This window comes from Phalacrocorax aristotelis, chromosome 23, assembly GCF_949628215.1.
Source record: "Phalacrocorax aristotelis chromosome 23, bGulAri2.1, whole genome shotgun sequence".
In the NCBI taxonomy this organism is placed as follows: domain Eukaryota; kingdom Metazoa; phylum Chordata; class Aves; order Suliformes; family Phalacrocoracidae; genus Phalacrocorax; species Phalacrocorax aristotelis.
In genome coordinates this window covers 2,502,110-2,736,761 of record NC_134298.1, presented here as the reverse complement: position 1 = coordinate 2,736,761, position 234,652 = coordinate 2,502,110, and the positions used below count along the sequence as shown (strand labels likewise).

General features: G+C 55.2%; 13 protein-coding genes across 39 annotated transcripts; 10 read left to right on the top strand and 3 right to left on the bottom strand.

The window, feature by feature from the left end:
- Positions 1-14,090: 14,090 nt before the first annotated feature.
- SCN4A (sodium voltage-gated channel alpha subunit 4) lies at positions 14,091-48,300 on the top strand. The gene is made up of 25 exons (XM_075116849.1): positions 14,091-14,378; positions 14,677-14,795; positions 15,757-15,846; positions 16,534-16,662; positions 16,796-16,887; positions 18,586-18,894; positions 20,650-20,713; positions 21,041-21,182; positions 22,042-22,254; positions 24,230-24,385; positions 24,633-24,756; positions 25,498-25,736; positions 27,506-27,679; positions 27,990-28,346; positions 31,463-31,891; positions 36,275-36,404; positions 36,719-36,873; positions 38,106-38,279; positions 38,861-38,983; positions 39,247-39,525; positions 40,708-40,761; positions 42,259-42,396; positions 43,242-43,346; positions 44,067-44,337; positions 45,304-48,300. Exons 1-25 carry the CDS (start codon positions 14,115-14,117, stop codon positions 46,494-46,496), a joined length of 5,523 nt encoding a protein of 1,840 aa, XP_074972950.1. The 5' UTR covers positions 14,091-14,114; the 3' UTR covers positions 46,497-48,300.
- Positions 48,301-50,743: 2,443 nt separating this feature from the next.
- Positions 50,744-56,770, top strand: CD79B (CD79b molecule). The gene is made up of 6 exons (XM_075116815.1): positions 50,744-50,902; positions 52,858-52,899; positions 53,743-54,054; positions 54,602-54,720; positions 55,016-55,057; positions 55,409-56,770. Exons 1-6 carry the CDS (start codon positions 50,836-50,838, stop codon positions 55,505-55,507), a joined length of 681 nt encoding a protein of 226 aa, XP_074972916.1. The 5' UTR covers positions 50,744-50,835; the 3' UTR covers positions 55,508-56,770.
- A 1,213-nt stretch (positions 56,771-57,983) lies between these two features.
- GH1 (growth hormone 1) lies at positions 57,984-64,349 on the top strand. Its single transcript, XM_075117359.1, has 5 exons — positions 57,984-58,191; positions 61,094-61,257; positions 61,977-62,093; positions 62,492-62,653; positions 64,059-64,349. Exons 1-5 carry the CDS (start codon positions 57,984-57,986, stop codon positions 64,257-64,259), a joined length of 852 nt encoding a protein of 283 aa, XP_074973460.1. The 3' UTR covers positions 64,260-64,349.
- A 242-nt stretch (positions 64,350-64,591) lies between these two features.
- RDM1 (RAD52 motif containing 1) lies at positions 64,592-70,794 on the top strand. 5 transcript variants are annotated; one of them, XM_075116780.1, is made up of 7 exons: positions 64,592-64,720; positions 65,488-65,667; positions 66,058-66,180; positions 66,599-66,761; positions 67,338-67,436; positions 68,507-68,595; positions 70,532-70,794. In XM_075116780.1, exons 1-7 carry the CDS (start codon positions 64,634-64,636, stop codon positions 70,652-70,654), a joined length of 864 nt encoding a protein of 287 aa, XP_074972881.1. In that variant the 5' UTR covers positions 64,592-64,633; the 3' UTR covers positions 70,655-70,794. The 5 variants fall into 5 exon arrangements, with proteins under 5 accessions (XP_074972881.1, XP_074972882.1, XP_074972883.1 ...); XM_075116781.1 differs by having other exon boundaries at positions 70,064-70,794; XM_075116782.1 differs by having other exon boundaries at positions 68,822-70,794.
- Positions 70,795-72,020: 1,226 nt separating this feature from the next.
- Positions 72,021-86,307, top strand: LRRC37B (leucine rich repeat containing 37B). 3 transcript variants are annotated; one of them, XM_075116779.1, is made up of 13 exons: positions 72,021-72,471; positions 72,899-72,970; positions 75,693-75,764; positions 76,198-76,278; positions 77,751-77,822; positions 78,745-78,819; positions 79,325-79,443; positions 81,427-82,850; positions 82,953-83,048; positions 84,443-84,507; positions 85,344-85,404; positions 85,503-85,654; positions 85,800-86,307. In XM_075116779.1, the coding sequence occupies exons 4-13, from the start codon at positions 76,259-76,261 to the stop codon at positions 86,020-86,022; spliced, it is 2,307 nt and encodes a 768-aa protein (XP_074972880.1). In that variant the 5' UTR covers positions 72,021-72,471; positions 72,899-72,970; positions 75,693-75,764; positions 76,198-76,258; the 3' UTR covers positions 86,023-86,307. The 3 variants fall into 3 exon arrangements, with proteins under 3 accessions (XP_074972880.1, XP_074972877.1, XP_074972879.1); XM_075116776.1 differs by having other exon boundaries at positions 81,427-83,048; XM_075116778.1 differs by lacking the exons at positions 72,021-72,471; positions 72,899-72,970; positions 75,693-75,764 and having other exon boundaries at positions 75,846-76,278; positions 81,427-83,048.
- An 832-nt stretch (positions 86,308-87,139) lies between these two features.
- PLEKHM1 (pleckstrin homology and RUN domain containing M1) lies at positions 87,140-108,087 on the top strand. Of its 9 annotated transcripts, none has more exons than XR_012664200.1 (14): positions 87,140-87,242; positions 87,905-88,351; positions 91,720-91,811; positions 93,487-93,731; positions 95,163-95,798; positions 97,046-97,439; positions 99,365-99,605; positions 100,061-100,969; positions 102,671-102,816; positions 102,993-103,186; positions 103,634-103,697; positions 104,258-104,415; positions 106,820-107,107; positions 107,211-108,087. XR_012664200.1 is itself a non-coding variant. In XM_075117224.1 (14 exons), exons 3-14 carry the CDS (start codon positions 91,770-91,772, stop codon positions 107,403-107,405), a joined length of 3,282 nt encoding a protein of 1,093 aa, XP_074973325.1. In that variant the 5' UTR covers positions 87,140-87,242; positions 87,905-88,023; positions 91,720-91,769; the 3' UTR covers positions 107,406-108,087. The 9 variants fall into 9 exon arrangements, 7 of the variants coding, with proteins under 7 accessions (XP_074973325.1, XP_074973324.1, XP_074973330.1 ...); XM_075117224.1 differs by having other exon boundaries at positions 87,905-88,023; positions 106,820-106,877; XM_075117223.1 differs by having other exon boundaries at positions 106,820-106,877.
- Positions 108,088-108,719: 632 nt separating this feature from the next.
- Positions 108,720-119,987, top strand: ARHGAP27 (Rho GTPase activating protein 27). Of its 2 annotated transcripts, none has more exons than XM_075117231.1 (16): positions 108,720-108,816; positions 109,070-109,770; positions 112,930-113,358; positions 114,499-114,714; positions 114,954-115,064; positions 115,166-115,233; positions 115,341-115,428; positions 116,426-116,530; positions 116,980-117,078; positions 117,162-117,252; positions 117,410-117,553; positions 117,851-117,949; positions 118,244-118,321; positions 118,479-118,613; positions 119,098-119,203; positions 119,307-119,987. In XM_075117231.1, the coding sequence occupies exons 2-16, from the start codon at positions 109,090-109,092 to the stop codon at positions 119,482-119,484; spliced, it is 2,628 nt and encodes an 875-aa protein (XP_074973332.1). In that variant the 5' UTR covers positions 108,720-108,816; positions 109,070-109,089; the 3' UTR covers positions 119,485-119,987. The 2 variants fall into 2 exon arrangements, with proteins under 2 accessions (XP_074973332.1, XP_074973333.1); XM_075117232.1 differs by having other exon boundaries at positions 117,428-117,553; positions 119,307-119,981.
- A 1,306-nt stretch (positions 119,988-121,293) lies between these two features.
- Positions 121,294-125,214, top strand: TMEM98 (transmembrane protein 98). 7 transcript variants are annotated; one of them, XM_075116796.1, is made up of 7 exons: positions 121,294-121,403; positions 123,513-123,707; positions 123,894-124,025; positions 124,281-124,314; positions 124,400-124,515; positions 124,619-124,678; positions 124,922-125,214. In XM_075116796.1, the coding sequence occupies exons 2-7, from the start codon at positions 123,577-123,579 to the stop codon at positions 125,124-125,126; spliced, it is 678 nt and encodes a 225-aa protein (XP_074972897.1). In that variant the 5' UTR covers positions 121,294-121,403; positions 123,513-123,576; the 3' UTR covers positions 125,127-125,214. The 7 variants fall into 7 exon arrangements, with proteins under 7 accessions (XP_074972897.1, XP_074972894.1, XP_074972896.1 ...); XM_075116793.1 differs by having other exon boundaries at positions 121,300-121,403; positions 123,403-123,707; XM_075116795.1 differs by having other exon boundaries at positions 121,309-121,403; positions 123,438-123,707.
- A 1,333-nt stretch (positions 125,215-126,547) lies between these two features.
- On the top strand, positions 126,548-136,398 carry GRN (granulin precursor). Its single transcript, XM_075117302.1, is given in 15 exon segments — positions 126,548-126,564; positions 127,745-127,848; positions 127,925-128,002; positions 128,102-128,186; positions 128,276-128,379; positions 128,461-128,602; positions 128,719-128,825; positions 129,281-129,398; positions 129,482-129,579; positions 130,050-130,130; positions 130,132-130,278; positions 132,530-132,757; positions 134,625-134,852; positions 135,873-136,145; positions 136,223-136,398. Coding segments are annotated over 14 exon segments (1,899 nt in total). The 5' UTR covers positions 126,548-126,564; positions 127,745-127,758; the 3' UTR covers positions 136,343-136,398.
- Positions 136,399-136,458: 60 nt separating this feature from the next.
- Positions 136,459-144,531, bottom strand: FAM171A2 (family with sequence similarity 171 member A2). Its single transcript, XM_075117301.1, has 9 exons — positions 144,307-144,531; positions 141,738-141,965; positions 139,811-139,903; positions 139,576-139,734; positions 139,311-139,487; positions 139,064-139,180; positions 138,758-138,884; positions 137,188-138,462; positions 136,459-136,782 (listed from the first exon to the last, which is right to left on the bottom strand). The coding sequence occupies exons 1-9, from the start codon at positions 144,404-144,406 to the stop codon at positions 136,728-136,730; spliced, it is 2,331 nt and encodes a 776-aa protein (XP_074973402.1). The 5' UTR covers positions 144,407-144,531; the 3' UTR covers positions 136,459-136,727.
- Positions 144,532-145,413: 882 nt separating this feature from the next.
- Positions 145,414-153,780, bottom strand: ITGA2B (integrin subunit alpha 2b). Its single transcript, XM_075117300.1, has 30 exons — positions 153,577-153,780; positions 153,369-153,499; positions 153,189-153,286; positions 152,923-153,088; positions 152,798-152,847; positions 152,283-152,328; positions 151,962-152,090; positions 151,829-151,876; positions 151,516-151,559; positions 151,324-151,383; positions 150,922-150,974; positions 150,580-150,788; positions 150,229-150,411; positions 150,100-150,145; positions 149,904-150,008; positions 149,736-149,791; positions 149,483-149,634; positions 149,109-149,222; positions 148,121-148,191; positions 147,894-148,041; positions 147,665-147,757; positions 147,479-147,558; positions 147,290-147,364; positions 147,116-147,218; positions 146,883-147,035; positions 146,683-146,793; positions 146,458-146,571; positions 146,134-146,241; positions 145,935-146,057; positions 145,414-145,647 (listed from the first exon to the last, which is right to left on the bottom strand). Exons 1-30 carry the CDS (start codon positions 153,741-153,743, stop codon positions 145,555-145,557), a joined length of 3,129 nt encoding a protein of 1,042 aa, XP_074973401.1. The 5' UTR covers positions 153,744-153,780; the 3' UTR covers positions 145,414-145,554.
- Positions 153,781-156,532: 2,752 nt separating this feature from the next.
- GPATCH8 (G-patch domain containing 8) lies at positions 156,533-213,455 on the bottom strand. Of its 6 annotated transcripts, none has more exons than XM_075117122.1 (9): positions 213,317-213,444; positions 197,565-197,639; positions 189,390-189,462; positions 178,675-178,719; positions 176,526-176,593; positions 175,943-176,029; positions 171,906-172,049; positions 162,430-162,560; positions 156,533-162,019 (listed from the first exon to the last, which is right to left on the bottom strand). In XM_075117122.1, exons 5-9 carry the CDS (start codon positions 176,550-176,552, stop codon positions 158,170-158,172), a joined length of 4,239 nt encoding a protein of 1,412 aa, XP_074973223.1. In that variant the 5' UTR covers positions 176,553-176,593; positions 178,675-178,719; positions 189,390-189,462; positions 197,565-197,639; positions 213,317-213,444; the 3' UTR covers positions 156,533-158,169. The 6 variants fall into 6 exon arrangements, with proteins under 6 accessions (XP_074973223.1, XP_074973225.1, XP_074973226.1 ...); XM_075117124.1 differs by lacking the exon at positions 178,675-178,719 and adding an exon at positions 190,476-190,544 and having other exon boundaries at positions 213,317-213,369; XM_075117125.1 differs by lacking the exon at positions 213,317-213,444 and adding an exon at positions 191,554-191,571 and having other exon boundaries at positions 197,565-197,645.
- Positions 213,456-222,198: 8,743 nt separating this feature from the next.
- Positions 222,199-224,550, top strand: FZD2 (frizzled class receptor 2). The gene has a single exon (XM_075116768.1). It carries the CDS (start codon positions 222,729-222,731, stop codon positions 224,400-224,402), a length of 1,674 nt encoding a protein of 557 aa, XP_074972869.1. The 5' UTR covers positions 222,199-222,728; the 3' UTR covers positions 224,403-224,550.
- Positions 224,551-234,652: the final 10,102 nt, after the last annotated feature.

Here is a 234,652-nt window from a genome sequence, read left to right as displayed (position 1 = left end):
TGTCCTGAAACGCAGCATTGCTTTTCAGATGCTTGGTTTGCTCCACAAACCCAGATAACTTGGTACCAGGCTTGCTAGAGGGTGGAAACCCACCAATGTCTGTAAAGCCTGGAAATATTCCCTGTGGGAGAAATACCTGCTTTTTCTCTGCCTGGCGAAGCTGCAGGCTCTGGGCACAGCCATGGAGGGGAGATGGAGGAGGAAGGCGAGGAAGACCACAAGGTGGGTGCATCATGGGCTGCCCCAGAGGTGCTGGGGTGCTGTGTCCCTTCCAGGTTGGAGCTGCCGCCACCACACTGCAGCCTGGCCCCTTTCACCCCCACAAGCATCCTTTGCCCTCCCTGGGCTGAGCTCCTGCCTTGGCAAACACTGTCTCCAGGGCCAAGAAAGGCCTCAAATGCCCAATCCCCAAACCTCCTGGCCTCTCCTGGCTGCACCGTGCTCCCGAGGCCCCAAGCCACCCAATCTCAGCAGACCCTCTCACACTTTCTGGGTTGTAATTTCTCCATGTAGCCACATGACCTTCCTTAAATAAAGCCCACTTGTTGGCCCCTTTCCAGACTGCAGGATCTCCAGAGATCCCGTATGGCCTCACAAGGAGGCATTGAGAGGGAAACAGAGTCCCAGACTTAATTTGAGGTGAGATGGAAGATGTCCTGTTAAAAAACCCCCCTGGGACAGCAACATCCTGCATCGCCAGCCAGGAAAACTCCAGAGGACCATGGAAGCTGTCAGATAAATGTCTGTCTGCAGCAGCAGAGACCACAGGTGAATAAACATCTCCCCCCATCATCAGCAAGGAAGATGCTGTTTCGGCAGGGGTGTGAGGCAGACAGCAGCAGCACATTGGACCAGGGCTGGGGATGCTTCATGGGAATGCCACAGTTGCCATAAAGCTTTGAAAAGCACTGGGTTTTGCATGTAATTTCAGCTGTAGATGGGCCTTTCTGGGTGCTAGACCTGCACCTCAAGTGAGCCCCTGGGTTTTGCTGGGCATCAATGCTGTGGTCTCCCCGGTGCACGGCAGAGCCTGCAAAGCCAGAAGCCCACCATGGGTGCAGAAGGGCTGATGTGCCACTGCCACGGGGACTTTGCATCGCTTTCAGTCTGCAGGAAAGGTTTGCAAAGGGGTTAGCTCTATCTCTAGCATGGACCATGCCCTGCAGCTATGTATTTGGGGTAGCTGAGACCAGGCACAGCAGGGCCAGGTCTCCCTCCCATCTCCCCTCCAGCATGGCCCAGGGTGCCACAGTAGCCTGGCACCCCCATTGCCCCCCCTGCTCTGGAGGTCCCTTGCCCTCCCCCCGGGCAGAGGGATGTCTAGGAGAAGGGGGGTGTTTTGCCTGGAGCCGGTGGGTGGCACTGCGGCCCCGCAACGCCGCCGCGGGCACTGACATTGGATCCAGGGTGTCAGCCCTGGACTGCACAGTGTCCCTGCACAGACCGCCCTGGACACAGGCTCAGCTGGAGTGGAGGGACCCCGGCACGTCCCGGGGGCTGCCGGCTGCTGGTCCTGGGTGCCAGCACCCAATGACTCTGCCCAGGGCCCTGAGAGCACCCAGGGAGTAAGGTAAGGGGCCACGCCGCTTCGGGGGAGTGTGCACCCAGCCCCGCACGTGTCCCAAGGCTTCAGCAAGAGCTGGGACCCCACAGGGTCTCCCTCGGCCATCCTGGCCAGGTGAGGGTTAATCAGCGATGGGGATCGGAATAAGGTTTAGGTCTGGGACAGCCTTCGCCTGTCACTCCTTTCCCTGCCTGCATCCCCTGCTCCTCTGGGGGCTGCCAGGCCACCCTGCTTGGGTGCCGAGGGTGCACCCAATGCCAGTGCCCGTACCCGCTCCCTCACCCCTGCTCCGGGATGTGCCCAGCTCTGCGGCTCAGGGAGTTCACCCTGCAAATGTCCCTCCCTCGCGCCCCAGCTTGCTGGTGCACCTTGTTCCCACCCTGCCCAGCATGGGCAGCTCTGACTCTGCCCAGGTCCTGCCTGTGCAGAGATCAGCCAGAACTCAGCCCCACAGAGCCCCCACAGATGCAGCCAGCCCCACGGTGGGCCAGGATATGCCCAGCGCCAGCAGGTTCGTGGGAAGATGCATGCCAAGGTACCTCAAACACACCAGGGTCCCGCAGGCTGTGCCAGGCATTGCCCTTATCCCACCCTGTCACCCCCAGGGCACAGGTTTTGCTCCCAGATTAGTGTTGCGAGTGCCCCTGGATACACCAAGCTCCCATTTGTTTGGGATTTAGCTGGCTTTTCAGGCAGAGCTGTGACCTTGTGCCTGCCCAGTGCCCAGATGGGCACCCTGGGGTGCCCCCAGCTTCCAGAAGGGCAGAGGCCACATCCCGTGGTTTCCACCCTCATGTGCCTCACCCCAGGTTTACTCTAGGTCATATGCAAAGCAAAAAAAGACCAGTACAGCTTGCACAGGCTTCCTGGTGGTGACAGGGCTGGGTTTGGGGAAGCTGGCAGCTGGTGGGGCCCACCGAGCATCCCCTGAATTTCCTGCTGTGGCCAAAGGAGCAAGTGGAAAGTCCCCACAGCCACAGCGGGAGGACACGTGCCCTCCTCACCAGCCAAAACCACCAACCGCCAGGCACACGGAGGATGCTCTTTGCACACAGGCACAGGCTGTTGCTTTGCTGTTGAGCTCCCGACGGGCTCCCTGCACCCTCTGTCCTGGCTGTAGCAATCCCCTGGGTGCTAACGTGGGGCTCCTCACTCTCTCCTGCCTTTGGATTTAGCCACGCTGAGCCCGGCCTGGGCTCTAGGTCAGCAAGAAATCAAAGTTAACGCTTCCTAAAGCACACCTTCAGCATCTCCCGTGCAGAGCTAATCCTCTGTCCCACACAGCCTCTGCCTCAAGAGCTGAAACTGGTCTCCTGGGCTGCCATATTTACACTGTCTTGAACAGAAAAGGACAATTATGTAGTGAAAAGCAGAATTGAGCCAAGGAGCTTCCTGGATGTTCAGGTGTACTGTTTTGGCCCTGTTTTTATTGATGGCATGGGATGTCAGTGAGCACAAGGAGCCCCGTGGGTGAGGGACTGCAGGCAGGGAGAGGCGAATTGCCATGGGAACGCGCCAGCTAGGGATGCCATGCTGGGGTGGGCAGATGCTTCAGCTTGAGTAAAGCCCCTGCCAGCATGGGAAAGTTGCTACAGGGTATTTTGGGACGGGACAAGCAGCAGAGGAGTTGCACAGAGATGGCTGTGCTGGAGGGATGATGAGTCCCCTCTGACCAAGCTGGGTGCTGGGGTGGTTGGTCCACCTCCAGTGCAGCCCTGTGCACCCCAAAAGGGGTAAGCCCTGCCATCCAGGCAACCCTCCGTGCTCTGCTCTCAATCCTAGGTGCCCTCTGTGCACCCTACACACCTGTGCAACTACCTGGGCATGGAAAGAGCACCCAAAGGTCCCATCAAGAAGGACAAGACGGGAGCCAACCACACAGCCAGCCTCCCTTTTGCACTATCCCGTGCCACCCTGGTCTGGCTCAGACCCGCAGGGGTCCCCCCGGGCAGAGTGTGTGGCGAGGACCCACAGGGTGAGGTGTGCTGGTGTCGAAGCAGGGTGACCCCGCATGGCTGCTGGCCGTCCCGGCCATCGAATGCTCCTGGCGTGCAAAGAAACACGGTGCTGGTGCAAAATTAGGCAGCAGCAGAGGGTGGGCATGGGGGGAATGAAGCAGGAATGACAGACACCCCTCGCTTGCAAGCAAGAGGAGGAGCTGTGGCCATTGCTGGATGCTGCACAACGGGAATAACACTCCCAAAAAGCCACCAGCTCGGAGACAGTGTTGGCAGCGGCGCTGGCACCGACTCCCTCCCCGCCCTCGCAGTTGTCCTGCTGCTCTTTCCAATTGCATGTCAGTTTTTGGAGAGATAGCTGGGGAGGTGCTGGCCAGGGTCCCTTCCCACCTCCCCTCCACCTCCCCACACACCATTTGGTGCCAAGGCCAGCCTGAAGCCACCTCAACATCTGGGACACCCTGCTCCGCCACCGTGACCGCCCCGGGTGGCCGGCGTCCCCGGCTCTGGGCATGGCCAGGGTGGCTGCGGTGCAGGGGGGTCCGTGCACGCAGGACCCCAGGAGCGCTGGGCGATGCGGCCGCGGGGGTTGCAGGCGCCGCCAGCCCCATGATTGGCGCGGCGGGGGACGAATGCCACAGCTGAGACGGGGCCGAGGCTACCTGAAGGACCCCGCATGTCCTCAGGTTTCACTCATGACCATCTGACAGCAGCAGCAGCTGCTCTGCCAACAGGCACTCGCTGAGCCAAAGCCTCCAGGAGTCGAAGGAGAGGGAAATTCTGGCCCTGAAAGGTCTCTCCTTGGGATTTTGCTCTCTCCACCCAACAGTAAGTACTGGGGTCAGCCCTGGGCTGATGCCAGGCCACCGGGCAGGGTCTATGGGGTCTTTGATGTCCCCAGGTTTGTCATTCTCGCTGTGCCTGGAGCAGTGCAAGCAATGCCGGGGGTTTCACCGTCTGAGCACCGGAGGTGGATGGGAGCAGGACAGGCCCTGCAGTCACTGGGGCAGTGGTTAGGGCTGTAGGCACCTGCCGGACCCCCCCTGCATCGAAAACAGCTCAGGATGGGGGGGTGAAAGTCCCTGCAAAGGTGCAGGCGGGGCACAGGGACAAGGGTGCCAGCAGTCACCAGACCCTCAGTGGCCACAGACCTGCCACTGGGGTGAGCAGGGACAGCGGGGGATGTGACGGGCAACCGCTTTCTGAGCCACCTTCCCACCCGGAGGAAGGGAGCTACAGGCAGGGCTTAAAAGTCACAAGTTGCCTTTCTCCTGGCTTCTCCTTCTGGAGATCTAAATATAAACCTCAGCGTGGCCAAGCCAAGGTTGCAGGAAAGGTCTGCGGGTTGCTGCACAGTGTCTCCTTTCGGGAAGGCGCCTGTCCCCGCAGAGCCTCGGTCCCCCGTGGGGGAGACGAGAGGGACCCCCACAGGGATGGGGGAGGAGGTGGGGCCCCTCTGCCATGCCAAACCAGCGGTGATGGGGGATGCGGGGGTGAGAGGCCGTCATTCCCCCATCCACACGCAGGGGCTGCGGGGTCACGCACACAGCAAACAGCTTTGGGGTGCCAGGCAGGCAGGGTGACCCCGATGTGGGGTTCAGTGCTGGGATCCCCCCATGGGCAGCAGAGAAACAGGCAGGGCCAGGGTGGGATTCGGCTGATTTTTTGGGTGCTGAATCACCACACACGGCTCTGACCTGCCGCGGGACCCTGCCAGCAGTGGGTGCACGGGGCTCTGCAAAGCTCCCATCACTCCCTGCACATGCGGGGACCACTGTGCACCCCCAGTGCCATTTTGGGGTCTACCCACAAATGATCAGCCACCCTGGTCCTCCCACCTCTCGCAACAGCACCCAGCCCTCTCAGCCAGATCCTGCGTTGATGCTCTCTCGCTCCCCGGTGCTGGTGCTGAGTTGCAGAGTGAGGTTTGCAGATAAGCACAAGCGTTTCCTCCCCTGCCCACACCCCTGGTGAGAGAGATGTGAGGGATCAGCCTGGGCATGCAGAGAGCAAATCGCACTGCAAAAGATTTAACAGCAGATATCGATGAGGGGCAACAATTCCATAAAACCCTGGGGACAGCGGGACACCCCAGTTGGTCCTGTTAAACAGAGGAGATCCTGCACATGTAGCTGACGGGTTGGTGCTGTGAGCGCTGGAGCTGCTTCCTCTAGTCCTTGCTAGGGAAACACCCAATGTTATAACGGTTCGGGGAAAAAGGGCTTATTTATGGGAACTGGTTAAAGAACACAGAGTCCTGCCTTGACTTGGCTGGGCTAATACGTAAATAGCATTTTCTATTTTCCGGTGTGTTCATAAGGGTCTGGTGAGCATCATTCAGGGCAAAAGGGCCCTGTGGAGCCACTCGGGCAGCTCCATCTTCACTCAGGGAAACTTGCTGGATTTGGGATTAGGAGAGCGAGCGGCAGCAGGTAATGACGAGCCATCCAGCATCGTTTCTGTGTTCAGCAGGTTGGACTAATTAGGTCATTGATATGGAGGGGAGGAAGGGGGAGAACACAGTGGATGCTTTGGGGAGTTATGAGGGCAAAGATCCCAGCTATAGCTCCGGAGATGCCGGGAAGGGTGCTCAGCCTCTGTGTCTGTCTGTCCAGCTGCCTCCCTCCCTGGTTATTTATACAGCCCTTGCGAACACCTCATCTTCAAGTTCCCCTCGTCCAGATCCGAGTGGATTTGAATGAGATCCCTCGGGAGCTGGAGAGCAAGAGCTGAGGTGTGGGGCTCAGCAGCCGGAGCTGGGCATGGGGAGGGCTGTGATGGCTGCAGGTGTCCCATGTTGGTCCTGGTTTGCATGGTGTCTGGTACGGGGTATTTGGGCGCAGAGCCTCGGAAAATGGGCATCCTCCAGTCCCAGCGTGCTGCAGGGCCCACGATATTGCAAATCCCATGGGAGCATCAGGTGTGGGACCTGCTCACTGGTGATCCCTATGGGAGCTGGTGGGGCTGTGTCTCTCCAGGCATCCCTCGGAGGTGGCTGCATCACTGCCCCCCATGTCCCCTGAGCCTGGGGTACCCTTGTGGGGGGCAGCAGCTCCTTACGGCCCCATGCTGCCCTCCCTTCCCCCACGTTGTCCCCTCTCTGCCTTCACAGCACCTCGCAGATCTTTTCCAAGCCTGACATGAGAGCTGCTGGCAGGGAGGAGCAGGAGCCTTGGATGACATCTGAGTGCAGGCAGTGGGCAGTGGGCAAGCACAGGGTCCCTGCTTTAACCCTTCCCCGCCTGCCCAAGCCTCCACCAGAGCCAAAGCCCCCCAAAAATAAACCCAAGCAGCCATCCACCCCAGTGTCCCCTTTCCATCAATCCCCTCCCGAGGATCAGTAGGGACAGTGGGATGGAAAGGCAGCAGGGAGGGGGTGGAACCCCCAGCTGCATCCCCCGGCTCCAGGCAGGAGGGGGTTAGCGCGTTGCTGCAGGATGTTGCAACCTCCTATTTCCATCTGTTGCCCAGGAGAGTATCTGAGGACTTCACAGCTTCCAGCGTATGTATGCCACCCCCGCCTTCAAGCATATCGAGGTACCCTTGGTAGTGCTGGGGGCAAACAGGCATTGCAGCACTGGCATTTGAGTAAACTCAGGGCAATAGCGATCAGTTAATTGTATGAAATTAATTTCCCTGCCACTTATGATGCCAGTTGCGGGAGTGGAGGCACCTCTGCAGGGCATGTATTTTTGGGGGTTTAGTGGTTTATGTCCCAGGGGGAGACTGGTGCCCCCTCAGCGTGTTCAACAACAAGGGTTTAGCTCTCCAAAGGAAGCCAGCGATGACACAGGCTCGGCTGCATATTTGCAAGGAGCTGGGGGAGGGACCACCGCCTTGTTTGCCACCTGCAGGGCACCCATCGCGGCTGGGGCCCTGCTGAAGGTGCTGCTGCAACGCACCATGAAACACGGGACTGTGCATCACGTCCTTCTCCTCCTCCATGTAAATCCCCCGAGCGCTGGCACAGCTCTCGGCTCGCAGGTGTCCTTGTCCCAAAGTGCATCGCAAGGCAGGGGGTGGGTTGGCTGCTGCCAGGAAAGGGACTGGAGAGCATTTGGAGACCTCCTTTTGGTCTGCCTGAGAAAGGCAGTGTCCAACAGGCAGAAAGCAGCGGAGCAGCATCATTCCCATAGCAGTGAACTCATGCAGCTATACCGGCACCGCAGCTGCTGCTTTAGGGTGACCTTGGCTGGTCTGGACCAACCTGGGGAGTCATGACAGCACCTGACGAACGCGAACTTGCTGCAGCATCTCAGTCCCCCTGGTCTGGCTGGGGAAAGGCATCCACCAGTGCTGCGCTTGCTCTGGCACTGTTTTCCAAGGGCTTTCCCTTTGCTAGGCATCAGGCAAATTGCAGGCAGCATAGCGTCACCCGGAGCCCCACGATGATGGGTGCTGCTTGGAAGCATCCCGCATTCCTATGGTGCGGTTGGCTTGGGGCACGCCTCAAACAAAGGCACAAAACACAAGAGGAGGGTAAAAAACCACAGCGGTGACAGAGGCCAACATGGGGGGATGTGTCCCTAACAGGAGCCAGTGGGGCTTGCCAGGCTTGGCAGGGGAGAGGCTGGTGTTTGAGCCATGCAGCCCATGGGATTTCCCAGCCGAGTGCTCAAAAAGCTTAGCAATTCAAAGGATAATGCTGGAAAATGAAGAATTAATTTTTGTCTCCCTCTCTAAGTCTTCCAAGCCCACTGCTATTTGAAAACAGAGAGGGAAAAGGATTGGGGTCATTCTTACTATTTTAATGGTGTTATTTTCTTTTCCTGAAAACTTAGCACCAGCTCCCTTTAAAAAAGGGCAGCCTGAAAACGCAGCAAGTTTATGGTGGGCTCAGAACCACCACGGTGGTGGAGATCCGGTGCCCCACGGCAGCACTGGAAGAGGCATTTTTTTGCAGGAGAAAATTTGGGAGACTTTGCATATCTTCCCAGAGAGTTTTGCTAATGTAGTTACAGGAAAGCATTGAAGGACGACAATATATCTGGGGATAGTAAACATCAGACTCTTAAATAGCACATTATCATGTTACAGAAAGAGACATAAACTGGTTTATAAAATGGCTAATTTTGTCTGGCACAACTGAAGGGTGTTTATCCTAGCAACTGCTAGAAACTCATACAATCTTAAAACTGCTAATGCAGCTCCCGGCTCTGCTCAGCACACTGTTAAATCACCCATGTGCATGACTTAAATCCAATCTCTCCACCCCCTGTGCTATTTGTGGGCAGACAAAAAACCATTTCACAGTAGATTTTTTTCAATTTTCCTACTTTTTTTGCAAAACTTGGGGAAAATACAGTAGGAAATAAACAGCCCGTAGGACTTTTTCAGGCTGTGATGTCCCTGGGGCCATGCCCAGAGGCTTTTTTTCTACTACTATCAGACTTTACAACAAAGGACCCTGTCACCCCGTGCACTCAAGCATCATCAAAAAAAAAGCACAAATACCCTGAAGCTCAAACAGCAGTCGGCTGTGTAAAGGTGGGAAATGCAGGGGGGATAAGGGCTCTGGTATTTAATCATCCCCATAAAGCTCCCTGTCCTCCATGGACATCCAAATACTGTCCTGACCACAGCAAGTGTCCATGTCCTTGGGCTGGATTTGAAACAAATGCATGTTCTCCTGGCATCAGGTCTCCTAGCCCGTGTAGTTTTGGTTTTTTAAAACCTATTTAACACATGCAGGGGTGGAGGGGGGACCTGCTATGGGGGGCTTCGCAGGGCATGCAGCAGGGTTGGGAGAGCAAGACCCATGGTGCAGCTCCGAGGGTCCTCCTGGGCGAGTGAGGCGGCTGCCCCGGGGATCGGCAGCGTGGGGGATGGACAGTGTTTGCAGCAGCACTTGGGATGCACGTGACTGAGAACCCATCACTGAGCCGTGACTCATCCCCAAACCCTGCTGTCCCAGCTGGTCCCGGTTGCACCATCCTGCCCCACCCTGGGTGTCCTCACGGGGATAAATAAGCGAGGGATGGAGAGGGCTGGGTTGTCCTGTGTGCAGTTAGCCTCTCAGTGCTGCTTGGGCTGGAAGTGGTGTGTCCCGGGAGGCTTTGGGGTGCAGGTAGCAAGGAGGGGTTGCTGTAGGAGTGTGCTTTTTGTGTGCTGTGATGGGTTTGGGTTCTGTGCGCAACAGGGTCTGGTTTCTAGAGCTCTTGAGCTGCTAGGTGTGGGCTTATCTCTCCCGGCATTAACATCTTGAGCTACAACCATGTGGGCCAGCTCTGGGCCCCCTGGTGCTGGCTGCTTGCTGGCTTTGGTGCACGAGCTCCTTGTTTCCACGCTAATCCCTGATGCAGGAGTTCCCCCCTGTGCTGTGCAGTGCGAGCACTTGGCTGAGCATCACCTGGCTCTGTTGTTTCTTGGTGAGTGAAGCTGGTTTACACTTGCTGATGACCGTGCAGGTTGTTTTCTGTCTTGGACTTGTGTTCCTATCAGCTAAGATCTCTCAGGAGCAGCATGTCCTCACTTGAGATGCCTCAGTCATACCTGTCTTTGTTAGCCCAGCTCTGAGTATGGTCAGGGAACAAGGGCATCTCTCTGGGCATACAAGGCTGTAGATGCTTTCCCAGAGTGTGCCCTGGGAAGGGAGGACCAGAGCCCTGGAGTTTGGGTGATGGGTTGAACCCTGCACCTGCATGGGTCAGCAGGATGGGGAGAGGCCTCTAGCCACCCTGTGTCTCCCACACATCTGCACAGAGCAGCCAGGAAAGTCCCTCCCCATCTTCCTTAGCTCGCAGGAGGTTATTTTCTGTGCAGGGATGAAATGCCAATTCTGGATGGGGTTGGCTCTCCAAGCAGTCTCAGACAGGACCCTGTCATCTTTCTGTCTGTCCTGATTATACAGGACATATTACGCAGCATCTCTGGTAGCTTCCAAACTACTCCCGTTATTTTGGAGGCTGATTCGAGTGGCCTCAGAGTAAGCAAAAATATCAGAGGAAACTGAATTTCTATCAAAGTGAAGGCTTTGCTCTCCTGAGCAGGGAGGTGCTCCTGGTTGCCTGCTGATAACTGCTGATGCTGCACTGGGGGGTGAGATGCTCATCCGTGGCATGCCAAGGTGTTGGACATGGGCAGCGTGTCCAAAAGCAACAGCTCAAGTGTGTCAAGTAAAAAGGAGTTACCCAGCTTAGCTGGGAGCCCAAAATTTAAGAAGGCAATAAATTGCAGATCAAGCTTTGTAGAGACGTTTTAAGTGACTGATTTCTTAGCAGGAAAGCCAAGAATCTCCCTTTAAAAAGGAGCTTTTGGGGGATCCAGGTCCTGGGGAGAGCTGGGGCTGAGCCCCACGGACCATGGGGGTGATTTGTGCGTGGGGCAGCACCTGTTGCTGCACCCAAACTGCTTTTACCTATCAGAGGCCCAAGGGTTTGATCTCAGTTATTTATAGCAGCTGCTATAAATGTGCCAGGATGTGCCAGGCGGGGAGCAGAGGGGCTGGTCACCCCGTCCCGGCGGCTGGGGTGGCTGTTCCCAGGGTGAGCCACCTCACTTGGGGTGGCGGGACCTGGCCGTCTACCCCCCACTGTGTCTCACACACCCACTGGTGTGGGAACTGGCCTCACTGGGGGAGAAAGGGGTGCTAAGCCAAGGCCCCGCAGGGCCTGCATTTGGCTCTTGGCACCTTCTCTTTTGGGAAGCAGCGATCAACCAGAGATGCTGATGCCTCCAGGGCTGCCCTGTGTGGGAACTGGGCACAGGCTTAAGTCCTGATCCTGCTCCCTGGGGTCATCCCACTATCTCTGGGTGGCCACAAAGGGGTCAGAGCAGGACCAGATGCTGCAAAAGACCCCAAAAAGCCACAAAGCATTTCCATTCCCAGGGCAACATCCCCTTTGAAGACCCCCTGCATAGCCTTGGGCAGTGTTGCCAACCCCCAGCACCTTAACCAGTGGCTGCAAGCCCCGTGCCGGGTGGTGCCAGGGGCTGCTCCATCGGCAGTGGGATCAGCGTGGCACGGCGCGATTGTTTCAGCCCAGCGAGGGGAGAAGGAGACGCGGCCCGAAAGCAAAGCCGGTTCTGCTTGCTCAAGCTCTCCTCCTGCGCTCAGTCCTGCCGGGAGAGGAATGAGCAGAGTCATGGGGCTACAGAAACCTGACTCCTGCGGTGATCGCTGGTGGCAGCTGGAGGCACAGCCACCGCCGCCGGGACCGTGGGCTGGGCAGCGAGTGGGGACAGGGCATGGCTGGGGGTTCGGAGGGGCAGCACCCCATGCACTGCAGCCTTGGAGAGCAGTGTGCTGCCGAAGGGGCTGGAGCCCAATGGAGCACTGACATGGCCTGGAACGCAGGCTTGCCCTAACAGCTCTGGAAAACCCTATTTCCAGGGAAATTGAGGCTGCCTAGACAACAAGCTCCTGTGAGTCCTTGGAGACGCCAGGAGATGGGGTGGGTTGGTCCCCATCATGGGTGCTGCGGGACCTGCTTGAGCGTGCATCAGTGCATGCCGGATGAGACTCGGGGCGGTAGAGCCAGACACAGCCTCGTGCTTTTGGCTTGGGCTTTGAGGCCACTGGTATCGAGGGAATGCAAAGGGCAGGTTTCCAGAGCTGCCCAAGTGGAGCATGAAATGGGTGTAAATCCAGAATAACTCTGGATGAGAAGAAGCAACGGTGGCATCCTGCTCACCCACTGCCATGGGCATCATCCCCTTGCAGAAATGTGCGGTGGCAAAAGTTCCCTTTTTGCTTGCTTTGATGAGGGACCACCTTTGGGGTCCAGCAGGCCTGGGGAAAGATGGGCCGTGCCCCTCTGGGGTAGCCGCTCCGGGCTCTCTGTTCTGCAGCAGTTTGGGCCACAAGCTGGGGTGTAAGCAGTGCCAGACTCCGCTTTGCAGTGACGTGACTCAGTTTATCCTACTAGACAACCCGGTTCAGCAAGAACAAAACTCTTCTGCTTCTAAAACAAGTTTAAATACAAAAATTGGTGCTCTTGCCATTTAAGTTTTTTAAAATGTTGCCCTGTTCCAAAAGGCAGCAAGCTGCTCCCATCTCTCTCCTAGCTGCATTTTGAGCGTGCACCAAAGCCCTGGTGCTGGAGCCGTGAAGGGGCTGTTCAAACGCTGTGATGAAGGTGGTCTCTGCCCAAGGGATGTTGCAGCTGGGCGCTGGTCCCTGCTTTATCTCTGGGGCTGGATGTGATGGGGGGTGAGCAGTAATACCCCCACAAGGCCGTGCTGCTGTGCAGATTACCTGCCCTTGGCAGAAGAAAATCCATTTTGCACACCGGGATTCAATTCAGCAGCGATAGCGAGGGAGCATAGTGGTTTCTAAAATGCAGTTATCCTGTGCTGCTTGAAATCAATACCTCCCTTTGCCATTGCTTTTATCACTTGGTTTTATAATCACCATAGGAACGTGTCGATACTGTTATGCTCCCAGAGCCTCTCTTCCCATCAGGGCTATAAATGTCCAGTTTCCTTTAATTACAAAGGGCTGAAGGTTTCCAGCTCTCAGCATGGTGGGGCTGGGGCTGTGAGGAGTATTGATCCTAAACCTTTTCCAGGGGCAGGTGCCTAGCAGCATCATGTAATGCTTTGGTGCATGGAGGAGTCACTGCTTGCCAGTGGGATGCTCATTCTGGGGTGGGTGAGGCACAGAGGTGCATCTATCCCGATATCCCTGCAAAGCAGGACCGAGTGTTATGGTATATTGGGCTCATCTCTGAGACAAGCTGGTGTTTACGGGTCAAACAGATATCAAGGCAAAGCCGAGGGAAGGTGACTCAAAGCAGGAACCTTTGTGGCGTCTAGGAAGCCTTTGCCGGGCGTTCTGGCCTTGCTCAGGGTATGGCAGCCTGTTCGTCTGGGTGCAACCTCTGGTCTCATCCCTGCTTTGCTCTCTCCAAGCCTTTTTGTTGTTCTGCTGCTCAGTGGAGCCACCCTTATCTCTCCTGAGTGATTACCCATCCTATTCCTGTCTGGGGAGTCATCCTGATCTCTGTAACATTAGAAAGTGCCATTATTGCCTTGCTTTTGGGCTCAAGACAAGATTTAACCCCTTCCTCTTGGGAGCAGAGCCATCCTCCACTGCAGGTTACTCGTGTTTCCTACAGATGGGTGCTGCGAAATGGCCACTGAAGGACCGAGCTCCTCTGGCTGAGGAACCTCTTGCTTTGAGCACCACAAGGTGCAGGAGGAAAGCTGCCGATGCCTTGCAGCATATTGCAAAGGGGAGACAGCTGGAGCGCTGCCGCTGATGCCGAAGGTGTTTTGTTTTGTTGAACAACCCTGTCTAGGTTGTGAAATTGCATGTCTAACAACAGCCAGCTGGTGCGAGGGGCAACAGCTGCTTGGTTCGTATGGTGCTCAACCTGATGGTGCTTTTTGATCAGAGGCTGAATGGGGGTCTGGGAGGAGAAGGAGCACACGGTGTGCTCTGTCTGCAAGCAACCGATGCATAATAACCATTCTTGCAAGTTTAATATTTCTGCAATAAACCTGTTTGCAAAAACCCACCAAGATCCTGTCATCACCTGGCTTTAAGGGCTGAGAAAAAAATGCCCCAAACTAGCAACAGCTGGCATTGCCTTCTCAGGCCCCCTCTCCCCAGCAGGCTGGGCAAGGCGTCCCGGGAGCAGAATGAGAGGATGGCTGGCCTGCCGCACATCCCGGGCCCCGAGAACCTCCGCCCCTTCACCCCCGCCTCGCTGGCTGCCATCGAGCAGCGCATCGCCGAGGCAGAGGCGCTCAAGGTAAAGCGGCAGCAAGTGGAGCTGCCTGAGGAAGAGGAGATCAAGCCCAGCAGTGACCTGGAAGCTGGCAAGAACCTGCCTCTCATCTATGGTGACCCACCGCTGGAGCTCATCGCAACCCCCCTGGAGGACCTGGACCCTTTCTATAAGGATAAGAAGGTGAGGGGCAGAACTTAGCCCATGGGTAGACTTGGCATTAGATAGAAGTCCCAAGAAAAAGACCAAAGCACAGACCTCCTCTTCTTTTCACTATGCCCCAGGGTCTCGTCTGAGCCCATCTTGGCCCCAGACTGCTGTGTTTGCTTTTCCTCCAGTGCAGAGTATCCGTTCCTTGGCAAAGTCCCAAGCATTTGGAGATCCAAAGCACGCATAGAGGTCTCGCCTCTAATGGCAGCACTTGATGTTTTGGGGGTATGCAGAAGGGTTAACCCATCTCCCTCCTCTCTTTTCTCCACAGACATTCATAGTGCTCAACAAAGGGAAGTCCATCTTCCGCTTCTCGGCGACCCCTGCCCTCTACCTGCTAGGGCCCTTCCACCCCATTCGTAGAGGAGCCATCAAAGTGCTTGTGCATTCATATCCTTGCCCTTTGTGATGCTCACCCATTTTCAGGTCAAACCCTGATGCTCAGAGCACAGACAGCCCTGGTAGAGGGCTGGGAGAAGTGTTTCATGGTGGTGTGGTGAGAAAATCTCCTGGGCTGTCCTCCACCATAGCCAGGAGCCACTGCCCAGCCATCCTAGTGCTTTGATTACCTTCCCAAGGTGGCTTTGGGCACCTTGGTGGCACCAAGAGCTCAGTCTTAGTTGGAGAAGGGAGGAATCAGTTTGGTTGGAAAAAGGTAGAAACTTACTTAAGTGGTGGAGCTTCCTAGGAAGAGGTTCATGGTCTCTGAGGTACGGAGAGACTTGGAAAGGAAGGAAAATGTTTACAGGTCAGGGGATCCTGATCTGGGAAGTGGGTGAACTGGGGAACTCAAAGGATGCTTTGGGAGGGGGACGGCAGAGGAACCAGGACACTGGCGTACAGGGAAGGAGGCAACTTGGGCAGTGCTGGCGCTTTTGGTGTGAGACAAGCAGAGATGGAAAGACGGGAAAGGACCCCAAGAGCAAGCGGGGCACTAGGATGGGTGGGAAGTGATTCCAGCAGGGTTCTGGTGGCAGCAGGGGTTGGTGGCCAGGAGGTAGGAGGAAAAAGAGGGGGTGTTTGTGGCAGAGGGATCAGACAAGTGGGGAAAGCTGTATGCTGGGGTGATGGAGAGAAAGGAGCACAGGGGACAAGAAGGTAGGCAGACTGAGCACCAGGGAGATGGGGAGGGGAGCAGAAAGGGAGGGCAGGGGCCAGGACCGTGTATGGGAGTTGGGGACTAAGGTGTGAGCACAGGACTGAGTCAGCAGAGAGCTGCAGGAGGAGCAGGTCAGGGAGCGGGACCAAGGCTGGAGCCAGGACAAGAGGAGTAGGGGTGCTTGGCTTCATAACCCCAAGAAGGGGTGATTCTAGGCAACAGCAAAAGCAGTTCTCCTTGACCAGGTTTTAAATTATTCAGCATGTTCATCATGATCACGATTTTAACCAACTGCGTATTTATGACGCTGAGCAACCCCCCGGCGTGGTCCAAGAACGTAGAGTAAGTCCCTGCCTCCCGCAACCTCCCACAGTCATGGGGACCATCCCAGCTTGGCCATCCTCAGGAGGGACAGGATCAAGGCTGAGAGATGGGTGTTGGGATCCAGGCATCCTTCAGAGGAGGAGAGGTGTCATTGGGAGATGCTGGTGGTCCTCTTGATCTCAGAAGGGATGTCCATGCTCTGCATTAGGCATTGCAAAGAGTGGGAGTGTTTCAGAGCTGCCCAAAATCTGGTGGGGTCCCTGTGACAGGAGACCACTGCAGAGCAGGTTGTGTCAGGTCAGCAGTGATAGTCTGGAGAGGCTGAGCAGATCCACCAGTCCAAGGAGGATGGACAACCAGCCCCAGGTGAGAAGGGGAATATCGAACATTTTCTGCTGTGGTTCTGCACAATCAGGTCTCAGCAGGGTTTTAGAGCGTGGTGGTGGTGGGACATCAGCAGGGATCAGAGTTGTTGCAGAATAGTCACCAAAAGGATTAGCACCTCAAGATGTCCCAACTTGCCTTATGAGGTGAGGTGAAAACCTCCCCAGTGCCAAAGCACCCCAACCACCCAGCAGCCCATGACTGTGAGCCCCCAAATTCAGCTCCCCAAGATGGTCCCGCTGGCAGGGGTGGACAAAACCTCATCCTGAGCTGGCCCTTGGACCCAGGTGAGCATCCCCTGAGTCACAGTTCCCATTTCAGATACACCTTCACTGGGATATACACCTTCGAGTCACTCATCAAGATACTGTCGAGAGGCTTCTGCATCGACAATTTCACATTCCTGCGTGACCCGTGGAATTGGCTGGACTTCATGGTCATCTCCATGGCGTGAGTCTGGTGGGATGGGGAGAGGCCAGGAGGGGACCTGCAAGCCCAGGGAGACCCCGGGGAGGAGGACTGAGAAACACCAGGGTGGGTGCCTGGCAGAGCCCCTGAAGCCCTTTCCTCTCCTGTCCTGCAGCTACATTACCGAGTTTGTGGACCTGGGGAACATTTCTGCTCTCAGAACCTTCCGTGTCCTCCGTGCCTTGAAAACCATCACTGTGATACCAGGTGGGACTTAAAGAAGGGGTCTCCTCTCCATACCAACCCCTTCCTTGAGCTCAGGTTTTCCCACAATTGACAGCAATTCATTCTTCTTTTGAGGACTCTGAGAGAAAACAGAAGAAATAAGGTATTTGATACTTACAAATAATTTTCCATATAATTCAGCCTTTAGGTCAGGTCCTGCTGATTTTACATCTTGAAATTAGCTGCACTCACTTGGTTGTTTTCCCAGGGAAAGTCCCTGATGAGCCAGACATGCTGTTTTTAGGGCTCCTTGGAGATGTCTTAAGTGGGCTTTTGCTCATGTTGTGTTATGGGCTCAGTTAACCAATACGCTTTGCTTGGTCCTTGGAGCCATAAACTCAGTTTTGTCCCACTGCTGACTGCTCTGCTGCTAGGCTGAGATATTTAATGGGTATTACTGCAAGAGCCACGTGGTCAGTGTTTAACATTGCCCCAAACATCCAGCCTGTGGTGGCTGTTCCCTAAATTTGGTGTCATATCAATACCCTCCTTTGGACCACCTAGTGCAAGCTCACAGAACTGATATGTCAGACCCCTTGAAGAAGCATGAGATTGAACTGAAAGTGGTAATTTCTTGTGGTGAATAAATTTGTGTGTCCCGGCAGTTTCCAGATCTTTACGGTTCATATCTGAACATTTTTTGCCTCCATCAAACAGGCTAAAAACTACATTTAGCAAACCTTAAGCTGCTGCTTCTTTCTGGAATGACATCCCCCCAAGAGGTTCTGCAGAAATAGCAGTTGCAAAAATAAGCTGGTTTAGAATGGCTGTCCTCAGCAGTTTCCCAACATAGACAAGCCTTTGAAGAGCAGGGTTTTACCTAAACAGTCTGGGGAGATGGGGAACTGGCATGATGACAGGGCTAAAAATCACGTGTCTCTGGAGAATTGCCTCTGCATGAGAAAGCTCTGTGCTCAGAGCTGCTTTTAAGATCAACGTCAGGATGTCCCGGCATCACCCATCATCCATGTAGACCTTGGGTGACGGGAATGACATCCTCCATGTCAAAAGCACACTGAGGATCTGTGAATGAGCCTCCTCTGCAGAGGAAATGGTGATGCTAGGGGAGAGAAAAGTTAATCCCAATGCTTAATGCAGATGTCGCTTCGTCACCTTCCCTTGGACGCACTGGGGTTTCTCCAGCTTGAAGGGATCAGGCTGAAGGGTCCAACTGGGCTCCCAACCACCCACGGGACAGCAGCGCGTGGGGGTGTTGGACCACGGAGGTTTTTCTGAAAGCAGTGCTCAGCATCTTCCAGCTGGGCTGGCAAATAGGTTTTCCATGTGCCACAGCAAAGTGGTCTATGCCAGTGGTTTGGGCCAAAAAAGGTCAGATTGTGGCATCTGGAGAAAACATAAAGCCAAAGGAATTGATGGCTGCCAGGCTGGGATGGGCTTTGTCTTGTGATACCCAAGTTAAGGTTGGCTTGGGGAGGCTTGGCTGGTGCTGATCCAAGGGTGACAGTTTGGGGGGAAGGGTTTATGCTGCCCAGCAACGTGTGGGGACAGAGGGGCAGCTGGGAAGCAACATGGGGCACAGAGCTGGGGGTCTGAGCACACGGGGTGAACTTGGTAATACCATATGTCCCCACCAGATCCAGCACCTTTTGGGAACGCCATAGCACGTTCTCCACAATTAGCAAATGAGCCATTAGCTCAGTAGTGGCGCCTCCCCCCTAGGGCTGAAGACGATCGTTGGGGCTCTGATCCAGTCAGTGAAGAAGCTCTCGGATGTCATGATCCTCACCGTCTTCTGCCTGAGCGTATTCGCCCTAATTGGTCTCCAGCTCTTCATGGGGAACCTCCGGCAGAAGTGCGTGCGGTGGCCCCCCCTCAACGACACCCTGCTGGGGGACTTGGGGCTGGACAACGACATGTTGGCCAATGCAACGCTCTACGGCAACTTCACTGATGGCATTGCCAGCAACTTCACCACCAACTTCACCAGCAACAGCACCTTTGATTTCGAGGCCTACATCAATGATGAAGGTAAACACTCATGCATCCCCTCCTCCATTGACCCATCGCTCTGATATGCTCCTCGGTTTCCTGCTCCTTGCCGGTTCCATTTCCTTCCCTCCAAGTCAGACCGAGACGCTTTGCCGGTGGGTGAGGCAGGGGTTGTGCATACTCGCAGGACGGACAGATGGCATCAAATCCTCCTTGCCAGGGAAAATGCAGTCCACCTGGGCAAGCTAAACTCCACCAGAAAGGTTTCACCATGGGAAGGCCTGGACAAACCAGTGTCTCCATCTCTCTCCTACTTGCTAGTGAGGGCACGAGCTCCCGGTTGGGGTGGGTGCTGGTGAACAGCTGCTCCATCTGGCTGGTCTCGGCAGGGAGATCAAACCCTCCAGGAGCAGATGGGACTTTGGGTGGAAAACCAGAGGGAAGGATGCTGGAATGACATTTCTCACCCACTTTCACTGCTGCATCATAGCTGGGTCCTTCCCCAAGTACCACTACATCCAGTAAGCATTGCATGCAAGCCTGCAACACTGTGACAGCAAACAGGAGGGGAAGGAGGGAGAGGTGGGATCAAGCACAGACCCTCGGACAGGTCTCCAAGTTTATTTCCTACCACCTCTTTGAAACAAGTTTGGCCCAAAAAAAGTGTGGTGGGTTTTTTGTTTGTTCTTTGGTTTTGGGATTTTAAACTCCATGAAAATGTAAAAATCTCAGAAAATCTGCCTGGAAGAGCTGCATGGTGGTGGAGCGCTCCACAGGGATGCTTCACATCTCATTTATGGCACTCGGCAGAGCTCAGCAGAAGGTCGGGTTACATCTCGGCTGAGCTGCTTTGCCCAACTTTACAAGTAGCTCTGGCATTAATTACAGGAAGGCTTCTTGGTAGGGGTGCAAATTCAATATATAGGATCTAATGAGTGCAGTGCAAATAGCAACAGCACCCCGCAGCCATGCGTTCAGGTTAACAGCTGTTGGGGCCAGGCCAAAAACATATCGCCTGGAGTTTCACAAGTGGGACATCTCCTCGATGAGCCCATGTCGGTTAAATAAAAGCCTGGTGGCGAGAAGCCAGGCAGAGCCAGGGATGCTTTGAGGAAGCTCCAGAAATTCCTGTGATGCCCAGGATAGGGTCCAGCTGCCCTCTGCCATGTCCTGGGGTGGGTGTCTCCAGGTGCTCATCTATGTGTCTCTGGGGGCAGGTGGCCTGTGGTGGCACTGCATGGCAGCTCCTGTGGCTCTGGGTCTGTGCTCAGGCTGTAAGGAGGAGCTTTAAGGACCCCTGGTCTGTCAGAAGGGTGGGTTTCCCCACCAGGTAGGGCTGGTTGGGATGGGAGCAGCAGGAGGAAGGCAACAGCAGACAGTTTCCCCAGGCTTTTTTGGGACCCCAGCCATTCCCCCATGCTCAGTACTCCTGGGAATGCCCTGCTATTTTGTACATTTTCCCAGAAAAACAGACCAGCCCCGGTCCTTTGACCACGTGTTAACCCACCTTCCCAGGAGCCCTGACCCTGGCCAACCTGACTGTTTCCAGAACACTTTATGGGCTTGGGAGCCACCTAGTTGGGTCGGCAAAACAATGCCCTGGGCTCTCTGAGCTAGTGCCAAGGATTTCGATGCAAATAGCAAAGTCAGCAGAGAGGAGATAGCCCAGTGCCCAATGCTGGGATTTGGGGAATTTCCCTGACAGCAAGGAGCTGCCAAGATTTTTAAAATCAACGTTTGTTGTTTGTTTTTGGTTGTTGTTTTTTTTTGTCTTGCTCTTTCCCCAATGCAAAGCCAATTTCTACTTTCTGGAGGGAGCGCTTGACGCCCTGCTCTGCGGGAACAGCAGCGATGCTGGGTGAGTGCAGCTCACGGTGGTGGCTGAGGTGCCCTCTGGCTGCCCGGGAGGGGATGAGGCAGCCAGTGCAGCCTGTGGGACCACTAATGCTTGGGATGGGACAGGACCGGGGCTGGGGATGTGGTTTTGCAGGTGAATGGTCTGGGAATCCCAGCTGTGTCAGCTTGGAGGGAGTAATGGTCCGGGCATCCCGACTGTATCAGCCTGGGGCAGGGGGGGTGTCTGCTGAAGCATCTCAGCACCTCCAGGGATGGAGCGTTTCGCGGCGGGTGCAGGAGGGGCAGCGCCGGGGGCTCATGCCGGCTGCCCCCGTGGCTCCTCTGGTAGGAAGTGCCCTGAAGGGTACCAGTGCATGAAGGCAGGGAGGAATCCGAACTACGGCTACACCAGCTACGACACCTTCAGCTGGGCTTTCCTGGCCCTCTTCCGCCTCATGACGCAGGACTTCTGGGAGAACCTCTTCCAGCTGGTAGGCACCAAGTTTTTGTCCTTGTGCTCCTCTCATTACAATGTCCGTCCCTGGTCTAGGACAGGTCAAAAGTCACTTGATAGGAAACTTGTGGGACCTTGTCCGGTGGTTTATGGATCTAACCAGGATTATCACAGACAGGGCATGGTTCGATCCAGTTTCCCAACAGGAGCAGTGCAGCGTATTTTCCAGGGCAAATCCCAGGTGTGCTTCAGCAGTGCTGTCAGCTGTATCATGGAAATCAGGGATTTATAAGAGTATCTACTACATCTCTAGCTTGAACTAAGGGAAGAGGGTAAGGGGGAAAAGCTACATCTAGGTCACTTGTCCCCTGCATTGAGTCATCCTCCAGGGAGGAGTTGAAGAGACCATAAAATCCCAGCTGACCCTGGGTCCAGAGACTGTTCAGAAAAAAAGCAAGCCAATGTCTGAAGTCTACCTGTGTCCTCTGGAAATGATTATGCCCAGATCCAGAGTTAGAAAAGGACCACTCTTGGCCCAAGGGTTGAGACCTGAGAAGATGGGGGGTGAGAGACATCAGCCCCTGTCAGGACAAAGTGAGTCTCTGAGGAAATATTGGTCCTGCCTCCACACGTGCTTGCAGCCCTTGGGCTACCAGATAGCACAGAGCAGCGTGCCTGGGTTTGCTCCTGGCTGTCTCACACAAGTCCTAACCCCAAGCCATGGACTGCAGGAAGGTCAACTGGGCAATGACCAGCCCTTGGGGAAGATGGGAGCAAAATATTGTACTCCTACCACAAATTGGGGGGTGCCCTGGTACAAGACTTTTTGTTGGAAGCATCTCCAAACCGATATCATGCCGAGGTGCTGTGACAGCCCGTGCCTCCTCTTTCCACAGACACTGCGTGCAGCAGGGAAAACGTACATGATCTTCTTCGTGGTAGTTATATTTCTTGGTTCCTTCTACCTCATCAACCTCATCCTCGCAGTGGTGGCCATGGCTTATGCAGAACAAAACGACGCCACGATGCTGGAGGAGCAGCAGAAGGAGGAGGAATTTCAGCAGCTCATGGAGCAGCTGAAGAAGCATCAAGAGGAGCAAGAGAAGATGGTTGGTGGGAAGTGTAGAGGCCAAAATGAGGCACCTTAGGAATGGGGGGAGAAAAGGGCAGGCAGCGACATATGTGGTGGTGCCTCTATGTAAAATCCAAGAATAAGCCCCATTTGGTCCATAGTAAGCAGAGATAATAATTGAGTAACTATTTTGGGGATCACAGCTGAATCAAAAAGTTGAAATACTATCGTGGATTGGGGGGGAAAAAAGGCTGAAAAGATTTCATTTCCACACCCAAAATCCAGCACAGGGAGCACTGGGAGGCAGCAGAGAGGTGCAGCACAGAGGTACGGTATTGCTTGAAAGCAGGAGGTGAGAAACAAGGCATAAAAGGCACCAGAACTGACAGTATCTCTTCCTGCAGCCCATCAAGAGCAGGAAGGCTGGCGGAGAGCCTGCACAGGCACATTATGATCAGAGTACAGAAGAAGCACTCGGGGAAGATTGGGCAGTTGCAGCAAAGCTAAATGCGTTAGGAAACAATTTGCTTTTGGCCAAGACTGGAAACAGCAGAGAGGGCTCGAGAGACCCTGCGTCTCGCCCGGGGAGGTCTGGGTGTCCTTTCAGGAGCTGAGGCACAGATCTCGGCGTCTGGCACCACTGCTGTACCCCACACATGAGCAGATATGCACGCCTGATGCTGCAGAGAGTCTGCACTGATATTTCTCTGAGTTGGCATCTCTAAGCTGCCTGATTTCCACCCACTGCAGTCCTGAGGTGTTTCCTTGCCACTTTCCAGTCCTTGGGAGCCTCTTTTCAGCACAATATACCTATAAAAAATGTGGGCAAAAGCTTCTGTGATGTCCAATACTGCAGCCCAGACATTTTCCATCTCTAGTCATCATTTTGGCCAGTGTCAGCAACACCCACGGGAAACATCCCTGCAAATCTGTTAGTCTGGGCAGAAGACCAGCTTCCTCACATATAGAGAGAGACACAAACCAGCGTTTTCCTCTTTCTAGAGCCTCTATCTCTCATTGCTTATCTGTGCTGAGCCACAACATCCTCCGGGGAAGTGGCTTGCTTTATCTGGCTGCTGCTGTTTCCAGGATGGGTCTAAGCAAGCCCTGCCCAAGGGATGGGGACTCCAGGGCTGGGCACAGAGCTGGTGCCGTGGCCAGTTCCCTGAGCAAATTAACCAGTGAGTTGCCCAAAGGCTTTATTAAGGGATGATACTTCTTTATTGATACCTAGAGAAATAGAGAAGACAGAGGGAATAAGGCTGAGAGTGAGGGCAAAGCACCTACAAGAAATGGGTGCCCAGATCCATTTAATATCCAGTGGTCAAGCGTGGAAACCGTGCTGCATCTCAGCAATGTGCAGTGGGAACAGAGAGGTTCCCACCCCACTGTGGCATCCTTAGTGTTACCAGAGGGTGTGTAAACTTCAAATATTAATACCACTGTCAGAAACAAAAGAAAGAAAAAAATAAATTATTGCATGTGCAAATGAAAACCTAAGAAAACAGCATTTGGAAAAAAATCTTAAATTTTGACCCAAACATTCACAAATTCAGTGCAAGTCCAAAAGTCTTGGACATTGCATTTCAGCAAGAGCCTTGAAGATTTTGCTTCTTTCCCCTTTGGGTTGAAAGCATGTTTCAAAGATTAAAGCTTCCTGCAAGACAGAAATTAGAAGGTTTGCGTAGTTTTGTCATTATGAATTATTCACCCTGACCAAATCTGAGCAGATCTAATACTGCTGGGCAGAGCTTAGTACGGTGGGGTGTGCAAGTGAAAAGGAAAGGCTTGCAACTTCTGTTTAGCTACTGCAAACTGTTGTCCCTCATTGTTGCTCATGAGGATCTGAGTTTGCTGCCCAAGTCCTGCAGCAGCAGGCGTTGGAGTCACAAAGTCCTGCCCAGGCCCCGGGGCTCGGTTCATCCCCCTCCTTCGCCTGGTGCCCTGCAGCGATTGCGGGAAGCTCCGGATGGCTGCGGACACGCGGGTGATGGAGACGTGGGTTGCTGCAGTTGCAGGACCGGCAGTCCAGCAGTGGTTCCCTGCGCAGCAGCGTGGCCGAGAAGGAGCACGACTCGGATGTGAACAGTGACCAGGACAAGGCAAAGGACTGCAACGGGCAGGTGGTACCCAAGGTCGTGCTGGAGCGGTCTGCTACAGTGATTGGTGTACGTGCTTGGCTCTGTTTCTGCCATCCCTTGAGGGTGCCAGCCCCAACAAACCCAGGTGGAGGGTCAGGCTTGCTCCCAGTTTGTTGTGGGTCGGGTCCTATGAGCCTTTCTGCAGCCCACCTGTAGTTCCCAATTTGCACCCCAAGGCCTCTCCAGACCACACCCTTTTTTCTGCCTGCCCTATCTTTAAGGGTATTAAATATCCTGCAGCGCTCTGCATTCATCCCCTGTGGCCTCCTTCTAGTTCAACCCAACCAATGAGCCGGAGAAATCAGACCACAACCACCTCACTGTGGGCAACCAAGACGGGCCAGGCCTCGAGAAGAGAGTGGGGAGTGCCATCAGTGTCATCTCCAACACTGTGGAAGGTACGTCCTTCCCCAGCCAGGGTGAGGGCTGTGTTTAGCCCAACTGTCGCGTATTGGTGGGCTTGGGGTGCTTGGCACACACCAGTGATAGCAGCTGTCCTAAATCTCCAGCCGTATGCAAGGGATGACTCTGGTCCTGGGGTCCCCCTATGGGGTCAGTGCACTGCAGTGATTCTCAAGCAAGGCTTTTCATCCCAGCTCACCAGGATGACACCTGGAGGCAATAATACAATATCTCTTGCAAACGCATGGAATTGCAATTGGTTACAGCAGTCCCCAGAGCCAACTGGGAGCTCTTGAGTGGCTTCTCAAGAGCTGCTGTCTCAACTTCAGCAAGAAGTACCATAGACTCAGCAATAACAGGCTTCTCAGCCCTGCCCTCCCCGAGAATGGGCACCAAACCCTCTGGCCACCCTAGAGCAGTTCCTTTGGATGTCCCCACAACCTCAGCGTGGCAGGAACACCTCAAATCCTGCCCAGGTGCCGAGAGCAGGGTTGGACCCACGGTCCCCTGACTGGTCTGCCTTTCCATCCCTCTCGGGTTTGGAGGGTAAGGTCTGCACCATCATTGTGCCTGGGCATGGGAACGGTCTTCCTTTAAGCCCCCACATTAAACTCATAGATGGTCTAGGGCTGGTTCAGGACCTCAGGACAGGTCTCTCCTAGTGGGTTAGCACTTGCCCCATGCAGGGGAGGACAGGATAAGCCTACACTGACACCATTTTTCTTTCCTTCCCTCAGAGCTGGAGGAAGCTCACCAGAAGTGCCCATCCTGGTGGTACAAATTTGCCCACATGTTCCTGGTCTGGAACTGCTGTCCTCTGTGGCTGAAGCTGAAGGAGTTTGTCAAGCTGGTGGTGATGGACCCCTTCGTGGACCTAGGCATCACCATCTGCATTGTGCTCAATACAGTCTTCATGGCCATGGAGCACTACCCCATGACGGAGGAGTTTGAGAACGTGCTGACTGTGGGAAACTTGGTAGGCAGCTATGGGCATCCCGTCCTTCCCTGTTTAGAGCCACAGCAGCCACACCATTCACCCTGGTGGGCAGATCCCCCTACTGCCATTGTGTCACCTGAACAGCATGCATGCATGCCTGGAAATACGTCCTGGCTGCTGAGAAGTTCCTGTAGGGATCTGATCACAGCATCCCTGTGGTGGGTTGGACTCCAGAATGGCTCAGATCAAGGGAAGTGATATGGGGGTGGGATCCATCACCCCCTGCTCCCCTCCTGCTTCAGCTTCTGTCTTGCTTGGTGCATCTCAGTGATGCCAGTGTGGCCATGCCCTTGCAGAGCTGTCCTGAGCTATCTTCTACATTGCAACCCAGGGCCAGGCACGAGCTGCTGCCAGCCCTGGCTGACACCACAGCGTCCTCATGATGCTGGGTGGCCACGGGGTGGGGACCAGTTCAGATGCTGGGAGCAAACAGGTCCCCACAGAGCAGGAGGCAACAGTGCTAGCAGCATTAAATAATAATAATCAGATCTTTTCCCAGTGAAATCACTGCAAATCTGGTCTGTCCTGTATTTAGCAACCAGCTGTGGCTGCTTCTGTTTGGAGCTCAGGGTAAATGGCTTTCAGCTTGATGCAATCTGCTGGTGGGACAAGTCCAGGAGGCCACTGGTAGCTCTGGGAAATGCGGCTAAGGGATGGGAGAGCTCACTGCCTCCTCTCCTGCCACCTTGCCCTGCTCCAGCACCTGCCAGGGCCTCTCTGTGCACGCACTGGAGTGACACATGCCAGCGCCCAAGCCCCGGGTGGGCAGGATGACGCTCAGCACATAGCTGCTTTGTCTCTGGTTTCATTCAGGAAATACAAGGGGATTAATCGGCTGTTGCTCGAAGCACGGTCACGCTGCAAAGACAGGTCCAACTTTTCCTTCGGGCCAGCGGTGGTTTCTGGCTGCAGGTACCACCCCAATGCAGGGGCCCGGGGGGATATGCTGGGGTAGGGCCAGGTAGGGATGGGAGCAGGAGAAGCAGCTCCCACTGAGCCACGGTTTTCCCCCTGTCTGTGCCTGAGATGAAAGCAGCAGCGCCTGCTGCCCATCTTGCTGCAGGCAGACAGATGACCAGGCTGTAAGTGCCGGGATCAGCTGGCAGGAGCAGGAAAGGGAACATTCATGGGCTGGCATGCAAAGGGCCATGTCGGGGAGCATCCCCTGGGGGTGCCGGTGCAGAAATCTCCCTGCAAAGTAGAGGCAAGGACCTGTGCATTCCAACACAATCCGCATCCAGGGCAGAATTTGTCACCAGGCCCCCTCTGCACATGCTGTGTCATGAAATTGCATCAAGGATGCTAATTGTCACGTTGCTTTTCCTGCTCCAGAGTAATGTGATAATGCACAGCACTGTTGTAGTCCCAGGAAAAGAGTAATGTGTAAAAGCCAGATCAGCTTTCTCAGGGCTTGGGGAGGGGCAGGGGCATCCCAGTAGCAGCCCAGTTCCCAGTGCTGGGAATCCCTGTGATTCAACAGTCATTTGAAGGGCATCCCTTTGCCAAAGAGGCTTTCATTTTTAATTTCCACCTGCCAACATGCACCTTTGCCAAGTCTCTCCAGCAGCAATCGGTGCCCACAAGCCTCCACAAGCCACGCTGAGCAGCAGCTGGGGAGCTTGTTCTCAACCAGGGCTGGACCCAGTGGGATGAAACACTTTGAGAAGACCCCAGAAAATGAGAGGTGCTACCCACCCCATGCCGAGCACTGGCTTTCAAGCAAGCTGATGGGGTGCTGTTTCCCACAGGTCTTTACAGGGATCTTCACGGCGGAGATGGTCCTGAAGCTCATTGCTTTGGACCCCTACGAGTATTTCCAGCAGGGCTGGAATATCTTTGACAGCATCATCGTCACCCTTAGCCTGGTGGAGCTGGGGCTGGCCAATGTGCAAGGGCTCTCCGTGCTCCGCTCCTTCCGCTTGGTACGTACTGTGGGGACGAGATGTGCTGGGGGGTTTTGGATGCAATTGCCACCAGGGTGGAGAATTGCTCATTCAACCTCCTTTATGGCGATCACTAACTTGTCCCCTGTTAAAGATAACGCTGACAGTCAAGCTAAATATTTAGGGAAGTCATAGTCTGTGCTCTTTGCAAAGCACTTGAGTGTTTAATTCCTCCTGCCTTAATAAAACTGTCACACGAAGGTCTAATCCCAGCTTCTCGGCCTTGCTGACACCTTGTGGTAATGAAAGCCCTAAGCAAATCAGCGCCTTGTCTCCTTGCTCCTCGTAGCTGAGGGTTTTCAAGCTCGCCAAGTCCTGGCCCACCCTCAACATGCTCATCAAGATCATCGGCAACTCAGTGGGCGCCCTGGGGAACCTCACGCTGGTGCTGGCCATCATTGTCTTCATCTTCGCTGTGGTGGGGATGCAGCTCTTTGGGAAGAGCTACATAGAGTGTGTGTGCAAGATCTCCCTCGACTGCACGCTGCCCCGCTGGCACATGAACGACTTCTTCCACTCCTTCCTCATCGTCTTCCGCATCCTCTGTGGGGAGTGGATTGAGACCATGTGGGACTGCATGGAGGTGGCTGGCCAGACCATGTGCCTCATCGTCTTCATGATGGTCATGGTCATCGGGAACCTCGTGGTGAGTCTCAGAGCTGGGGTGGACCCTCAGTGAAAGGTGGGGGGCAAGTCAGAGAGCGTTGTGGCATGGGGACACCTCTGCCCCTTGCTCACTGGCCAGCTGTCCAGCTCAGCTCATCTACAGGGCTATGCCTGTAGGCTGCTCTTGCTGGAGCTGTACAGGCACACAGGCAAAGGGCTTGACCTCCCTCCTGTTGATCTGGTGAGGATGTGCTGTGTGGCCGCCTCTGTGCAAGGCAGGGTAAAAAGCAATTTCTGAGGGACCTTCAGCTGAAACTAGATCAGGAACAGAACGGGAAACCGAGGCACGGAAATTTAACAACAGGCTTTAGGCAGTTGCAGGAGCAACTCTGGGGCAAAAGAGAGCTCATCTTCAAGCTGCCCCTTCTTCTCTACAGGGCTTTTCAGGCTTTCCTCCCCCACTTCTCACCCTCCTGCGATGAGGGACGGAGGCAGTGTTATCTCCACCTCACCCCACGACTGGCCCTTTGCTCCCAGCTGCTTTTGGGAGCGGAACACCCTGAAAGACTTTTGCAGATCCCCAGCATCCCCAGCCCTCACCATGGTCCCACTGGCATCCTGGGGATGCATGGCCTCTCCGCAGGACGGGGGGTCCTTCCCCTGGGTCCTGGTGAACCCTGGTCACCATCACCCTCCCTCCCTGCCTGTTGCCCTCCCCGCTAACCCGAGCTGCTTGCTGCCCGCGCCGCAGGTCTGCAAGTTCCAGGCGAGCGTGAAATCCTTTCTAAACTTGGTAACCCTCTTGCTGGCGGCTTTGAAGCTTGTTTTCCAGGCTCTGTGGGCCCTGCTCTCCCTTCTTAAGGAGCAAGGCAGGGGAGGGAAGCGCGGCGGCTTGCCGAATCACTCCTATTACTTGCCGGGGTTGTGTAAGCCCTTTGGAATTTGCTTTGAAAAACTATCTGCCCAGGGAGCTGCTGACGCCTCCCTCCCCACGACGGCTCCAGGCCCGGGCTGGCACAGCTCTCCAGAGGGGTGAAAGCAGCTCTGGGGAGAAACCCAGACCACCCCATGGCTCAGGTCAGGGGTAGGGCAGCTTGGAGTGTCTTACTTTGAGGCAGAAAGTTGGGATTTGAGTACTGCTTGGCTTCCCTGGCTCATGCGAGGTATCTGGGGCTTTGAACTGGCCCCCATAAGCAGCACAGAGAGCTGCGCTGGCTGCAGACCTCACACTGGGGTGTCCTGGGGTCTGTGCTGGGTGATGCTGGGCAGATGTGCATGCATCGCCTCGTGGTGGGGCACAGCCCGATGTCCCCCCAGGCTGCCCATCACCCAGTAGTCAGCAACAGTTGGTAACGCTACCTTTCAAGGGAGAGCTCATTTATTTGAATTGCAATGCTGAATCAGGCTGAAAATCACCCAAAAGCAGCAGGAGCGTCTCCAAAACAGTCTGCAGAAAGTGCAGGAGTTAGAGACTGGGAATTGCAGCTGGGGCTCCCTGAAGACCCTCCCCAAAAGGGGCTCTGGTTACCTTTCTTCTTCTGGAGCCAGTTTTTGGAGTAGGACAGCCCATCTACCCCTCCAGGAGACTTCCCTGGAGACAGTACAATTTTCAGCTGGTGGGGCCTGAGGCAGCCCTCCCAGAGGCATAGCCCTCCCTGAGATTGCATCCCAGCTTTCCGGGCAAGCTTTGCAGCTCCTGCTGTGCTCTGTGCTGCTGCGCAGGGTTCATTTAAAGCTAAGTAGAGAAACACAGTGCAAGACCACCTACAGAGCCTTCTCTGCCCTCTTCATCCTCTATGCCAGGCTGTCCTGGCCACATCTCAGGTATTTCCGAGGCCTGGAGCCTGTCCCGAGCAGCCTCCCGAGCATCCCGGCTGCAGGGAGGTGTGTGTTTCTCCCCACTTCCCCTGCAGAGGAATAAGGCGACGGTCAGTCGTCCTTTACTGCTAATGACACTTTGAGCATTTCCTTTGGTGTTATTAAGGGAAAAGAGAGGAAGTCAGTCGGGTGACAAGGTAATAGACTCCTGTCCAAAAAAACCAGAGCCAGCAGCAACTATTAGCTGTAATTGGTGCTTAACATAAGTATTAAACTGGTGGGATAGTAGGGATTTATTTAAAGATGCGATTTAAGGCATATGGTATGAGCCATGTGAAAACAGCAGTGACCTTGAATAGCAGCTAATTCCCTTCTCAGATACGCTGCTGGCATAAAAAGGCACAAACATCAACAGCTGTGGGCTTGGCCCATGGGCCACTCTGCGCAGCAAGTGCATGTCTGTGTGCTGCCGATGCTCCCGTACCCTGCAGAGAACCTGTCCTGCTCCCTTTCTCGTGAGCTGCTCTGGGTTTCTGGCATGCAGTGAGTCCACCCATGCCAGGCGAGGCTGCAGCTGGGTCCAGTCACGTTTTGGGCATGGGGAAGCAGGAGAGATCTGGGGGAAGGAAGGGAGAGCCCATGCTCAGAGCTATATAGAACATTGTGTTTGCATCCCATGAACTGACTTGTGCTGAGATGACATGCCACTCTCCCCAGAGCAGAGCGGTCTCTGGTAGAAAGGGATGAGGTTATGGCTGTGGGTCAGGCTCCTACATGGCTCCAGCACTTTGGAGACCCTCAGGAGATCACTGGGTGTCTAACCTACCAGAGCCAGCAGAGAGGAGAGGAAGACTTGCAGCAGGGAGGACAATAAGCAGGAGGTTTCTCCCTGCAAAGAGAAGGGATGAAGCTAAGTGGCATCCTTATGGGTGGTGGGGAGAACCACAGGCTTTGGGGAGTCCCACATAGGGACCAGCCAGGCCAAGAGCTCCCAGAGAGAGAAGGGAGGGATATGCTGATGGACCCACAGGGGAGGTGGTTTGAGAGGGGCTGAAGTGATGATTGGCATTACTTGCAAATGGATCAGCAAGACCCAAGCAGCCGGGCATGACACTGAGGGCATCACAGCCCACACAGGAGGGAGGAGGACTATGTCCTCCAGGAGAAGGGGTTGGCTTCTCCACAGTCCCCTGAGTTGGGCAACAGGAGGAGGGACTCCCATGGCATGGTCAACATACGGGTCTTCTCCATGGCCATGACTGGTCCCTGCTGCTCCAACCTGGGGGAGCGATGTTGGTGCCACAAGTCAGTGCTGGCATTTGCTTTTGTCCCCTCCAGGTGCTGAACCTGTTCTTAGCTTTGCTGCTGAGCTCCTTCAGTGCTGATAGCCTGGCGGCATCTGACGACGATGGAGAGATGAACAATTTGCAGATCGCTATTGGCAGGATCACCAAGGGGATCAACTTTGTAAAGGCCTCTGTCCTCATGCTGCTCCGCAGGCTGTGGAAGGGGAAGAAGGTGGCCCCAGAGGAAGAGCAAGAACACAGTAAGAGGGACAACTCTGTGCTAAACCACCTGGACACTGGCCAGGAGCCCAAGTCGGAGTACCTGGACGGAGTCACTAGCAAAGAGCATTTTTTCATGGATGAACTGGACCACATGAATTTCATTAACAACCCCAACCTGACGGTGCAAGTCCCCATTGCCTCGGAGGAGTCTGACCTCTACGAGGAGACGAGCACCCAGTCTGACACAGAAGATGCCAAGGTAAGAAAGGTGGGTGGAAGGGTTTCAACCCAAAACTGGGACTGACCCATTCTTGCTGTGCTGCCCAAAGAATTATGCTGGGTTTGGTTACTTCTAGCTTTTCCACAGTGCATGGCATGAGCCAAACTTGAGGTTTTTCAACCTGGCATTTCCCAGTGTAAGCTGGAGGTGGTGGGGTCCAAGCAGGGGTTTTGCCTGGTTTGGGTCAGGTTGTGAGGTTATTGCTAACATGAGGGCGACCCACTGCACCACAGGGTTGGTGCAAGGGTTGAAGCGCTCATTTTGGGGTTAAAGATCTTCCAGAGGAATTTGATGCCATGAAATCTGCTGATGGCACTAACATTGGATCCACTGCTAATGCCTCAGCATCATTGGGGAGGGTATGAAATCAGATGGAGGAGCTTAGCACAAGTGAACATGAAGCGATGCATTTTGGATCCAAAGCTGACGAGACAGCTGATGTCAGCATTGCTGTGTCGAGGCATGAAGAGGACTGTCAGGGCTCGTGGGACACAACTGGGCAATGCGAGACAAGAAACTTGGGAAGACCTAAGTGGACACAGAAAGGAGGGTGATAGTCTGGTGGGAAATCGCAGCTCGCAGTGGGGTTGCATTGAGGTCCTGGGAATATGCAGGGCAGTTGGGGATGTTGCAGTGGAGAGAGGCAACTGGAGTGTCTGCAGCATCTCCCTTGTGAGGAAAGGCTGAGAGACCTGGGCTTGTTCAGCCTGGAGAAGAGAAGGCTGAGGGGGGATCTCATCAGTGCTTATAAATACCTGAAGGGCGGGTGTCAGGGGGATGGGGCCGGGCTCTTTTCAGTGGTGCCCAACGCCAGGCCAAGGGGCCACGGGCACAAGCTGGAACACGGGAAGTTCCCCCTGAACATGAGGACAAACCCCTTCGCTGTGCGGGTGCCAGAGCAGGGGCACAGGCTGCCCAGAGAGGCTGTGGGGTCCCTTCCCTGGAGACATTCACCCCCCGCCTGGACGCGGCCCTGTGCCCCTGCTCTGGGGGTGCCTGCTCAAGCAGGGGGTGGGACGGGGTGAGCTCCAGAGGTGCCTCCCAACCCCCACCGGTCTGAGATTCTGTAACTACAACAATCTGAAAAGAGATTTTGTATGAATAATGTAACAGCTCTGACCCAGGGGTTTATCATGACTATTGATGGCAAACGTGTTGCCCAGGAGCTGAGGAGCCTCTGGGAAGCTCTGGCCCAGCTAGTCCTGCTCGGGGGCTGTGCTGGGGCAGAAGGCAGTGGAGCAGTCTGGGTGCCAACATTGCTGATGAATGCCTGGCTGTGATTGCACAGGGAGCCCAGTGAAGGGCTGGAAAATGAACCAGGACTCGCAAAACCCCAGAGCCATCCACCTGCAGGCTCCGTGCAGCTCCATGCAGTGACAGGGACCTGGCTTCGCTTGGGGCACAGTGCAAGAAGAGGGGACAATTCTGATTATTTTTAATCAATTTTTTTTTTTTTAGCTGGGAAAACAGGCTGTTTTCAGCAGTTGGGGCTGCAGGAGGAAGATGTCAGGAAAGGTTGTGGCTGGCTGTGACCCATTGCAAAGGTGCTGCTACGCTGTGCTCAGAAGGGACAAACTTGCCTGGAGCATTTTGGTGAAGCGAATGGGTGAGGGGAGTTGCTGTTGTTGGTCCCCTGAGCGTTGCCAGCAGGAGGGCTGAGAGTTGGCATTTCTCCCCGAATTTTTCCTACTATAAGTCCAGTCTAGTGGCACTAATCCTCAGTACACCCAGGCCATGCCATTGCACATGGGCGTGTGGTTGCGCTGCACAGAGGCAAAGCTAATGCTGCCCAGCGGCTGTGGGGGGACACATCCAGCCTGGTCTGTGGGGGTCCCCGCAGCCCTCAGTTCCCTGCCACCACGATGGGCTTCCTGGCGGATGGGGGAAACCTCAGTGTGCAATTATGGACGTGTCCCAGCGCGGCTCCGGCGTTTTGGGGCTGTGTTCAGCTGACATCTAGTGGCACCCGCTCCAACGCCCTGCACCGAGCTTGTGTTTTCAGAGCCATCCCTGGCTGCTCGGTGTGTGCTGGGGGCAAACAGCATCTCTCAGCCACTAAATACCAGTTTACTCCATCATCGCTGATGGTTTTGGTGGCTAAATTCAGTTGAACATTGCCGAAGGTGCAAACCAGGGGGACACATTAACAAACCGGCCCCTGCCCAAACAGGCAGGGTGGGCAAGGGGCTGGCGGTCATCACTTGAAATCACTCTCTAGTAAATAGAAATTGGGTGCAAATTGGTGGGAGCTGTGAGCTGGTCCTTGGGGAAGATTGCTGCTAGCTTGTTGTGTTCACATGCCGTCAATTAGCTCCAGATGGAGCCAAAGCCCAGAACACCACCTCGCATCAGGGACACAGGCCACCAGTGACAATTGCAAGCTGGGGGGGTTTTCTCTGGCTGGGCTGCTCAGAAAATGACGATAAATGCTCTTCCCCTTCCACAGCAGCTCCCTTCTCAGGCAAAGATATTTTACAGGGTGAAATGATAGCGGCAGGATGACGGCAGCAGTGTGGCTGCTCTCCTCGAGCACTTTTGCATCTTATGATTGATTTATCTTCTGCACCACAAAGCAGCGAGGAGGTGACAGGAACAGCAGTGTTGGTGTGTGGCTGTGCAAAGAGTTAGTGCTGTGGCTCAGGGCCTTTCCCAGGGGCTTTTGCCTCGGACTTCCATCCTGCCGGGCAGGGTGGTGTCTCCTCAGATGCTCTGGGCTGTGGGGCATCACAGCAGTATTGCCAAGTGCTGTGAATTTTGGGGGTCACAGGCTGAGTCGGGGTGTGCAGCACGTGAATGTCAATGCCCAGTGCTGGCAAGGATGGGGAAAGCCATGGATTTGGGTGGAAACACCCAGGCAGGTTGGAGGTGCTCTCCCAGGTGTTTTATGGAAATTGTCCTACAAACCTGCTGGTCACAGGCTTGTGGGGGCTCAGGAGCCTCCAGAGATGGGGTTTGGGGACCATGGGGTGGGATCAGCGTGGTTATCCCCATCCCATCCAACAGGACCTGCCCTGAGCACCAGTACACAGAGTTCCTGGGTTACACCAGGCTGCCAAGCACCTCTTGGGCACCTTTCCCCCGATCTCTGGGGTGACCGTGCTGGTTCATCCCCACCTTGTGTCTTTGCAAGATTTTTCCTGGAGGCAGATAATCTCTGTGTGTCCTTCCCTGGGGCCATAGCTTGCCTGGCTCCTTGCTGAGGTCTCCTGATCCATCTGCCCCTCCTGTCCCTCCCCAGCCCTGGCGGAGGGTGGTCCCACTGCTCCTTCAGAGCCACCAGCTCATGCTGCTGCTACTGCTGTGTCCTGCTCCCCAAGCAGTGCCCTGCACGTCCCCAGCACTCAGTAGCCAGGCTGTAAGGGTCCCCCAAAGCAATGTCATCTCCTACTGATGTGGCTGTGGCCACTGAAGCTGCAGGCAACGGCAGTGCCTCAGATTACCCTAGGGGGTCTTCCCTGGCTTGTTGGAGGATGGAGTAGCTACTTTATTCACTACCGAAGTCACTAGCAACCTTGGGGGAGGATTACCTCCTCCCCATGCAATGCCATCCTGCATTGGAGATGCCCATCCAAGATCATCCAAGATCATACCTGCTCCCAGGTAGGACAGGCAGGTCTGGGGAATTCTCTTTCCTCAAGCATTGCAGGTCTTCTCAGAAAGCCAAAGGGGAAAAAAAAAAAAAAAAAAAAAAAGGAGGAAAGAAATCCCAGGGACTTGACAGGGTTTTCTCTCATTATCAGCCCCTCCAGGCCTTGCTGAGTGGTGTCTGGGAAGCCAGCCAAGCTGAGCTGTGGTGCGGGATGGAGCCTGCGAGAGATGTTTGGGATGCAGGTTTTGAACTTGGGTGAACCTCAGCCTAAAAGCTCTTCAGCATGAGCCCAGCCAGCAGGATTTGAAAGAAGTGCCATGGTGGCCACCCAAGTTTCTGTAGGTCTAATTGTACCAAAGGGTGTTTGGTGGAGCATTTCTTGGATGGGAGCATGCAGAGGAGGAGGGGAGGTGGTGATAATATCAGCCTGAGATGATGGTACAAGTGGATGGGAGACAGACTTGCTATGCTGGGAGGAAGGCTGGGGTCAGAACACCTTTTTCTCCTCTGAACCCGGATGAAAAGCAAAGCTCGTGCAAGCTCATGTACCAACGGTCCTCCAAGGTTTTCAGCCCTGGACAATTCAACAGCTTCACTCTGGGCTCTGCGTTTTCATAGCAAAGGGACTCAGAGCAGCCTTCAAGCAAGGGTGTCCCACCAGCTGGCTCCCTTGGTGGGGACAGGAGGAGCCAGAAGATGGCTGGAGGCAGCCACATCCCGGGAGCATCCCTTCTGCAGGGCAGCCCAGCCTGAATCCTCCTCTCCCTTTGCAGAATCCCCTCTCCAGCGACAACGCATCATCCCTGTGCAGCACCGTGGATTACAAGCACCCGCCGCCGGTGGAGGAGGAGGTGGCGGAAGAGGCTGAGGACAGCAATGAGCCCGAGGAGTGCTTCACCGAAGGTGAGAGACCAAGCAGGGCAGGGCACCCCAGGGAGAGGGGAAGGTGGGTATGGAGGGGCTATTGCCAACCAATTCTTGCAGCATAACAACCCCCAGGGTCACTTGGCTCAGCCCAAACTCCAAATCCTCCTGTACCACCAAGGATATGGTCCCAATGGTGCTCCCCTCTTGTGTGCGCTCCCTCAAACCCAGCAGGATCCTGGTCCAGCCTCCACCTGGGAGGGTTTGAAAAGACAATAAAAGCACAAATAGTGTCATGCTGGTGGGAACGCCCTGGGCAGGAGGTAACCCACAGCTCTTTCTCCCATCCCCAGCCTGTGTGAAAAGGTTTCCCTGCCTCTATGTGGACATCACCAGCGACAGAGGGAAGGTATGGTGGAACATCCGGAAAACCTGCTTCCGCATTGTGGAGCACGACTGGTTCGAGACCTTCATCGTCTTCATGATCCTCCTCAGCAGCGGGGCGCTGGTAGGTCCCACCTTTTGCCCTGTCCCATTTGCTCTGCAGCAGCTCCCCAGCTTGGTGGGAGCCCAGGAACACGGGCAGGGCCCAGGCAGCAGCACCGGAGGCTCTGGGCGTAGTCTGGTTGTCTCCTGTGCAAAATAACACAGCTGTGGGCAGATATTTGATTTAAAACCCCATTTGGCTCAGGTCTGCCCAATGTACAGGCTTCCAGGGGATCTAAACATCCTCCCCTTGCCCTCCAAGAGCTCTGCATTGGTACAGTCACCCCTGTGCGACCCTCCCCGGCATCCACCATGGGCTGTGGTCCATGGGCTCAAGGGCATGCAGCTGCCTGCAGCCTCCCCTCCCGCTCCTAATGTCAACCATGAACTATCTGCATCATCTATTTAGCTTTATGTGGATGATTCCTCATTTCCCGGCCTCCATAACTGTCTGTCAGAAGGTGCTTTACAAATAATTCATGGTTATTATTTTGCTGTTCAGCACTTCCAACTGCTGACTGGTGCACCCTCCCAGAACCTGGGCATCTATTTAAATCAACTGCATGAAAAAATTGTATGTCAGCTGTTGGTCCTCTCTGAGGGTTTGGGCTGGATATAGCTCAGCTGCACCTGTAAATAAACAGGGCTAATGGGGAGACCAACTTCTCTGCAAGTTTGGAGGTAAAGAGAGAGGGAAGGAGGATAGAGAGAGTGACCTGGTTTTCAGACATACTTTATGGGTCTGCATCATGCTCTGAAGTGCAGTTTGGGGATGTCTGAGGTTATAGCTAGTGCCGGAATCGAAATCTGTGCTAAAACAGCTGTGCAACACCTGGTCACCATGTCTGTACCACTGATTGCTTATGTGTTACATGCCATGCAGATGTAGCAATAACCCAAACTCCTAAGAGCATTTTCAAAACTACCAAGGCATCCAAAGGGGCGGGTTGGTGTCCTGGCTTTTGACTTGTGCTTAGACTGGTGGGAATTTGATGCAACTGGACATTTGCTTCCATGAAGCTTTGCTTCAGGACAAACACCACTCTACATAGCCTACAAGAACTTCCAAACAAGCGTTAGACCACATGTTGATCAGGCGTGTCAGTAAACGCCACCTGTAGTTAGACTGTCACCTTTTCAAGCTACCCCAAGCCCTAGGAAAGCAGGGGCAACGCAGGCATGGATGTGGCTGCGTGGGCCGTGCAGCGGGTCTAATGGAAGAATGACTGTCATGTAGCTCCACGCCTCTTCCAGGCTTTTGAGGACATCTACATTGAGCAACGAAAGGTGATACGCACCATCCTGGAGTATGCTGACAAAGTCTTCTCCTATGTCTTCGTCATTGAGATGTTGCTCAAGTGGGTGGCCTACGGCTTCAAGGTGTATTTCACCAACGCATGGTGCTGGCTGGATTTCCTCATTGTCGATGTAAGTGGTGTCTGATGAGCACTTCTAGAGCCATAGTTACCCAAGGGATTTGGGTGCATTAAGGGATTGTAGGAGGCTGTTGGAAATGAACCCATACTGTATTTTAAAGGACAATGAAGTGGCTGTGGAATGGGGGCTTAGACCATTGCTTAAAATGTTCCTGTCCCCCACAGGAAGGGTCACAGCTTTCCCTGGTTGCAGAAACCCTTTCAAACCCTTTCTGTTTTACGTTCAAGCCAAGAACAATCCCATGCTGTTTTGCCAGACCCCAGTAGAGATGTGAAGGGAGGTAGTGTCTCCCAAATGCTCAGACACGGCAGACCATGCCGCCTGTGTAGTATTTCTGCATCCCCCGTCACCTCCACCCTCATACCCAAGAGGCAGGGGCATCCTCCTGGTGGCCGGTCACCAGGGACCCAAGGACTTGATGCCAGTCTTTGTGTGTCAAGGCAAGACAATGACCACTGGCCTGAGGGAGTGCTGGGGAGAGAGGGGCGGGCAGGAGCTGCAGGCATGTGGCTCAGTTCCTCTCTGTTGTTTCCATCTGCAATGTTGTTAATCCCTTGGGCTGCTCCTTCCAGGTTTCCCTTATCAGCCTGACAGCGAACTGGCTGGGATACTCCGAGCTGGGAGCCATCAAGTCCCTGCGGACACTGAGGGCTTTGAGACCACTGCGTGCCCTGTCCAGATTTGAAGGCATGAGGGTAAGTGCCTCCCCTGTGTGCTGTTGGCTCCGACACGGCCATGCAAGCAGCACCATTCAGCAGCCACCTACGTCAGGGACCCATCCCAGCTGGCTTTTAGGGACCTCCACATCAGTGGGATGGATGCTAAGGTACCTTTGGTCCAGTTTGAGCCCACTTGGTGCTGCTGAGGAGGGTAATGTGGCACAGGGACATGACGGCCCACATCATTGTTAGCCTGGTTCCCTAGCCAGGTCCTCCAAGGTCTTTTTTTCCCCTTGCAGGTGGTGGTCAACGCCTTGCTGGGTGCCATCCCCTCTATCATGAATGTCCTGCTGGTCTGCCTCATCTTCTGGCTGATATTCAGCATTATGGGGGTGAACCTCTTTGCGGGGAAGTACTACCGATGCATCAACACCACCTCGGGAGAGCTCTTTGACACCAGCGTGGTGAACAACAAGAGCGACTGCATGGCCCTCCTCTACACCAATCAAGTCAGATGGGTCAACGTCAAGGTCAACTTCGACAATGTGGGCTTGGGATACCTCTCCTTGCTGCAGGTGGTATGTAACAAAAGCAGCTACCATCCCTCAAGACGTGTATTGCCGTAGCAGGGCAGCGTGAATAGCATCACAGATGGGGCCTCTTGGCTGCTTCTTAGCTCCAAAATTGGTATTTAACACAAAAAAAAAAACCCTGCAGAGCCTAGGAGGAAAGGGACAGGGTAGAATATGGGAGGGGAAGGTAAGAGTCACCAGGGACCCGCTGTGGATAAGTGTAGGTAGCACCAAGCCTGGAGCTGCAGGAAGTCCTCTGCACAGCACAGGATGCAAAAGCGAGGAGGGGAGGCACTCTCCTCTCCCCCACCTCTTCATCTGAAAAGTTCAGTCTGCTGTAGCCATAGGCTGCAAGAGTTTTGCATGGGGAAGATGACAACTGGAAAAAGAGTGCATGTGTCCGCTGCAGGGCAGTGGGCGAACGCAGCCATGCTTCCACCGAACTCACCGCAGCTGAGCCAGGCAAGCGGAAGGGGAACTGCTCACCGCAATGTTAACAAAAATATAGGTGTGAGCTTTGTTATGGGGTGGGCTGGGGCTACTCCCATCAGATCCCGGGTAAGTGGCGGTTGCAGAATCGGAGCATAAGCCAAATTGATTAACCAGCTTTAAATTCAGCTTCCTCTTCAGGTTTATTGCTCCATCAGATTCAGGAAACAAGATGTTTAGGCTTTTTGTTTAACAAATCAGCAGCAAAAGCCTGTAAAAGGTGCAGTGTACCCCCCACCCCACCAGGATCGGGATCCAGCAAATAGCAGAAGCAATGATACAGAAGTCAGGACTACAGAGGTGACACAGATTGGGAGCAGGAGGAGCAGCCAGCCCCGGCACAGCCCTGCCATTGGGAAAATGCACTTTGTTTTGGGGGGAAAGAGTCAATTGATTCTTGTCCCAGCCTGTTTTGCAGTGGTGTTTTGGGAATTTGCTGGTAACTTCGGCCACAGAACAGAGCTTGTGCATGCGTACCTGTGTGCATGTGCAAATCTCAGTATTTCTGCATCGGGGCATCTTTCTTGTGGATTCAACTCATCGTCCCTCTCCTGCCATTCCCACGGAGAAGCTGTAACTCCGGACTGAGCAGGCTTTCTCAGAGCTAATCCCCCAAACTAAACCCCAAGCATGCGCCCATCGCCCTCCCCTCCCTCCCTAGCCCCAAATACCTCCCAGCAAATCTGCTCTCCACTGCAGGCGACCTTCAAAGGCTGGATGGACATCATGTACGCTGCTGTGGACTCACGTGAGGTGAGTGGGCAAGCATGGATGTCTCACAGCCAGCACTAAGCATCACTCATCCCACCCGGTCAGTTCCCCCTGGCAGACTGGGAGCAGAGTCCTGGGGCCAAGGCACAGCTCAGCGTGGTCTGGAGATGGACCCTTTGGCCACAGCAACCCCTCTGGCTCTGCCCATTGATGCCAGGGGGCTGCCTGCATCCCACCCGTGGCTTCAGCTAGGACATGGGCTAAACACTGAAGAAACCCCTAAAAACATCCCCCCTGCTAAGGTGCACAGCCTCAAAAAGGGCAGCCAGTTGTGTCCCTGTGCCACTCATGTCACCGTCACCTGCATCCCAACCAGAGCCTGGCCCCCACACCAGGCTCCCACCCCACCCAGGCTACAGCTGCACCCAAGCCCACTCCTCAGCTTCAGCTTCATGGTCTGAAATCCCAATTCTGCCTCCACAGCTCCACACTGGAGGGCTCATCCTTCACCCTGCTGTGAGATGATGCCCTCCATGTACCCCTCCATCCGGGAGAGCTTATCCCATCCTGGAGAAAGTGCTTGCCTTGCCTTGAACAATAAATGGGTTATTAAAACAGAGCAGCCAGCATTTAACCTTTGGGTTAAATGGGTTATTAAAAAAAAAAAGTGTTTTGAAGAGTTTCATGCAGAGGCTGTTTCTCCTGTGATCCATCCCAAAAAGTCTTCCCACGCCAGCCCATGTGTGTACGCACTGCCATGAGCCAGCACAGCAGGAGGGGCTTCCTACCTTTCTCTAAGTGAGCAAAGTCGCCCGTCACCTGCTGGGGAGGTCAGCCTCGCACACCCACGGGCCTGAACGCATTGTTTTCGTTGCCTTTTTTTAGCATCAGAAAGAGGCACTCTGCTCCCCCCGGCTGCCGCTGCAGGTGCTCAGCAGAGGAGCTGCTTCCAGCTCCCTCTGAAAATGGTGTGGGCTCCTGCCTGCCTGAACACTTGAGGCAGAGCTGGTTTGAGAGCAAATCCAACCTCTTCTGCCAAGAGCCTCCCTTGAAACGGGGGAGCAGGTTGTGACACCTTGGGATGTCTCCAGTCCAATGTAGAGCAGATTTAAGTGGTTCCCCTTAAGATGAGTGGTTCCCAAGGCTGCCAGGCTGTGCCGCACCTGTGTGCTGGGGTGGCACAAATTAAATCGCTTTTTCTTTCCCCTCTTGGCTATATTTCAGCCCTTGGAAAGGTGATTATCAGGAAGAGACTCAAGCTTGCTCTTTGATATCACTGCACCTGGGCATCCTTTCCTGTTCCCCAGCCCGTGGTGAGGGATCAGGGGTCAGCACACCCTTGTCCCCCAGCCAGTGTCATGTGGATGTTCCTTCCCATGGCTGCCCCCACGGGGACCACTCAACCCGCACAGTGTCTGCCAAACGTTTTGCAGCAGCCACCCCACGGCTCTGTCCAGATACAGTGACCCCTTGTCTGGGGGCGTGGGGACACGCTTTCCAGAGACGGTTAGTCTCACATTCCCCATCTCTCCCGGTCAGATTGAAGAGCAGCCAGTGTATGAGATCAACCTCTACATGTACATCTACTTCGTCATCTTCATCATCTTCGGTGCCTTCTTCACCCTGAACCTCTTCATCGGCGTCATCATCGACAACTTCAACCAGCAGAAGAAAAAGATAAGTATTTTCTGGGTCCTGCAGCCACTGTTGCCTCCTGGGGTGCTGGTCCAGGGTGGAGGGGACCAGTACAGTTGTGGGGTGAGGGGACTGTGTCCCGTGCTTGGATGGACCCCAGGGTCCTTCTGCAACCTGAATTGCTGTTACCCGTTAGTGGCTTCCCGCAGAGGGAACAAGGAGAGCCTGACAAAGAGCATGTGGGGCTTTGTGTCCTGGCCGTAGCACATATAGAGGATTTCATTTATGGATGCAAAGGGAAGAGGGGGCTGTGTTTTCTCTTGCCTGTGCCACAGCAGGCATGGTTGTACACCTGAGCCATCACTTTTATTTTCTTTTCCCACCCCATGACCCTTTCTCATAATTTTTCCATGTGTCAAGGAAAAACTTGACTTCAGCTTTCAAGCGAACAGCACAGGACTAATAGCCCTGGGCTGCCAGAGCGGGAAGCGGGTGGAGGGTGGGTAACACAGCGCATGGTGTTTGTGCCAAGTGAGGTCTAAGGCACACCAAGATGCTGCCTTGGTCCCAGTAGAATTTGGCCAGCAAGGAGGGCTTGCTCCCCAGCAGGGCATAGGGTGCCCCACTCGCCGCAGCGGGCTGGGAGGCAGCATCTCACCTCTGCAGGAGGAAACCACATTGCTGGGGTGAGCACACGAGTGCTGTGAACTGTGGGAAGCAGCACAGAAAAGGGCAAGCAGGGAGAAAGCAGGTTTCACTGAGTCAGTGCAGCGAGCAATGCCTGGTAGGAGCTTGGCTGGAGATGGTTGGTGGGAAGGAGCATGGATGGAGATGCTTCGTAGGAAGAGGCGAGTTCCCAAGACTAACAGTGGTGATTCCCTTTATACTTTGGAGGCAAAGACATCTTCATGACAGAAGAACAGAAGAAATACTATAATGCCATGAAAAAGCTCGGCTCCAAGAAGCCCCAGAAGCCCATCCCCAGGCCATCGGTAGGTTGGGTTAATCACACTGGAGTGCAGCGGGGAGGGAGCATTTCAAGCCACCAACTGTCCCAAAGTGAATGAGAAGGGTCTAGGGAAGAGCATTTGCCAGGGCAAGGAGCCAAATCCTGGCTCCCCGTTGCTACTCTGCAGACAGGACCTTCCTAAGAGCTGGGCCTTTAGAAGAGGTTCACATCAGTCAGCTTCCTTTGGACCTGCTCTTCAGCCCTGGGCCCGCTGGCAAGGGCAAGGAGGGGATCCCTTTTGCAGGGATGAGGGTTTTCTCCTAGCTCAGCTCCCAGCTCCTGTCTCAAAGGGAGTTACTCAGGGAAAGCTCAGTTTTCAACACTCCTAGAAGGGACAATGCCAATACATACGCAGTTGTGACTTGGGCTTGGTTTTGATAGCCCAGCCCAAGTGAGGCCTTTCCCCATGTGTTTATTCCTGCCTCGATGCATTACCTATGGATATAATTAGAAAGCAACTGTCCCCTGTGCCCACGCCTCCTGGCCATGGGGTTACCAGGTGGGTTTCATCCTGCAAGGTGCTGAGTATCCTCCTCCCATAGCTTCTGGGGCCGTGAGACCTGGCCACAAACCTGAGGTTTTCTACACTCTTTTAAATATGGTTCCTTCTTCTTTTTCTGTTGTGTCTTTGTTTTGTGTGTCTGTCCCATGTTCCCACCTCACCTCTGATTCACCATCATCACCTACGTGGCCCTTATGGCAGAACAAGTTTCAAGGGATGGTGTTTGACTTTGTTACCAAGCAAGTATTTGACATAACCATCATGATCCTGATTTGTCTTAACATGGTGACCATGATGGTCGAAACAGATGATCAAAGCGAACTCAAAACATCTGTCCTCTACAAGATCAACCTGGTCTTCATTGTCATCTTCACCGGAGAGTGTGTGCTTAAAATGTTTGCTTTGCGCTACTACTACTTCACTATTGGCTGGAACATCTTTGACTTTGTGGTGGTCATCCTCTCCATCTTAGGTGAGTCACAGAATCCCAGACTCACAGACTGGCGGGGGTTGGAAGGGCCCTCTGGAGCTCATCCCGTCCCACCCCTGCTGGAGCAGGCACACCCAGAGCAGGGGCACAGGGCCGCGTCCACGCGGGGGGTGAATGTCCCCAGGGAAGGGACCCCACAGCCTCTCTGGGCAGCCTGTGCCCCTGCTCTGGCACCAGCACAGGGAAGGGGTTTGTCCTCATGTTCAGGTGGAACTTCCCGTGTTCCAGCTTGTGCCCGTTGCCCCTTGGCCTGGCGTTGGGCACCACTGGAAAGAGCCCGGCCCCATCCTCCTGACACCCACCTTTTAGATATTTATAAGCACTGATGAGATCCCCCCTCAGGCTTCTCTTCTCCAGGCTGAACAAGCCCAGGTCTCTCAGCCTTTCCTCACAAGGGAGATGCTCCAGCCCCTGACCATCTCAGTAGCTCTCTGCTGGACTTGCTCAAGGAGTTTCCTGTCCTTCTTGAGCTGGGGGTTCCAAAATTGGACACAAGTCCTGCTGGTTCCACTGGTTCCTCAGGGGTCCCACTAGATAACAAAGTGTGGAAATGGTCTGGTGGCTGGTCCACAGCCAGCAAGCTGCCACTGGTCACCCCCTTACACCCACCCTTCGAGCAGGGACAGGCCAATAGGACAAGACAGATGTGAGACCTCCAGGCAAGGTGAGAGGCTGGGATCCTGTCGCACTCCTCCTTGGCGTTGGGCTCCCCTTGTTGCATGGCTGCAGGGCTGAAACAAAGCAGCCAGCATTTAACCTTTGAGTCTGTGCACAGAGATATTTTGGAATACATTCCCTTTGCCACCAGCAGAGCTGAGCACTGTGTGCCATTGGGGCTGGCTTCATCTGGCTCTGTCCCCCCAGTCCTAGCAGATGGAGTACCTCCATCTGACCTCCCTACGTTGCCTGTAGAGCATGGCAAACTCACCTTTTTTCATCCCTTCACAGGCATCGTCCTCTCGGACATCATAGAGAAGTACTTCGTATCACCCACCCTCTTCAGGGTCATCAGGCTGGCAAGGATTGGCCGCGTCCTCCGGCTGATCCGAGGGGCAAAAGGCATCCGGACTCTCCTGTTTGCTCTGATGATGTCCCTGCCTGCCCTGTTCAACATCGGCCTCCTGCTTTTCCTTGTCATGTTCATCTACTCCATCTTCGGGATGTCCAACTTCGCCTATGTAAAGAAGGAGGCAGGGATCGATGACATCTTCAACTTTGAAACTTTTGGGAACAGCATCATCTGCCTTTTCCAGATCACCACGTCGGCTGGATGGGATGGCCTTCTCAGCCCAATCCTGAACAGCGGCCCCCCCGACTGCGACCCCAACCTGGAAAACCCTGGCAGTTCAGTAAAAGGGGACTGTGGCAATCCATCCATCGGCATCTTCTTCTTCTGCAGCTACATCATCATTTCCTTTCTCATCGTGGTGAACATGTACATTGCCATCATTCTGGAGAACTTCAACGTGGCCACAGAGGAGAGCAGTGAACCCCTCTGTGAAGACGATTTTGAAATGTTTTATGAAACTTGGGAGAAGTTTGACCCGGACGCCACCCAGTTCATTGCATACAGCACCTTGTCTGACTTCGTAGACACCTTACAGGAGCCACTCAAAATTCCCAAGCCAAACAAAATCAAGCTAATCACCATGGATCTACCAATGGTTGCTGGGGACAAAATCCACTGTCTGGATATCCTCTTTGCCCTGACTAAGGAAGTGCTGGGAGACTCAGGAGAGATGGATGCCTTGAAGGCCACCATGGAGGAGAAGTTCATGGCTGCAAACCCCTCAAAGGTTTCCTATGAACCCATCACCACCACTCTGAAAAGGAAACATGAGGAAGTCTGTGCTACAAAAATCCAGAGGGCTTTCCGTAGGTACCTCCTGAGGCGCTCGGTGAAGCAGGCGTCCTACATGTACAGGCACAGTAAGGATGAGGATGCCCTGAGAGAGGAAGCACCCGAGAAGGAAGGTCTGATCGCCACCAAAATGCACCAGATGTATGGGAACAGTGGGACAGATGCGGAGACAGCCCCTGCCATTGGTCTTGCACCCGTTCCCAGCTCAGAGACTCGAGATGCTCCCGGTGAAGCAAAAGGATGGGATAAGGAACGCGTTGTGAAGGAGTCGCTGGTATAACAGAAAGAGGCTTTCGTCTCTCGCCCAGCCTGAAAAGACTTCATTTGTATCTCCTTTTCAAGAGCTCTTCCATATACAGATCAATAGATCTTAGATATTGAGCTAATTTCAGATATTTCAAGCAGACACCTTATCTTTCGAAGCAGGATCTCTTACCGATCCTGGTTTTTACAGCTCACTGCACTTGCAAAGAGTTTAATATTTTTTCTTATGAGAATTAAATGTGAAAACTGTTGTTGGTGAAAGAGAAACATCTTAGTTTTGAAATGATCTCATCATGGTAACGATGTTTTTCAGACATTAACAAATGAGTATGGCTGTCCTTTCACTTAAAGTAATTATTTATTAATGTTATTTCACAATTAAGAGATTTTCTTGTATATTATTCTTCCGGAGTGCAGCCAAGTAGCCAGTGAAAGATGAGCCAAGTGAAATAATATTAAGAATAATTACAGAAAATACAAGGTTTTGTGAACAAAAATCTCCAATGTCTTAAAGTAGCACCTTTCTTTTGAATATTTTAATAAGCTTTATGGGTTATTTTTTTGTTATATACAGAGAAAGTGCAATTATGTCTTAAAGATTTGTTTGCATATCCAAAACAAAGCATCTGCAGATATGTTCTCAGGGTTAAATATCAGGTTTTAAAGGTCTCTGAATATGCGTTGAAATCATAAATCATTCAGGTCTCTATGTTACGAATGTAAACAGTATTTATAGTCATGCTTCTTCTCTGTTTTCCCATTTCATCCAGATTTTGTGGCAGGAAAGCAATGGAAAAAAAGTAGGGTTTGAAAACACTCCTCCAGGAATCCCCAGTCCCCGTAACAAAACCCTCTAGGGTTTCTCCAAGCCCCACAGCAAGAGGAAATGTCCCGCTGGAGCACTCTTTGTTAGCGTTAATTAACGAGACGCATCCCCGGGGATTGGAGCAGGTGTTTGAACAGTCCTTGCAATGAGCTGCTTCAGCGGGGTCCCTTAAATCCCACCAGCCGCCGAGCACCAGCGGCCTTAATACAATGAATGTTCCCACCGGGGTGTAAATCCCAAACTACTCAGGCGGAGCATCCTTCCCTCGGCTGGGGCTCTGGAGATGACCCGGTGGCACGTGCTGGGGTCTCTGCAGAGCCTGATGGGGCCAGGCAGGTCCACACCAGGAAACCTCCAGGCAGAGGAGCGTTTTCCCAGGGGGGAAGGGTTTTACTGCTCTTAACACAGATGGGCAAAAGAAAAGTATATCAAGAAAAACATGCAAAAGGCCCCCAGTCCATCTCTGGACCGTCTTCTGCCCTCAAAAGGCAAAAAAACCTCTTGAGATCAAAACGAACATGAACCAAAACCTCTTCCAGTTAAAACAAGGGCTGCTTCTTGAAGCCAAAGGGTCTGTCTTTTTGTATTATTAGATATTTTTTTTTCTTGGGCTGATTTTGGCGCTGAGCCGTTACGGATGCCCCACGTTCAGGCTGGCCAGGAGCGGTGCTGAGCTTGCTTGCATCCACGTGCTGTCGGCCAGGCGGCAGAGCCGGGGTCGCTCTGCTCATCCCATAGTGTTGTGCTTTCATTTCCATGTTGCATAGGGTGATGCTCCCTGGAACAGGAGCCTGAGCTGCTTTAAATGGCGTTTGCCTGGGAAGCATCCATGGCACGGCGGTTTCCAGCCTGGGTTGTGGTTCACAACCAACGCTGCTTGTACGTATGTGTCGTTGGGATGGGAGAAATGCCAAAGAGCAGAATTTGTGTGAGCTAAAGCCATTTTTCTTTGTACATTTCTTAAAATAAACTGTAAATGGTCTATTATTATGATACCAAATGCAGTGGTGTGTGTTAGAGGGGAAAAATGCTTTCCCTGCCCCTGGGAGGGGTAAATGTCCCCTCCCTTTGCTCCAGGGCAGCTCTGGGGAGACCCTGTTCATGCTCTTGGCTGGACCTGCCATCCTCAGGACCTAGTTGTCCCATCCTGCACAAGAGCCCCCCTGGGCTGCCTCCCCCCAGCACCTCTAACCCAGCCCAGACCCCAGAGTTTCCGCTCTGCTCATGAACAAGTGCCCTGGAGCCCTTGGTGCCTCACAGCAATGAGCCCTGACTCCAAGAGCTATAGGAGATGCTGCAGGTTCAGCCAAGGAGAGACATGGGCTTGGAGGAGGTGCAGACCCCCCGAGCTGGCCCATGCAAGGCTCTGTGGGGCCAAACCTGCCCCGCCGGCCACGTGGGAGCAGTTCAGCATCATGGGGAGAAGGCAGCGGTGGGCAAAGGAGGTTTCGTGCGTCAGTGGGTAGGTGGAGGAGGAGCCACCTCCGGGACCCGCTGACGTCCCCAAGGGCCACAGCATGGCCTCACTGCTGTGTTTTTGCTTTCACTGGAACAGCTCGTCCCAGGGCTGATGTAATTCAAGTTGAGAGCACCGTGGTACCACGCAGGCAGGGGGCTGGAGGGAGAAGGTGGCACAACCCACTGTCCCTATCCTCCGACGGCAGGGGAAAGGACAGCGGTGAAACCCAAGCCCTGATGAATAGGAATGGGCTGGGGAAGGGTGCAGCTGCCTGGCAGCAGCTCTGCTCTGCCCACAGGGCATGGTCTGGCCATGCGCTGTGAGCTGGGGAGCCAGGGTGGCCCGGGAGAAGAGACATGGGGACACAAGACCCTCCCCGTGATACCATCAGGTCTCCCTCTATCCCATGCCACTGGGTACTGCAAGCACAGGGTACTTCAAGGGGAGACCAAGCCCCTCTGGACCAGGTCTGTTACTGCTTGAGGGTGCCAAGGAGCCTGCAGGCAGCACAGCACCGTAATTTGGCCACCATCACTGCAAACCCTCTTTAGTTTGTGCCCCACTCCTGGTTTTGTTATATGGGGCTTTCCCAGGCACCTCCAGCATCCCTGCCTTGGTCATCACAGCTCCCACCTCCAACCCCAGGGCTTGACAGAAATCTCTCCAGTGCCTGCCGAGCACATGGGCATTCCCTGTTGCTTTTGCCTTGCTGGGATGTCATGGTAAGGCTGTGCTTTTCCAGCAAGACCTGGGGTGATGGCAGCAGGAACTCAGCAGCACAGCCCCAATGTACAGCACCGTGCACGGCGTGACCTGCCCCTCTACCAGGAGAAGGCACCTCTTCCATCACCTCTTTCCCTCCTCAGGCTAGTTTTTCTCTGGAAACCTTTATTTCTCCTCCTTCTTGCTCCATGTCCTCTCACATACAAGGTGAGGCTCGGGCTGGTTTCTGGCAGCCACCGGATGCTCAGAACTCGTAAAAAAAACACCAAACCTGCAGAAGGTGAAGGTCTGGGGAGGCCCCAGGCAGAGATACCCGGGCTCTGGGGACCAACATGGCTGGCAAAAGTACCCTAAGGTGTTTTTCACATGGAGTTACAGTTCAGTGCTCACCTGCAGCTGGTAACGCACAGCAGCCAAAGGGCACTGCATGGAGAGAAACCGTCTTTCTGCATCAGAGCAAAGGGGGACAGAGCTCACCTTGGGGTGCCACGCTGCGCTTTCCCCAAGAGCGACTGTCTCCAAAGGACTCACAGAGAAGGGTCTCGGCCATGGCAAACAGGGTGCGGAGAAAGCGTGGGCATGGCTGACACCCAAGGAGGTGATATGTCGTTTTGGCCATCTCTCCCCTCTTCTAGATTTCACCCGTCCCTGGAAGAGCAGCTGCAGGGACTCTCCAGGATGCAGAGGATGGGAGCCGGGGGACCGATCCCACTGCACCCCACAACAAGCAGCGAGGAGGAACCCCACAAACGTCCCCTCTTTCCACCCCATTCCTGCTCCAACTCTTGCAGCCGGGCCAGCATCAACCCCTGCCCATCACCTGCAGGGCTAACCTGAGGGGGCATCTGCCCACGCTGCTGTGGAGCTGGGGTACAACCCTGGGGGTAACCCCCATCCTCTACCCCTCGGGGATGCAGCACTGCCAGCAGTCGCATCCCGCTCCCTGGGCACATCTGCTCCCGGGGCAGATCCCCTGGGCTGAGCCCAGGTTTTGAATCACCGAGAACTTTGCAGATGGGCTCATCTCTGGTTCTGGTGCGGACCTACACCAGTCGTGGCCACCTCCATCAAATAACGCCACCATGACAAGCACAGCCCAGCGACACGAGGCTGGACAGTGCCCAGAGCGCAGGCACCCTCCGCCCCAGCGTCTGCGCCACATTCAAAATTGGCCCCAAGGGGAAAGTCCCCGTTCAGGAGGATTTACATGAGCAGGAAAGGGGCTGTCTCACGTAGCAGCAGCTTTGCCATTTTTAGGTACAGAGGCCAAGCCAGCCAGAGCAGCCGCTGTGTATTGCAGAAGCGAGGGCTGGTGACTGGATGTTTCCCTGCCATTTGCAGTGAAAGATGGCTGATCTTTGCGTGATGCTCTGGGTGCTCCAGGTGAACATCTGGCTGATGGCTGTGGTCACAGGTAGGCATCCAACAGGAGCTTTGCATTCCAGAGCAAAGAAACGTGCACCCAGGCGATGCACCGGCATGCGTCTCCTGCTTAGTGCAATGAGGGACTTCACCCAGCTCTGGCTTTAAATGCATTAGTTTTAAACTTTGCAGTCACAGCTCTCAGTCCTGCCCTGTGCAGGAAGCCAGCCCCGGGCGCAGGGGAGCCAGGGAGGATCCGCAGGGTCTCGGGGCTCGATGCCTGCTGCAGGTTTCGGGTTTTGTTTCCCGTTGCGGTGCAGGGATGGGTGCAGAGATGGGACACTTTCTCGGGTGGCCGGCTGCCTTTGGCGGGAACCCGGTGCTGAGCGGGTGCAGGGCCTGCCCGGCTGTGGTTGCAGGTGGCAGGAAAGAAGGGTTGTTTGGTGGGGTTTTTTTACCATTTATTTTTCTCAGAGGCCTGGGGACAGGGCCAGCACATTGCTGAGGCAACCCGACGCCCCTTTGCTCTGTAGGGTTCAGTGCCCAGGAGTGGAGGAGAAATGAGAGGAAAAAGTCTTTCGGGAGTGATTGGTGGGCCCTGTGTGAGCATCCCTGTGCTGTTCCCCTTTGCATCCCCATGGAGAAGCAGCAGCTAAACCCAGGCCGCAGCTCCTGTCCCCTTCCAACTGCTCTTGCTCGGTGCAGGGACGCCCACAAAAACCTGCAGCAGAACCCACCCTTGGCTGGGGAAACTTGTGCCCTCAGGAGAAAGGACATTTAAAGGGTTTCTGTTGGGTGGCCACCCAAGCCCAGCACAGATTCAGGGTCACGGGATTTCATCCTGGCTCTCATGGTGGCTTTGAGGGAGGACGGGAGAAGCTCAGCCCATCCATGGCTGCAATGGAAGTCTTTGATTTGAGTGGTGTGAGGGCTTTCAGGGTGAAGTACCAGCCTGGTCTTCATTTAGAAACACCAATAAAACATAGAGAGCAAAGCCCTGGGTCCCAGCTGGCCGGCAGGACCGCAGGTGGCATGGGTACGTACCCAACGCACAGCCCAGACAAGGTGCATCTCCCCATCTCAGAAAAAAATGAAATGGTGCTGGAGGGGAGAGTTTGCCTCCAGAGTTGTAGGTGCTGGAGGTGAACAGGGCAGCACAGACCTGGAATATGCTCTGGGGCAGGGAGAGAAGCCCACGTCTGAGCCAGGAGGTCCCTGCCAGGCTGCTGTTCGGGGCAGGAAGGTCTGCGGCCGGGTGGCAAGGTTAGGAGCAAAGCTTAAGGTAGGGAATTGAACCTTCCTTCTTCTTCTGGAGGGAGTTCTGCAGCTGTCCCAACATGGTGGGAGGTGGTGCAGCCCCCACCTCCGTGCCAGATTCCCCACGGTGGGGTTTGGCAAATATTCATCAAGCTGATGGAGCTGGGCACTGAAGCGGTGCAGTAAACAGGGCTGGTGTTTCCTGCCCAGCTGCAGCAAGAGGAACCGAGGCACAGGGGGACTGGCGCTATAGGCAGGGGCACTCATGGGTGCTGGGGTCCCCCCACCTCACCCCACTTCCTGCACTGCACTGCAGGCCCCACAGCTCCATCCAGCCCTTGTCCTAGGGGGCTGCATGGTCCCAGGGTCTGAGAACCCCCCTGGCTATTGCGGGGCTCCAAGCCCAGGGAAGCTCTGGCAGTGAAAGTGTTTCTGATTGACTCAGAAAATAGAGGGTAAATAAAGAGGCATGAGTCTGTCTGGACCCTTTCTAAGAGGTGCCAGCCTAGGGGGATATTAATAGCGAAGGCAGGTTTCGCTGGGATGTCAGCCAGAAAGCAGCTTAGAGAAGATTCAGGAGACAGGATGGAAATAGAAGGGTTTGCACCCAGACCTGCACTGCCCCATGTCCTCTGAGTGGGGCTCTGGTTGATGTTCCCAAGCTCTCCTTCCTGTATGGAGTGGGCATGACGGACCCACGGTACTTGTCCTACATGGATGCTCCCTCCGGACCCTTCTCCTGTCTTGCAGGTGGAGAAGCAGCAGACAAGAACAGCACCAGGAACAGCACAGGTAACCTCTCAGGCCCACTGGGCTCTTCCCCTGTGTATGTCCTCAGGGTCCCTCCCATCCCCACTGGCTCTGACATGAAGGTGCTGGTCCCCTGCAGAGCTGGAGATGTCTCATCACCCACAGGCCTTCTCCATCGCAAAGGCAATTCCCAGGCTGTGACCTCCTCCATGGCATTTCCCCAGCCAGGCACCTTGCTCTCCCTCTGCAAAGCCAGATCCGTTTTGTCTTTCCTACACACAGACACGTTTTTCCTTTGCATTTGCAGAGGACGTTGCCTGAACAAGCCATGCCTTGGGACCAGGCACTGGGCTCATCCACACAGTGCTTGTGCCATTCCCACCCATGGGGTATTAAGGATGAACTCTGCAACCCAAAAAAGCCCTCAAACGCACCAGCACTGGGACAAAAACATGGGCAAAAATACAAAATACAGCAAAATGCAAAAAAATGTGGAAGCAGGACAGAAGCCTGCTGGGAGATGAGTCTGTCCTAGCAAAGGCTCTGTGGCGCATGCCAGCACAGCTGTAATTTTGGAGCTGGGACTAATGAGATGTACATTCAGAGGGGTGGGAGCCGCAAAAAAATATTTGAGGCCATTCCTACAGAAAACTGGAGTTTCCATTAAAAGCATGTTTTCACCAAAAGTCTCTGATTTCTACCCTCGGACAATAATGATTCACCAAAACAAAGCTGAATGCTCAAAAGCAGTATAATCCATGAAAATTGAAAGACCTTGATTTGGGAGATGCTGGGGGTGGGGTGGTCTAGTAGGAGAGGCTTTTTTTGTGATGCTCACAGGGTGCCGGTTCGTTGCTTGCCATGACCACCCTTGTCCCCTGGCAGACAGCTGGTGCCCCATGGTGCACCAGCACCCGCGCTACATGGCGGCCAAGAAGAACATGCCCGTACACTTCATCTGCTACTCGCACGACCCCTATAGCATGCAGTGGTACAAAATGAGAGAGAACAGTGATGAGGTCTACGACCTGGATCTCAGCCCCTCCCGCTACAGCATCGAGAGGAAAGACAACTTCATCAACTTCACCATCTTCAGGGTCACCTATGAGGACACCGGCATCTACGTGTGTGAGAGCAAGAACCTCACGGAGAAGAAGAAGCAGTCACACTCGTGCGGGACACAGCTCAGAGTCATGGGTGAGTGGGAGCTCCCCAACCTCCATGCACCCCGGGAGATGTGCTTTCTCTTTCTCTCACTCTTCCCCTCTCCATGCGAACCCCACATCATACTCCTATGCACCCACCTCTCCCCATGCTGGTGGGACCTCCTTCAGATACAACTGTAGATGCCCATGGCACCACAGAGGTTTCTTTGCTTGTTGCCAGCCACCAAGCACCAGGACAACCTGCCCAGTTTGCCCTGGCACGTCCATCCCACAGAAACACATCCGAGGGACTGCATTCCCCTAATAGATCAGATTTTTCCTGGTCCTGCCTGGTGGTGGGTCCTGCCCGGTGGTGGGTCCTGCCCAGGGTGGCTCATCCCAGAGCTTGTCCCTGATGCCAACGCCGGGGGCAGTTTGCAATGCTCTGGTCTCTCCCAAAGGGGAGGACATGTCACCCTGGTTCCCCAAATCCACTCTTGCTGACACATGAACCTCTGACCATGCCGAGCTTGTCCCCGTTCCCTGGGAGCCTGGCACAGAGGTGGGACTTGGGGCTCTCCCTGTGCTGCTGCTCCCAGGTCACAGTAACATCCAGCAGATCCAGAGCAGGAACACCCTGAAAGATGCCATCATCATCATCCAGTCCATCCTGCTTGTCATCTTCATCAGCATCCCCATGCTCCTCTTCCTAGATAAAGTAAGTGACAGCGTCTCCAGCAGCGGGGATGTCCCCAGTGCCACCACTGCGCTGCTCACAGCGGCGTCCTGCGTCCCGGGTCGGACACTGCTAAGGATGGGGATGGGCAGGCCCTGGGTTTGGGGCTGTTGCAGGGGAGCGTGGCTAGCTGAAGTGGGAAAATAAGCATCTAAATCAGTGTGTGGGATTTGCCTGTGGAAGCAGGGGGACCTGGCCTGGGGGGACAAAGCCAGGAACAGGGGATGGGGAATCGTGGTGGGTGCTGACACCCAACCTGTGACTCTCCTCTCCATAGGGTGAAGGCAAGGAAAGCCCAGAGGAGGACCACACCTATGAGGTAATGCTGCATTAATTATAGAAGTACCTCTGTAGTATCAACCTGAGCCTTGAAATACGTGGTTGTGCCCTTGCTGGGTGTCTCCTAGGTACCACCAGCCCTGGCAGGGCACATCAGGGCATCTTCCTGCCAAGGGCCCATTCATATCAGCCATAAAGAGCTGCTCGTAAACCCAAGCCAAGCTCTGAGCGCATCCAGCCATTTCTCTCCGTCTTCTCCCCTCTCGGAAGCTGCCCCAGTTCTGGGGGGAATAGCCTGGAGATGGGTCCCCACTTGCGGGCTCCAGGGCGGGATGTGCTGTGAACGGAACCATGGTCTCCCTCCCGTGTCTTAACCTCCTTCCTGGTGCAGGGCCTGGAGGTGGAGCAGATGGCCACCTACGAGGACATCACTCCTTTCCGGGACGTGAAGGCCAAGTGGACAGTTGGGGAGCACCCGGGCGAAGAGTGAGGGGTTCTGCGCCCACCACCAGGCCGGCACCGGCGGCACGGCTCCCTGCCCGCACCCTGCCGGCACCCATGGGGACGGGCCCCCAGTTCCTGCCCTGGACCACAGCTATGATGGGTGCCTGGATCCCGGGCTGCAAGCTACCTCCAGCAGCCCTGCGCGGAGCTCGGGTCCGGCTGCCCTTGGGTGCTCGCTTTGCCGCGTCCGGGCTGTGCCCACCAAGGCTGCCCTGCCCCGGCTGCCTCTCTTACCGCCCCGCTGATGAACCCCTAAAGCCTATGTAGAAATTAGGAGCCAACCGCAGTCCCCCCAGTAGCAAACTGGCCCCAAACCCCAGGCAGCCCCACACCATGGCGCTGAGCTACTGCCTGGTTAATGCAATGGAAATACCAGGGTGGGTGGTGGGTCTCCTCCAGCCCCACCTGGGAAGCAGAGGACCAGTTCTGATCACTCTCCGTGTTGCAAGGACCCTCCTGGGCTGCGAGGCCCTGCTGCAGCCGTGGCAGAGGAGCCGAGGTGAGCAGCACCATCCTGGTGTTACAAGAAGTGGATTTTGGGCCACTGTTTAGCTCTCAAGCCATGGACGTGTCCAGCAGGCCAAGCTGGCAGTCACCTGAGATAAAGGATCCTCCAAACACACCTCTCTCTCCCCAAAGGCTACAGGAAGACTTGGGAAGACAGCTCTCGCCCAGAGGGTCTTGCACAAGGCTTGCTTTTCTCCAGGCAAGAGCTGGCCTGTGTCACGAGGACGTCCCCTTGGTGAGGGGGACCTCAGAACCTGTGGGAAAGATGTAAATTGTGGGACGCAAATGTCCAACTGCTTTTGAAGTCCTAATAAAGGTAACGGGTAAATTCACATCGTGCTCCATCCTGCCATGTCCGGCGGTGTCCCATAACCTTGGTGCCAGTGTCGGTGGGATGCCCGGGGAATAAGGAGCAACTTTTCATGGGTCCAGCCTAGCTAGAAACCAAACTTCACCCCGTCAGGGCCCCGAGCACAGACGGGGATGTAAAGCCAAGAGCAGCCGCGGGGTTCTCCTGGAAGCTCTCGCTGAGCACACACGGGGAGACCTCCACAGTCCCAGGACGTCAGCTTGGGACGAGAGACAAAGACCATCGCCAGGAACCAAAGCAGGAGATCAGGGCCCAGGGCCAGGAGCCCCTACTCCCAGCTACATCTGGTCTTGCAAGAGATGCTAAAAACCATCTGGAGAGGAGCAGAGCGGCACTAATTGGTTTTGTTAATAAAAACTATTTTGGCACGGCAGCAGCAGCTGCGTGGGTGAGGCGGCTCGGGGCTGGCTGGGCACCCAACACCGGGGCTCGGGGGGACGGAGAGACGCGGCTACCACAGCGTGGTGGGTTCGGCGGGTTTGGCTAGATGAGGCAGGACAAGGGGGTGACAAGGATTGGGGGGCTGAAATTCTGTCCTCCCTCGGAGAGCCCAGGGCCCCTGCACCCCTGTGGCTCACGACATTTTGGGCCCCAAGAAGACAGGACCGCCCCGCTTCCCAAAGCAGCCGGCAGAAAAGGGGGGGTAAAATCGTGAGCAAACAGGGCTTTTCAGCACAGAACAGGATGGTTCTTGTTTAGTTGTAAACCACCTTCATGGAAAATGGGTATTCAATCTAAACAGCACAAAACCAGCATTTTTAAGATTGATTTTTACTAGTTAAATAAAACTATCCCAAATTAGTTGCATGCACACGCATATAAACGTTACTTAAACATGTTTTACTTATAAAAATGATTAATTAAATAAAGGAGTATTCACAGAGAGGGAAGTGAACTGGCTGTTCCCGGTTTCCACGTTTGCCAAGATTTTAGGACTAGCAGAGCTCATCCCTCCATCCCTTGTTTTCGGTTACGAAATGGAAGAGGAAAGCAAGTTTTCCGGCCTTCCCAGTTCCCAACCATTTTCTCAGCTCTGCATAAACAACTCGCTCAACTGACTTAACCAAATCATACGAAAATAAGGAGAATCTGCTGTTTGCACCTGGAGAGGAAGCCACCGATGTCAAAAGCAGTTTCGGCGACCCCAGTTCCGCTCCTCCGCTTGGCTACACTCTTGGCCCAGGGCTTTGGCTTCCTTTAAAATGCCAGAAGCAAATAAATATTTCTGTAGTGTTAGTGTTTTATTTCAAATGCTTAGACTAGTTTCTAGGGAGCCTAGAGATAGGGTCTGTTGTCATTTTATACTGAGACAGGTTTGTATTTAAAATGTATTTAATGTAAATAAACACATTTCAGTATATGCAGGGCAGGCTCTGTATTTTGTCCTGATCTGTATCCCTGCCATCAGCAGGATGGTCAGGCAGACGGACTGGGTTGCAGTCCTGGAATGCATCAACCTCCTCTTAGAAATTGGTTCAGTGAAACTGAGCGGTTCTAGCACCAGTACATGAAACCCATCAATTCAATCTGAAAAGGAATATTTACCTTGGAGGTAGTCAACCGTCACGTAAAACCTCTGTCAACCATGTCGTTGCCCACCGAAGTGCAGAGCCTGGGCTGGGAGCCAGCAGCCGGCTCCTCGGTCAGGATTCACTGGGTGCAGCCCACCCATCAGCCTGGGAAGGTCCCCTCCACACAGCCGCCCCGGGCTGGGGGTCAGGAGGGCCCAAGGAGTACGCGCGCCTGCAAGGAGAGTTGCTTCACTGGTTTAGATGCTGCTGGTGATGCTCAGGGTAAGGCGGGTGGACACAAGACCACCCCGAAGAGAATTAAGGTGGGGGGGGTTCTCTTTGAAAAAACAAAAGGAACTTGGAAATTACAGTGTCACGCTGCTTTACAAGATGCTACTTTGGGTCGCATATGCAAGCATTTGAAAGCTAGAAAAATGCCAAGCTGATATTTGAGAGCTGCTTATGCAACTGCAATTCTGCCAGTGGCGTGTTTGCCCAGCCCAGCTTTCAGAGTCACGCACCGCCATCTCCATGGCGCTTCTGCCTCATTTAATGCCCAGAGATGATCAGGGACAAACCAAGTCTTAGGGGCACTGCACAGCCTGGATCATCCAGGCATCTCCATGCTTGGCTGCAACATAAAAAATGTTGATTTAGCCCCATGCTTTTGTTAACAGAGCTAGAGGCAGCAGGGCAGCAAGTGGCGGGCAGGACTCGGGTGCAAGGTGCCGTACCAATCTAGCTGCAGCGGTAGGGCATCAGCATGAACAGGCAGCAGAGCCTGGGCTGGGCTGGGGTGCCTGCTGCTCTGCTCATCTCTGACAAATACTGACATATTTAAACACGATCTGGAGTAAAAAAACACACCCAGATGTTGCTGGCTATTGGGTGACGGGATACCTGATAGCTGCAGGACCCACTGTTCCCTCTTCTCTAGGGACTGACATTTACTCTGCGACACCACCATGTCCCCAGTGAGCAAACACCCGGGGGCTTCTCGGAACAGACCGCGCTCTCCCAGTCATGTTTATTAACCAGCTCTTGCACCCTCTGCTCCAGCCGCCCCAGTGATGATGCTGCCTCTCAGAAACCAGAGTCACACCAGGGGAGCATGGCAAAGCCAGGGCCTGGGGCAGCCAAACCACCACCCCTGACCAGGGAGCAGTCCCTGAACCCCAGACAAAGGGCGAAAACAGGGTGGTTTGGGGCAATCGGAGCCTTGTGGGGAGTAAAAGTCCTTTAAGCCCCTCCTGGAGCTGCCCATCCCAGGTTCTGTCTTGCTTTGCTCAAAAGCAGGGATAGGTGTGCTGCGACCGATCCTCTCCCTCCTTTCTGTACCAGCCCTCTGCTTAACCCAGAGATATTTCACATTTGTATCTCTGGCAAGAGCAAGCAGCAGCTCATAACCAGATCTTCTCATAGCCTTGTCCAGCTGAGGATGTGAGAAACCTCCCAGCGCGCTGGCACCTGGCTTTGCAGTGGGCAGGCTGGTACCCAAACAGGCAGCTCTTCGTCACATCTATGCCAAACCAAACTATTTACTGAACTTTTGAAATTTTGGTAGCATGAAAGAAATTAAGTGGAAGAAGCAGGATTCGTCTGACAGCACCCAGCCAGCTCTATCCCCACTAACAATAAACAGGAAAACATCCCACATGCTTTAAGTCGGAAGTCTCCCCAAGTGGTCAGTCAGCCCCGCTAACTGTGGGCCAAGGCGGCAGAGGCAGGAGAATCAGGTGGATTTTCAAACCCCTGCAGCAAATTCCACTGCGTAAAAGCATGGATCTGATTTGGGATGGGTCTTCCGATATCATCATCACCATAAAACCTTTATTTGCAATAAACAGCAGAATATGGCGAAATCATTTAGCACATTCATCCCTAGGCAAACAACCTCCCCAACCTTTACATCTATGTATAAATGACTACAATTAGGTAGCACCATTGTGACCACTTGTGCATTTATGCACAGAGAAGATACAGAGATGTTGTTGTGATCATGAACACATACATACATTTTAAACAGGCCCCCTCCTATATAAGGGGTGGCTCAACGGTTACTTTTACCAGCCTAGATGAAAAGAAGAAACATTCACTGTCAAGCAACACCTGAGCAACTCACCAGGCAGAAATGGCTCCAGGTACTTTTATTTATTTCAGTTTTAAAGGATTGGCAGCACTGCTGCATGCTTAGGGTGATGGGAGAGGGTGATGGGGTGGTACTGTGGTGGGCTACACACACTCAGTGCCAGTCCTAAATTAAAATGTGGCAACTTCTGAATCAATGAGAAAGCGTACCTTTCCCTACAGCATGACTTTAATCCATGAATTGACTTAAGTAGTCATTAGCCTGAACTGGGCAAGGAGAGGGTGGAGAACACAAAAATCAAAGTCAAGCCACAGTTATAATAGTTATCATTAACATAAATGTTGGCAGGGATATCAAAACTCATATTCAAAGCTTAAGATGGGGATCAGGATGATGTCTAATGCATATGTCCAAGTCCTACAGGCTGCAGGGCATCCCTCCACTGAATGGTATTTGTCCGAGATTAACTTTGTGGTCTCTGTAAGCATAGATGGACACTTGTGTGAATCAGATGTCATGCGTTGAAAACTTTTAGGCTCAACAAAGATCACCACATTCTAAAGGTATGTGCCAGAGAGCAAAAGTAGCTGGTCACAGCACAGGTAATGACATCATCCTAGCAAAGGCAGACAGCCGGTTGCACATCAGCAGCATGGTGTAAACCAAGGCTGAGGTGAGGTACTCCCAGGCCCTCACCTGGTACTCACCATGCCCTGCTTGCTCAGGCAATGAAGAGAGCACTGTGCTCTTCTCATGAGGGCAAGGCCTATGGAAAAACACGAGCATGTTAGGGAAAAACGTTGGGGCACACTCTAGGTTTCATCGAGCAACAGTAACTTTTCATCCAGGAAGGCACTTCTTGTAACACTGGGAGCAGTACAAGCCCCTAGGGCATGTCTAGTGAAAGGGGACAGGGTTTCATTTGATTTCAGGGAGGGCTAAGCCCACCTACAGAGTCTAACCAGTGATCAAGGAAGGTGAGCCCTCAGCCAGCATGGACAGAAGAGTCTGGGAATTAATTCCCAGGTGCCACTCCCCCTCCTCAGCACAGTCGCTAAAGGACTGCTAATACCTTTCCTCTCCAATTTGCTGCAGGGTCATGGTTTTCTCCTCTCTTCATCGCTGTGATCACTCTGGGACTGCAGTGGCCACAGGAAGCTGCCACCTTCCCAGCCATGCCCCTTTCCAACCTGTTTGCCAATGCTGTGCTGAGGGCTCAGCACCTTCACCTCCTGGCTGCCGAGACATACAAAGAGTTCGTAAGTGTTGCAGCCTCTGGGCATCTCCTCCGCATTAGCTTGACAGTTTCAGGACCTTGCCACAGCTTCCCACCCAGTATAACTTCCTAGAAACAGAGACTTTTCAACTGTTGGTGCCTTCTCTGTCAGCTCTTGATGAGGCAAAAGGGCCTTAATAGGACAGGGCAGGTTATGTCCCATCAGCCCGGTCTCCTCTCAGTTCTCTGCCCCTCCCCAATCCTGCACAGTCCCCTCCTCAGGGCCGGTGCTGCCTATGTCCAAACCTACTGCACAGGGTCAGCTGTCTCAAAGAGAAGCCAGGCTCTGAAAGCAGTGGGAGATGGTACAGATATTTTGCAAGACTTCCCTGTGATGGTCACCTCCAACCCTGGCTGATTCTGAGTGCTTAAAACTACTCAGTTCCTGCTGTTGCCAGGAGCTGGCATGAGCTGTCACTTTGGCAAGAGCTGTCCTTGGGGGCCATCTACTCCTTGTGAGAACCTGGTCCAAGCGTGCTTTGCGTTCACCTTAGCACGTTGGCTTAGTGAGAGGAAGACCTTTAGGCCCAGTAGCTACTGTGCCAACATACAAACTCCTGCTTCCTGCCAACCCTGTACAGAGACACCTCATGTCTTACATTTATTTCTTGCAAAAAGTAACCATTCAGCTTGGGAAAGTATCTATGATCTTCTCCCAGTACACGGGCAACAGATCTGAGCGTATCTGGGATGTCTCCACAGGAACGCACCTATATTCCAGAGGACCAAAGACATGCCAACAAAAATTCCCAGGCAGCATTTTGCTACTCGGAAGCCATCCCTGCTCCCACAGGGAAAGACGATGCCCAGCAGAAATCGGTAAGCTGTCTCCCCGGGGCAAGCACAGGCCTGTTTGAAGAGCCCAGCTGTGCTTCATTACAGCAACAGAACGTTTCCATCTGTGAGCACTTCAGTGCTTCCTGAGGTACCATTCCTCCTCTCCCCTTTTTACTATTTAAACCTTGCATGAAAAAGGAAAGACTCTTCCAGGTGACGCTATAAATCATTTTCCCACCCCAAGGAGGAGAAAAGCTATTGTCTGCACAGGGTGTGTGTCTGGGTGGTGCTCCTCAGCTTGTCTGTATCTGCTGAAGCTGCAGGAGCAGTAGTACATCTCTGGGTCACCTCCAGGCTGTTTCAGAGGGAGCAGGACACACAGGTACCTCTACCAAATACCTCACCTGCACAGCTCTGATCCTTTCTTTTCTTAATTTCAGGACATGGAGCTCCTTCGGTTTTCACTGGTCCTCATCCAGTCCTGGCTGACCCCGGTGCAATATCTAAGCAAGGTGTTCACAAACAATCTGGTTTTTGGCACCTCAGACAGGGTGTATGACAAACTAAAGGACCTGGAAGAGGGGATCCAAGCTCTGATGAGGGTAAGCTGCAACATGTAGCATGACTAGAGAATAACAAGAGATCTAGGTACAGAGCACTTGGCTCTCAGGGTCTCCTACAGAATCCAAAGACCATGAGAAATCTCCCCACCTTCCATTCTGAAGACCAGTGGCATCCTTTGGACTTTGCTTATCTTAAGATAAGGAGATCACGACACCCCACTGCACACGTTCCATCACTGGGGACTGTAAGAAAACACAAAACAAATGCTAATAGCGCTGCCATAACCACTCAGATAACAGTACAGACCCAAAGTCTTTCCAAACCCAGCATGAAAGAATTGCTTAAATCTGCAAAAATTGCTTAAACTGCAAAATTAAATTGCAAAAAAGTTGCTTAAACCTGCAGATTTAATCTGCTTAAGTGTACAAAGAGCAACATAATGCTTGCTACATCTCCATGCAAAATACTTTAAAGTGGAGTAAATTTTGCAAGGACATGCAACATTTGACTGTGTACGGATGGAAGCCTACGCTCTGGTGTTTCTCTCTTACATTAATACAGCACCCAGACAGCTGAGAGCTGGAAAGTGATCTTCTTCAAGAAGAATTTTTGCTTTGTTATTTTAAATGAAATAGCTTATTATCTGCCAAGACACCTTTTCAGTTATGCTTACTCTATAACTAAGTCTATTTGCCAGCATCACCATGTAGCTAAAGCTCCAAGATCTTCATCTGTGCAAAATGAGTCTCGACAATTATTTACATCTTCTAGCACCTAAATAACTCTGAAAGTCAGGCCCTGAGAGTAACTAGAGATCTTCTGTCCTGACACTTCAGCTAAAGTAAGTAGGTTTATGTACCAGTACCACTTCCAGATTTTGCTCTCCATATGATGTGTGCTTGGGCATTGGGAAGCGATACACAGTAACTAGACAAACAATCACATTTCATCCATTTATGACGCTGTTTTCTTAACCAAAACTGTCTTGTTTACTCTGCCAGCTGGTGAGCAAAGTAGAGCAGGAGAAGTGGCAGACTGCAGACCTCTCAGCTCCAGAAGCACGTGCCTTGGGTCTGAGTTAGAGCTTTGCTCAGTAGGGAAGTGGGATTAAAAAAAGTTATTTGCCTGCTTCCCCATCTCCTTGGCTAGAGCAGCTACACAGAGACCCTGCAACTTTCCCCTTATTTAAAGACCCCAAAAGCCACACTCCTCCCTCCCTGCAGCAAAACTGCTGGCAGCAATTTGTATAGCATCATCCCTGCATAATTAACCTTCCTGTAAACACAGAAATTGAGAAGTAGGTTTGAAATACAATTAAGAGTGGGGTGAAAAAAACCCCAACCTCCTCTAAAGCCAGGTGGGAGCCTTGGCAACGGGCCCCTTGGAGGATGCTCATCCCCAGGCCCCCGCTGCCTCCCCCAGCCCCTCTCCATCCTCTCGCAGGAGCTGGAGGACCGGAGCCCGCGGGGTCCCCAGATCCTCAAACCCACCTACGACAAATTCGACATCCACCTGCGCAATGAGGACGCCCTGCTGAAGAACTACGGCTTGCTCTCCTGCTTCAAGAAGGACCTGCACAAGGTGGAAACCTACCTGAAGGTGATGAAGTGCCGCCGCTTCGGGGAGGGAAACTGCACTGTTTGATGCCGGGGATGGCTCCCCAACCGCTCCGGCCCCTCGCCTGCCGTGGCTGCCCCGCTCCTTGTAAAGAAAATTGGAGAATAAACCTGCTAACTGCTGACATGTCTCTGGTTTTGGGGGGCTGTGGGGACAGGCCGCCATGGGGGCCGGGAGGGACAAGACCCCGCCGGGGCAGGGGGGTGTTTGGGGGGGGGGGGGGGGCTGGGGCTGTTTTGGGGCGGGGGGGTGTTTTTGGGTTTTTTTTCCCTCGCACTCGCGGTTGGGACCCCCACCCCGCCCCGCGGCCCGGCTGAGGCGGGAGCGAGGGCGGGCCGGGGGCCGGGCGATGGCGGGGCGGGAAGGCGAGGCAGGGAGGCGGGAGGCCGGGCCGCCCCGGCATGGCGGAGGTGGTGGAGTTCCGGGTGCCCACCGGCAGCGCCCAGACGCTGCTGGTCTGGGGGCTGGAGCCTGAGCCGGGCCTAGAGGTGAGGCGAGGCCTAGGACCGGGCCTGGGGAGCTGGGCCCGGCACCCCCCGGGGCTGGGGAGCGGGGCCCGGCATCCCGCAGCGTCCCTGTGCCCCGCGGGAGCTCAGCTCCCCCATCTGCACCGACGGTTTCACCCGTGTGCTAATAACATATTTTTAATCCTTCTCTTTTATTTTATTTTCTTGGTTTTTAATCGTTTTTCAGTTTGCCTCCTTGTGGGGTGCAGGGCAACCCAGAAGGGCTGTTGTGCCGCCACAGGGTGATTTCTGCCCGTGTGCCACGGCCGGGTTTGCGGTCAGCACAGCAAAAGTAAGAGCCCAGCACAAGGTGGAAGGGCTGGAACAAAGCCCTGTTACTCTGCATTCAAAATATTGTGCTGATGTTTCACTGAAAGCTTCAGCAGAACAGCGCGCCCGCACGAAGCGGGGTGGCAGAGGGCAGGAGGCAGTCTGGGATGAGGGTGATGGGGGGATGGCAAATCCCACGTCTGTCTGCACTCTCCCGGTGCAGAGGCTGGATGATAAGGGAGATGAGACATCGGCAGGGCCAGAGGTCAGCCACGTTGAGCTTATTTTTATGAAGATACTCATCTTCAGTCTTACTGCTTATTCCAGGGCTTATTGACATGAAACAGTACTAAAAACTTTCCTTGCTTTCTAAGTTATTAAGTCCTGTGAGTAGTCCTCTCTCTCTGTCGCTGTTGCTCAACCCCTGGAGCACCCATCGATATTTCAAAAGACCCTTTTTTTCTCTTGTTTTTCCTCAGCATTCCCTGTTTTCAGCATTTTCCAAATTTGGGCCGCTCTACTCGGTGCGAGCACACAGAAATGCTGCTGTGGCAGGGCCAGGGTATTACGCCGTCATCAAATTTTATTCAGCTGGAGATGCCAGCAGAGCCCAGGAGGCGTGCAACGGGCAAAGGCTGTTTCAGAAATCTCCTTTGAAGGTAAGCAGAACGGCCCCAGGTGTGAAACTTGTAGGACTCAGCACCACAACCTCCAGCAGCAGGGCAGAATCACATGAAATACTTGTTGATCTCAGTGATGCTCCCTGTGCAAAAAGTTCGCTAACTTTTGGCTGGACACTACCCCCGTGGTGACATCCCCTACCACTGGCTCCCAGGCAGCACTTAAGCAGTAAAGTGGCAGCATCCCTCCTCTGGAATAATTTGCAGGGCCCATTCCTGAGTAAAAAATATTTAACACATCTCAGAAGCCCTCATGCAGTCAGGGGGAGGTTACCTTCGGACGACTCTCCTGGCGCCATCCGCGGTATGTCTGGAGTTTGAACCTGGCAAGCAAAGCCTGGCTAACCAGGGTTGTTCTTTTCTGGACAGGTTTGTGTTTGCACCAAGCAGAAAGGGTTTCAACAACAAGTTATTGCTCTCAACAGCAACAAGTGCCAGGAGCTGGCCAACCACTACCTTGGCTTTAACGGCTGGTCCAGTCGCATCATCACAGTAAGGGACCCTTTATCGTTCCTCATCCATCATCCTTCCCCTCATCATCTTCTTAATTATAGCGGTTGGTGGAATAAGAATTGTCCTCAAATCAGCAAATAATAGAGAGCTGTGTTCTGGACCACAAATGGGGGTATTTTGAAAGCCTGGGGAGAGGAGATCGCTATGGGCACTGATTGGCTTCTGTTAATAAAAATTATGGCGGCTGTGATTAAAGCAGTGCCAGGGCCTGACAGTAGTCTTCACATGCTGAAAGTGTCTGAGATGACTGAGAACCCCAGAGGATGGGGACCATGTGCTACTGCCTTGGAGACACACACTGCACAGAGAAGGTCTGTGGTATGCAGGCGTAGGCCTAAATAGTCATAGCAACCCCATCTATTTTATCAAAATTAATTATCTGTGGTCTTCCCAACAGCTGCAGAACGTATCTGGCTTTGATGGTGAGAATGAGGAACTGGGAAAGACATTACAGAAGCGATCCATTAAATATCTGTGTGCTGTAGAAGTGACACTGCCCAACCATGGGGTATGCACCAGGGGAGTTGCCCTCGGCGAGGCAGACATAGAAAACGGTGAAGGTATGTTTTGGATGCAGCTGGAAGTCTCTCTTAGCAGCTGGTACAGACACTGGTCAATCTTGTGTTTGCACAGTTTGTGGGTCTGATGTAGTATCTGAATTTAGCTGGAGGCAAGGATGTGTGCAGGGTCTTGTGAGCTGCTGTGCAGTGCAGCGAGGGATCCTGAGCATGCCTCTTCCCTCCCTGCTTTACACCAGTATTGTTTTCCTACCCTCTGTTCCCTCCCTCTCACCTGCAGCATTATTCATTCCCCATCACAGCCGCTTCTGGTGTGAACATGCCATGTGGTTCTTCGTGCCGTGTCCGTAGCACAGCTCAGGTGCCAGCAGGGCTCTGCACTGCCCGCTGCCCTGGGCAGGGTCCTGACACGGGCTGAGGATCGTGTGCTGCTGTGGGTCGGCGCATAGAGCCCCTGTGAGGTGCTGCCATGCTGCCGGCAACTCCTGAAACATAAGCAGTTTTCTTATCAGATCCATAAAGCTGTGTTCGGTTACGTTTCCTAGCACAATGCAGCTAGTGTGCTTCGTATGCAGAGTGTCTTCTTAATACCAGTAACATGCTGCTTGTTTTGTTCAGATCCTCTCGAGTTTGTCACAGCCTCAAGGAGAGTTCAGAAACTGGCGGTTGGGAAAGCTTTGTCTAGCGCCTTTCAGAAGATACTCCTTGTAGTCTTAGGTAAGGCCTATTTTTGTATTAAACACTGGGATGTTTGGGCTAACGATAGTATAACTTTCATGATAATTGATATGAATTCTTTTTGTCTGAAACTTCCTTGGGATTCCTTGAGGCTCGGGGGGTCTCAGGCAAAATTAAACTTGTGTTGTAGTCTGTAATGATTTAACAGAGTGGTTCCACCCTATGAGCTATGTGAGCGAAAGGAAAATCTGACAGGAGGTCAGATATTTTTTATGATAAATAAGTCATTGAAACTCCAAATTCCAAGAGTGTAAACCCTGGCAGGGAGAGCTTTTTAAACTACACGTGCAGGCCGAATGGGGATGTGGGGGAGTTCTGCTTCCAGGGGTAACGTGAACTGAATTGTAACGCTTTGCACGTTCCCGTCCAGATTCCAAACCCAACAGGTGCCGTCAGAGGTCCGTGCCCCACTGTTGTGTTCAGGGTTGCGCCTTTGGGGTACTGTCTCCTTTGGGTTTTTAATCATAGAAGCTGGCTCTGTGCCTATCCAGGAACTGCTAGATCTGCTTTCTCTGGGTTCCAGGTCTTGTGCTTTCTGAGCTTTTAACTGACTCCTGTTTATATTGTATCTGAGTACTTTAGTCTTTTATGCTTATCAGGACAGACGCTGATGGGATCAGGTCAGTGCCTCAATCCTCATTTTACAGAGAGGGGCCTTTCATCTGCCAGATTCCTCCCCTGGGTTTTTTAAGGTGTTCTGTTGAAAGGTGGGTTTCTGGATTCAGATGTTTTGCAGTGCTTCCTGCCTTCTGGTCTATCACATGCACAGAGGCAGGCAATTAACATGCTCCATCCATCCTCTCCATAGAATTCTGCTTCCTCAGTTTCAGTTTCTGCTCCATTTAGTAAGAGCCATTTGGTTTTCTGCAGAGAAGACAGACAGGTAGGCCAGAGAAAGCAGCACACTCATTCAGACCAACCAGTCACTTACTCTGAAAGCCTTTATGAAGAAGAGTTGTCCCATTTGGAGTTTAGGGTAGGTTTATTGTCACTATACACGGTAGTAACTAACCATGTCTCTGGCTGTTTATTCTGTGTGCTTGTTTCAGAGAATGGGAAAGTGGCCGTGGAGTACAGTTCCACCCAAGAGGAGCTCACAGACTCCTTCACAGAAGAGGAACTGAAGGGGCTTGTTCAGGTAAAACCAGTGGATATTTAGCTTTTCCACAGGACCTGTATGTTATATCTAGAGATCAGAGACACAGCTGTTAACTGTTACAGCCTCTGACATCCTCCTTTTATGCAGCAGTTACCTGGACTTAAATCCCAGGGAGTAATCCCATCTTGGAATTGTACAGCATGCTAAAGTTTCAAAATTTTTACTTTTTTGGGTATCTTTGTGCAGAAATGGGTGTATATTTTAGATGGCACAGTGAAAAAGCAGGAAGGTGAGCAGCTAGTGTACAGGATGGTTGCGGTGCAGCTTGACAAGTCTCACGCATGACCGTGTCCAGGACTGCTCTTCATAGAATCTGTGAGCATGAAAATCTCAGTAAGGTCACAGTAGGTTAAATCAAATTATTTTTTAATAAGTTCTTAAATAAATCAAACTTCCCGTCCAGAAATGTACTTCATAAACCTATCCTGACCCACAGGGAATGATTGTTAAAAGGTTTGGTCAAATAAAAGCTTTGGTGAAATCCCTTCAGGTAATTGTGGGATCTGTTACCACGCATCGAACAAAAATACCCCAGGTACAACAGTAAAACTTCTGTCATCGTGCTCAGTGAGAGGATGAGCTCTGTGGGGCAGCCTTTGCAGGCAGCTGGTCGTGAGCAGAGGGTTTTCATCTCATTTAGTTGGAAAACACTGCTACTTACCAGGGAAAATCACTGATACAACCATGTTTTGAAAGCAAACATCACCCTCACATGATGCATCAGCACGGCACCGCGCAGCGTCTAACTCCTGCAGTTTGCATGGAGGAAGTGTCTAACGAACCTTGTGACATGTTATTCCACTTGATCACACTGAGTCACCTAGCGTCCACCGGCAGAACTAGCTTCCTTTCTTACTGAGAGTAGCAGTAAAACAGGAGGTATTTTGGTGTGTGAAGTAACTAACATCCACCAGATGTTTTTTTTTATCAGTTGAGAAGATGAAATTTCTGCTGGTTTCTTCTTTCTCTGTGTTTTCCTCTGTGCTGCCCCTTCTGTCTGACTTCCTTTAAACCCGCAGAGAACTGACCTAAGATGCAATGACCACAGGAGAAGTGAGCAGCAAAGTCAAACAGAAAGCCTGCTGCTTCTCAAATCTCTCTTTTACCAGCAGAGTTATCCCTCACCTCCCCTGCCATGTCACTTCCCTTGTGATGGTGTGTGGGAGGTAATTCGGCGCCCTCTCTGCAAGGCACCTTCCAGCCTGATGGGAAGAGGAACAGGCAGGAATTCGGAAGGACTTGCTTGGGGAGAGAGCTGCTGGGCGTCCTTTTGGTTCATTGCCTTGTGATGTCGTTCAGTCTTTCCAAAACACAAATGTTCCTGAGTTGGTGAATTCCGGGGAGGCTGTCTCCAGTACATGGTAAAAATAGATTGTTTCCAGGTGCAGAGGGATGAAGCTAAAATACGTTGTAGAGAAAGAAATTTACTCTTGATTTTTCTTCTCAGGTCAGTGAATTGTCCTTGGAACAGTTTGACCTCGAAGAAGAAGAAGTTGTTTTGTCAGATCTCAGTTTTGATTACGAGCTCCCTAGCCGGGAGATGCCATCTAATTAGTACAGCTCTGTCTTTACCTCATGTCCAAAAGTTCTGCAGTGTTTGGTTAGGAATGAAAATGTAACGCTCTGAAATGACATATGCGTCATATCCAGTGTTTTCTTTCCCACCAAATACATAGCAGCAAAAGAAATGGGCAATAAACCTAGTGTTACTAAAATTAAGCCCAAAAATATATGCTGTTTTTAGAGAGGAAGTGTTTTCCTGTCAACTTATTCAGGTCGGCTATATATGGAAGCCAGCTTAGCTGCACGATTATCATTTAGACAGTATAACAGATGTGCATAGCACTTATAGAAAAATAAAAGGAACAGGCCCTCCTTGCAAGAGCCTACAGTTCACGTTCGCTCTGCTCTGCAGGAGAAAGCCGGAGACGGCAGAAGGAGACATCTTACCAGCAGGAGTAGCTGTGGTGCTTACACACATCTGCACAGACACAGAAGAAAATATCACTCCTTGGTGAAATTTCTTTTAAAGAAATAAGCCTGTCTCGTAATAATGTGTTGTGGCACATGAGCCCCATGGGTTGAGTGCCAGCTACAAGTAGTTGGGACATTATCGCAATGTAAAGCAAAGATTCTTTCTAATTTCAAACAGGTTTTTCATTAAATTATGTAAACTTTTGTGACTTGGTGTGATAAGTGAACCTCAGGGTCAGCACAAGCAATGGGAAGGGACATCAAGCTCCCCAAATTACGAGGGGGTGTGGTGGTGGGGGGAATGCTTTTTTGATAACAGATGCCTGCTCAGATTTTTTGACCTCTGTCTTTGGAAAAAAAGATGATTGAAAAATGGGAGAGCTCAGGGAAGAGCCACGGGAACGGTTTGAGATCCCTCTTGAAATGAGAGGAGCATGTTTAATTTAACAAAAAGGAGAGGAAAGGGGTGATTTGATCCAGGAGAAGAGACCTGATACCCAGTGAGCTTTTTAACCAGGAAGGCAAAGGTGAAGCAAGTGGCTGGACACTGAATTTAGATAAATCCAAATGGGAAGTGAGATGCAGCATTTTGCAAGGGGAAATACTGAAGGGAGGGAACAACCCTCCATGGGATGTGGTAAATCCTCTACCATAGAATCACAGAATGGTTTGTGTTGGAAGGGACCTTTAGAGCCCATCCAGTCCAACCCCCTGCAGTGAGCAGCGACAGCTTTAGACCAGGTCGCTCAGAGCCCCGTCCAGCCTGGCCTGGAATGTCTCTAGGGATGGGGCCTCCACAACCTCTGGGCAACCTGGGCCAGCACTTCACCACCCTCACTGTAAAAAATTCCTTCCTTATATCCAGTCTAAATCTACCCTCCTTTAGTTTAAAACCATCACCCCTTGTCCTGTCACAACAGGCCTTGCTAAAGAGGTCGCCCCCACCCTTCCTACAGCCCCCCTTTAAGCACTGAAGGGCCGCAATAAGGTCTCCCCACAACCTTCTCGTTTCTTCCCCAGGCTGAACAACCCCAGCTCTCCCAGCCCGGCCTCGCGGCAGAGGGGCTCCAGCCCTCGGAGCATTTCTGTGCCCCCTCTGGCCCCGCTCCAGCAGCTCCATGTCCTTGTGCTGAGGAGCCCCGAGCTGGGCGCAGCGCTGCAGGGGGGTCTCACCAGAGCGGAGCAGAGCTCTCAGAGGCTGTATTTATATTATATTACAAATTATCCTGACGGCAGAGCCGCCCGAGGCCCCGGATCCCGCTCCGAGCCATGTGGCGAGGGGCCGCGGCCATGCCGGGTGAGGTGAGGCCTGCAGCCGGCCCCAGCCCTGCGGCCTCCCCGTTGCCCGGCGACCCGGCCCAGCCCGCGCCGCCATGGTCCTGCCCCGGCCCCGCCGCCCTCTCCTCCTGCTGGCACTGCTGCTGGTGGCAGACCCCTGCCCGGGGCGGCCCACGGGCGCCTGCCCGCTCCCCTGCCGCTGCCGCCGGCGGCTGCTGGACTGCAGCCATGCCGCCCTGGCCGGTGTGCCCCCGGCCCCCCGCCACCGGGCCCTCTCTGTCCTGTGAGTGCCGGCCGCCCCGCCAGGCCCCTCCATCTGCCCCTCCTTCTTATTCCTGGTCACCCCTCCCGGGGGGAGTCCCTGGCAGGAGACGTCTTGCCTTCGGGGGGCTCGTGCTGCAGCACTGAGGGATGAAGGCGAGCTGGCCATGCTATTGCATCTCCAGGCGAACTCCGCTTCCACGTCAGCAGCCAAATTTGCAGGGGAAGGGGGTTTCCTGAGGGATGACTGTGTCAATCATTTCTTTGCAGAGATTTCACTGGCAACTTGATTTCGTCCATCGAAAAACAAGTGTGGAGAGAATACCTGTGGGCTGAGTACTTGTAAGTATCCTCTAGAATTTAAAACATTGGGAGTTCAGGTATTTTCAATCCTTTCATATGTTTTTAGAGCCAAGGGTATGGTGAGCTCAGGCACCCACACAAACCATTTCCATCTGAATTCAAAGCTGAGCTGCTCAGCAAGGAGGGGTGTTAACCCCCAGGGCTTCCTAGGATGGCAAGAGCTGGCATGAGCTGTGTCCCTTCCATCCTACGGGCCTTCCCTGTGCCTATTTAATCAATGATCAGGCTACAGTTAGCTTCAGGAGCCCAGGAGCAAATGGCTGCTCCTGCAATGAGTGGTGACGATCCCCACAGTGACTCAGCGTGATGTTTAGTAAAGCTACTGCAGGGTATTTTGCCCCAAAAATCCCATTTTCTCCAGGAGAGCAGCTGGTGTAACAGTAAATGTCTGTCTGTCTCATTCCAGAGTCCTCCAGGACAATGATCTGCAGGCAGTGAAGAGGCATTCACTAGAGGGTCTGCTCTTGCTGAAGCACCTGTAGGTACCACCCCCTGCCCACCACAGCGGGCTACTGCCTCACCCTCCCTTGGAACCCTGCTGCTAGGCCCACCCCTGTGCAAGTGTGCTTTATTCCTCCTCAGTTTCAGGCTACAGCCAGAGCAGAGCAGGGTGTCTTGGTGCTGCAATAGTGCCTGATGGCCCGATGGGAGAACCCCCACAGTGGCACGGTGCTGCTTTCATTTCCCCAAATCCAACCAAGATGAGGAGGCTGCTGCCATTTCCCACAGATATTGCACGACTTGTAGTCAACCCCAAGCTAGCAGTGACTTTCCCCACCCTGGGAGGTTACCTCTGGCTCTGTTTATCTGAGAAACTACATTTTTGGGGTGAGAAGCACCTAGAACAAGGCAAAATCCACACATGCCTTGCTTCTAGGGTTTGGGTGGAAAGAACTCTGCTGCGGTAAAGACAGTGCTGCAGATGGCTGATCACTTTTCCCCAGGTGGAAGGAGAGGAGCCTGCACTCCCCCTTCCTCTGCTGAAATCCCAGATGGACTGAGTTTGGGAGAGCTCTGCTTCAACCTCCTGCTCTGAGCAGGGCTAACCTCAAAGCTAGCACAGTTTTTTCTATGAAAAAAGATCAATGAGGTTGCTCAGGGCCATATCCTGCTGAGTCCCCTCTCTTGGAGGAGGAACAAATGTTCATCTGAGGCCACACGATCATATGAAATCGCAACAAGTGCTGTCTTTAACACTGGAAGGGAGCAGAGGAGCATTAAGAGTTTTTTTTCTCCTTGAAGTTCAGTTCTTTACATATTTTGGGGTTTCCTGTGCGGTGCAGGCAAAGGAAGTGTGAAACAAGAACGGCAAAATCTTACCCTGTTCTCTGTCCCCTGCTTGGCCTCTGTCACACTCTCTTTTCTTACCCTAAAGGCAGAATAAATCCCCTGTTGAAGTTCAGAACTTAAGTGTCCAGAGTCCAGATTTCCTGAGCCTCGGAGGACACATGGCTACACTTGTTTCTCAACACAAACCTCATGTCAAAGATAAAAATACTACTCTTGTGAAAAAGCTGACAGCAAGGGGAAGCCCTGGCTTGGAGTTGGCTCATGAGGGTCATGTTTTGTTTCCCGCTCCTCTGTTATTAGAGTAGCTGAAATAAGGACACAGAGAGGTGTCCCAAACTCCCATTGCTCATATTTGTAGATCATTGCAAGTATCTCAGCTCCATCACCATTTGCATTTGTAGTGTCATTTATTCAGTGTGACCCTTATGTGCTTGCATTTTTCCCACAAAAAGGGAGGGTTTGTATTTTCTAGTATGCATGTTGGCTTGGAAGGAGCCAGGCCCAGGGTGGTCTTGGCCTTTCTGGAGCTGCTCCTGCAGTGAGCCAGCCCTAGGGCTGCATCTAAGCCTTGTCTTAGTGCTGGGGAATGGTGGAAAGCAAGGTAGTGCTAGCGCTAGGTCCCACTGCCCACACTAGCTCCCCTTCCCCATGTCTTTTTAGCAGGTACGTGTGCCCTACATCGTAGTAAAGAAGGATCCAAGAACTTTAAAGCAGAAAGTGTGTTCTGCAGGATGTGGTTTGCAGGTTAAAGGAATCAGGATGGGAAGAAACAGGCTTCCAGCCATGCTCCCCTTCCACAAGGCTGAAAACTGAACTTTCCACAGCACTTCTGAGATTGCACATGCAAGGACCTTCCTCCCACCACCAAGCTGCCTCCCTGGGAGGTCCAGACCGGGCAGGCAAGACCTGCAGTTGCTCCCCGACGCTCTCCCTGAACGCCCTCTGAGTAGAGAGGCCATCTCGGATAGAAGAAAGCCAGTGCATTCATCTCCTCTAATTTTAGATGCCTAATAATTGCCTAGGATTAAGCTAATTGTTCAGGCTCTTTTATTTTCCATGGAGAGGAACAGGCACTTCCCATTCACCCAAACGATCTTGGGAACCTGTCTGAGGAGGGGATGAATCACTCCCCAGAAATATTTCTCTCTCACTATTTCCTGCAGAACAAGCCCAGGCAGCTAATTCAGGCTGAGACAACAAACCTCTTGATTTCTAAAGCTAGGCCAGGTGAATCCCGCAGCAGCTGAGTGTGTACGCACATCTCACAGCAGAGCTGTGCAGGAAGGTGGAGTTTAGGTTGGTTACCCCTTCATTGTGCCCTTTCCAGACTTCGGTGTTCTTGATTTTGCATCTTCAGTAGGGTCCCTTTAACATATTTTTTCACCCAATATGGTGTAGGAAGGAGGAATTACAAGAGAAATAACCATTTTGGTCACACGTGGTTACCAACCTGTCTCTGAGCCCGCAAACAAGAGGTGCTGTTCAGGCTTTTCTGGCTGAAAGCAAAGCACTGATGGCACCAGGGTTTGTGGCACACAAATCTGTGGCACAGCCAGAGGGTCACATGTCGGTGTGGTCCGTGCAAATGCATCCTCAGCTGCCAAACTGTGCCAGCGTGAAGAATCTTTTCTGTTATCAGAGTAATCTTTACTGAGTCTTTTATGAATCTTTATCTGTTATGAAGCCCTAAAATAATTCTGGTGGGATCAGAGCTCAAAAGAAATCGCTGAGATGAAATCCACCTCTGGTCAGGAAGGTTATCACAGGTTACACGCCACTGCAAGCTAATACCAGATATAAACACCACGTGAAATCGGAGCCGTGAAACATAGATGCTGCCAGTGTCAAAGCAAATGAAAGTAAACATGACAGTGCAAATGTAATTAACATTTTGTGTTCTATTTTAACAGGGATTTATCTTGCAATAAAATCGGGTCGGTTGAGGAACATGCTTTTGAGCCACTTCCTTTTTTGCAGCTTATGTGAGTTATAAAAGTTTCTTTCTAGTGTATTTAGTGAAGTCTGGTTGCATTTATAACCCCTTTTGTGCTAGAAAATGTTCCTGTTATTTTTAGAACAATGACTAAATTTCTCCTACTAAAAGACTAACGGAGCGAAAGAGATCAATGCAGATGGCTGGATGACCCACAACAGGATGAGAGATCATAGCGTGGCTGTCCAAACGCAGCCATAATAGAAGCCATTTCTTGAAGGTTTGCTGTATCCTGGAACAGAAATAGATTAAGCACATGTGTGCTTCATTTCCTCTCCTTGACAGGTTAAAAAAAATGAGAAAAAGGCAGTTTCCTCCCTATTCTACCTTGGATTTGCATATTTCCTACAAATCAATACTGCTTTGCTCCAGCTTCCTGTAGGACAGACCCGATTCATTTCTGTGATCTTCTTTTTCCCCAGAAACCTTGGTGGAAATCGCATCACACAGATCCAGAACGGCACTTTCCAGGCATGGCATGGGATGCAGTTTTTACAGAAGCTGTAAGTGTTACAAGGTCTGACAGTAGAGCAAAGCGGGACTGTGCAGTGACAGCGGGGAAGAGCTGTCTGTAAAGAACTGAAACCTACTATAGATGTCATCCAGGGTTTACCAGGAGTCTCCAGCCTGAAAGACACTTTCTCCTGGCCTGCTTATCTCCTCCATGGCTTCCTTGAACCAGCACCAGGTTTAAACAGCAGCAGTGGGAGCCCAGGGGGATAGATAAGAAAAAAATGCTGAAGGAGGGAGAAGAGGCAGAATGATGAGGGGTAGGGGCATGTGATGCAGATTTCTAGCCCAAAATTTCACTTTGCATACTTGCATTTAAAAGCAAACATCCACAAAAAGGAAACTTAGTTCTTGTGGTGCCTTGAGAAACTGTGACTTAATCCATAACCAGTTCTAGCAAGAAGCCCTTCCAGGAATAGGATCACCGTTTCCATCTGGAGCTAAAGTAAATGGGAAGCCAGGACATTTTGCTCACCAAGGGTTCATGTACATAAGGAAAAGGCTCTCTGCTCTCCTGAAAGTGCAATACTTCTCACATGATACACCAAATAAGGTGATAGAATAAATTATGAATGGCAGTTCCTGTAGGACTAGGCCACAGCTTTGCCTGGCTGGATGCAGGAATAGAGTAAAAGTTTATGGACAGTGGAAACTTAAGGAAATATGGGAAGTAAGACTCCAAAATAGCATCAAAGTCCTGGTGGAGGGAAGCAAAGAGAAGGTGTGAGCTGAGGAGGAAAGAGAGAGATGTGTCTTCCAGAAGAAGCACTTCTGGGCTTTTGCTCTTTTAGCTGGAGATAATCAGGACCTGATGTATTTTGTGAATCAGCCCATCAGCATCTGTCCTGCCTCTAGCCTTCATCCCAGGCCCTTCCTCACACGCGTAGCACTGAGCCAATTTTTTATCTTCAGGCTGAAATTTCCTATGTTTGTTCTCCACTTGAAAGGAAATTCTTTGGGGAGGTTTGAGTAAAAATTGTTCAGCCAACTCCACATCTGCCATCCATAAAAGTCAGCTGGATCCTTACCCACCATAAACCTCTTTACACCACTCACACAGTAGAGAGGAGCCTGGAGAGGGGATTTCAGCGTAGTTCTGCATCAGATCCAACAGACACAACTCTCTTTGGTCCTCTCTGATATTCAAAGGGTAGAGTGAAGCCTGGCAAAGAGGAAAAACTCCATGATCACAGAAATACTTTGCAATGATTTAGTGGAAATGCACTTTGATTTAGCTGTGTTTATACAGTTCAGGAACCACTGGGGTTTTTTTTTACTCCACAGCGTTTTAACCAGCTCCCATTTCTCCAGTGCCTGCTGCATAGGGCCAGTTGGTCGTGGCTTTCCAGACTCGTGGGTCTATGTACATAACAGGACATGTGGACAGGCCATCACCACGTGCCCCTGCCCACGCAGATCATATCCTTCCCATCACCCGCTCACAGTGATGTGTTATTTTTTTCAGGATCCTAAGCCATAACCCGCTGTCTGTTATTGCTGACACATCATTCTTTGAGCTGCCTTCAGTCAAATATCTGTAAGTATTGACTCATTTTTACGAGATTAATATAGATCTTTGTCTCTCTCAAGTGCCCTGTTGTCAGGAAAGCAGAGATCCAGTAGCAAATCTTACTTTTCTCCCACCTTTAGTCTGCTAGAGGCACAAATAACCCTGGCACCCGGCGGAGCAAGGCAAAGGCCAAGCAGCTGTGGTGTGTGCCCAGCTGCAAAGCAACCAAGGAGCTGGGACACAAACTTTAAAACCTAGAGGCTGTCCAGGTCTGGGGCTGTGGAGTGGCCTGACGGGTTTGGGAATGCCACCACTCCTGCCTGAGCACTGACAAGGTGGGAGCCAGTAGCTCCTGGTCATTGGGGCGCTCGTGCCGGCAGTTCTGGGCTCCTGCACAGCCCGCGTCCCCACCCCGCTGCCTTGACATAGCTCCAGGCAGATTCACAGCATCCTATGGCTCCTGCTCACATCTGTGAGACTCCTCAGGGGGAAAGACATCCAGGCTTTTTGCAGAGGCCCTTCCTGCTCGCCACCCCGCTATCCCACAGATACTCTTTGCTTTCTGCTCAGCACATATTCTCTTTTCACTGGTATAATCTCTCTTTCCAAAGTCACAGTGGATTCATCCTCTCTGGCAAGAAGTGTCTCCCTTCAAGGACTGGAGCTGCACTCATAGGAGAGCAGGAGGAGGGGTTTGAGCTGGGGAATCCTTTCTCTTTGCATCTGTCTCCCACAAGATCTGCAGGACCTCTTCCTGATTGAGATCCCATGGTTAGGAACAGGTCAAAGCAGAAACACAATAGGGTTTTGAATTGTTTCTGTTTGATTAGGCAGGAGTGAATCCCTCTTCAAACACCACCACAATCCTCAGAGACCTGGTCTTGTTCACAGAGCAGAGTTCTGGTAATGCTCTCTGAAAATTTAATATGGTTTTTTCAAATCCTTTCAGAGACCTGGGTGCAACCCAAGTGACTCAGCAGACATTGCTCATGCTTCTCCTGACAACAGTCTGCTTGGAAACGCTGTGAGTATGCAGGGACTCAGTCCCAGCCGCCAGCAGATCGTAATTGCTGAAACAAGTGGTCTGCTTGGGAAACAAACCAGTGCACCACTAAATCAGAATAACCCCAGTAAGCCTAAGGTTTGCTCTTTACTTCTGAGGACCTCCCAAACTCACCTGCTAAGAAATAGAATTTCCCCTTTTAGATGACATTTTTCAGGTTTTTCAAAGGGAAGTTTTAAATCAAGGTGGGGTGCGTTCCTGTTTCAAACTGCACCTTGGGATTGGTTCCATTTTCAAAGGTAAAATCAACATTTTGATGCCACCAGAGAAGCCTACCTTCTATTTAAAACCTCTCTTAGAGATTTGGAGAACATATTTGTCCATGGGAACTGGGGGGTGGGAAGTTTTCAAGAGCTGTAGAAGAAATCCAAGCAAAACCATGATGCGTTATCTGTGTGTTACCTGAGTTGGACTCAGAGACACGTATTGAGATGCTGGGTTTTTCTCCATAACCTCCTATCTTTAGCAAACTGCCCAGTGATATGGCCTGCTGCCTCTGCCAGGAGAAACTCACCACCAAAACCCCGTGCAGGACCATCAAGTTCCACTGCGAGAACCTGTGCACCACCAGCGCTCCCCAGTGCGGTAGGCTTCCCAATGATGTCCACATAGACATCAAATCTGCCTGGTTTCCTCTAGCTTGAGGAGATGCTGTAGCATGGCCCCATTTTGTGTGGGGTCCCAGGCAGCGTTGGCCTCCTCGATGGCATCAGTCCAGCCTGGTGGCTCCTGGCCAGTCCCAGGGACACTAAATCTGGACAGACTCTCTAGAGGGAGCTTCATCCATGCGAGGCCTTTAAATCAGCTCAAAGGCCAGCGCAGGCAGCTCAGGTGGGACCTGGGAAGCCTCAGACTGTGCTCCCTGAGCCTTAGGCACAAAAAATTCCCCTTTGAGCACATGACTTGGAAAAAACAAGGGTTGAAAAGTTACTAGCGATTACACATATCTTCTGTGTCAAATACTATCTTGACAAGAAATGGCTTGCTGGGCTAAACAAACACACGAGCTTCCAATCCACACAGCACATCTAGCCAAGGAAACCATGCATGCCCAGTACCGATCCCAAGCACTGGAAGGCACCGTCTGCTTGTAAGCCCCCCAAATTTCCTCTGACAACCTCCTGAGCCTTTCCAGTGCCACCACACCTTGACTAGTCACAGCTCAGCAGCGAGACAGGTCCCAGACACAGCGCAGACATGGCCAAAGGGTCCGGCAATGTTTGCATTGCTCTGGCAAGGTGGCATGTGCTGAGCTGCACCTCAAACCTGCCACCCACACTGGAACCCCCAAGACCCATAACCAGGCATGGATGGCCCTAGGCAGGCTTTAATGCATGATGTGTTGGAGAGGGTCTGGGATATCAGGCTCCAAAAATTGCCTGAGTGACCTTGGAAAATTGCCTGGTCTCTCTGCCACACCGCTCCCCATGTGTAGGAGAGAGGACAGAAACCCCAATCTCCCTCGCAGGGCATTAGGTGAACACCAAGCATCATTATTCTCATGTTAGCCTGTGCAGCATCAGAAATGCACTGTCCTGCTCAATCTTTGCACAGGGTAAACATCATCCTATTCAAAGCAGAGACAAGCTGCACTTCTGCAAATACATAGAGTAAGGTTTGCAAGGTCCCAAGTAACTCATTTTCAAACTGGATGTGGACAAGTGAGCCTAACCTCATGGCAAGTCTAGGGAAAACGGGCTGCTAAGCCATTAGGTCTAGATACCTCAAAGGTATTTATGTGTCCAACTTCCTGTCATTTCAACAGGAAAAAAAGGCGTAAATACATTTGTAATCTGTAAATATTCTTGACCATGTCACCCTGCCTCTGCCATTAAGCTATCTGTAAAGCAGGATTAGAGATAAGGTTGTGTTTGCAGCCTTGGTGTAGGACTCCTGAAGACTTATCCTAGCTCTGCAGACACAGTGAGTGCCCTTTGCTTGCCGGGGCAGGAGCTCTCCTGGCTGTTTGCACGGCTCTGGGTCAAATCCCCACATCTTCCACTTCTCCTAGGCCTGGGTGATGGGGGCTGCATCCATCAGCAGAGAAACAGCTCTCTGTTGTCGGGGCTCGCTCTGACTCCAGATTGTTGCAGACAACAACCCAGCAGCAATTTAATGTGAAATATCCCAGGTTTTCCTGACCGCAGGGAGAAGGGCTAGTGGGGATAACTGACCAGGAACAAACACCGTGTCTCTGGGTATTCCGCTTTCCAGGCTCGCTCTGAGTTTAAAAGCTTTATGGTGATTTTAGCAACACAACACTGGCTCGTATCAAGCTGTGGGAAACTCTCTGACAGCAAACCCATTCCCCCAGGATATTTCCCACCAATCCAAACAGGGCCCTGGGAGACACCAGAAAAGAAGCATCTATCTGTTCTGCCCCGATGAGATAATCCGATTGATTTAACAAGATTTTTCCCATCTGTAACACATCCACCATTCAGTTCACACACTCCCTTGTCTTAAAGATGAGCATCTGCTGCTCGGGGTAAACCTTTGACCTTGTATTTTGGCCGAAAGCTTCTCATGGCGCAGGAGTCACTGATCTGCTCTCTTGGTGTTTTACAGCTCGCACAGATGCTCCAGCAGGGATGCGAGGAGAAATAATGGAAGCAGTACAATCCAGAAAACGGAACACCAGCGCAGTGTTGAACCTAAAGCCCAAGTCGCCTTCGCTCGGGGACCATGACACTGTTACACTTGGAGTTGTCCTGAGCCTGACCGGCACTGATGGTGATCTCAGTAACCCAAATGATCCCATTTCCAGAACAAATTCATATTCCCCTCAGCCCCTATCCAGGCAGGAAGGTAAAACCAGTAAGGAGCTGCTGCTGCTGCTCCACAGCATCCAGCACATGGGCTGGACCAGTGAAACTGATATAAGGAAACTCTATTTTCTAGCAAAGGCGCTTGTGGCTGAGCTCAAGAATAAGCTGCACAAGGCTAAAAACATCATGACTGTGAAAAACACCATCTCCTCCCTGCCAGCGCCTGCCATGCAGGACGAGGTACACGAGATCCCAGCAGCGGAGGAAGAAACAACCACGGCCTGGGTGCAGAAGCAGCGTGACTTAGGTTTGAACGAGGCAGCCTTAAACCCCTGGGAAGCGGCTGGAGGGTTAAACCCCACTGACAACATCTCCATTTTCACACATCACAAAATATCCGCGCCCCTATCAAAACATTCCCTGTCACGCTCCCCAGCAGAGGCCCCTCGTTTGTCTGCGTCTCTTAAGATTCAAACCTATTCCAATGCTGTGGAACAGACCAAGAAAACTCATAGGATGGAGGATGTCGAGGATGTAGAAGATGCAGAGGAAGCACCATCTCCAAGGCAGGACTATGTTTGGACTCACACAAAGCACAAGCAGGGGGACAGCCTGTATAAAAGTAATCAGCTTTTCTACAAGATGTTTGGCAATGTGAATCCAGAGGAAAAGCCCACACCAACAGAAAGTGAAGCAGAGTGGAGACTCAACAAAAAACAGCATTTTTTCTACAACCTGATGGTTAACGACAGCCCCTCTGCTGCACGCAGCGTGCTAGAGGACGCGGCTGAAGAAGAGGGTTCCTCTCTAGGTGAGCGTTTACCAGCCATTCCTCAAACCGCAGAAACACACTGGAAGCAACAAAAGGAAGGATCCAGTTTCCTCAACAAACCAGGCAGCTCTGACAGCCCGGATGGCACGTCACTCCAAGGAGACCTCTTTGAAACCGAGGCCCATCGTCCCCTGCGCTCGCTCATCCCAGACGAAGCCCCACAGGTGTTCATCGCCCACATGGCACGAGCCCTGAGGATGGACTGCGGCCTGCCCGAGCTCCAGCTGGCCTGTGCGAAGATGGTCTGGAAGACGGGGCTGCTCGTAAAGCTGCTCAGTGAGAGGCAGGATGACCCGGGAGCCTCTGCTCTTGCAGGCCAGTGTCTCCCGGAAGGGAACGTTTCCAGTGGCATGGCCTCAGCCAGGGAGGCGGGCAGGAAAACCAGAGGGAAGGTAGGAGAGATACCCGGCTTTGTCGGACATGTACTTCGAGACAACGGGGAATGGGAGGAGCAACCCTCTCTCCCCTCCCGATTTTCTCGCCTTTTCTCCCAGTGGAAAGCAGAATACACCTCCAGCGACAGGCTCCTGTTAGCAGTATCAGCGTCTGTCATCATCGTGATTAATCTCATGGTGATTTGTCTCATCGAGGTAAGCCAATAACTCGTTTGACAGACAGCTGTCAGTCAAGCCTTGTAGCTGGAGCGCACAGGGGCAGGGTGGTGCCTTCCCGCACAGTTTATGAGGTAAATGGGGTTACATGGGGCTGGTGGCCAGTCACTAGTGGGGTTCCACAGGGATCCATTGTGGGGCCGGTACTCTTTAATCTCTTTGTAAATTACTTGGATGCAGGACTGGAAGGAATGCTAATTAAGTTTTCTGATGACACAAAACTGGGAGGAGCTGTTGATGCTCCCGAGAGCAGAGAGGCCCTGCAGAGGGCTCTGGACAGGCTGGAGAGCCGGGCAGTCTCCAACTGTATGGAGTTTAACATGGGCAAGTGCTGGAAAAGGTTCTTCCCCCCGAGGGTGGTGGAGCCCTGGCACAGGCTCCCCAGGGAGGCACCACGGCACCAGCCAGGCGATGTTCCAGAAGCACTTGGACAAGGCCCTCAGAGACACAGTGTGGATTTGGGGCTGTCCTGTGCAGGGACAGGAGCTGGGCTCGATGGTCCTTGTAGGTCCCTTCCAGCTCAGGGCATTCTGTGAGCCCTGGGATGTCACTGACAATGCCCATGAACATGCTAGGTAGCGCAGGAGATGTGTTTCCAACCTTGGGGCTTGTCGCAGCATCCACACCACACAGCTCAGCACGGGTTCAAGCCTGCGGGGGGGGAGCTTGTCCTGGCGTCTGTCACGACCTGTCCGCAGCTCTGCTCTGCAGCTTTCCTAACAGCTTTCTTGAAGGGGGCTGTGGCTCCCTCTCATCTCAGCCTCTCCCATCAGCCCTCCCCCAGGTTTTATCCCACAGTCCCTAGCCTGGGTCACCTCTAGGCTCTTCTTCTGACCCTGTTCTGCTCTCCTGCCAGCACCAATTGCTTTCAGCCATGCAGCTGTTCCCCTGCTACCTTCCCTCTTGCCAAATCAAGGTCTTCGGCAAGGCGCCGGGCTCCACGTGGGTTGGGGCAGTGCCGGAGCCGGGTGGGGAGAGGACCCAGCATGCCCACAGAGTTTCAGCCTCCCTTTGTGGCCTTTCCCCTCAGGGAAAAAGAAAAAAGCTTTTATTTCTATAAAAGCCTACCTATGTGTTTCAGACCAGGGTTAAACAGGCGAGGAGTACCCCGCAAAACACTGCACTGATAAGAAAAACAGACATAAAACATTGCTGAGATTAGGAGAGCTCTGGGAGTTCAGGTCATTCCGGAGGCAGGGAAAAGCGGGGCGTCGGGAAGGGAGGATGGGCTCTTTCTAAAACCGTGGTTGCTGGCACAGACTTGCACATGTATATAGCGGGCTCGGCTGGAGCCTACCTTTGGCCTACCTTGTTTTGCAGAGTGTGACAAGAAAATCCTGATATTACGAGTCTCTCTCTCTTTCCTTCACCAGGTTTGCTCCCAAAAACCTGCAGCCGCTTCCCAACCCCAAAGCACCAGTAAATCGTGCCCAAGACGGTAATTATTCCCTGCACCATGCTACTGCTATGCCACGAACAGTCTTTACTCTGGAGACTCCAATCCTCGAGCCCCCCAGCCGTGCAGGTGCCGGCTGCTGAAGACTCACGAGCCTATGTTTAAAACACGTAGTTTTTCAAGAGACCTAGAAAAGGGACCGCAAAGCGTGAGTGGTGGGCACGGCCGTAAGCTCACATCTCAACCAGGCACCCAGGTGATGATGCTACACCCTGGGTGAGGTGGATGTGTTGGTCCTGGGCTCCCGTGTGGGCCCGTGTCCCTGTGACCACACCGCCCAGCCACAAGGAAATAACTCCCTGCTCTGCTTCCCAGCAAAACTCTTCTCCAGTGGCAGCTCTGCCCTATTTCTCCCTGCCCCGCTCCCCAGGGAGGCTGCTGACGAGCTCGCTTCTGTCCTCTCCAGATCCCTTTCACACCCAGGCTAAACCAGAACTCCTTCCCAGCCATGTCAGCCAGCACTGTCCCTTCCTTCTAGGGCTCCTCATCTTTCTTAGGGTCAGCTGAAACATCACCCTGCGCAGGCAGAGGCCTCTGCCCTGGCAGGGCGCTGGCACACACTGCAGCCTTCCCTGGCCGAGCCCCGCTGCTGATGGACCAGGGAAGGTGAATTCTGGGGTGATGATGCACAAAAGCCTGTTTTCTCCCCCTTTATACCTGCTAAATCCCAATGTTTTGCAGCGATCTGAATGCCACTTGCCCGAATCCTACAGTAGCTGCTTCCCCAGCAGGGCAGGGCGCAGGCAGCCTTCCTGCCCATAACCACCATCACCAGCTGCCTCCACTTTTTACCCTTCTTTTCCTTTTTATTTTTTCAGGTTCTTTCAAAAACTCCTGCCACAGAGATGGATCAAGAGCAAGTACGACGTTAGAGGGCAGGTAAGGGCAGGGAGCATGGGCCCGGTCTGCCCCCCTGCCGCTACCTGCACCACCGGCTGTTTCTCACCCCCTTCCTTTCCCTCCCTGGCGCTTTCCAGAGCTCACGCGTATCAGATCCGAGCAAAACCACACCACAGTGGCTTAGAGACCTGTACCAACCCCTCGATTCCCAGCATAAAAAATCCATGGCTCAGCTGTACGATGAAGAGACCTCGGATGAGGAGGAGATTTTCAACAAGTCCAAGCTAAAGTAAGTGGGATGGCGATGATGCCCACACCGATTTTTCCGTTTTTGTTCTGATGTAGGAACTGCTGAGGCTTTGCTTGGATGTTATTTCCTTGTTGTTATTTCCTTGGCTATTTCCTTGGATGTTACTTCCTTGCTCTTATTTCAGCTGGATGCCCACAGCGCCCCAGAAAAGCTGCGATCGTGGGGAAATGCAATTATGCAGAGACCCGATACCTCTGCCTTGTAGCTCCGGTGCACCCCAAGAGCTGGAGCAATGGTCCCTCTCCACGGAGGAGGATGCTGCGGGAAGCCACATGCTCGGGATACCCCAAACCTCATCCCAGCAGGATGGGAACAGGAGGGCTACGAGGGACAGGGAGCCCTCATAGGGTTCCGGCAGCAGCGGGCCAGGCTGGGTGCAGCGCCGGGTGCCAGGAGCCGCAGCCGTGCAGGCTCCCCCCACATGTGGGACACGCTGCCCCTGGGAGAGGACATCCCCGCGGGGGAACGCGCTGGCTAGGGGCAGCTCTTCTCTGCAGGAGGTGAGCGGGGGGCTGCCGAGGCCCTTGGGGGGGCTGCCGTGCACCCCAGGGACTGTGTAAAGTTGTTCCATTTGTTCAACAGCAGGAAAGAGCTGCTGAAATTGCCATTAAAACTTGGAAGTTTTTCACCCAGAGCATCCCACAGACGGATGGAAGCGTGCACACATGTGTCCGGGCCTGTGTGCATGCATGCACACGCGTGTTGCGGCAACGGGAGGGCCTTGAACAGACAGTGGGGACGAGGGCCTGCCGGGGGAGTGAGCACCGACCCCTGCAGAGCCGCTGCGCCACCGGCACCGGCCTGCGAGGGTGCGTGCTTGTGCATGCGTGAGCGCACGTGTGTAGTACGTGTGTGTAGGGCCGCGCCTGTGCGCGTCTGCCGTGTGTGTGTGTGCATGTGTGTGCACACGTGTGGCTGCTTGTGCGTGTCGGTGCATGGGTGCCTGCCACGTGCGTGCAGCAGTGCAGCAGAGGAGGCTGAGGGGAGACCTTATCACTCTGCCACTGCCTGAGAGGGGCTGGAGTGAGGGGGGTTGGTCTCTGCTCCCAAGTCACCAGTGACAGGACGAGAGGGAACGGCCTCAGGCTGCGCCAGGGGAGGTTTAGGTTGGAGATGAGGGAAAATGCCTTCCCTGCCAGAGCGGTCAGGCCCTGGCACAGGCTGCCCAGAGAGGTGGGGGAGTCACCGTCCCTGGGGGGGTTCAGAAAATGTGCAGACGTGGCACCTGGGGCCATGGTTTAGGAGGCCTGGGGGTGCTGGGTTGGGGGTTGCACTTGATGATCCTCGAGGTCTTTCCCAACCTTAGCGTTTCGGTGTTTCTATGCGCGTGTGTGCGCGCGCGTGCGTGTGTGCGCGTGCACGAAGGCCCTGCGAGTCCGCGCCCCGCTGCGCCCGTAACTGCGAGCCCGCGCGGCCCTGCAACCCCGCCCCCTCCCCAGGGTGGGCGTGGCCCTGCGGCCCTGCCCCGCCCCCGCCCCACTGCGCGCTGGCGTCAGGAGGGGGCGGGGCGTGCGCGCTCCCGGCAAGGCCGGCACTTCCGGGTTCCCCGGCCGGAGGCGCGGAGCCGGTGAGTGGGGGGCGGGGGGCGAAGGGGGGCGCGGGGTGCCGGTGTCGGGGATGCAGGGTGTTGAGGGGCGCAGGTTGGTGCAAGCAAGGGCTCTGCGTGTGTCCCCCGCACCCCATGGCTGCAGCCCCTTGCCCAGGCCGGCTCTGCCCGCACCACCCCGGCAGGGGTGGGGGGCCGGGCCCCCAGACACCCCCCCCACGCGGGTACCCCGCCACAGCCGCGGCCCCCCCCGGCACCGCCTCCCCCACCCTGACCGGAGCCGGGCTCCCCCAGCGGGGCCAACGCCGCTGAGCCGCCCCCATGGGTCCCCCCGTGCCGTGGGGGGCTTGTGCCACCCCACCGCGCCATGGGCCAGACACCCCTTTCCGTGGGGTCCTCCGGGAGGGGGTTGGGGTCTGGTGTCCTGTCCTCGGGGCCCCCCTCCAGCAGTGAGGCCCCAAGCCCCCCTGCAGACCCCATGCCGGTTGGAGGCACCATACCCACGCAGAGACCCCAGCGCAGGCGGCATCTTTACAGCTTGCTTAGATTTATTGTGCGTTACGTTCTCTGGAAGTGACATTTTCTCACTTAAAACAAGTGGTCGCGAATGATCGTGGGCAGTTCCTGCGTCGGGCAGAAAATGCAGAGTTTAAAGAACCCGTTTCTTTTTGCCTTGCTTCCAGCGACCCCCGGTTCCCCGCCGTCAAGGGATGCGAGCTGCCCGCCGTGTCAGATGGCCACCGAATCGACGGGGAAAACACAGCGCTGGGAATCCGAAACGACACAAAAATCGGGAGTATAAGTACGGGACCATCTTGCCACAACGTGCTGGGGGTTTCGCAACCCGCTTCGCCCTTGCATGGTGGCTCCGTTGGCTGCAACGCTGGGGAAAATCAACCCCAGCTTTACCTGCGGCTCCAGCAAATTATAGCCTGGTTCAGGAGCAGGCGACAGGCTAAAAGAAATTCTCTGTTTGAGCATTTGAGAAACACGGTCTTGCCATCAAGGGCAGCGCTGGGAGCGCAGCGGCTGCTCTGCCTCCCCCGGCTGCTCCTGGGCGTCCCGCTCGGTGCCGCGGGGGCGGAACGTGGAGGGGTTCATCAGTGGCGATTCTTCTCCAACCCCATCAGGTTTGTCGGCCGCAAGGAGGACATTTCTGCGGGGGGAGGGTGCCGCGTTGGTCCCCTTCCCTTACGTGATGCCTGTGGGAATCGCGATGGTGCTGAATTAGGGCCAGATTGGGCACAGAGAAGGAGCTGAAGTCGGACTGTGCAGGTCCTGCTGCTGCCAAGAGCCAGGGGTGGGCTCTAACCCTGCCCTAAGCCTTGCCGAATTATTTCCGAGGGGTTTTATCCTGCAACAAGCCAAGTCTCTGGCTGTGCCAGCTGGCTTTCCTGCTCCCAAGCTACCTCTGCTTGGGGTCGGCTGTATTTTGAGCGTGGCTGGGTGTGCGCGGGCTCTGGGTGGAAGGCAGAAGCTGTGTAGGAGGAGAGGGCTGTCCCGACAGCAGCCATTGGACCCACGGTCCTCTCAAAGCCCTCATTTTCCCCAGGGCGGAGGGTGACTGGTGCAGCACTCGTGCTTGGAAAATGACTGGCTCCGCGTCCAGGCCTTGAGTCACCGGTTCACGCTGTTGTTGTGGGCTGTTGTTTTCCGTCTGCAAAGCACGAGCTGTGACCTGCTGTTTATTTATAACTTGGAGAGCGTCACTTGTTGGGAGACTGAAGAGCCAAGCTCTGGGACGGGGTCTCTGCCTCCCCTGGCACAAGGCTTGATTCGAACAAGCCATTCCCAAAGAATTTGGCTATTTTGCAGCAGTTTGGTAAATATACAGCTCTGCTCTCGCACCAGCAACTCTCTTCCTCGGTAGGTTTAACCACGCCAGCTTGCTGGCTGTTTTTATTTCTCACTTGGTTTATTTTCTCTGTTTTACTCGAGCTATTGTGCCCTGCCTGCGTAGCCACCGGGGTGGTGACTGCTGGGAAACCATGTGGGGTTTTTTTTGCTGTAGATATGCTTATCTCTGCATGTGCACATCCATCCCATCTCTTATCCTTTCAAGATCACAAGCAACAGCTGTGACTTTCCAGGGCCTGCCTGGAAGTGCTTTGGTCCTCTCCAGTTCCTTCTAGAGCCAGCTAGCCCGGCCAGGATTTCCCATGTTTCACCAAAGACTTGTGTTAGGTGAAATCCGCCTTGGAGCTGGTTCATTGCACTTGTTCAGGAAAATGCTGTCCCAACAGAAGCTGTGCTGTGTGGATTCGCAGCGCTGGAGCAAACTGGTTGGACTGGTCGTGGTGGGAGCGGAGAGTCCCGTGGTGAAGGCAGTGGGTGTCCTCCTTGGCATCTCGCCTCCTGCAGATGCTGGGAGAGATGATGCCAGCAAAGGAGCCTGTGTTTTGGGGAAATACCACAGGCTTAGTAAAATCTGGATGAGGTCTTTGCGAAAACACCACTTTCACCTCCTCCCCTGCAACCAGCTGGGGATACCAGGGTGGCCGGCACCGAGAGCACGGATGGCAGGTGCAGTCCAGGAGCTGAAACACCCACGCCGTCTCTCCAGGCGTGAGAAATGCTGCCCTGTGCCCACGGCTTGCTTCTCCCGCCCTTGGGGCTCTGCCCCAAGTTTTTGCACCTTGAATTTGGCTTGGGTGGGATGCATTGCTTGTTTGCAGGAGGTGGCGGGGAAAGGGGCAGAGTCTGCCCGGCCCCAAGGAGCCTGATGCTGCCTGAACCTCCCATGCGGAGGGCAGAGGTGGGGACAGCTCAACTGCTGCTGTCATTTAGGTGTCCCTTCATTCCCCCAAAAAAACCCCAGCAGTGCCTCAAGCCTCTGAGCCAGAAGTTAATGTTCCTGTAATCACTGCGCTCCCCCATTTCTGTGTTGCAACCCAAAGAGAGGAAATCTTATGACAAGTCATGGCAAAACCAGTTTCCTTTTCTATGAAATTGTCTGTGAACTCTGGAAACTCTGAGGATTGATCTGGGGTTTGTCCCCAAAGAGCTCTTGACCTGCTGCTCTGAGCAGGTGTGGTATGTGCATGGGCCGGCCGCTCCGGATTGGGGCCGCTCCAGACTGGGGCCGCTGCTGCCTTCAGGACCAGCTGTGGCCGTGTAAGAACTGGTCTCCAAACCATGCTTCTACCCTGGTATCATGGTTCATGGTGCAGGGAGAGGGGCAGATAGAGGCTGTCAGGTCTGCTTGGGAAAAAGCTGTGGGGTTTTTGTGTTGGCTTGGAAATAAAATCAGTATCGATGCTACGCCAAGCCCGTTGTCTGCCATGGGCTTGCCCAAACCCTGCTGTCAACTGCTGGGCTCTGTCCTTCTCCACCTGGATGGCAAGCGCATCCAACTCAAGGGAATACATTTCTTCTCCCACCTCTTGCATCCTTGGAAAGCGTTATGGCAGTAGCTGGTGCTGGAGCGTCTCTCAGACCCTTTTCTGCACCAGGACACGCTGTGTTTAAGCGGGGGCGCAGCCGTGTGGTGGGCATTTTGCTGACAGCCCCATGCTTGGCTCACAGAGCCTCCAGGCACAGCTTGGTTTTGGCAGATGGTTCTGAAGAACAGGGCAGGAGGCCAGAAGTCAGAAGTCAAAGGTCCCTTGTTGTCTGCAGACACCCTGCAGCTCAGCTGATCCAGGCGAGGCTGCCGCTGCCTGCTCGGCTCTGGTTTTGCCAGGGTTTCCCATAGTGGGAGGACACTGATTTTTCTCTCTCTCCCACCAAAGCCAACTGCAGCCCTGCCATCTGCGCCCCCAGGGGCGGGGAGATCCTGGGGTGTATCTGCCTGTGAACGGAGCGACTGGAAACCTGATAGAGAACCAGCATCCTTCCTCCCCAGCTTCCCAGACAGCTCTGGCCATCGGGGCAGGCCCCCGGGCACCTCCAAGAGGGTCTGTCCCAGTGGGGTTCGGCAGCAGCGTTGCTCCTCCAGCGAGTACTGGAGGGGTGAGCTGCTGTCACCTCTGCCCAGGGTCTGAGAGGGGGTGACAGCCCTCTGTCTGGGCTGCCTGAATGCCATTCACATGGGTTTTGGGTGCCGTCTTTCAGGCTCACTCGCTAAATGCCTGTTTTGATGCCCTTAGCAGTGCCTGGGCATTGCAGGCGATGTAGAAACAGAAGAGCAGCAGTCCCTGGCCCTGCGCGCCTTGCTGCCAGCCTGACCGGCCCGGCCTCTCGCCCAGGCTTAGGGCTGCCTGTGGGCAGCTTGCGAGAGTTAATTACTCCCTCTTGCAAGGGTTAATTACTCCCTCTCGGTCTCTTGGCCACGGTCTGTTTTGCCTGAAACTCTCCTGGTCCCTGGGAAGTGGGCGAGTTTTGATGCAGTCGTGGGTCAGTCCCAGGTTGAATCCAGCAGCGGTCTGGCCGTGAGTGCTTGCAAAATGCCTCAGTAGACGATCCGCGTCTCTTGTGTGGTGCCGTGTGCCCTTTGCGTGGCAGGTGAGTTAGGTGTGAACCAAATGGGTGCTCAGACATGCTCCTCCTTGTCCCAAAGGTGACATGTGAAGGCAGCGCCCGGCACGGGGAGCGGCGGCAGCAGCTGAGATGCATTCGAGTCACGCCGATGACCCCAAGGAAGCCATACAGGTGAGCGAGACACCCCAAACCTCCCCAGACAGCTCCAGTTACGCCCCGGTGCACCTCCAGTTGCAGGCAGGGACATGGTAGGACTTGTCAGTGCTGCCAGCTGGGATTGGGATGGTTTATACAGGTGAAGGGTGGCTTGTGCTTTCCAGCAGAGAGGTTCCATGATGGTTTGGCTGGGGGGTGGGGTGTTAAATCAAACAGGGTGGCCAAGCGTTAAATCATGCCAGACTCTACCTTGGGCTTTGCCCCTCGTGACAAGACCCAGCGTGGGGCAGGGGAAGGCGCTCAGCCCTGATACCTGAGTGAAGCAGTATTCCTGCTCTCTATATTTGGGGTTTCTTTACCCAGCTTTGGGAGTCTAAACATGTTTAGTGAGCAAAGTTCAAGCCCAGCAGTTAAAGCCGGGTGTTTGATTCATCCCACAGCAGAACTAATGCATGCATGACAGATAAAATCATTCGCACTCTTTAATCCTGTTAGCTCACGGTGGCTGCTTGCAGGTGGGTTGCTTGAGCTGGCGGATCTGCAGGGCAGCTGGAAAGAAGCTCCTGCTGCAAGAAGCGTCCCCTGATAAGGACAGGGAGAAGGTGCCTGTTCCCCCGGCTGTTGTCCTTGAACTACAGCTGCTGGAAATCTTATTTTGATGCTGAAAAAAAATATACTGGGCTGGATATTTAATATGGGTTTGTGCTGCCAACTCAGGCTCGAGTCAAGATCTGCCCTGCCCCAGTCGCAGCAGCTGGTGCTGTTCAGCGTTCGCCTTGAATGCTGCGTGATTGATACCGAAACGTGAATTGTTTGATGGGGTCCTGGCTGAATTCGCAGTGTTTGCCAAATGCCTGCTGGGAAGTGCAGCTTTCATTTTAAATAAGGTTGATTGAGACATCCGGGCTCAGCTGCATTAGAGAAAAAAATGTTAAATTCCCTGAACTTGCTTCTTTTCGACTGGTGTGAGAAGGAGGGAAGCAAAGCTGCTGGAAGGTAAAATTCCCGTGTTCCTGCTTCAGAGCCCACCGAGGCTCTCCGAAGGCAGCAGCTAAAGCCCAGCCGTCCTTCCAGAAACATCTTTTTTTGGGGAGGCCCGTCCCCAGCAGTGCCCATGGGTTAATCGACACTCACTGAGAGCGAGATCGAAGGCTTTGATTTCTGCTGGCAGGACTCGTTAGGGCATCACATGCTGCTGGGTCTGATCTGCACGAGTTCAAGTGGTATCACAGCCCTTATTACGAGTTACCTCCTTCGCATTTCTTGCTTAACAACCATGGTTATTTAATCCCTGTGTTTCCCCCAAGCAAGCGCCTGGAAAGAGCTGATTTTTTTTTTTTGTCCCCATCCTTTTAAGCAATTTGGTGTCCGCAGAGGAAGCGCCACACACTCTAAAGGCAATCCCAGCAATGCTGTGGGCCCTGAAATGCCAGATAGAATTGCATAAAGTACTCATTTTAATAAAAAAAAAAAAAAAGCCAGATGAAATGTGATGCCAAGAGCGTGAGCCTCAGCTTGACCGGTTCGGCTGTAGTGGTCCCTAAGAGCCGCTGCAGAGCACGTGGATGCAGCAGGAGTCGCGTGGTGTTTTGCTCTGGATGAGCCATGCCATTTTTGAGCCCTTGTATACGAAATATTTCCTAATACTTGGTTTTTTTTATAATGCGAGCATGTACCTTCTGCCTTGCAGCTGATCAAGAAGCAACTGGTGAATGCCATCAAGGCGTTGCAGAAGCAGTACGTGACCTCGGATGCTGTTGTAACCAGCGATGATGGGAATGCGAACACCCTCTGCAGCGCCCTGGAAGCTGTCTTTGTGCACGGGCTGAAGGCGAAGCATATAAAGGCAGAGAGTGGGGGGAAAGGGAAGAAAGGGGGTCGGGGACCACTTCCCCAGCCGGTCTTCTGGGGGCTGCTGAAGAGCATCACCCATCGGTGAGTGCCCGGCCCTGCCGAAAGGTGTTTGCACGCTCAGGTTTATCCCCTCTCTTTGGTCCAAAAGCCACAAAATTCAGGGAATGGTGAACAGGAGGATGGCTCGATGGAAAGATACGTCTCTACCCCGTCCCGTGTGCTCAGTCCCTTCAGTCGGAGGGAGAAATGCCGTCGCAGGGTGTCTCGGGGGCTGGGGCTGCCCGGGGCCTCTGGGAGATGCAAACAGAAGAGCAAAGCCGCTGCGATGCCAAGCAATGCCAGGCTGGGCGCCCAGGGCTGCCAGCACGGCCCCTCTCGGCGTGTGCAAGGGGAAAGGTGCCATTTAGGTGTGAGCTGGTGTCCCCAAACGGTTCAGGAATGAAACGCTGCTGACAGCTTAGGGGACACTCCTTTCTTACTTATTTTTGGGTGCCAGGCTCTATATGGGGACTCTGTGTCCCCGGTGGGACCCCGGTGACCCCACTGGCGTGTGGCAGCGGCGGGTTGTGGGATGCCCGGCACAGGAGTCTGGTCTCTCTTCTGGCCTGGATGTGCTCAGGATGGTTGGTGTCCATTTCCCCATGTCCCAGCCAGCCTTTGAGGAGGTCTCGCCTGGGTAACTATCACTATTTGCTGGGGTTTTTCTGAGCCACTCCCTAAGCAGAGTCCTCCCACACTGAATAACAGCCCACACGCAAATAGTTTTGAAAGCCTCATCCAACTCCATCACCGACTCTTAAATTATGAAAGAGTGGATGAAAATAACACCTTCATATGCTACGGGGGATATTTTTATGCCCTTTGAAGGGTTTTTCTTCTTTCTTGAGAGACAGATTAAAAAAAAAAGCTCTTACAAAACTTTTGCTTTGTTTTTTGTAACGTCTGCAGCGCTGACGTGAGCTGGGGCCGGGGAGGATGAGGGAGCGTGGTGTCGCTGTTGGATCTGGGGGGAGAACGGTTGAAGGCAGAAGGCTGAGGTTGCTTGAGGTGGCCAACCTGACCCGGTCCTTTTCACTGTGTTTCGGCTGATTTTAAATTCAAAGCTAGGATTTAGACACGCGGTCACTGCCAAGCAGTATCCAGCCAGAGCAAGCCCCACCAACGTGCAGGGACTTTCCCCCTCTGCGTCCTTGGTCCAGGGCGAGCGATATGCGTCAGATGCCTCCAGCCAGAGAGAGGAGGAGTGCCCAGAGGCACCCCAGGGATGCCTGGGATTGCTACCAATATATTTAGCTTTGGGGAGTTCAGGAGCTCTTTTTCCCTCTGTGGGAAACCGTGTTTTCCACAGGGGAAGGAGACTTTCCACAGCCTTTTTTGACCCAACTCCTAAACTCCCTGCAGCAGAGCAGGTTGGGAAGTTCCTGATGGAGGATCTGCCCCTCCTGCACCCTGTGATGGACTGAAAACGGAGCTGCTCACATTCTGTTCTATTCTTTTTCTCCCTTTCTTCAGAAATACTGTCTCAGAGCTGGAACAACTCATCTTTATCAATACGGACGTTGGCCGCTGCCGAGCCTGGCTGAGGCTGGCTTTGAACGATGGCCTTGTGGAGTGTTACTTGAAGCTGCTGCTGCGGGAGAAGTCCCGGCTGCCCGAATACTACCAGGCGACCGCTCTGCTCTTAGATGCCGAAGAGTGCGAGTTTCTCCTTAGCTACTTGCAGGGCTTAACGTCCTTAACCTTCGAGCTGTCCTATAAATCAGCGGTTTTGAACGAGTGGACTATCACCCCTCTGTCCCTGTCGGGTCTCTGTCCCGTTTCGGAGCTGCTGGAGCCCCTCACGTCCTCGACATCCGAACCCCGCAGAAAAGCGTCGCTGGGTTCGATCTCCCAGTCATCGGAGTCAGATGAGATCGAGATTCAACCCTCCGTCTTACCCATCAGCAAAGCCAGCAGCAAAATCAAGCTCACGTCATCCTCGTTGAGCCTTAACACCACGAGCTCGTCCCAGCTCTCCTCCAGCCTGGGCTCCGACAGCATCCTCCCAGCTCACTGCGCCCGCAGTCCCGAGCGGAACGAGGAACCGCTCTCCTGCGACTCCGATCTGGGGACGGCCACCGCCGAGGACCTGGACAGGTCGCTGCAAGAGTGAGTCTTTTCCCATATCTCCTCTTCAGAGGGATTTTTAACCCTCTCCTGGGCTCTCATTTATTTTCTCCCTATAGGCAGGAAGGCTTTCTCCCCTCTTTGTCTTTAACAAGCTATTTTTTTCCCCCCTGGAAAGAGCCTGAAATGTAAAAAGAAACGCTCGGCACGGCTTGCTGGGACCCTGCTGCCGCGGCAAATGAGCCTCTGGCCACTGGAATGTGCGTCTGTCCTCTTTACCAGGGCAGAAATGTCAGAAAAATGCTGCCTCGTGGTTTCAGGAATGTCACCTCTCCTTGGCGTATGCCGGGAGATGCTCCGGGGCTTTCTGCGGGGGGAAAGAAATGAGTTTGGTCAAGGAAAAGGTTATAATTTGCAGCTTTGGCAGATAATGTAGAGGAGGGAGGTTGTTAGTTTGTCATCCTCATGATTTATTTCTGCCAGACACTCAGCACAAAGATTTCCAGCGGGTTATATAAGCTCTGAGTAATTAGTAAATATTTTCCATGCCACCTGTAAAACCTGGCTCTGAAGGAGCCTGGCCTTGGGGTGCTGGTTGACAAAGGCACCCTCTCCCACTAAGGGTCTTGGAGAGGGTTTAGAGCTGCAGTCTGCTCTTCCCCATCAATAACGGCATCATCACCTACTTCGAGGATTTTGCATCTTAAGATGATCCTGGGAGAACCTGCCTTGATTGGATTAAACTCGTGATGGAAAGATGTCCTTCTGAATTTTAATCCTGGGCAGGTTTCATTCAGCCTAGCTGGTGGCGGAGCAGGGGCACGGCAACAGCGTCTTGTCTGGCCAGGCTCCACTAATAATTGCTTGTTAACAGTTATGAAAACACTTGAAATTTGGCACGTGGTCCGTGGCTGGATACGCGTCTGGGAGCCGTGCGTGGGGCTGGGGCTGCGGGGAGCACCCGGCACCCGCCCTCCCTTACGACGTGTCCATCAGAAGGAAATTCAACCCCGCTAATGGGTGTAGTTAGGAAACGCAACCTTTGCAGGCAGGGTCTTTGCCTGCAGCGGGGTTGACTGCTGCTCCGTAGGGCACAAACCACACGTTTTTCTGTTAGCAGGGCTGGTGCCACAGGTTATTTTGCAGCCATACAGTGCTGCCAGCCCACAGGAGACGAGCAGTGATGCTGAGCCCTTTTTCTGGGTGGTTATAATTTGTAATAACTGGGGGGGGTTTATAGCTTCTAGTTAACGTTGCTGCATTCAAACTGGTTGTTCCTCTGTTTCCAGGGTGTTGTCCGAGTTCAGCAAAGCCAAGCCAAGCCTCGAAGCCCTGGAGGGAGGGTTGGTCCCCAGCGTGCTGAGCTGCTCCCCACGGCAGCCCGCCTGCCCCCCGGCTGCATCACCCAACCCCCCGGCACCGTCCCACGAAGCTCACCGGCAGCCGCCTCCCAGCGCCAACAGTCCGTGCTCCGCTCGGACAGGCGACTCGGCGACCGCCAGCGGTGGGGATGGAGATGCAGCAACGCAAGCCGGCGGCACAGCCGGCATTTCGGCCACGCAGCTTGGCGGTCCAGCTGGAGGAGAGACAGGCAGAAGCGGCACGGTCAGCGGCAGCGAGGCAAACCAGGCTGTCCGCAGCCCGACGGCTGAATACTTCCTTTCTCCGCTGCTGGGTTGTCCAGTAGGTGTTACAGCTCGCTTGCTATCAGTCTCCTTGGTTTTATGCTTCCTGACCAGCACATCTGGCTGGTCCTGTGCCCCTGCTCTGGGGGTGCCTGCTCAAGCAGGGGGTGGGACGGGATGAGCTCCCAAGGGCCCTGCCAGCCCCCACCAGTCTGGGAGTCTGTGACAGCTTCTGAGTAGGCACTAGTTTCTCCAAGCTCTCCTCTTCCATGTGGCTTCCAGTGTTCTGATAGCAAGTTGGGTGTAGGTGATGCTCCCTGAGCATCCTCCTCAACCCGGTGGAGCTGTGTCCATGCAGCTGCCCTCAGAGGAACTGGGTTTAAGTCGATATTTCCTGATAAAAGAGGCACCAAAGCTTTTGAAACCCTGCCTGTCCTGCCAGCTGTTCCTTGCCAAGAGCGGCTGCAACAGGAAGTTTTTGGTTTTGGTAACAATATCTGGAGAGTGATGAGCTCTTGCACAAATCTGGCCGTAGGCTGTGTGCAAGCCAATCAACAGCCTGAGAGTCGAGTTTCTCATGGGGGCTTTGCTTCACTTCCACATAAGAGGAGGGAAAAGGATTGACTGGACAGGAGACAAATTGCAGTTTTCCAGTGGAAAAATATTCACACCGCACATCTGTTCGCAGAGCAGGATGGCATTCCCTGGTACTTAGGCTAGCTTAAGGTGGTGGATTTCCCCTGTTGCCGCCAAGGAGTTGATCCACTTGCTTTTGCTTTTGGGAAACTGTATGAACAGCCCTGTCCTCTGTCTGATCTGTTACTGTCTTTTCCATCCTGGTTCCCGTCGTTTCCGTCCTGGTGAGGTTAAGATAATACTTCATACCCCCTAAATGGTTTCTCTTTTTGGTCCGTGCTCCTTTCAGCTCCCTCCCCGTTATCCCATTTCCACTGCTTCCTCACGGCATTGGGCCAGTTTGACCTAATCTATGTATAACATACAGTGTCAACAGGAAATTCCCCTCTGCTTTCATGTGACTCATGGAGCAACCTGCGTTCCTGGTCCGGGAGTAAGCTGAGCCTGCCTGTATGTTGGGAGCTGCACTGCAAGCCACCCGTGATCCTCACTGCAGGGTGGTGATGGCTCTTCTGCTGTCATTGAATTTGTTGTTCAGAATGAAAGGCTCTTGAAAAGCAGGGTAGGGTAGTCAGGAGGAGATTCTGGGTGGGTGCAGCCCTGGAAGGGATGTGCTGGGTCTAGGGAAGCTGCTCCCTTTTGCCAGAGCACTGAGATGGGTCGTGTTTTGCTCCTGGTGTTTGTTTGGGAACTTTGTCCCACAACTTCATTCTTGTAGCCAGAAAAACTCCTGGAGAAGTTACAGCTTAACGGGCTTTCTTCTGCTTGTGGGTCTCATCCCCTCCCGAAACATGGAGACAAAGGTTTCCTCTGCCTTTCCTGCCTTACTTTTTGTTTGTACTGGTCAGGCCTGGTGTCTGTAGCATCTGCTTGTAAGCCGTAGGGGTCTCTTTCATCCTAGACATCTCTGCACCTCGCCCCATCTCTGCTCTTCCTGGAACAAGGACGGTGCCATCGCTCCGGGCAAGCTCATACACTTCCACAGTTGCTAACCCTCTATCACAAACATTTCAAGGGCCAAATATCTTTTATGGGGTTACTGCAGGGAATGTGCTCTCCCTCTGAGCCCCTCATTGATTTTACGGGGAGACAACTGAACAATTTTGGCCTTTATAATCCCACCAGTATGTAATCTTCTTATTTGTCAGCTGCTGACACGGTCCCATGGAGCGTTCCCTGATCGGAGGGAGCAGGGGAGCCATCGCGTGGGGACAGCCAGCGTCGCTGCCGGGGATTCAGTCTGCGCAGGAGCAGCCCCCGCGGAGGGGTCGCTGTGGGCATGCATGTGTGAGGGGTGCAGGGTGTTCAATAAGTTTGGTAATTAACGTTTGGGGTTTTTTTAAACAGAAAAGAAAGAGCTGGATCTCAGAAGACGATTTCTACAGGCCTCCTCCGGGAGAGAGCAGCAAAAGCACAGCTGACATCAATGGCTTTGGGCCAGAGGGGGCTGGCGAGGGTCCGGCCCCGGGGCTCATTAGTGCTCTTGACTTGGAAAGGCTGTCAGTGCCGTCCTCGGAGAGCGGGAAGGCCAAAATGTCACCTGAACGGGAGCAAAAGGGCTTCAGCGTTGTGCATCGCAGGCAGATGGGTACGTGCCTCCCCTCTCCTGTCATCAGGTGTCTACACTGGGCAGTGCTCAGGGGCTGGGGGCATGTTTCAGGTGATGGCCGATTTGGGAAGCACAGTTTGCCATTGCTAAGCTGATGGCGGCACTAAAAGCTCCAGAAGGCAGTGGGGCAGCTTCTCTTGGCACTGCTGAGCCCACGACAGCTCTGGAGGGAAGCATTTTTGGAGGAGGGGAGGTATGCTGGGTGTCTCTGTCCACTCTGCGGGACACATTTCCTTTATGCTGTCCCACTCGTTCTCAGTCTCAAAACCCAAATGCATGCAGACTGATTACGGAGACTGAGGTCTTGAAAACATCTGCCCCACCCCATGGTCCACCAGGACCAGCTCTCAAAGCTGCGACGCCTCTGGTTGAGCCGCCCATTGGCTTTTCTCTTCCCTTTTTCAGTTAAACTAAGACATCTGCTTTTGCTCCAGGTCTTTCCAACCCTTTCCGAGGGCTCCTGAAGCTGGGCAGCCTGGAGCGGAGAGGAGCCATGGGGATATGGAAGGAGTTTTCCTGCGAGCTGTCGCCGCTGGAGCTCCAGCTCTTCCTGGACCACGAGGACCGCATCTGCGTCGAGAGCTATTCCCTGCTGCGGTGCGAGTCACTGGCACTGACGCACTCGGATGGCCGTTTTGAGCTGGTTTTCCTGGGGAAAAAACTCTACCTACGAGCTCCTTCTCGAGATGAGGCCGAGGACTGGTTGGACAGGATCCGCGAGGCGCTGCAGAAGTGCCGGCCTCAGCTGGAGGAGGAGGAGTGGGAGACACTGGAGTATCCAGAAGACGGTGGCGAAGGCCAGCCCATCCAGAACCACTCTGCTGCTCTTCTCCAGTACAGCAACGTGCCTGGAAACAGCTTTGACTGGACTCCAGCTCACGAACCGGAGCTGGATGCGATAAAGGAGACTGTTCTGTACATGGACGTAGACAAAACCTGGGTCCCCTTTATTTTTTCCCTGTCTCTAGAAACTTTAAAGTGCTTTAAAGTCAGAAACAACGATAAAATTTTAAGCAACAGTTACGGTATAGAGACCATCCAGGACATCCTTCCGGACACGAGCCTTGGGGGACCTGCGTTCTTCAAGGTGATCACCTCCAAAGCTGTCCTGAAGCTGCAGGCTGAGAATGCAGAAGAAGCAGCCTCGTGGAGGGAGCTGGTCCGAGGGGTGCTCATGGCCTACCTGGAGAGCGCGGAGGAGGCGCTGACGCTGGGTGGCAGCTTGGACGGGCACTCCCAAGTCGTCCTGAAGAACATCGTGAAGGAAAACGGCTTCTTGTTGCAATACTTGGTGGCCATCCCTGTGGAGAAGGGCCTGGACTCGCAGAGCTTCATCTGTGCAGGTATACGTTGGCTTGTGCAAAAACAAGAAACCCAGCTCCGTCTTAGAGGATGATGTTGTGTTAATGAGTCGCCATGAAGTTAGAGACGCCCTGAGTCCTGCCAGCCCCTCGGGGGGTTTCGCATCCCAAATCAGTGGCACCTTTGGTGGTCTGTGCGCACAGAGTCCCCCCACTCCAGGTCCACGGGTCCAACTGGGCTGCTACTGGGCTCCTGTTTGAGATGCTTATGGTATAGAGAGTGGTGGGTCTTGGCTTGAAGGCCACCTTAGATAGACCAAGAGGCCCCGGACTCTCTTCCTGGGCATTCTGTTGCCCAAGCTTGCAGGGAAAGTACAGTCAAGGGCAAACGCTGTTTTTCCGGTAACGCAGCACAGGAGCGAATGTTGCGATGGGTGTGACAAGCTGATTTTGCAAAACGTTCATTCAACCTGCCACTAACGCCCCTTGGCACGCAGGGCGATGCTGGTTTAATAGGATAACACTTGCTGACCTCCACAGGAGGTATAATTTGCTCTTTACCTTGGTAAGTTAATTAAACTCCAGATTTTTCTCCTGCTTCAATTATATTTCTTGTACCCTCCAGCGGATTTTTTTTTTCTTTTAATCGCTCTTCTTTTTTTATATATATAAATATATTTTCCATTCTATTTGATCTCTACCTTCCCCTCCAGGCTCTGTCCTGCATCTTCCACCTACCAACAGATGGAAGCAGCAAGCCAAAAAGACAAATTCCCAGTTTTTATATATAGGTTTTCTTAGGGAGCCACCTGCCCTGCTTTCACCTCCCTCCCAGCCTGACACCTGAGCCTGGTGCAGGAGTGGTTTCCATACATTCCAGGGCATAATGAGTGATAAAAGCTTTTTGTTATTATTAATTTAGTGAGCAACACCTGACCTCCATGAATTTTTTGGGGGGGGATGTGCTCCAGCTACCCTGAAGTGTGAAGGATTGGGTGGCAAAGCCCTCCCCAAGGATGGCAGAGGCTCGCATATGCTTGGTCAGTTATTTTAGAGAGCTAAATCCATTAAAAATAGCCCAAAGGGTTTTCCTGCCTTCCCGACTCCAAACGAGACGTGCTCACTTTACAAGTCACTCTAAAAACCCTGCAGATTTCCCCCGAGACCCAAGCTGCGTTCCTCCTAGGTAATCCACTGCTATAATAAAGGCTTTTTTTGGCTTAATTGGTCCTGACCTCAGCCCTCGCAAGCGAGGATCCCTGGCAGTGAGGGCTTGGTACCCTGCAGCAGCAGTGGGAAAGAGAAGGGCTGAGTGAAGGCAAAATGGGGCAAAGCTACGGGAGGAGGTGATGGGGCAGGCTGGCGGGATTTGGGATCTCCCCTAAAGCACTGGGATGTTTCCAAAATTCCCTTTTCCTAAAAAAAAAAAAATAAAAATAAAAATAAACAATTGAACCACTTGATAGATAAAAGTGGGCTCAGGGATAGTCCAGACTCCTTTTTTGTGGAGGAAAAATTGAAGCGGCTCCTGTTGGACCATCGTGGTCTTACATCCACGGGGAAGGGGCTGGGGACCCCTCACCGAACGTCCTACAAGTGCTTTAGCTGATCTCCAACGCTTCCGAAAACTTTCTTGCTCCGTTCCTCCCCTCCCAAAAGTTTCTCCCCCGTCCTGGCGGGAGGGGACTAGGCTCTTGGGGCAGCGCACGTCCCCTCTCATCGCCTCGTCCCTGCTCCCCGCAGGCTGCTCCAGGCAGATCGGCTTCTCCTTCGCGAAGCCCAAGCTCTGCGCCTTCTCCGGTCTCTACTACTGCGACAGCTGCCACCGGGACGAGGAGACGGTGATTCCCTCACGCCTCATCCACAACTGGGATCTGACGAAACGAGGGGTAAGTCCCCTCGGGTGGTGCAGGGAGCAGGGGAATGCTCCTGCCTCTGCCTGCGCTTCCTGAAGGTCCATCTGATGTTGCCGCCATCAGCAGAGGTGGAGGTGCCCACCCTAGGCCTCCCAGCGAGCCTCCTGGGCCGCTCCGCGGTGCATGCCCACTTCTTGTCCCTGCCCCAGGTTTGCCAGCAGGCTTTGAAGTTCCTCACCCAGATCCGTAACCAGCCGCTGATCGACCTGAAGCTGGTCAACGAGAGCCTCTACGACCACGTGGAGAGGATGGGACGGATCCGCCAGAGCAGGGAACAGCTGAAGCTGCTGGGAGATTATCTCATCATGTGCCGCAGCGGGGCCCTGAAGGAGCTGAGCAAGCGGTGAGGTCTCTTTGGGTGACATTATGCCTGCATCCCCCTCTCTGCACCCCAACGGTCTCCTGGTCCTCCTCATCGCTCGCCATTGGAGCGGGGAGCGATGCTGCCAAGGCATGGGCTGGCTTTTAGCTCCATGTCATCTGCTCTAAGGAGTTATCTGTCTGTTGGCTGGGTCCACACACTGAGATGTGACTCAGGAAACACCTTCCTGACCAAGGAGCTTCTGGCTGGACAGGAAACACCTGGGAAAATAGATGAGAGATTTATTTTCTTTTTTTCCCCCCTTTGAAATTACCAATGGCAGGATTTGGGATGTATGGCATGGTGCAAAAATCAGGTCTGCCGTGATTTTCTTCAAGAGTCTGCATCGTCCAGGCTCCCCCTTGGTCCAAAGCTATTGGAGATGTGGTGGAAACCATCTGTCACCTTCCTCTCTGTGCTTCTTTGCAGGCTTGATCACAGGCACTACCTCTTGGAGTGTCCCCACAAATACAGCGTCACTGATCTGAGGCAGGTGAGAGCTTTGCGTGGTCGTAGGGGTTTTGCTGGTGAAAACATCCGGGTTTCTGCTGAGCGTGGCACTTCCTCATCATCAGTGGAAGGTTTCAAACCGCTTTGTTTTCCTTTCACCTTGCTGTCCTCGATCACGTGCACATCAGCTTAAAGGCAAATCATTGCCTTTATTTTAATTTGCCAAAATAATTGGCACGTGTCTGTATCCTTTGAGAACCGTGGAGATCGTGCAGGATAAAAGCTCACCTCTGTAAGCTGGCGTTGCTGCTAGTGCATCTCCATGCAAACTGGTACCGATTGCAAATAATGCTGGAGGTCGTCGATAGCTGGATTTCGCATCGACTCCAAAGCCAGGAGCCCCATCCTGGCAGGTCGTGGGTGCCGCTCCCAGGGCTCTCTGAGCTCCTGTTGTGACCCAGGCACGTGGGGTGGGGGTTGTTTTTGGAGGACAGCCTTGTCTTTGTGTGGCAGCACAAAGCACGGGTGTAATGTGGATTTTGCACACTGCAAACCCAACAGGAGACGGGCTCCGCGCCTGCCTGACGTATCTCTGCCCCGTAGATAGCCGACGGCGTCTTTGAGAGCTTCCTGCAGTCTCTGATCCAGTTTGCTTCCCATCACGTCTACAACTGTGACCTGTGCACCCAGCGAGGCTTCATCTGCCAGATCTGCAACAGCAGCGACATCATCTTTCCCTTCGAGTTTGACACTACCACCAGGTGAGCGACGTCTCCATCACATCCCGCTGCTGCGAGGCCACCCGAGCTTGTGGCCTGGCTTTTCCCAGGAGCCTGGACCGTCCCCTGGGTCCTTCTCTGGGGCTCTCTGCTTTCCAGGCACGTAGCTCTGGGGTGGCCTGGGAATAGCTCAGAGCTGGTTGTGCATCCTCGTGGCACCCACGTCCTCGCGGCACCCATCAGCTCCGAGGTGTTTCCCACCACAACTGGGCTGTTCGGGGCAGGAGAGGACCGTCCTCACAGAGCCAAGATGCTGCCAAGCGAGGTGGCTTTGCCAACTGAACATGCAGAGCCAGCCAGCACTTTGCTGTCTGCCTGCAGAAGCCGTGCTGGGTCCCGAGGGGGCAGAGGGGCAGGAGCAGGAGGAGGAGGATGAAGGTGCTGTGAGCCCCTGCCTCACTCACCTGGCCGATGCATCTCCCTTTCAAATTCAGTCCAGCCCCTTCCAGGGGTTGCAGGAGGGACGGAAAGGCAGCCATGGGACTGTTCATACACCCTTCTACAGCCAAGGAGGGGAGGAAGGACACACAGACACAGATTTGGAGGTAGATGGTGGGCAGCCCTGCAGGATGTGCTGGGGAGAGGTTGGGGATTTCCCAGCAGGACAGAGGGGACACTGGCTTTCATCTGGGCTTTCCTCCTCCCTGCGGAGCTCGCATCCTTTGCAGGCAGGGTCCTTGCCTGCTGTGGGGTCAACCGCAGCTGAGCAGGCGCTGAGATCGGATGGCTGTGTTAGAAGGAGTGTCTTTATCCCCACCATCGGGGCTTTCTGAAGAAATCAATATCAAACCCTTCCAGCCCAGGAGCCTGGTCTGTAGTGGGTGGAGAGATCTCCACATCTCGATGGTTATTTGGTAACGAGTATAATCCTGGCAGAGAAGTTGAACAGCCTGATGGTCTGCGTGGCCTTGCTTTGCCTGGCGGTCCCTAAAAGCGAGCAGCAACATCCAGAAGCTGCAGAAAACACCAGCAAGACCAGGGTCGCCGGCTACCCCGTGCGTTACGTGGTTGCACGTACTCCAGGGCAGTTGAGCACGATTGCTCTCTCTCCCTCCTTGCTGCAGCGACAGCATCGTGCTTGTTATCGAGCACAACATCCCCCGGGGCACCGATTTTTCCCTTGAAAAAGCGTACAGGCTCTGGAAGGAGCAGGCACGCGGGCTGAGCTCTGCTGGCAGCCAGCTGGAGGTCTCATGTCCTGTAAAGCCGGGCTCTGAAGTTTGTTGACCTCTTTTTTGTTTTTTTATTTTTTTTCCTGGCGGAGGAGGTTGTGCAGCAGGAAAGCAGCTCAACCAACATCCTTGCCAAGCTAAACCCGGCTTCCTGCCCCTCTGCCCGCCCCAGGAGACAGCCAGCTGCTGGGGTCACGCCGTCACTGGCTGCAGGATGCGTCTGAAATGCCTCCTAACAATAAACCCAGCCGGGCGCTTGCTGTTCTCCTTTTCACAGCAGCGGCGGCCCCTTCCTGCAGCCGTTGCTCTGGCAGGTGGAGGCAGGAGATGCCGCCTTTTGGCTGCCGCTCGCTGAGAAACACGCAGGGTAAAAAACCAGCCCCCGGCTTTGCGAATCCTCCCGCGCTCGGGGAGGAGCCGCCGCCGCTGCTAATCTGGAGAAGCCGTGTGAAAATATATTCCACTGGGAAAATGCACGGCACAGGCAGCACACACACCCCCCATCCCGTCACGAGTCTTTTCCGTATCCTGAGTAACTGGGGGGTTGCAGCCGCTTGTCAGGAGCAGGATTTGACCCAGGCTGCAATGTGTCATGGTCCCTTGCCTGGTGCGCTGCTGGGCGTGTCCCTGCTCCCCTCTCCACTCATCCTTTGGGAAATTAAGGTACCCAGTGGTATGCACACATCGATTGTGCAGCAGGTATTTGCACTTGAGGGCATTTTAAAAATAATCTAGCTGACCCGCTGGCATGTGGATGGGCTGCATTTTGCTGCTGCTGGCGAGCTGGGGGATCGCAACCAGGGAAAAAACGTGAGCTCAGCCTTCATAGCACAGACTTTTCTTCTGTTGACTCAAGATAAGTAGTGAACGCCCCGCGCAGAGCTGGGTGTCTCCTCCCCGCCAACCCCATGCAAGGTATAATTTCTGGCTGTTTACATTCCTGCTGCGGCGCTGAGCCAGAGCAGGGAGGTCCCAGGCGGGCGCTGGCGAGACCTCCCCGGAGCCATCCCGGCTGCCCGTCCCCTTCCCTGCGGCTCCGGTGTCCCCACGCAGCGTCCCTGCCACGTGCGGGTCCCGCAGTCAGGGTTGGGGGACTCCTGGCTGCACCCCGGCCCCGGCGAGAGGGGAGGGTCGGCGCCGTGGCACCGCGCTGCATCCCGGCCCCACCGGCGACGCGTCGCCAGCCGGGCTCTCGCCGCTCTGCAGTGTTGCAGGGTTTGGTGTCTCAGCCTCGAAATGTTGCTCCTGTGCTGTCAGCACTCTGAAAACAAGGTGAAAACCTCACTCAACATCTCCCTCAACATCTGCAAAAACCAGCAGCGCGCTGGCAGCTGCCCACAACGCGCTTTCCGGGCAAGCGGCTGCTTTTGCTCTGAGCTTGCTGGAGGTGGATCTTTTGCTTGAGTAGTTACTGCTCCTGCTAGCAAGTCTTGAGCTAGAGCTGGCTCTCGCTGTGGCCGGGGCTCTTTGCTCAGCAAGTGCTTGGAGGAAACAGAGACGAGGTATGTCCCCGGGTCTGGTTTGGTGGGGAGAAGTTCAGTCTTTGCTCTGACGTTACCAACAGGGTGGGTTTTTTTTTATTCCCCCCACCTTGGTTTCTTGTAGATGCAGCGAATGCAAAACCGTCTTCCACCGCGACTGCCAAGCCCGTGCCAAGTCGTGCCCCCGCTGCGAGCGCCGGCAGAGGTACCAGCGAAAGCTGGAGGCGGAGGCCAGCGTGGAGGCCAGCGTGGAGCCAAGCCTTTAGCATCCAGGGAACAACCTCAACGCTGCCCTTCGCTTCTTGGCCAGCCAGACTAGCGCTGAGGGGAAGGAGCCAGCAAAAAGTGCCGAGAAGAGACCCCCCTGCCCTGGGGCTGATCCTGCGCCCGGCCCTTCCCCGGGGACAGGGAGCTGGCGGTGCCGGGTGATGCAGTGTGGGTGCTCCTGCCCCATGGAGGGACCCTCAGCCCGCCCAGGGCTGAGCGGGGGGGGTGTCCCTGCCCACACAAACCCGGTGCTGCTGGGGGATGCTCCCAGTCACCCTCCTGGTGCCAACCTGGTACATCCCCTCCCAGTGGAAACCCAGCGGCTTTCCAGGATGTAAATCAGGATTTCCAATCAAGGGTGTGGATAACTGACATTGATTAAAGCTCTAGTTTTTTAGGATGTTCGATACTGAAAAAACAGTATTTTTTTACATGGGGATTTTGCACAAGCTGGCCTGCTCCGGGGAGGTGACAGCAGCCGCGCGAGGAGGGGGAAAAGTGACATTTGTGCCTTTAGGGACCTTGCGTGCCCCCGGGGAACCGCGGGCCCCAGAGCTGACCGAGCATCTCCCGCTCGGAGAGCCCACCCATCACCGTGGCCTCCGGGAAGAGAGGGGAGAAAAGAGCTGGGCTGCTCCTCCCCACAAGCTGCTTTTAAGCCCCAGACAAAATTTTATTTTCCTTTCACCCCTCCCCATGCAAAAATAATTAAAGTTTATTTAATGATGAGCAAAGATGTCTTCAGGGTTTGCTTCTCTGCAGCAGTGCTGAATCCTGTGCCGGGCCTGATGCTGTGTCTCTGTGGGATGAGGGTTGGGGACAGGGATGCTGATGTCCTCCCTGCCCATCCTCCTGGGTTTGGTGGGGTCACTGGGGGGATGCTGTCCCATTTTCCCTGCCCCGTTTTCCTTCCCACCTGTTCCCCACTGCTGTCAGCATCTCCGGTGGTTCTTTCCCTGTTTTCCCAGCCACTCTGCTTCTGCTGCCGGGAGGGTTTGGGGTGCGCTCAGCATCATGGGGACCCCAGTGGGACTCCCTGGAGGGGAGGGGGGGGCAAAAGCCAAATCAGCTCCCACAGCACCCTGCTACGTGGGGGTCCCATCCCCCTGCCTGGGGAGGCCGTGCCAGATCCGGCAGCGGCGCAGATCCCGGCTCAGGCACGGGGCAGGGCCCTTCCTGCGGCAGGAACCTCCCGAAGAGCTGTTTCCTCACCCGGGCGGCAGTGGGTCCCCTCCGCCATCGTCCCTTCCCTCCCGCCCGAGGGGAGGAAGCAGGCCGGGTCCCCACCGCCTCTCTCCTCCGGCCGAGGGGCCGGGCACCCAGCGCCGGCGTGGAGCCCGGCCCCATCCCTCGGCGAGGCGCTGGCAGGAAACCGGGGCGAGTTGGAACCAGCCCGGCACAGGCACGAGCGAGACCTGCCGCGCGCCCCACCGCCCCCGCCTGCACCCCAGCGCCGGCTGGAGGTGAGATTTGGGGGCTCAGTGGCTTTGAGGGCTCGGGGACTTGGGGCTTGGTGGCACTGGGGGCTTAGAGATGGTGGGCGAGGACAGTGGTGCGACCCCGGGGCTGTTTCAGGCGGGTTTGGGCGCTTTGGGGAACGTCTGTGTGGGGTTGGGGCTCAGCGGGGGCCCCCCAGCTTGGCTCCCCTGGCATCCCTGCGAACCCCGAGAGGGGTTGGGAGGTGCCATCACCCCTTCCCTGCCCCGTCTCCCACAGGCAGAGGTGCTGGGGCGGTCATGGAGGCGGCGGTGCCGGCGGAGGAGGCATTGGTGCTGGTGGAGTATGGCTTTGAGTACCGAGCCAAGGACGGGACCTTGGTCTCCATCAAGCCTAACGAGCGCTATGTCCTGCTGAAACGAACCAACCACCACTGGTGGCACGTCAAGAAGAGCGGGGACACCCGGCCCTTCTACATCCCTGCCCAGTATGTGAAGGAGCTGCCCCCCATCGCCACCCCGGCCCCTCTCGACCCCCCGCTGCCAGGGCACACCGGGACAGATCCAGCCACGCTCGCCCCGCAGCTGCCACCAGCCTACGAGTATCGGTTCATCGGCGCTGCCGAGGCGGAGGAGCCGGCCAGAGGATGCTCCGTGCCCAGGAGGGACTCGGTGCCCTGGAGGGACTCGGTGCCCAGGAGGGACTCGGTGCCCAGGAGGGACTCACCGCCAGTGCTCAGCTCTTTTCGGGTCCCGCCGAGGCTGAGTCCCCACCCCGCCGAGCCCATGCGCCCCTCGCACTCCCTAGATGACCTGGCACGCGTGACCCCAGTGCCACGTGGTGCCGCTGCCATGGGGTCGTGCAGGGACCCCCCAGGACACACTCGCCCACTCGGCAAGAGCTGCTCCGAGACCCTCTACAGCCCCGGCAAGGACAGGGACACAGCCAGGAGGTGGCCGGGGTCTGGCCATGCAGCTCAGGTACGATGACATCCCCTTTGCTGTCCCCAAAGGCAGCACCGGAGTGGGGGGGGCTGAGTGGGGGGGTGGCAGGTGGCTGGGTCCATCAGCTGATTGAGTGCCCCACGTCCAACCCCCCAGCACAACCCCATGTCCCCTGGCATGGGGTGGGGTGTCACCCAGGGGCTCCCCAGCACTGCTGGGGCCCCCCACATCCCCTCACCAAGCTAACCCCATGGGGCAAACCTGTGGGCCAGCCTCCCCCCATATAGGTTTGACAGCAGTTCCCACCTCAGGAGGGGTGAGCGACCCCCTCACAGGCACCCACCCAGAGCACGTCCTGTGCTCAGCCCCTGCTGCACCATGCCTCAGTTTCCCCACCCTCGTGGGCACCCCTGGGCTCTCCCAGCCCCCCTGCCCTACCCCCACAGCAGCGTCCCACCGGGGTGCAGAGCCCAGCAATGCCCGCGGTCCCCGGGGGGTGCTCGGTGCTACCCACGGGTCTTTGCGGGGTCATGCACCCCATCCCACGAGCAGTCCCACGGTGAGAGAAGGCAGAAAGGGGTTAACAGGGAAGCACAGCAACTCCTCCCTGCCCGGGGCGGGTGTCTCACCTGGGCGCAGCACCCAGTGCCGAAGGTGAGTGCTGGGTGCACCCCGGCTCAGGCAGGTGCCCCGCCGCCCCAAAACCCACCCTCACCCCATGCCAGTAAGTAGTGAAACGACCTTCCCTGCCCCCCCCGGGGCTCCCCACTGCACCCCTCTTGTGGGGGGTACCCAAGGGTGGGGGGAGCCCCCCGGCCCCTTGCCTGACACTGACTGGGGAGAGAGGACAATATGGGGGGGGGGGGGGCGTGTCCCATGTCCTTGTCCCCCTCCTCATCCCAGCACCTCCCTTTGGGTGACTCCAGGCACCCACAGCACCCCAAACCCTCATGTCCCCTGCTTTCAGGTGGGCTCGAGGGGCTGTGCCACCCAGGGGGGTGTTTTCCTGCAGGAAAGGGGGTCTCGGTGGCAGGAGGCTGGGTTTTACACCGTGTTTTACACGCTGAGACCCCAGCCGTGCAGGATTAATCCTCCAGTGCTCTTTGCACTCCCAAAGCCACCGATGCCCCCCCAGGAGAGACCCAGCGTGGTCCCCAACCCCAGTGCCGTCACCGGACCTTTCCCCTTCCCCTGCTTAAACGCAGCCGGCGCCAAAACCAGCCAGCGGCGGCAGCGGTGGGGCAGCGGCGGCCTTGGCCCAGCCACCATGTGCACCCACCGCCTCGGCTGCTGGGACAGGGCAGTGCCGGCGCTGGGGGGACACGGTCCCCGCGGCTCGTTCCCATGCTGTGGCTGGTGGAGTGGCACGATGCTGGATGGGCCAACCTAAATTTGGGGGGGAGTTTTCCTGGTTAGCACCAGCTGCATCCCTGGCGCTGCATTGTCCCGGTGCAATTCCTGCTCGGTCGGCCTTGGCTTTGCAGAAGTGGGCGACGTTTGATGGGCGGCGGGTGACTGGGTGACAACAACCCCAAAAAAAGCCAATTCCGCCCCAGGGCCAAGCACCAGGCTCGGAGGCGGCTCTTCCGCTCCCCGAACCCCAGCAGGAAGCGCGACCGGTGCGGGGCCCAGCACAGGGCGCCATCGGCGTTACTGGAGCCTCTCGGTGTCCCCGCCGCTGCCACCCCCTCCAGTGCCCGCCGAGATGGGTGACCGCATGTCGGGGGCTCGGCAGCAGTCCCGTAGCAGGGTGTCGCGGCTGCTGCACTTGGGGAAGGTAGGCAGCACCCATGGGTGCACCCAGCCAGGGTGGGGGGAGATGTTGTGGGGTCACACACCCCCCCCACTCCAAGCTGTCTTCTCAATTTCTGCCTGGTGTTTACACCGTGCAGGTGGCACCGGGCACCAGCGGGTGCCAAGATGCCCATCCCGAAGCAGCAAGGGGCACCCAGCCCCTCCCTGGGGGGAGAGAAACCCCCGGAGATGCACCCATGCAGGGGAAGGAGGTGCTGGGGGGGCTCCATGTGGGGGTCCCCCATCGTCACCCCCATGTCCCTTGTCCCCAAGATGATGGTGGCTTCTCGCACTGGGTTTCCAGACCCGATCACCACGGCAGAGGGGTCTTGGACTGGCAGGGGGGAGGGTGATGGGATGTCCCTAGGTAGACATGATCTGCTGTCCCCTCTGCTCCCGGGTGTCCCCAGGGACACTCCACCTGCTGTCCCACCCCACCCCGGGGTGACAGGCAGGCCAGGATTGGGAAACTTTGTCCCCACTGCCCTTGGAGGGCGGCTCAGGGGCTGTAAAGCTGGGGAGATCAAAGGGTGCCAGGAAAGCACCCTTTCCCTGCCAGAAGCCACCCCCTTAGGGCTGCCTGGTCCCAGGGGACATGTCCCCCCCTCCCCAGCATCCCCACGGATAGTGTAGGCAGCCAGGGAGCTGCGCCGGGGGGCTCGGGGACTTATTTTGGGATGTGGTGACAGGGCTGTCAGTCTCACCGCTGGTCAGGGTGCTGGCATGGGTGGCAGGGGCTGTTAGTGCTGGCAGCGCGGGTGCTGGTTGGTGGTGTGGGTGCTGGTGGTGTGAGTGCTGGGAACGCGGGTGCAGATGCGCTGGGCGCTGGCGATGTAAGGGCAGAGCCTGGGGGTGCAGGTGATGTGGGTGTTGGAGATGTCCCAGGGTGCCGATGATACGGGTGCTAATGTGCGGGTGCAGGTGGTGAGGGTGCAAGTGCTGGGGTGCTGATGCCGATGCCCTGGGTGCAGATCCTGGGGGTGCAGGCGCAGCGGGCAATGTGGTACCAGTGATGCAGGTGCTGACGCTGGGGATCACGATGCCCCAAGCCCAAACTCTCTCCTTGTGTTCAGGCCAGACTCTTATCCCCACTGCCAGCTGGATGCTCTCTGCCCTGATGACGGTGCTGTCAGTGCCCTCTTCCACCACCCAGCCTTTTACACCCCATGGCTCTCAGCTCCTGCCCCACGCAAGAGGGTCTCTCAGGGCAGTGCCCGCTGGGTACCCATCCGGAGGGATGCCCCAGCAGCCGGGGCAGGGCAGGGTCCAGCTCCTCGTCCACCTCACCCATTCACCAGCCCTGCTACCACAGCGGGGACAGCCTAGGAATGCCGTCCCCAGCATCCCTGCCCTCCCATCGCCAACCACAGCACCCGAGTGACCCATCCGTGTGTCCCCCAGGCACGCAAAGAGCCAGAGGAGTCGCCTGCCCCCATCTACCTCAATATCCAGGAGCTGCAGGAAGAAGCTGCAGCCGCCAGCTCAGCCCCGGAGGAGTCCAGCAGCTCTGTGTCGGATTGGGAAACCCACACAGATACGGACAGTGGACATTTGTTTTATTATAACCCAGTGACGGGCGAGACCACGTGGGATTGTCCCTTTGGGCAGGCAGAAGATGGAGTGAGTCCTGTCGCCTCTCCCGCCTCCTCACTCACCCACAGCCCGGAGCTTCCCAAGTGGGAACAGTACATGGACGAAGCCAGCGGACAGGTTTTTTTCTATAATTCAGTAACAGGTGAGACGTCGTGGGAACCCCCACCCGCAGGAGATCGAGGCAGCTCCCAGGATCTGTACCCTGGGGTGATGCGGTATGGTCCCATGGAGCAGAGGGTGAGTACCCAGCAAGGCGCAGGGATGATGAGGATGCAAATGGAGATGAGATGGAGATGGGGATGGAGCTGTGGACAGGAATCATAGAATCATTCAGGTTGGAAAAGACTTTTAAGAGCATCAAGTCCAGCTGTTAACCTGGCACTTCCAAATCCTCCACTAAACCATGCCCACAAGCACCATGTCTACACATCTTTTAACTACCTCCAGGGATGGTGGCTTCACCACTTCCCTGGGCAGCCTGTTCCAATGCTTGACACCCATTTCAGTGAAGACATTTTCCCTCACATCCAACCTAAACCTCCCCTGACGCAGCTTGAGGCCGTTCCCTCCCATCCTGTCACTGGTGACGGGAGCAGAGACCGACCCCCCCCTCACTCCAGCCCCTCTCAGGCAGCTGCAGAGAGCGAGAAGGGCTCCCCTCAGCCCCCTCTTCTCCAGGCTAAACCCCCCCAGCTCCCCCAGCCGCCCCCCAGCACACTTGTGCTCCAGACCCTGCCCCAGCCCCGCTGCCCTTCTCTGGACACGCTCCAGCCCCTCCAGGCCCTTCTTGTCCCGAGGGGCCCAACCCTGAGCCCAGCATTCGAGGTGGGGCCTCACCAGGGCCGAGCACAGGGGCCCCATCCCTGCCCGGCTCCTGCTGGCCACACCAGCGCTGACACAAGCCCGGGGGCTGGTGGCCTCCTTGGCCACCCGGGCACTGCTGGCTCATGCCCAGCCGGCTGTCAGCCAGCACCCCCAGGGCCTTCTCCGCTGGGCACTTCCCAGCCCCTCTGCCCCAGGCCTGGGGCGTTGCCTGGGGTTGGTGTGACCCAAGGGCAGGACCCGGCACTTGGCCTTGTTAAACCTCATACAGTTGACCTTGGCCCATCGATGCAGCCTGTCCAGGTCCCTCTGCAGAGCCTTCCTGCCCTCGAGCAGATCGACACTCCTGCCCAATTTGGCGCTCTCTGCAAGCTTACTGAGGGTGCACTCAATACCCTCGTCCAGATCACTGATGAAGATACTAAAATGGAGATGTAGATGGGGATGGGGATGGAGATGATGGAGAGGGGGCAGCCCTCACCTGGGCTGGCCATGGCTTGGGGATGTAGATGTTTTTGGTGGGGCACAAGATCTTGACCTGGCTCTTCTCTCCAGCCGCCCACTCCGGAAGCAGACTATCCCGACCTGTCTCCAGATGAGCTGGAGGGTTATCCCGAGGAGGACTACTCGCCCATGGGCTCCTATGATCCGGGGGCCGCTCCCTCTCTGTCCCCGAGGCACTCCGAGGAGCTGGGCTCACCCCCAGGCTGGTATGGGGACAACCACCCTGAGGGAGCCGTGTTCTGCCCCGAGCACTTCGCCTCTGACACGGTACGGGAAGGGGGATGGAGATGGGGGTAGTGACGGGGACAAAGATGGGGATGAGGACAGGGACAGAGATAGGAACAAAGATGGAGTCGGGGTGTCTGCCAGGGGATGTGCATCCCACAGGGCCACAAAAGCAGAGGGCAGGGACTCTGGGGTGCAGTGGGTGCAAAGCCCAGCACCCGTCGGCACGGGCACCTTGGGCATCACCTGCTCCCTCCCTCCCTTCCTCCATCCCTTCCCAGGTGCCATCGGGCAGCTGCCACAACCGGGCCAGCAGCAGCTCCAGCCAGGACAGCGGACTTTTTGCCTGGCACAGCGCTGTGCCGCAGGCACTGGGGCTCAAGGAGGAGAAGGTGAGCCCCTGGGGAGGGGCAGCCAGCCCTTCCCCACCCGAGCGCCAGGGACAGCAGGGGGCAAACCTGACACACCTCCCCCTCCATGTTTTGCCTTCCAGTTTAAAAGCCTCGAAAAAGCTGGGGTGCTCAACCGGACCAAGACGGTGGACAGAGGGAAGCGGCTCCGGTAAGCACATCCCGGTGTCCTGTGCCAAGAGAGAAGGGAGTCCCAGGGGGGCGGAGGGGAGAGGGGCTGTGCTGTCCCCCCTGCGTGACCCCTCCTCTGCTCCCCAGGAAGAACTGGAGCTCCTCCTGGACGGTGCTGGAAGGGGGGATCCTCACCTTCTTCAAGGACTCCAAGCATTCGGCTGCCAGTGCCTTGGTAAGAGCCCCAACAGCCTTGGTGGGGCCAGCACCCATGGGACAGGGCCAGCACCCATGGGACGGGGCCAGCACCTGTAGGATGGGGCCAGCAGCCGTGGGACAGGCCCAGCACCCTGCACGAGGACCCCTCCCAGCACTGGGCTGGGTCACCGCACAGCAGCGCGTGTGCGCTCACACCTCCCTCGCACGCTCCCACCCCCCGTGTGGGAGCCGGGCTGGGGTCAGTGTCGGGGCACGCTAACGCGCGCCTGGAGCTCGTTGGGTCGAGCAGGGAGGAAGCAGCGCCCGGCCCAGCCCCGCCCCGGCACCCAGCACCCACCACCCGGATGCAGAAGCTGCCGTGGGTCTTGCAACACCCTGTGGTGATGGCAGCAGGGGAAGGAGGGGGGATGGACTCCCGCCCTCGCGGGGGGGGGGGACATGGGGCTGGTGCCTCTGCTGGGACGCGGGTGCAGGGCTCTCTCTGGGAGGCCCTTCTGGAAAACAGGGGTGGAACGGGGCCAGGGGAGGGGGTGCATAGCCAAAGCACCCCAAAACCCAAGGCATGGCGAGAGCAAGAGGGTCTGATGCCCTTCCCCTATGAAAACCCCAGGGGACTGTCCCTTCCCAGGGGAAAGCAGCCTGCAAGGGACTCCTTTTCCCATGTAACGCTGCTCCTGCACCATGCTGTCACCGAGAGGGACCCTAAAGCTGAAGACCCCTGGGGTCTCCAGGCAGGGCTGGGGATGTCCCATGAAGCGGTGGTGGCTGTAGGGCCCGGCTGTCCCTGAGCTGGTGGCCACGACACCCATGCCACGGCAGCAGCACCATGTCCTGGTCCTGCAGAGGGACCCCAGTGCCATGGGAGCGGACAGACGTGTCCCACGGGACATTTACCACTCCTGCCTTTCTGGAGGAGGAAACCCGCAGCCCCACCCTGCAGAGCAGGACCCCGGTGTCCCCGTCCCCTCCAGGCGGGTACCAGCGGTGCCGCCCTCATCCCCTTGCTCCTGCAGCGGCAGCCCAGCACCCTGACCACCCCCGAGCACACGGTGGAGCTGCGCGGGGCCACCCTCGCCTGGGCCGGCAAGGACAAGTCCAGCAAGAAGCATGTCCTGGAGGTGAGCCGGGTGATGGGGGGGGGGACATTGGTCACCCATTAGGGTCCACGCGTGACCTGTGGGACCGTGGTGATGCCAGCACCCGCCTGGTTAATCCTGCTAGCAGTGAAGGGGTTGTGCTGGGGTTGATGGTGGTGGGGACACTGGTGGACGACCCCGGGCCGGGAGCAAAGGGACATGCTGCGCTGCCAGCCACTGTCCCTTTCCTACGGTCATGGAGATGTCACCAAGGGGTGTTCTGGCTCCCAGAGGGGTTTTTCCACCTGGGCTTTGCACAGTGAGGGGGCTTCCAACCACCCCGGCTCACTGCCAAGCAGCAGCAATTTGGGTCATCGGTGTATTGAGTTGGGTACAGTTCTCAGCCACAACCTGGCCCCAAAGCTGGGTGGTTGTGGCCAACTGCGGCAGCCCCACGTCCCTGCCTCGACCACTGCCCACTGCTCCCGCAGCTAAAGACACGGGAGGGCTCAGAGTTCCTCATGCAGCACGACTCAGAGCAGATCATCACTGCCTGGCAGAAGGCGATCACCGACAGCATCAGCAGGCTGGTGAGCAGGGGCCTGCCGCCCACCAACCCCTGCCCTGCCACCCTGGGGACGGGCGCAGGGGTCTCACACTGGCCCTTCCCTAGGGCACCGACCTCCCCGGCGAAGAGGATTCCGAGAGCGGGGCTGAATTCGGCTCCCGGGAGAAGCTGGGGGGCGGCGAGGAGAAGAGGGCAGGTGAGCTCGGGCATCCCTGCACAGGGACGGGCACCGGGGTGGCACCGGCAAAACCACCCACCGGGCCGGGCAGGGTGGCCACTGCGCGGTGTCCCCAGCTCCCAGTGGTGTGGGGACATGCTGGGAGCACCCTGTTCCCTTGGGATGATGCTGACAGGTGCCCTGTCCTCGCCAGTGGCCGGGCAGGCAGCGGGCAGTGCCAGCGGTGAGAGCGACTCCAGCAAAGTCCGGAACAAACTCCGCAAGTTCCTGCAGAGGCGGCCGACGTTGCAGTCCCTGCGCGAGAGGGGCTACATCAAGGGTGGGTACATCAAGGGTGGGCGCCCAGGGTGGGGCTGCGCCAGGGGTGGGTGTCTCCAGGCTGGGAGGTGGGTGAGGACAGCTGGGGATGGAGCTGGGACACAGGGCTGGGGGACGAAGCCCAACTCCGACCCAACGTCATGGTGGTGGGTTTGGGCATGTTGCACCACCTCCAGCTGCCCTTTATGGGAACGGGCCCTCCTGCGATGTCCCTAGCCCTGTCCCCTACCCCGTTCCTGCCACCAGGCACCCTTTCGGTGTCACCTGGCCATGCTCAAGTCCCCATTGGTTTTTCCAGATCCAGTTTTCGGCTGCTCCCTGCAAGCGCTGTGCGAGCGGGAGCGGGGGACGGTGCCCCGCTTCGTCCTGCAGTGCATCCAGACCGTGGAGAGGAGAGGTACCGGCCCGGGTGTGGGGACTGGGACAACTCGGGGGGCACCGGGATGGGGACAGCTCTGGGTAAAGCCTAAATTTGATGGCTGGGGTTTCCCTGGAAGCTGGCTGCTGCACCCCTGCAAAGCCATGCTGGTCACTGTTACGGTGTGCCACCCAGCTGTGGGCATCTCCCAGGGGATGGTGGGGACACGCGGGTGCCTGGAGCTTCCTCCGTGGTGACTGGTGTCACATCCCGGGGCAGGCTGTGGTTAACCATGAGCTGGGGTTAACCTCCATCTCCACCATCCTCTGCCAGGTCTGGACATTGATGGGCTGTACCGGGTCAGCGGCAACCTGGCCACCATCCAGAAACTGCGCTACAAAGTGGAGCACGGTAAGGTCACCCGTGGTGACTATGGGGGACAAATGGGATATAACTCCCCCCTCAAAGGGCAGGGTGACAGGGCTCCAGCTGAGGAGGGAGGGGATGGGGACCCTTGCCCATCCCTGGGGCTCTGGGACCTGCCTGAGGTGCTGCCCCGGCCCTGCAGATGAGCACCTGGACCTGGATGACGGGCGCTGGGAGGACATCCACGTTGTCACCGGAGCGCTGAAGCTCTTCTTCAGGGAGCTGCTGGAGCCGCTCATCCCCTTCAGCCACTTCGACAAGTTCATCGCTGCCATCAGTGAGGCCTGGAGCTGGGCTGGGCTGGGCTGGGCTGGGCTGGGCTGGGCTGGGATGGGCTGGGATGGGATGGGATGGGCTGGGATGGGATGGGCTGGGCTGGGATGGGATGGGATGGGATGGGATGGGCTGGGATGGGATGGGATGGGCTGGGCTGGGATGGGATGGGCTGGGATGGGATGGGCTGGGCTGGGATGGGATGGGGTGGGATGGGATGGGATGGGATGGGAGGGGATGGGATGGGGTGGGAGGGGAGGGGATGGGATGGGATGGGAGGGGTTGGGAAGGGATAGGATGGGATGGGATGAGAGAGGATGGGGTGGGATGGGGTAGGATGGGGTGGGATGGGATGGGATGAGAGAGGATGGGGTAGGGTGGGATGGGATGAGATGGGATGGGGATGGGAGGGGGACAGTGATGGGGACAGGGACACATGCTCCGGCTGCCAGAGCCAGCACCCCACCGTGTCTTCCCTCCCCTTGCAGAGATGCAGGACCCGACCAGGCGGGGCCGGTGCATCCGTGACCTGGTGTTCTCCCTCCCGCCTGCCCACCACGACACCATGAAGGTCCTCTTCCGCCACCTCTGCAGGTGACACCCGTCTCACTCCTCCCACACCCAACCCGGTGGCAGGAAGGGGGACAGGGCCTAGGGTTGGGAACATGCCAGGTGACACTGTCCCTCATCCCCACAGGGTTATCGAGTACAAGGAGGAGAACCGCATGTCAGTGCAGAGCATCGCCATCGTCTTCGGCCCCACGCTGCTGCGGCCAGCGAACGAGGAGGGGAACATGGCCATGCACATGGTCTTCCAGAACCAGGTGGTGGAACACCTCCTCAACCAGTACAGCTACATCTTCCCTGACGGCTAGACCCCCCTGGGGACATGCATGGGCACAAGCCCAGCCATGGGGACATGAAGGAGCAGCGTCTCAGGGGAAGGACTCAGCCGTGTGTCACATCGGACTGTGGGTGGTGGCAGTCGTGGGCTCGATGAAGGGCAGCGCAGCAGCCCGGCTCGCTCGGGTTGCAGCTCAAAGGATGGGTGCCGGAGCTGGGGGCACCCCAAGCACCCCATCCTCCTCAGGCACCCCCTCCCGCTGGGGCCAGATCTGCGGAGGTTGAGCCCCAGGGGGTGCGTGGGGTTTGGGGCGATCCCCATCAGTCAGAGGGAATGATGGAGCCCAGCGGTCCCCAGCTCGCTGGTGGCAGAGGCCCGGCATCCCCATGGAGGTGCCCGGCCAGGCAGTGCCTGCGGGGACGGTGCCACCGGTGGGGCGGGCAGGGAGGAGCCAGGCTGTGCCATGGCTGGAGCTGGCGTCCGGCATGAGCCCACCGCCGTATTCCCAAATAAAGAGCCCGGACAGCCACGAGGACAAGGTGTTACTGGCAGGGCATGGGGACATCCCCGGGGATGCCAGCAGCACAGGGGGGGCTCGGTGCCCTCTGGCTCCTGGTGGCTCTTGGGGACAAGATGTGCCCCTTGTACTCCACGGGGAGGAGGGGACCTCTGCAGCCCCTGAGGGGCGAGACTGCAGGCCACCGCGGTGACTGTCCCTGGGCTTTGGGACACCTTCCCTGGCTGGCATCGACAAACCCCATGTCACCACAAGCGTCATCGCAGACAGCGGGGAAGGGTGCTGAGGGCGATATGGCGGGGAGTGGGTGCCAGTGAGACATGAGCTGCCGTCACCCAGAGTCACCCCTCCGGGCTGGGGACACTTTGGGTCATGATGGAGACAATCTGTGGCACAACCAGGACAGTATGGGACACACAAGGGACAGTAAGGGACACAACTGAAATGCTTTGGGACATAATGGGGACACTAAAGGGCACGGCAGAGACACGAGAGGGTGCTTTGGGTCACGGTGGTGACGCTTTGGGACACTTTGGGGTTGTAATGGGGACAACTTGGGATGCAGTGGGGACGTGAGGGGACATAAGGAGATACCTTGATGTGCAAGGGGATGCTTGGGGGTGCAGTGGGGGGTACTTTGGGACACGAAGGGACACAATGGGGACAGGAGAGGGACCATTTGGGATGTGGTGGGGAGATCTTTGGGGCGCAAGGAGGTACTTTGGGACACAAGGGGATGCTTCGAGAGTGCAGTGGGGGTACTTGGGGACATGAGGGGACACAATGGGGACACTTTGGGAAGCAGTGGGGACATTTTGGGCCACAAGGAGGTACTTTGAGACATGAGGGGATGCTTCAGGGGCACAGCAGGGGTAGTTTGGGACACAAGGGGACATGATGGGGACAGGACAGGGACCTTTTGGGATGTGGTGGGAAGATTATGGGGCACAAGGGGATTGCTTGGGGGACAAGGGGCTGGTTCAAGGGTGCAGCATGGGTGCTTGGGGACACTTTGAGATGCAGTGGGGACATCTGGGGACACAAGGAGATACTTTGGGACACGAGTTGATGCTTTGGGAGTGCAGTGCAGGTACTTTGGGACACGAGGGGACACAACGGGGCCAACTTGGGATGTGGTGGGGACGTTTTGGGGCACAAGGAGGTACTTTGGAACACGGGGGGATGCTTCAGGGCACAGCGGGGGTAGTTTGGGACCCGAGGGGACACGGCGGGGACACCTGGGGACACGCAGGGGGACAGGGCGGGGCGGGCGGGGCGGGGCGGCGGGGAGGGCCCGGCCGGGGTCCCGGCGGGGCGGGCGGGGGCGGTGCCGGCCCGGGGGGGCGGGCGGGGACAGAGCCCCGTTGCCGGCCCCGCTCCGCGCCCCCCGCCCCGGCTCCATCTTGTGCGCGGCCGCCGCGGAGCGGCTCCAGGTGCGGGGGGGTCGGGGGGTCCGAGGGGAGGGGGTCCGGGGGGGGTTCGCCCCGCCCGGTCCCGCGGAGGGACCCGTCGAGGGGGGGGGAGCGCGACCCCGCAGGGCGGAGCGAGAGGGGACCCCGGGGCGCCCCCCCCCCCCCGGGACCCCCGGATTGATCCCCCCGGGGCTGGGCGGGGGCCCCGTAGCGATTCCCCCCCCCGCCCCTTGGGACCCCCAGGAGCGCCCCCCACCCCCGTCTCCCGCGGCCGTGCGGGACCCCCGGGGCTGTAGGGGACCCCTGGGACCGATGCCCCCCCCCAGAGACGTGAGGGACCCCCAAAGCGACCTCCTCGCCCTGAGACCCCCGGAGCGACCTCCCCCGCCCGCAACCGGGGCTGTGCAGGACCCGAGACCGCGTCGAACCACCGGCGGCGACCCCCCCACCCAGGGCCTCACGGGGACCCCCCGGACCCCGCCATAGCAGCAAACCCTCCCCCCAGAGCCCCCCAGCAGCAACCCCCACCCCAGCCTCACAGGGACCGCCCGGACACCCCCATAACAGCAACCCCCACCCCCAGCCTCACAGGGACCCCCCCGACACCTCCAGAGCCCCCCGGCAGCAACCCCCACCAGCCTCGCAGTGACTCCTCCCAGCAGCGACCGCACCCCAGACCACCCCGCAGCGACCCCCCACTTCACAGGACACCCCCCCCAGCCCCCCCAGCAGCGATCCCCCCCGCAGGGCCCCCCACACCCCCCCCACATTTCCCCTACTGCCTTGACCCCCCGAGTTGTAGGCGTGCACAGGCAGGACCCGACGCCAATCGGGGGCAGGGACCCCCGCCGGAGCCGGGGGGGGAACACACCCCCGTGGCTGCCCCCCCATCCCCCCAGGACCAGGCACCAAGGGGTTACGGCTCAGCCCCGGCTTTGGTGGCCGAAATCCCTCTAAAGGCCTTAATCACAGTGGGAAGGGCGGGGGGGGCAGGGCCACCGTGTCCCGTCCCGTGTCCCCCCCCTCGCTGTCCCCAGCCTGGGGGGGGGGGGGGGGGGCGAGGGGGGCGGGGACAAGTGCACCCGGCCTGGAAATTTAAGCCAAATCACTAAACCTGGCTTAAAATTTAATGAGATTTAGTGGGGGGAAAAGGGGGGGGTGGGCGCGCTGGGGAGTGGGGCTGCAGGGTTGGGGGGGCACGTCTGGCACCCCCCCGGTGGGGGGGCCCAGGCATTAGTCAGGGTGTAAAGGTCGGGAGCTGGCGGTGTTTGCACGCGCGGTGCGGAAGTGCTGGCAGCAGGTAGGGAGGGCAGGGCTGGGGTCCCCGACTCCGGCAGGATGGGGTCCCCTCCCTGCCCCAGGGTGGGCACCCACCGGGGACCTGCTGTCTGTCCTGCACGGTGGCACGGGGGTCCCGGCCGGCTCTGCCCCGGACTGGCATCCCCTGGGCCTGGCGTGGCCGGGTGTCCTGCTCCCATGGGGACGGGGACTCCGGGGCCCCGCTGCTGCGGCGGGGGGTGGCTCTGGGGTCCCCACGTTCCCATAGGGATCAGGCTCTGGGGGTCCCCGTGGCCCCATAGAGGCTGGCTGAGGGCTTCCCTATAACCCCATAGGGATGGGGCTCTGGGGGTCCCTATAGCCCCATAGGGTTCAGGCTCGAGGGGTCCCTATGGCCCCATAGGGACAGTGCTCTGGGGGTCCCTGTTAGCCCCATAAGGATCAGGCTCTGGGGGTCCCCATAGAGACTGGCTGTGGGGGTCCCTATAGCCTCATAGGGACCAGGCTGTGGGGGTCCCCCTGGCCCCGTAGGGACAGGGCTCTGGGGGTCCCCGCAGCCTGACCTTGCTCTCCTGCTCCCAGTTCCTGCCCCTGCCGTGTGTCACCATGGCTGTGGTGGCGGGATGGGGACAGCCCCCCATGTACCGTGGCCAAATCCTGCCCACGGTGGCCAAACCCCACGCCCAGCACCACCCCTGCCCCCTGGTCCCACCCCCACGGGTGACACTGCCTTCTGGGGCAGGGATCCATCTGTGGCTGACACCACGTCCTGGCCAGGCATTTTGGGGTGCGGGGTGTGGGGAAGAGCACCTGCGGGGTTCCCGACCCCTCCCCAGGCCCCCATCACTGCAGATCCCGCCGTGCTGAGATGGCGCCGGACGCCTGAGCCCCCCCAACCCCGCAGTGGGGACCAGCCATGGAGACAGTCGTCATCGTGGCCATCGGGGTGCTGGCCACCATCTTCCTGGCGTCCTTCGTGGCGCTGGTGGTGGTCTGCCGGCAGCGGTACTGCCACCCCAAAGACCTCCGGCACCACTACGACACCAAGTGAGTGAACCCGCGGGGGGTGGCGTCGTCCCTGTCCCCACTGGCTGAGGGGGGCTGGGGAGGGACCCCGACCCCCTGGGCTGGGACAAGGCTGGGGACACATCCAGCAGCATCAGGGTGCTGGGGGAGCGGGGTGAGCCGAGGCAGGGGCCCTGTCCCCAGGGATGTCCCCCGTGTCCCCAACAGACCCATCGTGGACCTGATGGGGACCACCGAGACACCCTCGGAGCCCTCGGAGCTGGAGCTGGATGACGTGGTCATCACCAACCCGCACATCGAGGCCATCCTGGAGAACGAGGACTGGGTCGAGGACGCCTCGTAAGTGTGTGTGTCCCCCAACTCTGCTGGGGACCCTTATGCAGTGCCAACCCCCCCGTCATGGGATGCAGGCGGTCAAGATTTGGGGGTCACCAAGCCACAGCCGGTCCCAAGAAGGGGTGGACCTCAAGCTGGGCTCTGGTGGGAATGTCCCCAAGGGTCTGAGGGTCATGGGGTGTGGGCAGGCAGGTGGGGGGACTGGGGGGCAAGGGTGGGGGGCTCCACCCGGATTCACACCCCCCTCCCTCTCCACAGGGGTCTGGTGTCCCACTGCATCGCCATCCTGAAGGTGAGTCCTGGGGGTGGCACTGGTGGCACCAGTGGCACCAAGCGCCCACCCTGGCCCCTCTCCCATTGTGTGTGTGTCCCCACAGATCTGCCACACGCTGACAGAGAAGCTGGTGGCCATGACGATGGGCTCGGGCGCCCGCGTGAAGTCACCCGCCAGCCTGGGTGACATCATCGTGGTGGCCAAACGCATCAGCCCCAGGTGACAGGGTGACGGGGTGGGGGGGGGGGCTGTTGCAGGGCTCTGGGGGGTGTGATGGTGTCACCAGTGTGTCCCCTGGGGCTAATGCCATCCCCGCCGGCAGGGTGGATGACGTGGTGAGATCCATGTACCCGCCGCTGGACCCCAAACTGCTGGATGCGAGGTGATGGAAGGGACAGGGCCACCCCCTGGGTGGGGGGACACCCATGGGCGGGTGGGGGACACCAGTGCCACACAGCTGGGGACAACCACTGCGGGGTGACCTGGCAGGATGGGCAAGGGGAGGAACCTCTGCACCCCGTGCTGCAGGTGGGGAAACTGAGGCACAAGTCACGCTCCCAGTGGCAAAGCCACCATCGCCGTCCGGCACAGGGGGAGGTGACAAGGCCACCGCGTGTCCCCGCAGGGCGGCGGCGCTGCTGCTCTCCGTCAGCCACCTGGTGCTGGTGACCCGCAGTGCCTGCCGCCAGCCCGCCGCCCGCCACTGGGTTGAGCGGTCGCTGGCAGCCGCCGAGGAGCACATGGCGGTGCTGCGCCAGGCCGCCATGGCCACCGAGACCGACCGGCCACCGGCCACCGAGGCCTTCCGACAGGAGCAGTCGGCCATCTGAGGACCCCCCCCCCCGCACCCCACATTGGCAATAAACCCCTGGGATGTCATGTGTGTCCTGGCCCCCATCGTGGGGGTCCCTGGGTCTAGACTGGTTCTGTGGTTTCTGGCTCCAAACAGCAGGGTTGGGGGGGTCTGGGGGTGGCAGAGGGGGGGGTTGGGGAGGGTTTGGGGAAGTGAATGAGGGTTTGGAGGGGATTTGGGGGTTTAACGGGGTCTTAGGGCAGGCTGGGAGGATGAGCTGGGTTTTGGGGGCTTGGGGAAGTTGAGGGAGGGTTGAAGGTGGGGTTGGAAGGGATTTGGGGGCTTGGGGGTTTGACAGGGGGTTTAGGGGAGCTTGGGGGAGGGCTGGGGGAATTTGGGGGGCATTGAGGGGAGGGTGGGGGGTTGAGGTGGGTTTGAGGGGCTTGGGGGGGTAGGAGTTGGGGAGGCTGAAGGGGTGTGTGGAGCAGATTTGCAGGGCTTGAGGGTTTGGCAGCGAGTTTAGGGGAGCTTGGGTGGATGAGGTGGGTTTTATGGGGCTTGGGGGGAGTTTAGGGAGAGTTTGGGGGGTTGGAGGGGATTTGGGGGGAGTTTGGCAGGGGGTTTGGGGGGGCTTGAAGGAGGTTGGGGAGATTTGGGGGACACTGAGGGGGTTAGGAGGTGCTGGGGGTGGGAGTTTAGGGGGGTGGAGGGGGTTTGAAGGGAGTTTGGGGGTTTGGCAGGGCCATGGGCCGGGTGGGCAGGGCTTGGGGGGGGGGTGCAGGGATTTGGGGGGGTGAGAGGGTTTGGAGGCAGCTTGGGGGGTGGGAGTTTAGGAGGGGCTGGGAGGTTGGGCAGGGGTTTGGGGTAGGTTGGGGGGATTGGGGAGGATGGGGGCGTTTTGGAGGGGTTTGGGGGATTTAGAAGGAGCTTGGGAGGCATTGGGAGTTCAGGGGGAGTTGGAGGGGATTTGGGGGGACTGGTGGAGGGTTGGGGGGAGTTGCGGGGGGCTGGTGGGGAGGGGTTTGAGAGGGGGATGGAGTGGTCTGGGGAGGCCTTGGGGGGGTTGTGGGGTTTGGGGGTGCTGCTCCCCCCATGAGCGAGGACCTGAGGGGCCGCGGGGCTCAGCACCAGCGCGACGCAAGGCCCCGTGCTCCGGACGGGGAGGGTCCGCGCCCCCCGTGCTGAGACCTGGGCAACTCATCGCAGTCGGCGGGGGGACTGCGGTCATGTGCCTTCGCGTCACGTGACGGGGTGGGCGGGACAAGGGGAGGTGGTGCTTCCCGCCCCCTTTCGCCGAGTTGACCAATGGGAGCGGGGCGGGTGAGGAGGTGGGCCAATGGGGGGCGGGGGGTGGGGCTTGCGGCTGACCGGCACGGCGACCCCCGCGGCGGGGCTGGGACCGGCACCGGCACCGGGTGTAGGTACGGGCACGGGCACGGGCACGGGCACGGGCACGGGCACGGGCACGGGCACGGGTACGCGCACGCGCACGGGAGTGGGCGGGCGGTACTGGGGTGCGCTGGGAGTGACTGGGAGACACTGGGAGGCACTGGGAGTCTCAGGGCACACTGGGAGTACTGGGATTCCTTGGGGCGCTGTGAGGTCCGGGGGGGCACTGGGAGTCACAGGGTAGCACTGGGGGCACTGGGAGGTACTGGGAGTCCCTGCGAGCACTGGGAGGGAATCCCGAGGGCATTGGGGTATACTGGGAGGCACTGGGAGTCCCTTGGGGCTCTGGGGGTCCCGGGGCACTCGGGGCAGTGGGAGACACTGGAGGGCACTGGGAGGCACTGGGAGTCATGGGGGATTCTGGGGTCACTGGGGGGCACTGGGAGCACTGGGTCTGGGCCCTCAGTGTCCCTGTGGAGGCCATGCGGAGTGCCCAGCCCTGCCCTGCCGCGGGGGGTCCCTGCCCTGCCCTGGGGGGTCTCGGGGGTGTGGGGGACAACGCAGTGACACCGGAGGAACGAGGCTGCCCCCCCCCCAGCACAGGGTCCCACACCGGGTCCCGGGGGTGGTGCCCCCCCCAGGGCGTGTCCCGGCAGTGTGGGGGGCTGTGGGGCCTAGGCCTGCCTCAGCTTCCCCCCTGCTGGGAGCCGGGGGGGGGGATAGGGGGGGCAGCACCCACGCCCCCCCCCCCCCCGTGGGGCGCCACCACCCATGGACTGGGCCACACACCCGCAGATGGGGGGGGTGATGACACGTGGTGAGAGGGAAGTGAAAGTGATTGTGGAAGTGGGGGTGGCCAGGCCATCAGGGAGGGGGACAGACTCGGTAGGGGGTGCAGGGCAGCCCTTAGCACCCATAGGTTCTGGCTGGGGGGGTTGCCCCCCTCTAACAGCAGTGCTGGCTTCCTATTCTGTGGGAAGATGTTATCAGGGTGCTGCGGGCAGCGGTTGGGGTGCCAGACACCGCAGCGGTCCCTGCAGCACGCCTCGGTGCTCCTTGCAGCATCCTGGGGTGGGCCCCCCTAGGCACCCTGGGGTGGGGGGCGGCCCTAAGTGAGGAGGGGGTGCCGGGGCTTTCCCAGCACCCGGCCAAAAGGGGAAGTGAGAGCTGGGGTGCAGGGCTGGGGCAGAGACCTGCCCCCATCCTGCCTCGGTGAGCGAGAAAGCTGAGGCACGGCGGTGCCAGGGGGGTGTCCACTGCCTGCAGGTGCCCCCAGCACCATGAGGACCCTCCTGACGCTGTGGCTGGCTCTGACTGGAGCCGGTGCCTGGCTGCGATGCCCCGACGGGCAGCCGTGCCCTGCCACCCCGGTGAGTGCCCAGGGTCCGGGGGAGGGGGGGATACAGGGGGTGCCCTGACCCATGGGTAACCCCCCGTACTCCCCAGGTCCTGCCCGCCAGCAGCGTGGCAGTGTGCCAGGATGGCTTGCCATGCCCTGCCAGAGCCAGCTGCCCACTGCCAGAGGTGAGCCCACCTGCCGTGCCTCAGTTTCCCCCCACTCCACAATTTTGGGGGGGCTTCCCCACCACTACAGCCCTCCCACCCCCACTTCTCTTCCCCAAGGGTGTCCCCTGCACTGGCGGCCGCCGCTGTTGTCCCCAAGGGACCCAGTGTAGCACCGATGGTGAATTGTGCATCACATCCCCAGGTACAGAGGTGTCACATGTGGGTGGGGAGCCATGGGTGGGCCTGGGTGGGGAGCATGGGGATCCCTCACCCCTTTCGTGCTCTCTGCAGCCCCCCGTGCTGTCCCCTGTCCCGACGGACGGTCTGAGTGTCCTGATGATGCCACCTGCTGCATGACGGCCGGTGGCACCTGGGGCTGCTGCCCAATGCCTCAGGTACAGGGGAGGGACACGGGGATGTTGGGTGGGGACACATCACGCGGACACCGCTGTGACGAGCAGATCCGGTGCCCACAGGCCTCGTGCTGTGCCGACAAGGTGCACTGCTGTCCCCACGGCACCGTCTGCGACCTGGCCCACGGGCGCTGCCTGTCACCCACCGGTGATGTCCCCATGGGCACCGCGTTCCCCGCCTGGAAGCGCAAGCCCCCAGCAGCAGGTAAGAGCTGTCCCCTTCTGCATGGTGGGGCATCCTCGCTGTCCTCACAGAGGGGACACGGTGGTGGGGAAGGGGCATGGTGACACTGCTTGTGTTTGTGTGCGTGTCCCCCACAGTCACGCTGCGCCAGGTGCTGTGTCCTGATGGTCGCTCGGCTTGTCCCGACGGTGCTACCTGCTGCCAGATGCCCTCGGCGCAGTACGGCTGCTGTCCCCTGCAAAACGTGAGTGCTGGCCCCGCGCTGGACACCCCGCGCTGGACACCCTGCACCAGGCACCCCACACTGGGCAGCCTCTGCCAAACATCCCATACCAGCACCCCAAAACAGGCATCCCATACCAGACCCCCACACCAAGCACCCCATGCTGGGCACCCTGATTCAGGCACCGTGTCCCAAGCACCCCATGCTGGCCACCTTGTACTGGCCACACTGTACTGATGGCGCATACTGAGCACCCCACGCTGGGCACCCTGTCCTGACCACCACGTGTTGCGTACCCTGAGCTGGGCACCCTGTCCTGAGCCACCCCATGTCAGGCACCCTGCACTGAGCACCCCATGCCGTGCACCCCATTTCGGGCACCCCCATGCTGGCAGCCCACCCTGTCCGCGGTGCCGCTGGGCCCCTGGGGCAGGCAGGGGTCCGGCAGGCACCGACGGCGGGCTCTCCCTGGGCAGGCGGTGTGCTGCAGCGACGGGCAGCACTGCTGCCCGCAGGGCACTGCCTGCGACCTGGAGCGCTCCACCTGCACGTCATCGGGGGGCTGGGCACAGCCCCTGGCATCCCTGCCCAAAGGTGAGGACTCCTCTGGGGGGCAGCCACCCCCTGTCCCGGCCTGAGGAGGGGGACACTGGCTCTGACTGCCCCCTTGTCCCCAGCTCATGATGTGAAGTGTGACGAGCGGACCAGCTGCCCCGAGGGAAACACGTGCTGCCGGCTCAGCTCAGGGGCCTGGGGGTGCTGCCCGATGGAGGAGGTATGGGGTGTGGTGGGCGGGAGATGTCCCTTGTCCCCCTGCTGGGATGGGGGCAGATGTTCCCTATCGCCCAGGAGGGACAGGGAGGGCACCCACCCCGCTGATGTCCCAGGGCAGTGACACTTGACCCCTTTGCTGGGCCCCAGTCAAAACCGCTCTGCTAACTGGGACCTGTTTGGGGCTCCAGTGGAGGGATGCAATGAAGGGCCACGAGGCCACCAGGTTGCTTGGGGACCGCCAAGTGTCCCACTGCAGGGGTTCACGACTGATGGGGGGTCCCCATGTCCCCCATCCACATCCCCAAAACATGGATGGAGCCAGGCTGGGAGGGCAGGGACAGAGGACAAGGGAGGGCAGGGGACAGGCAGGGAGGGGGCACAGTTTGTCCCCTGTGGGTCCCCAGCATGGAACTGGGGGTCCCCGGGGGTCCCCAGGGGTCCAGGCTGGGCTCAGCCCCTTCTCGCCCCCAGGCCGTCTGCTGCCCCGACCACGTGCACTGCTGCCCCCAGGGCTACACCTGCGACCCCGAGTCCAGCAGCTGCCTGCAGGAGGGGGGGGGGCCGCCGGCCCTGGCTGCAGAAGACCCCGGCGCTGGCCCGGGCCGGGGACGTGCAGTGCGATGACAAGACCAGCTGCCCCGATGGAAGCACGTGCTGCCAGCTGAGCTCGGGGAGCTGGGCGTGCTGCCCGCTGGAGCAGGTATGGGGCGTGCTGCCCGCTGGAGCGGGTATGGGGGTGCTGCCCGCTGGAGCAGGTATGGGGGTGCTGCCCGCTGGAGCAGGTATGGGGCGTGCTGCCCGCTGGAGCGGGTATGGGGGTGCTGCCCGCTGGAGCAGGTTTGGGGGTGCTGCCCGCTGGAGCGGGTATGGGCGTGCTGCCCGCTGGAGCGGGTATGGGCGTGCTGCCCGCTGGAGCGGGTTTGGGGGTGCTGCCTGCTGGAGCGGGTTTGGGGGTGCTGCCCGCTGGAGCGGGTATGGGGGTGCTGCCCGCTGGAGCGGGTATGGGGGTGCTGCCCGCTGGAGCAGGTATGGGGGGTGCTGCCCGCTGGAGCAGGTATGGGGGTGCTGCCCGCTGGAGCGGGTATGGGGGTGCTGCCCGCTGGAGCGGGTTTGGGGGTGCTGCCCGCTGGAGCGGGTATGGGGGTGCTGCCCGCTGGAGCAGGTATGGGGGGTGCTGCCCGCTGGAGCAGGTATGGGGGTGCTGCCCGCTGGAGCGGGTATGGGGGTGCTGCCCGCTGGAGCGGGTATGGGCGTGCTGCCCGCTGGAGCGGGTATGGGCGTGCTGCCCGCTGGAGCGGATATGGGGGGTGCTGCCCGCTGGAGCGGGTATGGGGGGTGCTGCCCGCTGGAGCGGGTATGGGGGGTGCTGCCCGCTGGAGCGGGTATGGGGGGTGCTGCCCGCTGGAGCGGGTATGGGGGTGCTGCCCGCTGGAGCGGGTATGGAGGTGCTGTCCGCTGGAGCGGGTATGGGGGTGCTGCCCGCTGGAGCGGGTTTGGGGGTGCTGTCCGCTGTAGCGGGTATGGGGCGTGCTGCCCGCTGGAGCAGGTTTAGGGGTGCTGCCCGCTGGAGCGGGTATGGGGGGTGCTGCCCGCTGGAGCAGGTTTGGGGGTGCTGTCCGCTGGAGCGGGTATGGGGGGGTGCTGCCCGCTGGAGCAGGTATGGGGGTGCTGTCCGCTGGAGCGGGTATGGGGGGTGCTGCCCGCTGGAGCAGGTTTGGGGGTGCTGCCCGCTGTAGCGGGTATGGGGGGTGCTGCCCGCTGTAGCGGGTATGGGGGTGCTGCCCGCTGGGAGCGGGTATGGGGGGGGCTGCCCGCTGGAGCAGGTATGGGGGTGCTGTCCGCTGTAGCGGGTATGGGGGTTGCTGCCCGCTGGAGCAGGTTTGGGGGTGCTGCCCGCTGGAGCGGGTATGGGGGGTGCTGCCCGCTGGAGCAGGTTTGGGGGTGCTGCCCGCTGGAGCGGGTATGGGGGGTGCTGCCCGCTGGAGCAGGTATGGGGGTGCTGCCCGCTGTAGCGGGTATGGGGGTTGCTGCCCGCTGGAGCAGGTATGGGGGGTGCTGCCCGCTGGAGCGGGTATGGGGGTGCTGCCCGCTGGAGCAGGTATGGGGGTGCTGCCCGCTGGAGCGGGTATGGGGGGGGCTGCCCGCTGGAGCGGGTATGGGGGTGCTGCCCGCTGTAGCGGGTATGGGGGTTGCTGCCCGCTGGAGCAGGTTTGGGGGTGCTGCCCGCTGGAGCGGGTATGGGGGTGCTGCCCACAGGGACAGGGTGCCCCTGTATGGGGAGAAGGACATGCTGGGTCCCCAGCAGGGTGGAGGGGCCAGAGCAGTGCACCCAGGGGAGCAGCGGGCCCCGGGCTGGGCTGACACCAGGGGGAACAGGGTGTCCTTGTAGGGGGGGACACATCTCAGGGATCCTGGGCAGCTGGGGCAGAGGGCCTGGGGACATGGGGATGTTCAGCAGGACACTGCCACCTCCTGTCCCCATCGTATGGGGCAGGTGTGCCCTGGAGGGACATTGCCAGATATCCGCTGTCCCCCAGTAGGGACAATGGCCGATGTCCACCCTTCCCTGGGTGGATGAGGGAGGGCCAGTGTCCCACTGGGGTGGGGGTGACACCGGCCTCCTTTGATGCGCCCCAGTCAGACCCACTCTGCTAACTGGGACCTGTTTGGGGCTCCAGTGGAGGGATGCAATGAAGGGCCACGAGGCCACCAGGTTGCTTGGGGACCGCCAAGTGTCCCACTGCAGGGGTTCACGACTGATGGGGGGGTCCCCATGTCCCCCACCCCCATCCCCAAAACGTGGATGGAGCCAGGCTGGGAGGGCAGGGACAGAGGACAAGGGAGGGCAGGGACAGGCAGGGAGGGGGCACAGTTTGTCCCCTGTGGGTCCCCAGCATGGAACTGGGGGTCCCCAGGGGTCCAGGCTGGGCTCAGCCCCTTCTCGCCCCCAGGCCGTCTGCTGCCCCGACCACGTGCACTGCTGCCCCCAGGGCTACACCTGCGACCCCGAGTCCAGCAGCTGCCTGCAGGAGGGGGGGGGCCGCCGGCCCTGGCTGCAGAAGACCCCGGCGCTGGCCCGGGCCGGGGACGTGCAGTGCGATGACAAGACCAGCTGCCCCGATGGAAGCACGTGCTGCCAGCTGAGCTCGGGGAGCTGGGCGTGCTGCCCGCTGGAGCAGGTATGGGGGTGCTGCCCGCTGGAGCGGGTATGGGGGGTGCTGCCCGCTGGAGCGGGTATGGGGGTTGCTGCCCGCTGGAGCGGGTATGGGGGTGCTGCCCGCTGGAGCGGGTATTGGGGGTGCTGCCCGCTGGAGCAGGTTTGGGGGTGCTGCCCGCTGGAGCGGGTATGGGGGTGCTGCCCGCTGGAGCGGGTATGGGGGGTGCTGCCCGCTGGAGCGGGTATGGGGGTGCTGCCCGCTGGAGCGGGTATGGGGGTGCTGCCCGCTGGAGCGGGTATGGGAGTGCTGCCCGCTGGAGCGGGTTTGGGGGTGCTGCCCGCTGGAGCGGGTATGGGGGTGCTGCCCGCTGGAGCGGGTATGGGGGTGCTGCCCGCTGGAGCGGGTATGGGAGTGCTGCCCGCTGGAGCAGGTATGGGGGTGCTGCCCGCTGTAGCGGGTATGGGGGTTGCTGCCCGCTGGAGCAGGTATGGGGGGTGCTGCCCGCTGGAGCAGGTATGGGGGGTGCTGCCCGCTGGAGCAGGTATGGGAGTGCTGCCCGCTGGAGCAGGTATGGGGGTGCTGCCCGCTGTAGCGGGTATGGGGGTTGCTGCCCGCTGGAGCGGGTATGGGGGGTGCTGCCCGCTGGAGCGGGTATGGGGGGTGCTGTCCGCTGTAGCGGGTATGGGGGGTGCTGCCCGCTGGAGCGGGTATGGGGGGTGCTGCCCGCTGGAGCAGGTTTGGGGGTGCTGCCCGCTGGAGCGGGTATGGGGGTTGCTGCCCGCTGGAGCAGGTATGGAGGTGCTGTCCGCTGTAGCGGGTATGGGGGTGCTGTCCGCTGTAGCGGGTATGGGGGTTGCTGCCCGCTGGAGCAGGTTTGGGGGTGCTGCCCGCTGGAGCGGGTATGGGGGGTGCTGCCCGCTGGAGCAGGTTTGGGGGTGCTGCCCGCTGGAGCGGGTATGGGGGGGGCTGCCCGCTGGAGCAGGTTTGGGGGTGCTGCCCGCTGGAGCGGGTATGGGGGGTGCTGCCCGCTGGAGCAGGTTTGGGGGTGCTGCCCGCTGGAGCGGGTATGGGGGTGCTGCCCGCTGGAGCAGGTATGGGGGTGCTGCCCGCTGTAGCGGGTATGGGGGGTGCTGCCCGCTGGAGCAGGTTTGGGGGTGCTGCCCGCTGGAGCGGGTATGGGGGTGCTGCCCACAGGGACAGGGTGCCCCTGTATGGGGAGAAGGACATGCTGGGTCCCCAGCAGGGTGGAGGGGCCAGAGCAGTGCACCCAGGGGAGCAGCGGGCCCCGGGCTGGGCTGACACCAGGGGGAACAGGGTGTCCTTGTAGGGGGGACACATCTCAGGGATCCTGGGCAGCTGGGGCAGAGGGCCTGGGGACATGGGGATGTTCAGCAGGACACTGCCACCTCCTGTCCCCATCGTATGGGGCAGGTGTGCCCTGGAGGGACATTGCCAGATATCCGCTGTCCCCAAGTAGGGACAATGGCCGATGTCCACCCTTCCCTGGGTGGATGAGGGAGGGCCAGTGTCCCACTGGGGTGGGGGTGACACCGGCCTCCTTTGATGCGCCCCAGTCAGACCCACTCTGCTAACTGGGACCTGTTTGGGGCTCCAGTGGAGGGATGCAATGAAGGGCCACGAGGCCACCAGGTTGCTTGGGGACCGCCAAGTGTCCCACTGCAGGGGTTCACGACTGATGGGGGGGTCCCCATGTCCCCCACCCCCATCCCCAAAACGTGGATGGAGCCAGGCTGGGAGGGCAGGGACAGAGGACAAGGGAGGGCAGGGACAGGCAGGGAGGGGGCACAGTTTGTCCCCTGTGGGTCCCCAGCATGGAACTGGGGGTCCCCAGGGGTCCAGGCTGGGCTCAGCCCCTTCTCGCCCCCAGGCCGTCTGCTGCCCCGACCACGTGCACTGCTGCCCCCAGGGCTACACCTGCGACCCCGAGTCCAGCAGCTGCCTGCAGGAGGGGGGGGGCCGCCGGCCCTGGCTGCAGAAGACCCCGGCGCTGGCCCGGGCCGGGGACGTGCAGTGCGATGACAAGACCAGCTGCCCCGATGGAAGCACGTGCTGCCAGCTGAGCTCGGGGAGCTGGGCGTGCTGCCCGCTGGAGCAGGTATGGGGGTGCTGCCCGCTGGAGCGGGTATGGGCGTGCTGCCCGCTGGAGCGGGTATGGGGGGGGCTGCCCGCTGGAGCGGGTATGGGGGTTGCTGCCCGCTGGAGCGGGTATGGGGGTGCTGCCCGCTGGAGCGGGTATGGGGCGTGCTGCCCGCTGGAGCAGGTATGGGGGTGCTGCCCGCTGGAGCGGGTATGGGGGTGCTGCCCGCTGGAGCGGGTATTGGGGGTGCTGCCCGCTGGAGCGGGTATGGGGGGTGCTGCCCGCTGGAGCGGGTATTGGGGGTGCTGCCCGCTGGAGCAGGTTTGGGGGTGCTGCCCGCTGGAGCGGGTATGGGGGGTGCTGCCCGCTGGAGCGGGTATGGGGGTGCTGCCCGCTGGAGCGGGTATGGGGGTGCTGCCCGCTGGAGCGGGTATGGGAGTGCTGCCCGCTGGAGCGGGTTTGGGGGTGCTGCCCGCTGGAGCGGGTATGGGGGTGCTGCCCGCTGGAGCGGGTATGGGGGGTGCTGCCCGCTGGAGCGGGTATGGGGGTGCTGCCCGCTGGAGCAGGTATGGGGGTGCTGCCCGCTGGAGCGGGTTTGGGGGTGCTGCCCGCTGGAGCGGGTATGGGGGTGCTGCCCGCTGGAGCAGGTTTGGGGGCGCTGCCCGCTGGAGCGGGTATGGGGGTTGCTGCCCGCTGGAGCAGGTTTGGGGGTGCTGCCCGCTGGAGCGGGTATGGAGGGTCCTCCAGAGGAGTCTGGGGAGTGGGGGGACAAGGGGTTGGGGTTGGGATGGGATGGGGGGGCTTTGGGGCAGAGCAGTGCTGTGGGTTGTCTGGGGACAAGAGCCCCCACTTCCATCACTGCTGCCCCCTCTATGGGGGCTCTGTGGGCACCCTGGGGTCAGGGTCTGACAGTCCCTGGGGCTGCTGTTGGGCATGAGCAGGGCTTGTGTGGTGGGGTTGGGGGGTACATGTGGCTGAGGGGGCACCCAGCCACCCGGACGCCTGTCCCCCCCGTTGAGCCCAGCTTCCCCTCGGCAGGCTGTCTGCTGCAGAGACCACCAGCACTGCTGCCCCCGGGGCTACACCTGCAACGTGGCCACCCAGAGCTGTGAGAAGCTGCTGGCCCCCACCCCGCTGCTGCCAGCACCCATGCGCCCCCGCCAGACACCCACCGCCCCACCCGCCCTGCTGCGAGCCGCCGGCACCGAGCTGGGTGCCGCCGTGCCCTGCGATGCTGCCCGCTCCTGCCGCGGCGGGCAGCAGTGCTGCCGGAGCCGGGGGGGCTCCTGGGGGTGCTGCCCCTATGCTCAGGTTAGTGGGGAGGTATTAGGGTGGGGGTCTGGGTGCCATCACCCCGCTGCTCCCCCACTCATCCCGTCTCTCCACAGGGCTCCTGCTGCTCCGACGGCCGACACTGCTGCCCCAGGGGGTCCCGCTGCACCCGGGGGGGCCAGGGGTGCAGCCCCCAGCGCTGGGACCTGCCTGCGCCCCGCAGGGTGCTGCTCTGATGGCCTTGGGGACCCCCCTGGGTGCCCCCCACCCCAATAAACGGTTTCTAGGACAAGCCCCCATCCCCTGGCTCCTTGCAGGGGTGGAGCTGAGGTAGGAAGCAGAGGCAGGCAGGTTTTTTCTTTTTTTTCCTTTTTTTTTTTTTTTTAATATATTAATGCCATCTAATGAACAGGCAGGGACGTGCCCAGCCCGGCTGGGGGCAGGCAGTGCCCAGGGAGGGGGGGTCTCCATGTTCCCCCCACCGCTGGCCCAGCCCCAGCTGGCCCCTCCTCTTCCTCGCCACGTAGAAAACGTTTAGAAACACGATTAAAATCCAATGCCAAGGAGGGGGGGATGAGGTTGGGTGGGGAGACAGGGCTCCCTCCCCCCCCTCCCCACCTCCTACGGCAGCTTGGAGGCACCGCTGGCCCGGGGGGCACTGCCGGCCCCCCCTGCCCTGCAGGGACACAAGCAGGGACATGCCTCAGGGCTTGGGGGGGGGACACAGTTCTTGCTCCCCACAAAAGACAGGGAGATGAATGGTAATGTCATGGTAGGGCAGAGCCTGGTGGCACCGGGGGGGACGCAAATTACCGGGTGTGGGGATCCCAAGCACAGAGGGATACAGGTGATGTGGGGCTTGTCCCTCTGCCACCTCCCCGGGGGGGGGCGCAGGGTGGGATGGGGTGGTGGGATGCGGTGGTGGTAGGACGGTGACAGGACAATGTGCTGGCTGGGACGATGGCAGGAGGGGACACAGGAGCAGCGTATCTGCCACGCACACACACGCGCACACACCCCCGGGGTCCCACAGCTCCCGCCACCCCCGGGACCAGAGGACACCCCCCCCCCCCGCACTCACTTGACATTGAAGACCATCAGCGGCCGCTCCTCCCGCTTCTGCCAGGGGCTTTTACGGTCGCCCCCTTCGTCCCCCCCCTCGCCCGCCTCCGCCAGCGCCTCTTCTTCAGGGCTGGTCAGGGAATCGCGGGGGGCTTCACTGGCACTGCTGCGCCCGCTGCCCCCCCCTCGCCGCCCCCCGCTCCCTGCTTCCAGCAAGGGGGCCAGCGAGCTGTCCTCTGGGGAGGCGACGGGAAGGGGGGGTCGGGTCCCGCCATCCTCCCCCCCACCTCCGACTCCCCGGGGGAGGCGGGGGGGGGGCGCGGGGCCAGACCCCCTCTCGCCGCCCTGCAGGTCGATGTAGGAATGCCGGACCTGGGAGGAACGGCCGTCCAAGGAGACGAACCAAGCTCTTGGAGGGGGGGGACCCCCCAATTCTAATAACTGCTGGCCTGCCAGTGCTTGCAGCTCCCCGTTGAGCTGGGCCACCGCCGACCCGTCCAGCAGCACCGGGATGGCCACCGAGCCGCTCACCGGTTGGGGGGCACGAGCTCCCCCCCAGTTTTCCCCTTCCTCAAATGGTTGCCCAGCAGATGGGGGGGCCGGGGGTGCAGCTGTTGCCACCGTCGAACCGGGGCCCCCATCGGTTTCGGGGGGACCCTCCGGCTCGCCAGGGGCCAGGCGCATGTACCTGGCAGGGATGAGGAGGGTGGGCATCACTCCCCGGTAAACATCCTCCGGCCCCCCACCCCGGTCCAAGGGGCCGCAGAGGAGGAGGGGACCCGGGGGGGCCAGTGAGGGTGGGCGAGGGGGGGGCTCAGGCAGCGGGTGCTCCGTTGTCTGCCCTCCATAACGGGAAAACACTGGGGGTGAAGGGGGCCGGGGGGGAAAAGCAGGGGTCCCCCGGGGATGCTCGTCTGGCGGCTGCAGCCCGTCCACTGAGCGGGCGGCCCTGAGGCCGAAGGCTTCCCCAGGGCGCCCATAGTCCTCCGGCGCGGGGGGCTGGCGGCGGCGGGGGGCCAGGGTGCCGGCGGGGGTCCGGGGACCAGCACGGAGCTGGGGGGGGGCCGGCGGTTGGAAGAAGTCCGGCCGGGTGGTGGGGAGGTCACGGGTAGTGGGGGGCAAACTGGGGGTGGGGAGGTCAGTGTCCCCCCCCGAGGACGCCGTCTCCAGGTGGCTGCCGCCGCAGAGGAGGTCCAGCTGGGACACCGAGGTGGCCTGGTCCCGTCGGGCGGCGTCCAGCGGCCCCGGCAGCGGCAGCTTGCGGTGCTGTGCGCGCGGCTTCAGGCACCGCCGCCTGCGGGGAGACGGCGATGGGGGGGGGTCACCCCACGGCAGGAGGGTGCTGGGGTTCCCCACCCACCTCCCTCACGTGCTGGGAGGGGGAATCCAGCCAGCTATAGGACACCCTGGGGGGTGCCAGAAGGTGGTGGCTCCCCCATAGCCAGCTATAGGGCACCCAGGGGTGGCAGGGAATGCTGGTTCCGCCACCACCCCCCTCCCCCACCCAGCTGTAGGATACCCAAGGGTGCCAGGTGGGCCTCCAGCCCGCCATAATTGGGATCCCAAGGGTGCCGGGTGGGGGTGCTGACCTGCAGTAGTAGATGAGGAGGCAGAGGAGGATGAGGACGAGCAGGGCCAGCGCGCCCAGGATGGTGAGCAGGAAGATGGTGTGGTAGGTGGTGATGTCCGTCACGCCTGCCGCCATCGCCACCAGCCCTGGGGGGCAGCCCCCAACAGTAAGCGCAGCCCAGGGGCTGCACCCACTGATGCCCCGTGGGGTGGGTGTCATTCACCCCCTCCCACACATCCCCCCCATTCACCCTGGGGTGCTGCCACACACCCCCCCACCCCCCCAGAGCCACGGGGAAAGGGAGCACCCATGGGTGTCACCCTACCTGTGCTGGGAGAGGGCAGAGCCGCTGCCCAGTACCCCAGCTGGGAGGAGACGAAGGTCCAGTAGAGCTGCCGGCCTTCCTTACGGATCAGCCCCGTCCCGTTACGCACCCACAGCCCTGTAGGGAGACACGGCCATCCCCCACCCCAGGTGGGCTGAGACCCCCCCCAAAATCATCACCCTCACCGCCGCCACCCCCCGGCAGGAGCGGTGCCACCCCTCTGCCACCCGCCTCAACCAGCACTCACCGCTCTTGGGGTCAAACCTCCAGGCTGGCACACTGGTGGCCACCACGGGCCCAGCGTCGGGGGCCAGAGGGACAGACAGCTGGACAGGGCCGGCCAGCGGCACCTCGGTCCCGTTCCCAGTGAAGAGATGGACGCTGAGAGCCGCCACGGGTGCCAGCTCCAGCCAGGTGGCATTGGCTGCGGGGACAAGGGACGGGTGACATACATACGGGATCACCTCATGAGGGGAGGGGGGTGTCCCCAAGTCCCCCCGGTGTCCCCGTACCGCTGCCGTCCTGCTCGGCCCCGAGGAAGGCGGGGAAGGTGCGGGCCAGGCTGGGGCCAGTGGCGGCGGTGAGGGACGCGGCGAGCTGGCTGTACGTGGAGCTGCGGGGCAGGCGGGCTGCCCGCCGCGGGAACTGCGCCCACGGCTGTCCCCGGGCACCTGCGCGGGGGACACAAGGTGGGTGGCAGCACCCAGAGCAGGTGGTGTCACCCCTCTCTCCATCCCTGTCGCTCACCTGGGGATCCCAGGAGGATTTGGACCAGGTCTTCGTAGAGGATGAGGGTGGCGGGGCGCTCTGGGAGCAGGTAGAGGCTGATGGAGGCGTAGACTGCAAGGGGAGCGGTGATGGGGAGAACCCCAAAATACCTGCCCAGCCCCCCCCCCAAGTTGGGGGATGGGGCTAGGGAGGAGGGGGAGGGTAGGGGGTGATGGGGAGAGGGGATGATGGGCCCAGCAGCGCCCCACAGGTGGGTGGAGGGGGGGAATAGGGCAGCAAGGAGTGGGATGGACATGGGGACAGGGAGGGATAGGTGGGGGCAGGCAGGGTGGCGGCACCCCCTGCACAACCCCATCCTTGCACACCCCACACACCCCAATTCTTGCACACACACCCCACCTCCCCATCCCTGTACGCCACCGTGCCCTCGCACACTGCCAGTCCTGGCACACCCATGCACATCCCCAGGCCTCGCACACGCCATGCACCCCGCACAACCCCGCACACCCCCAATTCTTGCACACCCCATACACCCTGACCCTTGCACACCCCGATCCTCGCACCACGATCCTGCACTCCTACCTTTGCACACCCCCCCTGCACCCCAGCCCTCGCACACACCCTCCGCACCCCCAGTCCCCGCCTGCCACCATTTCCTTGCACACCCACAATCCTTGCACACCCCAAATCCCCAGCCTCACCCACCACATGCACCCCCATCCTTGCACACCTCCATCCCTGCACACCCCCACCCCTGCATGCCCCCCCTCTGAGCACTCCCACGTGTCCCACCCCCCCAGCAAGGTGACCCCATCGACGCCGCCCTGCGCTCCCCCCCCCACCCCGCGACGGCCCTGGGGACAAGGGCTGGCGCCCAGCCCAGGGTGTCCCTCCCGGCTCCCCCTGCACAGGGATGGGGGGCCTTCGGGGTCACCAGGACATGCCCATCCCCTCTTGACGGGGCCAGACCCACCCCAAACACCCCTCTGTACAGGATCCCCTCCCCAAAAGCCCTTTGGGGTCCCCAGGAAGGGACTGGGGTCCCAGTAAGGGACTGGGGGTCCCTGGGAAGGGGTCAAGGGCCCCCAGTAAGAGACTGGAGCCCCACCGCCAAGTAAGGGAGAAATGAGGGACCCCATTAAGGGCTTGGGCCCCCCCATAAGGGACTGAGGCTCCCCGTAAAGGACCAGTCCCCCAGTAAGGGGTCAGGGCCCCTGTAAGAGATCGGGGTCCCCCATAAGGAACACACACCCACAGTGAAGATTCAGAGCCCCCCCCAGTAAAGAGATGGGGCCCCCTGTGAGGGCTCAGAGCCCCCCAGTAAGGGATTGGAGCCCCCCAGTAAGGGCTCAAAATTCCCAAATAAAAAGTTGGGGGCCCCTGTGAGGGCTCAGAGCCCCAGGTAAGGGACTGGGGTCCCCCATAAGGATTCAGAGCCACTTGGTAAGGGCTTGGAGCCCCCATAAGAGTTCAGAGCCCCCCCAGTAAGGGGTTAGGGTCCCCCATAGGGCTCAGAGCCCCTAGTAAGGGGTTGGGGTCCCCCATAAGGGTTCAAAGCCCCCTAATAAGGGATTGGGCCACCCCATAAAAGCTCAGAGCCCCCCAGTAAGGGACTGGGGACCCCCATAAGGGATCAAAAGCTCCCCAATAAGGGGTTGGGGTCCCCCCATAAGGGTCAGATCCCCCCAGTAACGGGTTGGGGTCCCCCCAATAAGGGATCACAGTCCTCTCAGTAACAGGTTGGGGTCCCCCATAAGGATTCAGAGCCCCCAGTAAGGGGTTGTGGTCCCCAGTAAGGGCTCAGAGCCCCCCATTAAGGCATGGGGATTCCCCATAATGGGTCAAAGCCCCCCAGCAAGGGATTGGCCCACCCCATAAGGACTCAGAGCCCCCCAGTAAGGGATAGGGGTCCCCCCATAAAGTCTGGGGGGTCCCAGTCACTCACGCGGCAGCTTGTTGACGCGCCAGGGGACAGAGGCGGTGACGTAGCCGCGGCGGGCGGCGGTGACAAGGACCCAGGTGCCCAGGCGGTAGGGGACGGGCAGGACGCCGGCGCCCTCGTGGTCGGTGGTGCCGGCTGCCAGCGAGCTGCGGTTGCCGAAGACCTCCAGGGCGGCCTGGGCCAGCGGGGCCAGCGTCCCACTCTCGTACACCTGCACCTTCAGCAGCACCTCTGCGGGGACAACGGGTGACGCATGGGTGCGGGCACCCCACATGATGGTGGGAAGCCCCCACCACCCACCCCAGCATGCCCGGTGGATGGGGTAGGGGGCACCACCTCAGCAGGGTGGTGGGACCCATCCCAGTGGATCACAGCCACCGCCCTGGTGGGTCCTGGGCAGCACCCCAGTAAGGTTCCAGGTGCCACCCCAGCAGGGTGGCAGGCACCTTGCTGGCAGGTTCAGGGGCACCATCCAGCAGGACAGCAGGCACCGGCAGGGGAGGCGTGGGCATCATCCCTGCGCCCACCCTGTGCCCCCCAAAGTGGGTGGACCAAGGGGCAGGGGGGTATTGCTGCAGGGTGCTGTGCCCACACGGGGTGGGTGCGCTCAAGTGTGTCCCTCCCAAAATCCACTGCAAGGGGCCAGGCAGGGCCCTTCTCCCTCAGGGTGCAGCTCACACATGTCACGAGTTTGGAGGGTCTCCACCCCAGCGGGCCCCACCGGCAGCCCAGGGACAGGTTCCCCACCCCAGCTCCTGAGGCAGGGCAGGAATGGGCACGGCTGAGGGGGGTAGGGGGACCCCACACCTCCCACTGCCCCGGCACCCCCCCGTACCGGCGCCATCCTGCGCATGAGCCTGCAGCCCTTGGCAGCCGGCCCGGCTCGGGCGCCGTCACCCTGGCAACGACCTCCTTCATCCCACAGCCCCGGGTGCTTTCGGGACCCCGTGCTCCCCTCTGGCAGCATCCTGCCCCCCAAAAGCCCCCGCATCACTGGACCACCCACCCCCCAGCCCAGATGTTGCCCAGATGTGGCAACGGACCAGGGGAGGAATTTGCAGCAGCTGCTGTGATGCACTGGGGCAGGGGGTCGGACATTGGGGTGGGGGGGTGTGACTGGGGGCGTCCCCCCACATACCGGGGACAGCCGGCACCCAGGGGGCAGGAATGTCCCTGCAGCCACATGCCGGCCACCCACAGCTGCTGGGGGACAGCTGGCACCGACGGGCCACCCCTGCTGTCCTCCAGAGAGGGGGGGCCAAGGTGCCACTCCCCCAGTGCGGGGGGATACACCACCCCCCTCCCCACTCTCCGCCTCCATGGGCACAAGCCCCCTACTATCACCAAGGGGCCCCCAGCCCATGGCAGAGCCACCGCGGGGCATGCTGGCAACCCCACCAGCTTCCCAGTTCTTCCCGGTATGACTCCATGGCTCCATAATGGGTAGCCCTGGGATGGGAGTGGAACCCAGGCATCCGGCCCTGCGCCCTGTCACCGCTGCCACCCCATGGGGATGGGCACGGGTGGCTCCAGCTGAGCCGCGGGCATGCCAGGGTCAGGGACCCCCCTCGCCCCACTGCTCCCCACCTCACACCCGGGCACACCTCCCCCTGGCACAAGGGCACTGCCAGGAGGGTTTGGGGTGGGGGTGGGGGGTCACGGAGAGCCACGGGGACCCCGAAGTGGCACACTGCACCCGAAGGCCCACCCTGCCTGCCAGGAGCGGGCAGAGGCACCTGCAATAGGGTGATCACCACACCCCACCCAGGACGCTCCCCACCATCCTGCACCCCCGGGTGCTCTTCAGGACCACCACCCACCCACCTTCCTCCTGTACGCCCTGGCCCGGGACCCCCCCCCCCACCATGTTGCATCCCCTGGTGTTGCTCAGACCCCCATCCACATCCTTCAACCCCAACCTTTGTCCAAGACCCCCACCCACCACCCTGCACCCCATTGCCTGGGACCCCCACCCAACATCCTGCACCCTCAAGCTCTGCCCAGGACCCCCACCCACCTTCCTTCACCCCCTGGCCTGCGACCCCCACCCATCGCGTTGCACCCCGTGGCGCCGCCCGGGGCTCCCACCCACCCACCTGCACCCCATGGCCTGAGACCACCCCACCCTCTTGCACCCCCGAGTTCCGTCCGCGCCCCCCACCCACCCAGATGCACCCCGTGGCACTGCCAGGGACCCCCACCCACCCTCTCGCACCCCTAGGCGCTCCCCAGGACCCCCCTCCCAGCACTCTGTGCCCGCCGGTGGCGAGAACCGCCCGAGATGGGGGGAGACGGACGGTCAAACGGGGGGGCGGGAAGACGGGTGGGGTGGTCAGACAAACAGCCAGCCGGAGACGGACGGCCACCAGCCGGGGAGGCGGGCACGGAGGGGGGGGCACCGGGGAGGGGGGCACCGGGGAGGGGGGGGGCCCGTTCCCGGCGGGATGGGGGTGAAGCAGGCGGGGCCGGGGGGGATGGAGGGGCCGGCGGGGGTCGGGGCGGGGGTCGGGGCGGGCCGGGGCGGGGGCGGGCGCCTCCCGCCGCCGCCCCCGCACACAAAGGCCGCTCTCACCGTGCGCTCCCGGCTCCGCCGCGCCCCGCACCCGCCGCCCGCCCGCGGCCACCAGCAGCAGCAGCACCGGCAGCGGCGGCAGGAGGCGGCGGGGCCGCATGATCGCTCCGCGCCGTTACCCCGCCATGCCCGGCCCGCCCGGCCCGGCCCGCTCCGCTCCGCCCGCCGCCGCCGCGGGGACCGGGCTCCACCTGCCGGAGCCGCCGGGCACGGCGGCCCGCCCCGCCCCGGCCCCCGCCCCGCCCCCCGGGCCCGGCCCCGCCCACGGCCCCGCCCACAGCCCCGCCCCGGGCCCCGCCCCGGCCCCCGGGCCCGGCTCCGCCCACGGCCCCGCCCACGGCTCCGCCCCGGGCCCGGGCCTGCCCACGGCCCCGCCCACGGCCCCGCCCCGAGCTCCGCCACCGGCACCCCGGTCCTGACCCTGGCACTGGCACTGACACCCCGGCCGCGGCCCCCCGTCCCAGCACCGACCCCCCCCCCCCATACCCACCCCCGGTACCGCACTGGCATCCCGGGACTGACCCCCACTACCGATATTGGCATCCCGGGGCTGACCCCGGTACCAGCACCGGCGCCCAGCATCAGCACCACCCCCGCCCAGCGCTGGCACCGGCCCCCACTACCAGCACTGACACCCCCGGTACCGGCACCCCGGGGCTGCCCCCACGGTACCACCGCAGCGCCCCGGCCCTAACGCCCCCCAACCACTGGCACCCCAACACTGAAAGCCCCAGCACCAACCACCCCGGTACCGACCCCCCAGCACTGGCACCCCAACACTGCCACCACACCCATCTCCCCCCAGCCCTGGCACCCACCTGGTACCAACCCCCCCCCAATCCTCGACCCCCATTTCCTGCCCTCCAGCAGCCCCCTGCACCCCTCCTGCCCCCCCAGCACCCCCCCCCCGCCTCCCAGCACCCACACATCAGGCCTTTGTGGAGGCACACAGGCCCCTGGGGTGCCCCAAAAGGCACACGGAGGTCCCCAAAAGGCACTCCCCCCAACTCCTTATTTACCCCCATGTGTGTCCTGTCCCCTCCCCAGGCCCCTCTCCATAGCACAGGTCCTGGGGGGGCACCCCCATGGCACCCCACGGGAGCCACCACAGTGCCAGGCAGAGATTTATTGTCCAGGAGCAGCAGTGGGGTGCTGGACCCCACAGACACCGAGGGGTGCTGGGGCATGGGGGCTGGGCTGGGGGACATGCCATGGGGCAGTGGTGCAGGGTCACCCTGCGGTACCCCGCTAGCCCTGGGCACCCCCTGGCTCCTGGGCCTGGTTGGGCGCCAGCTCCTCTGTGTCCTCGGCAGGTGGCCGCGTCCTCTTGAAGAAACCCATCTGGAAGAGGGACATGGTGAGAGCCCGGCCCCGGGGGACCCCACGGCATCAGTCCCCGGGGACCCCAGAGCATCCCCCCTGGGAGACCCCATGGCATCACCCCCGTGGGACCTCATGGCATCACCCCAGGTGCTGCCCCCTACTCTGTGCCTCCCACTCCCAGGGCTGTGTCTCCCATTTCACAGGTCCCTCCAGTGCCATCAGGGTCCCACAACCACAGGGGGGTGTGGGGGTGGGGGGGATGTGTCACCAGTGTCCCCAGTGTCATCGTCCCCCTGCCCACTCACCTTCCACATGAGGAGGATGAGGAGGGTGAGGAGCAGGAGCCCAGCGAGGACCCCCAGCACCACCCACCACACCGGCACAGCCCCCTCGCCCCCAGGACTGGTGCGCACCACCTCGGTGACAGCCTGCGGAGGGATGGGTGGGTGACGCTGCCGCCACCACAGCCTGTCCCCGTGTCCCCTGTGCCTGTGCAGGTCCTACCGTGGCCTCCCCGGCAGGCAGGACAAGGGGCCGGACGCGGTAGGGCATGGACGAGGTGTTGAACCAGGCTCGTGACTGGATGAGGAACTGCTTCAGGAGGTGCTCCCGCTGAGGACGGACATGGGGACACATGGGGACAAGTAGGGACACGGGGGACATGGTGTCAGGGGTGCTGGCAGCCAACGGGGCACCCATGACCCCACACATCCCCAGGGCTGCTCTCTGCAGGTCCCCAGGGACCACCATGCAGGAGGGGACACGGCAGGGACACCCTGGGGACACCCTGGGGACACAGTGCCACCCTGTCCCCAACGGGGACAATACCTGCTGCAGGGTGTCCATCCAGAGCAGGGCACGGACGCTCACCAGTACCCGCTGGTCCTTGGCCAGGCTGGGCACCTGGCAGGCGATGCTCACGCATGTGGCGTTGCTGCAGTCCTGCAGGACACGGCGGGCATCACCCTGACCCCACCCCAGCACCCCGGGGGGCACCACCCCAGCCCCCCGCACCCATCATGGGCTGCAGGTCCCCAGGGAGCCCCCTCTCACCACGGGGACGGGCTTCTCCAGCTCAGCACCCAGCAGCTCCTCCACCTCCCTGCGCTCCCGCTGGTGGGTGCCATTCTGGGGTGCTGCGCCTGTGGGTCGGGGGATCTCCAGCTGGAAGGAGATAAGGGGGGGAAGGGGCACCACCGTAACACCCACCCAGCACCCAGCGGGTGGGTGCCGGTCCCCGGGCAGCACCCTACCTGCTCGGCGTTGAGGCCGGGCGGGTTGGTGCAGCTCATGCCCCCCTCGGTGCCCAGCTCCAGCAGGTAGAGCAGGAAGCGGCCACCCAGCTGGCTGGGGACGGCGAGGCGCAGCGTGACCCCGCTGACGGTGCTGGGACCCTTGTTGTGGAGCTGCAGGAGGATGGTGAGGTGACACCAGGGAGGGGACATTGGGGACAGTCCCCCGGGCACCCATGGGTGCAGCACCCTACCTGGTAGACGTGCTCCACCTTGATGCCGTGGTCCTCGAGCCGCCGGCTGCCCTCCACCCTGTGCCAGCTCGTGGGCAGCACCGTGGTGGCGGGCAGGGAGTTGCTGGCAGGAGAGAGGGGGGTCAGTGTCCCCCCATGGTCCCCCCAGTCCCCTGTGCACCCCCAGACCCTCACCCACGCAGCTCCATTGCCGCCTGCGCCTCCACGGGCACCGTCACTGACACATTGGTAGGGCTGGGGCTGTTCTTGCTGCGGGGACATGGTGGGGTAAGTTTGGGGACACACTGAGGCCACCGAGTCCCGGGCGCCCGGGTCCACATGGTGGGCAGGGGACAGGGCCACAGGGGGTTGGCACTGTGTCACCTCCGCAGCTGGAGCTGGAAGGTGATGGCATCGCCCATGTCCTCCAGGCCGGACACGCTCAGCTCCATGTCCACGGTGATCTGGGGGGGTCAGTGGGAGGATGTGTGGGTGACCAACCACCGCAGGCCGTGCCCAGCCCCGACGCCAGGGTGATGGGCTCAGCGGGGGGACCCCACATCCCCTTACCTGGGCACCTGCTTTCATGGGGTTGCCCAGCTCGCAGAGCACCACGTGGCTCCCGTTCTCCTTCTTGGGGTTGCAGCTCAGCTTCTCCTGCCCCTGTGGAGGGGGACACACAGCCAGGGGTGAGAGAGCATGGACCCCCCCCATGCACCAACAACCCCGGGGACGCACAGGGCCCAAGGGCAGGGTGCGAGCTCCCCCACCCCACGCACCCCCCCCACCAGGAACCCACCAGGATATTGCTACGGGCTGCCTGGTAGTGGGTGCCGGGGGGCAGCTGCACCCGCAGCTCGGCCTCGAAGGCCCCTTCGCCCTCATTGCTGGTGTTGGCGCGCAGGCGCAGCGCGGCCTCTGCCCCGATGAGCAGGCGCCTGCTGGGCCTTGGGGGGGGACAAAGGGACAGGGCTCAGCACCCCTGGGTGACACTGGGCACCCACCCTCACCCAGCCGGGCGCTCACGTGTCGGCGGCCAGGCGGAGGTCGGGGATGCAGAGGTTGTCCTCACCACAGTCCTCCAGTATGATGTGGGTCTGGGAGGGAGGGGGAGACGGGAGGGACAGGGGGACAGTGGGGGGGTGCGGGATGGGCAGCCGTTGGGGACAACAGAAGGTACAGAGGGGACATCCCGGGGAGGTAATGGGGAGAGCAGGGAGGGTAGGGGCAGATCCCAGGGGCAGATTGGGGACATTGGGAGGCACTGGGGGGACATCCTGGGGAGGGATTAGGGACAGTAGGGGGGTACTGGGGGACATCCTGGGGAGGGATTAGGGACAGTAGGGGGGTACTGGGGGACATCCTGGGGAGGGATTAGGGACAGCAGGGGGGTACTGGGGGGACATCCTGGGGAGGGATTAGGGACAGTAGGGGGTTACTGGGGGGACATCCTGGGGAGGGATTAGGGACAGTAGGGGGGTACTGGGGGACATCCTGGGGAGGGATTAGGGACAGCAGGGGGGTACTGGGGGGACATCCTGGGGAGGGATTAGGGACAGTAGGGGGGTACAGGGCATATGTCCTGGGGAGGGACTGGGGACAGTGGGGCGTTACTGAGCGGGCATGCTGGGGAGGGACTGGGTATGGGAGTGGGGTACAGAGGGGATATCCCAGGGAGAGACTGGGACAGCAGGGAGGTAGGGGACATATCCTGGGGGCGTGCTGGGGCAGCGGGGGGCGGGGACACACAAATCCTGAGGAGTCATTTGGGACAGTGGGGAAGCAGGGGGGACATCCCACAGGGACACTGGGGACAGCGGGGAGGGCAGGGGCTATGTCCCAGGGAGGGGCTGGGGACACTGTGGACAGGCTAGGGGCTGTGGGGCTGGAGCACAGCAGTGGCAGCAGGTGCCCCAGGCTGAGGCTACCCACACATGCCCCAGCCCAGCCATGGGGACGTGCCCACCCCGGGGCACTGCGGCGATGTCCCCAGCTCAGCCACGTCCCCCCCTACCTGAGCCTGCACCAGGGTGTCCCCGTACAGCACCAGCCCCAGGGTCCCGGCGGGCAGCGCCAGGCTCAGGCTCAGGGCGACGGGGCTCAGCTTGTCCTTGAAGTCGGCCTCATCCTGGGGACACCCATGGGCAGAGCACCCCCATGGGCACCCAGCACCCACTCCACCCCAGGGCCCCTACCCGCATGGGATGGGGACCCTACTGATCCCATCCCTGTCCCCCACCCTTCTGGAGCTGGGGGGTTCTGCCACCCCCATCCTGGCCCCATCCTGGCTGGACATGCCACTGTCCCCATCCCTGTCCCCCACCCTCCTTGCCCTGGGCACACCACTGTCCCCACCCTTGCCAGCTCACGCTGGCACCGTCCCCATACCCGCAGGTAGGCGGTGAGGTTGTGGCACAGGGGGGGTGTCCCCGGGGTCAGCACCAGCGCCTCGAGCCAGGACGACTGGTGGCCCTGCAGCAGCAGGACCCTCCGGGACAGCTTGGGCTTCAGCCTGTCCAGCTGCAGCTCGGCGTCAAGGCCTGGCAGGGCACAGCAGGCAGCGAGGCATGGCACCAGTACCACCCCTGGTGACACCCCGGCAGTGCCCCTTGTCCCCTCCCCGGGTGATGCCGGCACTCACGGATGCTCTGGGGGATGCTCTGACCCGTCACGCTGACGCACAGCACCACGGGGAAGCTGCGAGGGGGACAGCACCCATGGGTGCTCAGGGACCTGCCGCCATCCCCAGAGCAATGTCCCCATGCTGGCAGTGTCCCCATGGCAGTGGTGTGCCCGCCACATGGCTCACCAGCTGACACGGGCGCCAGAGTCAGGCAGGACACACGTCAGGATCTCAGGGTTCAGACCGTCAGGGACGCTCAGCTGGGTCTGGGCCACCACCACGGGCTGTCCCCTGGGACACGGGGACAGAGTTGAGTGCCCGGGGACGCGGGCAGGGACCCCCAGGCCATGCTGCCACCAGAGCCTGCAGGACGGGCACTCACCAGTACACAGCCACCTTGGCCGCCCCGTAAGCCCCCACCAGCAGATCTGCGGGGGGAACAAGCAAGGGGGTTGGTGATGGGGTGGGTGGCACCGGGTGGCACAGCGGTGGCCACGTGGCGGGGCCGTACCCAGGTAGCCATTGCCATCCAGGTCGGTGGCACCACGCAGGGCGAAGCCGAAGGCGGCTGGGCCAGGGAAGGGGCTGTCCAGGCGCTGCGTGGGCACCGGCATCAATCCCTCGCTCTGCCCACGGAAGATGAAGACCTGCCCGCTGCCACCATCTCCCGCCAACGGGGCACCCACGGCCACGTCTGGGGACACAGGGCACATGAGCACCCACCGGGTGCCCCAGCCCGTCATCACGACCCACCCGGCTGCTCCTGCCTGTTTCCCCAGTGGTTAGAGCAGGCACTGGAGGGGTGGCACGTCCCCTGGCACAGCCCCCCCTCCCCACCACCCCCGTGCCAGGCCGATGTTACCGCCGTAGCCGTCCTTGTCCAGGTCCCCGAGGCTGGCGATGGCGGCGGCGAAGCGGCCGTAAGGGTGGGTGCCTGTCAGGGTCTGCGGGGTCTGGGCGAGGCGTCTATGCCCCCCGCCCAGATAGACGTAGAGGCGGCCCACCTCGCTGCGCTGGCCGTCGGGGCGCCGGGCCATGTACAGGGGGGCACCCACCAGCACATCGTCCTTCCTGCACCCAGCGTGGGGGGTCAGGGTCAGGGTCCCCAGGTTTGGGGACTGGTCGCACCCAGGGGTGTGCCAGGCAGGGGGCAGCACCCTAGGGTGCCCCCACGGTGGATGGGGGGGGCAGTCCTGGCTCTCACCCGTCCCCGTTGACATCAGCCACAGCCACCGTGTGCCCGAAGTAGGATGCCACCTGGAAAATGGAAGGGTGGGGGGTGGCACGGGGGGGACACAGGGTGGGTGTTGTGCTGGGGGCACCATGGGGTGCGCTGGGTGACAGGGGTGGTGGAGTGAGGGGGGGGCAGTTGGGTGCTGGGGGCGATAGGGGGTGTGCTGGGGTGCTGTAGAGCACTGGGGGGGCAGCTGGGTGCTGTGGGGTGATGGGGCACTGAGCAGGGTGTCAGTGGGCACCAGGGAGCCATGGGGTGCTGGAAGGGGACAGTGGGATAAGGGGGGCAGTGGGGGCAGTGGAACAGGCACTGGGGGTGATGGGGCAGTGGGCAGGGTGCTGGGGGCGCTGGCACGTGGGGGCGGGGGCATACCTGCTCGCTGGTGATGCCCTGCAGCTGGCGCAGGGTCACCCCCACACTGAAGATCTCCACCTGCCCAGAGCAGCATCAGGCCCTGTCCCTGTACCCATCCCGGGGTCCCACCCCGGGGTGCCCGGCCATGGCAGTGTCCCCACCACCAGGCATCCCCACACAGCCGGGCAGCGGGCGCTCGGCACCACTCACCTCACCCCTCGTGTTGCTCTTGTTGGGGACCCCCACGACGTACTCTGAGGGGGATGAGAACCCTGAGTGCCCCCACCATGGCACTTGGGTGGGCATTGGGGTACCCTCCTGGCACAGGGGTGGGCACGGGGGCACAGAGGTACCCCCAGCACTGGGGTGGGCACGGGTGCACAGAGGCAGGCAGGACTCCGGAGCTGGCACAACCCATGTCCCAGAGCCCTTGGGAGGGCACCCTGAAGCCCAGGGGGTGCCCAGGGTCTGTCTCCTCCCCCCCCGCCATGTGGCCCAGTCCCCTGCACCTGCCTGGCCGTACCTTTGGTTTTGGGATCGTCATCGAACTCGCCCACGGCCACCGAGTACCCTGCAGGGAGATGGGCACTGGTGACCCCTGTCATCCCCCACGTGAGCTGGCTATGGGGCCAGGCTGTCCAACGCCCACCGCTCACCCCGGTACCCGTCCCCATAGTCCATGTACGCCGGCTGCTCCGTGGGGCGCCCCGGGCGCTCCGGCCACAGCAGGGACTTGCCATGGAAGCGGCTGAGGATGGTGTCCACCTCCACCAAGTACAGGAGACCTGGGGAACACCGGGGTGGGAACCAGCGCTCACAGGGCACCCGCTGGCACCTGCCCTGGGCTGCCAGTACTGCTGCAGGTGGCACCTACACGTTGTCCCATCTGGGGTACCCTCCTCCTGCCATGCCCACCTGAAGGTGGGTACCCCGGCACTGGCCAGCCCAGGTGGCAGTGCCCGGCAGGCAGAACTCACCCATGAAGTAGTACCCGCCAGGGGCACCCAGCACCAGCATGCCGTCCTGCAGGATGAGCTGGTGTCAGCATCCACCCTGGGGCACCCTCACCCTGGCATCCTCATCCTGGCACCCCTACCCCAGCACCCCCTCCGTGGCATCCCCCACCCCAGCATCCCCTCCGTGGCATCCCCCACCCCGGCACCCCCTCCGTGGCATCCCCCACCCCGGCACCCCCACCCTGGCATCCCCCACCTCAGCACCTCCTCCGTGGCATCCCCCACCCCGGCACCCCCACCCTGGCATCCCCCACCCCGGCACCCCCACCCTGGCATCCCCAACACCCACCTCAGCACCTCCTCCACGGCATCCCCTACCCCAGCACCCTCACCCGAGCATCCCCATTCCACATCCCCGCTCCAGCATCCCCTGCCCTGGCATCCCCAACACCCACATCCAGGTTCCATCCCAGCCACACCCTCTACATCCCTGTGGGGACCCCGGGCACGCTGCCCCCCCCCAGCACCCATCTCACCGGGGTGACAGCCGCGCTGAAGCCAATCTCGCAGTAGCGCTTGTCGTAGGCTGCAGGTACAGGGCAGGGTCAGACCCACCCAGGGTGGGGGGCAGCCACTCCCCCACCCACCCACCCACCCTCACCGTAGTAGCTCTCGCGGTAGGTGCTGGCCATGAGCCGGTCGCGGCAGGGCGAGTACCAGGCGATGCGCTGCAGCCCGGGGGCACCCACGAAGCAGGCGCCCGTCGGGGTGCGGAAAGCCTCCTGCTCCCTGTACATCGTGTTCCAGTGCTGCAGCGGGGCACAGGCCTGGGGACGGCGACAGGGACAGGGTGGGTGCCCACCGTGGGCGCCCACCCCACTCCCACCCCCACCCAACGGTGCCCACCCGTCTGCCAGGTGCACCCACCACCAGTTTGCCGTTCCAGCTGGTGACAGACGCCCCCAGCCACTGGTGCGACTTGTAGGTGTGGAGCTCCAAGGTGCTTTGGATCTCGGTCTCATCTCCTGGGGGAGCAGGAGAGGGGGAGCATGCTGGGCCAGCAGCCCCCCCCCCCCGCCCACCCATCACCCCGTGGCACCCACGCACCCGTAGTGTCAATGTGGAGGGGGTGGCAGGGGGTCTTGCCGGGGGGCCAGGAGCAGAGGAAGACGGCGCCGGGCTGAACCACGTCAGGCTGGGAGGTGTTTGCGCGGGGTGCCCCCACCACCATGCTGGGCCTGGGGTGGGCAGAGCGGGTGTCAGGGTGGGGGGGACAGGTGCCGTGCCCAGCCCCAGCACCCCAGTGACTCCCTACCTGCCCTCGGCCATGTGGAAATCCAGGGCAAAGCCAAAGTAGCTGCCAGGGGGTCCCTCGTACACGGTGGGGGGGTCCTGGAGGAGCCCCAGGGTGGGGGCTGAGTGCGGCCCCCCGAGGAGCAGCAAGGCCTGGAGCAAGGCAGCAGTGCCGGCAGCGGCCCCCATTGCCTCCCCGAAATGCAGCCGGCAGCCCCAGCACAGCCCGGCCTGGCCCATCCCCTGCTTATCTCTGGGATGCAGCTGGGGACAGGGGACACAGGAAGAGCTCCCACACACACACAACGGCTCCTGCCAGGGACCCAAAGGGGTCTGGGGGTGCAGGGGGGGGGGTCACGCTGCTTTTGGTGGGGGGACGGAGGTGCCCAGCCTGGCTGGCAGAGCAGGGCAGGGGGCAGGAGGTGGCAGCACCCTCGGGGGACACAGTGAGGGGCTGGGGAGGACGTGGCCACGGTGGGAAGCGGCACAACAGCCTGCGCCCACCACCCGCCTTCCGCCAGAGGCAAATGCGGCCCTCCGCCCGTGCCGCGGGACGCCTATCTCGGGGCGCAGGCAGCCGCGGCCCGGCCAGCGGAAACACACTGGGGGGGGGGACGGCCGCAGGGCGCAGGGGGCCCATCCATCATCCCCCAAGGTCCCCTTCACAGCCGGACAGAGCAGACGGGGTCGAGGATGCCCGGCTTCCCGCTCTCGCCTCACCAGCACTGGGCATCACCACCACACCAAACCCCAAAACTCTCCCCGTGGAGGGACGCCGGCCGGGGCAGCCCAGGCACCGAGCACCAGCGCTTTGTAGGGAAGCGGTCCCGGCAAGGGGACAGGTGCCAGGGCGGGGGGACAGCCCGCAGCCGAGCGAACAAGGGGATCCTCGGTCTCGGCGGAGCAAAAGGCACCTGGCACGCCTGGCAGGGGCTCCGGCAGCTGCTGGGGCCCAGCCCTGCAGGGACGGCCGCGGGAGCTGCCCGGCTGGACCCACGCGTCCCTTCCGGCTTAACCCACTTGAGTAGTTCATTTAAACACACTCACTTAAGGCCACTCCAGCTGCCAGCAGCTCCTCTTGCCCACCCAGAGCCGGGGGGGGGGGGGGAAGGCACTGGGCATCTCGCTGCAAGCCAGCCCCCGTGCAGAAATGGGGTTTTCAACCTTTTAATCTACTCTGAAGCTGTGGGTGGGAAGCGAGGCAGGGACCATGGGGTGCTGTGCTCCCCGGGGTGGTCCCCACAGTGCCCACATGCCACCTCGGCCCCCGAGGAGGGATGCAGCCCCCAGCACCAGCCCTTTGGAGCAGCTAGAAGGTGGCTCCACGCTCTTGGCTGCCATCAGAAACCGGTGGGATTTGCCCAAAGCTGGGGCTGAGCCCAGGCTGGCAGGCTCTGAAGATGAGGAAGGGTTTAGCTAAGCCTAGCTCAGCTCCACGCCCCCGCAGAGGAACATGCTGAGCACAGGGGTCTGCACTACAGTAGCTGCTCCACTTGCAGAGGTCTCTTCCCAGGCTGGCAGCAGCGAGCACCCAAACGCAGGTGAAACCCGCACCAGAATGCTTTAAGGCAACTATATTCCTCTCCCCCACCAAATTACTTCCTTTCCTATTTCTCACAACACTTCCACGTTGTCATTCATCCAGCCAACCAGTTCCAGGGTATGCGACAGAGGACAGCCCAGGCGAAGGCAGGGGGCACCCTGTACCCCAAGCCCAGCAACATTCAGGGCTTCAAATTTTTTTTTCCCCTTTAACCAAATCAGGACCTTTAGTTAAGAAAGCAGAGGCTGGTGCTTCTCACCACGAGCAGTCGCCTCCTGGGCCACACGAACGGCACAGGGGAGAGCACAGAGCAGAAAGAGGGGGTGGCAGAGATGCTCGGCCCCGGGGCACGCTGCCACTCCAGCCACCAGAGTACCCGCAACCGCCGTTTCTTGCCCCGTTTCACCTTTAGTAACAGTTTGACCAGGGAGGTTGATCGTGCCAGGAGAGAACTTGCGGAACCCGCTCAGTGCCTAGAGGGCTCCTACTCAAAATAACGTCTGAAATAATAAATGAAGAGGACATTTTGTCTGTATCCAGCTCAATAGCTCCCAAGCAAAGCATTCCAATTAAAAGTAGTTTAACTCGATGAGCCAAGCATCTAATACTGTTATTTTAGGAAAAAAACAGCCCTGGGCTACACCGCGATCAGATGCAGCAGCTCCAAGTCATCGCACGCAACCACACTTTTTTTTTTTTTTCCACAAATCATTGGTTTATTAGAAAGGTTTTTTCCCCTCATTTTACAGCATATATATATATTTATATATATATCTTATGTGACAAAGTTAAATACAGTCTGTTTATGCTTGTTAAGTAATGATGGGTTAATTATTTTTAGCACTATTCTGGAAGTCAAAAAAAACCCCTGACTGCAGTGTGAAGGGTGCCAGAACACGCATATTGAATCTAGAAGCTAATGAAGCTCAGCATTGAGACATTAATACTGTATTCTGTTATTTACAGAGAAATTGAGTCCCTTTTTTTGACCGTCGTGTTGCAGTCCGACCTGCCCAAACACAAAGTTTCTCATTTAAAGAGTGAGGAAGCTCAAGCTTTCAGTCCTTCCAATCTCTGCCCCCCACCCCGGGTCTCGGTGCTGCACTTCGGGAGAGGACGGGGATGCCACGCAGCTGCCGCGGGCTCCGCAGCCCCTCGCTGCCCGCTCGGAGATCAGGCCCTGCAAAGCACTGCAAGGTGCCCTCGAACCGCTCTAACACGAGGAGGACCTGAACTACCCAGCTCAGCCAGGAGAGCAGTGCCTCATCCTGGTGCGATGGGAAGAGCTCGCGGATGGAGAAGCCTCCCACGGTTAGAGTTACCCCCAGCCAGTGGACGATGCTGGAAAGAACAGAGAAGTCCCTTACGGGACACCACGGGCAGGCACAGCCCCAGCGGATTAGCCCTAAAGCACCTCTCCCTGTGTGTACGATGGCAAGCGGTTACGGGTAAACGGCTCCTCCTTCACCAGAAGGCTCTACTGAAGGGCACAGCTGGGCTGGCACCTGCAAGTCACTCGTCCAAACCCAGGGGCAGGGAAAAAAGAAAATTTAAAAAAGGGGGTACTTCATACTCTGCCTCCAGTGTCGATTCCTATAAGCAGCTGCTCAGCAAAGGCGAGGAGCGCCGGCAGGCCCGGGCTGCTTCGCTCCACGGAGCCGGCAGCCGCCACGCCGCTCATTAGCTGTTAGAGTCACCGGTGTCGCCCACGCACCTCACCTAGCCCAAGTCTTGCCTTTTTTTTTTTCTTCTGCAAAATGCTAAATTTTTTTTACATTTTATAGTACATAAAAACTTCAAAAATACATGAGCTTGATAAAATATACATGCTTAGTCATTTTGCATCTAGCTGAAACTATAAAGTTGAACCTTTACAAGTGTCTTATTTCACCTACAGCAAACATATTTACACAAAAGCCACCAGAACAAGTACCACTAGAAGAACTGGCTGTAAAAAATATTATTGCAGTATACTACAAATGTAACCTTTTTATATGAGCTACAAAAAGCAGCATCTTTGTTTACAGAGTTCAGTGCAATTCTTTACATAAAAAAAAAAAATCCTATAAATTAATAAGGAAACCATCAGTATTACAGAGGAAAGAATACACTTTACATACCCCGGCCACTCTCCCCAGTCCTCTGTATTGCTTCAATTCCTAACGGGGTTTTTCCTCCCTCTCTCATCCGAGCGCCCCTTCGCCAACACCGCAAGAGATGGAAGTCAGAGTGATTTTTGGTTTTTGCCCACCCCCCTCCCAGGAGAAGAGTGGTCAAAGCCCAGGCTGAACTTGCCAACCCAACAGAGAACCTCCCTCCAGCGCAGGATAGCTGGACAGCGTCAAGGTGCAGCCCTCACGCAGGAGAACGCTAACGCGGGATGGAGATGGGTTGGAGCTCTGGGCACACATGCGGCTCCTCTCTTCGGCTTTAAAATAAGATCTTACTTCCACCTTTGCTGCTCACACCGAGAGAAAAAAAAAAAACCAAGTATGCGGCGGTAGGGTGCCAAGAAATCTCCTGTAATGCCTGAAAACTGGTACTGGCCCAGCCAAAGCAAGAGTGGGACCGCCCTTCCAGCGGTCTCCGCGCCAGGATCCCCAGCTGTCAGTTACTGAATGTTTTATCACTGATTACAAGCCAGATTCAATCATGCTGACTATTTTAATTAGATGACCTCATTAAAAGGATTTTTAGAGACCTATTAGTGTGTATGAAATCTCATTTATCACATACAAGGCAGCAGAAGGAAGATGACCAAGTGTAAGAATCCAGGGGAAAAGAAGCCTTTCCGAGGGTCTCACCGGTCTACACGAAATGATTCTCGTAGGTACAGTGCTGCTACGTGCATGGAGGTGTCGGGGACGCGAGACAGTCCCTGGGAGCGGATATACACAACGCTTACAACCCGACCCCACCGCCTGCTCCTACCCAGCCCTCGAGCCTTTGGCTTCTTTGGCTGCTAAAGAGTAAAAGGAAATTCCCAGGTCTCACCTGCCAGCTGGATCAACTTCAACCCCTTCCCAAAACACAAAATATTCTCCTTCCTCCAAGGTTACTTCATTTTGTCCTTCATGTGCCATGACTGGGTGGATGCTGCAAGTCCTGTCCTGAGAAAATGGGGTGCAGCAAAGGGTGAAGATGTAACGCCGTAGCAGCTGCTGCGGCAGCGGGTCTCGGGGCAAGAAGGGTTGGATAAAGAGCGTGAGGAACCGGATGAAAAGTAAAGGGGCCCGGATGGATAGCTGACGCCGGAATGATGTGGATGGGGTGGCTGGCTAGAAACGTAGCAGGGTGCCCTGGAATAATGGAGTGGGTCAAGTGGGATAATGAAATAGGTGTTAAGTGGGGCTGGGGTATATGATGAACCTGAGCGAGAGGCTGGGGATGGGGGTGAGGGTGAATCCCGATGGCGGCGGCGGCCGCGGCGGCGTGGTGCTGCAGGATGGCGTGCTGCACAGTGGTGATGGAGGTTGCGGATGCCGCCGCCGGCTGCTGAATGTGGATGGGCTGCAGGGCAGGCGCTGCCGGCGCCAGGGCCGCCGAGGCAGGGAAAGCCTTGACCTGCTTTGCCAGAAGTTGCTGCTGAATGTGCTGCTGAGCAGCTTGCTGCAGCTTGCTGTACTTCTCCATTTCTTCAGGTGTAAAAGTGATCGGCTGGCTCTCAAGCGGTGCTAGAGAGGAATCTTCTCCTCCTTCCTGATCCCCTTCGATGCTCGGCTCCCCACTCTGAGGCACGTAGCCAGGAAAGTGCTCGACATCTGGAACTAAGGGCATCATACTGGTTTCCACTGGGACCGGCTGGTTGCCCCCATCCATAGGTTCTAGCCCATCGCCATCGCTCGGATCTGAGAGGAAGTTATGTGGCATGACCAGATCTCCAGAACCAAAGCACTCAGGGAGCGCCGGTGCTTCGAGGGGAATGGAGGGCATTTCCACAGCAGGTTCATCGCGTTTCTGCTCATCCAGAGGTTTGTCCTGAATTACCATCACCACGTCTTCCAGGAGAGACTGGCCGGCCAACTGAGCCTCCTCAATGCCTTGGGAAACATCCTCAGAATCAGACAGGTCCTGCTCCTCGCCCCTCTCCAAGCCAGACTCTTCATATCTCTTGGTGTTTGGTTTTCGACCGGTTGGCAGTTTCCCAATTAAGGGGAGAACCGGTTTGTTGCCTAAGGAAGGAGGAAGTTTTGGGCCAAAGTAGCCCTGGGGAGGATCTTTGAGCTTTATGCCCACCTTGTTTGCCCCTGCCAGCATCTCGTCAGTGACACACGGCTTCTTCTCAACCTTCCTGGACTGAATCTTTTCCAGGAGAAGTTTTGCAGTAACCGAGTTTCTCTCCTCTGGACTGCAGTCACCTTCCGAGGCCCTCCCTGTGCCAGAGCTGCTGCTGTTCTGGGAGAGAGAGCCAGATCCTTTCACATCCTCTCCTTTGCCATCCTCTTTCTTCAGTGACGGTCCTTCACTTCGGCCTGTCCGGAAATAGTGAGGAGACTGCGAGCGATAGATTTTGGACCTGATGAAGTCTCTTCTCCCAGACCTCCTCTCTTCAGGGCTCTCATGGCCTCGGGAGCCCTTTCGAGAGAGAGACCTCTGCGAGTGGCTTCTCGTACTGCGGCTGCGATCCCTGCTATAGCTGCGGCTCCGCTTCCAGCTGCGACCCGTTACACTTCGGCTTCTCCTCTTGCTTCGACTGCGGCTGCAGCTGCTGCTGCGTGTTCTGCCCCGGCTCCTTGTTCTTGACCTACCTCGAGGGTGAGTTCGGCTCCTGCTTCGACTCCTCGACCTGCTCCTACTCGAGCTGTAGTCATCCTCAGAAGAGGAGTACTTGCGCCGCTTTGATCTGTGATTTGAGCTGTTGTAGTCAGAGTCATCTTCCGAGTCGTGGGACCGCTTTGAATGGCACCTTGACCGGTCGCTGTAATCACTGTAGCTATCATCCGAGTAACTTCTCCGACGGCTGTACCGGCTCTGGTCCGAGGAGGCGTCAGAGCTGGTCGAATAGGACCTGCGAGAGGAGTGCCTCCGCCCCGACCTGGAGCGGCTCCCGGAGTGGTCGCTGCCAGAGTCATAGTCGTCGCTGTACTGCGACAAGGATTTCTGCCGGCAGTGCTTCCTGTGAGAGCCCTCGTCGCTGTCGTAGTCCCCGCTGCTCTGCCGGCTCCTGCGGCTGGTCCTGCCCAGGGAAGGAGCCGAACACCGTCTCCTCGAAGCAGATAACTGCTGCAGGTCAGCCTTGTGTTTTTTGCTGCCATGCTCTTGGCAGGAGTTACCACCATCCTCTTTTTTACCGCTGCTTCCCTCCTCCGCAGACAGAGACTTCCTCTGGGACTCCTGAGAGAATCGTTTTTTCTTCTGAAAATGGCTACAGTCTTCAGACAGTTCGGTTTTTAGCGCTCGTTCCGATTCAGTAGAAAGAGAGGATTTGCCTTTTTTGTGTCTGTGTCTTTTCCGTTTCTTGGGTTTCTCTTCCCCCAGGTCAGTTTTTCGGCCCTTCTCATCAGCTTCCTCCTTATGTTTACGTTTGTGTTTGCTGGACTTTTTATGCTTCTTTTTCTTTTTGTGTTTATGGGATCTCCCAGATTTATTCTTACCAGTTATGCTTTTACTAGTGTCCTCTCCCTCTCCCTTACTAATGCTTGTCAGACTGGGCTCCTGCTTGTTCTGGGAGCCACAGGTGGACAGAGATTTGTTTTCCATTTTTAGAGCAGAACTGTTAGCTGCAATTTCTGCCTCCTTGGGCTTGCTTATCTCACCAGATTCTGTGCTCTGAACGTGTTCTTTACAAAGACCCCCTGGATCCTTAGATTTCTCTGTCCCTTTACCTTTAGCATCTTTGTTGCGAGAGAGCTTGAAATCAAAATACAGTGGGTTACAACTGTATGAAACAGATGGTTCTGCTTTGGTAAATATGAGAAGCTCTGAGGGCCACTGGAGAGTCGTGCTTTCATCTTTACTCAGAACAGGGAAAAAAGGTCCTGTCGGATGCTTTGGTCCGTCAGTGACATCCTTACAGCCTGGGACAGGCTGAGCGACTTCTTTACTAGTGTCTGGCTCGGGGAGATTGCTCTCTGTAAGATGCTTGCTCTCCTGCATACTTGCATTTTCTGGGAGTTCTTTTAGTTCTGTTTTGCTCTGCTGAGCTGCACTTTCAGTAGTACTCTGCTCCTTCTGCTGCCCCATGCCCTCAGCAGCCTTCTCGGTGTGCTTGCCAGGTTTGGGTTTTGGAGAACTACCCTTTTTAGCTTCATGCGTGGCTTTTTTGTTCACATTTTCAGCTTCCATTTGTTCGGTAGACTTCATGAAAAGTAGGAATTGAAAATTAGGCTTTACTTTACAATGGGCTGGGGGAATATAGTGGTAGTATTCTGGCTCAACTGCCATTGGTCCATCTTCTCGCCTCATCTTTTTTAGTTTAGATAACGTAGTGGCTAGAGACCCACTATCTTTGTCGTGTTGGTCATCTTCCTCCACCTTGCCGTCAGAATTATTTGTGCTTTCACCCTCGCCAGATTTCTGCAGGCTCCCTCCATCCGAGGACCCCCTCTCATCCGCTTTTGCTCCATCTGCAGAGCTTGATTCTTCCACGTGGTCCTTGAAAACAGAAGCTATGGTCTCAAGCTTTACTGGAGTCTTCTTGGCAAATGAAAACGACACGCCTATCTTCTGCAGTGGAGTTCCCAAAGTACTCTTAATGCCAAAGCTGATTGCTTGGGCCGCCTGGATGGGCATTTGGCTTGGCATAACAGTGCCACCGACTTGTCCAGTGTTTAGGAAGCCTCTGTCCATAGTCATCTCTGTAGCTTGGCCAGAAGTTGTCTGGATGAAAGAACTGCTGTTGGCTGCAGAATCGTCGTCGTCTCCACCTTCCTCATCCACAGCCACCGTGGTGGTTCTGAACATGGGTCCGCTTCCAGGAGCGCTGTACGAACAAGTTAAAATAGAAAAAACAGCTGACTGCCATTTCTATACCTCTGCAGTTGGGTTTCATACCTGACCTAAAACAATCTTTCACCCATTTCAAGTACTCTTGTATCCAGAAATGCACATCAAAACAACACTATACAGCCAACTGAATTTTTTATAATATTAAATAACGGAAGAAAATTAGTATTGCTGGATAAAGCAATTTGGGGATGTTCTGGTCTACCATTTTAGTGAGTTCACTCCTAACAAAACCACAAGATGAGGCGAAACTTCAGTGTGAAGCTTTGCCCTCAAAACTTGCGCAGGATTACGGGAGCAGGAATGGCAGTGCAGTAAAGGGCCGCAGTCCCAAGCAGGACTCCCGTGCACACGCTCCAAGGGCGCTCAGGGATCACCGGCACTCACCATTCAGGCTGTCTCCTCTGTTCAGCCAGTTCGTGTAGACGCCGGAGGGCCTTCTCCTGCTTCCTTTCATCTTTACGTGATCTTGAAGAAACATTGCGAGCAAATTCCCTTTGCTTGAGATCTTTCAACCTCTGAGGCAAAAGAAAGCAGAAACTGATTAGATAAAAGCTGTTTGTTGTTAAGTGTCTGAAAGCATCTCTGCTGTAGCACTGGAAAGTATGCTGTAAAGCCCCTCCCCAGTAACATTTATTGAGCTAGGATGGAGCAACAGCATCTTAGCTCAACAAACCAAATGGAGCACGTTGCCATCCTCCCAGTAGCTAAACGAAAAGACAACTGTTGATCACTTTTGGCTGTGACTTCAAGTCTGTGTGTACGCATTTCCAATCAACATTACTGGTTTTCTTTAGCATGTACAATAAAGCTGATTTCAAAGCAACGAGCAAGTTCTGGAAGGAAAAGGCGGGGGACGGGGACGACCGTCTGCTGCTCTTGCAGGGTGCAAAAGTACTTGACAAACAGTGCATGACAGAAGTCTTAATAGCATGGGCCAAGGAACAGACAGGGATTAGCTGGTGCAAGAGAGTTACCCAGGTATTACATCTTACAAAAGCAATGTACAAATTACATTGGAGAAGGTGCCAAAAATCCCTTGCAGATGATTCCGGTAAGCAAATAAATAATACAACATACACCACAACCAGTTACTTGCTTTCCTGACAGTAGTTCTGAGTGGTCTCTCAAGAAACAAAATGCTCTAAAATGCAGTGGGGTCTTTTAGGGTTTAAGATTTGAGAAGGCAGAAACGCTAAGTTCCCCAGAAATCTTATCACGTGAGGAAGCAAACCCAAACCCAAGGAATTTCAAACATCATAATGTCACTGAGGAAATCTAGGTGTCCAATTCTAATAGAAAGCAAACATCCGAGACTTCAGAACATTTTTGAAAGTCCTTGTCTCAAAGCACTAGGAAAAGAGGCTGCTGTTTTTCCTTGCAATACATGTGAAAATTCACAAGACTTTTTCAGGGTGCTATACAGAAGTTTAAGTAACAGAAAGCAGCAAAGACAGACCTCTACCATCCTAAAGGATTAATTTTTCTTTTCTGGTGCACAATTTGAAACCCTTTCAAAAGGCCCAATTCCAGAAAGTATCATGTACCCAGCTTTTGAAAAAGTTTCCTGTTTTTCAGGCATTTCACGAAGGGCCTGAAAGACTAACGGTACTCAAAACAGATGTCACTTTAGAGAGATCCTCATTCAAGATGTACAAATCATCGGTGAATTTTCAATATACCTTCTGGCTGGCTGACTCTGCCTCTGTAATGGAGCAGAGTCAGGCTGGTACACACAGAAACAGTGGATCTGAAAACTAACCCAAAGTTCAAATTAAGAGGAATTAAGTTGGCCCAATGTAAAGAGAACATTGCTTTGTGAAAAAGGGGAGGATTTGACAAGACAGAGGATTCTCTTACCTAATCGTATTTACTAAATGTGGTTGAGCGTTACCAAAATCAGTGGGGAGGACACACAAAAAAATACAGCTATAGACACTAGTAGAAGGAAACTCACTCTTGTGATCTGGATTCCAAAATTAGAAGGGTTTGCTTTCAATACATCAGCTGAAAACGTCACATCACAAAGAAAAAAAAGAAAGTAAAAATATAACAAGAGTGGAAGAGAGAAAAAATAAAAAGCAAGCATTACTACAGAGGCTCTCGGTGCGTCTGCGAGCTATTCTAGGGAGAAGGAGCTGAGCCAGCGAAGCTACGGGACCGAGCTTAGGGAGGCTGGAGCAGCAGGGGGAACGCACAAACACATACACGCACAGACACAGCAATGATCCCACCTGGAATAACAGAGCTACTTTCACCAGGACAAGTAAAGGGCTCAAGGGTTTTGTGGTGTATGTTAAATGTTGAATAGTAAATTTTTTTCCAAGACGGAGGAAAAAAAGAAAAAAATGGATTAAGCAATGCTATCAGCTTTTTCATGCTGATTTAAAAAGTGTATCTAAAATGCTCCAGGAAGTTAAAGTCACCAACAGCTGGCAAAACTATTTAACTGGGGTTCGATGCCAAGTCTCTAGATCACTCATCCATTCGGAAAAAGATATGAGCCATGTATTTACAAGAGAAATGAAATGTGACCTTTTACTTTGAAGAGGAAGGTGCAATGGTGCACTCAGAAACCCACCTCCACCCCTCAGACATGGCCTTAAACATCTCCCCGTGAAAAAAAAGAACAGGCTCGAAGTCAGTTGATAATGATGCGGCTGCCCACAATGCAATCCTGCCTTCACTACAACAGACAATTTTAGTGAAAACAGAATTAAATGCTCGTTTCCTCAAACGCTGACCTTTGCATGTTTCTGCTCCCCCAAACTTCACACTCTCAACACTTACAAACTAGAAGTGATGAAGGCAATGAACTATCCCAATGCACTGCAACTCCAGAACATGCAACACTCGGCAACACCTAGCTACGCTGACATCCGTGCCTTTTAAGATGATAAACCATTAACTAAAGTTTCAGGACTACCAAGAATTTATTACTCCCCAAATTGGGGGACAGTTGGCCTGTTTTTACAAAGCTGACTTTACAAAGGACTAAGAGATCTCAAGGCTGCGTTTCTTTTCGTCACATCAGAGGCCAGAAGGAAGAAGGGTCTTGCTGGGTAAGTACAGGACAGAAAAGCTCCACAACTGCACCACGCCATCTCTGTGGGAATGTAAATTATGGAACACGGCGTAGCTCAGCATCTTTGGCTGACCTAAGATAATGCACCTATCATCAGAAATGATTTCTCAACTTTGCAAGAAGCAAAGTTTCAAGAAACCCGGCCGGACTGCATTATCTCACACCAACGCAACCTGGGGCAGGGGAAGGAGGGACGACAGAAGACCAGACTGCGCATCAGTAACAACAAACCACTACAGGAGCAGACGCAGAAGGCCACATTTGCAGGCAGCTGATTAGCACTGAATTGTTAAACTAGCCAGAACTTTTCAAAATACCCTGTCAGAGTAACAGTTACTTGGCTCATTGTTTGAAGTGCATAACTGAATCCAGTCATTTATCCACACAGAGAACAGTGAATAACCAGTTAACTACAGCTGTGCCTACCTTCCTCCCCCGAACCTAACTGGGGTGAAGCAATTAAAAGCCTGAAGTACAATTTTACAGCAGTAAAAGGAGTATATCGAAGCAATGAAATGCTTTTCAGCATACTCCCAAGTCTCAGCCTTCCTAGAAAGCTATCTGAACTAAACTGATATTTAAGCTAGGCTTACACTAAAGAAATCTCCACCTAACCCTTAGGCAAGCGTTGATTATTCTAATCCCCCAAAATCTCTAAATTACTTTTCAGACTGCACCAGATGTGTGGGTGTTCACAGCGGCCGGCTGGCCACGGGAGGCGAGTGGCACAGCTGCCCCTTGCCCCCCAACACAGCAAAGAAATTGAAACAAGAATCTATCGTAACCACCCAGTCATTCTCAGGGAGCCGCTCCCTGAGGAACCAACTAAAGAAACTAAGGAAAAGTTCTTTTTCCAACTAGGGAAAAGGAGCCCTGGGAACCCATCTTCTTGGGGTGAAACCAGCCTTTTTAAGTCTTCCCTCAGTGCTCAGCAAGACTAATTTTTTTCAACAGGATCAGAGCCACCAACCTGTATTAAATCAAGTAGCTTCATGCTACTATAGGATTTAAAAATTGGGAAGCATTTTTTCTTCATGGGCAGTGTGTTTTCTGAGGAAGCAGAAGGTTTATCAAAGCAGCAACACATTTACAAACTGTAGGGTGATAGTGACCATGAAGCCAAGAAATACTATTCCGCTGATTTATTACTTCAGCTATAAAAAGGGCCACATCAGTAAGCCCAGCGGACCAGCAAATAAGGACACAAATCACTAGTACTTAAATAAAGTTCATGCAAATTTGTGCACACCAGAAGCAGTACTTCACTACCTCAAGCCTTCCTTCAGCTCGGTATTGTGTTTTATTATTAGCTGCCGCCCACCTCGGCTTTGTAACAAAGAATAGTATTTTAAGCCTTCAGCCTTGTTTCTAACAAAATTACTAAGTCGTCTCTAAATTTCAATGGAAGTGCAAATCGAGCTCTTGTGGAACAGGTTTTCTATAAAATCTGCAGCTGCCTCAGTACTCCAGCACAAAGAGGCTACAGTGATGTGTTATCTCCTGATCACTGCATAGCTCAGGAGGGGCCAAATTGGCATACAATGCCACTACCTTACAATTTTCTTCAAATAGGCTTAAATAAGCAGCACTCTGGCATCATTTAAAACCTCTAGAGATAGCCCATCACAGGCACAGGAAGGTGGTTAAATAGAAGGGGAATGATCGAGATTAAGAAACTGTTGTTAACAGAAGAAAATTTAGCGCATGCTGTGGCAATCGTGAATGAGATTTTGCTGGGGAGACGGTATCGAGGTAAGACCTCCCCGGTACCGACCGGCATGCTTTTCAGGTCCTCAACCTGAAAAAGTAACCAGTGGTAAATGGATTTTCTCAATTTAAGCTGAACTGAGGCCATTCGAGAGGCATTCTTTGCTTAAAATTGCAGAGCAGAAAGAGATCATGTTATTCTCAGACTAAAAGCAGCACTCTGCTACACTGCTCTACTAGACGTGAAGATCCGAGACTTTCATGACAAACTTTGTATTCAGGAGAGGCACAGACTGGATCCACATACAGTGAGATTTCTGCACTGGCTCGAGACAGGAGGCAGCTCATGTGACAGCACAATCCCATTAGAGCCTGCTCCTCCCCTGCTATTGTTCTCAAGTCTCTCTGCCAATTCCTATTAAATAAAATAATAATGTACTTTTCATTACACGCCAGCAGACTTCTGGCTTTCTGAACTTTTGACATATGCTCGATTCTTTGCCACAAAAGCTTCTGGGAGTGAACTGTACCATTAGCTAAATATGAGCTCAAAGGACGGCAACCTTTATAGTTTTATGTAAGTGGGAACACAAGCTCTGCTCATTTTTGGTAAACAACATTCTTTGCACGCTCATAAATGAAGTGAAAAGAGCAGAGGGGAAATGGCATGCAATTGCAGTTTTATTTCATCTTAATTTCTTCCCTGACGCCTCATTTTCAACTTAGGAAAACAGACCGTGCGTTAATGCAATGCTGATAACCCAAGGACACAAGTCTGCCTGCCCTGCAGCAGGCTAGCACCGCTTGTAACCAACGTCCAGGCCTTGCATGCTGAAGACTTACTTTCTTGAACACTCTCCACATATGAGTGCTCTTCTCCAAACACGTTTGCCATCAGCAAACAACCAGCTGAACAGCTAAAACTGGGTTAGGAAAAATACTGTGGGTTTTTTGAGGGTAAAGCATTTCTAGAGTAGAAAAGCCAAGTAACACCGAGCATCTTGAAGATTCTCTCCTCGGTATTCTACATTCAGGTTGTGCTTGAAAATACAAGTTTTTGGGAAGCACAAGTCCAGTTCTCCCCAAACCAAAAAGTTCAGGGTTTGGATTCAGAGTACTCATCAGCCACAGCAGTGACTGTGGGGTTTTTGTTGTGCTTCAAACAGATCCCTCCCCCATGGCATTAGAAGCAAAGATCCAGATAATTAGGGCATGAAGAGAACCGCAGATCTATAGCTTCAGACCTTAGTTCCACCCTCTCTCCCAAAGAACTTCTTTATGGAAATGCATTCCTTTTGTCCCTTCATAAAGAGAATCTATGCAGAATTCATCATCTACACCTCCAAAATGCCACACATTTAGAAATAAATAAAATGAAAGCTACATAAAGGACTGCATTTCAATACTGCTTAGCGTTCTCACAGTTAACCTGGCAAAAGTTCACACAGGAACATGTTTGTTTTTCACACTGAATTCAGAAGGTGAATGGTTTTGTTCTGTTGGGTCAGTGACTCAGTGAACAGCTCAACCCTTCGTCAGGCATGCCAGCAGGAAAGAGGTGACCTTATATGAGGTTCCATAAATTCTCAGGTGAAGTAAAAAAAGCCCAGACCAACAGTAAAAGCTGACTGCAAACACTACATCACTTACACGTAAGGTAATTCCAACCGTGACAATTTTTGCAAGCTGCTCTAAGCGATGAGCGATACAGATTAGGCTTATTTGATAGGAATATACAAACTGGGTACAACCGCAGATAAGGTGACCCACATTTATCTTCATCCAAATCTAACATGAAGTGTTCTGTCTTGATGTCAAAACCCAAAACTGAATTAAGAGCTCACTCTATGTAATGCCCTAAGGATACACTCCCACTAAGTCCAGAGTATTCTAGGACTGTGGGAGCTCTCAAGCATCTCGACACCATGTATCTGCAGGAAAGCAGCACAAAAATACACTGGGTCCACCTTCGCTAGCCAAGTTCCTCGCTAGCTGCGGGACAAGTTTTCTTTTTACATTTGCCTTCTTTGCATTTGTCTGTTAATTACTATTACTCTGTTGACAGTCAGAACTGTGCAACATCGGAGGCAGGGGTCCTTCATAAGCTACCAGTCCTTCTAATTACCCGGAAAAGAAAAAACTAAAACACAAACAAACAAAAAAAACCACCAACCACAAAACAAAAAAAACCACAAAACCAAACATTAAAGATATCAGTAGCTTTCCAGGGTACAAGAAGTTCGGACATCTATGGTTACAGCCTTTTTCAGTAGCTCGTTGAAGGATCTTTAAGGGAACTGAGTTTATTTTTCCTCTTGCAGTACCATCTGTATGAACTCAAATTGCTTTTAGTCCTCTGGCCTCCCACTGAGAGGGACTGACCATTTGGTGAATAGACTGGGTTACTGTTCTTTAAAACATCTGTACTTCTCGTTTCAAGTATCAACCTAATTTAAATTAAAAAATAAAAAAAATCTAGAGAACAACATTGCACACCTCCAAAAGATGTTTAAAAACCAATGACTTAAACAGGCCAATGGCTTGTGATAATAAATTGAAGATTATTTTCCTGGTATAGGTAATCTAGAAATACTGCCTTTTGGATAGAAGCTTGGTGCTGAGATCGATTCAGACATATCCAAATGCTATACGAAACCAGTATAGTCAGGAAATAATAATAATAAAACCTCCCCTTTAATTGTTTGGTGTTGGAAAGTTGGTGGGTCCAAAATATATCCGGTAGGGATCAATACACTTACCTATCATCCCTGCTTCGCAATAATCCTGAGTTCCTTCCTGGAATACAAGACAGTGTCTTTTATAACTCGGGAGGGGAAAGGGATCTGAGGATGGAACATCTATTCGCAGGGACAGCCTAATGCTCACTGAGCCACCGAGGGAATAAGCAAACACTTCAATGTCGTGGGTATGTGTAACTAAAAACACTTAAAAGCAAAAATGATCCTGTGGAAATCTGCTCAACAAGCTAAGAAAAAGGCAAAAACGAAGCAGTGCTGCCTCAAGAATTACTGCTGAGAAGACAAAACACTGCAGATAATATATACACCAAGCCAGTCTGCTGTAATTATCTAGGATACCGTAAGGTCTCATCTTTCCAAGAAAGCCTACCGATTAGCCTACTTTTAACTACTTAGTTACGGTTTTCCTCAAAAAAAATTATGTTAGCCTTTATGTAATCTTGCCTTCTTGTCCAAAGAGGCAAACTACAAAACATCAGTGTGCAACATATTATGAAAAGCACAGCACTTTTTTCCTTTAAACTACCTTAAAATTTAGAATAGACTGTTAGAAATGAGCCTGTCTTGAGTGGTAACGAACAACAGAGTGAGATAGCGTGACTTATGCAAATTTACCTTCATTATTTCTAGGTAGTTTCAAGTTCACTTACTGAACACGGACCCAACAGGGTGACACACATTTCTGCATGACATAAAGCTGGACAAGCAATTTTTTCCCCTATGCAAAGCACGATTGCTTCCTCGTTTAAATCCCTGTGTAACTAAAAATTAATGCTGAGAGACGTAGCGAGAATTTCAAGGCTCATTTTCTACAAAGCCTGCCTGAAGTTACTGCAATGGATGCAAATTATCCAAGAACATCAATTCATCTAAAAATTACCAGCAGTACCGAGCAACTCCCAAATTATTTCTACCGATGAGAAGATTACGCCACCCTGTGTGTTCCCAAGATATTTTTCCTTCTGGTCACTCTTCCTGCACCCCATCTGACAACTCCTTTATACCAGTGAGGGGTGGTTGCTTTCCAAGCTTTGTTTCTTCTTCCACAGTATCTCTAGATGCTAAAGAAACTCTCAGCCTTGCCAACCTCATGTCAGTCCCCTTATTAATCACCTAAGGGTTTTAAACAGGAGTTGACATAACCACACTGCATCACCACGCTGTAAGAATGTGACACAAACAGGTCCTTCCACCTCCTAAACAGATGCATATAACTGCACTCAAGTTTCAGCCAAGTTGATGGAAAACTTCAGATGAAGTACGCTGCTATCAGGTATCACAACTGTGTCGCCAGCTTGCTCAAAGCAGCCTGTTTTCCCAATGCAAAGTAAATGGATTAATTTCTGCTCTTAATTCTATTAAACCACAATTCACCACAGTTCTCAAACAGAAACTGCCCTGCCATGGGATTTCCTGTCAGACTCCCTTAGTGAATTTACTTTGAACTATCACATCCTATACCTAATACACACACACAAAAAATCGTACTCTGTAATGCCAATTCTTGTTTCTAAGCTGTTGCTCCACTGCTATTTTGCAAGGTCTAGACTCTACAGCACATCCTCCAGACGCTATCAGCATTTTAACAGTTGTATTGTTAGAATTTATGAGTAGGAATATCAAAAAACCTCCTTTGAGCGATTTCATCTCTAGATGAGTACAACACTGCTATCTGCTGTACATTTACATCTCATTTAGCAACTTCAAGTGGTCAAATAGATCAGGCTAACACATGGACTTTTATTATTTACTGTGCAGGATGAAGTGTCATGTAGATACTACCGTACATCCCTGCCTTGGGAGCAGAGCCAGTTCTGCACAGATTCTGAATCCACCTTCTCCTGATGGTTACAGAATTTGGAAAATGCTCCCTTTTTACAGTTCCTTTGACACAGCCCATTATTTCCTAGTCTGTTTTCAGTAACTTGACAAAGCACAGACTGAAGTATTAAAATGCACACGTGTGGCATAATATCAGTCTCCACAGTTGTACTACATTAAAAGCTGATGCAAACTAGGAGCCATCCATACCCATTGTTCTCTTCCCAGTTTAGCAGCAGCCCTTTCCTGCCCGTGGGTCATTCAGAACTGGGCTCCTTGATGCCAACAGTGAGTTGTGTTTTTTGTTTGTTGTTTTGAGGTTTTTTTTTAATGTACGGTGGGCATAAGAATCTTAACCAGTGACATAAAACACCTATCCCTGGGGCTATCAGGAAAATAGATACACTGGGGAAATTCAGAGTGTTAACCACAAAACAAGACCGCTGCAATGAATATAAAATTGATGAACTGTGCTATCAACACTTGTTTACCTGCTTGTGAGCATGATCGTAAGAGTTTATGTGGTTGTCAAACTCTTGATGCTTTTGATACTGCTTGTCACAGAGTTCACAGTAGAAGTTTGCTCTGAGGTCTTCCAAAGCCTTGGCAATCGCCTTTTCTTTATCAACATAATCCTGCAAAATTAACAAAAAAAATGCTTCTGTTAAACTTCCTGTAACACAAACTGGAAGATGATGAACTAGTCCTTTAAGGAAAAATAGCCCTTAAGAAAAGCTTAGTGTACACCGATGATTATATTTAAGCTGACCAGTCTTTGCAAATTAGAAGGAATGAAGGATAACTTTGCAGTACTACCAACCAGCCTTGACCCAGTTTTCTAACAGAGAACATAATCTTGTCATTAGCACAGGTATCAGTAAAAGGAGACTGCTTTAAAATAAATAAATAAAAATTAATAAAAATCGATCTCATGCTGATGGCAGGGAGGCAGTTGCGGCTGCAAGAGGAGATCCTGCTGGGTTGTCTGAGATAAAGAGAGGTTCAAAGACTCAAGCTCACACATAAACAAACTGGCAGCTGCCGGCTCGCGGAAGATGCGCAAAATACGCATTGAACCAAGAAAGATCTCTGCTTTTGGAACAGAATCTTAGAACTTTAAATGCTGATGCTTCCTCCATTTTGAGTGCTAACAGATGTCTGCTTGATCTCAGTTTGTCTGCAATTCAGCAGGGAGGCACACAGATCCGTGGCTGGGAAAGCACAGCTCAGAAACCGTTGAGTCTATTTCACTTCAGTGTAATTTTTCAGTGAAATCTTCCCAGGAACAATGCTGTCCATTAAGCTGAGCTCAAATACAGTGATTACACTGGGAGTGGGTACAGGTAGTGGCCATTGAATAAGGGAGGGAGAGAGAACGCTTTAGAGGTTGCAGTCAGTTGGTTTTTTTTCTTAGAGAATTCAGCATTTGTATAGATGCAAAACCAAACCTCCAGACAAAGGCGAGGTGTCTAAATTAGCAACAGTCACGTCCTCCTCTCTTTTGCTATAAAGAAAATAGCAATTTTTGGACTGGCAGCAGCAAAAAGCTCCGGGACTCTGTGGAAATCCCAGTCCCTCAGGTGGCTGTAACGGCTTGAAGTCCCAGGGCCTGGAAGTGAGCCTGTGCTGCTCCGTGAGCCCTGTCCCCAGGGCACAGCCACAGCCGACGCAGACCTGGGGGGGCTCGGCAGCCGGTGGGGGCTCTGAAACACACCTCACGCTGAGACACGCACTAACCTCAGGGCTAAGCAACTTCCTCCTCTAGCCAGGTCGTTTCAATTACGATCCCACCAGCAAAATTAATAAAACATCGCCACTCTTTAAAAGCAAGCTGGGGAAGGTTTACTGTAACAAGATGGAAGCACTTATGCTGATGCATACTAAAAAAAAAAGCTACAAATGCAGCATTAAAAGTACACTGTACTAACACCAGCCTACCCCAAAGAGCTATTTACCATATGCATTTCAACTGGAATAAAGATAAATTCTATATGAAAAAACAGCCTAACATTTGAGAAAAAAAGCACTCAGAGCTTAAGAGTTTCTGTCTTCAGTACAAACTCCTTATGGGAAATTTCCTTGCATTAGCAAGAGGACCTAGCAAATGTTTTAAAAAAAGATATACTATGAAAGCTTTTTTTCTTTTTATTTAAGCTCTTGTTCAAGGCAATATGGTTTCTCCCACTTACCACATCAAAATTACATTAAAATAATATTGCTGAGCATGTTTTCTAAAATGCAAAATTAATGTAAAAAATTTCAGCACCCGGGTGGGGTGGTGGGAGGGAAATCTGCTAAAAGGTGTTTTTCAATTTAAAGCACTGTTCACCTTCTAAATAAAAAAAAAAAAATCTATTTCAAGTTCCTCCTTCCATCTATTACTGGAGGCCCTTGTTAAGAAGAAAAAAATTTTAAAAAAAATAATCAACAAAACTATCTAGAGGTTTGAGCCCAAAGCAGGTCCCCAGGAAGACAAGAAAGGAAAACAGAGCAGCGTGAGATCCACAGAACAATGACATTTAAGGTTCCCCTGAAACCCTGAACAAGCTTCCTGCGCCATGGGTAGTTTTTTCTTTTTTTTTTCCAGAACGCATCCTGTGGCTAAACAATGAACACACAGCCATTTCGGTGATCAGAATCTCTACAAAAGAAGGGAATTAAAGAACATTTCTTGCTTGCTTCTTGGTTGCAGAGTTATCTGAAATCCCTTTGAGACTCACTGAATGGCTAATCAGGATGCGGCCACAGTTGGCAATTACATAATGGACTCCTGCGGAGCAATGAAAAAAATTCCGCTTGCAGAGATTTTCACAGATTGATATAGAAATGCAAGAGCCTAACGATAAAGCATGCTCATAAACACACATCCCAGTTGGGAGAGACTGCTACTGCTCCACAGAGTTCCTGGAAAAAGAAAATCTGTGCTGAGAAATGGCAGGAAGACAAAGCAGTCAGAGCAACGCATGTTCGACCGCATTTGAAAAAGACAATTGCAAAGCCCAAGATCTTTACTATAAATTGCACCGCAGACCTGAGACAAAACATCATCACGTGCAATTCACACAAGAGCTGCTATCCACCACTCCGAAACGAAGAAATACGTTGTACTCGACAGCTGCTGTCTGAGGATGCCCAGCATCGCAGCTGGGGCTTTGCTGCAGAGAGGGAGCCGGGCTTTCGGCCACACGCTGCCCGAGACCAGCCAACCTCACGGCCCAAGCCTCCCTTTGCAGCGTGCGAGCAGCATGCCGCCCAGCAGGGGATTAAAAACAACAAAAAGGAGAAACATCTTCAAGGAGAGCGTGCACCTGGACGCAGACCGGCTGCATAAGCCCGTTTCAGAGCACATTTGTACTCTGTGTGTGCGCCAGAAGAGATCATTATTAGTTTGGAGCTGGACGCAGTTAATTAGCTTTAAAAGTAATTACAGTGGCTTTTATTTTTAAATGAACAAATATACCAGCAATTCACTTGCCAAGCAAGTCAGGGTCTCAACTTAAAGGAAAAAGAATCTGGAAAGGAGGCTATACATTTTGTAGCTGAATAACCTGCCTGCAGTATTAACTATTGAACTGGTGAAACGGAATTTCAGATTTGCCATCATTATGTTTAATTTTAATGGAATTGAAACTACTTTTCCATTATTCCTCAAAGAATTAAAATTTATGCAAAACTGGCACTTCATTCTAATGTCCAGGGCTCTTCAACCCTGGCACTTCTCAAATCTCAGGACAATTAAACAAGCAGGCTTTCCTAAGACTTGATGTACTTGACAGGCTGGTAAGAGGAGTGGATTAAAGGCCTAGCAAAGACCACGTCTCCACAGCAAGCTCAGTTACAGCTAATCTAAGTATGCTCCAACAGGTCATGCTCTATGCCAACATGATGGCCCATTTTTATCATCAAAAAGATAGTCTTCAGCTTACAAAAACCCCACAGGTTTAGTAAACCCTATGGTAATACAGACTTTTTCTTTTTTTTAATGCTGCCTGAGAAATTCTTCCAAAGAGATACAGCCCATTGATTTCTCAAAAGTGGAGCCATGTCGTACCTTTTCAAAGAAAGCAGGATTTATGCAACAATATCATAACTCACTACCTCCTGCTTGCTCAGTAATAACAGGTCTGCTCCACTTCCAGCTGATAACTGCCCATCTAACGTCTGCATCTGCGGATTCTGCACCGATAACGTGGCAGGTTCACTAGAAAAATTTGGCAGCCCTGCGTCTAGGGAAGGAAATGGTCTGCTTACCCTAAGACTGCTCTTTCCAGAACAGGAGCAAAGCACACAGAGAAAGCCCTGCTGCTATCCTGTAGCTCTTAAGCAGCTAAACAAACATCAAGGTTAATTCCAGGAAGTGAATAACTGGTTCGTTAATATATAAATAATCTCAACAATGACAAAAACCAAGAATACTTAAGTCCTACCACCGTTACCGCAGCCTAAGGAGAAGAGCTCTGTCCTGTCAGAGCAAATCCTCTCCCAGTCAGCCCACAGGAACTTTGATGTTAACGCCCCTGTTCAGTACCTTGTATTTCTGCCTCAGCTCCTCGGTGTCTTCTTTCTCCACCTCCAGTACACGCCTCCGCTCAGTGGCATCTTCGGCATAGTCGAGCTTTTTTTTTTTTTTTTTAACAAAAAAAAAAAGAGATGCAATTTGCCCCGTAAATACTTCACGCTACTGAGACTGCCAGAATGTGTCATTTGAAAGATATAAGATTTGAAACAGAATCTTTGCATATTGTACTTCACTTCCCCTCTTTTGTCATCCCACGGTGTAACACACACACACAAAATGGCTCATTGATCCTTCCAAGACGGAGGGTCCTGGCAGGGCCGTCCACTGCCAGCAGCAGCCTCAGTTTTGCAGGACTGAAATCAAAAAGCCCAGGGATTTGCAATAGCATCCAGACCTCACAACTCAGGTACCCACAGGTAACCAGAGCACGCGTTTTGAGGACAAGTGTTTCCTTACTGTGTTGACTTAAAAGAAAGTTTCTTTACCTTTGATGCACAATTTCTCACTTTTAAATTTCTTCCCTATCAACTCCCCGAGAGCCACGCAAGGAGTGACAGGGTGCAGGGCAGGAGCCATGGCCAGGCGAGCTTACCTCCATTTCCATCCGCCCCATGCCCATGACATCGTACTTGACGACGATAGGGATGGGATCTGTCCTCCCTGTAAGAGGAACACACACAGAGGCGGTCAGCGGCCGGTCCGTCGCCACAGCTCGCTTTACACATTGGGTTTGGGTGGTTAGAGATCTTGCCTTGGAGTGCAGAGACCAGAAAGCTACAGTGAACCAAACACAAGCCATTCTCACAGCTTACAGCCAAAACTGCTTCTCAGCTCCAAACTGGCTACAGTGAAATGCACCCCGAGTACTGATAAATGGTATGTCCTGAACATTAACCGGTCACGTAAAACATACTCGTGGCTAATGTTCAACCGTGACAAGTCCTAGGGCAGGGCTGTTAACAGGACTTGAGAAATGAGCCTTCTGCTCAACGCTTCCACATCAGGCAATACATTCTCCTCATCTTCCGATGCAAGTGAAAAAGCTATTAAATACGTTTTACTGCTCTAGCACGTTAATAATTGACCAGGGCTTTCCTGTAAAAGATGTGGAAGCCTCCCTCCCGCCAACTTTTGTCCCTTCCCAAGAGTAAGGAAAGCTGTCCGAGAAGTGTGGCACAGAAGCCAAACTTCTTTCATCTAAAAGGACCCCCCGGTCCAGGCCAGGTGGTCGAGCACCTGCTTCCCCAGCTCCTGCGGAGAGAGCTCTAGCACTCGCTGCGTCATCCGTAAGCTGTGAAAAGGACTAGTTGCGAAGAAAATTGACTTTGAACTAATCGAACTATGCTGGAGATTTTTTTTTAAAAAAACCATATCTTTAATCCACTCATAACCAGCCAAACAAAGCAAAATGGGGCAGACAAGCACTTTACTACCACAGCTTATTTTTTTTTTAATTATTATTATTTTTATTTTTACATCACAACTCGCGCTGTTCGTTGTGATGTAAGCCCACTGAAGAAGTACTTACCTTATCCGGTGCACACCTTGAGTAAAATTATTACTGTACTTGTTTTGGTGTAAACAACTGTTTTGTTATACACACATACACATATATTATACCTTTGGGCTAAAAGATCTACAGGTTTTAATCATGCCAAAAATATTGCATTGCCATCCACATGTGCAAGAGATTACAGTCTTTAAAACTGCCTCAGAACACCTGTACAGGCATCGGCTTCTCTCTTCTCCAGTATCAGCTTTCTCTAACAATTGCAAAAGTGACAGTCCACAGATCTCAGACTCCACAGAGTCCTCAAAGGGAACCTACTCTGCTCAGACTTGTGTCTTTGTAACTCAAAGTACAGAGGCATGTGTTTTTCCTTCAGAAACAAGTCCATTTAATTAATCGTTTTGTGCTTTTGTTTATACACCCATAAATTTGACAGGCATACATCCACTACATCCAAAACCAGTTATCATGGTGATCCAAAGTCATATTTTGAATTGAGCTTTCGTTTGGGTATTTTAGGTGTTCTCCGTTTGAAAATGTTTCTCTTACGCCCAATGGTATAATAAAGTAAGCAGTGACTGCAATTTTTAGCAAAAGGACCAAATTAAAGACAGGTTATAAAAATGACTTCCTAAGTGCAATATCACTTTCATAACGTCTCAGCCAGGGATTTACTGGTAAGTGGTGAATCCAAATGGAACGGCTGGCAGCAACTGCCAACAATTTATGTTCTTTTTTTTTTTAAGCTTTTTTTTTCCTTTTTGTTTTGGTTTGGTTTTTGGCTTTTGTTTGTTTCTCCAGCAATCGAGATCTTTCAATGCAGCCTCATTGCCCTGGTAAACCCCTGCATACAAACAATGCATCAGTACTTTTGCCTTCTAAGGCAGTCAAAGTTTTTGGGTTGGTTTTGGTTTTGTTTTTTTTTTTAAATCTATTTGGAAATTGCAGTAGCAAGTGCTAGTGCCCATCATGTTGGGGAAAAAAATCAAGTTTGGACAGTATTAGAAATTTATGTTTAAACTGATTTTGGCAGTTCTAACACAAACAGAAACATCCCTTCTTAGCAATACCCTTTAATGAACAAGGATCAGACAAGTGTGCATAAAGAAAGGAAAGGAAAGGAAAATGAAAGACCAAGCAGAAGGATGATGGCTACAACAGAGAAAGTAAGCCTAACATATTGGTGCACTGATGACAAAAGGAGTAATTCAGTCTGAAAATAAAAAATTACCACTGCTAAGTTTACCATCACCACAACAAGTCCAGGATCATAACGCTGTAAAAAAGAAACACCATTTGTTAGGCAGAAACCATTAGGGGCAGAAAATAGGCCGTTTGTAGTAGGCAGGTAGGATGGGTTTTAAAAAAAAAAAGTAGTAATAATAATATGAGGCTTCTTCCTCACCCCTCCACCCCATCACCATGCTTTGTCCTGTGGAATCAGGGAGCGGGTAGATTTTGAGCAGTTATGTGTTTTCAGAGCTGTGCTCGCAACCTGCAATTTTGGGGTGCTGGAAGAGGTTGAGCTCCTGGAGACGGCCCAATTTAAGAGAGGCCCTGAGGCACATTTAAACAGACAGTTTTAAATGGAAACAAATCAGGATCTTAAGGCAATTACAAATATTTTGAGTCAAAAGGAGCTCTGTTTTCAGGTAAGAGGAGAATATTCAATGCAAAAAGCGATGCCTTTGTTTTAAACTTTACCATTATTTCATTACAAATGAAATCCCAGGGCAGGCGGCCAGCACAGCCAGCCAGCGCAACATCTCGCCAACAAGTGCCAAGCCTGAGCACTTTGAGCACGTAACACGGCTACGGGCAGCAGTGCCCATCCCCACCGCCGAAACCGCGGCTCCGTCCAGGGCTGCAGGACATGCTGCCAGGCAAAGCCCGGGGCGGTGGGTCATCGGGCCGGGGGAGCCTCGCTCCATCTCCTCGGAAAGCCACTACGGCTAAGGGAAAGAACAGGCTCTGTGTTGCCAAAGGGCCACCTCTCACCCCGCTGACTGCCAAGTGGGCTGGGCGGAAGATGGAGAACAGCCAAAGGGGAAAATGGGACTTTTTAAGTTAAGCTAAGTTCTCCTTTAAAAGAACTTCCTCAAGAAAATTTATTCCAGAGCTACTGTGCATGACAACGGGATCTTTACCAGCATGTAAACATGGTTCTCGGCCATTGTGGGACTCCCAGGTTCAGGCTTCCCGCTGACCCTTTTCAAGCACGCCGACAGACTTTGAAGGGGAAAAAACTGAGTTTTCAGGAAAGGGCAAGAATTCCCACACTTCATGCCACTATGCAGGGTCGCAAGCACTGCCACACTAACAACTAACCCCCCATATAGTAAATCATGCAGAACACACAAAGCTGTGTCCGTGCCCCATCCCCCTACAGCCCAGAAAATATCTCTTCTTTCTGAACCAGGTCACAAACTCTTTCCTTTACAGACCGGTCACGTTACACAGGCTACAAACCCCAAAGCAGAGAGGATTATTGTATAACACACTTCCACGCAAGGGGAAAAACCCCTGTGGAGAGGACAAAGCATAAACCTCCAGTGGGATGGGAAAAACAAAGGGCTTACACAAGAGTTGCACCTCAGAAAATCCAATCTCAAAGTAAATTAAGTTTGTAATTATTTCCTTAGTTCAGAAATGAAACGAGATTTCAAAACGGACCATATGTACTTGTTTTGCTTTCTTTTCCCCAAAGAAATGGGGAAACCTTTCCCCCAGCTTGTGAAAAATTGCTCACCCCCAAATATGCCCCGACAGCTGCCGCCCCCCCGGAGCCCCGCGCCTGCTCAGATGGATCTGCCAGCGGCGGGGAGGAGGCAGACGCAGGCAGGCTGCAGGCAGCACGCTGCCAGGCAGGCTTCGCCAAATTCACTCCTTTTGAATTCCACAAAGTTATTGGATGTGAGCAAATACTTTGCCAGCAGTGCTATAAATTAACAAGTCTTGGGAAAAAGAGTTAATGCTAACGCTTCAGGGCTTTAGTATCAAAAAGCAAGTCGCGCTGTGCGCAGAGGATTATCGCTTCACGGCTGCCAGGTGCAGAGCGAGTGCTCCGTCTCCGGCCGCAGCGGGTAGATGCCGCTCTGCTCTTCGGAACAGGACGCTGCACCAGATGGACCTGCCATCTGAGCCCGTCTAGAAACGCTGGCGTTGTCAACACTAGTGCACATTTTGTCTTTTTTTTTTTTTTAAAAAAAAAAAAAACAGTCAAAACAGAAAACAGTTTTCATTGACAATCTGCAGATTCAGAACTCCTCCCTCCAGCAGTATCACGCACTGCAGTAGATAAACAGGCCTTTGGAAACGTCTCGTAATGACAGAGAAAGAACAGGACGCTCCCATTGAAAATGGGTTGTACCCCAAAATTACACGTTAACCTAATTCAATCAAATGTTTCAGTGTTATCAGTTATGCACACCATGTAAGCACCAGAGAGGTGACAGAACAGCCTTAATCCTGCTCACTGTGTCGACATCTTAATAGGAATGCCTCCCAGGTACAAGCTTTGTGGGATATAATCCTAGAGGACTGATTGATATCACACTCTTGAGAGAATTTCATGAACTAAGCGTCTCGGGAGGATGCAAACAACGGGATGTGATCTCACTGAGCGCAGAGGATTTTTACTTATTCTCTTACTGTGGTTTTGGTTGTAGTGTAAAGATAGAGACAACCTTCCAGGAGGCTTTAATTGCTCCTGGAAAGGGACTGCCACTGAGATCAGCAACACGGCTGTGTGAAGGCAGTGCTGGGGAGAGTCACGATCACACCACTGGACTTGCTCTGGTGGATAAGGGTCGGTTTGTTCAGTCACCTGCGGTACAAACCCCACTGCGGGCTGCGAAAGGTCAGTAGGCACCTGGAGTCAGGTATCAACGCCCACAGCAACGCATCACGGACACAGGACATGGACACCATTGCACTACGTTGTCTCTGTGCAGGTGAGGGAGAGAGGCAGGAGTCACTGTGGTCGGGGATGAGTTCCCTTTTCAAAGGTTAGGATTTTGCAAGCTCTCAAAGCTTTCCTGGGCCTATTGCATGTTTCGATAGCCCGACAGCTGTCACACTGAAAATTCAGACTCCTCGTTCAGTACATCAAAAGGGGAGAGATGAGGAAATCCAGTAATTTTTACTGGTGAACAAGCCTTGACATGCTCTGCAGTGCTCCTTACTGGCTAAAAATGAAGGTAAGCTATCAAGCTTGTTCTGATCACTGCAAGAAGCAAACAAACAAGGGCAACCTTTTCTCCTCGTCTCCTTTGGGAATTGGATTTGCAAGCTCATCCTGTTTACATCAGATTTCTGGAAGGGGTCACAAACAATCGAGAGCTTCAAACGACGTCTGAAACATCTATCATCCTCAGTGACAAGCATCAAGTCCCAATGAGGAGAAACTGCTTTCCAAGTACACAAAAACTGCACTGTGAGTGTAATCCTTACGGAGCAGGAGAGACATGACAAGTGAAAGACAAGCTGCGAACACTCCAGTCACGTGGAAAACTTCAAACAGGAGCTCAAAACTTCTTAGACACACAAGCCAAATGTGATACTTGCAGGAGCCCAAGCAGAGCTCCCTGAACTTCTGCAAGAGAAGGCATATAGTGGAGTCTGGGTCAAAAAAACATCCCTAACCCAAATGATGATCGTTACTGAAGAACAACATGGAAGATGTTAGAACAAGAACATAAATCTTGGTAGATCTAGAATAGAAATCAGAGGTAAGAGTCACTGTCTTCATCTCAGTAAGCAGAGAGGGCTAGAGCGCCCTGTCGGGTTTAAGGCTACGCTGCAAGGGTGGGGGCAGGTCGTGCACGGCCAGGACTACTCACGTCCCACACACATCGTTCACAGTTTAATAAAACTACTATAACATTATATGAACAAAGGGCAATAAAGCCTGATAGTAAGCCAAAAGAAGGCCATCTCTGTGACAATAAAAATGTCACTGAAAGAATAATGATTTCATTGACTACACACACTCAAGTAACCCATAAACTTATCACCCGTAATCAAAGGAAGGATCTTGCACATTCAAAAGCAAACAAGGGGCAACTGCTTCCCCCAAAGGAGACAGAGGCAGTAAGTAAACTTTCCTCCAGGTCTGCGGTCTTGTGGATTTCGACACAGTAATGAAGACTGGTGTGATGATGACAGCAGGCTTTCAAAGCCACTTTACCAATATTTTTCAAAGCTAACTTTACATGAAAATATTAGTCTTAAAACTATTGCAATGATTTATGATGCAAACACAAGCATGGAAACCCTAGTCTATGCCAGAATTCAGGTTCCCGTGAGGACATGTTAAGATACAAGAAGATAAGACTATGTTCACATCTATTTCTTGGATAAGACTGACAAATCATTCCGAACTTAATGAATAAAAGCACTGTTAAACATTTTTATCTCTCTCTCCTATATTTTTCTTGTATTTATTACACAGCTTCAAAACACAGATAGAAATATAACATTCCTCATTTCCTTGTGGTGTTTTTCTCAGATGCTCATTGTTCCACGTTCTCAAGGCCTGACAAACATCTCCTCTGTCTGCCTTCGTGAGCTCAGAGGACTTATTAACAAATGGAAAAATACATTAATATATTAGCTGTAAGCCATTTGGCAAACTGGTGGCCGAGCCACGATTCAAGACCTCCGGAATTCAAACTCTAAGCTTGTTTCTCTGAGCCGCAGCTGCCAAGCAGTCACATTTGTGACTGATCTCAGTTGCTCGAGTGGTAAGCGCTCCGCTTATTACTCCCCACGTCTGCTGAAACTGGCATCCAGAAAACACAGGGTGCATCACCCGCGGCCACCTGACAGAGTCTTGGAATAGTGACTCTTCCTGAGCTTGATCTCAGGCATCACCGAGGCTGCCAGAGAACAGATATTTCCTGCCTTAGCCACAGGATCCCTTCTTTACCTGCAGGCTCTCCTCCTCTCTGCATATCTTCTAGCATTTCTTTCAGACAGTTCTGTTCTCTCATTCTACTCGGCCTTCATACCAAGAGTGAAAACAAGAGCTTGTCTGAACAGATTTAGTGAAGAACATGCCAAATAACTGCATCATAGTATAACTGAAAGGGGGGCTGGGGGTGGTGATGACTATATTTATCACCACAGAATTTGCAAATCAAAGCAGAAATCCACCTGTGCCTTTTTTTTTAATTTAAAACCATACAATGAAAGTACAGGTAGATGGAGGAACTGCATCCTAGCATTTTCTAACAAATTTGATATACCTGACTGCTACTTTGTTAGATAATTTATATGTTCATGAAAGGATACAAATAAATTCAAAGTTCTGTTATGCACTCGTGTAACTGCTGCTGTGTGTCACCAGTACAATTTACACCATGAGTTTGCAGCACACCTTGATCAACAGGAACAGCACTGCCTTGACAACTTGTAAAGGGTTTATTGGTTTTAGCCTGAGTGGAAGAGAAGCAGCGTGCAAGAAGGGGTTCACAGCTCTACATGGCACTGCCAAGAGCTCCCACAACACTGAACACGGCTCTGACTGCAGGCAGCCGTCACGTTAGCATTGCTGCTCTCCAGGAAGAGTCAACCAGCCTTTCAGAACAGTCATGCTGAAAGGATGCCAAAACTTTGCTAGAAACATAAGTAAACGAAAAGGAAGCTATTACTGAATAGGAATCAGGGGACAGAAGGCATTTCTTCTGGACCAAAGGCTACAAGTAAAGCTACTGATATTCCAACGGACTGCCCCAAAAGGGACCCCCCTTTTCTTAATACAACCACCCACTGCTTCTATTTTCTGAAAAACTGAGATAACCCAAGCACTAGTACAGGACAGTGTCCCACAAAGCCTTGCCATCCCCCTTGAAACTTAACTTAGTTTCACACTGAGTAACATTTTCATCACAGCAATAACCAAGCAATGAAAGGCCTCAGTCCCCTAAAAACAGCCAGGGAGCAAACTTACATAGTGTCAAGGCTCAATTCCAGTTCTACATGAAAACTCCGTATTCTCTAAACTATCTGATTCAACAACATAATTACTTAAGAGTAACTCTGCCGTGACAAAAACACATTGTCTGTTGCCATAGCAAAATACTAGATTCTGATTCACCTCTCAGACATACCACAAAAGACCAGGATAATCCCAGTCTTGGGAATACTATGGGAACGTGAATTAAATCAACGCTTTTAAATGTACCAAGTTAATTACACACTGCACGCTGCATGTGAAGGGAGATAGCTGGTGGTATTGGGAAACTTAACCGCCGTCTGTACAGGTGTTGGAGCAATTTTTAAAGTGTCACCACTGCAGTCAAAGACATTTCCATAAGAGATGACTTAAAAAAGGCAAATCTGGAAAAAGTGTGTGGAATAATTACTGTTATTACCCAGGACAAACTCATGGGGTGACGAGCTAAGTATGCCTTCTACCTGTCTCCCAAAGCTGGTCAATCCTTCTCGAGAGTCCTTTCCATATGAACAGTAAACATCAGACAACCCTCCCCACCTGACCAGTCTGCACTCCCCAAACCGCCTCTGTTTGTGGCAAGGCACCCCTCAGAGCTGCCCGCCCTCCTGCCCTCCGCAGCCCCTGCTACGACAGAGGACGTAGTGGGATAGCATGAGCGCGGGAGGATGGCTGTGATCAGCTCAGCGATATCAGAGATGGAGCATTAACTACCCCTTGAAGCCTGCCTGCTTGCTTTTAGCTATCAAATCTACCCTGTCCAGATTTATCAGATATTCCCCATCATGCACACTCTGCAGTCCTGACCTCATCCCGGAGAGCCATCTAATTCTTTGGCCATGACTCCTCAGATGAGCTAGATGACTGATTCGAGAGCACCACATTAAAATACCAGCCAGTCTGAAATGCTAGGTCATTGCACCGTGTGTCCTACACGTTATTCTCTGAGTGCATCAAATGAAATCACATATTCCTGTGTTTTCTGGCAAAGCAAGTTAATAGACTTTGTCTTTCCTAAGGACAGCATTCACCTACTCTGTTCATTTTTTCCCTAGTCTAATTAAATGAGATTAAACTACTGGTGTTTGTCTTGCACCTATACCTCTAGAGTACTATCACCTCATTAAACACACAAGTCCAAAGGAGAAAACAGAGGTTTTCAGCACAATTTTTTTCCTTTAAACAAGACTTGTCAAAAATTGGAAACAGAGGGAACATGTGAAGAGCTTATATTTTCAAATGTATGATTAAAACGATACCACTTCTGCGAGTCATTCTCCAATGCTTTTCATAATAAAACTCTAATGTAATATGAGAGTTATTCCAAAAGAAATCATTACAATATTTGAATTCAAGATTTCACTCAGCCCTCTCCCTCCCCGGCTGACTTTTACGTAACTCCTCTGATTTATTCACGGTCCTCAGTCTCATTTAGCACAGGACTTCGCATGAAGGTCAGTGTTTTTAACCACATCTTTTTCTAGTTCCATTTTCTCAGTAGACCACAGAATTCTAGATTATCAATGACACGTATTCCCCTCCAAAGAGAAAATGGTCTACACCCACCGTTTTCCCATTCGTTAGAGCACAACCATCGTGCAATCTCTATAGAAAAGCCACACTTTCCAGATTTAAAAGGTTCCCTGTCAACTGGCAACCCCCTTCCTGCCTCTTCATATTCACTGGCTGTTAGCAAGTTGAAACATCATTTCCAAATCTAACACAAGTTGTTTGTGGAAAAAAAAAACGTGAAAAACATCAGGAGAAGAGACGAGCAGAGGAATGACTCTGCTGAATTCATCATGAGCTTCTCTGAACCAGTATCCCAGCCCTCGCATGGTCAGAGACAACAGCACTATCCCTGGCTGATACTCCACTCAATATGCACCTAAGATAAAACAAACCATGCAGATGCATTACAGCTAAAATACAGCCGCTCTTCTGACAGCTATGTCCATCAGGACATGGTTTACTTGCTTTCTTATCCAAGTGGCTCAGCATTTCCATCAGCTACAATGGTTAACAAGAGTTGCAGCACAAGGCGGCAGCCCCAGCAGGTACAGAACTACTCTGCTTCTGAAATTTTGCAGAGAATGAGCCAACCTGCTGGGTACCTTTGTACTACAACAGCAGATTTTTATGACTGGCAATCGGCAAGTGAGAATTTTAGGCTATTCCAGATACCATCCAGAGAAATAGTTCAGCACTCTCACTGCTGGATTACATCCACAGCGGGTCACTAATGCAAAGGAAGCCATCACGACAGTCAAGTCCTTGTTGAACAACAACAAAATGGCCTTACTAGAAGAAATAAGTATTTATGACTGGCAAGTATAAGGTAGCATAACTTCGAGATTCACTGAAACTAAAGAGGGAGCCCCAGGTCAGATAAACATCTAGAATAAAAAGCTACATAACAAAAAAAGCACGCTGAACTTATCAACTTCGCTTTAAATTAAAGTCAACTGCATGGAAATAAGATGAATGCAATATCAATTCCATACGCGTAAACAAAAATTTAGGGTTTTGAGGGTTTGTTGCAAAGGCCTTCTGCAGGAGGTCAGATACCCTCTCCACAGCTACAGGCTACTCAAGGTGGTTCTGCTTCTGCTGTACCTCTTCACAGTAGGCTGTTTCAGATTTTAGGCTCTAGCACAGCAGGAAGCAAGTAGAGTTAAAAACAGAGATGCTCTGCATTTGCTATTCTTCCATCTCTTAAGAAATCTCTCCTGGCCTTTTCTGAGGGGAAGAATTTTTTTGTTTTGTTCTTCCATTGTCAGTGCACATCAAGTGACCTCACTCTTCAAACTCCTAGAATAAGATTAAAATTGGATGCAAATGTTTCCTTCCAGGCAGTTTATATTTGGATTTTGGGACGATCTAAGATTCATGTAAAAAGGTCACTGGATAATGAATTAAACACTCCCAACATGATCATTGTCAGTGCCACAGGCAGCAGGCACAGGCCCCAGCTGCCTGTAACTAAGAGGGAGCACCCCTGATGTCTTCGTTGAGCAGAACCAGAGCAGCAGCACTCCTCCACATCCTCTGCCTCCCTGGCACCTCGGCCGGAGAGGCTGTCTGTCAGTCTGTCTGTCTGTCAGATGGAGAGGGCACTGCTTTCCTTCCGGGAGATGAAAGGCACTATACGATTCCTGCACGCTCTCCAAAGCCTACATTAGGAAGGTTTCAGCACCTACCTGGGTTAAACTAGACAGGCTATTTTTACTCCTGCATTTCTATTAAAATGCAGGAGATGCAGGAAAACCCTCACAGCCCATACCCACGGTTTGTCTGTAGCTTCCAGACAGTTCAAATCACCAGAGCTTCAATAATACGTGACTAACAGCTATGGTGCAGAGTCAACGCTTCCAAATGCAGAGTGGGAAAATCTAAATCTGTACAAGTTTCCAAATGCAAATGCCCGATCAACCCCGTGGGCAGCCCTAGTCCTCTCGTCCTCAGGACACAGTGACACCACCCTCCTGCCCAAACTCAAGACTGTACAGACATCTGCTGTTTACTCTGTGGTGTCAGTGCCTGCAACACCACACGCACAGGGCCCCTCGGGCTGCGCTTTTGAATCTGACTGGAAGAGGGCTTTAGCTTCTTTCAAGTCTCCATGTTTCCACATCGGTGACGCGCAGAGCAATACAGGGCACCCAAAAGAGACCAAATTACAGATCCAGTGAATGCCATGCCAAAGCAGAAGCCCAAGAGGTGACAACTACAACCATATCCTGAGCTTTGGCACCAGCACGGGACATAAGAGGACTGTAAGAGTGCCATGCATTAACCAGAGGATTTCAGATGAAACCATGTTAGAGGAAGCAAGAAGCATTAACCACCAATGCAGTCCTGCCTCGGGGGTTAGAGTGCCTTAGTCCAAGAGATTAATGTGCATTCCCAGAGTTCAGAGAACTCGTTACCTCTTGACAGTCCTCCACAGCACAGAAATAGTTTTCTCTCTAATGGGCTCACTGTAGGGCCATGGAAGTCCAATTACAAGCTCCCAGGTCTTCAGACTAAGGGTGTGGGAACACGAGTAAGTTACTCGGAGGAACTCAGGGCACGCTTGAGTTTCAAACACTTCAAGAGGTTTCTACAGAAACTGCCCAGGCAGAGTCTCGTGCCTGCTGTAAATACCGAGCACCTCACTGCCCGTATCGCGGGCAGACACCGTGTGCACGGGCAGCTCGTAAGGAGTAACTGATAGGAAGCAGTTCTCAACATAACATGGTGGTGTGCTTTCACCCTGGCTGGGGCCTCTGCTGAACAGGAACTACCGGCCAGGGGAATGGCTGAAGCCACCCACGTGAACTGGGCAGCATTGGCTCAATTTAAATCACGGGATTGAGCGTGGTGGGAAGAATTTAGGCTCAAGACAGCACGAGGACTAGGTGCGCTGGTTCAACTAGCACTACAGCATCTCAAGGAGATTTGCCAAATCCCTGACAAACAGACTGCTGGGGAACAGAAATAAGTCAAACCCGTGAAAGCCCTCTGGAGAAACTAGGAGTGAGCCTCTCCCATCCATGAGAACCTCTGCCACCACTTTCAGTCTTCAGTGGGCCCTTTTACTCGCCTTCTAATGGCTTCTGACACCACTGTGAAACATGCACACAGATCACTAACTAGCTTGTACTTTTAATTCTTTTAATATCAAAGCATCCAGCCAGCAGAATATTTTTAGTTTTAGAAGCTGCACAACTACCTGTTAGTAAGTAAGGCAGTTAATTCACCTCCCTCCAAAAAGGCCAAACACAGTGATTCTTCCACGTACACAACACACACACATCATGTCTAACCTGTACCGATAAGTGAGGCAGCAGCTTCCACTTGCAAATTGTTAAATATGAAACTCAACAGTGCATTTGTTTGGATATATTAATAATGGAAAGAAAATCTAATCTAGGAACAAAAAGCAGAAATAATTTTGTTAAAGACTGAAGCTGGTATTGAACGTTTCAGACACAAGCTACTGGACTTACCCTGCAGTGACTTTCCCAATCCCTGGCCCAGCTTCCACCCATGTTTCTGGAGTAAGCGGTGTCCAATATTATCCTGACAGACAGAACAGAGAAAACAAACCAAAAATATTCCAATAATATATTCTTCCCTTCCCGCTGACATTTAAACATGTGATGAGCAAGAGATTTTCTACATATATATGCATGCAAAAAAATGCTACTGAAAAGGCAATATATGCCCAATAAAGGGAAAGACAAATGTCAAAAATTGCTGGCTAGAATTTTTCCAGGGGGATGGGGTACTGGGGACGGTCACTTTCTGATGGTGTGCTGGGCAACTTTTGTGCATCACGATTAAAATAAAAAAAATAAAATAAATAAAAAAGCAATGTGGGAGAAAATAAAGTGTACCAATAAAAATTGACAGTAAAAAGCATAAAATCAAGCTATTTATACAATCATATCCATCACCTAGACAGCACCACTTAAAGATTTTTTTGTAAAGAAAATCTACAATGTGTTTAGTCATTTTGTTCGTGTGTCAGGCTTTTATAATACTGAGTAAGTTGTAAGTGCAAGACTGCCCCACCACTAGAAACCAAAACACAATCATAGCAAAATCCAGGCTAGACTTGATTGGTTTTTTTTTTATATATGTATATATATATATATAAACTAGCATGCAGCCAATATTAAACTGAAAAAACAGTGAGGTTAGTAAAACAAAAAAAAAAATCAATTAAATAAAATGAGCTCAAGCACAGACTGGGTGATGCATTTCACATGTAAACTAACAAAAATACTAAGATGTTAGAATGAAACAGGCCTAGCAATAAGTTAACAGCAAGGAACCATTAGTGCATGTAGGGGAAACAATAAGCATAATGTCTCATCTTCCTAAAAAAAAATGCTATTATTTCAGAATAAGTGGAAAAGTACTGACGCAGCGATTATGTGTCAGCTTTTGAAAATAGGGCTGAGCAGGTTCTGCGTGGCGTTCGTTATGGTTTTGTGCAACATTTCTTCTCCCAGACAAAGAACAAGAGTGCTCAGGGCACCCTTGTAACCATCTAAAGCTGACAGCTTGTCCCTTAACGATCAGTTTACCAGTTTACTAGCAGTGTCCAACTGTCAACTCCTCAAAGAAGGACTCTTGGTTAGGAACATGTTCGCCTTCTAATTATAGAAAAATAAAAGTAAAAATTAGATATGTATTTATTGATTATTGTCATAAGGCAAACCACAACTCAAGATATCACAAATATCCTGAATTATAACAGGCCGTGAATCCATAACATTGAGTGGTATGTGGACTCTTAAAAAAAGAAATATATATGCTGCAGATTTCTTTAATTAAATAACCACGTCATCAACAGAAATCAGAGTAGCACTGTTTTTCACTCACTCCACATTGAAGAAAATGACCACACGGTTTGCAGAACTTTCGTGAATCAGCTTGAAAGACACAATCTTCCCAAAGATATTGGCTGCATGGATATGTTTTTCCTCAAAAAGATTCTATCAAGTGTAAGTTTAATTATTTTTTTTTTCTGATATACCAGTAAAGCAAGACATTTCATCTCGCTGTTATTTTTCAGGGCAACAGTGTACGTCTTTCCCACACTACCGGCTCTCCCCAAGGACATAATTAGGACTACAAAAAAAAATTTTAAAACGGAGAAGTAAGGAAATGTCTGGTTATAAAAGCTTAAATCAGTATATGCAAAAAAAGGAAAAATGAACAAATACAGATTCCAGCCACAAATACCACGGAGAAGACCATCAGTTTGGAAGCGTAGGAGAACTTACCTGCCAACCTATCTGCTGCAGACCGTTTCTCTAACGGCCACAGCAACTGCACAGTCCTTCATGCCAAAGGGGCCCAAAGTTCAAAGGTTTTGTGGATAACGCGCTAATTGTTCTACCGTTCGCATTGCAACCGTATCTGACAAAGGATTATTGCATCCAATTTTAAAAGCTGGTGCTGACAAAAATGGCTGCATTTTTGGGGGGGGGGGGGGAGGGAAAAAAAGGACAAGGAGTACTTTGCGATCTTTTGCTAAGTGGAGATGAGACATTGTGCTGACTGTGTTGTGTTATGAATGCACTAAAATAAACAGACAGATGAAGCAGTATGCTATTTCCAAAAGCAGTGCAAGTGGAGTGAAAGCATTTCCATACGAACCTGGCTTTAAAAACTGGGCTGTCAAAAGAACAGTTAAATGTAACACAAAGTAAGAAACTGTCCAATCACTAATGGTAGTTTTTCTTTTGCTTTGTTTTCAATTCACTGCTTGCAAGTAATGTATTTATTAAAGAAGAGTGAAAGCATAAAATAAATTCAACAAGTCAAGACCAGCTGGGAGATTCAAGAGCGGTGTGTTGTGACTGACACAGTGAAGGGATAAACAAATGTTAAAGGGAAAAAAAGAAAAATTTAGAAGGGTTATACACATTAGCACCACTTTTACAAAACCACTCAAGAGGATGGTCGCAAGTTGTTTGACATAAATTGGAATTATGCCTGAACAGTATCCTGTCTCGGTTCCAAGGAAGGGGATGTTTTCCCCATCCCAATCGCCTCCATTCGTTTGCTTAAGCAGTGAAACTACTTCCTAATTTTCAATATTACTGAATTGAAATGGAGCATCTTCTGTTTCACCAAATAGAGAGAACCACCCTAAGGGTTTAATATTAACATTTGAGCTGGGACCTAGTCATCAGTCTGCTCATCTCTAGCCATGTTCTACCTTCTTCCTCCATTTCAAATCACTAGTACATTTACACAGGTGTACATTATACATAAAAATGCTGCCCTAAAAATTAAATTAAGGAAGGCCAGGCTTGCTAGGCTCCCACATGAGAGCCATCCTACAAAGCCTCACGAGTAGCTGGGGAGATTAGGACCAAAATTCGACACGGGGCAGCAAAGCTTGCAAGAGCAGGTAGCTTTTTTTAAATTGCATTTTTAAGTGAACGTTCTATAAAAGTGTAGACTCTTTCACATAGAAAAGATGTCTTTTTACACCAAACTTCCCACCAATGTCAAGAATTATCATTCCTTTTGAATAAATTATCCTCACTTTGTAGTAATTTTCCTACAGGAAGAGTCACAGTGATCTACGAAAAACACTAACAGCCCAGTGAAGAAATCCCCGTTTCTCAGAGAGCTGGCACGAGGCTCCTCACTCTCCTATGCTATTGTTTTGGGGGTCCTTGTGTTACAGCCACAATAAAAATTATTTGGGCAGCCAAAATAAGTCTCCCAATTTGTGTCTGAGTGAGCAAGTGAGCTCTCAGTTACCATCCAAACTACCCACAACAGCAGCGTCATCTGGGCATTGATAATACGATGTGACATCTCTGTGACACTTGGTCACGGAGACAGCACTGGGCACCAGACTGCGGGATGCTCAGCGTCGGACAGAGCAGCTCGGCAGGCTGGAACAATTGACACCTCCCAGTCACCACTTTGGAGCTGCTCAGTAGTGATCATTTCTATTTACAGATGGGGAACTTTGCCTCACAGATGAAGCGTAACTTTCCCAAAAGCATGTAGGAAATGTAAAGGTCTTGACTTCACCAAACTGTCATGGGAGTTGGCTAAGCTATTGTGGAAAAATCTCATCCAAAGTGACCTTCTCCAACAGCTCAAATTGGCTTCCCCAATTCCCTATCCTGTGCCCTGACAAGATGCCCTTGATTGCTTTCCATGGGTATCAGCGATTCCCAGCCGGGATATCCCCAGCACAAATTTCTGATAAAGGTCCTCGCCAATAGGAAAAAATGCATACAATGAAAAGATGTGTACAAGAACTGAAAGGTTTCAATGATGATGTGTGCGGGGTATAATCTGCAGTCAGTTGAGCTGTGTTACAGATAAACCAAAACATTAGTTTTGCCTAATACAGGTTTTCCAAAAGATCCCCACGTATCATGGTCACATCGTTCATCTCTCAGCATCGGCAGGAACCATACATCTCTTGAGTGGATTGTAAGCTGTGCTGACTGTGTATTGAGGAATCTATAAGCAAGGATCGGATGCTACTGGGTGAACCCATGCAAACAAGAGGTTGAAAAGATTCCCAAACAAAACCTATAGCTCACTACAGATGACACAATGAAGACTAGAGAGAAAAGCCAAATAGTAATGCTACACCATTCAGCTTCAAGAAGCACATTATTTATAGCGCTGTCCACATATGGCTACTGCTAAATGTCAAATCAGCAGCCTCATCAAATTACACTTTGGAACTAGTGGAGTCCACAGATCTGTACAGATATACGGTGCGACAAAACCCAGCTTCAGCGCGTACAGTCGTCTACAACAGCCTGTGATCATCAAACAGCTACCGACTGAAGCCTGAAACCTTGTGTAGTTCAAGGACCTCCTTGTGTAACTGAGCAGAATTAGAGAGGGCGGGGGGGGAAGGACATTTGTTAGTTATGACAAGGACAAACTAACAAGCTCCAGAATAAGTGGGTGATACACAGTCTCGCCTCCAACCTGCAACAGCAACAGCTTAGTTTGACTCCCTGACACCCTGCATACTGCCTGCACAGGAAAAGGGCTGCTGTCCTGTATAAGCTCTAAGGGTACATTGCTATCTCCTACTTGATCTGTACTGCTGGGACAAAGAAAACCATAAATTCGCAGCGACAAGATTCAGTACGTAAGTGGAAATAAGGAATTAATGTGAAGAAAATCTGGATTCTGTTAAAGCTGCAAAACTTTGACTTCCCATTTGAGTAGCTGAACTCAGTGCACTTAAAATATTTTTGAAAAATGCATGCAGCTTCTTGAATTTAAAAGTGTTAAGTGCTCTGATTTTTCAAGGACACCAGACACCAGTGGTTCCACTGACGTGAACAGCCAGTCCAAGTGCAGCATCTTTCAAACCAGAACAACAACAAAAAAATCTTACGGGGCGGGTGGGGGGGAGGGGAAGGGGTGAAGGGGAAATATCAGTAGTTGCAGCTATGAAGAGTCCATTGATATGAAATATTTTCTTCAATTTAGTAATGGAAAATAGCTGGCTTCTTGCTTAGGCTCCATACATCCACTAGCTCGTGTCGGCTCTATTCTCCAGAAATGTACTTTGGTTATAGTCGCATGTTTCAGTCCAGACATCTTTGGCCTAAACAAGCTGTACAAAGCGGGATTTCCTCAGGAACAAGAACACTAGTACACTAATTGAGGACACGTTTCAACATTGTAATGATCTGTAGACTCCCAAACCTATTTTTCCAGCCACCTTTGAGTTGCATGCTGTAGCAGTACAGTCAGCACCTCTCAATAGATAATGCTGCAGAGATGGATCTCACTTCAGTGGTGATTGTCAAATGTGTACTTCAGGTGAAACCCTCTGCCCCCTGGGATTTCCAAATGCAAGCTACCTTTGGTCTTTAAAGCGTTTTCATACCACTAAGAAGCTGCAAGAAGCACACTTAAGAGAATATACTTAATCCACTCTTCAGTCTGCAGAATAACCAAACTTCAAACTTTTAGCTGGAAGTGCTTTGATCTTGTTATAAACACCCCTCCTCGCACAGAGACGTTTGTCATCCAAACTATTTCCATAACATGAAGCATAGGCTCTTACTCATTACTCTGAGCAGACTCTTTTTCAAAGGTCACTTGAATTGCTACCAGAGAACTGGTTAAGGATTATAAAACAATTTGTGAATGTTAACATTGCAAATATTTAGATGTGTGGTATTTGCAAATTATATACTTGTCCTTACTCCTTCCCTCTCAATTTCAGTTTAAGGATGTTACCTACTTCTAGGTGAGCAAACAGCATAACACACAAGAGGGCAGAAAAACCAGTATAAGCAGCGCTTTCCTAATGAGAAACCTTGCAGGAGAGGTACACCACTGAACTCTGACAAAAAAACTATTCCTTTTAATGTGTGCAATTTGCCAATTTAAAAAGCACACAGCTCATTAATAGTGTAGAAGCAAAATCATTGTCACAGGTGTCAGGAAACTTGACAAAATTATTCATGCTTCCCAGCTACAGATTTTCTTTTAAGAATCAACAATGTACTTAATGAAGATGATGTGAAGATTAACCTTAAAAGCGACTGGTTTGTTTCTGACTGCAGTTTCTGACACCAGGCTTGTTCCTGAGACCAAAACAACACTCCGTGCAACAGCTGTAGCTTTTAAATTCTGGGACTAGCACGTAAAGGCAGCTCAGGTGTGCTCCAACACAGACCACAGCTGATGTGGTGACACAGAACATACATTTACTCAGTTCTGCAACTCCTTCCAAGAGTTTAATGTCCCAGGCTTGGGGTCTTACACCTCAAATGCTTGTTTCTCTTACTACAGACAAAAGTAGAGTGAAGCAAGCTGGATTTTGAAGTAACAACAACTGGAGGTTTTCACTCTTTCCCCCTCCAAAAAGAGGTACGCCATTCTCTTGTCCTCTCCATCAAACTGTTTTCAAATTTAACCACAAGGCAGAACTGGGCATACTAAAACCTACCAAAAAGTTGTAAAGATTAATAATGTCCCAATATGTGGACAGTGATATAGATATGAATAAAGAAAAGCCAAAGTTGAATTTCATTTTTTCTGCCACAGTTCAACATCACTCAAACTGCAACGAAGTATTAGATCTGCAGATGATCCAAGCTGCAGGGTGAGTCTGTGCACCCGTGTTGTTGGGTCCAGTGTACTCCTTCACATTTTACACACTGCTGTAAGCATCACTCCCTTCAGAACACCAAAGGGACGTACTCAGAGGAATAGAAGTGGTCACAGTTTGGGAAAACGTTCAGAAATCAGATAAGCAGCCTAGCCTGGAAGCAGTATTTGAATTATTTTGAAATGCTAATTTCCAGCGTGGCACAGAGTCAGCTACCAACAAGTATGCCTCATTATATTTACATAAGGAAACAAGCTTGGCATTTTAATTAAAATCCCCACATCACAACGTAAGATTGAAGTATTCAGGAGAACATTGAATACGAACTCCCATCTCTGCAGCATTATCTCATGCGTCATCAATTACTGCCATGCCTAAATCTAGCATCATGCCAGCACATTAAGACAGTAGGTACTATATGCAGTGTTCACTGGACCAGAAGAACAGAAATAAGAAGGGGGAAAGGAAACCCTAGAGAAGAAATTAAAAAAGGCAGACCGTGCAATACAAACCAGATCATGGCTGCTTAGCTAATATGGGCCAACTGCTGCGGAAGAAAAATGTCGAACACCCCAAGTTGTGTAAATTTTTTGTAAACATCTAACACGCACACAAACACACACAACACCAACCTACACATGAATGAAAAATATATATTGATCTTTTGCTAACACTAAGTTTCTTCTAGGTGCAGACTAATGTGAAGAAACTTTAACAGAGAACTTAAAATTATTAATAGGGAAAAGAAATACTTGAAAAGTACTTCCTTAACAAAAACTAGTCTTAATCAGAACACCACTAAGTGACCCCTGGTTATACGCTACAAGTTTTCTTGCTCTTGTACTGAAACCACAAATGAAACTTCACTAAAGCTAAGTGCCAAACTTCGGTCCAGTTTAGGCTGAACAAGCTACTGTGCCTAAGACTAGCAGAAGATGCTTTGCAAAGGGAAAAATTTAAAAGCTCCAAAAAGCTTAAAAAGGTAAAACTAAACAAAACTTAATTTTTCCCCATCTAACGACTGTACTCTCCACAGCTAATTCAAAGTAAAGCGATGCTTTACAGAAGCAGTTTCAGATTCACGGGGAAGGACTGCTGTACTCGTACTGTAATGCATCCGTGTTTCCGTACTGCCAGATGTCATTCTAACTTTTAACACACCAGTAGTTTTTTAAGAATATAAACTAAAATAGGATCAAAATACATTCTACTACACTATTCCATCAGGTTTGCATATGAATTGATTCTTCAACAAAAAGTATAAAAGCTTAGCAAAATAAATACCTATGAAAGAATGTATTATTTTGAATAATCTCTGAAATATCATGTTGAACTAAGTCACTTATAGTTCTAGGAGAACTACTTAAAGATTAAATCCCAGGCCCACTTAATCTCAGCATGCAATTTACCACAAAAAATTAAGCCTGTACTGACAAAGAGACACCCACTCCTACCAAATTTGACTGCATTCACATCAAGTACCATCCAATGACGGCCTAATTTTTGGTGGGTTGATGATGCTGACAAGTATGTATCTTACCGATTCTATAGGCTTGTCTAGAGATGCTTGCTCTATCTCCAGGTGCCCTTCTTCATACTGATCAAAGTGATTGCCCTGTAAAAGAAGATAACCATTAGCTCTATGGCAGAGAACACGTCTCCAACAGTCTAGTTTCAAGATTCAGGTTTGTACATGGTGTTATACTTTATATAATTTTGCCAGCAGAACAAATGAACTTATTGAATACAGGCTCAATTCAGTATGTAGGCTGTAAGAACAGAAAAAAATCATTCTAAAAGCTAACTAAGCCAATTTGATGATAATCAAACTATGGAAGTTGGCAAAATATCAAATATTTGTGATTAAAATACTTAGGGTTTTTTTTTTCCTTTAGAAAGTCTATGAAAACGCTGACCATAAGCACCAGTGCTGGCCTTAAAACCACCCAGGGCAAGAAGCAGAAGGAATTGACCCCACTGCTGCCATAAAAGGTTTTTTTGTTGTCTTTTCTCTTTTAAAGAAGAGTAAGGCTTTCCTTGCAGCAGGAAATCCAAATCGCTTGAGGCATACATGTAATTTCACACACCTTAAATCAACACAAACCCACAGTGGTACGAAATGAAACCTCTCCCCGTGCCCACAGCACTTGTTCATGGTCTGAAGCAGCCCTTGCCTTGAATCTGGGCAGCTGCACAGTGAACCATCAGTGGAAGTGATCCTCCAACACGCAAAAAAGCCGCTACTTTCAACCCTGAGCCGCCCCCCGAGCCAGCTGACTGCACAGCCACACAGGCACATACAGCGACAAAGAACACTGAGACGCACACGCACATCCAAGCTTAAATAATTTGTGAGCACAGTACCTAAAAGTGCTCCACAAAACACGACAGGACTGAGGAACATGTCTGAGGAAAGAGAGACAGACCAAGAGATACACAGGGAAGTGCACTAATGAAGTCTGCAGATAACACTAATAAGTCAGCAAAGAAAACACCACAAAGGATGCTAAATCCAAGCACCTTGATTCCCTACACTCCCAGAGCAACCCCATGAAACATCTTTGGTCCTATAGACTGGCCATGTATAACAATTAAAGCAGATCAGAAAATTAAATAGGGTTGTTCCTATGGTGTACTAGGCCCAGCCTCCACCAGCGCACATCACACACACCTCTACACCGCTGGTTTCTGAACAGGGCAACCTCCCCCGTACCCAGCGGTGCCTTGTAAGCCCAGTACAACACACAAATGGCAGCCACCGGAGTAGAGACTGGAGCCAAGCAAGCCTCCTAAGGCATCTGCTACAGCAAAATCCAATCTTTCCATGCTTTTGCCAAGACATTAAGGATACAGGGCTCATGAGCCAGGAAGGCACATGGCAGCCTCTGTCCTCCCTTGGTGACACCATCAGTCTCAGTGGCCATTTCGGGGGGGAGGGAGGGGAACAACACCAAAAACCACCACCATCACAACCCACACACAACTCTGTTGTAGCTCTGTTGTAATTTCAGATGTTTCTGAAACCTCAGATTCCTGAAACTGCAAACACGGTGAACCATTTTCGGCCATTCAGTAGGTCCATGTCGTAGCATTAACATCCACCATCGCTAGCACAGATCTGGAAAGTTAAAATCTGACTTTCTAGCTGAAAACTCAAAATCAAACAGGAGAGATGCCTGCAGCAGGGGGTCATTTCAGCGGGCTCTCCTACGCTCCCTGGGCACACTGCTCAGCATCACAGCCCTGTGAAACCCCAGGAGGTGCTAAGGCCTCGGCTGTCACCCCCTGTTCCTTTCCCAGACCCTGCAGTGCCACTGATCCTTCTGGCTGCTCAGATGACACCAAACACCTGGCAGGTTTGATTTGCATCCCAGCTCCATGATGACTTTGAGCAGGAACACACCTAACACCACTGCCAAGAGAAACATGTTGTCACTCTCCTCCTTTCTGTGAACACCAACTTTTCCTTCTGCAATAATTTTAATGAAAGCCAGCATGCGAAAGAGCAAATCATAGTTGTAAAAGTCTAACAGGCAGTCCGTTACAAGCCAGGCACCAGCCTCCAAAAATCCTCTGGAACGAGTGTTCGTACCCAGTGATGCAAATCTGCAAGGGACCATCTTGACAAAAACCTGTTGCCAAAAGAATGTGCTTTGATGCTGGTGCCCCAACTGCCAGCCTATACATCATCTGCCGTCCACAGCGATAATTCATCCCGGCCATGCTCTGCTCCCAGTAGTAGTCTTTCCCACGGCCTCACCAGAGCAAATTTGGGACTTAATCTGCAGGCAGCAATCTGCTCCCACCCAATTTTTTTTGGACAGCCTTCAAGGAGCAAGCTGAAGGCCAACTTACCATGCACGTGCAGTCATTGAACTGCTTAAAAAGGACAGTAATTCTTGGAGACTGGCATGGTGTAGATGTACAGACTGTACATGTGTGTGCTGCGAAGTTAGGGAGCCCAGCAGGGAGAAGACAACAGAAAACCTGCCTCGATGGCAGAAAGACACAGCCCAGCCTCCCAAAAAGTAATACCCAAGAGAACAAAAGCAGTCAAGAGTGCACATGCTGTTAATGAATTTGCACTGTTGACTACTGAACGCTAGTGAAAACACATTACTAAAATTTCATATGTAAAAAAATTAAATCCACGTAACATTTAGTTAACAAACACTTGAAACGCTCTCAGCAAAAACAAAGACATACTTCCCCCCCGCCTTATTTCACAATGAGACTTGCTGCCTGCAGACAGCTCAGTAACGCCAACTAAATTACCTGGAGCTGGCAAAATATTTCTGCCTACTCACCGTCTCCTTCAGCGCACTGCCTGCCAAGACATTTATAATTGTTTTTACAAAGGCAAGGGTCAATTCCAGTTTGAAAGCACGCCTTGCTGATTTGAGGCTTTACAACTTCATTTTCTGTGCTTAAAAACAATGTCTCCTCCCAGAAACTATGCAAAGGTCTGAACACTCACTCTGTGACAGCCAAACGCAAAGAAGCCTGAAAGTAAATAAAGCCATTCTCTCTAAGTTCTAGTGATCCCACTATTATCCACTTGATATTTTTTGGGGTTTATTTTATAGATTTATATACTTTGAGGTTTATTATCTGCTTTGTATCTACTTCTGGTTTTTTGTTACTGGTAATGGGAGTGGGAACAGGTTGCTTGTTATTACATCAACAGCAATACTAACACTTTCAAAATGGGCAGGGTGCTTCCATCACCTTGAACTCCTGGGTATGCAAATGCCACCCGAGCACAGGGTAACAAGCCCTGGTGGGGTGCTGGCAAAGTGCTCGCTCTGTTAGGAAGTTGGCTGTTCTAGGCTTGGGAATTTAAAGTATCAGAGTAAGAAAGTGTGCAAATGGAACTGAAATCAATACTTGTCACAGAGAATGTTCTTTATTTATCAATACTTTAAAAAATTTTATAAGGGAAACATTTTCCTTCTACCATAAAGTAACTCACCCTGGGGAAAAAAAGCAGGAAGATAACAATGCAACAGTCATACTGGAGTCAAATTTATGAGTGCGTTCAGCCTGATGATGCCTAACAAGCAAGGAGAAAAATGGTTCTGACTTCTAAGGCCACAACAAACAGCTTGTTAAAGTGATGTTGTCTGCCATGGCAGTGATCACACGCCTTTTGGAGCTGGGACTCTGTGGGGCTGGAGGCAGCTAAGGAACAAGTAGGGGGAAATTCCATCTGTTTTCCTTCTTTTCCAATCTTTCAACCTGGCACAGCAAATGGATCCATGTAACATTTCTGTTTTGCTGTATCTTAAGACAATGAATCAGAGGAAGACAAAATACTTTAACATTTAAATCTAACAATTAAGCCCTAAATGTTGAATCTGTTGAGAATAAACTACATTTCTGGCAAACACAAACCAAAAGCACAGACCACATTTTAATATGACTTCAATCTGTGTCTTCTGCAGACTTGACGGATGCTCCCTCTTCAGAGGAAACCTTTAAGTGAAAAGAAGAATCTAATCCCTACAAAATGGATACCAGGCCATAAAGTAACAGCTGCATTAAACCCAGCACTATTCAAAACCTGTTCCCAAACCTTCTGTCCTGTACGACTATTATAGGGATACAGTAAAATCCTGGCCCTGCTAGCTGATGACAAAGCATCCACCTACTCCCGTGGGCAAGGATTTCAGGGCTGAATCCCCTTCTCCCTCTCAGCTTCTGCCCCTCCATTCTCAAGCTGCCTGTATCAGGCACTTCTGCCTTGTAAGACAAGATGCACTGCTTATATCGCTTTCTTACAGATGCTACCTCCATCCTAAAATAGCAGAGCAAATAAGATGAGAGGCTTCCACTTAAGCATCATTTATTGCTATCACTTTATGCTACAGCAAGTGCTCTGACGCTAGGTGCTTCACAAGTATAGTGAAATTCAGTATGTTTTACTACTTGGATGAGAAGCAAGGAGAAGCCTTCAACATCTAAACATTCCTTATTATACACCACGCATGCCATTTAGTTTCCTTGTTGCATTCATCTCCAGGAGCCAATATGTTTGTGTCCTGTAATCTTTTGTGTAATACCATCTGAACTTTGGCTAAGTACCCATTTTGGTTACTCACAGTCACATGTCCTCTCCCTCTCTCCTCCACTTTCCCATTGTTTGATCTTTGCACGAAGCTCTTCACCAAACCTTACGTCTTGGAGCCCTCACACACTTAACTGCTGAGTTATGAATACAGCACTTGAAAAATCAACTAACAAAAGCTGCCTCCATGCAGGATTTTAGACCCTTATTCTCCCTTATTTGGATTGTAAATACTTCAGAGCTCTGGCCCAACAAATGCCATTTCGTCCAAGATTAAATGTAGCAGAGTCACTGCATTTTCTGAAACAATTCAAGTTAAATGGCTAAGGGGAAAGAGTACTGCTATTTGTTTCTTACTTATAAGGTCCCAAACATTGTAGAAGTGAGACCCAGTCAGTATAATTGAAAAAAATTAAGAACTTAATCACACTTTCATCCCAAAAATCTTTAGTGGCAAGAATTGTTGCCAATAAATGACTCAATGCAAGTGAAATGAACTGTTGATTTAAGCCCGTTCATCAGCGCAAATTTAGTGTCACAGAATTAATTCTCCCCCCTACACAAGGCACCTTTTCATGAAGGTGGGCAAAGACAAAGTATCTAAGGACACACAGATATTACTGGGGGAGACACAGAGATGACCCTTCCAAAAGCATCTTGCAAAAACTACAAGACAGCAGAAAAACATGCTCTCTCCTTCCCTCTCACTCCCCCCAAAAGGGTGTATGCAAAGCCAGACCCGACTCCTGAGTGCTGCATTTTCTAAGTCACCTACAGCACCGTCAACACAAGGAGGAAAGAACGATGAGTCCCTTCAACTGCTTCAGGGCCATTAGACCTCCCTGGATATTAATTACTGCTCTTTCCAATCTGTCCAAGCGCAGAGGATATTAAGACATCAACATGCAGAATACGTTCCATATAGTGCACGTTCCTGATGGGAATTAGCAGTTTCTTTTACAAACAGCCCTAATTTATCCATGGATTATTTCAAAAGAAAAGTCAATGCAGCAAGTTTGCATTTCAGTAGCTAGGCCAAACCTCAAAACACGGCTCCCATGCAGAGACTGGAGAAAACTACAACAAAGGAGTAGTACAATGGAGACATGAAAGCAATGGTTTTCTTTCAGAATGCCTTAATTCAGCTGTCCTTTCAGTTACTGCTCAACACCAGAGCTCAGTTACACAAACATTATTATTAATACCAAAGATGATGATGTAAGTTACAAAACCCAACAGAAGTCAGATACAGAGAGCCTAGAATAAGAATACCTGGGGAAAATGCTGCCTGCTCCACAAGTCACAGGGACGATGCCTTCAACGGGGTGAATAGAGTAAAATAAGAAAAGACTCCAGTATAAAACACCGCGCCTATGCCCGAGAGCACTAAAACCAGTGATGACTGGGGAGGGAACACGCAGAACGCAGTTGCTGAGATGTCAGAGCAGGAACAACCTATTTATGCCTCTCCTGAATTTCAGGACCAGCTTAAGAAGGTGCACCGAAACACGTGTTCCTGTGACAGTGCAGATAATCTAAAAAAAGTAATTTTGCAGAAAAGCCCCACTCCAGTCACCATCATTATTTCTTAAATGCACTGGAAAAGAGCACATCGTGATTATGATCGCTTAACTGCACTTGAAAAGAGCACAGTGTGCTCCTTTGATATTCAAAAATTAGTTTTACACTGGTAGAATATCAGGAAAATACTCAAAAAAATAACATTTATATTGCATTTACTTTAGAAAATGGAATATTAAAACACTAAAGCAAATCAGCACCACTTGTGCATATTCTATTTATCCATTAATTCAATCAATAAACCTTAAACTCCAAAACATGAAGTCAAGCCACAAAATTCAGGGTTGTTACCCACAAGTGCCACTCCAAAACATTTAACTAAGCCCGCTCCCCACTCCTGAAAGCTCTGAAGGCATTAGGCTGTAAACCAGCAGCTGAGACGCTAGTAATATTTAAAAAGAGAAATGACTACCCACAAAAAAATGCCACTTTCTAGTGTAGATAAAGCCATGGCATTTGAGCATTAGCTCAAGTCACAGGATATTTTGCAGCACCCTCCGGTCTCTGCTCCCACGGCTGGAAAGCACAGCTGACATTTCCTGCAGCCGTCGCGGGACGGGTCAGCACAGATGCAAGGTCTCAACAGTTGAGCGCAGGAAACTGAAGCAGAATTTGAACACAGTGAGCAAATGCCACCTCTCCAAAAATCCCTGCTGCCTGCACACATATGGCACCCTCACAGATCGAGAAAAAAAGACTCAGTGATTCCAGACGCAAATATCCTATTAAATTTAACGTTTTCTTTTTTAACAGAGGACATTGAGGAGTTGCAAGACCTTTAGGAGGACAAGGCACCTTAACATCCATCAGCTTTTCCCAAAGATGTCTCCTAGCACAACCCTTACGAGCACCCCGCATCCAGGACACCTGCATGAGCGTTGCTAGTGCAGCACCTGAGAGACATAGAAACCACTCTGCAAGAACCTCACAGAGCACCAGACTGTTGCCTAACCCAAAGACCAGGAATTTTCAGCAAACCACATTCGACATTCATCTCATTTTGTGTCTAGTTCTCTTTTCAAAAATCCTTCCAGCTTGGTCAGCTGTTACCAGACCTGCTGGTTTCACACAGCCCGGAGCTCGACTGACCCACCTCCCCTCAGATGGCCTGAAGGGGATACGTACCGCCAACCATGGCTGTAGGGTTACACACAGGGCAGAGACAGGAGCAGAAAAACCAATTCCGGGCAGGGATAAAACATGAAAGGTGTAAGTGACATGGTCTGCTGGTACTACCTCTTATTTTGTTTATTTTTATGGGGCTCTATCAACTACATCACCTGCTAACCTCACCAGTAAATATCAGCCAACACAGATGGGAGAGGGAAGGTGTTAAAACCAAACCCAGCTCATCCGAACTGGATGTTTATCACACACAATCAAAATGTAACGGGTTTATAATTTCTCTGCAAGATCCATACAAGATCCTAGGTATGCTGACTAGTATCTCAGGCAGTAATTTATGCTGCCCTTTGAAGCTAAGCAGGACCTGATGACTCTATACAATGGAAGATCTCCAAAACATAACTGATGCAGACAACCATGTTGATGTTTAGAAATCCATCCAGAGAATTCAAAAACAACTCCAGGAAAGAACAGCTTAAGAATGTTTCTTGAATATTCATTATGCACCCAGAAGACGACACATTTTTAAGGCCAACACATACCTAGAAGATGACTCCAGCAAGCCCTGCTCACACTGGAAGCTTTCTTGCATAATTTTAAAACCCATGTGGTTTCTCAAAACTATAAAAAGCTATACAAAAACAACTTTGTACCAGTACCTGGAAAGCCTTTGTTAATGCTTCCCAGAACAAAATCATCCTTTTTCCTGTTGTTCCCTCTTCGGACCATAAGATGCAAAAAAATTCAGTTATCCTTTCTTAGCAACACAGAGGTAAAACAGTCACAGACAACAGCGAGCATTTTCATTGCCTTCCACGTTATAAACAGCTTTCCTGGTCCCTCCCCTGTAAATAAGCAATACAAGTGGGTAAGTACGGACGCTGCACATCTTCACACCCTCCAAAATAGCTTAATATTTACAGTCAACATCTTGTGAAAGCTGCAGCAAAACCTCATTTGAGGCAAACACACACATCAATTATTTTGAGAGTACTTAAAATGGAAATCCTCTCAAGTCAATACAACAATAGCAATCACTTAAGATTTGGATGTGAATTTAAATTGGCAACTTTTGAAAGAAGCACCTTGTAATTACATGTTGAAAAGTTGATGGCACCTTTTGTTTACCAAACTAAAAGTTAATTTTGATGGCAAAATTCTACCTGTTGAACTTAAAAACACTGAAAAAACACCTGGAAAATGTACATATAAAAACCTAGTTAGAGCTGTCCAATTAAAAATGTGTCTTACAGTTCAGAGATAAACAGCTTGTACAAAATGGAGTGGAAGCCAGAGGCAGGTCCCTGCTTCGCTATGTTTTGCATACTTTGGCACCAAACAAGAACAATTTAATGTCTTTCAGATTCCTTCTGCCACTACCAACGCCAGCTATAAATCTGTTCCAGCACACAAGGGATGCTGTTTAGTTCTTCAACGCTTACAGCAACTGTACCGAAGAGTATTAGCATTGGTCCCACTCACCCAACTTTCTCTTAGCCTTTTCTTAACATACCTCGATGCAGAAGATGCTGCCGCTTCCAGCACTCACATGTTCATGACTAACAAGGACTTTCAAACAAGAAAGACAGAGAAAATAGCCCGATGGGATCAGGTAATCACTTCATATCTAGGGTGTAATTTATTTATCACTACAAACTTCCAAGCTTTTGTAGTATGGTTTTTTTTTCCTCTCAATATGGTGTTTGACTTGATAAATTATTGTTTCTAAACCAAAATGTCACAGAAAACCTCACTCAGGAGCACATTAACTGGATTCAAACTCATAACTCATTCCACAAGACTTGGTACCATTCAATGCTTTTATCAATGAGCAGAGAGGAAAGAGAGCAACTGCCGACCCAGTTTGCAGGTCATGAAGCCCAGCAAACAGTAAGCACCAGTGTGGACAGCGTGTTTGTACAGAGCAATCAGCTGTGTAACACGGCCTGAACTCCCAAACACACAGAGCCCTGTACAAACACACCTGCAGCACAGGCTGCTCCCGAGCAGGCAGGAGAAATCCACGTTAAAACTGCTTCATGCAATACGGTAGCAAAAAGGATAAGAACAGAGTCAGAGGGTGTGTAACGAAGGAACAGCAAGTAAGAGTAAAGTAGCAATAAACATGTTTATCTCTCTACATTATACTGATGAAGTCTCTTCTAGATTCCTCTACGCAAGTCTTCTAGTCACAAATGTGGAAAATTTTAAGATGCCCAAAGCCATAACAACGCGAAGGGAACAGCAAAAGTCCCTACAATAAAAGGATTCAGAGATCAGACTGTTAAGGCTCTCAAAAGAGGTTAGGCTAAGACAGAAATGTTACATATGCCCTCACATAAGAAGCAGCAGTGTGCTAATTTGCACTTTGGCATTGTAGAGAAGGACATAACCAGAAACAACAGCTAAAAGCTGAAAATCGAAAAATCTAGAAGAAAAGTAACAGAAAATACACCTTTCATTGGCCAATCTATCAGAACAATCTACAAAGGAAAACGTTCACCATCACCAGCTGTCTTCAAGAGAAAGAGATACTATAGCCAAACACCAATTCCTGGACTCAAAAACTGGGTCAAATGATGGATATTGAAGGGTAAGGGATCACGGCTATTTAAAGCAGACATCCTAATATCAATTTCTGGCTTTAAAACTGTGAATAACTAAACTCAAATTAATTGAGTGCTCTTAGAGCTGCTTGAAGGTGGAAAGTACCAAGAATTACTATGGGTTTAAAACTGTACCATAGGTAAAAAAAGCATACATCAACTGCGGAAATGTTGACCAAGTACTGCAATAGCGCTTTTTGATTGAATGAACACCTAAAGCCCTACATCCCCACTCAGTGGGTGTTTGGAGACTAGTCAGGAGGGTTTGGTTTTGATCCGGAGGGGGTGACTCAGAAGAAGCTGAGATAGCTTAGACATGGTTGTGAGAATGCCAAATAAAGTGTTTCCTTTCCTATCCAGTTAAGCAAGGCAATAGAGAACATCACTGCACAAGAGGAGAGCACACAAGTGACAAAACACAGAGGGATAGGTACAACCATGACAGGAAAGGTCTGTATAGAATTAACTTACCACAAGTTCCAAAAAAATCCACACTGAAGTTCAGATTCTCCTGTGATCTTCTAAAAATGGAACCAATACTATTCGACATACTTTTTAATGCATTTTCCCCTCGTCTTCTCCTCCCTTCCTTGCTCACACAGGCAGGCAAAAATCACCCACAGTTCTGGGGTCCCTGCTTTGCTCAACTGCGAGGTCAGCACATCTTGCCAAGGAGGCAAGAGCACTGTCCTTCCTGCACCGTGCCTAGACCAGAAATTTAACTCTAATCTAATGATAAATTAGGATCTCCAAACAATACTAATAGATTTTAGAAAATCGAAGATTAACGCATAAATAGGAAAACACTCCACAGAAAGGGCTACCTCATGGACTGCTCTCAGCCACATTTGTCAAAGGCAAATTCACGCACCAGGATCTTGTATCAGTCGCAAGCTCAAGATAATGTATTTTGAAAAGACTCCAACCTCCAAGAGACTCCAACGAGTCTTTCCCTCGTCCCCCCACATTAACTTTTTCTCCTTCCAGTTAGTAAAACTAGGCAAAAGAAAGTGACCCTGCTTATTTCCTTGCAGCATGGAGAAAACCCACCAACTGACTTTGCCACATAACCCACGAGCAGTCACGGCCTGCTGAAGGATATAAAAATCAAATACGTTTGCCTCAGGCAGCACCTAAGAAATGAATTGAAGTTGAAGCCACTGACAACACACACTCATTAGAAGGACGGATTTTAAAACTCCACGCTGCCAGCCCAGATGTCCGGTAAGCCAGACTGCCTAAGCTGCTTGGGAACAAAACTTATCCCTGACATTCTGCCAATTAAAAAGCATAAAATCCCCATGCCATCAGCACTCAGCTCAACTTGCTGGAAGCAGCAGGACTAGAATCCCAGACCAGCCAGTAACAGTGACGTGCTCGGTTAGCTCTCCGAATCCTTTGCGGGGTGGGGAAAACCCGCCTATCTTCTTGGCATGAGCAAAAATACCAGAACTGAGGTTCAGACTGGCCACATTTCAACCCAGTTTAGAAAACCAGGCACTTCTGCTTGGTGGAAGCGTTATTTGGTTATACGGCCTATACAACAAACTAAAAAAATCAAGAGACAGAACAGTTTGCGTTCCATCTGGCTAATGATGCAAGTAAGTGCAATGTACGTAGGAAGAGGAAATTGTTGTACACATATACACATATGGCTCGTAATATTTCTGCTTCAACAATGGAAAGGAGAAAGATACAGCAAGAAAAGATTTTCCTAACATCTGTGAGTAACTGGGAGCTCTACTGGATTTCAGCGATATGGACACACCCACAGTATTCATTCTTTGAGTTCAGCAGAGTTAATCTAAAGAATAACATTATTGCAATTGTAAAAATAACACTAAAAAATACATTTACTTTTTGAGGCAGTCTCATGTATTCACACAGCTTTCAGTAACGCTCTTAAAATACTGTTAGCATAGTCGACAGTTATTGTTCATGATTACTTGAAGTTACGATGGTTCACAAGTTTGTCTCAGCCATGGGGAAGCCAGTCAATCAAGGAGACAGCAGAGGCAGACAAGTGACAGACATCCCTGCGACAGTTAAGCAGTACGATCTTTTAACCAATGGACTAAGCTTGTCAGCGGCCACTCAAAAATAACCCCTCCAGCAATGGAAAAGGTTGGGATTTGTTTGGGTAAGCTATTCAGCAGGCAACTTACCATTTGAGAGCTTAGAGAGGGGAATGAGAAGGAAGGTCAGTGATATCCTTCTCCTGCAGTAATTCATTTCACTGCCTAAAGTCCCCTGAACAAACTGCCGTGCTGCCCCGGTCAGGGAAAGATCAAGTATTACTGGACAGAGTAAAGCTAAATGCCTTTCATTGGAGCTCCCCTCAAGTTCAGCACCTGTAAAATACAGTCAAACACAGGGACTTTCCCTTGAGGTTTTCTAAGGCTTGGGAGCATACAGCAAAAAGAGAAGAGGGTCTAAACCCTTTGTGTGGCTTCTAAAGCTACACAGCTCAGCAAAAGCAAGACAATCCTATTTAAAAAAAAAAAAAAAAAAACAACAAAATAAAAGCTGCTTAATCACCTCATTGTGGCAATACCCTCCAATGCCATTTCCTCCTTCTTTGGCAATTTCATCTTTCAAACCATCCTTGGCTTTGAGGTTCCTTCCACCCTACTATAGAGAGGGCTCGGAATAATTTCCGAGTACATAATCTTTCTCCTCCTCCTCCGTATCATGATCTTTATCCTTAAGGATATCTGACTTTCTTACACTTATACTAGCTACTCTTTTCCCCAGGGTTACTTGTAACCCCATGATAGTGTCGTCACTCCCTCTGCAGCTTTCTTTATATCCACCACACCGCTCTGGCTGCAGTTATGGGAAGGTCCCCCACTCCCTCTTATTTCTCCAGTCCTCAGCTGATCCCTCTGCTCAGCAATCCTCCTCCTCTCATCACCTTTTCAGGCACTTCTGACCATACCTTCTTTTTCTCAGCTGATTTAGGTCCTTTCCTTCTTGAACCCGTTTCCCTCTGGTGGTGTACGTTTCCATTCCTGCCTTCCACGGAGCTTCCTTTAGTCAGGCACGGGGAGGGAAGAGTAACTCCCAGCAGCTCTCTCACCTTTAATCCACTCTCTCCAGCATATCAGAAGCTCAGAAACCTGAATATCACCTCTGCTAACCCTGCATTACCAATCTCATCTCTCCCCTGCCCACATCAGTGCTCAACTCGCACTCTTGCCAAACTAATCCTCCCAAACCCAGAATCTTTCCAGTTTCTTTCTGGAAAGAAGGCTGATAACAATAGAGAGAACTCTAAAATGCTTTTTTCTTCCTCCATTAGCCACATCGCTAATCCCAAGCCATCTGCCTTTCTTCCAAACAGCTAAAAGGTTCCTTCAAGCCATGCACTTTACTCCTGACCTTTTGTTTCTCCTCCTCTCTTGAGACAGTAACACATCCTTTTGCTTCATCAAGAAGACCACAAGTAGATCACCCAGGAACAATCAGAGATCTCTATGGCCTCCCTCCCCCTCACCACGCCGCATCTATCCCTGCTTCAAGCTATATAATCTTAGAGCACCATCTCCCTTTTGCCGTGCCCACTCGGGTCGCAACAGACTAGAAGTAACACAGAGTCACGTTTATAGTTGTTCTCGGTCAAAGGACAGAAATTTCATCTGCCAAAGCTTAGAATTAGAACTGCTAGAAATTGCGTGAAAAAAAGGCATTCTGAACACTGACAGAAACACTCCTACCAAGGAAGCCTACATACAAATTTGTGACTTCACACTAACAGAGTGTCTTATTTTTGCTGTAGTTTTGAGACCAGTATTGCACAGACGTGATCAAAAGCTGTGCACTAAAGGCAGGCATATTTTTACCTAAGCTTAGCAACAGTCACAGTGCAGCTTTCACAGCGGACCTGCAAACACTCAGCATAGCAAGCCATTCTCTGGTGTTATGTCTAAGTGACATCCGTCTAAATATAGAGGGAAAAAGTCAAAAATCTGCTCTGAAAGTGATCTGGATGAAGATGGAGGGAAAATCCAGTTCAGAAAGCCTTCTTCCAACAACATACCTCAAAAATTGTTAGATTGACCAACTGTCAGGAGTACGTGCACAGGCACTTGAGCTCCCACTGCTCAGCGTGACCTTGGCCAAGATATGTGGGCCCAGTCTCCCTCTAATCAGCTTCCTCATAGCTCATCGTTTTCATGCTCAGTCCTCTGCAAGCCTTAACCAACTCCAAACTATTCCTCCCAGAGGACCAACTCCCCTTTTCCCTCAAAGCAAGCTTTAACGTACAAAATAAAATGTCTTCTCGCTGACAAGTTTTCAGGGAGAAGTTACCCTACTATAAAAACAAACCCTACCTTTTTATTTTTCGCTCTAGTCTATGGGAAAGACAGCAAAAGTCTGATATTTGGCACAGATAAAGTCCCAATTAAAAAGAGTGCCCTTTGTTAAAGTCAAAGGAAAACAGGGTTGTGACTGGGTCATTGTTTCCGAGCATGCTCGGCAGCTTTTAAGATTTCGGCATTGGGTAATGGAGCCCTGTTTCCTCTCTGACATCACTACACATTCCCCCTGCATGACCAGAGCAATGACACAGTAACAGGTTTTGCTGCTACAATTGTTTTTTTGCAGAGGGGTTGCCCCACAAAGGGACGCCAACAAGTACACAGAGCAAGAGGCACGTGTGACTAGTTGTGCAATATATGACGACAGATCTTACCCATTTCTTGGGTATATCCTGCAGCACCCGTTTTAGGTTCCCCATCTCTCCCCTCCCAAAGCAAACTATTACAAGAAATGTATTTTCAAACCCAAGATCCGGCTCGCTCCACTTCCTGAAACAGGAACTTCAAAACCTAATCAGACCATTTCGATATTAACTATAACTCATTCCCTCATTTAAGGAAATGAACGATGCAAACCAGCCCCTGCGTTTAGGGCTGCATTAGGAAGCTATACCTATGGTCCCGATAAGGTAACACAAACAGGACAGGCAGCCACGCCAATACGTATTTTCTCATGCGCTTCTAATGCAGTTCAATAACAAATTAGGAAGCGCACATCCCCAAAAGCATCCAGAAGGAGCAACATAAATTAATTACTACTGGACATCCTGAGCGCTTTCAAGATTGCACCTTAGTGCTACATGAAGTAGAATTACGCCAGCTCTGCAACTATAAAAAAATCCCTCCCAGACCTTCAGGTGAAAGGCAGGAGTTCAGGTGAAAAGCACTAGTGCAACTCCGGGTTCCCAAAACAAGAATGACACAGAAAAGCTCATCGACAGCCCTTCTCGAGCTGCGTTTATTCTCACTCCTTTTGTTTTTCCAACCTCGAGATTCTCTCGGGCTGAAGTCAGAAAACAAAATGTCATTGTTTAGGCTTAACGAGTCAACGTTAATTTCACCATTGTTCATTTAAATCCCCTTTAACACAGCAACAGCGGCGTTAATTACGTCGGAATACGAATGTTTTCCTTGGGGGGATGCGAGAGGGAAGACGCGCGTTCCACGCGGGGCTGGGGGGACGCGCCGGGCGGCCGGCGGGACGGGGCAGCCCCAGGCGGGGCAGCGGCAGGCAGGTGAGCTCCCGCCTAGCCTCTGGCCTAACGCACCGTAAAAACCACGGGGAAAAAAGAAGAAAAACCCCAACCCACGGAGCGCCGGGCTCCTGCGGGTGAGAGTCGGCTCGGCGGGGGGAGCCCCGGCGGCCCGCTCGCTCCCCCTCTCCTCGGGCCGGCCCCCTCCCGCGGGTCACCTTGACAGCCCGCCCCAGCCCCCCGGGCCTTTGTGTCGTTACCGGCCGCCGGGACCGCGTACAAAGTCGCGGCGGGGCGGAGATGAAGCGTAGGGGAGCGACCCGCCCCGGCCTCCCGAGGAGAGCGCGGCCGCCGGGGGTAGAGCGGGGGCTCGCCCGCCCCCGCGGCGCGGCCGTTACCTGGAAGTCCCTGTCCTCGTTGAAGCGGGAGAACCTGTCCGCCATTTTGCGCCGCCGCTCAGGCTAAGCTCGGCTCGGCTGGGCCCGGCCCGGCCCGGCTCGGCCCCGCGCCTCCGGCCGCCGCCTCCCCTCAGCACCGCCCCCGCCGCGCCGGGCCGCTCCACGCATGCGCGGCAGGGCAGGTCACGTGCGCGGCGTGGGGAACGCCCTCACGGGGGGGCCGGAGGGGGACGGTTGAGCTGCCCGGGAGCAGGAGAGCTGGCCCGCTGACGGACGGCTACCGGGGGTGGGGGGAGGGAGCGGAGGGCAGCGTGCAACCGCCAGGCGCACCGCTAAACCTCCGCCACGCCGGGTCGTTCCTGCCCACCCCCCTCACAAGCCCTCGCTGCGGTTTGGCACCGGGAGCGCGCATGCGCCTCCCCCGTCTGCGCGCGCCCTAGCAACCAACGAGGGCGCGAGCTGCTGTAGCAGAGGGCGGGCCCCCCCGCCTGCTGCTGCGCGCATGCGCAGGGCCGTCAGGCGGCGAGGACTCGAGCCGGGGGACAGGAGAGGGCGCGAACCCCGCTTCAGCCTTCCCGCCCTTCCAGCTCGAACCAATGGGGCTGCCCCAGCCTCTTGAGTGATGGCGGTGCGAACCAATAGGAGTATGGGCTCACCACCGCCCCCTGGCGTGCGCCGCGGGTCACGCTCGCTCCTCAGAGGGCGCGTGCGCAGACTCTCCTCGGAGGGGCTCGGTCGGACTGAGGGGCGCCGGGAAGGGGCATCGGGGTACCCCAGCACCTCTCGGGAGGTGGGGAAGGGCCCCGGCCCAGCTAGCCTGGATACCCGGGGCCAGCCCTGAGGTAGGCCATGGTGCCCAGTGCAAAGACTGAGCTGGATCATGGTGCTCAGAGCCAACCCTGAGGTGAAGCACGGTGCCCAGGGCGAGGAGGAGTCATGCCTGTAGCCCTGCTCCCGTCCCATTCAGTCAGGCCGCAGGGGCCTTTCTTGACTCCTGAGCAGGAAGGTGTGTGCCTGCCTTGCTCAAGCATAGCCAAGTCCCTGTACATGGTGGCAGAGGAGCAGTGCCCGGGGCCTGCATGCACCGTGCAGTGCCTCGGGTCTCTGTCTTGCAGCAAGCCACAGGCCTTTTGAGTGCAGAGCCCCGGAAGACGAGGCCTTGTTTTTCCATCCACTGCCGCAGCTGTTACCAGCTGTCTCTGAGCATGGCAGTGCGTGTCGCTGTCTCTAGGCCGTCCCTGACAGCAGGAAAACCGGATTCCATCTGTCTCTCCATTCATTCCTTTTCTTCCTCTCACCAGACGCATCACTGCTCAGATCCTGCTTGCGTACTGCCCTCTGCTGTCTCGTCGAGGCAGGGTCCTCAAGGTTCAGAAACGGGCCTGTCTGAGGCGTGTGTTCACCAGACCGTGCCTCCACGCACGCCACCGAACCCGTCGTCGAGCCCTGCGCAGTGAGGCTGTGGGTCAGGCGCAGGGGAGGCCGAAGTGGTGGTTCTGCTTTGTGCTAGGCAGCGTAGGTCCTAGCAGGGCTGACTTGATCTATTACTGCAGTGGGCCAGGCAGGCTGTGCTGCCAGAACTCCTATGTGGAGCTCCCTAACGCATCTGCCTCTAACTTGCTGGGAGGGATGCAGCTCCCATCCTGCTGCCCACCTCGGCAGCCTTGCAAGAAATCGCCCCAGGAAATCCCCCTAGGCTTGGCTCTCTCCGGGGAGCGGTCAGCCCTGTGTTTGTTCTGAGGAGACTGAAGCAGCCCGCAGAGCCCTCCTGTGCTGCCACTTGCCTGTGCATTACTCTGCTCCTCCCAAATGCCTCAGTGTCGGGGTCACTCATCTCCCACTCCATCAGGGCTGTGGTCCCACCTGTCTCAGGGCTGCCGGGCCTTGCCCTGCTCTGCCTCTCCTCCATGGGTCGTGGTCTCCCTCCCTCTAACATCCATCCCCGCGGCTCCTTGTGCCCCAAGGAGGGTGGAGGAGCTGAGGCAGGGAGGGGAGCAGCCTTTCTCCTTCCCGGAGTCACCACGGTGTTTTCGGAGAAGACTGTCCCCACCTTGTCCTGCCGAAACACCCGGGTGGGTCCAGGCGGGCTGGGTGGAGCTGGGATCCCAGCCCGGGGAGCCCGGCCATGCTGCGTGGGCTGGCCCCGTGGGAACCCTGGGCCCTGCTAAGCGCCGGGGCTGCGCCCACGAGAGGGAGCTGCTGCTCCACCCAGCCAGGCAGCGGGACCCCCACCCACGCCGTGGGACCCCACCCAATACGGGGGGTCTGAGCAGGACGTGGCCCCGCAGCCGTTTGGAGCCGGGTGGGACAAGCCCCGGAGCAGGGAGCGCGGGTGCACAACACCCCGGGGGGAGGGTGGCAGCTCCCCCAGCGGGGCCCGGGTGTGCTGGTGGCTTATGCCCCTTCCGACATGGCTCCTCCACCCTGCTGGGTAAAGAAGCCGGTGCTCATCGTCACCCATGCGTAGGGGGCACCCAGCCCAGCCTGCCTGGACTTTGGGGCGAGGGGGATCTGCCACCCTAGGGGTGCTGAGCCAGGTATGAGGGGTACCCCCCACGCATCCTCCTGGGTGCTGCCCGAGGCCCCTCGCCCCCTGCCTCAGTTTCCCTGGGTGCAACAGGGGTGAGCGGACCCTGACTGTGGCAGGGGGGAGCTGGGGCAGGCACTGAGCCCGCTTTGGGGGGTCAGCTGCGGGAGGGCTCAGGCCTTTCTGCTCAAGGTGCTCGAGGGGAGCAGCGTCCCCAGGCTGGGGGACCCCCGACCCCCCGCGTGTACGTGTGCGGCGTGCACCACCAGGCATGAGCGCGAGTGCGTGTGCAAGCTGGGGGAGGCCGGGAAGCGGGAGTGAGGGAGGCCCCTTTCTTCGGGCCGGGAGGCGGAGGCCGGCGCCGCCGATGCCTGGGCCCCTCTTCTCATGTAAAGCAGCTTTGTGCGGGGGCTGCGCCCCCCGGCCCCACCGCCTGCCGCAGAGGAGGGGGCCGGTGGGGGGCCAGAAGGAACAGCTCCCCCCACCTTCTCCCCCCACTGAGGGCCCACGTGTGCCCATCAGGGACCTGCAGCTGCAGGGGGTCAAACCTGCCCCACTCTGCATCCCTGGTACTCCCTAGCCTGGAGGAGCTGGTCGTGAGGACAGCTCAGTGGCCCTGCTGAGCACAGCTTCATGCCACCGTCAGGCACAGGGACAGTTCAGTGCCACCCTTGGGCACAGGCACAGCTCTGTATCCACATCGGGCATGGGGACAGTTCAGTGTCCCCATCGGGGGCAGCTCTGTTTTCCCACTGGGTACAGGGATGGCCCAGCGTCCCTGTCAGGCACAGGCTGTGCCAACTTTAGGCACAGGGGTGGCTCGTTGTCCCACGGTGGGCTGTGGACAGCTGGAGTGGCCATGAGACTCCGTGGAGGCAGGAATGGGCCTCCTGGCCTCGCTGCAGCCCCACCAGCCTACAGGGGGGATCTGGGTGGTGGGGGGGGACAGGCAGGCACCCAGGGGACCCTGAGGCCACCCTGGGCCCATGGCTTGGGCTCACCTCTGTCCTCACACCCGGCACTGAGACGGGCTGGGTATAAATAGCAGCCAGCTCTGTCACCTCCTGTCACATGCCCGGCGCTGGCAGGGACCCCTACCATCAGCCGGGGGCACAGCTGTTTCCAGCACAGGGAGGGATGGCCTTGGGGCTCCCCATCCCCTCCCGCCTGCCACAGGGCCACCACGGGGCCACTGACCCCCACCACTGGGGCCACCAACCCCCGCCCCAGGGTCCAGGCTGCCCACATGGGGCATTTCTGTCACCGCCTCAGGAACGCAGACCCCGGCCCAGTGTGGGACCCTGGGACAGAGCTGAGATGGCCAGACCCCCCCACCCCACGGGGACCCACTGCCAGCGCCAAGGGCTTCCCTCCCTAGGGACAAAGGGGGCCCCAAATCAGAGCAAAAGGGGAAACTCCCACCACCCCCACCTCGCACCACCCACTTCCACAGGCAAAAATTGTCACAGCTTGACCTGCCGGTCCCCGGGCGGCTCTAAAAATACCATGTCCTCCTGACAGCGACAGCTGAGGGCCAGGGCGGTGGATGCCTCAGGGACCCGCGGGGGGGCCGGGGCCATGCAGAGGAGTGGGGCTGCCAGCCCTGGGTGCCCTGGCCCCCCCTGAGCCGGGACAGTCCCTCTCGCTTCCCATGCTCTGTTTCGGGGAGCCCCCAGCATCCCGCCCTGCTGGGCCTGGCCCGCTGCCCCCTTCTCCCACCGAGATGCAGCCAGACTGTGGCCTGCGGCACCGTGCCCAGCCATGCCTACTCTTGCCCGTCAGCCGCCGGCACGGAGCCTGGCCCCGGCACACCGCGGCGGCTGTGCCTCTCGCCGTCCCCCCGGCCCTCCCCGAAGCCCCTAATCCATCTCTCGCAGCAGGAGATGCCTAAGCTGCCTTTTCATGCTGGCTCCTCCGCGCGCGAGCGCGCCGCGCTTTCAATACCGGGCGCTGGCAGGAGACGTGTCAGACAAGCTGAAGGGATCCCTCCCCTGCCAGGAAGGTCAAGGTGTGCTTAAGCCAGCTTTCCCCCGCGTGCCGCCCCGGCCAGCACAGGCCAGCGTCCTGGAGCCCAGCACCGCATGGGCTTTGTCTCCCACCAGCGCTGGGGAGACACCATGGCATCGGGGTGTCCCCACCCCGCGGTGTGTGCAGGCAGTCGGACCCTCACTCAGTGGGGGCTCATCCTCCCTGGCTCCTCACAGCCGCTCTCAAGGTCACCCCTCACTCCACCGCTCCCATCCCGGGAACCCTCCCGGTGCCAGGGTTCGGATGACCCGCTGTGCCCAGTGCCTGCCAGTGCCTCGTGGGTGTCCGCTGCACCCACAGTGAGGACTGCCCCAGCTGCTGAGGTGCCCCATGTCCACCCCACGGGTACCCCAGGGCTCAGCTCACCCCAGCCCACCCAGCCAGTGCTGCTCACAGAACTCCCCCAACCCATGGAGCCACTGCAGATTGTTAGACCAGTTTAGACCAGTAAAAACCAGGCCTGAGAACAGCAGGTACCAGTTCCTGACCTCCCTAACCCACAGGATAGTGTGTGTGTGACAAAGCTGGGCACGGGTGTGCAAATATGCACGCACACGCATGCCAGCAGACCTTTCATGCAAGCACCCCCCAAAGCTGACACCCCCCGACCCCCCAGCCCCGCTCCCATGACCCCATGCTTGCCTCCCCTGCGTGTGTGTGCGTGAGCACATGTGTGTGCATGAGCACATGTGTGTGCGTGCCTGCGCACGCAAGTGCCAGCTCACGCACAGGGGTGTGGAGGGGCCGCGTGGTGCCCGCACCAGGGGCCCCGCATCCCTCCCTGTTCCCTTGGTGACGGACCCCCGTCCTCTGCTGGCACTTCGAGCTGCCGCCAGGCCGGGCTTTTGAGGCTGGTTTTAATTAGAGCCTCTTAAGTGTGAAACAAAGCTGAGGACATGGGCCGGGGGGCCCTTCCTCTGCACTCCTGGGGGACCCCCGGGGATCCCCATCGCACCTGGCATCACCTGGCGCAGCTGCTCTGTCCCCCGATTCCTGCTTCACCCTCCTCCGTGCCCAGCCCCGAGGGACTGGGGTGCTGCGAGCTGGTGCTGCCAGAGCCCCCCCACCAAATACTGCCCTGCTGAGCATCGCTGGCCCCCAGCCCAAGAGCAGGGCGGCGTGCGGGACCGGGGCCAGCCCCAGCATCACCCATGGGTGCACACCGGGGCTGCTGTCCCCGGGAGGAGCCTCGGCGAGTGGCCAGAGCTGCCCTCCCTGCCGGTGGGTGGGCCGGGCGTGCCAGGCTCCACTTGGGGTGCTGCCGGGAGTCCAAGGCCAGGACCTGGGGGGGTTCCAGCTCTGTCCCCTGTGCCTGGCCCTCCAGGGTGCGGGGAGGACCCTGTGAGCACCCTGTCATCCTGCAGTGCTGCAGGGGTCCTGGGGAGAGGGGCTTCACAGGGACCATGCCCTGCTCCAGCAGGGACACTGGAGCCCTCAGCCTCTCCGGATGTGGCAGCACCCATGGGCCATCCCCTGGCAGGCAGTGACTAAGACGCCAGGGTGCTGGGGGCAGGGGACTGGCAGCACCAGGTGCCCACCAGCAACCCCCAGTGCTGTACTGGGATGAAGTGAGAGTGGGGCAGCGTGGGGATCAGGGCTCCTGGGGGGCTACAAGGGGGGAGGCCTGGGGGGAGCTGGTCTTGGCCCCCTACTCCCAGAAATACCCAGCCTGGCCTGCTGGCAGCACCCACCCTCTCCTGCTGGGTGCCATGATGGGTCCTGTCCTCTCAGGGTCCCCTCTGCCCAGGATGGCAACCCCAAGCAGGGAGGCTTTTGGGGAGGTGGAGGACTGTCCCCCCCCGGCAGCACCTGGGGACAGGGCCAGCAGCCTGGTGATGAAGGGGACCAAAGGGACTCCCTGGCCACCCTGCACATCTGTGCGAAGGGACACCCCTGAGCAGGCGGCACCCCACTGGCTGCCTCCCGGGGTGTTCCCAGACACCCCCAGACCCCCCAGGGGTCCCCCCGGGGCTGGCTGGCAGGCAGGGCTGCTCCAGGTTTGCCCCTCCCCAAGAGGGCTCAGCACCCACTCCAAGTGGGACCACATCCCCGTGGGTCACCGGTACTGAGGTCCTGGGGACCCCCTGTCCTGAGCCACCAGCAACCCGCAGCACCCAGGAGGGCGGGGGGTACATGTACAGCCCCTGCCACCCCCTTCAGGAAGGGACATCCCCCTCCCCAGGAAAGAATCCAAGATCCGAAGCTTCTGGGAAGCCAAGATCCACGTGGCTGCGCAGACATCCCCACACCTCCTCTGTCCCCATCTCCAGCTGTCAGGGCTGGGGCAAAGGCCTCTGAGGCACGGGACACTGGGGGGATCACCCAAGCCAGACCTCACACTCAGGGGGCCGAGGGGCGCTGCAGCCAGAGGGGCTACCCCACGTCCCGCCTGCCACTGGGGAGCCGGGAGTGGGCCGGGAGGCGGCTGCTCACCGGGATCCGGCCTCCACTCCGGCCCCGGCGGGCCGGCGCACTGCCAGGCCCTCCGCCAGCAGCCTTCCCGGCCGGGGACCCGCTGGGCGCCCGCCAAGCGCCGGCCGTGCCAAGCCGCCTTCCGCGGCACATGGCGGCCTGGCCTCGGCACGGCCCCCATCGGTAGCACCCCTGGGTGCCCCAGCCGGGGTACGGGTGGGTGTCCGGCCGCTGGCACCCATCGCACCCCGGTTCCCTCCACGGAACCACCACCCTGGCCTCGTCCAGGGCCGTGAGGCGCCCTCCCTCCCACCCCCGACCCCTCTGCAGGAGCGGGGAGCCCCCAGCATCCCGCCAACCGCCACGGTGACAACCGGCACGTCCGGGCTGGGAACGCTGACGGGGGGGGGGGGGGGTGTGTGCCGGGAGCGGGTGTGCTTCGTGTGTCCCGTCCTCCGCCCCCCCCGGGCTTTGATTTCTGGAGCCCCCCCTGCCCTTCCCCCTCGGCCAGGAGCCGCGCAATGGTTTCAATTACGCTCTGAAAGGCGGTGGGGCCCTCTTTTCACGGCAGCCCGGGTTTCTCCTGCTCACAACAAAAGCTTAAGTTACAGGAAAGGGAGAGAAAGGGAGGGAGGACGGCGGAGGGAAGGAGGCAGCCAGCAGAGCCCCTCGCCCCCCCAGAAAGGAGCGGGACGGGGGCGGTGGGCTCCCTGCCAGCTCCCCCCGGCTGCCCTGTCCTTGGAATGCTGCTTTGGGAAGGGCAGCACCCCCCATCCCGCTGCTAAAATTTGGGGTGATTGCCCGCAGTTTTTTTCCTGGATGAGGATCTCTGGTGTGCCCAGTCTCCCCCCTGCCAGTGTGTCCCAGTCCCCTCCCAGTGTGTCCCGGTCCCCCCCAATGTGTGTCCCAGATCCCTCCCGAAGTGTGTCCCAGATCCCCCCGGCATGCCCCAGATCCCCTCAGTGTGTCCTGGTCCCCGCCTTCGATGTGTCTCGGTCCCCCCTGCTGTGTCCCAGATCCCCCCCCATTGTACCCCAGGTGTCCCCCCCCAGCATGTCCTGGCCCCCCGGCTCCCTCCCGCTGCCACAGTTTGGGGCCAGAGGTACCCTTCACCACGCTGGGGTGGGAGGTGTGGGGCCATGGTGGGGGACGGGATGCAGGGTGTCCCCTGCCACCCCTGCCTGGTTTGGGGATGGCAGGGACACCCCGGCTCTGCAGCAGCCCTGTGGGGCTGCAGGGTGCCGGCTCCAGCAGCACCCTAGGGTGGCCATGAGCACGCCACGGGGCAGTGGCACCACCTGGGTGACACCCAGGGGTGCCGGGGCCGAGGCACTCCTGTTCCCGGGGGGGTGGCTGGGACCCGTGTGGGTGCCAGGGGGCCACAGGGACTGATCCTGCCCCGGAGCACCCTAAAGGGGACTTGGGGACAGCGGGGGACCCGCTGCAGCACGTCGGCGTGGGACATGGGTCCTGGGGGGGGGTAGGACATGGGAGGAGCAGACCCACGGAGGAGGGGAGGACACGGGAGGGGTACAGGGGACACGAGGTGGCTCAGGGGACACCAGCGGGGTGCAGGGGAAAGCGGGGATTGCAGAGGACACGGGGAGGGACAGGGGACATGGGGGGGGCAGGGGACACGGGGGGGCGGGGGACACGGGGAGGGACTTTTCCCCGTGGCCCCGTCCCGACCCCACGCCGAGGGGGGAGTTTTCACGGCGCGGACAAAGTTTGCGGCGGGGGGGGCCCGCACCCCCCCGGCCCGGTGACCCCCGGGGGCGGGGGTGGGGGGGAGGGGGGGCGGGGCCAGGGGCGGCGGGGGGGCGGGACGGCCGCGCCGTTTGAATGTGATTGGCGGGGCGGGGGGGCGGGGCCGAGCGCGGGCGGGGCGCGGGGGGGGCCGCTCCGCCCGGCGGGGACGCGGCGCTGCCCCGCACAAAGGCGGCGGGAGCGTCCGGTGCGGCTGCTCCGCTCCCCCGGCCCCCCCCCGGTACCGCCCGGCTCCCCCCCCGGCAACCCCCGGCACCCCGCCAGCACCACCGCCCGCCCCGGGGCTCCGGGACTGGGAGCGGGAGCCGCGCCGCGGAGCACCGGGTCGGGGCAGCGGGAGCGCCGGGACCGCCAAGTGCGGAGAGCGGGAGCAGCGCTTCGGAGCACCGGGAGCGTCCGGTCCGGCCACCCGCAGCCCTTCCGCCGTGCACGGTAGACCAGGATAGCGGGAGCCGTCCAGGCGGGCACCGGTCACACACTCTCCGCGCACCAGGAGCCGTCCAGGCGGGACCCGAGTGTATCCAGTTACCGGGAGCCGTCCAGGCAGCACCGGGCACGGCAGATCCGGTCACCGGGAGACATCCAGGCAGCACCGGGCACGGCAGACCCGGACAGGAGGACCGGCCGGCCAGCTGGGCACTGGGCACGGTAAATCCGGGCGCAGCAGCTCGGGGCACCATGGGCCCCCCCAGCATGCTGCCCGCCCTGGCCTGGCTGCTGGCGGGGCTGAGCGTGCCGGCACCGTGCCGGAGCCAGCTGCACGGCGAGAAGGGCATCTCCATCCCTGACCACGGCTTCTGCCAACCCATCTCCATCCCGCTCTGCACCGACATCGCTTACAACCAGACCATCATGCCCAACCTGCTGGGTCACACCAACCAGGAGGATGCGGGGCTGGAGGTCCACCAGTTCTACCCCTTGGTGAAGGTCCAGTGCTCGCTGGAGCTCAAGTTCTTCCTCTGCTCCATGTACGCGCCCGTCTGCACGGTGCTGGAGCAGGCCATCCCGCCGTGCCGCTCCATCTGCGAGCGGGCACGCCAGGGCTGCGAAGCCCTCATGAATAAATTTGGTTTCCAATGGCCAGAGCGATTACGTTGTGAGAATTTCCCCCGGCATGGCGCCGAGCAGATCTGCGTAGGGCAGAACCACTCGGAGGACGGCGGTTCACCAGCGTTGCTCACAAGCGCCACGCCGTTGGCCGGCCAGGGCACCCCGGGCGCCCCTCGTTACGCCACCCTCGACCACCCCTTCCACTGCCCACGGGCACTGAAGGTGCCCAGCTACCTCAACTACAAGTTCTTGGGTGAGAAGGACTGTGCGGCACCCTGCGAGCCCACCCGTCCTGATGGCCACATGTTCTTCAATGAGGACGAGATCCGTTTCGCCCGTATCTGGATCCTCATCTGGTCCGTCTTGTGCTGCGCCTCCACCTTCTTCACCGTCACGACCTACCTGGTGGACATGCAGCGTTTCCGCTACCCTGAGCGACCCATCATCTTCCTCTCGGGGTGCTACACCATGGTGTCGGTGGCCTACATCGCTGGCTTCGTGCTGGAGGAGAGGGTGGTCTGCAACGAGCGTTTCCAGGAGGATGGCTACCGCACGGTGGTACAGGGCACCAAGAAGGAAGGTTGCACCATCCTCTTCATGATGCTCTACTTCTTTAGCATGGCCAGCTCGATCTGGTGGGTCATCCTCTCCCTCACCTGGTTCTTGGCCGCCGGCATGAAGTGGGGCCACGAGGCCATCGAGGCCAACTCCCAGTACTTCCACTTGGCCGCCTGGGCCGTGCCGGCTGTCAAGACCATCACTATCCTGGCCATGGGGCAGATTGACGGGGACCTGCTGAGCGGCGTCTGCTTTGTGGGCCTCAACAACATCGACCCTCTCCGGGGCTTCGTGTTGGCCCCACTCTTTGTCTACCTCTTCATTGGTACCTCCTTCCTTCTGGCCGGCTTCGTCTCCCTCTTCCGCATCCGCACCATCATGAAACACGGAGGAACCAAAACGGAGAAGCTGGAGCGGTTGATGGTTCGCATCGGGGTCTTCAGCGTCCTCTACACTGTCCCAGCCACCATCGTCATCGCTTGCTATTTCTACGAGCAGGCTTTCCGCGAGCACTGGGAGCGCAGCTGGATCAGCCAGAACTGCAAGAGCTTGGCCATCCCCTGCCCACTCCACTTCACCCCCCGCATGACCCCTGATTTCACCGTCTACATGATCAAGTATCTCATGACTCTCATTGTGGGCATCACGTCTGGCTTTTGGATATGGTCGGGTAAAACCCTGCACTCGTGGAGGAAGTTCTACACGCGACTTACCAACAGCAAGCAGGGTGAGACGACAGTGTGACCCCCTCAAGTCTGGTCACCACCGCCCTTCGGCTTGAATTTTTTTTTGGGGTTTATTATATATATTTTTATTTTTAGATTTATTAACGTCTAAGGGGTGTCTCTCTTTATCTTTGATTTTTTTTTTGTAATTAAACCTGTAAATAGCATTTGTAAATTTAATTATATATTTCTATTTAAAACACGAAAAAGGGGGGAAAAAGGAGAGGGAAAAAAAGGAGGGGAAAAAAGGAGAGAGAAAAAAGGAAGAAAAAGGAGGGGAAAAAAGGAGAGAGAAAAAAGGAAGAAAAAGGAGGGGAAAAAAGGAGAGGAAAAAAGGAGGAAAAGGAGAGAAAAAAGAAGGAAAAGAGGAGAGAAAAAAGGAGAGAGGAAAAAAGGAAAGGAAAAGAAAGGAGGAAAAGGAGAGAACGGAGAAAAAGAGAGGGAAAAGGAGGGAAAAAAGGAATGGGGTAAAGGGAGAAAAAGGGGGAGAAGTGGGGGGGGGGGAAAAAGAGAAAAAAAACAGAGGAGAACAAGGGGGGAAAAGCCCTGCCGAGCCGGGGAGAGGACTCTCCCTGTCCCTGCCCCTCTCCCCGCTGCCCGGGCTGGGCTCCCCCTCCCCGCGGAGCCGCCGGGATGCTGGCGCTGGCCGAGGGGCCCCGGCCGGGCTGCGGGAACGCCCGCTCCCGGCCCGCTCCCTGCCCGCTCCCTGCCCGTCCCTGCCTGTCCCTGCCTGTCCCTGCCCGCTCCCTGCCCGTCCCTGCCCGCTCCCGGCCCGCTCCCGCCTGTCCCTGCCCGTCCCTGCCCGCTCCCTGCCCGTCCCTGCCTGTCCCTGCCCGCTCCCTGCCCGCTCCCTGCCCGCTCCTGCCCGTCCCTGCCCGCTCCGGGCCCGCTCCCTGCCCGCTCCCTGCCCGCTCCCTGCCCGTCCCTGCCCGTCCCTGCCCGCTCCCTGCCCGCTCCGGGCCCGCTCCCTGCCCGCTCCCTGCCCGTCCCTGCCTGCTCTCCCCGGCCCCTGGAAAAAAGGGGGGTAGGGTGGGGGTGGAATCCCATTTTTGTCCCTCTCCTTTTGGAAACTCCCCAACAAGGTGACTTTTTATTAACACCACCCCCCCCCCTTTTGCTCACCCCCAGAAGATGCTGTGACGGGGCTGTGCCCCCCCCCCCCCGCCCCGCGGCTGGGGTCTCTGCCTGCCCCTGCCCTCACCACCCTGCCTGTAACTCCCCTCTGCTCTCCTGCGCACTTTTCCTCCCAAATTAGTTTTTAAAGAGTCCTTTGCAAATACAAACAAGTAAAGCAAAATGCTAACTTATTCCTGAGGGCTTTTTTTTCCCCCAAACCCCAAGAATTAAATGGGGGGGTTCCCCATGGGTGCTGCTGAGGGGGCCAGGAGCAAGACCCCCAGCTTCCATCGCACCATGGGGATGAGCCAGCACCTCCGTCCAGCTGGAACAAAGCACTTTGCAGGGGAAAAAAATAACCTATTTAACCCCCAAAATAAGGAATTTTCAATTGGGGGTGGGGTGGGTTTGCCTCTCCTGTGCCCCCCGTTGGAAATAGCTCACATTTTCTATAGGATTAGGGTTTTTTGGCTATGCGTGTCCTCCCCCCCATCCCGAGCCTCTGGAGAGAAGCGGGTCCCAGCTCCCGTTCGGCTTGTCAGGATTTGGGCGATGCTGGAGATGGGATATGAGGAGTTTCAGCTGGAGGGAGGCTGGCGCAGAGCTCGCAAAGGGGAAGGATGGATTTAATCAGCTGGATTTAATTGAAATTGAAAAAAAAACAACTCTTCCCAAAATGGAGAGGGAGACCTGGCCGGGGAAGCGCTGACCCCACGGGCACTCCAAAACCAGCCCCAGGAAGCCCCGGCACTTCCCGTCTCCTTCATTTCAGGGGATTTTTGGATCCTTGGAGCGCAAAGGGGGGTTGCGGGGAGACTGAGCCATTCCCCTTTCCCTGACAGAGCCCAGGGATGATCACAAAACCCCCTTAAAAATCCCAGTTCTCCTTGGAAGTGAAAAGCAGGAGCCAAAAGGGTTAAGGCAGCGCCTCTCCACACATTTTGGAAAGGAAAAACTCTTTGGATCTGGTTTAATTTTCCAGCGATGACTTGGAAGGGGGGAGAGAAAAGGGGGGGAAACGTAACCAGGGTTTTTTGCCCCCCCTCAGTGGTTCGGAGGAGCAGTTTAGTTTGAGGGATGGGATGGGCTGACCAGAAACCACCCCCCCCCCACCTTTGGTGGCTTTCAAAATGGGAATTAAAATGGGGTTGATTTTATCACTGCCGATGCCTTTGCTTCCCTCCGGGTGGGGGGGGGAGAGACCCCCACTGGTGGTGACATTGGCAGATTGGCAGCACAAGACTCGGCCAAGGGGACGGAGGGACCCCCTGCCACCCCTCAACTCCATGCACCCAAAGGTGCCATCGCATGGGTGGCTTCACCCTTTCCATAGGGGATTCCAGGGCTGTATCCAGCCCTGGCACCGGGTGCTTGGGCCGGGGTGCTGCCCGTCGGGTGCTTCTCGTTATCCGGTTGGAGGGTCCCGCTCCCCAAAAGGCAGATCCCACCCAAGGCTGCTTTGTTTTCTGGAGGCGAAGCGCGGCTCGCCGGGGGACGGGGGGAATGTAAACTCTCCACCCAGGAATGCAGGAGCTGGGAGATGATTTTTTTTTTTTTTTAAAGCCTTTGGTATCCCGGCTTTGGAAAACAGGGCTGGGATTACAGAGCCTGCGCCCGGTGGCTGAGATCTGTGGGTGCTGAGCACCCCATGGATGCTGCTGGGACCCACCTGGGTGTGTCTGTGTCCCCCCTCCCCAGCCTGTGGGATCCTGTGATGTCCAGGGACGTTTGGAGCTGGGATAGGAGGAGTTGGGCCAGATCCTGCCCTGGCAGCAGCCGTGGGGCTCAGCCCAGGGCTTTCAGAGGGCTTTTTGTGCGGGGTTTGGAGGTGTTTTGCTCTCGGGGCTGTTTGAGGAAAGAGCTGGAGGGTGTCTGCAAGCAACAGTCGGTGTGTTCCCCCTCTGTCCCCTGGTCTGTCACCCCAGGGATGGGTCACCCTGGGTCAGGCTCACCCTGGGGACAGGACACCCCGAGGATGGCTCTCCCTGGGGATGGGTCACCCTGGCTCCAGATAACCTTGGTGACAGGTCCGGATCACCCTGGAGACGGGTGACCCCAGGTCTGGGTCACCCTGGGGATGGGTCACCCCAAATCCAACTAACCCCATGTCCAGGTAACCCTGGGGACAGGTCACCCCTGGTCTGGCTAACCCAGAGAAAGGGTCCCCCCAGGTCCAGCTAACCCCAGGGACAGGGGACAGGGACCTGCTCCCTGCACATGGCTGAGCCCCAGCCCTCCCAGGCTGGTGACTCCCACCCTCCTCTTCCTCTTTTAAGCCAAGTGAAGAGGGAGCAAACGCTGGTGGCAGGTCCTGCCGTGTCCTCCCGCACAGCCATGGTGGGGGTCCTTTGATGTCCCCTAATGAGCCCCGCTCTGTTTTCACAGCTGCCCAACACAGCAGAAGTCAATTAAAGTGCACCCTGGCTCCTCCTGCCCCAGCAAGCGCCTGCCCTGCCCAGCCCCAGAGCACCCACAACTCATCACACCAGTGTCCAGGGAGGCTCCCAGAGCTTGCACTGGTGGGGATGGGGACGGGGGGACCCCAGGAGGAGCAGCCACGGTCAGGTCAGCCATAGGGCTATGGTGCTGGGCTCTGCCCAGCAAGGAGCCAGCCCTGGGGTTGAAACCAGTGCAGTAAAAGGGGTGCTGGAGGAAGGAACTGGTCTCACTGGGAGGACAGGGAGACGTGGGTCCCCACCACTGGCTATCCTGGTGGTCTTGTTCCCTAGGCCATGGTCACTTCTGGCCCCTGGCCACTGGCTATCCTGTCCCCTGGACAATGGGCTCCCCATGCCCCGTCCACAAGCTCTGCTGTCCCCATATTCATGGGCTCTCCTGTCCCCTGGGCACTCTGTCCCATGGGCAGCCCTGTCCCCATGGCCTCAGGCTCCCCTGTCCCTGGGCTGTCCCAGCTCCTGTCCCATGGGCAGCCCTGTCCCCATGGCCTCAGGCTCCCCTGTCCCTGGGCTGTCTCAGCCCCTGTCCCCCAGGGACCCTGTCCCACGGGCAGCCCTGTCCCCATGGCCTCAGGCTCCCCTGTCCCTGGGCTGTCTCAGCCCCTGTCCCCCGGGGACCCTGTCCCATGGGCAGCCCTGTCCCCATGGCCTCAGGCTCCCCTGTCCCTGGGCTGTCTCAGCCCCTGTCCCCCGGGGACCCTGTCCCACGGGCAGCCCTGTCCCCATGGCCTCAGGCTCCCCTGTCCCTGGGCTGTCCCAGCTCCTGTCCCATGGGCAGCCCTGTCCCCATGGGCAGCCCTGTCCCCATGGCCTCAGGCTCCCCTGTCCCTGGGCTGTCCCAGCTCCTGTCCCCCGGGGACCCTGTCCCATGGGCAGCCCTGTCCCCATGGCCTCAGGCTCCCCTGTCCCTGGGCTGTCCCAGCTCCTGTCCCCCGGGGACCCTGTCCCATGGGCAGCCCTGTCTCCATGGCCTCAGGCTCCCCTGTCCCTGGGCTGTCTCAGCCCCTGTCCCCCGGGGACTTTCCCCCTTTGCCCCGTGGCTATCTGTCTCAACAGCTCAGCCCCAGGTGACAGTTCCCTCGGGGCAGTGGGGTCCCAGTCCCCAGCGGTGACACAGGGTGACGGCAGAGGGCCGGGGAGGTAATGGGGAGCAGGGAGGTGATGAGGGACAGCTCCTGGTGACATGTCACACATCCCCACTGATCATTTCTGTTAGCTTTAACAGTGTGACAGGTCCCAGGGCCTCAGTGGGGACATCGCTGGCGGTGCCCAGCTCGCAGGCAGCTGCCCGCTCGTGGCTCCATGTGCCTTAGCCTCCACGAGGATTAATCCAGCAGGCACCCGAGGCCACGGGGACCCACACCCATGGGTGACACGAGCAGAGTGGGCCCCCTGGGTGCTCCCAGCCTCATCATCCCCACTGGCCGCGGGCGCTGGAGCGGGATCTTGCCGGGGCCGGCAGAGCCCTGGCCGGACGCCAGCGAGGACAGGCGGCCGCGCCGGCTAAATTCGGCTCCTCGCTGCGCCACTCTTAAAGGAGACGAAGCTGCCAGAAAGCAGGAAGCGCCCCTCCGGCAATTAGGGATGTCCCTAACGAGGGTTGGGTTTCCCGAGGCAGATGGAGGATCCTGTCTCCATCCCACCACCCTGCCCTGACACTGTGGGATGGGTGGATATGGGACCCGTTTCCATCCCGCTGCCTTGGCTGAGTGACGGGGGGCCCCGGCTCCGTGCAGGGGTCACGCCTGAAGGGTGTGGGAGTGGAGGACGTGGGGCCACCCCTCCATCCCAGCATCCTGCTGGAGAACTTGGGATGAATTGTGATGCCCTGTCTCATTCCCAGTGCCCTCCTTGAGAACGTGGGACATGCAGATCTGGTACCCCGCCTGCCTCCCAGCACCCCTCCTGGAGAACGGGTGATGGGTGCACATGGGATGAGTGGGCATGGTACCCCATCTCCGTCCCAGCACCCCTCCTGGAGAACTGGGGAAGGGTGGAAGTGGGATGGGTGAGCACAGTAGCCCCCTCCATCCTAGCGTATCTCCAGGAGAACACGGGATGGGTGGACACGGTTCCCACCTCTGTCCCAGTGCCCCATCCAGAGATCGTGGGATGGATGGACAGGGGATGGGTGAGCATGGGACCCCCCTCCATTCCGGTGTCCCCCCTGGAGAGTGTGGGATGGGTGGGCGTGGTACCCCACCGCCACCCCCATACCCTCCTGGGGATCAGGGGTTGGATGGCCGCGGTTCCCCTGCCAGCCCCCCTCAGCTGCCCCATCCCACCCCGCTCTCCCCGCCCTGCCCCCGCGGGGGCCCTGCCGTGGGGCTGCCCCACGGCCACGCGGTTCCGGCGCAGCTGGCCTGGCGGGGGGAGGGGGGGGCCCGAGGGGGGGCCGGGGGGAGGAATCCGGCCTGGCCCGGGCCGGGGGGGCGGCTCCGGAGGCGGCGTCGCCTCTGAATGCGGGGAATGTTTTTGCAGCTGGAGTCGATTAGGGGCGGGCTGCGCCGGCTGATTCATCCCAGCCCCGGGGCGCGGGGGGCGGCGGGCGAGGGGGAGCGGGGGGTGCGGGGTGCCTGCGTGCTCGAGGGGTGCGGGGGGGGGCGCGCAAGGGGGGGGCGCAAGGGGGGTACGGGGGGGTGGGTGTGTGCAGCGGGGAGTGCGCGGGGAGGTGTGTGTGCAAGGGGGGGATGCAAGGAGGGGGGGTGTTCGCACAAGAGAGTGAAAAGGGGAGCGGGGGTGTGCGCAAGGGGGTGCTCAAGGAGGGTAGTGTGCGTGCGCGGGGGATGTGCGGGGGATGTGTGGCGGGGGGAGTGTGGGCTTGTGCAAAGGGGAGGTGTGCAAGGAGGGGGCGTGCGCAAAGGAGCGTGTCTGGGTGCCGAGGGGTGTGAGCGGGTGTGTGCCCGCGGGAGGTGTGCGAAGGGGAGTGAGGGTGCGTGGGGGTGTGGGTGCAAGGGGGAGAGTGTCCGTGCAAGGAGGGTGTGCAAGAGGAGTACGTGCGTGTGCACGGTTGGGCTGTGCAAAGGGGAGTGTGTGCGTGCAAGGGGGGGTGTGCGCGCAACAGGAGTGTGCATGCGAGGGGGAGGCACTTGAGTGTGCAAGGAGGGGTGAATGAAAGGGTGAGCGTGTGTGCAAAGGGAGTGCGAAGGGCAGTGTGTGTGAAAGGGGGGCCGTGTGTGCATAAGGGGAGCTGCACGCAAGGAAGAGCAAGCGTGTGTGAAAGGGCAGTGCGTCAGTACACGTGTGCACGCACAAGGGAGCTCGTCCTTGTGAGCGGGTGTGCAAATGGGTGTGTGCAGCAGGGAAGACGGGAAGACCCCGGGGGTGTGGGGGCTGAGCACACTGCTGTGCATGGCCGTGTGTGTGTGCAAGTGGCCATGCGTGTGCTCAGCATGCCTGGAGGTCCCCATGCCCCCTGAGCTCCCCCACAGGGACCCACACACGTGCGCACATGCGTGTGGCGGTCGGTGTCGCCTCCCGCCAGCCCCCAGGCAGTGTAATGAGCTGGCCTGTCCTCAGCCCCACCCCGGGCGGCAGCACCCCCGCGGGCCCCCGGCTCTGACGCGGCCCAGCTGCTGCCGGCCGTGCCGTGCCGTGCCGCCGAACCATTTATAGCAAATTCGGGGCCGCTGCCGAGCCGGGGGAGGGCAGGGGGGCACCCGAGCCGTGTGCCGGGGCAGAGGTGGCACGGTGTGCCCTGGCCACGGGGACGGGGACACCCAGCAAGCAGGGGCCTGGCGTGGGGGGAGTGAATGGAGTAGCTGTGCACACATACGTGCGTACGTGGGTGTGTGCACGCGCATGCGTGTGGGCACCATGCTGCATGCGGACGCCTACGTGTTGGGGTGCACCCACGTGCCTGGATGTGTCTGGGCACACCGGGACGGGCACATGCACAGGTGTGTGTGTGCACAAGCATGGACACACACACACGTGCATGTATGCACATGTAAGTGCACAGACACACAGACACAGACACACACACACACACACAGAGTGGAGGCTCCCCCCGTGATGGAGGTTCCCCCACAATGGAGGCTTTCCCCATGACAGAGGTTTTCCCCATGATGGGGGTTCCCCCAAAATGGAGGTTTCCCCCATGACAGAGGGCTTCCCCATGATGGAAATTCCCCCAAAATGAAGGTATCCCCCATGATGGAGGTTTCCCTCACAATGAAGGTTCCCCCAAAATGGAAGTTTCTCCCATGATGGAGGTTCCCCCAAAATGAAGGTTTTCCCCATGATGCAGGTTTCTCCCACAATAGAGGTCCCCCCACGACTGAGGTTTCCCCCACAATGGAGGTTCCCCCATGACAAAGGTTCCCCATGATGGAGGGTTTTCACCATGATGGAGGTTCCCTCAAAATTAAGGTTCCCCCACAATGAAGGTTTCCCCCATGATGGAGGTTCTCTCATGATGGAAGTCCCCCCAAAATGAAGGTATCCCCTACAACGGAGGTCCCCCCAAAATGAAGGTTCCCTCATGATGGAGGTTCCCCACCACGATGTTTCCCCCCCAACAGAGGTTCACCCTACCATGGAGCTTTTCCCCATGACAGAGATTCCCCCCCAGCGGAGGTTCCTCATGATGGAGGTTCCCCTGATGACGGAGCCCCTCCAAGACGAAGAGGTTCCCCCATGGTGGCAGCTCCCCAGGACCCTCCTGATGGGGTCTGAGCCTCGCCAAGCCCTCTCCTGGAGCCAGACAGCTGCAGCAGGAGGGCACGAGGCTAAAAATACCCGCGGAGTCACCACGCCAGGACCAAGCCAAGCTCCCCCACAGCATGGACCTGCTAATGAAAGTGGTGTGTCCCTGCTCCGAATGTGGTGGCTCTTGCTACGTCCCCACGGCCAGGCTGCTGGGGGTCTCCTCGGGGCTGCGGGGGTCTGGGGGAGCTGGCACGGTGGGGACACGTGCCCATGGGGGACCACCAAGGAGCTCAGCTGGGGCATCGCTGGTTGGGGAGGGAACCATGGGGTGAGGAAGGCTCTGGAGATGGAGGGTGGCCTGGGGTGGCATTGGGTGGCAGAAAGCCCCGGCCAGGAGGGGGGACACATGGGGACAGGGCTGGCAGTCACCCAGGGCAAGTGTCACTGTCACTGCACGGCCACCACGTCACCAGTTGGGCCCGCCTGAGGGTCCCCGGGCACCCATGGGTGCACGCGTGTGTTGTACACACACGCAAGCGTGCCCAGGCACCGTGCACAGGCGGGGATGCACACGCACACGTGGACACACACATCACACACATCAGATGTGCACAGGTGGGCACACCCTATGCACACATGGTACAGGTACACACACACGCATGCACTCGCGTGTGTACCCAGTGCGCATCCCCCCAGTGCGCACACGCACTCACACATGCCAGGCTTGGGTACACACACGCACGTTTGCACCCCCCAGACGCAGACCCTGAGCACACGGATGCACACGCACCACCTGCACACCAGCTCCCCGCACATGTGCGTGCATGCGCCACACGTGTATGCACGGATGTGCACAAATCCATGCATGCACACCACACACGCGCCCACACATGCATGCGTGTCCGCTGCACGTGTGCACACACATGCAAACTCACGCCTTTGTACCATGCACACTCACACCAACATGGCATGTTGCACGCGTGCACACGCATTGCATATGTGCAGGTTCCCCAGACACGCATGCAAGCCCCACACAGGTGCAGGCACACCCCCCAGAGATGCACCCCCCATGCACATGCACACGCACACGCACACTCCTCCCATGTTGCACGCACATCCCGTACACGCACTCGCACCCCAGGCCCTTGTGCTACCCTCCCATGTGCACACACACCATGCAAACACCACGCACACGCCACGCACATGCTGTGCAAATGCTATGCGCATGCCACGAACACACCACGCGCCGTGCACAGACCATGCAAACACCACGGTGCAAAGACCATGCACGTGCAAACGCCACGCACACGCCACGCACGCACATGTGCACACACCAGCGCCCCACCTCCCTGCCTGGGGCTCCCACCCAGGGCTGCTCCTCGCGAGGCTGAACCCAGCCGTGGGCCATGCTGCTCCCTGCCCCACTGCTCGCAGCCAGGCCCGGAGGCAGCTCGGCGGTGGGGTCCTGCACTGGCCCGTGGCCCTGGGGGCTTGGGTGCATGCTCGCCCCAGGCCTGTGCCCACAGGGTGCCAGCGTGGGACCCCCCTCCCCGTGCTGCAGTGGGTGCTGGGGGCTCCTGCTCCACCTGAGCAGCTTTTTGGGTGCTCTCTGGGTGCATGGAAGGCTGCCGGGTGCTGCCTGCCTTCTGTGGGTGGCTCTGCAACCCCACGGACAGCCACTGCCCTGCCCAGCACCCCTGCACGGTGCAGCTGTAGTGTGCGACTGTGGTGCACAAGGGTGCTGCACAGCCACACTGCACCCCTGCGCTGCACCCTGCACATTCACCCTGCACCCTGATACTGCACAGCCACTCTGCACCCCTGCTGCACCCCTGCTGCACCCCTGCTGCACCCCTGCACCACACAGCCACGCTGCACACCTGTAACGCGCACCCTCGCTGCACCCCGTCACGCTGCACCCCACACCGCACAGCGACCGTGCAGCCCTGCGCTGTGCACAAGCGCGTGCACACCCACGCCGCGCTCAGACGCCGCACACGCACGTGCGTGCACACACACGCAGGCGTGCACGCGCACAGGGACACGC

Coding starts and splice junctions, on each gene's coding strand:
- SCN4A (XM_075116849.1), top strand. CDS start 14,115: ATGGCTGGCCTGCCGCACATCCCGGGCCCCGAGAACCTCCGCCCCTTC. Junction 25,737..27,505: donor TGCTGACTGTGGGAAACTTG/GTAGGCAGCTAT, acceptor TGTTTCCCACAG/GTCTTTACAGGGATCTTCAC. Junction 36,405..36,718: donor CGAGGAGTGCTTCACCGAAG/GTGAGAGACCAA, acceptor TCCCATCCCCAG/CCTGTGTGAAAAGGTTTCCC.
- CD79B (XM_075116815.1), top strand. CDS start 50,836: ATGGCTGATCTTTGCGTGATGCTCTGGGTGCTCCAGGTGAACATCTGG. Junction 50,903..52,857: donor GCTGATGGCTGTGGTCACAG/GTAGGCATCCAA, acceptor CCTGTCTTGCAG/GTGGAGAAGCAGCAGACAAG. Junction 52,900..53,742: donor CAGCACCAGGAACAGCACAG/GTAACCTCTCAG, acceptor GTCCCCTGGCAG/ACAGCTGGTGCCCCATGGTG.
- GH1 (XM_075117359.1), top strand. CDS start 57,984: ATGTCGTTGCCCACCGAAGTGCAGAGCCTGGGCTGGGAGCCAGCAGCC. Junction 61,258..61,976: donor CCGAGACATACAAAGAGTTC/GTAAGTGTTGCA, acceptor ATGTCTCCACAG/GAACGCACCTATATTCCAGA. Junction 62,654..64,058: donor GGATCCAAGCTCTGATGAGG/GTAAGCTGCAAC, acceptor ATCCTCTCGCAG/GAGCTGGAGGACCGGAGCCC.
- RDM1 (XM_075116780.1), top strand. CDS start 64,634: ATGGCGGAGGTGGTGGAGTTCCGGGTGCCCACCGGCAGCGCCCAGACG. Junction 65,668..66,057: donor TTCAGAAATCTCCTTTGAAG/GTAAGCAGAACG, acceptor TTTTCTGGACAG/GTTTGTGTTTGCACCAAGCA. Junction 66,181..66,598: donor GGTCCAGTCGCATCATCACA/GTAAGGGACCCT, acceptor TCTTCCCAACAG/CTGCAGAACGTATCTGGCTT.
- LRRC37B (XM_075116776.1), top strand. CDS start 76,259: ATGCAGTTTTTACAGAAGCT. Junction 79,444..81,426: donor CACCAGCGCTCCCCAGTGCG/GTAGGCTTCCCA, acceptor GGTGTTTTACAG/CTCGCACAGATGCTCCAGCA. Junction 85,655..85,799: donor TTCAACAAGTCCAAGCTAAA/GTAAGTGGGATG, acceptor CTCTTATTTCAG/CTGGATGCCCACAGCGCCCC.
- PLEKHM1 (XM_075117224.1), top strand. CDS start 91,770: ATGCATTCGAGTCACGCCGATGACCCCAAGGAAGCCATACAG. Junction 103,187..103,633: donor CTGAAGGAGCTGAGCAAGCG/GTGAGGTCTCTT, acceptor GCTTCTTTGCAG/GCTTGATCACAGGCACTACC. Junction 106,878..107,210: donor GTCAGCACTCTGAAAACAAG/GTGAAAACCTCA, acceptor GGTTTCTTGTAG/ATGCAGCGAATGCAAAACCG.
- ARHGAP27 (XM_075117231.1), top strand. CDS start 109,090: ATGGAGGCGGCGGTGCCGGCGGAGGAGGCATTGGTGCTGGTGGAGTAT. Junction 115,065..115,165: donor TGGGGCTCAAGGAGGAGAAG/GTGAGCCCCTGG, acceptor TTTGCCTTCCAG/TTTAAAAGCCTCGAAAAAGC. Junction 117,079..117,161: donor CCGACAGCATCAGCAGGCTG/GTGAGCAGGGGC, acceptor GCCCTTCCCTAG/GGCACCGACCTCCCCGGCGA.
- TMEM98 (XM_075116796.1), top strand. CDS start 123,577: ATGGAGACAGTCGTCATCGTGGCCATCGGGGTGCTGGCCACCATCTTC. Junction 124,026..124,280: donor GACTGGGTCGAGGACGCCTC/GTAAGTGTGTGT, acceptor CCCTCTCCACAG/GGGTCTGGTGTCCCACTGCA. Junction 124,315..124,399: donor ACTGCATCGCCATCCTGAAG/GTGAGTCCTGGG, acceptor GTGTCCCCACAG/ATCTGCCACACGCTGACAGA.
- FAM171A2 (XM_075117301.1), bottom strand. CDS start 144,406: ATGCGGCCCCGCCGCCTCCTGCCGCCGCTGCCGGTGCTGCTGCTGCTG. Junction 141,966..144,306: donor GGCGGAGCCGGGAGCGCACG/GTGAGAGCGGCC, acceptor TTGTCCCCGCAG/AGGTGCTGCTGAAGGTGCAG. Junction 139,735..139,810: donor AATCCTCCTGGGATCCCCAG/GTGAGCGACAGG, acceptor TCCCCCGCGCAG/GTGCCCGGGGACAGCCGTGG.
- ITGA2B (XM_075117300.1), bottom strand. CDS start 153,743: ATGGGGGCCGCTGCCGGCACTGCTGCCTTGCTCCAGGCCTTGCTGCTC. Junction 150,146..150,228: donor GGATGGCAATGGCTACCTGG/GTACGGCCCCGC, acceptor TTCCCCCCGCAG/ATCTGCTGGTGGGGGCTTAC. Junction 147,758..147,893: donor CAGCCCGTAGCAATATCCTG/GTGGGTTCCTGG, acceptor CCCCCTCCACAG/GGGCAGGAGAAGCTGAGCTG.
- GPATCH8 (XM_075117121.1), bottom strand. CDS start 213,361: ATGGCGGACAGGTTCTCCCGCTTCAACGAGGACAGGGACTTCCAG. Junction 197,640..213,316: donor ACGAGGACAGGGACTTCCAG/GTAACGGCCGCG, acceptor CTTCTTTTACAG/GGCAATCACTTTGATCAGTA. Junction 162,020..162,429: donor CAGAGGAGACAGCCTGAATG/GTGAGTGCCGGT, acceptor TTGTTCGTACAG/CGCTCCTGGAAGCGGACCCA.
- FZD2 (XM_075116768.1), top strand. CDS start 222,729: ATGGGCCCCCCCAGCATGCTGCCCGCCCTGGCCTGGCTGCTGGCGGGG.